Source organism: Pongo abelii, chromosome 18, assembly GCF_028885655.2.
Source record: "Pongo abelii isolate AG06213 chromosome 18, NHGRI_mPonAbe1-v2.0_pri, whole genome shotgun sequence".
Lineage (NCBI taxonomy): Eukaryota > Metazoa > Chordata > Mammalia > Primates > Hominidae > Pongo > Pongo abelii.
In genome coordinates, this window is record NC_072003.2 from 14,045,736 (window position 1) to 14,334,093 (window position 288,358).

The window sequence follows — 288,358 nt, forward strand, 5'->3', positions numbered from 1 at the left end:
TTCCTGTGCAGCAGAATGTGGCGGGGCCCTTAAGCCAAACTACAGCAGCTGCAGGTCTCCTTGCCCCAAGCGTGTTGGGGCTTCCCTGAGGCCATGATCTGCAGGGGACCCTTTGAGTTTGCGAGCCCTGCCCCACCCCCAGAGCCCTCTATCTTCTCCCAGGGGATGAAGCGCTCCAGGGGTAGCTGTGTGTACGGGCCGATCGCCGGGGCCGGCCAAATTTGCGGACCATACGCGCCGCCGAGGCTGGACCACCCAGACTTCCACCTTCTGCGAGGGAAGGATGGGAGCTTGAACCCAAACCCTTGAAGGAAAACAGTTGGCCGGCTCTGCAGTCCAGGGGGAAGGATCTACTCGCAGAGTGCGGCAGGAGTCGACCACTCCTAAAAATTCTCCCCCCTACAGGAGAAGGCTGGATGTCAGGCACGGACGGGGTTCGAACCCGTGATCTTCGGTTTACGAGACCGACGCCTTACCACTTGGCCACCGCGCCTGCGTTGCAATGGCGGCCTCGCGAACCTCTATCCTGGCGCCGCTCCCGTGCGCCCGCCCGGCGAGCACGAGCTCGCACCGTCCCCTTCCCTGTTGCGGCCGGCGGGGCGGGGCTTCAACGGGCGCGCGCCGGCGGGCTCGGGGGCTCGGGGGGCTCGGGGGCGCAGCCTGCGGGGTTCTGTCGCCCGCAGCGGGCTGGGGAAGCTCTGGAGCCGGGGCGCGGCTGGAGCGGTGTCCCGAGGGTCCCGCGGGCGGGGCACCGTCCGATATCTGAGAAGCCGGGTTCGAATCCGAGCCCCGCCAGCGATGTAGCGCTTCAGGGCGGCTCGACTCGGAGCCTCAGTTTCCCCTCTAGAGTGAGGCACCCAGGAAGCCAAGGAATGGTAGCAGGTTTCCTTGTCGGCCCGACTGCGGGCCGTCCATCGCCGCCTTGCAGGGAGCCCACGCCCACCCAGGGTTGCTGAATGGAGGCGTGAGATTTAGAAAATAAAAGCTCCTGGAAGCTCCGCGCTTTGGGAGGCCCGGGGGGAAGGATCGCTTGAGCCCAGGAGATCGGGGCTGCAGGGAGCCGAGATCGCACCACTGCACACCAGCCTGGGCGACAGAGGGAGACCTTGTCTCAAAGAAAAGAAAAAAAATAAAAACAAACAAAAAAAGCCGAACGTTTCTTCTTCCCCCAGTTTACCTGTTGAGCCTGGATGTGTCCCTGGTCCCAAGACCAGCAGCAGCACCTGGGATTTTGTGAGAAATGCAACTTCTCTCCCGCCCGGACCTGCTGACTTGCCGGCTAAGTCAGCCCCAAGGCACCCGACAGTTTAATGTGTACGCTCATATTTATAGATTCAAACATGCCCTTCGATTTCCACACAAACGGACTGATTTACTGTTCTCTGCACTTTGAGTTTTCATGAATTAATGCATGATGTGTTAATTCAATGGCTCTTGGTAGGTAATACAGTTTAATCAAAATTAATAGCATTGTTTGAGAAATATAACAATTTCTATTATTCATGAATGTGTTGTGTAATATTAACCCAATATAGCAAATCACATATACTAAAGTATATACTATAATTAATGGGATTATTATGCATGGGTGGGTTACCTTAGTCTCTAGTAACTACATGGTTTTCCATTGAGTGGCTGTGCTACAATTGATTTAATCTGTTGCTGGGAGCTGGGCATTAGGTTGACTGGAGGATTTGTTTTGCTCACAGAACATTCTGTTACGTGTGTCTCTGCCTCCTGGTACCAGTGATGCGGTAGGGTATATAGGGGCCTATACTAAGAACGTCCACAGCCTGCCATGCAGGTGTATAGGCAAATAGGAAGCTGAAAAATACCAGAGAGATGCTTTAAATATCAAGGTTTGGGCAGATGAGTGGGAAATGCATAATTTTCTCTCCAGGCATCAGGACTGGAACCCTGAGGCCTTGCACCTGGAGTGCTGTGGCGCTCTAAGTGCAGATCACCTGGTAGCTCCCCAATTAAAAGAAAGAACGACTTGGAGAACATTTTCAGAAAACGTGCATTACCAAGCATTGCTTCTGAATGGCAGATGATAATACTGGCTCCACTATCCCCATCCTTTTTTTTGGTGGGGAGGGGAGGTGTTTATTGGGTTGTTGGACTTACTGTGCAGAAGTGGCAGAGGCTTATGAAAAGAAATTAGCAAATGAAGGAAAATCACATGAGGGCTGAGTCCAAAACTGGCAGGTGGAATGGAAATTGGATTTTAACAGGTACTTTAAAAATCTTTGTCTTCTGAGGGAAGGGAGGCAGTTGAAAGCCTCAGGTGTCCCAGGCACATGAAAAGGGGTGTATGCACCTTGATGGGCAGGTGGGATGCCCTTTGTATCCTCAGGGCCTAGGGGGCCCTCTGACCCTATGTGAGCCCTAAAATAGCGCACACAGGTGGCAGGTGTTGGGCTGATAAGCCCACTTATCTGGCAGGTGAAAAGGAGACCCGAGGAGCCCCGGATCACAGATACCTGGAGGGTGGAGGTGTCTGTCCTGGCCCTGGCGTCTGCACGAGGTATGTCCTCAACAAGTATTGTCCAAGGTACCAACATGTGAGATTCCCTTCCACATGGTTCTGGGGACTCTCCAACCACTGTACCAACAAATGTCCCAGTGCTGAACTTTCAGTAAGGCTTTTGGTGATCAAGCCAAAACCTTCCATTTCTCGGTCATGAGGAATTGGCCATCGTTCGCTCTTACTGAGAAACTTAAATCTAGGCAAACATTCCCTGTGCCCTGACAGGGTCTGTGGTCCAGGTGAGGTCCTGATGTCACACAACTGTGACCCAATCCCAGGCCTCCCAAATGCTAGGGCGAGAAACCAGGGTTGGCTGAAGCAGACAGTGGTTTCAAGGGAGTAGAAAGGCGGTGTTTTAAGTGAGAAAATGTCAGAATTTATCTGGTGACAAAGCCAAGTGCCATGATGGAATACTTTTGATCTTTTTGTTTCTTCTGTATAATTAGGTTGCCTAGATCTGAATAATTTATAAGCATCCACTTTTCCTTTGTGTTGAAACTTAGGCACTCTTTTCTATTTTAGAAACAAACAAAATAAATACATACATAGGTCTTTAATCTTTTTTGGCTTTTTCTGGCACCTCTATTTCCCTGTGCCTGTCTGCAAAGTAGAGATTCTTAGGCCGGGTGCGGTGGCTCATGCCTGTAATCCTAGAACTTTGGGAGGCCGAGTTGGGTAGACTGAGCTCAGGAGTTCAAGACCAGCCTGGGCAACATGGTGAAACCAAGTCTCTACTAAAATACAAAAAGTTAGTTGGGTATGGTGGCACATGCCTATAGTCCTAGCTGCCCCGGAGGCTGAGGCAGGAGAATCACTTGAACCCAGGAAGCAGAAGTTGCAGTGAGCAGAGATGGAGTGAGACTGTCTCAAAAATTTCTTAACCTGAGCCCATGCATGCACTCAAGCCCAGGAAACGTGTGAATTCCCCAAAAGTATATATAAAGTGCGTATATAGTTTTCCTGGAAAAGGGATGTCACAATTTATCGGGGCTTTTGTTTTCTTTTTGAGACAGAGTCTCGCTCTGTCACCCAGGCTGGAGTGCAGTGGTGCAATCTCAGCTCGCTGCAACCTCCGCCTGCCGGGTTCAAGCGATTCTCCTGCCTCAGTCTCCTGAGTAGCAGAGATTACAGGTGCGTGCCACCACGCCTGGCTAATTTTTGTATTTTTAGTAGAGACGGGGTTTCACCATGTTAGTCAGGCCAGTCTTGAGCTCCTGACCTCGTGATTCACCTGACTCACCCTCCCATTGTGCTGGGATTACAGGCATGAGCCACCGCGCCCAGCCGTTAAAAGATTTTCAAAAAGACCTCCTGAGGGTCTTAGAAGGCTGAATGCCTTTTTACTTCCTCTCTCCCTTCCTGATGGTGCCTGATTAACCTAAGTCCCACTGAGATACAATATCTATCTAAAGTGGTTTAACTACAGCTGTGGGTGTCTGAAAAATTGTTTCTGAACAATTCAGTGGCAATGTCTCCAAGACACTTTCTGGCTCCAGGGACGACCCGGGCTTTCCCCAGCTCCTCCATCCTGGCTCACCTTGTGTGCCTGGTGCCTGCTGCCCTCCACAGAGTGAGGGTGGGCAACAGAGGCTCTTCCTGGCCTGTGAGGGGCTGGCACCTGCATTATCTCAGTAAGCCTTGGTGGTGGCTGGGTGGCACCTGCAGATTTCATGAAAATGCAGGCTGATTCAGTTAGTCTGGGCTGGGTCCGGGGAGCTGCCTTTCTAAGCTCCCAGTTAATGCTGCTGCAGCTGGTCCAGGGCCTCACTTTGGGAAGCACTGCTTTAAAGTATTCCTGGAGAAATTTGTTTGCTTGTGGAAGAGAAAAAACCCTCAGGCTTGGATATTTAGGTCATCCGAGGTCATGACAGCGGGTTTTTTACTAATACCCTAAATAAAGATTTTACCTAAAGAAAGCACACTTAGCTACTCACAGTATCCCAGCTCCTTGAGGCAGGGGCCCTGTGTTGTGACGGATGGGCAGGGTTGTTTTTGTTTTTTAAAGAGACAAGGTCTTGCTCTGTCACTCACGCTGGAGTGCAATGGCATGATCATAGCTCACTGTAGCCTCTAACTCCTGGGCTCAAGTGATTCTCCTGATTCAGCCCTGGGCTCAACTGGTCCTCCTGCCTCAGCCTCCTGAGTAGTTGGGACTATAGGCACATGCCACCATGCCTACCTGGCTAATTTTTAATTTTTATTTATTTATTTTTTGAGACGGAGTCTTCCTCTGTCACACAGGCTGGAGTGCAGTGGTATGATCTCGGCTCACTTGCAAACTCTGCCTCCCAGGTTCAAAGATTCTCCTGCCTCAGCCTCCCAGCCTCCCAGCCTCAGCCTCCTGGGATTACAGGCATGTGCCACCACGTGGGCCCGGCTAATTTTTGTATTTCTAATAGAGATGCTGTTTCACCATGTTGACCACGCTGGTCTTGAACTCCTGACCTCAAGTGATCCGCCCACCTCAGCCTCCCAAAGTGCTGGGATTACAGGCCTGAGCCACCTCACCTGGCCCTAATTTTAAAATTCTTTTGTGGATGTCGGGGGTGGGGGAATCTTGCTATGTTGCCTGGGCTGGTCTTGAACTCCTGGGCTCAAGTGATCCTCCTGCCTTGGTCTCCCAAAGTGCTAGGATTACAGGTGTGAGCCACCGTGCTAGGCCTCAGCACCATTTGTTGAAATGATTACCCTCTCCCCATTGAATTGCCTGGGTACCTTGGTTAAAATTCAATGAGCTGTGTCTGTGTGGTCTATTTTTGGTCTTTTTATTCTGTTCTGTTGATCCATATGTCCATCTTTGTGGCAATTACCACCAGTCTTGATTATTCTATATTTATAGTGGGTACAAAATCAAGTATTGTAAATCCTTCCACTTTGTTTTTCTTTTACAAAATTGTTTTGCCTATAATAGATCCTTTGCATTTCCATATAATTCTTGGAATCGGCTCATCAGTTTCTATAAAATGCCTTCTGGGATTCTGATTGGGAACACGTTGAATTTACAGATGAATTTGGGGGAAATTGATGACTTAACAGTATGGAATCTTCCTATCCATGAATATTTCATTTCCCCATTGTTTGATGCTGATGCCTGTGAGCCTTTAATTCTGAATTCATTTCTTTGGAATTTAATTATGTGAGTTTCCTGTGATTTTTTTTTCAGTGGAGGAGTAGTTGGAATGATTATGGTAACTGTATTCACCTCCTTTTAACACTCTGTCCAAGTGAAAATCCCTGCCACATGTGGGAATTGTGTCAGCACTGGCAGAATGCGGCAAGATGTGTGGTCTGTGTAACCAAAAATCTTCTGGCTTGAAAAGAGAGGTGATGATGATTATTTCAACACCCTTAACAAATAATGGCAACCACACACAAAACGTTATAGGGACGAAAAGTAGATTTTTTTCCTGCACAGAAATTACAGTTGTACAGGATGCCCTGGTATCACCTCATCAAATCAATCTTTGAGCCTCTCTAACCTTGGAAAATATCTGTTTAAATTGGTTCGTTCCAGAGCCAGAACAAGATCAAGTTGGCAGCTATGAATAATAAAAAGTTTTGTTCTTTTTTCCCTTTCCTTTTTTTCCCCCCAGATAAGCTCTAAAAAGGTCAACCAGATTATCTGAGCTACAACATTAGCATGCAGAGTAGACAATGGGTTGATCTATATAAGAAGCAGTAGACAGTAAAAGAACAAAATTGCTATTTCTCTTATCATTCTTCCTGCATGGAGCAGAGGGCCCCCACCCTCCCAGCTCTAAGTTCCCTTCTTCTCTCCTTCCTCCTCCTCTTTTTCAAGGTTGACCACTGTTAGGAGTTTACTTGGAATCATTACATATCTTTTCCTTTGCTCTCGTGTTGATATCTATTTATCCATAGGAAATAAAGAGTTTTGGGTAGGATTTTTCTCCCCACAAATGGTATCATATTGTACACTTTTTTTTTTTTTCTTTTTTTTTGAGACAGAGCCTTGCTCTGTCACCCAGGCTGGAGTGCAGTGGTGCGATCTCGGCTCACTGCAACCTCCGTCTCCTGGGTTCAAGTGACACTCCCTGCCTCAGCCTCCCAAATAACTGGGATTACAGGCATGTGCCACCATGCCTGGCTAATTTTTGTGTTTTTAGTAGAGGCGGGGTTTCGCCATGTTGGGCAGGCTGGTCTCAAACTCCTGACCTCAGGTGATCTACCCTCCTGCTGGGATTACAGGGGTGAGCCACCGTGCCTGGCCATATACATTTTTTAATGTACATATTTTGGATTCTACAGACCACTGGAGCTTTATTTAGCCATATTCCCTGTGGCTCTAGCTCATTCCTTATTTGCCCCATTCTAATCTACCAGGTGACTGCACCACAGTTTTTATAATTCCCTGCTGGGTGCTGTAGCTCACTCCTGTAGTCCCAGCACTTTAGGAGGCTGAGGTGGGCTGATCACCTGAGGTCAGGAGTTTGAGACCAGCCTGTCCAACACGGTGAAACCCTGTCTCTACTCAAAATACAAAATTAGCCGGGCATGGTGGTACGTGCCTGTAATCCCAGCTGTTTAGGAGGCTGAGGCAGGAGAATCGCCTATACCTGGGAGGTGGAGGTTGTGGTGAGCCAGGATCACGCTACTGCGCTCCAGCTTGGGTGACGAGAGTAAAACTCCATCTCAAATAAAAATAATAAGAATTATTATTCCCCTATTGCTGGCCACCTAGGTTGTTTCCGATTTTTCTTCATTACAGCTTCTCTTGCATTGTTGACTTGTCTCTCATGCACACATGTAGAGCTCTTGGCCATGGATATAAGGTCCATCACTTTCCTAAGATGACCTCTCTGTGTTGTATTATTTTACCAGCCTTCTCTACTAAAAATATCTGCTTACTGGTGAGTGAGCTGGCCATTGGTCCCACTGGACTCCAGGAGTGATGTTTGCTTTTGCTCGAGTCTCTCTCATTTTTAGCTTTGTGTGGGGTTAGTTGAGAGGAGGTAGAAATAATCAGCCTCACCCTTTGTGTAACAACGTGGCCAACGTTTACCCAGCTGCTTGAGACGTGTGTTACGGGTTGGAGTATACTGGTATCAAACCAAATTCCTTTGGTTCTTTTTAGTGTTAGAAGCTTGTAAGATATAATATGTAAATGTCCAAAATTAGTTCCTTCGCATATGTTGCTACTTTCTATAAAGTAGTAGGAGAATCTCACATGATGAATGATAGATGGTATGCATTTTTCGAAATAGGAAATAATCATTTATTTCCCTTTATGTTTATTCATATTATACATTTCAGAAACTCAGACCTTTACTCACATTATCCAGGAAGCAATTTTGATAGTGACCTTTTCCTAGACCTTGTATTTTAAGATCCCTGGTACATAAATGACACAATCTTCTGGGTTGCATTTTTTTTTAGAGACAAAGCCTCACTCTGTCACCCAGGCTGGAGTGCAGTGGTGCAAGCTCGGCTCACTGCAATCTCCATTTCCCAGGTTCAAGCAATTCTCCTGCCTCAGCCTCCAGAGTAGCTGGGGATTACAGGCGTGCACCACCAGGCCCAGCTTTTTGTATTTTTAGTAGAGGCAGGGTTTTACCATGTTGGCCAGGCTGGTCTCCCACTCCTGACCTCAAGTGGTTTGCCCACCTCAGCTTCCCAGAGTGCTGGGATTACAGGTGTGAGCCACTGTGCCTGGCCTGAGTTGCAATTTTTTAAACCAGTACAGTGTTTTTGTGAACTTATGCTTACTCTTGGGCCACCTTCCAGATACACACTGAAGCAGTATATATGTGGTTAAGGATGGGATCTATGTTATGAAGTTTAAAGTGACTATTTAAAAATGTCATCTCCTGTCATCAGACACCAATTATCATCTCCTCAGCTTTTGGTGTGGGAGGTGATTATTCCCAGTGCTGTTCTTGGCAACTTGAAAAGATAAATGGGTGGAAGGAAATGAGAGCAAAGTGTGATGAATTTACTTACTGAGCCAAACATACCTTTTGTGTTTTTCTCTTGCAGCTTTGCTTTAGTGCTGTAAAACTGTAAATGTTCATGTAAAACTCAGGTGTAAAAATGTCGAACATGAAATGTGACCTTTGTGCTCTTCCTTTTTCCATTACGGACACACTAGAATTTCTTGATGGAAACGTGAATAACATTTTAACGGAAACATCTCGTTGTTCTTTTTCATGGTTCTTAAGATGCTGTCATTCTTGTGACACTTTCTGTCTTTGTAGCTGTTTGTTGGATGCTAGCTTATTGCCCTGGAAATCTAAATGGGTTTTCTCTGGTGTTTACCTCTGCGTATTTCTCATTTGTTATGGTGTATTAATATCATTTAATCCTCCGCTATCTTTAAAAATAGGTGGGGCACAGTGTCTCACATCTGTAATCCCAGCACTTTGGGAGGCCAAGGCAGGAGGATCGCTTGAGCCCAGGAGTTTGAGACCAGCCTGGGCAACGTGGTGAAAACTTGTCTCTACAAAAATACACAAATTAGCTGGGTGTGGTGGCATGTGCCTGTAGTCCCAGCTACTCGGGAGGCTGAGGTGGGAGGATCACTTGAGCCCAGGAGGCCAAGGCTGCAGTGAGGCCATGATGGTGCCACCGCACTCCAGACTGGGTGACAGAGAGAGACCCTGTCTCAAAAAAATGGAAAAAAAAAAAAAAAAAAAAAAAAAACCTTGAGGGAAAATATTTAGAGAAAGTACAAATACTGTAGCCAGACCTCATCCTATCTCAAATAAAAGGTACTATTTCCATCCAGGTAGAAACACCTATAGAATCTAGGTGGTCTCTTTTTTTTTCTTCAAATTGAGTTGTTTGCGTCGTTGTTTCTTCATGTCCTTTTGTCATCCTTCCCTCCCACCCCTAACAACTGCCATTCTGCTTTCTGTCACCATATGTTAGTTTGCACTAACAAACTAATTTTGATTTTTTTTTGGGACGGAGTCTTGCTCTGTCACCCAGGCTGGAGTACAGTGGCAAGATCTCAGCTTGCTGCAACCTCTGCCTCCTGGGTTCAAGTGATTCTCCTGCCTCAGCCTCCTGAGCAGCTGGGATTACAGGGGCCTCACTAATTTTTATATTTTTAGTAGAGATGGGATTTTGCCATGTTAGCCAGGGTGGTCTCAAACTCCTGACCTCAAGTAATCCACCTGCCTCGGACTCCCAAGGTGCTGGGATTACAGGCATGAGCCACCATGCCCAGCTAATTTTTGTATTTTTAGTAGAGATGGGGTTTCACCATGTTGGTCAGGCTTTCTCAAACTCCTGACCTCAGGTGATCTGCCCACCTTAGCCTCTGAAAGTGCTGGGATTACAGGCGTGAGCCACCGCACCTGGCCCACATCCTGGAATTGTATGTAAATGGAATCAAACAGTATGTGCTCTTTTTTTCCTGGCTTCTTTCCCTCAGCCTAACTGAGACTCACCTGTATTGTACATTATTGTGTACCAAGAATTCATTCCTTGTTGTTGTTGAGTGGTATGGACATTTGAGTTGTTTCTGGTTTTTGGCTATTATAAACAAAACTACTGTGAACATTTGTGTATAAACCTTTGAATCGACATATGTGTTCATTGCTTTTAGATACATACACAGGAGTAGAATCCATGGGTCATATGTTTATCTTTTTAAGAAACTGACAAACTGTTTCACCAAGTGGCTGCACCGTTTTACATTTCCACCAACAGTGGAGGAGAGTTCAGTTCCCCCATATCCTCGCCAACACTTGGTGTGGTCAGTCTTTTTACTTTTAGTCATTCTAATAGGCATGTAATGGTATTGCATTGTGATTTTAATTTGCATTTCTCTATTTTTTTTGAGACGGAGTCTTGCTCTGTTGCACAGGCTGGAGTGCAGTGGCATGATCTCGGTTCACTGCAACCTCTGCCTCCTGGGTTGAAGTGTTTCTCCTGCCTCAGTCTCCTGAGAAGCTGGGATTACAGGTGCCCACTGGTGCCCCCGACTAATTTTTGTATTTTTAGTAGAGAATGGGTTTCACCATGTTGGCTAGGCTGGTCTTGAACTCCTGAACTCAGGTGATCTGCCCACCTAGGCCTCCCAAAGTGCTGGGATTACAGGTGTGAGCCACCATGCCTGGCCAATTTGCGTTTCTCTAGTACTAAGATGTTGAGCATTTTTTCATGTGTTTGTTTATTTGGCATTCATTTGTTGTCTTTGGTGAAGTTTCTGTTCCGTGCATTTTTTATTGGGATATTAAATTATTAAAATGTGAAATTTTGTTGTTTTTTGTTTTTAAGGCTAGCCAAGTGAAGCAGTGGGAATGGAGAAGGAATAAAGAAATGTATAACTGGTTGTGATCAATTGGTTGTAAATTGCACTCAGACCAGTGAGATTCTTGATATATTCTGAATATAAATCCTTTATCAGATATGATTTCCAAGTATTTTGTCCCAGTCTGTGGCTCTTTTTAATCTTTTAACAGTGTCCTTTAAAGAGCAAAAGTTTTAAATTTTGATTAAATCAAATTATTAACTTTTTCTTTTATGGATCATTCTTTTTTTGTTATAGCTAAGAAATCTCTAACTCAAAGTCACAAATGTTTTTCCTCTACAAATTTTATAGTTTTAGATTTTAGGTCTATGACTCATTCAGAGTAAATTTTGTATATGATATGAGTTATGGATTGAAGTCCACCTTTTTGGATACAGATATCCGTTTGTTTCAGTATCTTTTGTTGAATAGACCATACTTCCTCCACTGAATTGCCTTTGCACCTTTGCTGAAAATAAGTTGTCCATATATGCCTGGGTCTCTTCTTGACTCCATTTTGTCGTATTGATGATCTATTTGTCTATCTTTACTGTATTAATGTAGCTTAAGTCTTTTTTTTTTTTTTTCTGAGACGGAGTTTTGCTGTGTCGGCTAGGCTAGAGTGCAGTGGCATGATCTTGGCTCACTGCAACCTCCATCTCCTGGCTTCAAGCAGTTCTCCTGCCTTAGCCTCCCAAGTAGCTGGGATTAGAAGTGTATGCCACCATGCCCGGCTGTTTTGTATTTTTAGTAGAGATGAAGTTTCACCATGTTGGCCAGGCTGGTTTTGAACTTCTGACCTCAAGTGATCCGCCTGCCTCAGCCTCCCAAAGTGCTGGGATTACAGGCGTGAGCCACTGTGCCTGGCCGATGTAGCTTAAGTCTCGAAATGAGGTAGCTTTAGTCTTTCAACTCTTTGTTCCTCCTTTTTTTTTTTTTTTTTTTTTTGAGTCTCGCTGTTGCTAGTCTGGAGTGCCGTGGCGGGATCTTGGCTCACTGCAGTCTGTGCCTCCCGGGTTCAAGGGATTCTCCTGCCTCAGCCTCCCGAGTAGCTGGGATTACAGCCGTGCATCACCACACCCAGCTAATTGTTTTGTATTTTTAGTAGAGACAGGGTTTCACCATGTTGGCCAGGATGGTCTCGATCTCCTGACCTCATGATCTGCCCGCCTTGGCCTCCCAAAGTGTTGGGATTACAGATGTGAGCCACTGCGCCTGGCCTGTTCCTCTTTTTGACTATTCTATTTCTTTATCATTTCCAAATGAATTTTAGAATCTGGTGACAATTTCTACAAAAAACCTGTTGGCATTTCGATTGCGACTGCGTTAAATCTGTAGATCAATTTGGGGAGAATTGACATATCGGCAATATTGAGTTTTCCAATGCCTGGACATTATATATCTCTTGATTTACTTAGGTTTTCAATTTCTCTATAAAGTGTTTTGTAGTGTTTAGTATATAGACCTTTCATATCTTTTGTCAGATCTATCCCATATATTTCATATTTTTGATGCTATTATAAATGGCACTATTTAAAAAATCTCAATTCCTGATTAATTGCTAGTAGATAAAAATACAATTGACTTTTGTATATTGATCTAATATTCTGCAAATGTCTTTCTGTCTCTCCACTCCTTAAGGGACTCAAATTACTGATAGAATAGGCTACAGCCTACTCTGTCACCATATGTCTCTCACCAGACATATTTTTTCTGTAATGTATCATTTTCCATTATTCTTAGTCAGTGCATTTTTCATCTCCAGACATTGTAGTTTTCATCTGACAGTTAAATGTATTTAAAAACTCCTATGTTTTTGTTTCTACTTAACTTTTTGATCATATGGAATTCAGTTAAAATGGTTTTAATGTCCTTGTCTGCAAACTGACATTTCTGTCAGTTTTTTTTTTTTTTTTTCTAAACAACTTCTGCCTTTAATAGTTCTTTTTTAAAACAACTTCCTGGTTGGTTATAATTAATTAATCTTATTAAATATGTCATATTTTTTGCTTGTATTTGTTAGATGGATCTGGAGCAGAGATTAGTCTATAATCCTCAATGCTGGGGAAGGATTTTCTTGAATACTTCTAATGTCCCTTGCATTATGAGTTTTTCAGCTTGGCTGGTGGCAACAGGCACTATTCCCGGCACTGTATGAGTACTGGAAGCTGTTACCTGTAATTTTGGGGGGTTCTTTCCCAGGCCATGTGTAGTATGTTTACACCCATATACCTGTTAGTGCTCTGCTGAATACTAAAAGAGACGCTCTGTAGATTTCCAGAGTTTTCTCAATGTAGCTCTCTTCTCTAGTATTATGTGCTACAAACTCAAGCTGTCTTGGCCTCCTGGATTCATTGCCCTGGCTGCCAACTTAGGAATCCACTGGCTCTACCTGACTTCCCTGGGCAACAGTAGAGCTCACCTTGTTTCCTGTCCCTCAGAGATAACTCTTTTGTTATTCTTGATATCTAGCATTTTCCAAAGGGTTTCATATATTTTGTCCATCTTGGTGGTTTCAGGTAGGAAGTCAAGTCTGGCCCCTCTTACTCCATTTTGCTTGAAAGCAGAAGTCTTCTGTGTCATTGTTTGGAGGTACTAAGTTTTAGAGTGCTTTATTATGCATCAGTAAATAACCAGAAGACTAGATTTGAGGGCACAAAAAATCACTCTCACAATAAATGTGCTTAAAGTAAATGGATGTTTACTAAGAAAATTGGATTTCTTTTGAGATGGAGTCTCACTTTGTCACCCAGACTGGAGTGCAGTGGTGTAATCTTGGCTCACTGCAACCTCCACCTCCCTGGTTCAAGTGATTCTCCTGCCTCAGCCTCCCGAGTAGTTGGGATTACAGGTGGGCATCACCACGCCTGGCTAAGTTTTGTATTTTTAGTAGAGACGAGATTTCACCATGTTGGCCAGGCTGATCTCGAACTCTTGATCTCAAGTGATCCACCTGCCTTGGCTTCCCAAAGGGCTGGGATTACAGGTGTGAGAGCCACTGTGCCCAGCCTACTTAGCATAATGTTTTAAAGGTTCATCCTTGTTGTAGCATGAGTCAGTTCATTTCTTTTCTTTTTTTTTTTTTTGGCCAAATAATCCATTGTATGAATATACCACATTTTATCCATTCATGAGTTGATGGACATCTGGGTTGTTTCTACTTTTTGGCTATTATGAATAATGGTGTGGTAAACACTCAGCTACAAGTTTTTGTGTGGACATAGGTTTTTCATTCTCTTGGATGTATGTCTGGGAGCGTAATTGCTGGGTTATATGGCAACTCTATTTTTAAACTTTTTTGAAGAACTGCTAAATTGTTTTCCAAAACAGTCACACTATTTCACACTACCACCAGCAGCGTATATGGGTTTGTTTCTCCACATCCTTGTTGATGCTTGTTATTATCTACTTTTTTAGATTATAGCCATCCTAGCATCTGTCAAATGGTATCTCATGTGGTTTTGATTTGTATTTGTCTGAGGTCAAGCATCTTTTCATGCACGTATTGGCCATTTGTATCTCTTCTTTGGAGAAGTGACTTCAGATTCTTTACCCATTTAAAAATTGTTTATCTTTTTATTATTGAGTTGTAATAGTCTTTTATATATATTTCAAATACAAGTCTTTTAGCAGATACATAATTTGCACAATTTTTCTCCTATTTTGTGGGTTGTATTGAATTTTCTGGGCAGTGTTATTTGGAGCACAGAAGTTTTTAGCCTTGGTGATATCTAACTAGTCTATTTTTTCTTTTATTGCTTATGCTTTTGTTGTCATATTTAAGAAGGTTTTGCCTAACCCAAGGTAACATAGATTTTCTGTTGTCTTCTACAAGTTTTATTGTTTTACTTCTTTTAGTTTGATCTATTTTAAATTTTTATATGGTATGAGGTAGGGAGTCCAAATTCATTCTTTTGCATGTGGATATCCAGTTGTCTCAGCACTGTTTGTTGAAAAGACAGTTCCTTCCCCCATTGAATTATTTTGGCTTTTTTGTGTGTGAAAAATCAATTGACCATAATGTGAGAATTTATTTCTGTACTCTTAGTGCTATCCTATTGATCTTTATGTCTATTCTTATGCCAGTAGTACACTTTGAATATTGTAGCTTTGCTGTAAGTTTTTAAATTGAGATGTGTGGGTCCTCCAACTTTGTTCTTCTTTTTTCAAGATTTTGGATATTCCAGGTCCCTTGAATTTCGTATGAATTTTAGGATTAGCTTGTCCATTCTAGCAAAAAGCCAGCTAAGATTTTGATAGGGAGTGTGTCCAATCTGTAGATCAGTTTTGGGGAATATTAACATGTTAACAATATTAAGTCTTCAGATCCATGAACATGGATGTCTTTCCATTTATTTGTCTTTGAGAAATATTTTCAGAGTATAAGAAGTTTTCAGAGTATGTCTTTTTTTTTTTTTGAGATGGAGTCTTGCTCTGTCACCCAGGCTGGAGTGCAGTGGCACAATCTCGGCTCACTGCAAGCTCTGCCTCCTGGGTTCACGCCATTCTCCTGCCTCAGCTTCCCGAGTAGCTGGGACTACAGGCGCCTGCCACCATGCCCAGCTATTTTTTTGTATTTTTAATAGACACGGGGTTTCACCGTGTTAGCCAGGATGGTCTCGATCTTCTGACCTCGTGATCAGCCTGCCTCGGCCTCCCAAAGTGCTGGGATTACAGGCGTGAGCCACCATACCCGGCCCAGAGTATATCTTATACTTCTTTTGTTAAATTTATTCCTAAGTATTGCTTGTGATGCCATTATAAGTGCCCTTGTTTTCTTAATTTCATCTGTGGTTTATTCATTGCTACTGCACAGAAATGCAATTGAGTTTTGTATCCTGTGACCTTGATGAATTCATTTTATTAGTTCTAATTGATTTTTAGGAAATTCTTTAGGATTCTCTATATGCAAGATCATGCCATCTACAAATAAAGATTGTTTTATTTCTTCCTTTCCAATCTGGATGTCTTTTATTTCTTTTTCTTGTATAATTGTCCTGGGTAGAAACTCTAGTACAATGTTGAACAGAAGTTCTAAGAGTGGACATCCGTTTTTTTCCTGAGCACTGGAGACAAGCATTCAGTCTTTCACCACTAAGTATAATGATAGCTGTGGGTTTTGTGTAAATGACCTTTATAACGTGAGAAAGTTCCTTTCTATTTCTAGTTCATTGCCTTTTTATTGTGAAGGGGTGTTGAATTTTGTCAAGTGCTTTTTCTGTGTGTATTGGGATGATCATGTAGTTTTTGTACTTTATTCTATGGATACAGTGTTCTGCATTAATGGATTTTCAGAGGTTAAACCGACTTTGCATTCCAGGAATAAACCCCACTTGGTCATGCTATATAATGGTTTTCCCATATTACTGGATTTGATTTGCTAGTATTTTATTTAGGACTTTAGTTTCTATATACATCAGAAATATTGTTCTTACTAATCTTTTTTACCATAAAATATTTCCAACTCACAAAAAATAGGGATAATTAAAATCAGCTAGTTAACATATTAGTATTTTGCTGTATTGGCTACAGAATTATTAAATATTAGAAAGTTAAAGCCTCCTTTCAGATGTTCCCCAATCTAGTTTTTTCTTTCCAGAAATATTCTGAATCTTGAAACTGACCTGAGTCCTTACCACCCATGTTTTTAAACTTTATAAAACATACAGCCTTGTTTTAAAATGTTCCTTGAATTATGCAGGCTTTATTCTGCACTTTTTACCCCCTCAGCATTTTGTTTCAAGATTCTTTTACATTGGCACATTAGATTTAGTTCATTCCTGTAAATTGCAGTGTTTAATGGTTCTCTAATTGAAAGGCATAGGAGTTGCTTGCAATTTTTGCTTTGTAAATGCTTTAGTGTTCATTCTTATACATGATTTCCTGTGTACGTCTGTGTTTCTCAAGGATGTGTACCAAAAAATTGATTTGCTGGATCACAGAGTTTGTGTGTCTTCAACCTTGCTAGGTATTTAAAAATCTTATCGCTCTTGAGCTTTGGTATGTGCTCAAATGGTTACAGAAGTCCCAGCAAGATAGTTAGTGTTTAATAACAAGACATTTTGCATGGCCCAGTCAGTAGAGTTCACTTAAAACGCGCCAGTCTTGGACTCCATGTTCTGGCTGGATTTAATCTAGTAAAAAGTCATACATTGGATGCCATTAAACATTTGTGAGTAGGTACTTTAGAAAATGTGAGAGATTGAGGAGGTCTAATCAGGACAGTTAGTGGAAACTCGTGATAGACATGAATTAAGCTGCACTCCTCAATTGTATTCACAAAGTATCTGGACAAAGGCAGAGAGTTGTATATAGAGTCTACAGGAATGGTGCTATGGTTTGAATGTTTGTGTCTCTAAAATTCATGTTGAAACTTACTCCCCATGCAACGTATTAGAAGTTTGGACCTTTAGGAGGTGATTAAGTGATGAGGGCTCTGCTCTCATGAATGGGATTTAGTGCCCTTATAAAAGGCAGCCTGTTTGTGTGTGTGTGTGTGTGTGTTTTGGCCTTTCTGTCCCTTCCTCTTCGTGAGGATGCAGCAAAAAGGCACCATCTTCCAAGCAGAGATCTGGAACTCACCAGACACTGAATCTGCTGGAACCTTGATGTTGGACCTTCCAGTCTCTAGAACTGTGAACGCTATGTTTCAGCTGTTTGTAAATTGTCCAGTCTGGGGTATTTTGTTATAGCTCCCTGAACAGACTAAGACAGATGGTTTGGGTTCTGGGGTTTCAGAAGCTTGGTCTCAAATCTGTGCTGTTTCCTTTGTGATTTCAGGCAAGTCATTTGCCTTTTCTTTTTTTTTTTTGAGATGGAGTTTCACTCTTGTTGCCCAGGCTGGATTGCGACGGCGTGATCTCGGCTCACTGCAATCTCCACCTCCCAGGTTCAAGGGATTTTCCTGCCTCAGCCTCCCAAGTAGCTGGGACTACAGGCATGCACCACCACGCCCGGCTAGTTTTTTTTTTGTGTGTGTGTTTAGTAGAGATGGAGTTTCACCATGTTGGTCAGTCTGGTCTCGAACTACTGACCTCAGGTGACCCACCCACCTTGGCCTCCCAAAGTGCTGGGATTACAGGTGTGAGCCACTGCACCCGGCCTCAAAGGTCTTTATTTGAATCTTGGATGGGAAACACTTTAATTCTTAACAATTAGCCTGACTAAAAGCCCTTTTTCACCATTAATCAAACTTCAGCTTTGGCCTGGACAGTATTAGCATTGAAATAATTTGGGGTTTGGATGCTTCTGACAAGTCTTCTGTACGTCCACTGGCAAGCAGGAGGACGCTGCAGAGTGAGTACCCACAGGGCCATCATTCACGGATTTCCCCGTGGAATGATCTGTGATGCAATCGCATCCAACGAAAGGGCACAGAAAATGTTGATGAGCATCCTTGTTTCTCATCTCATCACACAACGTAGGTTTAATTTAATAAGCCTGTCATGCATATTAACAGAAAAGATAGGACATCAATATGAGATTTCTTTCTGAAAGTTAAATTAGAAGTAATACTTGGCCAGGTGCAGTGGCTCACACTTGTGATCCCTGCGCTTTGAGAGGCTGAGGCGGGTGGATCACCTGAGGTCAGGAGTTTGAGACCAGCCTGGCCAACATGGTGAAACCCCATAGCTACTAAAAAATACAAAAATTGGCCAGGAGTGGTGGCACGTGCCTGTAGTCCCAGCTACTTGGGAGGCTGAGGCTGAGGCAGGAGAATCACTTGAAACCAGGCGGCAGAGGGTTGCAGTGAGCCGAGATTGTGCCACTGCACTCTAGCCTCAGTGACTGAGCGAGACTCTGTCTCAAAAAACAACAACAAAACTAATAAATAAAAAAAAATCTGTTGCAAGAAAAAGCAATTTCTCCATTTAATTCTGACCTTGCCCAAGGGGCTGTCCGCCATGACAGCTTCCCCAGAGTTTCCTGTGACATCCCTCGCTCACTCCTCTTGGGCTCCCGGGGCACGTGCTATGCTTCCTTTGGCATAGTTTTCTCTCAGACCAGCAGGGAGGTCTGTTTTCTCCCTAAGGGCAGGCTCTCTAACTGGAACATATGATACTTTACGAATGGTTTAACCCTTTGCGCATCATCTCACTGGTCTGTTGAGGCTGCACTCTGGTTCCCTAAGTGTAATGAACATTTTGCTGTGTTTTGGTAATCAATATCTTTCTTTTCCCCCTTTCTGTGGTTACTTGGTCCTTTTTTCTTAATCAAATATTGATATATGTTATAGTTATTAGAGTTTACTCATTACTATTTTGTTTCTTCAAAGCAAAGAGAAAAAAAATATATTAACCAAACTCTGTTTTAAATGTTGGCTTCTGAGTTGAAATTAAATGCCATCATACTAAAAGAATACTGAATTCTAAAGACCATTTTGTATGGTCTATAAAAATACCTCATATAAATAGTTGCTTTTGAAGCCTGGCTAGATTGAAGGATTATGTGGGTCTTTCAGGAATTGTGGTGGTGGTGCATTGATAATGAGTCAGTTTTCATTGTGCGTGTGTGCGCGCGAGTGTGAAAATCAACCCCCTAGGGAGAACTACATATTTCTAACTTTCATTGTGGAAGAAAGAAACTGACTTTGGTGTAAATCTTGACATGTTCAAGTTCAGCTCGTACCTGTGAGTTTCTATTTTGTATCTCATGGTCTTGGATCCAGGGGAGGGTGAGAAGTTCACAGGCTTTGCCTGGTGGCTTTCTGTTGTGAGTTGTATGCTAAAGGTATAGTGTCTCCTCCTAATAAATCCACTCCCGTTCCACAGTCTACAATGGCTCCATCAACCCATAGGGAGTGGTCTTTCCTCTGCACAGCAAGAATCATAGTACATCAAAATGTCTTTTATTTGAGACACAAAAATGCAAAATTGCTGAGATATCAAACATTTCCCGATCAGCTACAATACTGCCACTATGTACAAAAGATCTGATGATAAATGTGCACACATATAAAAATACAGTATGCATTACCTATGTACAGTACATGTGCAAAATGTATGGCATTCAAACATGATATGGAATTGATTTCAGGGGTGCAAACAGCAAATACAAAGGCATCATGGTTTTTCTTTTAAAAAACAACATAAAGGCAATACATGAATGGACCCCCGATTGCCATAATTTTTTGTTGATTAAACTAGTGCTTCAACAAGCAGGGCTCTGTAGATTGGTATCTTTCTCCTTTTTTTCATAAAGTGAGATGCTAAGACATAATGTGACAATGAAAATAAGAAGAGAAACACCTATCACATTGCATTTCTATTGCAAGCAAGAAAAGAAGAAAACTAATTTCTACATAGAAAAAAAACTTTGTATTACTACTGAATGTTATTCTTAAACCAACAAAACAACTCTATACTATTTCACATGAAAACAATAAGAGAAATATCTACATCTTTGTGAAAATTATAACCTTAAATGGATAATATCTTTTTGGGACTGATTTTTGAGATCTCATTAGTCTCAAATTTTAAATAAAAAGTGCCTCCTTTTGGCAAATACTTGGCAATGCCTTTGGTTCCTTTAAAGCAAGTTTGCATTACTATTGGTTACTTGAGGTCAAGTACTTTTGGTAGATACTAAACCCTTTCCTAAATGCTTCCTCTTCCTACCAAATTAGCAAGATTCCTTACAGCATCATGTAGAGAGGTAATTGTTACGAGTTTCAGTATTCTATAAACTTTGTTAAAGCTTTGTCTTAGTAGCTGGCATAAAGCTCTGTTAAACACTATAGATGTGATGATATCTCTGATAACATATTTTATTTGATTCCCGACAGCACCTTGTAGATCCGAGATTGCCATCTTATTGTCACAAAGCTGTGACATCACAGAGCAAAGTGTTTGCATGGAGGGTAAGAGCTCTTCTGTAAACATGTGCAGCTTTTTGAATTGTAGGCCTTCCATGAAAGATTTCAGGTAGAAACCCTTTGTAATGATGTGTTTCCTTGGATATTGCAAGAAAGGGCGAATGTGGAAAAAACACGCACCTGCTTATTGCCATGCAGACAGAGTCACTTTACAAATAAAAATGTAGCTCAGAGAGACTGCTGAATGAGCAAGTTATTGAAGGTTTGAACCAGGAAAAAAAAATTACTACATCTTAGTTGTTTTCCAGTTTTGACTGAAATCACTTAAAAGATGAATTGAAATGCAGTTAGGATGCTCTCCAGATACACACTGATGCACTTGTAAGCTATGTTCCTTGAAAAACCTGACCTTCCAGTTAACGTTCTTTGATAATTTTGGGCTAATTTTGTGGCCTCTAGGGCGGTGGGACGATTTGTATGGGTATTCTCTTGTCAGTATTCAATATTCATGTTTACAGTAGCAGATATTGAAAAATGGAGTTATTTGTGAATTTGGTTAAATTGACACGTGTTGCTCTGCTGGTAGACACTGAATAGCTATTCTCTTTACATTTCTCTAAAAAGTCCCCAGCGGCACCATGAGCTCCCCACCTGAGTGACAGCCAGGACTTCTGTGAGGCTACCGGCAGGTGGGTGCATGGAGGCCGGTGAGGATGTATACTGAAATGTGGGCTTCTCACAAATATTTTAAATCCTGCCAAAGTGCTTTACCACGTCTCTAAGGCCAAGTCCATTTGAGGACAGTAAAGGGACTATCCCATCACTTGTGGGGACAGCTATTTTGTCAACTGCTGTGGCTGATTTCAGCCTGGGAATTCTGAAAGGACTCTGAAGAAAGCTATGCTGCCTGGAATGATCTGGGGCTGAGGGTCCAGGAAGCCTGAGTCAGCTCTGGTGACAAAATAGGTAGTGCGCCCCTGAGCGATCACTCAGGGTATGCTGACTGCACAGTTCAGAGGTGCTATCTCATTACTATGACTTTGCCTTCCATAGGCAGCAGCTTGCAGGCAACACCACCCTGCCTTTGCCACTGTTTCTAAACAGCACTGAAAGCCAAAAAGTGTCAGTTACATGGATCACAGAACCATGCGGCTTTTAAAAAGGAAATTTAAATAAGATCTCTTTTAGAATTACAAAAATATTCATATGAAACAAACACAATAGTATCTAAGCAAGAAATTCCACAAATTCAGAATACATCTATGTACAATTATGTGGCAATACTATACAGTAGATTGCACATTTCAGGAAAAACACTAGAACGTGAACCACTAACACCGTCCTATGAGGTTTCCTAGTGGATGCTTTGCTGAAATGTACAAGATGACCACATACTCCTAGACTTTCAAAGACTTTACAGAAATTTTGGTATAACTTTTAAAATTCATCCCACCCCCAGTAGGATGATCTCATTATCTCTATACAGCAGAAAGGTAAGGCTGATACTACTGTGTTTTGAGAACATGTAGGAAAGTAAGATGGGGATGTGAGATAATGCCTTTCTAGGAGTTATCTTCTTGGCAGTATGATACTTCGCAATATGATATAAAACAGTACCACTGCTTAAACCACACACGTGCATAATGAAAATTCAACTGGCGACTTTGACTTGTGCTGTAATGGCTGTGACAATAACCTAAACAACAACAACAATCAGTCTTTAGTCAACATCCACCCTTCCTCATTGCACTCACCATCACACGCACTGAGTCAGGTCAGAGGGGCCTTGTTTACAGAGTATCATCTTTGGTCATGTCACATGAATGTGAGCACATAGCGTGTCCTCACTCTAACCTGGAACATGTGGAGATCCTGGAGAGCAGCACTTGTGTCACAGGTGCCTGGCTGGTGACCCAAGCCAGGAGAGGGGAGGGTCAAGCGGAATGGTGCAAGTGGAGTGGCTTGCAGAGTTAATGGGTAGAGATGCCTTGTCTTTTTAAAAGTGAAATACTGGTTTATAAAGGTTTAAACACATATGTGAAGTGGGCACTTTAGCAATTCATAGGAGAGTAGGCTAATGAGATAGCATTTTCTTGCACTGCACTGTGTATTTTTGGAGAGCAACCTTCCTGTGGCATGTTTCAAACCCTATTTTAAAATGCAATAAAGGGACCCGAGAGCTAGAAAACTATCTACACAATTCAGGATTATGGAAATATAAAGTTATTCAATGAGAGTCAATGCTACTAGTGTTCGGTTACCTTCTACAGTCCCACTGATATTTGGTGCTAATTTAATAAGCCATTCAAATCTGAATGAAGAAGATGCTCAGGGTCTAAGTATGGACCTGATAGGCCCAGACAGAAACCCTCAGCAAAAAAACTGTGGCCAAGAACTGTAAGAAAAATACTTTCTCAAGTAAATAGCCTGGCCCTGGAGACAGGCCTCTCTCAATGGAACTGACTCGAGGATTCACAGAACATCTAGTGTGGTAAACTCTTGTAGGGCTTGGTCAAATGATGGTGTTCTGGTTAACAGAGAGTTACTGTATCCCATGCGTTGGTTTACCAATTTCTGAACACTTAAACTATTCATCACAGACTACACTGAGCACAGTGGCCTCTGCCTTGAACCGTCTGGAAGGCACATGAGCACTGTTAGTGCCTTGGAGTCAGGAAGTGCCAGTGAGCAGAGGGCTCCAGTGTGCTCATGCTGGAAAAGCAGACTTTTGTTACACGTAGTAAAATTTATAAACCACACACCCAAATCAGAAATAAGATCAGCTCTTAGGCAAAACACAAACCCAGAAATAATTCACAAATTCTTTCCAAATAACGGGTCAGGCTGCCTCTGGCATGTCAGTATGGAACATTTACCATTTTGTGACCCAGGGGAAACAACCTGACCTGAGGGTTTACACAAGGGTGAGGTGGAGAGCACAATATTATTATTTAAGAAAAACCTCCATGCTCTTTCAGTTTTTTGTTATTTACATGTTGTCATATACCTCAATGACTAGCTTGAAATAATCCTGTGATAGTTGGCATTTTAGAAAATTCTTAAGAAATGACTTGACTTAACAAATATGTAATAACTGTTTTCTATATAAAAACACTAATAAAGCCTCCAGTTTTTCAATCTTAGGCTTGACAATATAGTGAGAGCTCTGGTAGAATATCCAGTTACAAGCCTGTAAAATGATAACCAGGGTTAGTGACAGAAGAAAGAGGGCCAGGGAGGGGACGTGGAGGCCCACCTCGTGGCACAGTCTGACCTGTACTCATCATGGGAATGTCCTGGTAGATGACAGACCTTCCCCTTACCTTCCATTCTTCTAACTCACCAGCTCAGAAAGATATTTCATGCTAAAGCCTTTTCTTGGTTCTTTGAGATGGGTGTGGTTACCTGAAAGTTAGTCAGCAATTCTTTAAATACAGAAATACATGTGGCTCAAGTAGTCTAGAAATATTCGAGCTATTAAAAAAGTAGGACCTTGGATACCCATTTCTTTACCCCAACATAGGCTGTACAAATCACAATGTCAGAGCACACATACAAATGTCTAATATATACATTAAAATCAATCTAACCAACCCAGAAGGTTGCTAATAGAATTTTCAGTGTTATCAGTATACCTGGACTTCTGACAGTATTTTGTAGGTATCTTCTGTTTATGTTGAAAGATCTTGCATTTAAATTTAAATTTGGAAATATAAAGTACGATTCCAAAAATCACAAAATAAACTACACCACCAAAAAAATGACACAGGTTTCTGAATAGAACCAAAAGTCTTCAGCCGGAAGCTGTCACTGAACTGGCCAAGGCTCTCCACTGCCTTTGACCTCTGCTGTGTCTCGGGCCTGGCTCCGGCCATCTCTAGGAAGTACCAAGTGCAGTGACCTCTCACCTCCCTCGCATCAGCCTTAGTTTTTGAGTGGAGCTGTCTGCCTTTTTATTAGGGTCTTAAAGTGACCAGAGAGATTTAAATGTAGTTAATTACCAGAATCCTAACGTCACTGTGCTGCATATATTACTCCTTTGTTTTTATCTAAACAAACAGACTTCTTTGTTTTTATCTAAACAGACTTCTTTACTGAAGTCTGGAGAAATAGATGAGTCGTCTTTGACAAGTGTGATTTTCAGAAGGCCCTGTGCTATGTTAAACTGTAGAAATTCACTACCGAACACAATGAAATGTTTTCAAACTTGGGTTCCAGGCTATGACCTTCCACCTATTCTTTCTGTGACAACATATTTTGATTGCAACAATGCAACTATAGATCTGTCTCTAAAAACTGACCTTTTAGAATCTTCATGTTCTTAAACCTCATCAACTCTCAGAAAAGAAATCTGTGATGTTAGTCCCATGGTAGCGGTAGGTCCTGTGGGTCTAGAAAGTCAGCGGAGAACATGCTCGGCGCAGTGGTGCTGAGAGGAGTGAGTCCTGAAGAGGAGTTGGGCATGGTAATGTCCAACCACTCCATGTTGTCCAAGTTTGAGTCTGACAGGTCAAGAGACAGACAGGGAGTACCTGCAGCAAACTGGGTCTCAGAAGTCTCCATGGGTGAGTGTGAATGGTCCAGCATACCTGAGTGACTCAGCAGATCATTCTGGAGGTCCTCGATCAGAGAGAAGGGCTCTCTGTCTTCACTGCTGCTTTGTAGTGGAGCAATTTCATTGGCTGAGGGTAAAGTTCCATCCAAGAAAGCTTCTAGTTGGTTCTCTAAGCTGGCAGATAAACTGCCCATAGGTTCTAAAGATACAGGTGGTGCCATTTGGACTTGGGGTGGTGGCCGGGACACCACTGTATTCACTGGCATTGTGGTGATGCTGGCTGTCACTGGTCTCATTTTGGAAATAGGAGAAGGTTCTTCTTTTATGGGGAGGGAGATCTCTGTGTAAAATAAATGAAGTAATTAGTAACTGAAGATTTACTACTACTTAAAAATTGTTATTAATTACTAGGACAGTTACTTTACTATTATGCGATTCCTTCTATGCACGTCCATCTTAGAAGTAGGAAGAGAATGCTATTGGTCAGGTACAATCCTTGACAACCTTTAGGATGATGGATCATTTTAGTCAAATAGATAAACATAAAAGTTTATTACATTCTTTTTTGTTGTAAATTTAGTCAGCAGACTGTCCAAGGCCAGTTTATTACATTCTGATATGCTTTAAATTCTTCTCAGTAAGACTAAGCATTAAAAGCAGTTATATCTCACTAGATGGGTATTGATGGTTTTAGATTATTTTATCTTTGAGTCCTTATTTTGTCATTAAAGTTTTAAGATAGGGCTCATATCATCTTATGGATCTATCTATAGCAGCATGATACTCCTAATATAAATGTTGAAATGTACATCCTGAGTTTGTGCTGAGACATGAAGTACATCCTCAATGTTATGAAACAGGTAATTACATTCTTTTTTCCTTTTTTTTTATCATTACAGTTGGACTGGGTACCCAATTTAGCCATGTGCATTCTGTGTAAAGTTCTGAAAATATACAATGACGTTTGATTTCATTTCTGAATTAAAGCTAACACATGGTTCCTTTGATCCTTTTCTTTTAAGGTGAGGTGGATCACTTGGTTATCTCTTTCACTTTTCGGTCTTGTTTTCTGAGCTTATATAAAATTTTGATGATTTGGTAAATGTCTTCATTATGTGTTATTCCTTGCCAGATCAAGAAGCAAATTAACAGACCATCTTCTATAAATAGTAGTGTTCACTAAACTACATAAAGGAATAAAGTATCTTAAGTTTTATGAGGCTATGATTGCTTTCATTTATATACAGATACACTAGGAAAAATAAATTTAATTAACAATACCTCTTAAAGCTCAATGATTGCTATGTGCAAATGGCTGAGAGAAGGAACTTACAATCTGATTCCTATAAATGAATTGTCAAATGTGTGTACTGCATTTATTTTTGAATGGTTTCTTACTTTTAATTATCAATAGTCATCTCTAAAACTTTTGAAAGCTTTAAGTGTAATCTAAGTAACTAGTCTTTTTTATTTTTATTTTATTTTTTTGAGACAGAGTCTTGCACTGTCACTGAGGCTGGCTGGAGTGCGGTGGCATGATCTCAGCTCACCGCAGCGTCCCCTTCCTGGGTTCTGGTGATTCTCCTGCCTCTCAGCCTCCTGAGTAGCTGGATTACAGGTGCCCTCCACCATGCCCAGCTAATTGTTGTATTTTTAGTTTCACCATGTTGGCCAGGCTGGTCTCGAACTCCTGACCTCAGGTGATCCACTTGCCGTGGCCTTCCAAAGTGCTGGGATTACAGGCAGGGTGAGGCACGGTGTCACAAGTAACTTGTCTTATAACTATATAAAACTTGGTTCTCATTATTACTGATATTAGTAGATAATAAGATGAAATAATATACTTATGGATACTTTGTCATAAAAAAAAAGTCCCATTTTAGAAAATAGCTTGATTGTGTCACATTTTAATTTCCAAGTTTAAGGCACCTGCCACCACACCCGGCTAATTTTTGCTAATTTTTGTATTTTTAGTAGAGATGGGTGTTTCACCATGTTGGCCAGGCTGGTCTTGAACTCCTGACCTCAAGTGATCCACCTGCCTCGGGCTCCCAAAGTGCTGGGATTATAGGCGTAAGCCACTGGTGTTGGCCAGCTGAAATTATTTTTGTAAGGCCAATATAATTCTTAGCAAAAAATACTATTTGCGTGTGTAGATCTGTAGTCAAATATGAATTCTCTATGTCAAAGTCAACTTCAGTGTCAAATAATACCTGCTATAAATGGAGAACTTCTGATCACTATTTGAAAATTCAAATAAAACTCCTTTCATCAGGGTAATTTTAAGACTACTCCAAATATGCAAATACTATCCAGGAATTTTTTTTAAATATTGATTTTTATACTTCAAAGATATGTAAGCTGAGGCAACAATATCCTTGATTCTTTTTGTGGCTAATGTCTCTTTTTAATAAAGATGATATAAATCTAAGACTTCATATTATATTGTAGAAAATGCTTTGGCATTGACTTTGAATTTTAATAAAGATACTGGAGCCCATGCTAGGTAGCTTGATGTCACATAATTAAGGTAGTATTGGAATGTTTTCATCCCATTACAATGACATACGCATGGAACATGTTCTGAAGCTTTTCAACATGGAATTTAAATCTGGTTTTACTTTGCTATCTGGTCTTTGTTTTTTAGCAGGCATCTATCTGTGGATAAATCTCACATTGTATTACTGTTTTAAGCTATCACAGTTCACTGCAGCCTTGACCTCCTGGGCTCAAGCAATCTTCCTACCTCAACTTCCTAGTAGCTGGGACCCCAGGGGTGTGCCACCACGCCCTGTTAATTTTTAAAATTTTTTGTAGAGACGAGGTCTCATTATGTTTCCCAGGCTGGTCTCGAACTCCTGGGCTCAGACTCCCAAAGTGCGGGATTATAGACGTGAGCCACCGCGCCTGGCCATAAGTTCTTTTAATGGCCTAAATTTAACAGATTTTAAAACAGTAAATTCAGTTAGAAGAACATGTTTCTCAGTATCTAAAGATAAGCTATGAGTGCTTAAGAAAAACTTTCATGTACTTGGGTTAAGAGATGACTTCCTGTGAGGATCTGATGTGACTTTTGACTTACCTCCACTCTTAATGAGGATATCAAAGAGGTCATCCATCTGCTGACTGTGTGTGTTGGAAATCTACAATGAAGGAGAGTACAAATTAGGTTTCTTTCATACAAACCTGGAAGCATTATACAATTAGCAGTCCTAAGGGACTTTCTAGATGATTTAGTTCTAATCTATCGTGATAATTTTGAAAACACCGAGGTCACCTGAGAAGTTAAGCCATTTACCCAAGCTGTACAGCTGGTTAGTTGACACAGCAAGAACAGGGCTAGTTAGTACCCAGCTCCACTGACTTCTAAGCTTCCCTTTCTTTATATCACTGAATTGCATTTTGAGAGGCCTCTAATACCTTATTTTAAAAGTGTCTTTATTCATTTGTATTTAGGTAAAAATTTGTATAAAGGTGATCACACTATACATATTTGTTCAGTTCTTATTGAGATTTACCTGACATATAATAAGGTGCACTTATGTAAAGTATACAATTTTGATATGTTTTGACATATAAATATACCCATGAAACCATCAACAAAATCAAGATAATGAACATATCCATCGCCCCTAAAGTTTCCTCATCCCCTCATCCCTAGGCAACCCCCGGATCTGTTTGCTTTCACTATGGATTAGTTTTATATGCATGGATTCATACTGTGTGTACTTTCTTGGTGGTAGGGGAAGGACTAGCTTCTCTCACCCAGCATTAATTATTCTGAGATTTATCTGTCTTATAGTGTGTACCTCAGGAACAGTTAATTTTTTTATTGCTGAGTAGTATTGCATTGTATGGAAACACAGCAGTTTGTTTATTCATTGACTTGTGGATGGACATTTGGGTTTCCAATTTTTGGCTATTACAAAAAAGTTGTTGTGAACATTTGTGTACAGGTCCTTGTATAGACATGTGTTTTCTCTTGGGTAATTAGGAGTGGAATGACCAGATCACAGGATAGGTGTAGGTTTAACTTTTGAAGAAATGGCCAAACTGTTTTCCAAAGTGACTGTTCCATTTTACACTCCCACCCTCAGTATATGGTATAAGATTTCTAGTTGTTCTCCATTCTCACCAATACTTTGTAGGGTCAGTCTTTTCAATTTTAGATATTCCATTAGGTGTGTAGCGGTATTGCACTGGGGTTTTAATTTGCATTTCCCTAATGACTAATGATGTTGAGCATCTTTTCAAGTGCTTATCTGCCTTCCATTTATCTTCTTTGGGAAAATATCTGTTCAAATCTTCTGGTTACTGCAGATTTCTTCCGCTAGCTGTTTGCATGGTCTATCTTTTTCTAACCATTTACTTTCAATGTGTCTTTGTATTTAAAGTATGCGTCTTGTAGATACATGCATTAGTTATCTATTGATATATTATAAATTATTCCAAAACATAATGGCTTAAAATTATTATGTCGCAGTTTTGTGGGTCAGGAATGGTTTTGATGGGTGGTTCTGGCTTCGGGTCTTTCATGAGGTTGCAGCCAAGATGTTGGTCAGGTTACCATCAACTCTAGGTGTGGCTGGGGAATGACCTTGACTGGCAAGTTAGTGCTGGCTGTTGATGGGAGGCCTCAGTGCCCCTCCACGTGAGCCTCTCCAGATGGCTGCTGGCATGTCCACATGGCATGACAGCTGGCTTTTCCAGAGTGAGTACTCTACGGGACAGCAAGGAAGAAGGCGCATGCCTTTTATGACTTAGTCTCTGGAGTCACACATCATCACCTCTGCCAATTCTGTTTGTTAGAAGTGAGTCGCTAAATCCAACCCAGGGAGGAATGTCAAAGAATTTGCAGACATACCTTAAAACTGCATACAGTTGAGTCTGGCTTTTATATCCATTCTGACAATTTTTTGCATTTTAATTGAATTGTTTAGTCATATGTGTTATAATTACTGACATGGTTAAGTTTGGGTTTACTATTTTATATTTTATATTTGTCTTCTATTCATCCCATCTGGGTTTTTTTGTTGTTGTTGTTCTGTTTTTCTTTCCTGTCCTTAAAAAAAAATTTGACATTTTTGTATTCTAATTTTTCTTCTTTCTTCTTTTTTTTTTTTTGAGACAGTCTCACTTTGTCACCCAGGATGCAGTGCAGTGCCACAGCCTCAGATCACTGCAGCCTCAACCTCCTGGGATCAAGTGATACTCCCGCCTTAGCTTCCCAAGTAGCTGGGACTACAGGTGTGCACCACCACACCTGGCTAATTTTTGTCTTTTTTGTAGTGATGGGGTTTTATCATGTTGCCCAGGCTGGTCTTAAATTCCTAGGTTCAAGCAATCCTCCCACTTCGCCTCCCAAGGTGTTGAGATTACAGGCGTGAGATGCCATGCCAGGCCTTTCTACTGGTTTTTTTTTTTTTAAAGCTATCTTGAATCTTTTAAATTGTTACTATAGATATGCAATACATATCCTTAACTTCTCATAGGCTACTTAATATTGTACCCTGAATAAAACATAGAGATCCTACAACCACACAGATCCACTCATTTCCTCCCCCATCCTTTATTAATTATTTTAAGTATTGTCTACACATGCTATATACTCAAGACAGTGTTATCTTTGGTGATGAACTAACTCAATTTTTCTTTATCTGAAAATATCTTTAGTTCACTTTCATTCTTAAGGGATATTTTAACTTGATAATAGAATTCTGGGTTGACAATCCCTTCCACTTCTTCCTCCCTAAAAACTTTTAAATGTGCTGTTGCACTCTTCCAGTTTTCATAGTTTTTGATGAAAGGTTGACATTAATCAATTAGTTGTTTGCTCTGTGTGAAATGTGTTTTTTCTCTTGATGCATTTAAGATTTTCTCTGTTTTGTCAACAATTTGACTGTGATGTGATTTATCCAGCTTGTTTATCGAGCATCTCAAAGCTATACATTTGTCTTTCATCCTATTTGTGAACATGTCAGCCATTGTTTCTCCAAATATTTGCCTCTTCAGTTCTTTCTCTCTTCTTCTGGGACTTCTCTTCTACCTATGCTAGACTGTGTTTGAATTATATAACAGGGTTCTGAGGCTTTGTTCACTTCCCAATCTCTGTTATTCAGATTGGATAAGTTATGATCTGTCTTCAGGTTCATGACATTTTTTCCCCTGCCATCTCCATTCTGGTAAGTTCATCTATATTTTTTTTCATTTCAGATACTGTACTTTTTTAGTTCTCGAATTTCCATTTAGTTGTTAAAAATCATTTCTGTATCCACATGGATCCCTTTTAATTTATTACAAGCATATTTCCTTTTCCATCACTGAGGACAGCTGTAATAGTAGTTGCTTTGAAAACCTTGCCTGCAAATTCTTAACATTGAGATGAGCTCAGGATTGGTCTCAGCCTTTTTCCTTTGAGATAGGTTACATTTTCCCGATTCTTTGTATGATGCGTGTTATGGATAAACGTTATGGATGTTAAATTGGGACAACTGTGAATTCTGCTATTATTCTCAGATGAATGGTTTCTATTCTTTTAGCAAGCTATTAACTTGGTTAGACTTAAACTTCAAAATGTTTCTTGGGGAGATGTTCGAATCTCACTTTAGATCTTTTGTCTTCAGCTGAGCTGCTAAGCGTCCATTCCATGCCTGTATGGCTTAGGGGTCAGCCAGAGATGTGGGCACACAGAATTTGGGGATCTCCTCTCTGGCTTTTTCCCTCTGGTTGCTCTCAATTCAGTTCTCTGGATTTCCAGGCCATAAAGACTATGGCTTTTCCACCAGTAACCCTGCCACTTAGCTGGACCCCAGAGTAAAAGCAGCACAAAGAGGGAAATCACGCCACATCACTCCCTTCCTTTGAGTGTGGATTCCCCACCAGAGAATGACTGCTTCTGTTTACTCTTCAATGCATTCAGGTAGTTGCTTTTTGTTATGACCCAGATTAATAGCTATTATCTGTGGGAAGATTGAACCGGTAGGGCCTTACTTAGCCACTCGTGGAATTGCAAGTGTGAGTAAATGTATTTAAACGAAGTTTGGTGCTCAATGGCATATAAGCAGGTCTTACAGGTGGCTACTCATTTGAATAACCAAAAACCAATGTAGAACCTCAGTCTATAAACAGGAACCTAGAGACATGTAAATACCAGAGATTCCAATCAGCTGTCTTAGGTTACAGTGGAAGATTCATCAAGTAAGCAGGACTTAGGAAGGATGGGTGCTATCTTTTTGTTTTCTTAAAAACTGCAGTTAAGCTCTTGGCAATTCACTCCATCTCTGCCCCTCTGTGAAGAGAACAGGCATCACTCCAAATGGACCATGAGGGAGGAGCGTAGTCCAACACTACCTGTTTGACTTCTTATTGCAAATGTTTGAACCTGTCTTTGAAATCTGACTTCTCCTTCACAGACAAGGGTCTTTGCTGAGTCTGTAACTAAGGGACATCTTCCAACTCAAAGTTACGTTCCCTCAGTACTCAGGGAATACAAAGCAGCATGTGGTAGGTTGCACTTACTCCAAGAGGCAGCCTCCCCACGGGCCCTGAGCCTCCCTGGATGTCCTTGGTGAGGGTGCCAAACTGACATGGTCGCCTGGACTGAGCAGCTTCTGTAGATGCTCACTGAGGCAACCAAGCGGGTTAAGGAAGCGTAGGCATGACTGCGTACTCCCTGGGTGAGGGACTGGCTTGTTTGCTGCTTGCTAGAAAAAGCACGGAGCCCTTGGCCCCACGTTCCTTAGGTGCAGCTTGACCCACTGCATACACAGCCACCACGTGGCCCCAACAAGTTACCCCATGGAACACAGGAGCGGGGGAACTGGCACAACTGCGCTGATGTTCCTGCTGTTTGCCGTGGATAATAAACAGTCCCGCTTGGATACTGTCTCTTGGTGTCCACCTTTAGCACCCATGGAGTGGTGTCAGGGCCACTCCCTGAACCCTCTATGAGGCTGGGGTTCTTCCCTCAAAGGTTAGTTTTAAGCTTTGACGGAAAGCTTTAGAGAGATAGAAAGACTGGAGGAGTGTTTAGGGTAATGTATGACAAGTACTCTCATGACTGGGCACCCACCATGGGCCATATGCTTTTACAAACAGGAACCCTAACTTCTTCCATTGCTGGGTATAGTTGGGGCTACTTTTGTTTTATCAGTCAAACAAGGAAGGCTCAGAGGCCACATGGTCACCATGTGTGGTGAAACCAGGAGAACCTCAGATCTGTTACCTCCAAATGCATTTGCTCAGTGTATGAGCAAAGTCATTTGGATGGGCTGGCCTGCTGGGGGCAGAGGTTGCTGGAGACCAGAGAGAGATGAAGCAGGACCAGGTCAATTTAGGTGCTGGTGGCCTTGAATGTCAGCCAGGTGTAATGGTGATACCACGTGTCACTTTGATGCTGGCCTGACACATGGTGGCTTTAGAAAAGAAGGGACCTGTATAAAATATGTGTCCTGGTCATAATCACATCTATCTCTAACATGACTGATGCCCCTACCCAAAAAGAAAACTTAAGAGATAAACCCTGAATTTCTGACTAAACAGTAAACGCAGTTATACTGCTGCTGAAAGCTGTTTAAGGTCTTCATGATAAATGACATTTTGATTTTAAATAACCATGTAAAATACAAAGTTATTTTTGTATTTCTATTGAGGCAAGTCAGTTTCAGACAAGGGATTCTGTATATGTCTGCTCGAGACTGAAGGTGGGCACATCCACCATAGCCTTATGCACCGTGACCCTGCCCTCACTTACCTCTGGCAGGGGGGCCTGTGTGCTGCGTGTCTGCTTGATGGCCTCCTCATAGCGGGGGGGATCTTTTGTCTTGGCGACTGGGCTCCCAAATAGAGAGTGCTGGACGACAAATTGCTGGGGTGGCGGGGGTGAACTAGGCTGTGTCAAATAAAGGAGGAGTGCACATTACCTCTTGGCAATAAACCTCTCTTTTCCTGGCTAGACTCAGCTCTGCTGTTCTCTATGTAGTGGCCAAATCAGGGAATTCATGAGCAGGTTCTTTTAAGCACCTTTGAGGCTGACAGCACTGGTGGCCACCTCATGTGCAAACGATCATCTTCACTGTGATAATAGCTGAACTCCTCCTTCACAAGTTATCACTGTATTTTCAACAATTTTATCCCATTAACATCAGTCACTCCAAGCCCAAAGCACTAGGCTTTGGAATGATTTGATGCCCCTGCGGCACCATCACTGACGCACAAGCCTCACAGGGTTACCTTGTTGGGTGTGTTAGGTCCATTTTGCAGGGATGCAAGCGGAGCATTTCTGGATTGAAGAACACTGTTGGAGGCCTTATTGATAAAGGGCTGCTGGACAGCTGGGGCAGGATGTCTCTGATATGGAAGAACTGTATTTGATGATGCTGAGTTTGTGAAAACCTGTAATGAATAAATGTTTCTCCATTAATTTGTTCTTTGGCTTTTCCGAATGCAGTAAAGAAAACCATGTTTTAGGGCAGGGGTCAGCAAACTTTTTCTGTAAAGGGCCGCAGAGTATATATAGCTTACGATTTGTGGGCCACCTGGCCTCTGCTGTGACCACTTGGCTCTGCCATTGCAGCCTGAAAGCAGCCACAGACAGTACATGGATAAATGGGTGTGGCTGTGTGCCAATAAAACTTTATCCATACAAACAGGTGGTGGGTTAGATTTGGCCCACAGGCCAGGGTTTGCTTACCCCTATTTTCGAGCATATGTGGTCCCTTTACACAGTAACTTGCCTTTGATGGTGGTGCAGACAGAGCTTTGTGGAAAAACAGTGCTTGCTCTTTATAATTCTCCTCTTAAATGACAGCTGAGTTTCTTCTATTCCTCTCTAAGGTGAGCTCATCTATTCTCAAGTTTTTTTTTTTTTGAGACGGAGTCTTGCTCTGTCACCCAGGCTGGAGTGCAGTGGTGCAATCTCAGCTCACTGCAAGCTCTGCCTCCCAGGTTCACACCATTCTCCTGCCTCAGCCTCCCGAGTAGCTGGGACTACAGGTGCCTTTCACCACACCTGGCTAATTTTTTGTATTTTTAGTAGAGACGGGGTTTCACTGTGTTAGCCAGGATGGTCTCGATCTCCTGACCTCGTGATCCACCCACCTCGGCCTCCCAAAGTGCTGGGATTACAGGCTTGAGCCACCACGCCCAGCCTACTCTCAAGTCTTCAATGGCCACGACTAAGCTAATAATCCCAAGCCACCGCTCTGCTTCCAACCTTGCTCCCAGGCGTCAAAGCCACTTACATCATCTTCTTAGGTATCTCAAATTTAAAATATTCCAAACGATTTTTCTCCTTTTTCCCATTACCACCTGCCTCTCAGCTTCTGAGGGAAAATAATTCTTGGTTCTGCTTTTTTTTAAAACTTAGCTAAATAGGACTATCAGTCAACTCTGCTTTCTCCCTCAGTGTTCACACATCTCAGCGACGCCTCTTGAATCCGCCTCTGCTCTCTGCTGTCCTGCGCCTGGCCCTCACTATCTATCACAGGGATTCTGCAGCAGCCTTCCCCTGCCACAACGTGTTCTCAAGGCATGGCCCCTACCACACTCATTGGCTCTCCTGATTTGGGTAAAACCCTAATCTTTGGCTGGCATGTAAGCTTCTTACTACCTGGCCCCCTTTCCATCCTACCTAAAACCTCAACCTGCTGTAGTCACACTCAATTTTCTTGAAAATGTCTTCAAATACAAGCAAGGCCCCATTTAAAACTGGCCCCCTTTGGAGAGGCTGTTTTCTGTTCCAACAGGCAAAGGTGAGAACTTCTTGCTGTGGAACTCCAAAATGTTTTGTTTAGCACCTCCATCAAGACCCACAAGTTTTAGGGTCTTTTACAAATATGTGTCCATACTGCTGATATTGTAACTATATTTCATAGAACTTGGTTTGCTCAAAAATACTTAACACATTCTATACTACTAATATTCTAAAAAAACCTCTGTATTTCATAAGCAAGAAAGTCTATGTGTATATACCTCAAACAGTACAACCTCCATGGTGATGAGTTCTGTAAATATACTCCTATTTGAAAAAATTAAATTTCCTTAAATTTGGTAAAAAATTACTTCCTTTAAACTAGAAGTAATGATTCCTAATTCTAGTATTTAGAGACTTAGTGAAGAAGCCCTTATTTATCCTATCTACATATTAGTTTTTCCTTTCCTCCCTAAAACAAATTGTCTTAACATTGGAACATTTACTAAACTTTTAATTACACTAAAATGGTATTTTGAGCTTTCCCCAAACTCAGTAACATACAACCATGATTCTTGTGGCAGAGGAGATTCTGAAGCAGCACATGTGTTACATGTGACTGCAGCTGTCCCCAAAGCTGGTTTCACCCAGACGTTCACACTATCCTGAGGCAGATCACAGGCACAACTCATTACCTGGGTTCTTTCATGGTGAAGAGTAAAACTCTGTGAATAATAATTTTCAAGGATTTTTGAGGCGTAAGATTTTTCTGGCAAGGAGATGTGCACATAGCGCCACCTACTGGCTATGGGGGAATGCGGGAGAATTCTTTTGGTAGTTATTTGTGTAGAGGACACTGAATCCTCGACCACCAACTTCATTTTAAAGATGAGGTAACTGACTCTCAGAGAAGGTAAGTGAATTCTGCATGAGGCCAAACACCTAGGCAATGGTGAAGTGGAATTGATAAGACCTTCTGGGCTCTTAATCTGAGACGCAAAGTCTTACAAATGTATTTCAAGATCTTACTCGGCATAAACATTTTGGGAGTATCTTTTTCATCTTCAAATACCTTTTCCAAGGGAACAGCGTATCTTTTTTTCCACAGTATGTTTAATTTGAAAGAATTTATTTTAAAATTCAGTAAATTTAATATATGAGGATTGAAAACAAATACTTTTGAAACTTTCCCTTGGAAAAGGGGTTAACTGTGAAAGCGAGCTTTCAGTAAAGTTCCTTCTCCATTCCAAATAACTGGGAAATCTGCAGCCGAATGGCATCTGACCTAAGGCTCATTCTATGGGAGATGGATCACAGAACAGAATGAACAGGAGCTTCCCAAGGCGTTTACAAAGATGCTTGTTGAATGGATGATTGGAGGATGGTAAAAATCAGCGACATTTTATTGCTCCTTGGCATTTACAAACCTTTCTGACTTGTTGAGGCTGACTGAGCACATGCTGTGGGAACGTGTCTTGTGTCTGAGGTACAGTTGGGGCCAAGCCTGAGGCCAAGGCAGCAGTTGGTATTTGTGCAGCAGTTGCTATCTGAGGCTGAGTCTGCATTCCTGCTTGTGGTGAAGTCTAGGAGGTGAATTGAAAAAAACATCAATTTAATTGTCAGAATCAAAGCTAGAAATCAGAACTTAGATGTGGAATCATTGGTCACTTGGGGACTGTAGCTAAATGAAATAAGACCAAGGTTACAGATACACACTTCATCTGCACAGAAATCTGAACTTTAATGATTCTAAACCAGAGAGGGAAACATCAGACCAGTCACTGTATGCTCTTATTATTCCTAAGTAGCTAAGATTTTTCATTTGAAAATTTTGAGAAAATGGAAATGGAAATAATAAGAACCTAAGGCAGTTCTACACATAATAGCTCAGGTACTGTAATACTTGAATAACAACAAGGAAACTCGTGAGACCTAACTGTCCCAATTGCCGCTTGCAAGCAGTGTATGCATTCCCTAGGGAGAGCCAGCAATGGGCCAGGGCGCCCTCAGACCCAAGGATAAAAACACGGTTCTCGTTTCTACTACAGCAATGAAAGATTTGGACCAAAAAATTTGAGGATTTATTATGGAATAGACCTTCAATTTCACAGATACCCTAAAGACAAAACAGAAGAATTAGAATTTTTGCATATGCCAAAGCGTCTGCGGGCCCTGCCTCCTAACCACAGGGGTACGAGATGATTCCTCTCGCCTGTTTCAGGTATTTCGGTGTCAAGGCTGAGAAGCACTGCTTCAAATTGTTTCTTGTTCACTCGTGCTCCATGTTTGGTGAAAACTTACCAAAACTGCATGACACGGTAAATACATAGGTTATGTACGCACACAAAAGGGAATTTCATGCTCATCAGTGTTTTCTCATCTCTTTCAATTACATCCTCACTCCTAAATTTGTGGTCACGTTTTCCTTAGTTTAGACATCTTCATATACGCAGTGACTTTCGAGAACTAAATGTGGGAGGCAGAATATAAGAATGGGCATAAGAATAAAGGCTCTGTGGGCAGAACACCTGGGTTTAAATGCCAGCTCCATCCTTGGGGAACTCACTGAGTACTCCTAGGCCTCAGCGTCCCCTATCCAGAGATGGGTGGTATCATTTAGATCTTCTAGGAGAAGGGAGGATTAAGTGAAGCCGGCCATTTAAAGTACTAGATGCTGTGCCTTGCCAGAAAAAGTGCTCAGCGGCAGAGACTATGGTCATGTCACTGGTGTGTAAAAAAATGTCTGCATGGATGATACTGTGTTCATTCAAGGGAAAAGGTAAAAGGACTAGAAAAGCATCCTGTGTTTGTTTTCACTATATAAAAACAGTGCTAGATATTCAGATTTCTGAATAACCCTCTTACACATGCATACGTTTTTTCTGTGAGGTCTGCTCTGGATGCATTTATGAAAGAGCTCAGGTATGGTGCCTTCCTTAGCAGGGTTTGAATTCCATGCATGCTGTAAGGCAAAGTAGTTAGAAGACACACTTCACACCTGGAGTTTGAGGCTGCCTACAGGGAGTTGCACTGAGGTGACACTCGAGCCCTGGATGGACACTGGGAGCAGCAGCTGAGCAGTCTGCGTGGTCAGTAAAGCCTGGGGCTGAGCAACAACAGCAGGCGGTGGCTGTCCCTGGGAACTCACATAAAACTGCGAGACGACACTCTGCTGCTCTGCCTGGGCCACAGGGACCTCTTGCTTGATAACTACAGCCTTTTTGGCAACAAGGGTCTGGCCACCTGTAGAGATGGGCTGGCCTACAGCGTGGCTGGCTACTGGGATGGGCTGCCTGGAGCTGGAGCAGTCAGGGAGTGAGGCCTCATCTTTGATGGAGGAGCCAAGGCTGCCGTGCTTCTGATCTGACTTGACAGAATGACCTGGGGCACTGGGCTGCGCTTCCAGGGGCCTCTGCTGCTGCCCTCGTTTTTCAACCTCAAGTTGCATTTTCAGCACTTCCACGAGCTTTTGCTCTTGTTCCAGTTTCCTCTTCAGCTCTTCGATTTGCTTCTCTTTCTCCTGAAGCTTGCGATCCTTCTCGGCTGCATCCAGTTCCAGGTTTGACAGAGTGCTGCTGGTGGGACTCAGACTGTCTTCATTATTTGTCATTCTCAAAGGAGATGAACTCAAGAACTGTGAAGGCGACATCATGGTCATAATCTCGGTGAAAGTGTCTGTCATGTTTGTGTCATCAGTACTGAGACTGGACTGTTCGGAGGGAGACGGTGAAATGGGCAGAGGGGAATGAACATTTTCCACACGGGTTGCGTTGCTGGTTCCTGTAGGTGGCAATTCTGCCTTGAGAGTAGAGACTGAGCTAGTCACAGTGTTGTGTAGTGTTGTAACCGGCAAGGCCACAGTGACTTCTGGGTTACTGGTGACAATGGCTGACGATGACACTGCCACGATGCCCCCAGCTGCAAGGCCGCTGCTGTTCACTTCCTGGTAGGGTTTCAGGCGCTCAATGAGGTCCGGTTTGGTGCCTGACACTGGCAGACCCCTTAACTTCAGTTCTGTCTTCAGTTCTGATACCTGGAGGTACAAACAAAGCAGATCTCTTAGTATTAGAGCTTTCTGGCAAATCTACAGTACGCTTTTGTAATGGGAAAGGTGCCTCTGTCTGTCAGACAATTCTGTGTTACGGCACACCTGAAAGTAGAACTGGTTTTGTATTTAAGCACACAGAAACAGATAACTACAGACTAGAAGCACTTGAGGAGCCAGTGATACAGTAAGGGTTTTTAGAGGCTAATTCCGCTTTTATGTCAAAGCAGAGAGATACTACCAGGAATTATGATGACGATACAGCTGCATTTATTGAGTAGTTGCCACGTGCAAGACACTTTTGGAAGTGCTCTACTCTTTCCACTCGTCTTCACACGACCCCATGAGGTGTCCGTATCATTATTCTTCCCATTTTACAGATCGGGAGGCAAAGGAAGAGAGAGGTTGAAGCACTCACTCAAGGTACCACAGATAATAAAAGGCTGAGCTGTGGTAGAAACCTAAAAAGGCTGGCCCTAGAGCTCATATTCTTAACTGTTACATTTTCCTGCTTTTCCCAAACTTGGCATTGAGCAGGGAAGAAAAAAATCACAGCCTCTGGAATCCAGCAGAACTGGTAGGTGCCCGCACAAGGTACACACTCAGTAAATGACAGTTATTGGTTGTTTTAAAAGAAAATTTAGTGGAAGTAAAAAGAAAGTACCTTTTATAAAGATTATCATATTGTTGGTAAAGTTGAATGTCTATTGAAAACTACTTAATGTCTGCTAGACAACGCTGGCAAATCATTTACATGTTTGTGGTACTTAGGGGTGAATAAGCTCCAGTTGGAATTGTCACCTTTAAGTCATCCAGGCTAGAAGGCAGAGGTCCTGGCTTTCTCACAGGAGCAGATGTATTCTGTCTTGGTGTGTTAGGTGTGGTATTGTTCAAAGCTGAATTCCCACTGTTACTATTTTTGTCATTGAGTGGCCTTCAAAAGAAAAAAAAATTAGAGTTTATAATAAAATAATTTCTAGATTTGACATTGCTTCTATTAACAATTTGACTAACTTATGAAGAGAAAAATACCATGGTTATGGATTGGAAGGCTGAATATTGTAAAGATGCCAATTACATTAGATCTCAATGAAATCCCTGCAGGTTTTGTTTGTTTGCTAGCGTGATGGAAATTTAGAAGGCGATTCTAAGCTTTATACGGAAATGCAAAGGACCAAGAATGGCCATGAATCCTTGAAGAAAAGCAAAGCTGGAAGAGCTTTGATCACCAGACATGAACACGTAATTAACGTGTGATGTTGCTGATACAGGGACAGAACAACAGGCAAATGAGAGACCCCCAGCAAATCCAGAAACGGCCCTCTGCATACCTGGACCCTTGAGTTACCAAAAAGAGGACACTGTGATGTAGTGGAGAGAGGGCGGGACTTCCGATGGTGCCATGCTACGTTGGAAATTCACACAGAAAAAAACATGGCTCTTGATTGACCCCACCTCACCTTGTTCCCAAAATCTACATGTGAATTATGAAAATAAAGCTTTCAGAAAAACACCCAGGATAGTATCTTCATGGCCTTTGGGTAGACAAAGATTTCTTAAACAGGACATAAAAAGCACTAAGTAAAAGGGACATCTTTAAGACAGTGAAAAGTCAAGCCACAGTGCAGGACAACAGATCTGTAATACATATTTCTGACAAAGACCTCATACCTAGAGTATATAAAGAGGTCTTTAAAATCGGTAAGAAAGAGACAGAAAACCCAGTGGAAAACTGGGGGGAAAAATCTCAGATATATCACAAGAAAGTATATCCCAATGGTCAATAAATAAGTGAACAATCGTTCAAACTCATTAGGTATGTGGAAATTGCAAATCACAACAGAATAGCCCTGCATTTTCAGTGGAATTGATATAATGAGTAAGACTGATACCAAGTACCTGGGACAACCAGAACAATCACACACTGCTGGCAGAGTTGTGAATGATGCAACTACTTTGGAAAACTGTACTAAAGAAAAACATCTTTTCTTTGAAACTTTTCTTTCATAGTACTAAAGGAAAACATCTGCCTATCCTATGATCCCACAATCCCATTCCTAGATAGACATCTAACAGAAAGACACATGTATGTATACCAAAAGACACAGACTATTTACTATGGGGTTATTCATAATAGCCCCAACTGGAAGCAACCCAGCTATGCATCAAGAGTAAGCTGGATGGCTAAATTACGTTATAGTCAGCCAAGAAATATTAAACAACAACAACAAAAATGAACTGCTATCAGCACCAACAAAGATGCACCTAGGTGTACTGTAAGATTGAATGTATATGAAGTTCAAAAACAGGCAAAACTGCACTTTGGGAGGCTGACGCGGGCAGATCACGAGGTCAGGAGATCGAGACCATCCTGGCTAACACGGTGAAACCCCGTCGCTACTTAAAAATACAAAAAATTAGCCAGGCGTGGTGGCAGGCGCCTGTAGTCCCAGCTACTCAGGAGGCTGAGGCAGGAGAATGGCGTGAACCCTGGAGGTGGTATGAACCCAGGAGGCAGAGCTTGCAGTGAGCAGAGATTGCACCACTGCACTCCAGCCTGGGTGACAGAGTGAGAATCCATCTCAAAAAAAAAAAAAAAAACAAAAAAAACCCCAAAACAGGCAAAACTAATCTCTGGGGATAGAAGTCAGGACCATTACGGAAAAGGGAGACAAAGGGGGCTTTTGGGGTACTGCAAATGTTCTTGGTTTGGGTATTGGATACAGGAGTGTATTTATTTTTGCGTCAATTTTCACTTATAATTTGCAGACTTTTCTGTAGGTAACTTATACTTCAATTTAAAAAGCTTATTTAAAAGAAGTTGGTGCAGCACTTGTCAAATTCTACTACAGTTAGGTGCTTTGTACTAATTTCCCTAAACTTTCAGTATTAAAATAAGATCCCCACCTAACATCTTCCAACTGTGATACTCTTGGTAACAGTGGTGTTTCCTTTCTGGATGGTTGCTACCATACAGCTGATTCCATTGCAGCTTCAGGCTTTATTATCACACAAAGCCTTGGTGCTGAAGCCAAGAGACTTGGAATTCCACATTCTGAAACAGGGATTTGAGGTGACAGTGCCTACAGGGTGACAGCCATAGTTGGGTGAGCTTTCTCTGAAGAGTTCTGGGAAGGCTATGGTTGAATCCATTGCTGGCTTTGTCAATAGCTAACTCTTGACATTCATTTTGGGGTCTTCTAAAACCTGGCTAAATTTTGTTGAACTTAAATAATGGAAATCTTTGGGATGAAGTTTCTTATCATTGGATGAAATGGCAAATATTTTATGCATCATTATCATCCTTTATAAAAATTCAACTGTAAAATCTCAGAGTTATGAAAACATTTTCTTTAAATCAGTGTTTCTCCACCTTATTTTCATTCATTATTGTCCCCTGAAAGAGCCTTTTAGACATTTTTCTCCAAATCTCTCCCCCCATGAAGTTTCAACACCACAGACACAATGCATGTGTTTATGGACCGCAGGTAAGTCTGTGCTTTATTACATAAGAGGCATCTCCCTGCTGAGCCACCTTTTGCTTCCTCGCGAGTGGTATTACCCCCTTGGGAATGAATGTAATTATTCTACTCATGCTGTTTTTTTTTCCTGTTGAGATTCTATAATACTCTACCTATTAAAATGAACAGTTTGGTATTTAACTCAATCTTTATAATAGAAACATGTTAATCTATTTTTCTCCCAAATCAATAGAGGGGAGAAAAAAAAGGAGAGAAGTTGTTGACAAATGTGATTGGCAGATGAGAGACCTGAGTTCAGAGGGATGCAGTGGCCTTCGGGGACCTCCAGTGACCTCTCATTGTGCGGACAAGCTGGGATGGACTAAAGTCTAGTCCCTTTGGGCGCTTGCTCCTTTGTGGTGGCAAAGGGCTACAGGATTCAGGTAAAATCCCACCACTGTGGGCACTGTATGACTTCCATATTCAGTTTCTTGTAATGGAATTTTGATAAATATAAACAATGCATTAGGAAACAAGGCCTCCATTTTCAGGATATGGAAATTGAACAGGACTTACATTCTTTTTGTGGTTAAATAATACACAAAAATAAGTGTTCTTTCTCCTTCTAGTATCCTGGGTCTTCTTGTATGATACTGTTCTTGGGTGAGCTTGGTTATTGAGGAGGAGGAGGAGAGGGGAATTGAAGCCTTAATGGAAAGACAAAGAACTGGTAACAGTTCAGCAAGCCCACACCTCTGATGGATTCTTCCTATCTACAAAGCCAGTCGCACAGCCAAATTCTTTCATTACAGAAAAGACTGTTTCAAAGATATAAAAAAAAAATCCTTTGGGATTTTCACCTTAACAGCATCCTCATCTGGGAATGGGGTCAATAACAGCAATTCCTCCTAGACTTGAGGCGAGGATGAGGATGATGCACGGTTTTAAGCACAATACATTGTAAGTAGTAACTGTGAGCCATCATTACCATTATTATTGGTGCCCAATGCCAAAGGAGGATGGCAGTGGAGGAGGCCTCCCTAAGGCCTGGACAAAGCTGCAAAGTAGCAGCAGCTTGTCTCTGATTCTCTTCCAATTCTCTTTGGTCTCCCCTGATTCCCTTCCAATGTCAATAGCTCACCTGGGCCTGCCTGCTCTTAAAATAGTAACTGGATACAAAGTTCTTTCTCTCTTCATCTCCATGCCCTGATGTTTTAGATTTAAGTACTTCACAATCAGGTCTGAATTACTAATAGGTTTAATCTTCCTCAAGATATTTGACTCTTAAGAGGGAAAAGAGGGGCTACCTATGAGGGAATGCTTAGGCGACATGTAGAAAACAGAAGTGTCTACAGGTCATGTAATCATAAGTTGAATAACCTGATCATGGCTAATTAATTTTTCATTATAATGAGCTTTTGCATCTCTTTCTAGAGTCAAATGCAAAAATTTCTTTTTCATGAAAAGTGAGGAAAATGAAGACAAGATCTTTGCATTTTTATCTCTGTTTCCCAGAAAAAGCATATTGGGAATGTATATCCAGAAATTTTCTTTATTATGTAATTAAAATTAGCCATTGATGTCTTGCTGCGAATTCAGTTTCAGAATTCACTCCCTTCTGTCCCCCACAGTTGGGTTCAAACTTTGAAAACACCTTCCTTCTCCGCAGTTGTTGGTCACCAAGGCCTTTAACTGTCTTCTGAAACACTCACTCTGCTGCCAGAGCTCTTCGTTGTCTCCAGACGTCCCTTCAACACCAGCGTCCAGCTGTTTTTTCTTACATTTTGGCCTCACCGCGTCAGCAGCCCGCTCTGAAGCACTCCGTTGTCTATCTGCTGTGTTGAGTAAGGTCTTCTGCCCAGCTTCAAGTCCCCTTAGACATTGGCTCTACTCGATTTTTGTCTTCCACTTTTTACTTAAAAATTAATCAGATTCTTTGTTTAGGCAATATTTCTCACCTTCCAATGAAGAGGCACTACTTACTCTATTCCTTCCTCTGTACTAGTGCTCACAGCATTCCCCTGTGCCTGGAAAGCCCCTTCTCGAGCCTTCTCTATATACAAAGATCCTGTCTTTTCCACCAGGCTTTCCTTTGACCACTTCGGCTTTCATGCCCACCCTTCTCTTCTTTCAGCTGTTTATGCCAGGTCTTATACTACTTACGCTTTTCTCAGAGCATCTAGTACTATTTTGGTGTTCTAGTAATAGGCAAATCTGGATGAATAATTGTGAAAAGGCATTTCTAACTTGTAAAAATTCAGAACGTATTTTGGAGGACAGAAACTGGACTGGAATGCAGGCCACTTTCACCATGTGGACTTCAGACACTGTGTGATAAGCTCTGATAACAAAGAAATGAAAATCATCACTGAGCACAAATAAATGACAATATTCAACTTTTGGTAACTTATAGTTCCTCATAAAAAACCACAGAAAACCCCGCGTTGAGGACAGCATGGGCCCCGCCGTACTTGAATGGTGCAGGCAGGATGGTCTGGTAGTTGTAGTGCTGCTTCTGCTGACTCAGGATCTGCAGCTGCAGGAACAGCTGCTGCTGCTGGAGCAGGCGGGCGTAGTTGGAGTCCATCTGCGGCTCGTTCTTCTCACCCTTCTGATCTGGTGGAATGTATTGGTGGTACTTTAACTTCTTTACCCGTGGTTTGGGATCTTTGCACTTTTTGCTACGGTGTTTGTCATTCGGATTCTTGGGATGGCTTTGCTATTTTTGAGAAAAAGAAAATAACATTTAAAGAGATGTCACCACATAAAATCTTTTGTACTGCGTGACTAAATGATTTGAAATTAAAAAGAAATGTACCTTAGATACGGGTACAGCCACTTTGGAAAGCAATATGCTAAATTCATTTCAAAAGCCATGAAAACGTTTGCATGTTAACTTTGACCAAGAAATTTTCTCCTGCTGCACTGTTCCCTCAGGGTATGGGCAAGATGCTCAGCATGAGCTATTCAAACTCAATGCACACTGACCTTGGGTCTCCCGTGTGAACACACTACCAAGTGCTTACACATACAATCTCCTAGTAAAAAACAAGCTGCATGCTAAATATACAATGGGAAAAGGTTAAGTATACTTCACCAAAACCATGTAATAGCTAAAAATTCTGTGGAGAATATGTAAAAATGAAAAAATGCTTCCAATGAGAAGAAAACAGAATATAAACTATCTCTAAGGAATATAATACAAAAACAAATACTGAGTGATATGAACATGAATTTGAACATTTTTCAAAAATACTAGATTTTTCCTTTGAAACTGGGATGTGAGACCATGTATCCCTCATCTTAAGATTAGGAATCAGATGATGTTTTCCTGAGGTCTTGCTGTCTTCTCAGTTTTTAAGTTATCAGATCACTTTATACTTTTCAGTATTCAGATTCTAAGATACTGTCATCTGAAAAAAACCCATCCAAACAAACAAAAAAGAAAATATATGAAAATATTCCTAAGCTTCTTTAGGGTGCATACCCAACTTAATACAAAGACTTTGAGAAGTACTCAATTAAATGGAGCTATTGATATGATCACATTATCTATATTCATATCCAAAGAATTAGGACACTGCAACCAAAGAAGAATAAAACAAAACTCACCGCATTCTGCAGGTTAGGAATAGTCTCATTTCTAATGTTAGGCTATGCTAACATTCATAGAATGTGACTATTAACATTCTTTTTTATATCCTTCCTTTGGATATGTTTTAATATAATTGGGATGATACCATATATGCTTATTAGAAATGTGCCTTTCTCTCTCTTCACTTGATATGTCATGAATTCTTAAATCCCTTGTATAAAAGAATGATTCTGCAACAAGATTTTTATGGCCATTTTTACATAACAGTTTACGGACATATCCAGTGGGGTGCTGGAGCCAGCTCTTACTCATGAGAACCAAATGTGTGCTGCTTCTCCCAACTGTACATTCAGCAATATCACACTGGTAGCCTGAAACTGGCCACTGTGGGAATATTTACACCACTGGAATTGGCAAAGGCTATAATCTGCCCTCTGAGCCCAGCCAGTTATTAAACATTTACCGGCATACTATTGGACATAATATAATCCAATTAACTAGGAGCCTATTTTTAAACACTGGTAAATAAGAATTTATAAAAAGTAATTATGTATTGGAAATGATTGGTTGTTAATCTCATCTCATGCTTTCAGACTTGAGCATCAGGACCTGGCCTCCTCCTAGTTCTTTACTGACTCCTACGACACATCTGACACTCCCAATGCTCTTTACTCTCTTCAACATAACTTTAGTCACTGTTCTTGATGATTTTAATATCCACATGTACAATCCTTCTAACATTCTGGTCTCTTAGTTCCTTGACTTCGTTGCTTCTAGATATCTCATCTTCTCTCTCAGCCAGCCAGTGTATGATGACAGCCTAGATCTTGTAATTATTTGAACCTCCCTCGCTTCCCAGCATCCCAATCTGATACCCACCACGTATTTTGTCAATTTACTCCATCTAGGATGCCAACTACAACAATTATTTGATGCCACTGAGACCTACAATCCTTTTCTGTTACAACCTTTACATGTTCCTCACTTCCCTCCTTACCAAGCTATATCCCACTGTCCCCTCACTTGCATAGTCCCCTCTTTGTCATACACACCTGGAAAAACCCTTATCTAATTCTGTCTCCTTCTGTTTCTCGACAATGTCTCTACGGATGTTTTGAGCTAAGTAATTGTGTTGTGGGAGCCCATCCCGTGCACTGTTGGATGTTCAACGGCATCCTTGGCCACTACCCATTAGATGCCCCTAGCAACCTCCACCCACCCCCCTCGTCCCCCACATTGTGACAACCAGAAACGTCTCCAGACATTGCCAGACGTCTGTGGTGGGAGGCAAACTTACCCCTGCTGAGAACCAGTGGTCTACTTCGTGCCTGTACTCATATAACTGAAAGTGGCTACAGGAAAAACATAAAACCATGCTGACAAGTCTCACTTTAAACTCGTGACCACCAACTTCAAGGGCTCAACAGTGCTACGTGGCCATCCTGTTACATTTTTCTGGTCCTTTAATTTTCCTACTCTTATAGAATACTGCCTTATCTTTTCTTCTCTCTCCAAACCTGTAATATTTCACTCTCATCCTCACTGTCAACTGATGACCTCACTGCCTAAACATGGAGAACATGTAAGTGATCAGCACAGAGCTGAGTGCCTGCCTGCACCGAAACTCTGCGCTTTCCTTCCTGCTGGTGTTGCTGTCTCAGGCTGGCCCTTCCCTCCTCAACTGGATTCTGTATTCCCTTGCCCACACCTGGCTGTGGTTCCCCACTCTTCTCCTGGATCACTTCCACTGGATCACAAACAGCCCTCCTTGACCCTACAGTCTAATCAAGCTACAGACCCATTTCTGTGGGCTCTCAAGAAAAGCTTTCTGTAATACCATCTCCAGCTCTGCCTTTCAGGCTCTCTTGTGCCCACTCCAACTAAACTTTCAGAAACTGTTCTTGTCAAGGTCGCTGTGCTTCAACGTTAAACCAAGGCCAGTTCCCAGCACTCATCTTAACTGAGGCACAGCAGCCTTTGATACAGTTGCTCTCTCCCTTCTTGAAACATCGTGTCTGGCTTCAGGGCTGCCTTGCCTCACTCTTGCTGGCTGTTTTTGCTGAGTCTCCTTTGCTGGTTCTCCTCTCTAAAATGTTGGAGGTTCCCAAGAACTCACTTCTTGCACAGCTTTTTCACCTGTACTTAGACCCTAGGTAATTTAACTGGGTTTCATGGCTTTAAATGCCATTTATACACTGATGACCCACATTTCTATTCCCAACCTAGACCTCTCTCCTAAGGTCTGCACTCATCGATCCAGCTGCCTCTAGGACGTCACGCGGTGCCCGCACAGCACCTCACACTCCAGGTGTACTCCTTTCCATTACACGACGCAGCAACTGCAAGTTGCTAGTCGCTTAGACACACAACAGTAGATGGTTCACAACTCCTCTTCTTCACACCACATATCCAACTTGTCCACAAATCCTGGCAGCTTAGCCTTCAAATGCAGCCAGAATCCAACCACTTCTGTTATCTCCCCAGCTGCCACTGTCTCCTGCTGTGCATTTTACCTGTCTCTGCTTCTACCTTTGCGCCCTACTGTTTCTAACACATCAGCTCAAAAATGTTACAGCAGCTTCTTCCCTTAGTGGTAACACAAAGCCTAACTTCTTACAAGGCTCTACAGACGCTGGTCTCTGGCCACACCCTGTCTGCCTCGGCCATTGCTGTTGGAGTCATACTGGCTGCCTTGGTGAAATTTTCTTCCCATAGATATCTTCATGGCTCACACCCTCATTTCTTTCAGATCTCTGTCCAAATGCCATCTGCGTATCCCCAGACCACCTCATTTAAAAGACACGTCTCTCCTTGTCTCCCCAGCACCCCCATCCTCACATTATTCATCACCACCCAGCACACTCTATATTTGGCTGTCTGTGTACCCTAAGGGTGGGGATTTGTGATCTTTTGTTCCTTGCTTTATCTATTCCTAGTACCCAGAACAGTGCCTGGCACATAGAAGGTGCTTGAATAAGTATCCGTTCAACAAATGAATGGTGAACGTGCATGCTAATTGGAAATAACTTTAATTATCAGGCACTTAAGGTATATACCTTGATGTCAGAAAACACTTTCCCCCACTTATTCCTTCAATCCCACAATATTAATCAATTCACTATTTACCTTCTTATTTCATTATCAATAATTCATTTTATTTATTTGCTTTTGAGGCAGGGTCTCATTCTGTCACCCAGGCTGGAGTGCAGGCACATGATCTCGGCTCACTGCAGCTTTAACCTCCTGGGCTCAAGTGATCCTCCCACCTCAGCCTCCAAGTAGCTGGGAGTATAGGTGTGCGCCACCATGCCCAACTAATTTTTTTGTACACTTTATAGAGATGGGGTTTTGCCATGTTGCCCAGGTTGGTCTCAAACTCCTGAGCTCAAGCAATCTGCCCACCTTGGCCTCCCAAAGTGCAGGGATTACAGGCGCGAGCCACTGCACCTAGGTATACATTTTATTTTTAGTCTTTTAAAACTGACCATAAGAATGAACGGGGTCTAGGATAATTTACACTCAAAATGGGGTTCGAGTATGATCGTTGTAGAGTGATAAAATAATTGTCCCAGCCACAGTCAGGAAGGCACCTGTAGAGGAGGGGTACAGAAACATAATAACCGGTGTTCCTCAGACAGAATCTGCTATTACCTACCAGCCCCTACAAGTGAAGGATGGGAAACAGCTTTCCTTATACAAACACTGAAACAATTCTGGTCTGTTTCCTAATGTGTTCCTGTCCCCTCCTCTCTTGGCATAGTCCTAGAATTATCTAACCAACCCCTGAATTTCACATTCTTAAACAATGCTTCTTCCTCTAGAACCAAAGCCTTCCTTAAAAGACATCAGTGAATAGCAGACATTCAGAGAGATGGAGAGGCAGAGAACCCGTTTTGAGGATCGGCAGGGAAGGAGGGCTGTGCATGCAGACCTTCTGTGCCGTCGGGGTTGCATGCGTGGGGATGTTGGGAGAGGAGGTATAAAACTGATTTCATGGGCAGGGTTGCCACTTGCGACCCTCTGGAATTTCCGACTCCAATGCTAAGCAACAGAAGATGGGGAAATACACTGATGTATGTCCTGAAGCCACCAATACTCGGCCACGCTGACAAGGGCCTTCTCTCCAGGAAGGTCAGGGACAAGGACAGTCCCGGGGACAGAGGGCCGTGAGAAATATGCATTGTGTTCATCTGAAAGATGCTCCCTTGCCTCAGAAGAGTTCTGCAACAGGTGGGGAAGGCAGGAGAGAGCTAGACTTGGATTCGGGAGGTTGGGACCCTTCCTGGCTTTGTCATTTCTTCTTTGGGCCTCAGTCTCCCCATCTGAAGGGTGGTGAGAAGTTAGGTAACTGTAATATCCTTTTTTAGTTTTAAAAGTTTGAGATGTATATTCACCTAAACTATTCCTCACTTTATTCTCCTCACCCACCTTATCTAGAAGTTCTAAACACAATTCTAAAAAGTTTAAATCTGTTTTTCTCTTGTTTCATCTTAGTGGCCTGGGTGGCAGAACCAGGGCTTTCTGCATAGCCCCAGTAGTTGGTTTTGTTTCTTTTTAAAGAGACAGGGTCTTGCTCTGTCACCCAAGCTAGAGTGCAATGGTGTGACCATAGCTCACTGCAGCCTCAAACTCCAAGGCTCAAGTGATCCTCTTGCCTCAGCCTCCTGAGTAGCTGAGACTACTGGCATGCACCACCACCTCTGGCTAACTTTTTGAATTTTTTGTAGAGATAGTGTCTTGCTATGTTGCTTGCTATGTTGCCCAGGCTGTTCTCAAACTCCTGGCCTCAAGTCATCCTTCCGCCTCAGCCTTCCAAAGCACTGGGATTACAGAAGTAAGCCACTGCATCCGGCCCCTAGTGTTTTAAGTAGACCAAAATTTGTGCCATTTTTCTATGATTATAGCACAATTTCAAACATGAAGACCCCAGTCTAGCAAGTCTTTGCATGGCTTAGTTTTTAAGACTTTGGGCTAAAAGGCAGGCTGAGCAAGTTGGATAAATGCCTTTGTCTTCCATTCACAGGGCTACAGACAGAGTCACAAATAAAGCCACCAAACCCAGGGTGTATCCAAAGTACCCACCTTCACCAGTGCTGGGCCAGGCTTTGCTGAGGACACAGTGTTTGTGGGGAGGACAGGAGCTGCAGGCCGTGGGGGAGGCTGATCTGCAGTTGGAGGAGTTTTCAAGAATTCAGGAACTGTTGGGGACACTGAAGCAAACTGGTGGAAAAGGCAAAAAGGAACAAGTCTGTGAAATGAATGATCATAAAAACAGAAAAATTAGAATTACAAGGGAATGACCTGGTTTTTAAGTCCACTAGAAAAGAAGCAAAGGAAAAATATATGATTATGTCTGAGGCCAGATGGTGGAATAACATGCTTTACGCCTCAGTGGAGCCAATCATTTAGTCTTTAAGAGCAGTGAATAACTAAAGCCAAGTAAGGTTAGACTGACGATACTGGAGTATTTTCTCAAAAAGACGGTCAGAACCCACTCTTTATTGGCAGGGAAAGAAAAGTCCAAGACACTTGTACATATGATCAAAACAATACATGGTATTTGTTTTTTTTTTTTTTTGAGAGGGAGTCTCACTCAGGCTGGAATGCAGCGGGGTGATCTTGGCTCACTGCAACCTCTGCCTCCTGGGTTCAAGCAATTCTCTGGCTTTGGCCTCCCAAGTATCTGGAACTACAGGCATGCACCACCACACTTTGCTAGTTTTTGTATTTTTAGTAGACATGGGGGTTTCACCATGTTAGCCAGGCTGGTCTTGAACCCCTGACCTCAAGTGATCCACCTACCTCGGCCTCCCAAAGTGCTGAGATTACACGCATGAGCCACTGTGCCTAGTCAATACACGGTATTCATAAAGTCCCTTTGCTATACAGGTCATGCTGACCCTGGCTGATCCAAACATGACCTTCGGGCTTCCCTGCATCACACTCAACCTACCCTCTGGCAGCATCCTTCCTGAATGCCCATGCCACCATGTGTCCATAAATGTGCTTCTCTGTTCCTCTCTCCAAATCTGACTAACCATATTCCCCCATTTCTTGCAACAGAAGATTTGAAGAATATATTTTGGTAAGACTGATCTGTTTTACCGGCAACATTATCTCTCCATACTTAAAACAAGAAACTACTTTGTTACCCAGGCCAAAATTGACAATTGCTGAATCTTAGTTTGGGGTCACATATTATTAACAAAGGAAGCTACAGAAAGCTTTACTAGGTTTTATCAATTCTCACCAGCAATCTACTTTACATAGATTTTAAGTATTTGTTTATTGTAAAGAACAATTACTATTGTAATAAACTAGTCAAAATTTGCATATGGATTAGTACTTGGACTGACTTATACCACCCTTATCTTAAGGAAAAATGTCCTCCTTTATCACTTCCACTTCCCTGAACAACTCTTAAATTCCCTACACCAACAATCAAAATCTTGTTAAAGTATTTGCATTTTAAAATAGCAAACCGTATTTTTCCTCCTTAAAATAAATGACCTGAAAACTTGGAGGGCTATTAGCAGCATGAAATATGAAGCTTGGCACACACTGGTTAACTCAAACAAATATTTGTTTAATTGATGAATGGGCATTCCTTCTGGCTTTACTCACACTAGGTCACGTTCTCAAGCCCAGCTGGGACCGTGTGTGTGCGAGTGTGCAATTAATCGTGCATGCCCGTGTCAGCTCTCCCGCTCCCTGAGGTTTCAGCTGCAGATTTCAGCTTTTCAGTTATTAGTAACTGTGAGTGTTGACAATATGAAAGACCTTACTCTGAAAGATGGCTGCATTCAATTTTATTTTTAAATAGAAATGAAGGGAAAGGGCTCATCTAAGAAAATGGACACCTGTGTTCCAGCAGACTTCTGCCTGCAAAGAGCCCTGAGACATCTGGCTCCTCAGTGAATCTCTGACCAACCAAGCCTCATACATAAAGTGGAAGATGTTAGCTGATCACTTCTTTACTGAATATGACTTTACGTGGTTGGTTTTCCTTTCACCTTGCATATTTTTTTGAAATGGGGATACTTACCTCTGGGTCAATGTTCACAGAGGGGAAAACATTCCTTGGCTATTATGTAACTGATACGTGAAACAGACTAAAATGTTTGAATTCCGATCTCTATAGATTTCTTTGCATATAAATCCTTACCTGGCAAGCTATTTTACCAGTCCAGCCCCCAGTGACTGAAGATAGTGTGATGAATCTGAGAGCAGTAAGTGTCAATCATGAAAAATAACCCAGGAGCATGGATGTAGTATCAAATGTAATATTTATGATGTCTTGCCTAAATTTCTAGACTGTGCCTATCTTATTAGCTCTTTTGGTATTTCAATGTGACTTTGCTACCCAGAAAACCAGACTCCAGCATAACACAAGAATAACCCAACTGAAATACAGTGACTGTTGACTCTACCTAATCTGAAGATAAATATATCATAACTTCTAATTTTGCCAGCCATTTTAATGTGCTTTAGAAAGGACCAAAACACAACAAAAGCCCCTCCATTCCCCTATCAAACCCCACTTAGACTATATCAAGGGGTCAGGCTCCTAGTGGCTAAAGTTAGCAAAAGAATCTAAGTGTGAATAATTTTGAAGTGATGTATTCCAAAAAGGATTAAAAGAGTATCCAGGCCTGGAGCTGGGGGCCATTACAATAGCGAACGAATGCAGGAACAGAAAACCAAATACTGCAAATTCTCACAAGTGGGAGCTAAATGATGAGAACACATGGACACATAGAGGGGAACAACACACACTGGGGCCTACTTGAGGGTAGAGGGTGGAAAGAGGGAGAGGAGCAGAAAAAATAACTATTGAGTATTAGGCTTAGTACCTGGGTGACAAAAGAATCTACATCAAATCCCTGTGACATACAATTTACAAATATAACAAACCTGCACATGTACCTGTGAACCTAAAATAAAAGTTAAAGTATTCAGGCCATAAGAGATACTTAAACTTATTTTGTTCCATAGTAAATTCAGCAATATGTCAAAATCTTAAAAGAATACTTTTAATATTTAAAATATAAATAGGTTTAAATTGCCACCGAGACCTAAGTTCAACTTATGTTCTACAAAAATTTAATTTCAAAATGATTGAATTGTTTCCCCAAAGAAACAAAAAAAGCTGCAAACTTTGCTTTGTCTTATTGGATCTGACCACTGTTTCCATTACAGGTTACAGGTCTCACGAGGGCCAGATCTTTAATTTTCATCAGAAACCCATAAGAAAATGTCAGAAAGATGGTTTTTAATGGATATTTATGCATTAAAAAACAAAAAAACTAAAAAGGCACTGTTGATCATAAAGACTGACTTTTCTCCTACTAGAAATGGCTACAGGCAAGCTTGGCTACAATATAAAAAAAACAGAAGTCAGAGCAAACCTCTCAGCTGATTAAAGCTCTATCCTGTTTCAGATGTCTGCACTGTTCCTGCTGCAGAACATGGCGCACAGGCCAAGGGCCAGTCATTGCTTCCGGACTGTTCCTCTTTATTAGAATTTCTTTATGTGGTCTTGAGGGACAGAAACTAGATATTTAAAAACAAAGCTTTTTTGTATTATAGATTTTAAGTCAATAATGTTTTTAATTTAGGATGCAGCAGAGTTCTTAACTAAGACGGCAAAATGCAATTACTCTTTAAATATTGTTTTCATATTCTAATTCCCAAATAAAATGAAAAATGAACGAGTTGAATAAAACAAAAATCACGCGTTGCATATTTAATAGATGAATATTTTACGTAAAACTCTAGCTTTGTTAAAAATGTATCACCTAGCACTATTTGTTTCTATAAGTTTAAGCATTTCACTTTTAGAATAAGTAACTGAATATTAAAAGTGAATTTCCTTGCACAGAATCTAGTGGACATTCAGTGGATACTTGATGACCTGATTGGTAGTGAGGATTTGCATGTATCCCTGCTTTAACAGTGCATTTAAAAAATTACACTAAAATGTATATAACACAAAATTTACTATTTAACCATTTTTAAGTATATGGCATTAATTACATTTATATTGTTCTGCAACCATCACTACTGGAACCTCCAGACTTGTTCATGTTCCCAAGCCATACACTATACCCATTAAACAATGTACCCCTGGTTCCACATTCCCCTCACCCCCAGGCAATCATCATTTTCTTTTCTGCCTCTATGATTTTTACTACTCTAAGCATCTTGTATAAGTGGAATCACACAGTATTTGTCTTTTAGTGACTGGCTTATTTCATTGAACATGAGCTAGAGTTTCATCAATGATGGAATGCAGAATTTCCTTCCTTTTTAAAGGCTGAATACTATTCCAACGTACAAATATAGCACATTTTGTTTATCTATTCATCTGGCAGTGGACATTTGGGTTGCTTTCACATTTTGGCTATTGTGAATAATGCTGCTATGAACAGGGATATACAAATATCTGATCTAACTCCTGTTTTCTATTCTTTTTTTGTTTTTTGAGACGGAGTCTAGCTCTGTCGCCCAGGCTGGAATGCAGTGGCGCAATCTTGGCTCACTGCAACCTCCACCTCCTGGGTTCTAAGCGATTCTCCTGCCTCAGCCTCCTGAGTAGCTGGGATTACAGGCACGCACCACCACGCCCAGCTAATTTTTCTATTTTTAGTAGAGATGGGGTTTCACCATGTTGGCCAGGATGGTCTCGATCTCCTGACCTTGTGATCCGCCCAACTTGGCCTCCCAAAGTGCTGGGATCACAAGTGTAAGCCACTGCACCCAGCCCTGTTTTCTTTTGGGCATATACCCAGAAGTGGAATTGCTGGTTCATTTGGCATTCTATTTTAATTTTTTGAGGACTGAACATTGTCCACAGTGGCTATACCATTTCACATTCCCACCAACAGTATACAAGAGTTCCAATTTATGCACATCCTTCCAAACTTATTTTTTGTTCTTTTGATAGTAGCCACTGTAATGGGCATGAGGTGGTATCTTGTGGTTTTGATTAGCATTTCCTTAAAGATTAGTGATATCCAGTATCTTGTTAGATGCTTATTGGCCATTTTCATATCCTCTTAAGAAGGATGTCTATTCAAGTCCTTTGCCCGTTTTTTTTTAAAAAGATAGACTGCAACAAAAACCACATTCAAACCTTTGCCCATTTTTGAACAGTTTTTTTGTGGTTGAGTTGTGGGAGAGTTCTTTATGTACATTAGATATTAGTCCTGTCTTAGTCTGTTTTGGATTGCTTTTAAAAAATATTTGGCAGGGCATGGTGGCTCACGCCTGTAATCCCAGCACTTTGGGAGGCCGAGGCAGTTGGATCACGAGGTCAGGAGTTCGAGACCAACCTGACCAACATGGTGAAACCCTGTCTCTACTAAAAATACAAAAATTAGCTGGGCGTGGTGTTGCATGCCTGTAATCCCAGCTACTCAGGAAGCTGAGGCAGGAGAATCCCTTGAACCTGGGAGGTGGAGGTTGTAGTGAGCCATGATTGCGCCACTGCACTCCAGCCTGGGTGACAGAGCAAGACTCCATCTCAAAAAAAAAAAAAAAAAAATTGAGGCTGGATAATTTATAAAAGAGGTTTATTTGGGTCACGATTCTGCAGATTGTACAGGATGCATGGCACCACCATGTGCAATCTGGCAAGGCCTCAGGCTGCTTCCACTCATGGTGGGAGGGGAAATGGAGCCAGTGTACAGATATTACAGGGCAAAAGAGGAAGTAAGAGAGAGCAGGGAGAGGCCAGGCTTTTCTTTCTTCCTTCCTTCTTTTCTTTTCTTCTTTCTTTTCCTTCCTTTCTTTCTTTCTTTCCTTTTCTTTCTTTCTCTCTCTCTTTCTCACTCTCTCTTTCTTTCTTTCTTCTTTCTACAACAAGCTCTCATGGGAACTAATGCAGTGAGAATTCACTTATCTCTAAGGAAGGCCGTTAATCTATTCATGGGGGATCTGCCCCCACAACCCAAATGCATCCCATTAGGCCCTACCTCTAACAATGGGGATCAAATTTTGACATGAGGTTTGGAGGAGACAAACATCTAAACCATAGCAAATCCTTATAAGATATACAATTGGCAAATATTTTCTTCCATTTTTTGGATTGCTTTTTTACTCTGTTGATGTCCTTTGATGCACTGAAGTTTTTTTCTTGTTTCTTTTTTTTTAAGAGACAGGTTCTCGCTCTGTCACCCAGGCTGGAGTGCAGTGGTGCTTTCACAGATCAATGTAACCTCAAACCTGGGCTCAACTCATCCTCTCATCTCAGTTTCTGGAGTAGCTAGGACTATAGGTGCACGCCACCATGCCCAGCTAATTTTTTTAATTTTAATTTTTTGTAGAGATGAGGTCTCACTGTGTTGTCCAGGTTGGTCTTCAACTCCTGGCCTCAAGGGGTCCTCCTGCTCTGACCTTCCAAACAGCTGGGATTACAGGCATGAGTCACTATGCCTGGCCAAAACGTTTTGAAGAAAGATTTCTTTCCTCAAATTATTTTTTCTTTTGCTGCCTTGGTGTCGTACCCAAGAAACCAATCCAGTGTAATGAAGCTTTCCCCTACATTTTCTTCTAAGAGTTTTATAGTTTTAGTTATTATATTTAGATCTTTGTCTATGGAGTTAATTTTTGCCAACGATGCTAGGTAAAGGTCCAACTTCATTCTTTTTTGCATGTGGATATTCAGTTTTCCCAGTACCATTTGTTGACGAGACTATCCTTTCCCCACTGGATGGTCTTGGCACCTTTGTTGAAGATCATTTGATCCCATATCTAAGGGCTTATTTCTCGGCTCACTGTTCTATTTATCTTATGCCAATACCACTGTTTTAATTACTGTGTCTTTGTAGTAAGTTTTGAAATTAGGAAGCATGAGACCTCTAATTTTTTTAAAATTCAAGACTGTTTTGGTTTTTCAGGATTCCATAAGATTTTTCTATTTCTGCAAAAATCAACATTAGGATTTTGATAGGAACTGTACCGAATCTGTAGATTGTTTGGGGTAGCACTGACATATTAACAATATTAAGTCTTCCACGAACAAACACAGGATGTCTGTGTTTGACGCTTCGTAGTGCCTTGTTTTGATTCCATTCTCCTCTCTTTTTGCATTGTAGGAAAATAGCCTGTCACATGGCCGAGTGTCTGATGCCATCTTGAAACAAAACTACCATGGTGACTGGTGGTTGGCCCCTCCACAGCAAGGTGTTCTGCAGTAAGGTCTTTACACAATGCCTATGGCATAGATAACCCCTCATAAAGATGCTATCAAACTTCCCCAGTGGTCACGTCTTGACAAGAAAGTCTGAAGGTGTGACCAGCTGCACATGTTTTATCCTAAAAGCCTGCTATATAAAGAATATCTCTGGGAGGCTGAGGTGGGCAGACTCTCTGAGCTCAGGAGTTCGAGACCAGCCTGGTCAATATGGCGAAAACCTGTCTCTACAAAATTAGCCGGGCATGAATACCTTCTGGATGGCAGGTGTGGACAGCCACCCAAGACATTGCTTCTGTTTTTAAGTTCCTATAAAATATTTCTCTCTGAGAAACTGGGTTTGTCAGCCTCTTTCTTTGGCCTCTGAGCTTCCTCAGCTTTTGGGGGGTAGGTTTGCATATACCTGTTCACAGATTCTACAGATTTTTTGTTTCCATAGGAATTACAAATAACATCTTAGAATTATGACATTCTATCTTACATTGATAACAACTTCAGTCACATAAAAAAATGCTACTTCTTTACAGCTTCACCCCCTCTATGTTATTGACGTCATTCACAAACTACGTTGTTATATACTGTGTGGCCATTAATATAGATTTGTAATTTTTAATGAATGTGTTATTTTAAATCCTGTAGGAAAAAAAGTAGAGTTACAAACCAAAATTATAATACTGTTTTTATATTTGTCCATGTATTATCTTTTTCTTCTTTTTTTTTTTTAGATGAGAATTCTGCTCTTGTTGCCCAGGCTGGAGTGCGATGGCGCGATCTTGGCTCACCACAACCTCTGCCTCCTGGATTCAAGCAATGCTCCTACCTCAGCCTCCCGAGTGGCTGGGATTACAGGCACGCGCCACCACATCTGACTAATTTTGTATTTTTAGTAGAGACAGGGTTTCTCCATGTTGGTCAGGCTGGTCTTGAACTCCTGACCTCAGGTGATCCGCTCGCTTTGGCCTCCCAAAGTGTGCTGGGATTACAGGTGTAAGCCACCGTGCCCGGCGAATTTTATATTTTCTTATGGCTTTGAGTTACTATCTGGCATCCTTTCACTTCAGATTGAAGGATTCTTTTTAGCATTTCTTGTAGAGCAATTCTAGTGGTAATAAACTCCCTCCGCTTTTGTTTGTCTGGGAATGTTTTAATTTCTCCTTTATTTTTGAAAACAATTTTGCTGGATATACAATTTTCAGGTGACTGTTTTCTTCTTTCCTGATTTTAAATATATCATCCCACTGCCTTCTGGTCTGCGAGGTTTCTACTGAGAAATCCACTGATAGTCTTACTGAGGATTCCTTGTAGGTAACCAGTCACTTTTCTCTTGCTGCTTTTAAGATTCTGTCTTATTTGACTCTAGACAGTTGATTATAATGTGCGTTGCTGTGGGTGTCTTTGGAGTTTATTGAATTTCTTGGAGTTTATTGAATTTCTTGTACAGGCATTGTGGTCAACAATGGGCTGCAATGAAGCTTATAATGGAGTTGCTCTATACAGGTGTGGTATTTTTAAAAACCATTTACACTGTAAATGTAGTAAAAAACCATTTACACTGTAAAGGTACACTGTAGTAGGTGTAGTAGGCCATACCATCTAGGTTTGTGTAAGTATACTCTATGATGTTTCACAACAACAAAACTGTCAAACAATGCTGATATAATTTGGCTCATGACCAAATCTCATGTCAAACTGTAATCCCCAAGTGTTGGAAGAGGGGCCTGGTGGGGATCATGGGGGCAGACTTCCCCCTTTCTGTTCTCATGATAGTGAATGAGTTCTCATGAGATCTGGTTGTTTGAAAGTGTGTAGCACTTCCCCCTGTGCTCGCTCGCTCTCTCCTGCCGTCATGTGAAGACATGCTTGCTTCCCCTTCACCCTTCCACTGTGACTTTAAGTTTTCTGAGGCCTCCCCAGCCATGCCTCTTGTACAGCCCATGGAACTGTGAGTCAATTAAACCTCTTTTCTTCATAAATTGCCTAGTCTCAGGTAGTTCTTTATAGCGGTGTGAGAACTGACTACTACAAATGCTTTGCTCAGAATGTATCCTTGTTGTTAAGCAAAGCATGACTGTATTTGTATATCCATGTCTTTCCTCCTATTTGTGAAGTTTTGGGCCATTATTTCTTTAATTAGTGTATTTGCCCCTTTCTCTCTTTCCTCCTTTTGGAACTCTCATAGTGAATACATTGATCTGCTTGATGGTGTCCTGTAAGTCTCTTAGTCTCTGTTCACTTTTCTTCATTCTTTTTTCCTTTTGTCTTCAGACTCAATTTCAAATCGTCTGTCTTCCCATTTGCAGATTCTTTCTTCTGCTTGTTTGAGTCTGCTGTTCAAGCCCTCTAGTGAATTTTTCAATTCCGTTATATCTTCAATTACATAATTTGTTTGGGTTTAAAAAATAATTTCTACCACATTCTCAGTTTGTTCATATATAGTTTTCCTAATTTCCTTTAGTTTGTTGTCCATGTTTTCTTTTAGTTTTTGAGTATATTTAAGATAATTACTTTAAAGTCTTTGTCCAGTAGGGCAGATAGGTGTGTTTCTTCTAAGATAGTTTCTGGAGATTTATTTTGTTCCCTGAATGGTCATATTTTTCTTTTTCTTTTTTGTGGGGGTGGGGCATGTAGGGTCTCGCTCTGTTATCCAGGCTACAGTATAGTGGTATGATCTTGGGTCACTGCAACCTCTGCTCCCTTGGCTCAGGTGATCCTCCCACCTCAGCCTCCCGAGCAGCTGGGACCACAGGTGTGCACTACCACGCCCAGCTATTTTTTTTTTTTTTTTTTTGTATTTTTAGTAGAGATGTGGTCTCACTATGATGCCCAGGCTGGTCTTGAACTTCTGAGCTCAAGCAATCCACCTGCCTTGGCCTCCCAAACTGCTGTGATTACAGGTCTGAGACACTGCACCCTGCCTTGTTTTTTTTAAATGGGATTTTGCTATGTTGCCCAGACTGGACTTGAACTGTTGGATTTAAGTAATCCTCCTGCCTCAGCTTCCCAAGTAAGCTGGGATTATAGGTGTGTGCTATCATGCCTGCCTTCTTTGTATCTTTTGTTGAAAATTTGGCATGTGAAAAAACAGCCACCTCTCCCGATTTCTAGTGTTCTTATTTCTCCGCAGCCTCACCATCATCTGTTGTTTCTTGACTTTTTAATAATTATTCTGACTGGCATGAGATGGTATCTCATTGTGGTTTTGATTTGCATTTCGTTAATGATCACTGATGTTCAAGGTGTTGCTATGTTGCTCAGGCTGGTCTTGAACTCCTGGGGTCAAGTGATCCTCTCACTTCAGCATCTCAAAGTGCTGGATTTATAAGCTTGAGCCACTGCCCCCTGCCTCAGTCAGGAATAAAAAAAAAAACAAACAAACCTAAACAGGGAAATTAGAAAAATGTGTTTAAGCCAGGGGTGTCCAATCTTTTGGCTTCCCTGGGCCACGCTGGAAGAAGAATTGTCTTGGGCCAAATATAAAATACATTAACGATAGCTGGTGAGCTAAAAGAAAAAAAAAATCACACAAAAAAACTCATAATGTTTTAAGAAAGTTTACGAATTTGTGTTGGGCTGCATTCAAAGCTGTCCTGGGCTGCATGCAGCCTGTGGGCTGTAGGTTGGATAGCTTATTTTAAGCCATAGGATTAAACATGCAGCACAAGATGAGTAATAAATACATGACAAAATTTGGCTCAGGCAAACAAGAAGGAAAGTGAAATCTATGGCAGAGATTTCACTCTAAGTATGGTCTGTGGACCTCTGTTACCTGCCTGTGACCAGTTAGAAAGTCATATAGAAATCTGATGTTACTCCACCACTTGTATTTTACGAGGATTAGTCCACATGCATCGAAAATTAAATGGGCCAGGTGCGGTGGCTCATGCCTGTAATCCCAGCACTTTGGGAGGGTGAGGCGGGCCGATCACCTGAGGTCATAAGTTCAAGACAGCATGGCCAACATGGTGAAGCCCTGTCTCTACAAAAATACAAAAATTAGCTGGGCATGATGGCAGGTGCCTGTAATCCCAGCTACTCGGGAGGCTGAAGCAGGAGAATCGCTTGAACCCGGGAGGCAGAGGTTGTAGTAAGCTGAGATCACACCATTGCACTCCAGCCTGGGTGACAGAGTGAGACTCCCTCTCAAAAAAAAAAAAAAAAAAAAGAAAAGAAAAGAAAAGAAATATCTAAAAAAATCAAGCTAGTCCTCCACTACAGCCAATTCGAGGACTGGTCAACAGCAATGAAATTTACCATCAAACTCTTACAATGAGTTATTTTCAAGATTAAAAATTAAGAATCTCAAAGAACCCCTGAAAGACAAGACGTGTATGTTGCTCTTTTATTATCTTGCTTTACAAGCACATTTTAATAAATTGTGTCATAGCTCGTCTTTGTGGCAGTGGTATGATGGTAATTCTAAAGAAGGAAAAAACAGACTGCAGAGAGAGTCTCCAAGGATCTGTCATGCATTAAATCAGTTAAGTAAGTACTTGCTGTGTGCTGGACCCCTGCGCTGAGTATGAGGTTACTAAGATAAATCCCTGCCCTCTAGGAACTTTGTGTCTACGGAGAAACAATGTGTCAAGGTCCTTTCCCCTTGGGCTACGAATATGAAAGTAAGTATATTTAGGTAGATAAATATATTTTATATACATCAAGTGAGATGCCTGGACAAATTCTATAACCAAACACTGGATAACAGCGAAAATAAAGTACAAAATTTGCCAAAACAAAACTTATCACCTCTAGATGACATAAAAATCCCCAAGACTTTACCAGCATCATAAAGTTTGCCTCTGTAGTTAATTAAAAAAACCAAAACGAAGCACCTACAATGTATTAATAATCCTACTTAAGAATTATCTTTCTTTGACATCTGTATGGCATAGTTACCATGGACATGCTTCTTTAATTACATGAATAAAAGTATAATAAGAATCTTTGTCAGATTCTTTACTTATAAATACTAGAACACTTAATACAAGGGGGTTTCATGAAGGACACAATTTTAAGAGGTCTCAAGGCACATAAGACAGAAATGAGTTAACAGGCAAAGCTACAGTGGAGCCAACCCTGACTCCAGGTTTTTTTTCTTGAATGTATACATAGGAACTGTTAACATCCTGTAAAGTGGGTCTTTTCCCATCGCCCTAGTTGACAGATAAAAAGCTGACTGTTAATGGTCTGCATGTAACAGGCAGAACTGTACTGCAGCAGCACTGAAGGTACTATGAAAACTAATGCTTAAATTCAGGAGTGACCCAAGGCTTAATGTGTGTTGCACTGGGAATAAACAGACCATATTTATTCTTCAAGAAACACTGTTATTACTATTTTCCTTCAAGGAATTCTGGAATGTCAGCTCACTGTGTGGGAATGCCTCTGGTTAAAGTGTCTCAATTAAAAACTTAGCTGGAGACCACGTTTTAAGAGTACAGAAATAAAACACAGTAGTACCAGCAATACAAGGAAGAGAATTATAATCTTTCATGCAGGTGAAATGATCACGGAGTTTAAACAATTGATGGCTGTTGTGACACATTCTGTATTACTAAAAGTTAAGGTCATGCTAATTGCTGTCTGACATCCTAATCTACTCAAAACAGTAGCAGAGAACAAACAACCCAAATGGATAAGTGTAACTGTTTGTTAATGGTATCTACTCGCATACTTGACATTCTTTTTACCGAATTTTTAAAGCTCAAAACCAGGGTGCAGCAAATATGTGAGAACACAGTAGGGTTTAGTCTCCCTTGCTCTCACTTTGTGCATGCTGAAACCTCAGACTGTGGGCTGGTCACTGACCCTCATACTTCTTCTAGGCCAGGGTCACCCTTGCCCTGTGAACTTGGAGAGGACAATCGGAACTGTAGCCATCCACACTATCGCTGATGAGTCCAAGCTGTAGAGGCATTACATTCACATGGAAGGAGAAGAGAAACAAGCTTCCACAACCATTGTGTCAGTCTGCATTCAAGGTGCTTAATTCAAGTCAGCATTTACTGAGCACCTTTTCTGTACCAGGCCCTGTACTAGATGCTCAAGATACACTTGCTCTCTCTCTCTCCCCTTCCCTCCCTCTCCAAAGTAGCTCTTATCTTCTAACAGTCAAAGTCCCTCTCATAGGCTCACATTTTAGCTGCAGGCATAGAGACAACAAACAAATTAACATATTTCAGATCATGGTGATAAATGCAATGAAGAAAATAATGCTGAAAGACATAGCTCCTAACAAATCAATGGTCATGAGTGAGAAGAAATGCTGTAAGAAAATGGGCATTTTTAATCCCCAAACTTCCATACTTCTGTGAACCCAGACTGCCTCTTGTATAAGGGTTAAAGCAGATAATTGCTAAATTCCTTTCCGACTCAAAAATTCTATGATGCCAGGCTTAACAAGAACATTTTCTGCTGACTTGATCACTCCCGTTAAGTAGTTCAATAGTTTTGACTTTAAAATAACACTATGAAAATTTCAGTAAGGCAAAAGCACTATAAGGAGAAAAAAATTACGTATAGCACAGGAATTATTATAAAGCCAAAGGAAACATGGACACCCATTAAAAGATAAGACATGTAAATTTCCAATGCAATTACCAAAGTATTTCTTACATTCCTTTGTATGCACTAGATTCTCAGTTCCCAATAAATCTGAAACATAATAGGTGCTCAATGTGTATTTGTTGAACAAACAAATTCAGTTCCATCAATGATCAAGACATTCAACTCTCCAAGATTTCAAGAAATGGTATTACCTACTTGTGATAAAGACATAGTGGCTGGAAATCTTTATTACCTTCCTGGAGGGCAGTTAAGTGCCTGCTTTTTGCCTAATAAATCAATTTAAATTCAATTCAGAATTTTCTTCTGGTGAAAGTGTATTACCTTAATATATTAAAAAAAACAAGGCATTTTCTTTCTTTAGGGGTCAAAACCAGAAAGATAATACCTGGGCTGGAGTGTTTGTAGTCACAGGAGATGGCGATTCACTAACTTTTGGCTCACTTGGGGACGCGGCTGACCCCTGTGACTCCTGACTCGCAGGCTGGTCTGGAGACAAAGCGTCACTGCTGTCTTCATCAAATGAGAAATCGCCCTGAGTGTGGGGATAGTCCTCTTTCCCAACGCCTAAAGAAAGAAATGATTTTTGACTTATGTTGGCTTTGGAATACCAAGCTTAATGTGAAGGAGGAAAACATTGTTTCCTATGAAAATTTATGAAGCTGCTTAAAAAAAAAATTGAACACAATGTACCTCCCAGTGCAAGAACACACCACTAACCATGATGTATTCTTGAGTGAAAAAGAAAAATCAAAGCTGCATTAGATTAAGACTTTGGGTTCAACTACCAGTTACATGAAGTACAAGCGCCAGGAATCTTAACACCTGGGGATGCAAATGCAATCAGTAAAATCCAGAATGTGGGACATGCTAGAGAACAAAACAAGCCTGTTTCTCAACAAATAAGAAAAAAAAAAAAAAAGATCCACCCAATAGATTAAGATTTAACAGAAATATCAGGCAGAGGCAACGTGTGGACCTTGTTTGGATCCTGACAGGAAATCCAACTGTTAAAACACGTGACAGGCTGGGTGCGGTGGCTCACGCCTGTAATCCCAGCACTTTGGGAGGCTGAGGCGGGTGGATCATGAGGTCAGGAGATCGAGACCATCCTGGCTAACGCGATGAAACCCTGTCTCTACTAAAAAATAGAAAAAATTAGCCGGGCATGTGGCGGGTGCCTGTAGTCCCAGCTGCTTGGGAGGCTGAGGCAGAAGAACGGCGTGAACCCAGGAGGCAGAGTTTACATTGAGCCAAGATCGCGCCACTGCACTCCAGCCTGGGAGACAGAGCCAGACTCCCTCTCAAAAAAGAAAAACAAACAAAAAAACACGTGACAAGGAGGAAAATGGGGCCATGACTGGGTGTATGTTGATACGTTCCCACTTTAGGGAGCAACCCAGCTACACTGACATCTCACCTGATTTTTTCTTTTTTTCTGCTAAAGCTTATGCCAGAAACAAAAAGAGAAACATCAGTAACTAAGTGTGGTAAGACCAGGATAAAATGGAGAGATACTACCATTCTGTACTCATCTGTTATTCACCTTGCTGAACTAACACTGAATATGCTATTTATATTTTCTAGAAGTAGACAGAAATAAAATGAAAAGTTAGTAAAAATATTAAACAGAAACTAAATAAGTTTAACTTAGAAAATTATTTCAATAATAATGCTACTTAGCAAGCAATTTGGAAAAGTTAATATCCTATCTTAAAAACTATTGTAGTTTTCATCACCCCTGGGGACTTCCTATTTCGCACTGGTATGACTTTAAAGCTTACGCAATTTGTAGTCAAGAATTCTAAGCAGTACAATCAACCATGATTCCATGCGGTCCTAAAGAGATGGACCCCAAAAGGTGAGATGAATCAGAACGTACGAATTAAACCTCAGACCTAACAAGGGAATCTGTTAATCAGCAGCAGATACTAGACTTATAATACATAATGAAATGATAGTAACACAAATCACTGTGTTAATTTCTAATTAACCCAGAAAACAACACTCACGATTGGTGCTAACCTTTAAATTATATTTGTTTTATCTAAAATTTCCAAGTTTCTCTTTCTCCCCCCAAATAGTAAATTTTTAGAGTCTTGCCTATAATTGCTTCTTTAACACTGGAGTCCACAGGAAGGATGTTTTTCTCTACCAGCTCCATAGGACCAGGTCTTTGAGCAATCTTTTCATTCAGATCATCTGCTAGTCGAGCTCTTTTCAGCTTCATCTGAGTAGCCTGCAGGGATGGCTCTGCAAATGTTTCTAAAAGAGGAAACACAGTTTTAACCATTACTCAAATTACTATTTGTATTCCATAATGTTATTTCAGGCCAACTAACTGAATTTAAACTGATTTAGACACATTTTTGTGTTCTTGACATATTTATGGAAAGAGAAAATGACTGTTTAAGAATTCTCCAGTATGCATTTTGTATTTTTTAGTTCTGGATAGCTTTACTTTGTCTATGTAATTTGGATGCCCACAGACTCAAATGAACAGGACCTTAAACCAAAAGTGGGGTACTGCTATTGTTTGTTTATGGTGGGAGGGTCAAATTCACATTTATTAGGTATTGGGGATACAGAGGATGAGCAAGACGGATGTGGCCCATGGTTCAAGAAGTTGATAGTTCTGGATTTGGCTTCATTGGAAAGTCAATTCTTAGAAGGGAGACACTGCCTCTTAGGGTTATAAGCTTCTCTGCAGAGGTCAATGGGAAGAGCTATCATTCATATTCTTGAATTGATCCCCCGTGTCTCGGTCGGTCATCATAATTAAGAATTTGGGTTTATTTCTGAATACATATCCTTGTGTCTGTTAGGAACATTCAACTATAATATACAGTAATTAATGGTTGTATAGAGGCATCAACTCATCTACTTACAAATGCATAAAATTGGTACAACCAATGTAAAACTATAAATACCATAATTCATCCATCTGCTTTATTCTGTCATACTTGTGTTTCTGGTAACTCTTGTTAATGTTTTTTCCATTGTTCTAAAAAATGTTTAGAAATGATGAAAAATAATGATGTGGTGTCTACCCAAAATTCCGAGTTGAAAGTTGCTTGCCTCTTAAGTTATACAGTAGCAGGTCTTTTAATGAAACTCCCCATAAGTCAGCTTAGGATGAACTGATATTCTTTAGTCTGTAGGTATTAATAGAAAATTTTTGTGAAGCCCAAGGCTCACTGAAAGCACATGGCTAGGAGGTTACCCTGCAGCACATCTGTGTAGCTTCTCTATCCACCAGCTGAGCTGTATGCTTGCCAAAAGTGAGCCTTGATTGTCCACAAAATGATTCATATCTGTTGTGACCGCTATTGTGAATACATAATTTAACTAAATTTATGAGAAAATGATAAAACTCAAAAATAAAATGTTTATTTCTGGGAAACTTAAATGCTTTGGGAAGATTTGATAAAGGTGAGTCATTAAAAAAATCACTGTCAAATTCATTTGGGCAATTAACAACTGTAAGAAATTTGAGAAAAAGGTTGCAACATCTAGGATTTTAAAGCTCCGATTGATGTGAACTCCATTCATTAAAGTCTTAGCCAAAGAGAAGGCCCTAGCACAAGGTTGGAATATTGATAAATAAGTGTAGACATCTACAAGTTAACATGTGTGTCCATCTCATTTTTATCATTTTCCCATACAACCGTGGCCTCAATCTTCTGAGATAACACTTCTAACCATACAAGATGATAGTTGGGGAGAATCAGAACATAAGAATTACTCTCAGGTTGATATTTCAATGCTTGTAGTTAAGATCTAGGTAGGACAGACTTCTGTCTTTATCCTCTCTTACACTACCACCACTGAAGTGATAGCAATATGTATGGAAAGAAAATATTCCCAAGTAAGTAAGTAAGTAGAGCCTGGAATTTTGGTATGTTTCTGTTCCTGGTCTTATTCCTCTATCTCCATGACTGAGGCTGAAGTTTAGCTGCTGAACTTCAGGAAGTAACTTAGACCCCTGTCTGCCAAATATCTAATCCAATCAAAATCGGGTTAATGTTAAAATACAGCTGGGAGTGGTGGTGGTTTTAAGGTACTTCAAAAAATAAAATGACATTCTTTCTTATTTCAAAAATCCCAACTTGAGAACAGATGTCCTAAAAACATCACTTATGGTTCATTCATAAATACAGTTAAATTTTTAAATGGTGGGTAGTCTTAAAAAAAGATTTCTTTTGAGAGTTAAATGTATTTTCCTTGATTTTAATTATATCAATAAAGCTTGTTACAGTTAGAAGGCAAATTGAAACAGATAGCATTGTTACTACAAAAATGTCCCTTATAGGTCAAGATGTTTTCAGGCAAAGAAGCAACCACTTACTTGGCTACTTACCAGTAAACTTGCTTCTTTGAAGATTCACTTATCCCTGACTGGTAGCTGCTCTACCCTACTACTGGAGTTCTGGAAAAGCCTTTTTAGTCCAGCGGACTTCTGAGAACACAACCCAAAGTAGAGAAAGGGACATACCTCTCACCTCCTGCCCCTGGAATGAGGAGGACAGCCATATAATCAAAGATTCTTTACAACAGAAGAGCCCCTACTTGGGGTCGTAGAGACCACCTTGATGCTTTGAAGTTCTCTACCACATCCTTAATATTTAGAGTTTTTTCTCTATCATAGCAGTCTGTTTACTCCCCACAGAGCTCTTCTCACAATCTGTAATTCACTTGTTTTGCTTGTTTATTAGCAAAAATAGACTGCCAGCTCTGTGAAGTCAGGCATCCATCTGTCTCGCTCACTTGTTGGGTCTCTGGAGTCTAGCACACTGGCCAATGAAGGAACACCTCTAACAATGGTAGCCATATCACCTCCTGAAGATTTCATTTCTGGACATGTCTGACCTTTAAGATATTATTTCTTATGTTGAGTTATAATCTAATACTTGGTAATATCAACCTAACTTAATACTAACTCTAATCCTATCATTAGGCCCAGAGAACAAACCTCCCTTCTACCTGACAATTGTCTCTCAATGTCTGAGAAGTTTTCAGATTGTTTCTGTATCTTCTCAATACTTAACACACCCAAGACTACCACAGAATCAAGTTCCTAGTCTTAATAAATTTGTTGGAGAAGCAAAACAATGAAAGAAAATGTAACTCGGGAGTTGATGGTGGAGGTATAAGCTTTCGAGAATGCTTTGCCTTTAGAGAGAAAAACATCCTGGCCTGACCCATGTGTTAACCAAAGATGGAATGGAACTGTCCTTACCAGCCTCGTAAGTGATGAGGTTAGATGACTGAGATCATTTGGCGGAGGTGGGTGGGAGGTGCTAGTGGTCAGCTCAAGGTGGCTTCTTGTGGGTAAGTGGCAATAAAGAGAAAACGTTGGGTGTGGAACTGTCCTTACCAGCTTCGTAAGTGATGAGGTTAGATGACTGAGATCATTTGGCGGAGGTGGGTGGGAGGTGCTAATGGTCAGCTCAAGGTGGCTTGTTGTGGGTAAGGGGCAATAAAGAGAAAATGTTGGGTGTGGGCACTGTACAGGTAGACACAGACAAGCTCCAAGTAGTTGAAAATCTAGGGTTAGACTTGTGCTACTGCATTCTTTATGCCTTAATAAGTGGATACATGTCCCTCACTGATAAAGAAATCCTCTGGACTCCAATTTTTTTAGTGGAACAGTATGGTAGAGGCATCTGTGGTACCAGCTGGTGTGGAAGTGTTAGTCCATTAATTGGTTATGTGAAGAATCAAACCTTCCCTGTGTATCTAACATAATGTTTTAGTTTTGGGTCTTCATGTTGCTATCCAGTTTGGAGGAAGTAAGGCTGTGGGGTAAAAAGTTATTAAAATGGGAATAAACAGAAATGGTGGAATTCTCACTTCTTTTCTTGAAAACATACAGCAAATTAAGAAGAAATAAATCCTTTACCTTCTAAAATGTGCATCCTGACAAGTTCAGAACGATCTGGTCGACTCCGAATCTTGTGTTTCAAAAAGTTTTCGGTCTTTAAAAAGAAAAAAAGTCTTACCATAAATTATTTATTATTTATTGTGGTTTTAAATGTTCTTTAAGGTACTCCATTTAAATAAACGATACCCTTATGGTCATGTGTTTGAGACGAAGAGTAGAAATTAGCACTTAGAAAAACTATTATCCAACACATGATTTAAACTGTAGCCTTCAAAATTGTACAGGGACTTGAAGAGTATGTTGGCATAAACTAAGCACTTATAAACTTTTAAAACTTAGGAACATCGAAAGGTCATGTTTTGAAGATAATTTTTTAAAGATAATTTTTTAAATAAACATAGGATTTAAATCACTTAAATATCTAAACTCAATAAAATCTATACTTCAGGTCCAGTAAAAATCCACCTAGATAACAAATTTCCTAAAAATCCTAATGTGTTTTCTTTGGTAAGTTCATATCCTTGATCAGATTTTCTTAATTAGAAATGTATTCAACTCTTAAGGAAGAAAGCCTTAATATAGGTTTTATAAGACTGTAAGAGATCATTATTGCATTCTAGAAAAATTCTTAAGAAAATTTTGGAATATGTTTATTTTCATGTTGCATGATAGAAATTTTCCCCAAAACAAAATAAATGAATATTCATAATGGCATTTTTAAAGAAAAATCTTAACAATTATCACGTGCAAGTATGATGGTGCCATCTTAATAAAGCAGTGTTGAATGTAGCAATGTTTTCTGATTTAGCCATATTCCCCTACCGTTGGTCAAATGTACAGGTAACAGAAACTCAGTAGGGAAATCATCTAAGGATCTGGTGTCAGCACATTCTTGGCTGTCTCTCTGCAGGGGTAACAAATGACAGAATTACCGCCTCTTATGCCTCTAAAAACTGTTGTTATGCTCTGAGAGCAAGAAAGCGAAGAAGTATGATTTGTCCTTTTTGTACAAAACTAGTTACTGGCTTTAAAAGAACAAAATTTGAATGTCATGTATTTTCTACAAACCTCCAGATCAAACTATCCCAGAGTAAATATTCTCTATGCCATGTATCCTGAAAATACACTATTTTTTCTCTACTGACATACTTAGGAGTAACATTGCTACTTGCACATAGGTATTTTAAAAGAAAGGAGAGAAGCAGAGAGAAGTAGAACATTTTAAAGTGAAATGTCTTACTCTGGCTCGTTCCAAGCTTTTTATCTGTTCATGGAATGCCGCTGGGCTCTTCAAAGCTGTGAGAAAAGAAATGGTTTCCACAGTATAAATAGAGTTCATACTTCAGTCCAATGTTATAGTATATCATGTTGATAATCCTATTATTAATAGATCACATCTACAGTTCCATTAATGTACTAGTTCCATTAGGAGACCTGCAAAATTTGAAATCTTAAATGTTACAGGATAAAAATTATGTATTTCACAAATAAAGTAGACATTTAAAACACGATTGTATACAAAATAACAATGCAAATGTCACTTCAGACTAGTTCTGACTACTCGTAGCAAATCTCCATTGCCGAGGGGACTGTCTGATGACTCCTTGATGAGTCTTTGCTCTTAATGGTCATATAAGCTATAGAAAAAGTCCGTTACGTCCTTGGGAGTGATGTAACCTTGAACATCACACTGCACTTTGTGTCCAACAGATTTAAGGTATCATTTATTTAGAACCCGTAATGGGCTCTGTGCTTAACCATGGCTATGTTGCTGTTGGTCCCTGAAATAACCTTGCAAGGTAGGTATAAGCCCCAGTACAGGTGAAAGGCTCAAAGGAGTTAAGTGAATTCTTGAGGTCATACAACCAGATGGTGGTCAAAGTGGTATTTAAATCTAGAATTTTGAATTTGAAGGGTTCATGCTCTTTCTACCATACCACAGTGCAACTCACTGTAAAGACACAGTGACTCCTTAATATGCTAGCTGCTGGTAAATCAAATATTCTGGAATCCTAGTGTGAGGGTAAGCAGTGCTTACCAAAACGTCACCTACAACCGTATTCTATCAATTATCTTTGCAAAATCTTGTCTGCGTATGTCCACCATTGCCTGGTAACATCCTGCACTTACAAGCATGGGCAGTCAGATGAGTGGATGGGATAGAGGACTGGGATTCCTTGGGCTGTCACCTGCAAGACTTGACCAATCAGCTCTTACAGCATTATTTTCAGCTCTGGCACATGAAGCACCACAAAGACTCCCAGGAGCCCAGTCCAATCAGGTTTGGCTGAGGACCAGCCCCCAAAAGCAGATTAGAGCTGGCCTAGCAATGGTGTCTTAAATATCATAATTTGATCCTCTTTGATTGATTGGTTCATAGTCAGGAATGTGGTGGTGGAGAAATCTGGCAGATTATCAAAGCACCTTTTGACTATCACAATGCTAGATTTAAAATATTTAGATTCTCAATTAATAGTAGTCCAGAAAAAAAAGGTTTTACTGGGAAAAATATCTACTAAAGAGAAAAATCATTCCATATCATAAACCAAGAAAGCAGTTTATCATAGCCATGATTCAGAAGACTGGAAAGCATAAATTAATTCTGTAATTTCTTTCTAGTGTTTTGAAACTGAATAAGTTACCTCTTGGAAAGGTCAATTTTTACATAAAATCCAGATACACAATCCTAATGGCCTACACAAAACAGCCACTCCTCCCCACTAAAATATAAAACCACCTCCAAACTTGGTGACTAAAGGTAAAGAAACAAATAGAACAAACATTCTAAAATTAATCAACTCTCAAAAATTTCTGAAAGGAACAAACCCTAGGGATAGTAGGCAAATATCTGTACTTGAGACAAAAATATGAATTATAAATGGAATGTTTATCAGTCCTGTAACTGAGATACATTTAATTACTGTATACAGATCATAGCATAGCATTAAATATAATTAATTGGAATTAAATAAGTCTAAGTAAAAGTTGTAAATTAATTTTATGTTTTTTGGCAAGCCTAATGAATTTCAAATCCATTAGTATAGTGATTACTTTAGTCATTTCAAAACTAAAACAAATATTAAAGTTTAAAGAAGGAATGAATGTTAGCCTAATTACAGTGTAAAGGTGTTCTCTGTGTAATATAAAATTCAAGTTCCTCTTTTAAACTGCATCCGGTTTTTAAAATGTATTCTAAATGATTCACTTAGGTGCCTGATTTTTCCTTGGAAATTCAATTGGTAATTGTTTGTTGATTAAGTGGATACAACTGAAAGCAGAGCAAGATGCAGGCTCTTCTTGGACACGCCCGTCATGTTCTGTCACGTTAGGGATGGCAGTGATGATATAAATCTTACGTGGCATGATGCCCTGGTCCACTAGTTGTTCTCTCGTCCTCCTTTGTTGCAGCCTCAGCTGGAGCACTGTGAAAAGGAAATAATCACCATTGGAGTTTATCAGCAACTGTGGGATCCAATTTATGTGATTCCAGAGGAGATGCAATTAAGCTTTATCAAGCATCTTCTATTTCACAATTAAAAAGAAGGATATTACCTGGCACCACGTAAGTTGTAAAAGGAAAATTATTTTGTAATTTCTGCCTGTTTAGTGAACACTAAAGTTTACACAGCATAAATTTTTTGTTTAGTTTATCCTATTTTGATGACCAAAGCTATGTATTTGTTGTTTAAAACATTCATAGTAGTCAAGAAAATAAAAATAGTTGGCTTATATATTAAGACTTGCTAATAAATCTAATTTATAGAAATAAGAGACGTGAAATTCTTTGACACATCTTAGTTTTTTAAAAACAAATTAATAGCAAAAATTTATTTTAAGACTGACTATAAATAGCTTTAAGGAAGGCTGCTTGCATAATAAAAATTAGACCTATGAGATATTCCTAATGACCCAAAGGGAAATTTCTAAATTAGGAATTTAAAGTTTAGTAATCTTTGCACAAACATGATACCATATATCTCATTCTATAAGTTCTAAGAAAGTCACAAATCAGTTGACACCTTATTATTTTAATAAAAGAGTAAATTATTAGAACTGGCAGAGAACAAGATATACATTATGAAATGCAGACATCCAGTTTGCCAAATTTAATAAAAAATTAATTTTTTTTCTAGTTTTCTCAAGCAGATTCCTTTTATAAGCATCTACATATTTTTATCTGGAAAATGAGACTATTTCAAAATAAGCGGAATATAGGAGGTGACTCTGAAAAATATTTTTCTTGCTTTGCTTTACATTCAAACCAAGTTTCCATTGTGATTTTAAGTTGCCATTTTGATTTTTGTTTCAAACCATGGATGAAAACCAAGATTAGAATGATTAAGAGTCTGCTTAACGGTTGTCAATATGCTTAAAAAAATTATTTATGTGCCTTTCTTACTTAAATGGTGGGAAGAGAAGACAGAATTTTCTAGTGAGTGGTGATGGCTGGAATGAGAGGCTCAAATGCAGGGCACATGGTGTCTCCTCCTTGCAATAAAACCTTGAGGCCTGCAGACGCAGGCACGTGGCCTCCATCCCCTGTTTTTCAGTTGGTCTTGTGCTGACTGCAGAGCAGAGCACAGTCTTAGGTAAAGTTCAGAAAGAATCTAAGCTGTCACATGGCTTTTAAAAATATTTTATCACTGTTTGATATGAATGTCATCATCTATTAGATACAGAAATAAGTTTGGGTTTTTGTTTGGTTTGGGGCCACAGGATCACAAAACTTCATTGATAGCCTGTTTAGAACTGAAGCAACTGACAAGATGCTGCTACACAAAGCAAAAGAAATAAAATTTCTTTAAAAAAGATATGCACATTCCTGACATTAAGATGTTCTGTGATACTTTGAATCAATTGTGCGCTAACAGAAAGATCTTTTCCCTAAGTTGATTGAGGATTGTATATTCCCAATGTACTTTACTAGGAACAAAATAACCAAGGAGCTGACCTGTGCATCTTACAGCACCCAAAGACCTGCGTACTTTAACATTCTTCTAGGAATGCTAAAGTAAATGCTTGTCTGCATTTAAGATAATCATATTCAAGAAGCAGAATCTCAAGAAAAAGACAACTGAGAGGAGAAAAGGGTTAGAACAGTTCTCCAGTTCAAAGGTTGATACTTCTGGAACATGGTGGTCCATGTCTGTTGGAGAATCTCTAGCAGGAAAATCTTTCCTTTCTCCCAAGGGAATCCTCAAAAGAGTAAAAAAGAAAGAGTAATGAAAATATCAATGGCTCCCTTTTTGGTTTAAAACAAAAACCAAACAATGAAAGCACACATTTGTGAGACAAATCTATCAGACACAATAAGTTTTTTGGGTGAATGGCATCTTTGAATGATGCATACATCTGCAACAACTTGATTTGCAAACCAACACTCTGATGACAACAGCTGGTTAGTCTTGGAAGCATCTCTTGATTGTACATGGGTCATTTCAGGTGCCTTCATTTACCAGGACAGCAGTCCTGTCAGCTGTATCATCTATGACCAGAAATCACACTTTCATGCTAACATGGAAAGAAAGGTACCTGCTACCATGAGGGTAACACACAACATGGATGCGTGTCACTCTGATCTGTTTCTATTTCCAACACTTCTGACACCAGATGTGTGGGCTTTTCCCTCATACCAACCAATTCTCCAATTCTGGATGCCCAACTGGGTGTCCAATGATTCAATTCTGACACTAGGTACCTGGAGTTAGCGTCAGATCCTACAAGTTAAAGGGCTCCATCCCAAGAGACTGCCCTCACTTCAGATGCCAATTGTTAGTCCAAGCCACTCAGACTTTTGACCAATGAGTTATAAAGTTGGGAGGTTCCCATAATCCCCTCCCCAGGTTTGATAATTTGCTAGAACAGCTCACAGAACTCAGGAAGGCACCTTACCTATTATTAGTAGTTTATTATAAAGGATACATACAACTCAGGCATAGCCAAATGGAAGAGACACATAGGGCATGGTATGTGAGAAGGGGCACAGAGCTCCCATGCCCTCTCTAGGTATACCACCTTTCCTCTGGCCATGCCTTGGTCTTTCTGGTGATCAGCCCCTATCTGGAAGCTACCTAAAGACCTTCAACTACCTGTCATCTCAGTAGCATACAAAAACCACTCTCATCACTCCAGAGAGTCCAAGGATCTTAGAAAGAAGCTCTTTGTCAAGAACTGGGGACTAAGACCAAATGTATAACAAATGATGCTCTATTACTCAGGACATTTAGGAGAACTTTAGGAGTTCTGTGCCAGGAACCTGAGACAAAGAACACATATACATTTCTAATTATATTCACAATATCGTAGACACCAACCACCAATTATTAAAATAAAACAACACACACAAACATTTGTGTTTTCTATCCCATTTTCTATGTGGCCAAACAAGCAGCCAAACAACCCTACTTGTACTACTTGAAGGTAGGAGAATAATTTCCCCAATTAACGCTCTCATCATTGCCTATAAAACTTTCCCAAGAAGCAAGAACCTCCCACTACAAGTATTATTCAAAGCAGCTGTGGCCATCAGCCTCCCCCAGGCACATTCATTTATTTAGAGCATATCTGTTAGGTGTCTGGGTACTGCATGGGGTAGAAATCCATGGGAAAGAGCAGCAGCAGTAGCTGTGAATGGAAGATCTTTTTAAAGCGATGTTAGGAAGAACATGAATGGAAGGGGAGGAGGCAGAATTGCAAGTAACCAGCCATTTTGTTAAGTATGTTGATTACCCAGTTTTTTTTTTTTTTTTTTTTTTTTTTTAGCTTTTATCTGCACCCATAGGTGGACACTACTGGACATATTATATTGAATATGAGGCACTATGCCCTAGCAAGAGATCAGGTACATTGCTACTTTGGGTTAGTAGTAAAACACAATTATACTTTGGGAGGCCGGGACGAGACTGGCAGATCATTGGAGGTCAGGAGTTTGAGACTAGCCGGGCCAACATGGTGAAACCCATCTCTACTGAAAATATAAAAACTAGCCAGGCAAGGTGGCAGGTGCCTGTCATCCCAGCTACTCAGCAGGCTGAGGCAGAAGAATCGTTTGAACCCAGTGAGCCGAGATCCTGCCATTGCACTCAAGCCTGGGCAACAGAGCGAGACTCTGTCTCAAAACAAAAACACACAATTATAGTATTACTTGTTGATGTCAACTAAAACCAGCCATTCACAATTGACACAGGCTATTCTGAGAGCAACTACTACTTATAAAAAGTACCGATCATATAGGTATAGACTCATAATTTTGGCAGATATCAAACTTCCTTTCAGAACTTCTGTTCATCAAATTAGTAACAAAATTAATGTATAAGTCACAGCAGATATCTGCACCTTAGAGGGAGACCATCCAGGAAGGAACACGGCTTGAATGATACAGACAGCTTAATTGTCATGCAACACAGAAGTCAGGCAGAATGTACTGGTGCTTATCCACGACTGAGGAAGGGGTAAGGGACCCTGAAAACAGAGGACCAGACTCTTTTAATGATCAGAGAGGCATTCACAGTTGTGGGATCAGGAATGCTTTATCAAGTTTTCCTGGGACCTTCTTGGATTAAGCCTGGAGACCTTCTTCCTCCCTTTTCAGCCTCCATGCTCACCCTCCATTTTTATTATCTGCATGGAGGGAAAAAAGGCTTAGACCACTGAATGTCACTCAGCCTTGCACAACTGCCTGACACACTGTGCTTGTGTTGACAAGATTTCATATCTGTAGCTGTAACCAAAGACTAGACACTGGCCTGGTACTGCTTTCCTGCGGCAGAGGCAGTCTGGCAACAGCTTCATGTGTCAAAACTGAAACCAAGAGCATTCTCTCCTGATGCCTTGCTGAGTGGATGAACCGTACTACTGGGATGACATCATAGTCTCCAACCTCTTAGTAAGTTGAGTAACATTCAGTATCTTCCATGGCCATCATGCAGGAAGAGGATACATGTACAAACTACAGAATCCTCAGGGGATAAATAGTTCAAAACACTGAGTGCGTACATCCTTTCAGAAACAAAAGAAATAAGTAACAAAGATAAATAGACTTCATGTTACAATTGCTCACATTTGAACATTTTCAAAGCATATTATTTTTGAAAAAGGTAAAGGCTAAACAATCCAACACATGGTCCTAAGAAGTCCTGAAGTTTAGAATCACGGTTTAAAACAAGGTATAAACCTGTTTCATTTTATCAAAAAAGGGGGGCAGATATAAAAAAGCATATCTCATACAGGTAGCATTGTATTCTCTGTGCAAAACATTAACCCCAGGTTGAGAATTCTACAACAGCTGTATATTTCCAGATGACAAAACTCACAAGAGGCAGGCAAAGCACCCTCATGGATGGAGGGAGATGAGGTTATAAATCCATTTACTTACTGTATGTATCCCATCTTTCCTAAGTAGCCTGGGTCCCAGGCATTTTTATTAAAAAAATCTTTTCACACATGATAAGAGCCAAATATGTTCATTACACAAAATATGGAAATAGGAAACAGTAGGATAAAAAAACTAAAAAAGAAAATCACCGATAATATCATCGTCCAGAGAGACACAACTAGAGTTACCATATATTTCCTCTGTCTTTAAGCATAAATTTTGATTCTCTGCTTCTACATACTCCGATCACTCTGTAACTACAATGATAAATATTCTTATTATTTTAGTGGCTACATAAAATACTGTTAGGTGGATATGGCATAGTTTGCTAAATAGTCCCTGTTTATCACTTAGGTTGTTTCCAATTTTTTAACTATAAATAATGCTGTGGTGGAATTTTTGTGTATAAAGTTAATTCCTCCTTTCAGTTATTCCCTTAATTTGAATTCTTAAAAGGAAGACTATTCCAATGTAATCTATATAAAGCATGATCATAAAGTAATGAGACTAATTTCCTCATGTATTAACCATTGTCTTTTGCAATTGTGGTAGACATATGTGAACATGGATACAGATGGCTATTTCATTTAGAGAAAAAAATTTATTGAATTATGATCTTTTATCTCTTAGGGCTAACATTTACAGTTTCCTATTACATTTCAATAAGGAGAAAAGGGTGTATAATTTTGAAATTTTTACTTATTCCTTATCACAACAGATAAAAACAATATTATGTCAATAGAGGTGTTTTGAATTTGCTCTGCTTTTATGCAAGAAAAGTAAAAATTGGTTTTAATCCCAATTCCAAAAAAATGAAAGGTAGCTTATCCAATGATAAACTGAAAATGTCATTCCCAGCAATATGGTAGTTTAGATATAAAGTATCTTAAGTATTACAACTCTTTTAGAATTTGTCTAGCAGGTTTTCCATAAAAAAAAGTATCTTCTTTTAGTTCCTTTTCCCTGCTTCTTAAATGGTTTAGAGTGCTTTTAGAACAAAATTTTAAGATTCGTTTCCAATATAAAAAAACTGTAAGGCCAAACTCGGTGCTTCATGCCTGTAATCCCAGTGTTTTGGGAGGCTGAAGAGGGAGGATGGCTTGAGACCAGGAGTTTGAGAACAGCCTGGGCAACATAGTGAGATCCTGTCTCTACCAAAGAAAAATAAAAAATAAGAAATTAGCTGGCATGGTAGCACACACCTGTAGTCCCAGCTACTTGGGAGGCTCTGAGGTAGGAGGATCACTTGAGCCCAGGAGTTCGAGGCTATACAGTGAGCTATGATTGTACCACTGCACTCAAGCCTGGGCAATAGAGCAAGAACTCTGTCTCAAACAAACAAATAAACACACAAAACAAAACTTTTAAAATACAACAACTTCTTTCATGTGATACTTATAACCCTAATTCAAAAATTTCACATGCTTTTTGAACCAAGATATGCCTTTTCTCTTTTGTTTCCATAAGTAGAATGTCGAAATTTTTTTTTTTTTTTTTTTTCGAGACAGAGTCTTCCTCTGTCGCCCAGGCTGGAGTGCAGTGGTGTGATCTCGGCTCCCTGCAACCTCTACCTCCTGGGTTCAAGTGATTCTTGTGCCTCAGCTTCCTGAATAGCTGGGATTACAGGTGTGTACCACCATGCCCGGCTAATTTGTTGTATTTTTAATAGACACGGGGTTTTGCTATGTTGATCAGGCTGGTCTCGAACTCCTGGCCTCAAGTGTTCCATCCGCGTTGACCTCCCAAAGTGTGAAATGTTGTCTTAATATGATGTAATTAAAGTGCCTTTTTCCCCTAAAGGAAACAACACATTGTATGCAGCATATTAATAACAAAGAGCAGCTTAGTTTGAGTTGAGCAAGCCGAGGCAAAGCATGGCTCTGGCCCTGAGTTTTCAGTGGGACATCGAGGATTGCATGTTACCAAAACAAGGCAAAAATGACACTTTCTGGGGAGCATAATGGCAGGCAGCCATGGTCTTGGAAATTCTTTATGAATAGCTAGATTTCAGTTATGGGGTATGAAGGAGGGTGGGAAAGGGGAGAGGGGAGAGGTGATGAACAGCTATCTGTGAGTTAGAGAGAAGCTCCAATGTATACTACTTAATTACAGGACAATGGACAGAATAAACTTCAGGATTATGAGGAGTGAAAAAAAAAAAAAAAACCTGAGCAGTCAAGTGAGGATTAGATGAACCATCTCTGAAGATGGAAAACTAAAGAATACTCTATAATTGACTATGTATTGACTCTGAAGTCAGTACTAGGTAATAAACAGATCCTAGTTTCAGTCGTTTCTCAAACAGATGTTAGGGTAGTTAAGAGAATGAAGTGGCTGGACTTTGGCAAACATTTATTATGCATTGTTTAAATAGTATTAAGTGAAGGCCTGATCCTGTAAAAACAAGACAGTTTAGAAAAGCCAGCTCCCTCATATTATCTTTTGAGCTTGGATACAGGAGGGATTAATTGGATTCCATTCAATACTTGTTTCAGTGTTTCATCAGATAGCAGTGTAGTGGCCAAATGTAGAATTGCACTTGTTTAATCAGGTAAGGACTTGAAAACAATTATACTGAAAGGGCAAAAGACTGATGAACTACTTTTCCTTTCTCTTAAAAATAAATGTTTAAAATGGTGGTGGCTATTACGAATTATTACCACTACTATTACATCAGACACTTGGTGAAAATAACACTTCTTTTCTCCAAATATAAAACCATAAGGCTTTAAAAATTTTAGTTCCACAAAGATTCACAAATTTATAGTTCTCTGCTGTGAATAGTTTATTTTGCAGTCAAAGGGGAGAAAGTCAAATCATGAAGGGTCTCCTTCTGAGCCCGGGACTCAAACAGAACACTATGTGTACTGTTAGTATCTTAAGAATCCCTGTTTTATAATACATTTTTATTGTTAAAATAAAGTATACATGCACATAAAAGAGATTTTAAAAAGAAAAGTGAAAGTTAATCTATCCTACTTCAGACCTTCAGTCCTTCTCCCCAGAGGTAACCACTGTTAGATTTCTATGGCTTGGAGAAGATGTTTTGTGAATTGTCCACCAATGTTATATATAAAATATGCAAAGGAAGTATATGTGTCAGATAATACTATTTATATAGTTTGGTAATTTGCTTAAAGAATATCACGGAATCTAGCTCTCTTTTTTTTTTTTGCCTTGTAAACAGCAGAATTTTATACAAATATAAAGTTTTGCACCTTCAAAGCTATCACTCCAGTAAGACACTTATTCAATTAAACAAATAATCTTAAAAACTATTTTAACAATGTACAAATACATTCACAACATAATCTGCTGATTAAGACTTCAACAAGGTTTATAATACCTACAACAGAACTTACAGATGCCTACAATAGTTTGTAGATTGGTTTAGTTTACAGTTACATAGATTGCTTTAAGAAATACCATTAATACAAATGCATAATTTACAGTATCCCCATTATAGCAAGAAAAAAATAGATTCAGAAAATAAAATGTCTTTTAGGCATTTATTATGCCAAGTATGTAAATGATTATTCTCATTATGACATGAGAATAATGCTCTTTTAGTGGTAAAAGATCTATTAGCTCAAGGTCCACTGAAGAGCTTTCAATCTAGCTATCCTTTCTGTAAAATAAATAGAACAGCAGCAATCTCTGGGTATTCCTTAAACTACGATGATTCCACTTATATTAACTGGGGCTTAAGTAGATGACTTCTTACAAATAAAAATAAAATTTTATAAAGTAGTTAATACCACCGGCCCTAACTGTTTTCACTTGCCTGCATACGTCTAAGAAATTTCCCCACGAAGTACATATTAAAAACTAACAATTATTTCTAGCTTACACAGAAGCCAAAGTGCTCACTCTTACCATGGAAGCAAAACTTTCTCCTGAAAACAATCTACAGAAATAATATGTAAACATATAGAGCTTTGAGACAGACTAAGAACATCCTCCTATGTTCTATGGATCAAAATGCAAAGGTCTCCATTACCTATATAAATGAACACTTTCATTAACTTGGGATATACTGATATTACACGGCAGTGTGCACACCTATGGAATGTGCATACCTACACCACAGAACAAATCTTGACAATGTTTCTAGTGCCAACATATACTTTCTCGCCCTAACTGCTGGAAAGGAAATAAAAACTTAATATGAAACTATTTTTCCTTTTTATAAATAAAGTTTTTAAGTGGAAAAACAAAGCCAACACTCCTCGTTGCAACACGGACTAAGCTCTAAGAGGTTCAGAGTCAAGACTTATCTCTTCAGTTGTTCCCCAATGTAACAAAGCACATAAGCTTTCTCTATTCAGGAAGTCTGATCATCTCCAGTGTTTTGTCTTAAAAACTGTTTTCCAAAATATAAAGTAGCCATGCTGGTTAAATTCTTTCTGCTGCCCACCTTACACCTGAAGTCACCATACAGGTTGGCACCTTGTAGCACCACATCCATGAAAACCACCGCCAACCACTTTACTCTGAAGGAGAAGAGTGCACTAAAGGCAAATATCACCCACAGCACTGGACAGGCAATAAGTCCCAACCAAAAGATTCTTGATTCAGCCTCTGACACAGTTTTATTCTCTTGAGAGGACTCCTTTCTAGATTCAAACACCCAATGGCTCTTTCCATCTTCATCAATGTGATTCCACCAACGTAGGCCAACCATTAGTCTACCTGTGACATTCTTCACTGCCCAAAAGTCACATGACAACAAGATAATTGTTACCATACAGGTAATAAAGCTGCTACTGAGCAACTCACAGAGAAAATAGACGATGATTGCACTGACTCGAAAGAATAAGTGGAAAAACGATGCTACTGGATGTCTGATTTTGACTTTTCTTGGTCTATTAGTTGTCTCCTCTTCCGCATGAAACAGTGAAACATCTTTAGTGTTATCATTACTATCCTGCTGCAACATGGCGGCCCTACGCCAGCCTTACTTCTGGGAGCCACGTCAGCGCAGCAGCGTACAGGTCCGGGTTGGAACTCGGAATCTAGCTCTTTCTTAAAGGCTGTATCTAACATATTGATGTATTATTCATATACTTAAGCTACCAGATTTTTTGCTATTACAAATAATGCTGTAATGAATATCCTCATTCATTTTGGGGGCATCCTTTGATGATATACCTATAAATTAAATTTCTAATAATGGAACACACCCTTAAAACTTTGATAGGGTCACTTTGCCTTCCAAATGGTTGTGCCAATCTGTAGTCCGGCTAACAAGGTAAGATAGTACCTTTTTATTTTTCCCCTTCCCCACAATGTATAACATTAAGTTTTAAGGTAAATTTAAATTCAGAAACAAAGATTACCTCCTCTCACCTAAGGGTACTAGTGACATCATGTCAAATAATATAAATAACTAATAAGCAGTGAAGAACTGTAAGATATAAAAAGAATTAGTGAGGACAATGGGGCTGGGTTTCTGACTCAATGGGGAAATATTTACCGTGGTTGTCAAAAGCTCAGGGTAAGCTTTCTCTTGAAACCAAACATTTATTTCTAAATTTCATAGAGTTTTCTGATGTTCCAGGATAGAAACTTTGAGCACACGACTTATATTTTTCTTCAACTCCCATCATGACCGAGAGATGTAATGAATAGATTTGAGATACATTTAGAATAAAATCAACAGTGTATGGTAAGGGAGTGGATAGTGTGTTTGAAGGAGGAAGAGGTCACAAAGATGATCCTGGGTTTCAGGCTTAAGCACCTGGGTAGACCATTTACTGAGATAAGGAATGCATGCTGGTTATTAGGAAGCGCAGTCTTAGGCATGTTTGAAAAGGAAGTGGAGATGTCAAAATGGCAGTTGGCTACATGGGTCCGGATTTCAGAAGGTCTTGGCAGAGAGTGGAATTTGGAAGTTGTCACTTATGTAGTATTTGAAGCCACAGGAGTTTGCTGAGGTAGAGAATATAAATAGAGAGGAAAAGAAAGCCCGGACTGAGCTCTTAAGAAAGCCAACAAATAGAAGCCCTGTTACAGGTCAGATAGGGAAGGAAGATCCAACAAAGGAAGGCAGAGGAAGCTGCCTAAAAAGGCGGAGGAACCAGGAGGGTGTGTGTAAGAGTTTTTAAAGGACGCATGATCAAGTGTGTCAAATGCTGCTGTTTTAATCCCTGGAGGAGCTACTTTTGTGAAGTGATGGATGTAAGTCAGGCTGGAGGAGGTCAGGAGTGAACGAGAGGCAAGAGTGAGTGCACTAAGTGTAAGCATGCTTTCAAGATGCTACCCAGAAAGAGCAAGGGAGAAAGTGAAAACTTGAGGGTGTGAAACTTGAAGTTGGAAAATACTTGAGCAAGTTTATAATTGATGAAGAGCAAGAGAGAGGGAAAGGGAGAAGAAAGAAATGAGAATGAATACAAATGAGAGAATGAACAAGAGCATGAGAGATAGCAGGTACCTTGAATGCAGTAGGAAGGGGACAGATGTACAAAGACATCCTTTGTTAAGAGACACTTCCTCTATCATAATAGGAGGGCAATGAGGATTGGCGACTGCTGCAAGAAGCTTTACAGCTTTGGTCTGGGACATCTAGGGAGTTCCCAGATGATGGCTTTTAACTTTTTGGAGAAGTTGAAAGAAAGGTCATCTGCTCCAAATGAGATGGGTAAAGGCAAAGTTAATTTTGAGGCCAGTGAAGGAGGTCTGGAATAATCATTGTAGACTGTGAAGAGAAAGTCAAGAAGAGAAACACGGTTATGCATTACCGAAATGCTCCAACTAGTAAAGGCAACAGCCAGGGGGAGAGAAATCAGGAAACTGCATGGCAAGTTATTCACTGGCTCTAAATGGTATCATTTTTATCAGAGGAAAAGACCACAAGATACAAAATTAGAACATTTAGCAGTTCTTTCTAAAGTCTTTCCTAAAGAAGTTCTTTTCTAAACTGAATATAATTTTAGTTTATAACAATTGCAGCCCAGCAATTCTACTCCTAGGTGAAATAAGAATCGGAAACAAGTACTCAAATAAATACATGTACACACATGTCCATAGCAACTCTATTCACAATAGCCAAGAGGCAGAAACTGCCCAAATGTCATCAACAGATGAATGGATAAACAAATTGTGGCATATCCATACAATGGAATATTAGTCAGTCATAAAAAGAAATTAAATACTCATACTACAATGTGGATGAAACTGAAAAACATTACAAGGAAAAGAAGCCAGATATAAAAGCTCACATATTGTATGAGTCCCCATTTACATGAAATATCCAGAATTGGTAAATTCAGAGACAGAGTGCAGATTGGTGGTTGCCAGGGATTGTGGGGAAGGGAGCATGGCAGCAACTGCTTAATCGTTAATTTTATGTTATGTGAATTTCACTTCAATAATTAAAAAAAAGGAACAGTTAGCAGAACAGACATTATGAAACTAATTTCTCAATAATCACATTTCTTATTTCCTACCCACCCCTGGCTGGCCCCTCTCACCACCATAATTCCATTAACCATTAATAATGATTTGATCGTTTAACAATTTGATAACTACAATAACAACTACATTATATATTCCCCATCACACTGCACTCTAGATATCTATATTTTGCCTCTATTTGCCCTACTAGACCTCATCCTTATATTTCTAGCACCTTACACAATGCTTACCATATATATAAGTTTTAATAAACATGTTTTACTTAAATTTGCATGGCATACTTAGACCATATAACTGAGTTGCTATTTTCTAAGAAAACAGAATACAATGTCACATTTAAGAATAAATTACCAAAATAATTTTCTATGGGCAAGTGATTATCATGGGGGCAAAATCAACACTGTTTCCTTCATTGCAGGAATCTGGAGTTTGGAGTTATTTTTGAATTGCTGATCATGGCAGGAACGAAGACACAATGTAATTATGTTGTTCTGAAGGATAAAAGACTACAAAGGAGAGGCTATGAGTAAAAAAGGAAAGAAGCCCATGAAAAAGTGGTAGATTTCTCCACTTAGAATTAATGCAAAATTCAAGCTGCATTAAAGGAGAAAGCACTGGCCAGGCACGACGGCTCACGCCTGTAATCCCAGCACTTTGGGAGGCTTAGGCAGGTGGATCACTTGAGGTCAGGAGTTCGAGACCAGCCTGGCCAATATGGTGAAACCCCTATTAAAAATACAAAAATCAGCCAGGCGTGGTGAGGCACGCTTATAATCCCAGCTACTTGGGAGGCTGAGGTGGAGGTGGGGTGGGGATCGCTTGAACCCGGGAGGCGGAGGTTGTAGTGAGCGGAGGTTGTAGTGAGCCGAGATCACGACACTGCACTCCAGTCTGGGCAACAGAGTGAGACTCCATCTCAAAAAAAAAAAAAAAAAAAAAAAAAAAAAAAGAAAAAGAAAAAGAAAAAGAAAAGAAGAGAAAGCACTAAAGTACTCTCATAGATGATAAAAAGTAGTAACTGAATATCACAAATTTTGGGTTATATTTCAAGGGTGCTAATTTGCCAATTATAAAATGGGTTCTTCTTCCAAGGAATTTTAAAAAGTGGAATGCAAACAGGCCAGAAATAAAATGGTGGTTTGTTCTGTAAAAGCTGTGCTATCTGCACTGGGTAAGCAAACTTCCACCAGCACTTCCTGTCTGAAACAAAAGCAGAGCTCCACAGTGTGCACATAAATATCAACCCCAGACACTACAAAGAGCAAACAGCATTTTGATCAGGAATTTTGATATAAAGACTATTTTCTAATGAAAAAGGGAGCAACAACATCAAGTTAACTGAAAAACTATTCAAATTAGTGTTTGAAAAAAGTTAGGCTCTAGACCAAGTGGAAATACTGCCTTTGATTTCAACATAAAGTTTACTGCATTCTTATTAAGTAAACAGAATTGGAAAAGGAGGGGAAGTGGCAGGTGGTATAGAACTCGGAATTCTAAACCACCATCCCTTGCCTGTAAGGAAGTCCCACAATCTAGAATGTAGCATTTACCTTCTCTTAGAAATTAAAGAGCAAAATTAAAGTAAAAACTAAAATTCTAACAGGACCGCCATTATTCCAGACTAATACACTATAGGTTTCCTACGATAATCTGCAGCATGAGGTCAGGAAGACAATGTTTCAACATTCAGCTTTGGAAATTTACAGGAGCTTCGATAACTCTCTGGTTGGCTGCTGCTTCTGTTGCCATGGAAACAGACTGCTAAAAATGGGGCATGTTTCTTTAAACTCATCATACCTTCACACAAATTCCTTTCTCCTTTTTGTCAAAAGTTGGAATGAATTTAAAGTATGCTTCTCGTGATATGACAGTATGATGTCAAGCCAGGGGCCTGGTACAGAATGGCAGATATAACATTAGCCTGCGACAGATGTACATAAAGATATTGATCATCCACTTAATTGATCACCAACAATGCAGAGGTTAAAACAATACTTGATTTTTCAAACAATTCATTTTTAACCTGTGAGATCATGTTGGTTCTATCCTTAAAGTTCGAAATTCCTTATCTATATGGTTCCCAAAGAAGATAATGTTTATTTTTCTTATTTTGGGGGCAATAAAAAATTCTACACTCCACCATGGTTTAGAATTTCAGTGTGCAGCTATAGGTAGAGCTAGTGCTACAAGCTAAAGCTCGGCTTCTGAATCCCTCTATAATGGAAAAATGTACATTGTATAGAACGTTCTCATGTTTCTTAATACAAATGCGTAAGGTGGGCTCTCTGAATAAAAGAACAATTAACGAAACAGGGAAACAGTGGAATATTGTTTACCTCCAATTTTTCCCAGAATAGTAAGCACATGCTACTCTGTTGAAGTCAGATGATCCAGACTCAGTATCTTCATTTTTCTTTCCATTTTATGGATTCAGGAATGGGGCTGATCCAAACATACACTCAAATATATTTACATATACACATTTGTATATATACCTATGTATATATATACACACACACGTGCAATGTGCCTAGCAAAACATCAACTAAGAACTGCCATAACTTGTGTGTTATCCTAATATCATAGCAACTGTGTGAGATGATCCAGACGATGATGGACCAAGCAGCCATGCACAGCATGGAGGATTGCCACATTATCCCTTGCCACGCACAAAAGCCAATTGTTCTGGTATTAGAATGTCATGTTTCATGACATGTTTTAATGTCAGTAGTATGTGGAGAAAAGTTCTGATGTTTGGATGTTTTCGGTGTTTAAACTCCAAGATAGTCAATCTACTTGCTCTACTGTTTAGATTCAAATAAACGAGAAAAAGGGCAACTCTAGCAGATGATCAAGCATGCTAGAATGCAGACACTGGACACTTGCACCTCCTCAGAAATTGTATTCAGTTGGGAAATTGCCAGCCTGTGTGCATTCACCTGCTTCAACAGCCTAGAAATTGGTTTTACTTTGCCCCACACTGGAAAGGATGGCCAAGTGGGTCAAACGGAGCTTTAATGTGGGCTCATTGTTTGTCAGACTCCATCCTGGGAGCTTTACGGCTATCACCACATCTAATCCTCATAACAACCCTACATGGCGGGTACCAATACTGAGTTTTACAAAGGAATTAAGCGTTTATCCAAGATCACACAGCTAGTGAGAAGCAGAGCCAGAATTAAAAAGGAAAATTTAGTCTTTCCACAAGATAATTAAAAAAAAAAAAAAAAGAAAAGCATACAAAAAGAAATACTTCCTAACATGCTATTAAGTTTTGGCCACTGTACCAATTAACCTCATCAGTGCTTTTGCTCACACTATCTCTATTTTATAAGAAATCTTGTACCTTAAAATTCCAATAGAAAAAGTTCTTACATCAATAAGAATTCACTGCTGTTATAGACTGAACTGTGTCCCTCTCAAATTCCTACGTGGAAGCCCTAACCCCCAGTGTGACTGCATGTGGAAAAAGGGCCTTTCGGAGGTAAAGTTAAATGAGGTCATGAGGTTGGGACCCTGATCTGACAGGGTTAATGTCCTCATGAGAAGAGACACCTGAGAGCTCACCCTCCCTCTTTCTCTCCCTGTGCATGCACAGCAAGAAGGCTACAAGCCAGGAAGAGACCCACCACCATTAACTGGCCTCACCAGGCTTCCTAGCCTCCAGAACTGTGAGAAAAGTAACTTCTGTTGTTTAAGCCAGGTAGTCCACGGTATTTTGTTATTGCAGTATAAGCTGACTAATACAACTGGGAAGACACAAAGAAATGTTAAGATCTTCTTTGCCATTCTGATGCCTGCTAAAAAACTCTGATAAAGCTGTCTTTAGGAAACAATGGAAAACCCAATGTTTCAAACGTATCTATATTTTTTTCCTGAAAGCTTTTAATAAATTAGAGTGGTGTTACCATAGTACAGATGCTCCTTCACTTAGGATGGGTTTAAGTCGAAAACTGTAAGTCAAAATGCATTTAATACTCTGATAAACCCATCATAAAGTCAAAAATCCTAAGTTGAACCACTGTAAGCAGGGAATGTATCATCTTAATGAGGTGAGACTGATATGATGAAATAGTAATCAAGGCCTACCCTGATGCTGAATGTAGGCCTTAAAATGGTTTAAATGGTAATTTTGATGTGCCTTTTTCCTTTAGGTGATGGAATCAGGATAACCACAGCAGCCCCATGAACACTTTCCTGATTATTCTATCCCAGGAAATAAACATCCTCCTGTGAAATAATATTTACCAAGTGAGCAGCAGATGTCACGGGCCGGCAGGTGCAAGCACAGTGGTGAACAAAATAGACTTAGTGCCATCCTCATAGATCTTACAGTCTAGAGGGGGAAAGGGATATTGAATAAAATAATAGTGATGATACATACAAAGACTAAAAGGATCTAAGTCAGTTTGAGGAGGGAGCAGTGGTACTGAAGGGCCTCTGTGAGAAGGTGACATCTGAAGTGAAACTGAAAGGGTGAGCTGCAGGCCAGGGGCTGGGGAGGGGAGGCATTCTAGAGAGAAGAGAGATGAGGGAGAGCAAGTCCAGCGGCTTCTGGAAACATAGGCAAGGCTTTTTACCCCACAGATTTTTGATTTTATCCCAAGTACAATGGAAATCAATTACAAGGTGTGAGCCAGTAACACAACGGAATAGGATTACATTTTAAGATGATCATTTTTTTTTTTGAGACAGGGTCTCACTCTTGCCCAGGTTGGAGTGCAGTGACGCAATACAATGATCACTCCTGACATCAGTGGAGGGTGAAGGAATGAAAGGGGCCAGAATGTGTGTTGGGGGAGGGAAAACCAGCAAGGCTGCGCTCTTTCTGCTGGAGTAAAGATGCCCGTTAGTATGTGATCTGAGTAAAGGGGACCTGGACAGGGCTGTTGGCCATGATGATACAGTGCTTTGGAGAGATGAAATATGTCTGAAGTAGAATTGGCAGCTTTGGCGGCAGGACTTGGTGACAGGTTCTGAGGAGGTCAAGGAAGGTGTCAAGAATTGCTCCCAACTAGGTTCCTGGCAGGAGCCACTGGGTGGACAGGGGTGCTGTTTATTGAGATGGGGAATGCTGGAAGAATGTTTGGTGGCAAGGAATAAAAGGCCCACTGGAAACATCAGGGAGGCAGATGGCTGCGCAGGTCTGCAGCACAAGAGAGGCCCAGCCCCCAGTCTGTAATGCTTGCTCATTTGGACCAAAGCATATATAGTTTTTTTCTGTTATCTCATGTATGTGTGTGTGTTTTAACTTCTACTATCATTTAGTTTCTCATTCTTTAGGCTATCAGCTCCCTGAATGTAGGGGCTTACAGAAGTTTAACATAACTGGCATTGTGCTATGTGAAAGCACTCAAACTTCTGCTAAATAAAATTATTTCTAATAAAAAATTATATAACTTCATCTCAATAGTAGTATGCACCTTTTAAAAATATTGAATAATGTCTGTGAAGAGAGATCTTCTACTTTTTCATTCCTATTGTATAAGAACCATATCTCGTATCTTTTCAAATTTACTTTTTGATACAGGGGTCTTGTTCTGTCGCCCAGGCTGGAGTGCAGTGGCATGATCACAGCTCTCTGCAGCCTCAAACTCCTGGGTTCAAGGGATCCCTGCATCTCAGCTTCCTAAGTAGGTAAGCCTACAGGCATGAGCCAGCACACCTGGCTAATTTTTTTTTTTTTGTAGAGATGGAGTCTTGCTATGTTGCCCAGGCTGGTCTTAAACTCCTGGGCTCAAGTGGTCCTCCTGACTCAGACTCCCAAAAATGCTGGGATTATAGGTGTGAGCCACCATGCCCCACTCCTTTAAAAAACATTAATTTAGTGGCAGCTCACTTGTACAACACTTTTAATTAGTAGAACGTCGGCAGAAAATAAAGAAGACATTCCAAAAGAAATCAAAATAGATGTTGCAAAATTCATGTGCTTTGTAATACCTTCTATACATTTTAACCATTTATTTTAATTGTCTATTTTATTTTTAAAGATGATTAGAAGCAGCAATCAGAAAAGGAAGAGCAGCCTGAAGTGGCAGATGATAAAAATCAAACAATAAATAACAATTTGAGTAATCTAGTAATGATCCAGCAATCATTCTGTGCATGGATAACAATCTTACATACCTTAACAGTGCCTTTCGGGGCACCATGGCATTACATTTGGGGTAAGCCATTAATTTATAAGGGAATTATAAATTATATCTGAAGATGATAATTCCAATTATTATATTCTGTTTAAGAAGGCAGAGAAGGGTATAATACTCTTTAAATACTTATGCATAATAATAATGTGTCTATGAGATGCAGGATATTGGGGGATGAGGGGGACAAACAGGCCAGACAACAATTCTTTCTCCAAGAAATATTATGGGGCTAATAGCAAAGACAGTGCAGATCTATATTACACTAGCATAAGGTGAAATGCCATAGAACGGTACAGATATTGTTACTGGGAACATACAGGAGAGGAGAAATTATCATTAGCTGCAGATCTATATTACACTAGCATAAGGTGAAATGCCATAGAACGGTACAGATACAGTTACTGAGAATATACAGGAGAGAAGAAATTATCATTAGCTGATGGGATCAAGTGCCTTTCTTTAAAAAATGGCACAAGAATTGGGTTTTAAGACACAGGGCCTGCAAGGCTGGAGCAAGAGGAGCAAAGCACTGAGTAGCGTTGTCCGGAGCTTTCTGTGAGGACAGAAATGGAAATATTCAATGCAGCAGCCACTAGCCACATGTGGTTCCTGAGTAGTTGAAATGTGGCTAATGTGACTGAGGAGCTGAATTTTTAAAACAATTTATTTCATTTTAATTATTTTAAATTTAAGCAGCCATATGTGGGTAGTGGACAGTACAGGCAGAGTATGCATAACTTCCATCATTTAAAAAAGTTCTGGTGCTTTGGTAAAGTGGTTTACTTAATCTCGATGTATTTCCAGGTTGGATTATTCATAATATCTCAGACAAATGTTCATTTTCTTCTCAAAGCTACTACAGACACATCCCAGCACCGTATGTTAATTTACTGCACTGCTGGCTGGGCCATCTACCACAAGCTTTCATGTACTTCATCTCGGCTATTAGCCAGTCTGTGGCAGAACTGGAAATGTGGCCCCCCAAGTCTGTAACTCCTCCCCAGTCCCTTGACACTCATGGTTGAGCCACACAATGATAGAAGCCCAGGTCCCCAGGTCACTTCTTGGAGGACAGCTGCCTGGGATAGTTGTCCTGCCCACACTGGACTGTGTTTTGAGCAAGAAATGCACTTTGAATGGTTAGAACACTGCGACTGAGGGTTGTCTGTTAGGGCAGTTTTAGTCAAAGTAATTAACACACAACTCGGTTTTCTTTCTGTAGTATCTTATTTTTCACCATTAGAGAGTCCTTTATATCAAATATCATTTTTTCCTCTTAAAATCCATTTGCTACCATTTGCCTGTGATAAATATGGAACATAACTAGCTAGTAGCATTAGAATTATGATTCATTTATCTCAATAATGACTCATGTTAAAACACTTATCTGACTTAAATCATCTCAATTTATTTGATTTTTCCTGAAAATTCATAATTATCAACTCTTCAGTTGTCATGTCAGAGTGATTTGTAATACTCTTCTTAGCTGTAGATCCAGAAATTGAAAGCTCATGTATGTTGAGTGTAATTAGAGAATGTTTGAAGCCATTTGTAGACAAGTTAAAAGTTGAGATTTCCTATTGCTGCTTTGACAAAAGAAACTAGTCTAAGGAGAATTTTCTATTTTGAATTTGTTCAGGGGAATTCATGACATTTATTGCTGTTCTCTGCTACAGAAGAAAATAATTAAATTCTCCAACTGCATATACTGGCTGGTATCTATCAAAAAGCTTATATAAGCATCAACAAAGCTGTGAGATGATATGCTTTATTATCCACACAATTCTCTGCAGTGTGATGACAACTATTCACAGGTGGTCAGCAGTTAGAACTTTTTCCTCTTTTAAATTTTCAAAAGGTATTGCTAAATTTTCTTGTTAAGGCATCCCATCAATTCTTGAATCCTACAGCGTTTGCTAATAAAGGCTGTTTTCCCCTCATAATAATTTCAGCCAACTAGCACTGTCAACAATTACAAGATTCTAAAACATCCCAATATAAGGAAGCAAGCAAGCAACTATTTGAGAAGCACAGTAGCCTTCCAAGCCCTGAGAGTGGACACATATCAGACATATAGAGCCCAAGCTTGTGTCTATGTGATTAAAAAGTTAAATGAACCCAAATTTATCCCTCCTTCATTACCCAGAAACTTATAATTCAGACATTTAAAAAAATTCTAAAGGTTGCTCTTTCAAACAACCCAAAAACAAGTTTTCCAAAAATGAGTAGAAAACCACTGTTGATATAAAATATGATAAATATTTTTAATAAGTGTCCTTTAAAACATGAAGTATAAACTATTAGGGATTATTAATAGTCATTTATATATTTGTCTCCTTTGACAAAAGAGCACAAATCTAATTAGACTCCAGGGTATTTTAGAGTAAAACATTAACCAAAAGTATTTGAACAACTGCTGCCATCTCAATTAACTTCCATAGATTCATGTAAACGATGCAGGACCCAATACTTAAAAGCAGATGAAGTAACCAGGAGCTTGTCCCAAAGTTAAATTCTACAAATCTGACGAGCTGAACATTGCTGTTCATCTGCAGGCAGGATCAGTGACATACTGAATTTTGGGAGTTCAATTTTGCAAGAGAACCAAGTTATTTTTATATGACTCCAAATTTTAAAAGTGCCTTTCTATAATTTTTATTTTTTCCATTCTAATTAAATCCAGATCTAATCCTTTCAATGTCACTAACTCTGAGGCAGCAAATCGTCCTTAATGTCTACATATATTATTTTAGCCTCAACCCTATCTATTAGATGAGTAGAATCTATTAAATGAGTAGAAATATTTAGTCTGTTGAGATATAAAGCAAAAACCCAGTTCAATGCAACTACAGTGAGACATTAATTTTATCATCCAATTATTTCTGCGGAGTGTTTTAAATATAAAGTTTCTCTCCTCTACCTCTTTATATCAATGAATTTAACAAAACAATAAGATATATAACACTTCTATTTTGTAAATATATGCAGGATTTTAAAATTTAAATTTTAAACAGAAGGAAAAAGAAATACGAAAAAAGCAAGAAGAGAGATGAGAAACTGGAATTAACAAGGCATCTTAATAAAGTCACTATGAAGTAGGTATTGTTTCTCTTCATTGTACAAATGAGGAAGTTAAGGCTCAGAGGAGTAAGCTTGTCCACGATCACAAACCTGGTAAATGGTGCATGTAGGATTTGAACTCAAGTATTTCTCACTCCAGGGTCTATGCTGTTTTGCCATTATACTATTACACCTGTATAAATCGAAAGCATAGTCAGAATTGTTAGGGAAAGAATCTGTACTTTATGTAACCATCTCAACTCTATTTTGTGGTTCCTGTTGATGATTCCCTTACTCTGTTTTTATATTTTTAATCCTTGATTTCTATGTGCCTTAATCCCATTGCTGTTGTGACTTCTTTTCATTTCTCCTATTCTGTTTTCCTCTACTTTCCTAGTTTTTCAAGTACACAAAAATGTTTTAAGTTTATAGTATTATTAGGAGCTTGACACTTGAACTTGTCTTAAATGATAGATAATTCTCAAACTTTTAAAAAATTAATGATTTAAGAAATTTAAGTTCCCTTCAATGAGTCTCCAGAAATGCATCCTAAAAATTCCACTGGTATCGATTTTTATAAAAATCGGCAGTAAGACATGCTGTGCACAAGCAGAGGCAACTCCATTGTTTGGTTCCTAGCAACAGCTATTTATACTTCATTGTGTGTCATTTATTTCGACCTAAGAGTTTTTCCTACCCATACCCAAGAGTAGTTCAACTCCAGCAAGTCTAACTCTTGTTTCTTCTTCTTATCTTTCAGAAGAAGCTCAAAGCACTACTTAGACCAATTAACTCTACATTTACTCTCTGGGTCTCTATAAGACGGGCAAGAGCGTGCGGGAGGCAAGGGGGTGGCTGCTGGCAGCAGCTGAAAGCAGAGGCTGAAAAAGGGGGATTGTGGGTTTTTGCTTCCCAAAGATGACTAGGAAACCAATTATCAAATTAAACAAGCATTGAGAAGAGTGGCCCTCATGTCTCAAATACAGGAAAACTTATTCTCTGTAGACCCTGAATTTCTTAAACACTGGCTACAGGAAGGCAAGCTGTGTACCAGTCTTGCCATGCTTTTGTATGCCAGGACAGAGGACAGCAATGTCCACATGTTTGGCTATTTCCTTAAATCAATCAGTGAGGTGCCTGTGCAGTGTTTACTAACAATAATAATTGACAGTATTTATTCTCAAGCTTATTCTTTGCTTTGTTACAAAACAAAATCAAGCTATGCAATGTGCTTTTTAAAACAAAAAACGATGCAATGCGCATTACAACCAATTAACCTATCACTGTAGGATTTAACAGTTAGCTACCTTCCTGGTTTTAAACAGTAAAAATCATAAGCATCTTAACTGAAAAAATGAATTTTTCTGGAATTATGTGTTTGGAAACCTAGAAGAAGCAGTGTTCTCACTAACATAAAAAAGGAAATGGCCTCTCCGAAAAGACAGAGGGAAGAGAAAAAAAGGAAGAAAATATACAAAATGAACCTGGGAAGATTTTACCAAAATGAGGACTGGCTGTACAAGTCTCCTTACTGCATTAATTACTGCAAAAGCCCTACAGTTCCATCAGCTAATGAATCTTTAGTAACAGCTACCCAGAACAGCATTAAGCTTTCATTTCAAAGAACTTAGAACGTGTAAGGTACATGAGTGAACAGAGAGAGCAGACACACAGCATGGTAACAGACAGACACGCTCAGCTGGCTGACCAGAATATGAATTTGGCAGTTTTGCCCCTGTCCACAGACAGACTGACCTTCCTTGAGACTTTTCTGGTTGCTCCCCTCAAGGCATTCCTTTTCTTTTAATGGTTCAAAATCCCCAGCAGTTAAAATCTCTGGGAAGCCCTGTTGCTGCTTCTTGGAGCTATCGATCATGGTGAGAGGCTTCTGGAGACAGGCAGCATCAAGCAGGAGAAAAGCTTAATTTGCAGAAGAGCGAAGTGCGGTGCTCGGAACACTCTGGTCCCTGGGTCCCTGGTTGCTCCCCACAATACCCTAATCACTGGCCAATTATGTCTTTAAGCAGCTGAAGGCAGCCATTACCCTTTAGTTCCCAGCTTGACCTGCAAATACACTCATGCCGCTGGAAGCCCTTAACTCTCTCCCACATCGGGAGGCAGAGCCACACAGGCACGATTCTAAAATCCCACCCCTTTTCCCAGCCAGCCCCCTTTCCCTTCCCATTCCAGCTTCCCCCGCGCTAGGGACTTCAATCTGCAGTTTGATGGTCCGAATCATCTGACAAACACTGAGTCAAGCAGTTAAAAATAAATCTTCTAGTTGTTAAAAAGAGAAGACTTTGCTGATACCTAAGAAGACAAATTGCAGCCTGTGGTCTCTCTCCCGCTCTCTATAAACACAGCCACAGGCTGTGGAAATACTTTATATTGGCCAGACAAGCACATCCATTACTCATTAAGTTCTCCAGCTACACAAACGGCAGTCTAGGGCATCTGAAGGAAGCGGCTCTTATCTAAAAAGAGGCACACACTGAATAAACATGCTACCAGCATATGTGAATGAAGACAGAGTCATTTCACTACCAAAGTTCTTTTGTGGTGTGCTTTGCGCTGCATGTGGCTCTTCCTGGCAAAGCCGATGCTCTTTGTAATAGGGAAATGTACTGCAATTGCAGCTTTCTTCCTTTGGCAATTCAGACCCAAGCAGCAGTTCTCCTTAGTGCCACTAGTCGGCTGGGAGAGTTAACATCGCCATGATTTTTTTTAAGGAAAATTCTCCCCCCATGCATTAAAAGCGGCAACACCGAGAGCTTCTATTTCATAACAGAGTAAACCAATGACCAGCCTAAGTTTAATTTTACATGAGCTATCAAGGATGGGCACCTCTCCTGCAAGTCACAGGCTGCTGTTCACTGCATATAGGGACACTGCTGGAAGGAAATCTCTAGATACAGGAATTCCAGGCAAATGTGGAGATAAGCCTGTCTCCAAATACTCCAGATATATATCTCTGTAGCCAAAATAATCTGATTTTTAAAAATGGTCCAAAGTGTGTTCCTTTGCAAAGAGTTCCCATAAAACCCATCAGAGGTTATAAGAGCAGTAGACTGTGAATATTGTTTCATGAGGTTCTGTTTTGTCCTTTTTTTTTTTTTTTTTTAAATAACTTCTAGCAGAGTGCTTGGAATATTGGAATATTAGGTGTTCTCAATAAACATTTGTAGCATGGTTGAGTGAATGAATTAAAGCAGAAGACAGTGCATCAGGAAAACTTCCTTTAATAATACCCAGAATTCTAAAGAAGTCCTGGGTCAATAACTAAGAGTCACTAATTTTAGATGAGCAACTAAATAAGTTCTCTAAAGGAAGCACATTTTCTCTTCAAAAGAAAATATACAGACACATTTTAATTGTGCATCTGATGAGACCCTCCTCTGGGATAAAGGCTTACATTTTTACAGACAGACAAATCAATATTCTTTCCACCACTTAAACACAGGTGGGACTGGATGAAGTATTCTGTCCTTTGTGCCTGGTTCCAAGGCCGGTGTGCACTAAACCCATATTGTTCTAGAAAGATTGCTATCTATCTGTTTTCAGCATCTCACAGGACATGCTTCTTGTCAACTGAAATTCCTTCTGAAGCAATTTAAGTCCATCCTTGGCAGTCCAAACCTCTGCAGGAACAAACAGTGACAAGCTTATCACACTCTCAAAAATGCCCTCAAACGTTCTGTTACTATCTCTGACCCTAACGCTTACATTCTCCTGAAGAAACTACTCCTGCACTTTTAAAGGAGTAATAAAAATAACCATAGTTCTCTGAGGACATTCTTTAGGTTGGTCACTTAATTAGCTGTTTTGCAAGGTTTATCTAATTTAACCCTCCACAATTCGCGTGGTCGCTATGATTATTTGTGTATGTTATAGACATTTTACATACCAAGACTCAAGTCACAAAGCTTCTAAGTAGCAGGTATGGAATTTAACCAAAGTCTTAGTTCTCTAAAGCCCAAGTCTGTCTATGGTCTTGCCCTGCCTTCTGTCTTCTAGAATATGCTCCAGCTCCAGGCTTTAATTTCATCCTGAGACAGGCTTAACAGCAGAAGCCATGACTTTGATGGCCCCCTAGTAATTCTACTCCTGGTGAGAGGAAAGCAAGCTAACATAATCATACTAAAATGGTTTTATGAAAGAATTTTAACTACTCATGAAATAATAATAGCAGCCAACTTTATTTAGTGCTCACTGTATGCTACAGACTATATTATCTCATTTATCCTACTGCAAGACTTGTGAGTTCAACATTATTTTCCTGATCTACACATGGGAAAATAGAGGCTTAAAAAAATCAGTGGTGGGTCATGCCTATAATCCCAGCACTTTGGCAGGCCGAGGTGGGCGAATGACTTGAGGTCAGGAGTTTGAGACTAGCCTGGCCAACATGGCAAAACCCCATCTCTACTAAAGATACAAAAATTAGCTGGGCATGGTAGCACATACCTATAATCCCAGCTGCTCGGGAGGCTGAGGCAAGACAATCGCTTGAACCCGGGAGGCAGAGGTTACAGTGAGCTGAGATTGTGCCACTGCACTCCAGCCTGGGCCACAGAATGAGACTCCATCTCAAAAAAAAAAAAAAAAAAAAATCAAATACTTTGTCAGAGGTGGCATATCTTATAAGTGGTGGCCAGGATTCCAAAGCAGGCAGCTTGGCTCCGGGGCCTACATGCTTAATTACTTTGCAAAAAGAACAACGAAAACAATAAATGCTAACTTTTTTTTTTTTAATTTCAGGATGTTGCTTTTAAATCCTGAAAAATGCCCAACTGTTTTTAGGTCACAAGCCTATAAATCTCAGTAGATGCACAACTACACCAGCCACTTTAAAATTCTTTACCATATCTGTGTGTGTATGTATCTTCAGTGTGTATTAAATGTGTTTTTAAAAAGCTATCTCTTAAGAAACCTCTGCATGCTTATTTTTCTATCTAATAGATATCAAAATCCCAACAAGAAAACACATTATTCTGCTGTAGGTTTATATCAAAAGTTGTGTCTTTGTAGTTCTCAAAGAAAGTAATTTCTCTCGTGGTGAATGTGCCTGAAAGAACATTTAGTTATTTAAAAAGTTTTTTGAAATAATTTCGAATTTACAGAGCATTTCCCCCAGAACCATCTCTGAAGAGGTTCTAACATGATACTTCTTTACCCTAAGTGTTCAGGTGTGTAATTCCTACAAACAAGGATATTCTCCTACAGAACCAAAATGTAATAATCAATATCAAGATGATATTGATAGTTGCTTAGTTGGTATAGATATATCAAATTAACATTGATAAGAAAAAAAACAAACGCATAAAAAGAGGAAACAAATTAACATTGATATATCTGCATTCAAGTTCCACCAATTGTCCCAATATCCTGTATAGTAAAAGGATCCAAACCAGGATCACATATGACATTGAGTTCTTGAATTATTAAGTCTCTTTAGTTTTTGTCCATCTCTAACATTCTCTCAGTCTTTCTTCACTTATCTTTCCTTGAATTTTGATGATTACCGGCCAGTTATTTTATAGTACTATCCTCAATTTGAGCCTGTCTGTTGTGTCCTTATGATTAGGTTCTGGTGATACATTTTCAACAGGAATACCCCAGAAATAATGATGCAATCTTTGCATCCTATCAGATAATACACAAATTCAAGTATATTCAGTAATTGTCTCAAAACTGATGATGTATATTTTGACACCTTGATACTGGCCAGATTTCTCCATGGCAAAATTATTCTTTTTGTATATAATTATTCTGTGGGAAGGTGCTTTGAGAACAATCCATTGGTGTACTTGGCTAAATTATTTATCACTATGATGGTTGCAGATGGTGAATTTGAAAACTCCATCATTCCCTCTACATTTATTAGTGGCACATCCTACTATAAGAAAAAAAATTCTCTTTACATGGTTTACGTTACCTATTTACAGACCCTACTTCATGCAACAGCTTATCATCTGCGACTTTCATTATTTATTTTCATGCCCAAACTGTCCCAGATTTGGCTAGTGTAAACTCCCAGTTTCTTACTGTCATGATTCTATCATTCTTTGAGCAGTTTCTTACCTTCTTACTTCCCGGCACAAGATGTCCCAGACTCATCTTGTACTTTTTCCCTGCTTTGTTTAGAACCCAAGGTCTGAATGCTAGGTATGCTCACTGCTGCAAGGGTGTCACTGTTCCCAGGCCTTCTCTGCAGACAGAGCTGGGGAACATGTCTGAGTTTATATGTGTGTGGATGTATACACACACATCTACATAACATTTATATCTCTATATATGAATGGATGTAAATATACATCTATATTGAAGTACATATGTCTGTACTTATTTATGTGTATTGAAAACCATGAGTTCATCCCAATGTCTCCAATTCCATTCCAGTGCCACAGGTTCGCTCTCATTTTTTTCTGTATTTGTGGCCCCTTCTCCTACAGGAAGAAACTTGTCTCCCATAGCTTCTGCCACTCCACTCATGGACACCCTGTATACATCACCACTGCCACTGCTATGGCTAAAACTGTGCAGAAGCCTCTTCACCCTACACTGGCCTGGCCTCCCCCTCTCCCACACGGCAGCTACCCAGCTCAGCTCCACACAATGCCTTTTGGGATGAATTAGGGAGACATGGAGGAGACCTGCAGTATCCCTCAGTAGGAGAAAGCCCCACCACTGTCACCTGAATTGCTTTCCAGTAGGTTTGCCCTTGTTCCTCTACTATATGTGGTACATCATCTTCACTGTCATTTGGCTCTAATGTCACGAGTGACATTTAACTTCAAATAATATGTGATGAAAGTCACTTCTGCTATGATAAATCTGCCTCCACAGTGTTCGTGTGTATGCACACTGAAAAGAGCTGTTTTAGTATGAAAGAGATGACCATAAATCAAGTCCGTTTTCCCACCACCCCAAACAGATATTTAATAAGTGTGAGAAAAACTGTATGGCTTAGAGACTAGGAACAATCCAAGAAAGTCTTCAGGGAATCAGAATACAAACAAATGCAGCTCAAGGGACTTACACAAAAACTTGGCAGAGTTAATATATGCTTATAAAACTACTGATAAAAAGAATATTGCTGTGATGATACTATACTTCACTATGAAAAAAACCTGGTAATATTTCCAACTGGGCGATGTTTCACAATGTAAAAACATTCAAGAGTAATGAATAAAGTAATTAGTAACAAATGCAAAGAGATGGGTAAATATTGAGGCATACTTTTCTGGTAGCATTCTTGACATAAAGATTGAGTAAAGATGACCTTTTCTTTTCATCTTCTATGTCTCAGTACTTGGTAATAGATCCTCAGTAGCTATTCACTCCAGTGAATAATAGTAAACTTTGCAACTTCCTTCACAGAGGCTGAGTCAGAGTATTACAAAATCTACACAGATAATGAGATTGGATGTATTTAGGAAGGAAAATTTCAGGCTAGGGTACACGTAAATTTTTTTCCTAATGCTACCATATTTTTAGTAAAATACATATTTGATCCATATTTTTCTCCCTTTTAACTCTATAAACACCACCGTAAAATACTACACCTTTAGATTGTTACTAAATGGTTATGGTAAATCCCAACAGTTAATTTAAAAGGTTTTTTTTTTTTTTTTAAACAAAGAACACTTAGAGTGCTATCTCTTAAATCAGATAGCATGTCTTTAAAGTTCTTTACGGTTATCACTTTTAAAATATATATTGAAAAAGTCCTTCACTTTATCACTTTAAAAATATATACTGAACATACAATACTTCAGATGTAAACAGATGAACAAATTAGCCCCTATGAAAACCGCTGTTTCATAAGGAAGGATACATTTTTCTGACCTTTCTAGGGTAATAAGATTTTGAAGGAAAACATCCATGTTTTGCAGTTAAGTACTGCAGCAGAATTGACCACCACAACGGGGCCAAACAATCTGATCACTGGTTTGTCATCTGTGCTTGTTGTCCCCCACCCTGGAACAGACCGGCACACCAGCACATGCAGCACCTCCCTCCCCTCCAGGTTTGCTTCACCCTCTCTGAGGACATGAAAGGCAAAGAAGGCTTTTCAGGGTTGGAATTTCCCCATGCATGGTCTCATGACAGGCCTGTGCTCGGACTGAGAGAGAGTGCTGTGTGGGACAAGGGAATGGCAGCACAGGCAGAGGACAGCTTTCGTGGCTCCTCCTTAGGCAGCCATTCACATGACAGTGGCAGCGTGCAACACAAGTGTTCTGACTACACTTGTGTAAGAGACTGGGGCCATTTGTCTCTTCCTGTTCCAATCATTAGCATGAGTAATCAAGAAATGACAGAACACACTTTTATCAACTTAGAAAAAGTCATTCAAATCCTTTCTCCATTTCCAAGCTTTATAGTTACTTATATAAATACAACTGGCTACAAGATTTACAACAAAGAGCTTTCCTCAGATGATATGATCAGTCTTCCTCAAATTCTGAGATAACTTCCCTAGCTATGGATATTTGAAAGACTTTTAATGTCATTTCATCACCTCATTGATACAAATATGTCTAGACATCATTAATGTAACTCACTGAGGGCCAATGTGCATTTACTAAGATCATTCTATGCACTGGGGACATGTTAGGTGTGTGTGTGACACAATCTCTGTCTCTTAAGGAATATGGTCTAGAGCTTTTAACTATTTCTGACTGCCACTTTCTCCTCTTTTCCATTCTTTTACTCTTATTAGAATGTTCTTTATACCAGTGCTTCTGTAATTATCTGTGGTTAAGAGAAATATTTTGAAACTTCCAATTGCTGTAGACCAATGTGTGGTCCCACCATGCATTGCACTCTGTTCAACAAGAGGAGTCCACTAATCATGCACTTGAGCGTCTCACCAGTGTCGTGCTGCCGTCAAAGTTTCTAAACACTCCTGATTTCTCAAGTTACCTCACAGGAGAATGGTAAGGAAAAGCCTGTAGGATGGCACAGCACATGGACCACGCTGACTAGCACTGCTTTCTACTCATCGACTTCAGTCTAGTCCTCTGACCACTCCCCAGACTACTTGTTCATGCCCTACCTGCATTCTCTTCCTTAGTTATCATTAAGTCTAGGATAAACTATTTCAACCACTGAAGTATTTCAACGTCTTGATATTCTGCCATTGCTCCTTGCTTATCCCCTGCCCACAAATGACTAATTTTAGTCAAGCAGTCAATCACAGAGTCTCAGGATTTGGTAGAACAAGCACTAGGACATAAATTTCCTGAGTCTGAAGATGTATTCTTGGGTGTTCATGAACTCCTTATGGAAATGTATGCAATTTGTTTTCATTTTGTTAATCTGGAAAAAAAAATCTCCTTGATCACCTGGATGAGTATTTTATAAAGTGTTGCCATACAGTAACAAAGCCAGACACTGTGAGAATGACATGTTTAAGCCTAGAGAAGGCAAAATGATAGCCAGACTGTAATAGCTTGAACAGAGAAAAGGAATGGGATCTATGAGTCATGATGGCATAAACCAGTGCTAGAGCAGTGAGGACCACTGTCAGGTGCCAAGCAGCAATCACATTTATGTAAAAATGCATCATGTCACAGTAAGTTAATATTGATTTGAATTTCATTAGCATTGTGGATTTCTATAATTAATATGCAAAGTGTTTCAGTTTTGTCATATAAGTGCTACTAAGTACAAGGAGTTTACACTTCATTCATTTATAAGTGTACATAATCCAGCAGTGTCAATATTAACAAAATTAAGTCATCTGGCTTGGTGCGGTGGCTCATGCCTGTAATTCCCGCACTTTGGGAGGCTAAGGTGGGTTGATTTCTTGAACTCGGGAGTTCAAGGCCAGCCTGGGCAACATGGTGAAATCCCATCTCTACAAAAGAATTAGGCAAGTGTGGTGGCGTGCGCCTCTGGTCCCAGCTACTTGGGAGGCTGAGGTGGGAGGATCACTTGAGCCCAGGAGGTTGAGTCTGCAGTGAGCTGAGATGGGGCCACTGTACCCTAGCCTTGTCGACAAAGTGAGAACTTGTCTCAGGAAAAAACAAAACAAAACAAAAAAAACCTCCCCTGCCCCCTATACACTGAAAAGCCAAACTAAGTCATCTACAAACTGTTTTTAAAAGGTCTGTATATTACTTAAGTTTGTGAAACACTTGTCCACCATATAACTCAAATGTAAAGAGGAGATCCTACTTCTTGGCTTACACAACGCTCTCTTAAAGTGGGAATTAAGCATTTGCCTTTGTTTACCTAATCTGACTGAGTGTCCTATTTTACTATCTTGGGAGTTACGGCAAAGGTAGAGAATAACAAAAGCAAAGCTTGAGAAGTTAAGGAGCCAAGATGACTACCAAATCCAGTATGAAGTCATGCCATGCCCTCATATAAACTCTTAAAATGTTTCCTTCATCTCTTACTGACTTTGAATCTCCTGCACTTCTGTTCCACAAAGCATTTTCATTTTCCTCAAGATTACACTACCCTACCATCCTCATAGCTTTCTCAGCAAGTAACTTGGGCTCCTAGATTCGCTACCAATATTGAGATCTTCAGACATAAATGCTACAGCACCTTCCCACTCCCAACCTTCCTTCCATCTTTGAGGAAGAAGTAAATTTTTTTCTTGCCATAGGGAATCCAGACAATTTGTTTAGGTCTGTAATCCCTCCTGCCTACTTACAAAACTGTGATCAACGTATTACACCTCTCCACTAGGATCCTTTGTGCCTACCAAGATATTTGCATTTTCCCTCACACTCCTCTTTTCTAATCTCCTAAGATTTGGACTTTCCATTTCTGCACCATCTCTCCTAATAATTTCAAACTGTGTACTGGCATCAACTGTTAACTCTAAACACCCACCAATGCGCACACACACACACACACACCCTACCTCTAGTTCATGTACTTCTCGCTTTCTAAATAATAGTTTCTAAATGAGTTTTCTTTTCATTCTTTTTCTTTTTTTCAAGACAGAGACTTGTTCTGTTGTCCAGGCTGGAGTACAGTGGTGCAATTATTACTCACTGCAGCCTCAACCTCCTGGGCTCAAGCAATCTTCCCTCTTCAGCCTCCCCAGTAGCTGGGTCTACAGTCTCATGCCACCATGCCCAGTTAATCTTGTTTTTTAGTAGAGACGAGGTCTTGCTATGTTGCTCAGGCTGGTCTCGAACTCCTGGGCTGAAGCAATCCTCCTGCTGTGGCCTCCCAAAGTGCCTAAATGAGTTTTCTTTCTGGAGTTCACATATCCTTGATTTTAAGATTATATGCTATACTTAGGACTAAATCATCTAAGTTTAAGACAGGCTTTTGCTAGGTGGAAAAACAAAGATTAAAAAACAAACAAACAAAACCCAAAACACTCAACAGCGAGTAATGGGTTAGCCTAGACCTCAGGTTGGTCCAGCTCTGGACAATGCACTTAAAAACCATGCCATGCTATCTTATTCATCTCTGCAGTCCCAATGCCTTGGATACTATGCCTGCTTAATTAATGCTGCCTCTATGAATAAACAAATGCCACTCAACTGACCAAACCTCTTCCATGCCTCTCCTCTATCTACTTAAGTCAGTCCACCTTTGTTAGCTTGGCATTCAAAGCCATCAGTACTTTGTCTCCCACCTTCCTGACCAGCGTTATTAACTCCCTACATGTTCCCTACGTTTCAGCTAATTTGAACTACTTGGTATTTCCTAATACACTCTGTGTTGTCCTTGTTTTTGTACAAGCTTTTTCTTCCTGGATTTCCCTATTCCCTATCTCTGCCCATGGAAACTGTACTTAAACAATCTTCAAGAACTAGTTCCAGTATCAGTCTCTTTCAGAAGCTTTCCAGATGTCTCTCTCCACCCCTGAGAGTCAGGTCTGTTCCTCTGCATACTCTGAACACTCATGATACCTGTCATCAGAGGACTCAGCACACCATGTGATGACAATAATGAAGATGACGATGATGCTAGTTGTTACTGTTTATATGCCACTCACATTTTACAGCACTATATTTATGCATGGTGTTAAGTGCTTTACATGTATTAACTCAGTTTATTCCACTCAATAGCTCTCTCTACTACTATCTCCATTTTACAGTGAGGCAATGAGAGGTTAAGTCACTTGTCCAGCTACACAGCTTTTAAGAAGCATAACAGCAGATTTTTTGACTTAGTATGATTTCAGTCTAGCTTTGTTCAATGGGTTCTGTGAGGAAATTAAGCCCTAATACTGAAAGGCATCCACTGTATATAATAAATTCACTTCTCTCCTAAGAATCTAAAATGGTATTTGCTATGTCATTCTTGGGAGAACTGAGAAAACAGTCACAGAAATCACATTTGTAGGGTTTAATTCTCTGGGCTGAGAAAGGCTGGATGTGTCTAACCTTTTATACTTTCTCTCAACATCAACACTTGTCTGTATACTTTTCATATTCCCGAAATCCCTTACCCCATCTTCATAAATTTTACAGTCTTCGAGAGCTGGAACTGTATCTCATTTATCTTATTCCTATAAGATCTATTCCAGTGTTTCAGCAATTTTTACATGGTCAAGCTTCTCTTTAATTAAATAAATTCTTGTATTTAGCAGTCCAGGCTAGTTGATAAGCATCTTCCTTATAATCAATCAACTGACAACAAAAACTACTTGATATATATTTTTGATTGTATCTAAAAGACATCTCAAAATCAATTTTGCTGAGATATAATTTACAGATGATAAGGTGCATCCATTTAAAGTATATAAATTAGTGAGTTTTGATGAGGATGCGCCTATGAAACCACAGTCACATTTTAAGATATAGGATAATTTCATCATTCCTAAAAGATTTCTCCTGCCCCTTTGCAGTTTCCAGATAATCACTGATCTGCTTTCTATCACTATCAATTAGTTTATCTTTTCTAGAATTTCAAGTAAATGGAATCATACAGTGTGTGGTCTTTTGAGTCTAAATTATTTCCCTTAGCATAGTGACTCTGAGATTCATACACATTGTTGCACCTCATCGGTGGTTGGTTCCTTTCTATTACTGAGTAACCCACTGTATGGATATACCATGTTTTGTTTATCCATTCATCTGTTTGATGAACATCTGGGTAGTTTTCAACTTTGAGCTACTATGAATAACTCTGTTATGAACATTTGTCTATTAATCTTTGTGTAGATATTTATACTCATTTCTTTTGTGTAAAGACTTGGTCATGTAGAAGGTGTATGCTTCATTTTTAAAGAAACAGTGGTTTCTTCAATATAAATTTATTAGCAGTCTTATTTGTAATAGCCAAAAACTGCAATCATCTACCCATAATGAATGAATAAATGAGTAAATGCATATAGGAGAATGCTACTCAGAAATAAAAATGAATTACATAAACAACACGGATGAATCTCAAAATTATGCTGAATGAAGCAGACAAAAAGAACACATACCACGTATGATTCCATTTATACATGAGTAGCTGCCTAGAGACTGAGACAGAAAGAGGAATGGATTACAAACAGGCGTGAGGAAATTTCTAAGGGTGTTGAAAATGTTTGTTGTCTTGATTGTGGTGATGGTTTCAAAGCTGCATACATATGCCAAAATTCTTCAACTTGAATCCTTTAAATATGTGCAGTTAATTGTATGTCAATTATAGTTCAATAAATATGTTTTTTTTTAAACCCATAAGGTTACTTGTGGGAACAGAGAAATTCCTTTACGTAACACAATAACCCTGAAACAATCTTTACTACTACAAAACTTTAATGCAAGAGAAGATTATTTACCTGGGCATCTAAACCATGAAAATGATTGAGCAGCAGAACTGCTCAAAAGGATCTTAAAAAAGAAATAAAGAAAACCAGAACAACAAAACCTGTTCATCCATTCAAATAAATCCCACCTGTAATAACTGACGAATGATTTCTACAGTGCACACTGATGGTGTAAAGCAATGAGCTGTGACTGCCAAGCCTATACTATTTTGGTTAACTGATGTGTGTTACAGATCAGGACGGCAAACGGGTGGTGATCCCGAAAACAGAAAATGTAAAATTCAAGTAAAAAAAATTGTGTGTGACAAAGGAAGACATTTTTTTCTGGGGGGTGGGGAGTAGAGCCCCACTCTGCGGCCCAGGCTGGAGTGCGGTCATGTGATCTTGGCTCACCACAACCTCCGCCTCCTGGGCTCAAGTGATTCTCTTGCCTCAGCCTCCCGAGTAGCTGGGATTACAGGTGCACGCCACCATGCCCTGCTCATTTTTGTGTTTTTAGTAGAGGCAGGGTTTCACCATGTTGGCCAGGCTAGTCTCAAACTCCTCATCTCAAGTGATCCGCCTACCTCAGCCTCCCAAAGTGCCAGGATTACAAGCGTAAGCTAAAGTGCCTGGCCAGGAAGACATTTTTTTAATGCTAAAAGCTATATAATCAAAATGAAGCTATAACAGTATGATCATGCACAAAACAACACAACGACCACTGTTACAAAACAAAAAGGACAACAGATAAAATGTGACACAGACACAATTAATAGGAGGCTGTAATCTGCCACTCTTAGTACAAGACAGAAAATGTAGATAAAAAATAAGGATATATAAGGCCAAAATAACACAATCAATAAAGAGATCTTATTGATACATGTTGAACTAATCATTGCACTGATGATAGTGAATACATCTCAAGTATACATGGAATCCTCAAAAAAAATTACATATTAAGTCACAGGGAAAACAAGTTCCATAAAGTAAAAAAATTACAAACAACTCTGATCTCAATGTAAAACCAATATAATAAAAAACTAAAAAGGATTGTGTATCTTGAAATTAATTACATCTTCTATTAACTCATAAAAAAGGAAAAATACAAACTAAAATAGAAGAATTTCTAAAAAAACATAGTTGTTTTGTATATCAGGACCTATGCCATGCATTTAAGCAGTGATCAGAGAAAAATTCAAATCTGTAAACCATTATATCAATAAAAATGGAAGAATGAAAATAAAGTATATGACAAAGAGGAAAAAGATTAAAAAACAAAGAACAGAGCCCCAGTGACCATGTGATGATATCAAAAGTTCTATTTTACATGCAAGTGGAGTTCCAGAAGGATGGCAGAGAGAGAATGAGGCACAAGACATATTTGCAAAAATAATGCCTGAAAATTCCATGAATCTGAATTTGAAACATTTTGAATCTGAAAAACATAAATTTACAGATTGAAGAAGTCTGGCAAACTTCAAGTAGGGCAAATTCAAACACATATAGAATTCAGTAGCCTTCAGATACACAAATAATAAGCAGTTAGAGGTTATAATAGTGGAGAAAACTCCATTAATTATAGCAAATAAAGATGATTAAAAACTCTTAGGAATAAACTAAACAGGAAATGTGTAAAACTCCTAAAAAATACTGAAATAGGGTAGGGCAAATAGAAAGACAGTCCTTGGTCTTGGATAGGATAACACATCATAAAGATGTCAGCTTCTCTAAGTTAATTTACAAATTTAGTGCAATCCCAGTAAAAACACCAACAAGCGTTTTAATGGAGCTAAGGCAAGTTGATACTCAAGTTCATATGGAAAAAATGAAAACATCCAAGGCAAGCCAGAAAAACACAGAAAAAGAAAAGCAATGTCGGGGGAGAGGCCTAACCAGAAAAAACAAAACAAAACAAAAAAACTCCAAGAGGATCAGAAATCTAGGATCTAAATGTAAAAAAAGAAAAATCAAACCATACGAGTATGCCGAATAAATATTGATGGGATTCTTATGACCTGGACATAGGGAAAAGTTTTCACACTGTGACCCAAAATCTAGATGCAATAAAAACAGGATTGATAAATTTTGGCCACATTAAAGGAAAAACCCAAAAACATACTGAAGAGGAAAGGCTAATCACCCCAATATGTAAATAACTCTAAAAATTGAAAAGTTCAAAAACCTGACAGAGAAATAAACAGATAATTCATTATTTCCCTCTCCAAAAGATTCTGAAATGGTCCTTAAACATATTGAAAAGAGGTTCACCCTTACCCATAATTAGAGAAACTGAATCAAAATTACACCAAAAAATTATTACCAAACAGTAGATGGTAAAAATGTCTGACAACACTTTCTGTTTATTCCTCCAGGCTGTGGAGGAATAAACATTCTCTTACAGCGCTAGCTGGAATGCAAAGTGATGCAACTCTCTGGGAAAGCAATGTCTAACAAAACTACACATGCATTTTTCTTTTGACCCAACAACCCTCTCTCTAGGAATTTACCTGACAGATAAATCTCTGACATCATTAAAAAAATGCCAAAAGTTATTTACTGCAGCAGTTTGTAACGGCAAAATCTTAGAAACAACTAAAATGTTCACACATAGGAGACTGGCTGAATAAAACTATGGTACAACCATACAATGGACTACTATATAGCTATTAAAATAAGGAAGATCTCTACAAACTGGTATGAAGTGTTTTTCACAATACAGTGAGTGAAAAAAGCAAACTGCAAAATAGTGTCAATATGTTATTTCTTGTGTGAGAAAGAAGAGGAAATAAAATATAGTTGCTTGTTTGTGGTGGGGAGGGGGCAAGGAAGGACAAATTAGAAATCAATGAGATTTGTTACCTTCATTGGGTGGGGACACAGGGTAGAAAGGATGAAGGGATGGGAATGGGATAGGAGAGAAAGGAGAGGAGTGACACTTCTCTGCTGACATTTTTTTGTATATTTTTGACTTTCAGAACCTTATTAATATTTCAGGTACTCAGAAATGAATAAAATTAGCTAGGATAGAAGACAACTCAAATTGGAACATAAAATAAATGAATGCAACTGCATTTCAAATAACATGGACATGCTGAAGAAAGGAGAGAATCAACCTTAACAACTTTTGAATACAGATTTTGACTATATACCTGTAGGCTAAAACCAAAAAGGATATGAACAAATATTGAACTCCAGTTTGTAGGTATTTTTTAAACAGATTTGCTGAGATATAATTTACAAACCATAAAGTTCACATGTTTATATGTAACACATTTATTTTCACAGTGGAATAGGTTAGCAATTCTAAAACTACTTTATGTGTATTCTAGAATTAAACACATAAAATATATTGTGGATAATGGGAGCCAGGTTCTAGGTTCTCACTGTCAGAGAGTGGAGCTACAAATACATAAAGGGGAAAGGCTAAAGGAACCCAGTGATGTGGGAATGAAAATGGAGTTATCACTAAGGATATCTGGTTTTTAATATATACAGTGATAGTGCCAGAAACAGAGATGTGTGTAAATTTTTTTTTTTTGAGACAGAGTCTTACTCTGTCATCCAGGCTGGAATGCAGTGGCACAATCTCAGCTCACTGCAACCTCTGTCTCCCATGTTCAAGAGAGTCTTCTGCTTCAGTATCCCGAGTAGCTGGGATTACAGGTGTCCGCCACCACACCTGGCTGCCTTGGCCTCCCAAAGTGCTGGGATTACAGGCGTGAGCCACCATGCCCAGACTATGTATATTTTCTATTTCTGTCTACTAAGAGGATCTAGAAACAATGAACACACCTAGTTCCCAGATCTTAGTTTATAAATACTCTACTAAAAGGTACCATACTTTCTTCCAAGAAATGGCTGGCTCCAGGGCTGGGGCAAGAAAAGCTCCAGTTGAGCCTGGAACATTTTGTTGTGCCAGAATGCAAACAAATGCTCAGAGAATGATGTTGGGCCTGTCAAAAGGACATAGAAGCTAGCTTGAAGGAGGTGGCCAAATCTGAGACACTTTGAGCATCAAAATAAATAACAGTAACAGATTATAACCCACAGACTCCATGATTCTATAATCATATAAGTTAGTAAAGGGAGGAAGAACAAAAACTTTTTTAAAAAGTAGAATGTCATCTCTTAATAAATGTAAGGAAACATGGAATTATTACCACTTAGCAATTACCCACATTTAATAACAAATTTTTTCAAGGAGATCAGAATACTGTAAAATACTTTCAAACACTGTCAATAAAAGTATAAATAATATATTTCTAGAATGCAAATGGAAATGTATTCAAGAATCCAGAAACAGGTCTAAACTCTTTGACCCTATAATACCTATGACTATTCTAAATGAATATTCTGGAATATATACACATGATATATACTCTGATAAATATGTATAATGGTTTATATGCAATGGTATTCACACCGGCATTAACTATAGCAGTAAATTCTAGGCATGATCTAAACGTTAATCAGGGAGTGATTTAAGTTATGGTACATTTATAATGATATTGTAGAGCCATTGAAACTAGGCTTCAAAATCAAAAAATAATTATTGAGTGCTTACAATGAGCCAAAGAAGTAAGAAGTAATTTTATTTCAGAAGTTTTTGTTTTTTAAGAGACAGGGAAAGACAGGGTCTGGCTGTGTCACCCAGGTTGTGGTTTCAAGGGAACCTCTCTCTTGCCTTCTGAGTAGCTGGGACTACAGGCGTGCATCACCACGCCCAGCTACTTTAAAAATTTTTTGTAGAGGGAGTCTTGCTATGTTGTGCAGGCTGGTCTTGAGCTCCTGGCCTTAAATGATCCTCCCACCTCAGCCTCCCAAAGTGCTGGGATTACAGGTATAAGCCATCACGCCCAGCTGAGAGGAATATTTAATAACATGGAGGAATGTTCACTGTAAGGGTGACAGGAGAAAAGGAAGCCATAAAAACATGATCATTACAGTCTCCAATTAAAAGAAAAAATCATGACAAAATACTTGAAAATGTTACAGTGGTTATCTAGTGGTAGGGCTTATAACTTATTGAAATTCCTTGCCTTTTATTGTTCTGAATTTTATAAATGGTCTATAATGAATATGTGTTATATCTATGATGAAAAAAGGCCAACCCCTAAAATGACATTTTGTATGTTAAAATTTCTTTAATTAAAAAATTTTATTTATTTATTTTTATTGAGATGGAGTCTCGCTATATTTCCCAGGCTGGTCTCAAACCCCTTGACTCATGCAAGCTTCTTGCCCTAGCCTCTCAAGTAGCTGGAATTACAGGCATGCACCACCATGCGTGGCTTACAATTTCTTTAATTGGTAACCCAAACTGTCTCTTCATAGTAACTGCCTGTGTGTAATTCATTTAAACAAATTTTAAGGTATTATAATTCTAAAAACTGATTTTAAAAAAATGATAAATTAGACTTATTTAAAACTAAAGTTTTTGCTCATAAAGAGATAATTCAAGAAAATGAATATGGAAGCCACAGACCAGGAGAATATATTTATAAAACATGTATTTGACAAAGGATTAGAATCAAGGGTATATAAAAAACTCCAAAATTTCATAATTAAAAGACAAAAACGAGGTTAAAAAAATGGGCAAAGTTAAAACAAAGGTGTTTTCATTCTATTACGTTTTATGAAATATTCAGAATCGGACCTGAGTGGGACTGACAATAATCTCAGAGTACAAACAGGCAGGAAAAGGAGAGAATGGATTAGGGGGAAAGAACATAAGGAGAAGCATGGATAATCTGTTCTTACTCAAATAAGGACATTTTAAGCAAACACTGAAGTTGATACACTTGCTGGAGTCTTTAGAGAGACGTGTACAGATATCTGAAATATGTCAAAAAATGATTGACGGTCGGAGGGGGATAGGTAAGAGTACACGAGATAAAACAAAGCATGTTAAAATATTAACGGCAGAATCCAAGTGGGGTATACATGGGAGCTCACTGTAACATTTCTTTAACTTCCTATATATTTAAAAATTACTATAATATGAAGTTGGAAAAAATGAGCAAAAGATTTGGAAAAAATCTTTCACATAAATAGCTAATGAGCACATTAAACAGTGCTCAACATCATTAGATATCATGAAAATGCAAATCAAAACTTCAATGAGATATCAACACACACCCACAGAAATGGTTAAAATGGAGAAGACTAACTTTGCCAAATATTGGTGAGAATGTGGCACAACTGGAACTCTCATACATTTATGGGAGTATAAAATGATGCAGCCATTTTTGAAAAGGGCATGCAGACTTAGAAAACTAAATATTCACCCAGCAACTCCTCTCCCACATATATACCCAAAGAAATAAATACCTGTACAAGACTATTCATAGCAGCTTTATTAATACTAGCCTCAGATTGGAAAGTGTCCAGGTGTCCACTAAAAGGAAAATGGATAAACAAACTGTGATCTACTCATACACTGGAATACTACTAAGCAACAACGAAGAAGGATTGATACATACAACATTAATGAATCTCAAAAACATGCTGAATGCAAGAAGCTTTATACCGGAGTATGCATTGCATGACTCCATTCATATGAAACTTGAAACTGTAAAAAGAAAGATAAACCTAACGTATGGTGAGAAAGTAGCTGTCTCAGAGGGGCTAGGGTAGAAAATGATTGGGAAATAGCAGAAAAAAACGTTCTGGGGTGATAGCAATGCTCTGTATCTTGGTAAATGTTTCGGGCACTTAGGCATATGCATATATCAAAACTCATCCAATAGTGTGCCTTAGATTTGTGCATTTTGTTATATATAGATAAGCATACACACACACGCACACACACACACACACACACACACACACACATTTTATCTTTAAAAATGTAAACCACTGACCAATGGAACAGAATAGAGAACTCAGAAGACCACACATCTACAACCATCTGATATTGGACAAACCTGATAAAAAGCAAACAATGAAGAAAGAACTCCCTGTTTCATAAATGGTGTTAGGAGAACTGGCTAGCCATATGCAGAAAACTAAAACTAGGCCCCTTCCTTACACCTTATACAAAAATTAACTCAAGATAGATTGGCCAGGCGCGGTGGCTCACGCCTGTAATCCCAGCACTCTGGAAGGCTGAGGCAGGTAGATCACGAGGTCAGGAGATCGAGACCATCCTGGCTAACATGGTGAAACCCCATCTCTACTAAAAATACAAAAAATTAGCCAGGCGCGGCAGGTGCCTGTAGTCCCAGCTACTGGGAGGCTGAGGCAGGAGAATGGCATGAACCCGGGAGGTGGAGCTTGCAGTGAGCCGAGATCCAGCCTGGGCGACAGAGCAAGACTCCGTCTCAAAAACAAACAAAAACAAAACAAAACAAAAAACAAAAAGATAGATTAAAGACTTAAATGTAAAACCCCAAACTATAAAAACCCTAGAAGAAAATCTAGGCAATACCATTCAGGACATAGGCACAGGCAAAGATTTCATAATGAAAACATCAAAAGCAATTGTAACAAAAGCAGAAATTGACAAATGGGATCTAATTAAACTAAAGAGCAAAATAAACTAAATAAACTATTGTCAGAGCGAATCGACAACCTACAGAACGGGAGAAAATTTTTGCCATTTATCCATCTGGAAAAGGTCTAATATCCAGAGTCTACAAAAAACTTAAATTTACAACAAAAAAAAAACCATTAAAAAGTAGGCAAACAACAGGATATGAACAGACATTTCTCAAAAGAAGACATTTATGCGAACAACAAACATCTGGAAAAAAGCTCAACATCACTGATCATTAGAGAAATGCAAATCAAAACCACAATGAGAAACCATCTCACTCCAGTCAGAATAATTATTAAAAAGTCAAGAAACAACAGATGCTGGTGAGGCTGCGGAGAAATAGGAACGTTTTTACACTGTTGGTGGGAATGTAAATTAGTTCAACCATTGTGGAAGACAGTGTGGCAATTTCTCACAGACCGAGAACCAGAAATACCATTTGACCTAGCAATCCCATTTTGGGTATACACCCAAAGGAACATAAATCATTCTATTATCAAGGTATGTGCACATGTATGTTAACTGCAGCACTATTCACAATAGCAAAGACTTGGAATCAACCCAAATGACCATCAATGATAGACTGGATAAAGAAAATGTGGTACATACACACCATGGAATACTGTGCAGCCATAAAAAGGAACAAGATCATGTCCTTTGCAGGGACATGGATGTAGCTGGAAGCTGTGATCCTCAGCAAACTAATGCAGGAACAGAAAAACATTACGTTTTCACTTATAAGTGGGAGCTGAACAATGACAACACATGGACACAGGGAGGGGAACAACACACACTGGGGCCTGTCGGGGGTGGGTGCGGGGGGCAGGAGAGCATCAGGAAGAATAGCTAATGCATGCTGGGCTTAATACCTAGGTGATGGGTTGACAGGTGCAGCAAACCACCATGGCGCACATTTACCTATGTAACAAACTGACACATCCTGCATATGTATCCTGGAACTTAAGCAAACAACAACAACAACAAAAATGTAAACCACTTTTGTACTTTACATAAGGATGTTCACTATGAATTGTTTAGAGGTAAAGTGTACTGATGTTGACATTCTTTTTTGAAATGCATGAATAATTTTGATGGACTGTTAAGTGGATAAAAGAATACATACCTAATAAATCAAGTATAGAAAAAGGTTAATTATAGAATCTAGGTGTTTATTTTATGGATATGTATTGTACAATTCTTTCAGCTACTCTCTATAGTTGAATTGTTTCAAAATAAGATGTTGGCAAAAAAAAGAAAACCCACACAAAACCAAAAAAATTTCCTACTCCACACACAAGGTATCCTTTAATTTCTGTAATTAGAAAGTAATACGTTATCCCACTCTTCTTAATTTCTAAACAATAAGATTGACATGCACATTTGGAAGTGGCTGCTCTATTTTGCATAGAAAGCAAGTATTATAATTTCTTCTTTCAAATAATCATGTCCTACTTCTTACTTTCAACTATGGGGAAGGAGAAATAGAAACATATGGCTCTCACTGCACAAATGCTATACCTCTTGTCATTTCAAGTAAAACATCCAAAGAGGGTTAAATTACAAAACAGTATCTGAAAAACAGGGAATGCTAAATATTTTACAGAACAAAGTATACCAGAACTGAAAAGATACATACAACAGTAATCACAAATTCAAGCTTAACACTGAAGGCAAAGGCTGTTAGCCATTTTATGGCTCAGAACGACAAACTGAGAACTATTTACTCTGAATCATCTAGTTGGATGAACAGGGAGAAAGCAGGAGTGTTGGAAGATGGTGTCACATGAACAAGGTTGTAGGGATGAGATGGGAAAAGGGGAGGACAGTGAGAACATGTCCAAGAAGGCAAAGAGAACAACATGTACAAAAATACCAAGTCCCAAGAGAGAATAATGTATGGCAAAGAGTGAGTAGTGCAGCACGGCTGGAGCACAGGGTACAGAAGGCAAAGGCAGCCGCATGGCTAGGCAAAGTCCAGGACATCACAGGACACACAGTCTGCAGGGTGTTTGGTCTTTATCCTAAAGGCAAACTGGTATCACTGAAGAACTGCAGACAAGAGTGGCATGCCTAAATACATGCATCAGAAAGATCACTCAGCCATCTTTGGGACGTAGAGAAGCATCAGACTAGAAAGGAACGGATCAATTAGCAGCCTATTCCAATTCTCCATGGCAGCAAACATGAAAAAGGAACAGATCAGAAGTCACATCTCAGATCATCCGTCTATGTACCACATGCTCTATCCTCAACTGGTCATGAGGACTAAACTTTGCAGCAATATATCAAGCAACTGAATTCTCTAACTTGCATCCTACTAATACTAGATACAACCCCATCTGATAGGAAACTAAGCATTGGAACAAAAGATTCATCACGGAAACTATTTCTAGGAGCCAAGACAGCAGCAACCATGTGACCCTTTTTGGCCTGGAAAAAAGTGCTAAAATCTTAAATCTGAAACCTGAAAAGAAAGGAAGACGCGATTAGAAATACCAGACAGTTTTTTTTTTTTTTAAATTTTGTCTTCAGCTTTTTTTTTTCCCTTCTTCTACATGCAGAGTCAACCCTAACCCTCGATAATTATTTTACTTTAAGCAAGCAAAAATGCTCCTAATTGAGCATCGGCTTTGGTGTCATAAAGATCTGGGTTCAGACAAATCCCAGTCTGCCACTTCCAGCCACGTAACTTTGGGTTTCCAAATCTCTCAAAGCTTCAGTTCCTATTAGTCCCTTATTTGTAAAACATAAAAGATAATTCTTATCCATCTTGCAAAACTGCTGGGAGGATTAAATGGGACCATGCAAAAAGCACCAAGGGCAGTGCCTGGCACATGTGAAGCCACTAATAAAATTAGGTACCAAAGGAAAGGAAACTAGTCTATCAAAGGGATACCTGTACTCCCATGTTTATGGCAGCACTAATCACAATAGCAAAGATATGGATCCAAATTAAGTGTCCATCAGATGAATGGATAAAGAAAATGTAGTGTGTGTACACCCCTGCCCCCCACCCCCCCACACACATGGCAAACACACAACGGAATGCTATTCAACCATTAAAAAAGAATAAAATCCTTTTATTTGCAGCAATATGGATGGAACTGGAGGTCATTATGTTAAGTGAAATAAACCAGGCACGAAAGACAAATACTGCACGTTCTCACTCATACGTGAAGGTAAAAAATTTGATCTTAAGGAGATAGAGATACAGAGTAACAGAATGATAGTTCTGCGGCTGAGAAGGGTGTGGCAGTGTGGGGCGGGTGCTGGGGATGAAGAGAGATTGGTTAATGGTATAAACATACAGGTAGACAGAAGGAATTAAGTTCTAAAGTTCAACAATAGAATAGGGTGACTTAGTTAACAACAATGTATTATATATTTCAAAATAGAAGAGAGGATGTGAAATGTTCCCAACACATAGAAATGATAAATGCTCAAGGTGATGGATATCCTAAATACCCAGACTTGGTAACTGCACATTCTCTATGTGTAACCAAATATTACACCACTCCCATAAATATGTACAAGTATTATGTATCAAAAAAGGTATTCTTTCCATTCCCTCTAGTATCTGTTTTCTACTGAACATAAATATGAGAAAATAAATAAAAGCTGCTTTTTTTTTTTTTTGAGACGGAGTTTCGCTCTTGTTGCTCAGGCTGGAGCGCAATGGCGTGATCTCAGCTCACTGCAACCTCCACCTCTTGGGTTCAAGCGATTCTCCTGCCTCAGCCTCCCAAGTAGCTGGGATTACAGATGCCCGCCACCACACCTGGCTAATTTTTTGTATTTTTAGTACAAACGGGGTTTCATCATGTTGGCCAGGCTGTTTTTGAACTCCTGACCTCAGGTGATCCGCCTGCCTTGGCCTCCCAAAGTGCTGGGATTACAGGTGTGAGCCATTGCGCCCGGCCAAAAGTTTGTTAAGTGCAATATAGATATATGTGAACTATTTGGAAAAATGGCTTTCATGTGGCCTTGATCTTTCAGTAAGCAATATTACTGAACAGTAAACATAGCTGAGGCTTATATGTAATATAAATTGACATGACAATGCTATAGTACTAGAAAATGTGTTGAAGATAATAACAGTCTAGGCTGCAATGACTTGATCTCCCCACAAACTAAAATATTTTCCTTACATGAGAAATGGAATCACTTCTTTAGTCTCTTTAAATGGTCATACCTGACTTATTTCCAATTGGGTTCCAAGAAAATCTATCCAAAAGATATAAAAATATAAAAAAACTAATATGAAAGAAAGCAGCTTTTGAATGCAGTCTTGATTGTATACCCTCAATGAGATATAGTCTAAGAATAAAAAGAACTGCAAATAAATCTTGACCTTAACTGATTTGTTAGCAGTAGTAATATTGTTGGTGTTGTAATTCTGAAATGATTTTATATACTGTAGAATTGAGCAAATGAATAAATATGTTGATGTTTTTGGGAATCAAGGTTTTTCATTATAGGACAAAAAGATAGACAAACAAGAACTGGGAGAAGCAGAAGAAAAAAAACCTATGGTGTTAGATTGAAATTTAAATTAGATTTAGGATTTCTATTTGTTACCTTTTTTAGTATAATACACATGCAGAAAAGTACACATCATAAGTATACGATTCACTGAATTTGTAAAACTGATCACATCCACACAACTGGCATCAGGAAACCAAACATTTTCCACATCCTAAGAGCTCCCGCCTTGTAGCTTCCCTTCTAGTCACTTCCTCCTGACAAGTGTAACCACTATCCTGACTTCTAACACCACAGAGTAGTAGTTCAGCCTGTTTTTGTACTTTGTGAAAATGGAATCACATAGTATATACTCTTTTGTGATTAGCTGCCTTTGCCCAATCTTATTTTCGTAAGATTCACGCACATTCTTGCAAGTAGTTGTAGTATGTTCATTCTCAATGCTATACTCCACTGTGTGAAGTACTACAATTTATTTAACCATGCTACTGCAGATGAGCATTTGGGTAGTTTACAGTCTTTCTCTACAACAAATAGTGCAGCCTAGTAGAATGAACCATATAGAATTGCTGACAGTACTTACAAAACACAGTAATGTCATATAATTAAAAAAAACCCATCATCTTTTTGGGGAAAGAGAGGGGGAAACAGGGTCTCACTCTGTTGCCCAGGGAAGAACAGTGATGTGATCACGGCTCACTTGCAGCCTCGACATCACAGGCTCAAGTGATCCTCTGGCATCAGCCTCCTGAACAGCTGGGACCACAGGCATGTGTCACCATGCCTGGCTATTAAAAAATTAATTTTTTTTTTTTTTTGGTAGAGACAGGGTCTCCCTATGTTGCTCAGGCTGGTCTTGAACTTCTGGGCTCAAGTGATCCTCCCACCTTGGCCTCTCAAAGTACTGGGATTAGAGGCATGAGCCACCACGCCTAACCAAAACATCATCTTTTGATGAACATATACACACATTTCTGTTGACTCTCAGTCTAGAAGTGTAATTCTGACACCCAGGGTAGAATTATACTTAAGATGTTTCTAAAATGGTTATACCAGTTTATGTACCCACCAACTGCTCTAAATCCTTGACAAAATCCGGTATTTTCTTTTTCATATTTTAGTCATTTTTGAGGTACTAATGAATACACATCTTTACCCATATATATGTGCATCATTTGGATATCCTCTTTTGTGAAGTATCTGTATCTGTGAAAGCTCTTGTCCACTGATTATACTGGCGTGTAGAAGTCCTTCTATGTTCTAAAGAAGAGTCTTCTGTTCAATATATATATTGAGATTTACCTCTTCTTACTGGGTGAGTTGATTTTCTCTCAGTGATGTCTTTTGGTACACAAGAGTTCTTAATGTAAATATAATGCAATCTATCAGTTTTTTTCTTTTATGGGTAGTGCTATTTGTGTCCTATTTAAAAAATTTTTGCCCACTTCAAGATCGTGTAGATGTTTTTCCCCTGAAAACTTTACTATCTTATCTTTTATAGTTGGATTTTTTGTGTATGAGTTCAATCCACATGAATTTCTTTCCACAGGACATCCAACTAATCTAGAACCATTTATTTAAAAAGACCATGCTTTCCCCATTGCACAAATGTGTTACTTTTGTAATGAATCAGGTGACTGAATACTGCCTATTTCTCACTCTCCATTCTGCTCCATTGGTCAGACTATCTGTCTAAAGTAATATATATTATAACAGATCTTCATATCTGGAAATGTAAGTCCTCTGGCTTTGTTCACTTACTTCACGATGGCATGGCTATTCTTGGCCTGAACTCATGATTCTAAAAAAAATGTATTCTAGCACTGCCTACTAAATCATGGCCTGAACTCACGATTACAAAAAAAAAAAAAAAAAAGTCCTGGCATTACCTACTAAAACAGAATAGAAGCAGTGACACTCAACTAACAAAAAACATGTCTATTTCTCAGATCTTGGTTTCTAAATATTATTCCTCCCTAAAAGGAACCAGAAATTCTTACAGCAAGGGCTAATTCCAAGACGGAGCCAATGAAAGCAGAAGATGATTCTGAAATATCTTGTGCCAGAAGGTAGGAAAGTACTAAAAAATTCAGGGGGATGGGCCAAAAGGACACAAAAGCCACCATGAAAGGGGTCACAGTGGCCAAATTTGGGACAATTTATGAATCAAAAATGATGACCATAATGGACAGACTCTTTACAATTAAAAAAAATAAAATATCTGTAAGTCCATAGTGATACTTCCCTTTGAAAAGAAAGCTTTTTTTTCCCTCAGAATAATGCTAGTGAATAAATAGAGAAGTAATGTCAGAATTAAAACATCATAATTTTTCAAGTACCTTTATAATTATTTAGGGAATAATCATCATTCAAATCACAGATGAAAGGAGGTTGGGAAACAGAATAGTCTTATAGTCTCAAGGTATTATCCCACATATTACTTATTAATTACAAATGGAAAAAGTACATTTACATAACAGAAATAGTAGGAACAGGGTAATGCCACCTTAACCAAATGATCAAACTTAATCTCACCAACAATGGGACAAAGCTGTCATTTATCTTCTGATGTGATCCATGAGGATCCATCACCTATTTAGTGTTATCACCAACAATATTTAGCCTGAACTGATCACTAGGACTGATCTGACAAATTCAAATTGGGGTCATTCTGCAAAACAACTGGCCTGGAGTCTTCAAAAATGCCAAGTCATGAAAAAAATTGTTTAAAGGTGAGGAATTCTGCAATGCTAAATAAGACATATGACAACTAAATGCAATGAGTGATACTTGACTAGATCCTTGATTTTTTAAAAAAGCAATAAAGGCTATTTTTGGGGAAAGTGGGGATATATGAATATGGGCTGTGTATTAAATAATATTGCTATGCCAATGTTAAACTTTTTGAGGCTGATAACTATATTGTGGTTTACAGGAGAATGTATTTATTCTTAAAGATGCATACTGACATATTTGGGCATACCTGTAATTTATTTGTAAATGATTCTTAAATAAAGTTAATAAATTGCTCTAACTCCAGGCATTAAAAAGATCATGTAAAAAAGATTGTTGCCCTACTTTAAAAGGAAAATGTCCATTTGTATTTTTCCACAGAAAAGATACAACTGACTTATAGAACTAGTAAAGGGAGATTTTTATTTTAGTTTTTAAAATGATATAAATTCCCATAATAATCTATTTTCAGGCTTTCAATTTTACTGGCAAATGTGAAAATGTTTGTTTAAAAGGTAAAAAAATTATTTGGACATCTTCCACTAGAGAAATTTTTAAAATTTCTTCATTCATTTAGCTGAGTACCTTCAAAAGTACTGAGCTAGAATGAAAACACACAAAATTGACTACAGCTCTGTGTTCTAGACTACCAAGGTCCTTGGTTGTAAAGTAATTCTTCCTAGCATGGCAACATTTTCTGAGAAAAGTATAAAGTAGAATACAACTTGAGAACACCAAAGAATGAGTTTTTCTTTCTTTGTATGAATATCCACATGAATACACCCAGTGAGGTCTCACTCTGTTGCCCAGGCTACAGTGCAGTGGTGTGATCCTGGCTCACCAATTCCTGGGCTCAAGCAATTCTCCCTCCTCAGCCTCCTAAGTAGCTGGGACCACAGGCATAAGTCACAACACCTAAGTTTTTTTTTTTGTTTGTTTGTTTTTTTAATCTTTATGAGACAGGGTCTTGCTAAGTTGCCCTTGCTTATCTTGAACTCCTAACCTCAAGTGATCCTCCTGGCTGAGACTCCCAAGTGGCTGCGATTACAGGCGTCAGCCTCTGTGCCCAGCTCTCCACATGAATAAACTTTATATAGCACCTATTATATATGAATAAACTTAAATGAAAGGGAATCTAGGCAAGTTCAACAAGGTAGATGGTTGACTATAGAATGTCTTAACCTTCAACAGACTTTTAAAATAAAACTATTCCCTCAAGTAAAATCTTAACTCTTTTTAGCTTTGCATATGATTATATTTATACCTTTTATAGCCATATTCATTATATAAAAAATAAAAGCATCTTAATAATCTTAAACATATCTTTAATTAACTACCTTTCAAATGAAAGTTATATTTTTTCTATTGTAATAGCACTATTTATAACTATCTAAACCAGGTAGCTTTAGAACCAACAATATACTTTAAAACTTTATACCTCATTAGCTAGCTGGGTGTTTTGCATTATTTAATTTCTCTGACCCTCAATTTATAGGTTTTATAAAATGGAAACAATTAAAATCTACTTCAAAGGTAAAATACCTTTGCCTAGTCAGGGAAGACATCCTCTCACTACTGGCAGAATTTAACAGTTTAATTTGCTATTTACCAATTGGTTCTAGGCCTACCATGTAGGCAAGAAAGAAGAATGTGGAAATATGCAGAAACACATGGAAAAATCTAACACAGTGCCTTGTTTGTAGGTGGATCTATAAAAATATGTGTTGATTGGTTACATTACCAAAAGGAATGAGAAAAAAAGTGGTTTATTTTTGTGAGAAGACACATGGTAACTAAGAAAGTCAAAATAGAAGTGCTAGGTATTTAATTTACGTGATTATAGTCCTTAACAAAGCAAAAGTGGGGGAACTGTTCCTTATAAAAACCATATAGCTTAAAAATAAAAATTCTATTGGAAAACATTCTGCAATAACACATTAAAACCAATTAATGCATTAATTCAAATAATTACATTTTCAAACATTTGGGCCAATAAAATGAAACTATATATATATAAAAGTCATTTCATAAAAATAGAATATGATATATTCTAAAGTACAAAGTATACATTGACAATTTTAATTTTCAAAAACACAGTCTTTCCACGTTTCATTTATTCAGTGATGTCTCATTTATTTGGCTTCTATCTGTAGTATCAGTATCAGTATCAGTATCTGTAGTATCAGCAGGTCACCTGGACCAAATGAACCTGAGAACCAAACTCAATAGTTCCTTGTTGGAGCTGCACCTATCTGCTGTAGGTCAGTTATTCTCCATCTCTGTGGCCAGTTTCGACATGGAAGGCTCCCTCACCAAGCCCACTACTAGAGATTCCCATCTGTTCCCTGTCTCCTAACTCCCATGCTGGCTTCTCAGCAACTGTGAGACAGGCACACAATAGCTCATGTGGGCAGTAAGGGGTGGCCCTGTGAACCAAGGAGGGAACCTTAAACCACTAGGCCCAAGGCTAAAAAGTAGGGAGTACGAACTTTGGGGAGCCAGACCACAGAGATTTTGATCAGTTTATGTTTCCATGATTATGCTGATATGTACTTTTGAGTGGTATTATCAGATAATCTCAGTGATATTCTATCTTATTTCTATTCTACCACTCAAAACTCTTTATCAACCTAAATTCTTCTTTAAAGCTCTGGTGTTCAATAAAGAATGAGAATCTACGACATGTTGTGAAGATTTGACTGGACAATTAGCTCTAAGTAGAATCCTCCCAATATCACAATATTATCATGAGCTACCAAGTCACTCTGATATTCCCTATTATATGACATTTGTTTAAAAAAGATTTTTATCTTCATTCATATAAAAGTACTATGTGCACATTATGAAAAATGCAAACTATAGAAAAGAGATGAGAATAGTTTATAAGCACGTAAATTTCCAAAATAATTTGATATATTTCATTCCAAGACCTTTTCCTTTGCATGGGGGAGTGGGGAGTGGTTGATGGGAGGAACCCATGATGGAAGGGTGTGAAAAGGATGGTTAGCTGCACCCGTGATAGATCTATTATTCCTTGCTTTCTTTCTTACTATAACCTAGATTATCCTGACAAGAAAGTTCCCATTTAATATACATGTGAGAAGGAAAATACAGTCTTTAGTTGTCTCTTTTAAAGGCTGAATCTTTTGCCAAGTTGAATCAAATTCAAATACTGAGGAAAAGAGAATATTTTAAAATTTCAATATTTCTATAAGAGAAAATAATATACAATCAATTATTTATTAATGAACAATGGATTCTGCCAACCAGTGAAACCTTTCCTCCTTGAGGCTTCAAATTTAAAAAAAGACGTGACTTCTTGAACCAATGGAATGACCATGCCATTATCTCCAAGCAATCCCAGAGGCCCTAGCATGGTATCTTCTATGACAGTCTTGCAGACCATTCTGTATCAACAGCAAAACTGAAAAGCTACTTGCCATGAGAACCAACCATAACTATTAGCCTGGTCTTTAACCAACAATTTAATTTCATTCATCCAATGATCAAAAAGCAGAGCAACTTGGTACTTCCAGTAAGGTCTGAGCGTTTGGGTGGGTCCAAAAATAAACTGATATTGCTACTGTAGTCCTAGTCAGAAAGTTCATCCATATGTACTGAGAGGAAGCATGTGTCACGGGAAAAGCAAAGGTCCTACGTGAAAATCCCAATTCCAGACTCTCGTTTTCCAGCCATGATGGAATAACAATCATTGGACTTAACTTCCTGCCATAAGAAACTAGAAAACTGGGCAAAATACACGAAACAATTGCTTTCACGCATTGGGAAACAGGTAATGCAGGGCTGTGGCCCCTGAGAGAAGGGAAACAAATGAGATGAGCCCATAACTGCCCTATCTTTCTGCCTGGAGGCAATTTCTAGACTGTGGGTAACAGGAGGGAGAAGTCACACAGGAGCTTGTTAGGCTTGCTGAACTGAGGAGACAGAGATGAGAGGAGAGCTTAAGCAGGCTAAGGCAGCTGAAGTTTCAGGGAAGATTTGTGAGAAACAGGATCTATGCTGAAAGAGTTCCAGAAACCTGCCTAATGGTGCCCTGGAGTCTTTGCTGAGTGCTAAGCTGTATGTACACAGAGTAAAATTTCACAAGTTTGGGCAAGAAATGACCAGGGACTATAAGCTAAATACTTCCCAAAGTGCATACAAGGTCGGGAAATGTTCGAACTCCAACCAGCCTGAGTGAAATGTCCTCCCTGGGGCACTTAGCAGGGCATGCAGAAGAGACACCTTTAAGGGGGGTCTCCCTGGCACGAATGCTACCCTAGATCTTTCCTAAAAAATTTAAGAAAGGCCTTGAAGGTGATCCAAAAGTTACTTAGCTGCTTACCAAACCAAAGCCCAACTTTCTTTAACTGAAGACAACAAAAACAAATTCCACTCAGTAATGCAACATTCACAAAATGATATCCAATGAAAAATTACTATACTACTTACACCAGGAAGCAGGAAAATGCAACTCTTAAATAGGAGGAAAATTCATCAATAAAAACAGACCCAGAATGACAAAAATAAATGAAACTATTAACAGCTACTATAACTATATACAAGTATTTAAAAGAAAACAAAAATATAACATGGAGAAACATGGACAGTAAAAAAAGAACACAATAAAACTTCTAAAGGTAAAAGGAAAATAATAAACTTTTATTGGGTGGGATTAGCAGCATATTAGATATGCATTTTAAAAGATCAGGGAATACTTGAAAAAAAGAGGTATATCTAATAAGGCACTGTAAAATAAAAATAAAGTAAAATGGGAAAAAATTAAACAAGGTAAGACAAGAAGAATGAAGTGAGACAGAACACATAAGACAAAAAAATATATATACATAGAGCAAGATGATGGATGATAGATTTGAACTCAATTGTGATGGGCAGCCTTTAGGGTAGTCCCAGGGATCCCTGCCTCCTAGTATTCATGGCCTTGTATAATCCTCTCCCTTTGAGTAATTTGCTTCTAATCAATCGAATATGGTTAAGTTTAAGGAATGTTACAAAAGATTATCACTCTGTCTTGCCAGAAGACTTCTCTCTTACTGGCTTTCATAAAGAAAACTGTCATGTCAGAGAGACCCAGGTGGCCTCCAGCCAATGGTCAGCAAGGAACTCAGGCTCTGAGTCCAACAGTCCTAAAAGAACTGAATCTTGCTAAAAGCAATATAAGTAAGCTTAGACATGAACCCTTCCCTAGTTGAACCTTCAGATGAAACTCTGGCCTTGGCTGACACTCTGATTAGAGACTCCTGAGAGCCTCTGAGGCAGAGGTACTCAGCTAAGACATGCCTGAATTCCTGACCCACAGAAGCTGTGGGATAATAAACGCATGCTGCGTTTGGCTGTTATGGTTTAAAGAAATTTACTACAAAGCAATAGATAACTATTACACCACATATACCAATAATTACCTTAAATGTAAATGATCTAAATATTGCAATTAAAATTGTAAGAGATTGTCAGACTACATTTTAAAAAGATTCGCGTCAGACTACATTTTAAAAAGATTTGGCTCTATGCTATCTATAAGAAATCCATTTTATTTTTAAAATTTCTTTTTTATTTCTACTTTAACAGCAAGCTTATCTTTAATATTTAAAAAATTTTTCAAAAACGGAGATGAGTCTCACTCTGTCACCAGGCTAGAGTGCAGTAGTGTGATCCTAGCTTACTGTAGCCTCAAACTCCTGGGCTCAAGCAATCCTCCCACCCCAGCCCCGCAAGTAGCAGGGACTACAGGCGTGTGTCATCATGCTTGGCTAATTTTTAAAATTTTTTTGTAGAGACAGGGTCTAGCTTTATTGCCCAGGCTGATCTTAAACTCCTGGGTTCAAATTATCTTCTCACCTTGGCCTCCCAAAGTGTTGAAATTACAGACATGAGCCACAATGTCCAACCAGAAACTCACTTTAAATATAAAAATACAGATGGGTTAAAGGTAAAAGCATGAGAAAAAGATATTTCATGTAGTTGTAAGCACATGATACTTAGAGGGGCTATTAATATAAAACAGAGTAGACTTTAGGAGAAATAATCCATGTTGGTGGTTGGAGTTTTCAACATTACTCTCTAATTGGTAGAACAAATAAAAAGAAAATCAATAAAGGTATAGAAGACTTGAACAACTTTATTAATCAACTGAACCTAATTGACATTTATATAACCCTCAAAGGTAAATGAAACATTTGGGGTCATTTAAGAAATATATATATTTTCATGAGAGAATTTATGTTAAATAGTTTCAGTGTAATAACACCACTGGACTCTGACAGTTATAATTTAAGACTAAGTTCTTGAATTTCTTCAAATTAAAATTTTTTTAGTCCTAACTTGATATGAGTTTAAATTCCATTATCTAGAAAATCCTTCAAATTATAATATTTGGGTATTCAAATAAAATCTTCAGCTTTTTGAAGGTGCAAGCATTTTCCTTCTCTTGAGGGTTCAGAAAGCGCTGAGCAATCCAAACAGCCACATGATTTCTATGCACAAACAAGTACAAAAGTATGCAACCAGAGGTTTCATTGGTTCAGCAAATTGTTATTTAACCAAATTTCATTTCTTTGAAAAAGATGAAGAGACTAACAAATATAGAGAGATAAAAAAGTTGTTAGAAAACATACTAGAAAAGTAATACTTTTTCATATTAAGATCATGTCTAGTTAAATATCCCTGTCATTCTTGGCTTGAGAGAAACAGTAACACACACATTTATCTTTTTCAGCATACACATTTTATTTATATTTTAAACATCAATCAAGAGCCACACAATTCTCTAGTACAGTCAATAACTCAATAACTAATTTTGACCAATTAAGCAATTTATTATTTCACTTTCATTTCCTTTCTTTTTTTTCCACTAAGGAGACCTAAAATATGCTAGGTTTACGACAGGTTATTAGACTATGATAACATGAATTTTACTTTTAGTACTAATTTTGTGAAGCTTGGTTGAAAGCATCATAAATCAATTTACTTGCCTGTGTCCCATTTTTAAACTCATTCCCAAAATATATTACATTCCTACAACAGAATCAGATATCAAATCTTAAGAAATTTTTGATTGTATAGGACTTTTATTTAGCAGTTAAAACTCTGTTAATTCAGTTAAAGAATTCATTTAAAGGATTAAAAAGAAACACACGAAGAAGGAAACAAACCATACAAAAATTCCCCAACAAATCTGGTCCTCCCAATGTGGAATGCCGTTCACCCTAGAATTTCATACATGCCACTCACAGACTTCAGATGAGACCACCATGAGGCTGTTAGCAGTTAAGGACAACTACAAGCCAAATAAATCCTAATTACCCATTTCCTTAAGTTCTCCAGGCTCCAAATCTCTTGGGTTCTGCCCTTCTCATTTATTTTTAGCATTATATTCTTTTTAAAAAAAGAAATGCATAAAAATACACAATAAAATATTTTAAGAGGATCCAGATTAATTGAAAAACAACTTATAGATCCACCCCCTCTAGTGACCTTACAGCATCATCTAAACAGCTGCCATTACACCAAGATTTCATAGAAGAATACTCTACGACGCTGGAACTGTTTCTGTTTCACATATTCTAAAGGTCATTGTAAAACATATGATATATGTATATCATATGTATATATTTATATATATGCATAAACATATTTTTAACATACTTGTTTATACAAAGATAATTTCTGAATTTATTCAATTTCTTTGTTAAATGATTGGGTTTATAATGAAAAAAAACTTAATTTAGAGATGTGATTATTACATAGATTTCCTGGAATCAAAAAGAAAAAGAACTTAGAAGACAACTCAGAACACAAAATCTCTTTAAACATTACAAATAACTGTTTTATTACTTCAAAATACCAAAAGTCTTCTGTATAGTACTTATCATATATATCAAATGACTTTTAAAAGAGTCTCAGCAACCATATCTACTATCTTAATCTCTTCAGAACAAGCACATAAGGAGAAAATTCTATAAATCAGTCCTCGATGACAGAGGGTTTGTTTAGGAGTTTACCAAATGGAACAACCCTGCTGGAATTCCTTCAAGTAGCCTGTGAAAATGTCAGAATGGAGTCTGTTTTGGAGGTCATAGTCCCTAGAGAGCTCTGAGTTTTGGCCTGTTTGTCTTTTCACATGCTTTAATATTTGAAAATCCTTTTTTGTAGACACTGACTGATGCCCAGAGAATGCTAGGATTGTGGGAACTGGCAGTACCAACAAGAGACGAACTTCATGGGAAATCAGTGCCCACTGCCTTTGCCCTCTCAGCACTCATCAGATAAGCTGCTCTTCAAATGTTATGAAGGTACATGGTGAGACATTAAGAAACTGAATGTCATTTTGCCTTTTTAAAAAAGAAATACTTGTAGAAAATGGGAGCAGAAGTTACTGGGACGACTGAAAGAAATGCTAAGTTATAAAACATCATGGTGAAAATTCTGAAAAACTACATTGACTTAGTATGAATTAAAACACAGTTGACCCTTGAACAACGTGACTTTGAACTTCATGGGTCCACATATATTTGGATTTATTTCAATAAATGTGTTGCAAAATTTTTTGGAGATGTGTGAAAATTTCAAAAAGCTCAGATGAACCACATAGCCTAGAAATATCAAAAGAATTAAGAAAAAGTTAGGCATGTTGTGAATGTATAAAATACATGTGGAAACTAGTCTATTTTTATCATTTACTACCATAAAATATACACAAATCTATTATAAAAAGTTAAAATTTACCAAAACTTACATACACATACAGGCCATACGTGGCACCATTTATAGTTGAGCAATGTAAATGAACATAAATCAACTGTAGTGGATATTGTACTACTGTGACAATTTTGCAGTCACCTCCTGTTGCTATCATGGTGAAGCTCAAGAGCTGCGAGTACTGCTTAAAACACCAAGTGATGCTCATCATCTCCGCGTGAGCAGTTGTCTCTCCAGGAAATTGCACATCGAAGTAAAAAGTAATCTCTTGACGTTCTCACATATTTTTCATCATGTTTAGTGCAGTACCTTAAACTGTGCATAATGAGACTCCTACGAAGTGCCACTAGTGATTCTGGAGGTGCTCCCAAGAAGCAGAAAAAAGTCATGACATTAGAAGAAAAAGTTGAATTGCTTGATATGTACCATAGATTGAGATCTGCAACTGCGGTTGCCCACCATTTCAGACAGATGATTCATTTTATAAACAGACTGTGTAAACTTCCAGTATTAATACAGTAAAATACTGTAGATATGTGTTCCTCATAATTTCCTTTATTTTATTTCTTATGACGAGGTCTTGCTATATATTGTCCAAGCTGGTCTTGAACTCCAGGCTCAAGAGATCTTCCTGAATAGCTGGCACTACAGGAGTTAGCCACTGAACCCAGCTCCTTATGATTTTTCTTAATAACATTTTCTTGTCTCCAGCTTACTTTATTCTAATAATACAGTACATAACGCATATAACATATATGATATGTGTTAATCAACTGTTTATAAGGAAGACTGCCAGTCAACAGCAGGCTATCAGGAGATAGGTTTTGAGGGAGCCAAAAGTTATACGTGTATTTTTTACTGCACGGGGGTCGGTGCCCCAACCCCTACATTGTCCAAGGGTTAACGATACTGCATTCTCAAAATATACATACTAATAAAGTGCTAATTATGTGCTTGCACTATTCTCTATACTTGATTTAGATTACTTGATCTAACCCTCATAGCACTCTTATGAAACAAATACTGGTGTGATCCCCACTTTGCAGATAAGGACACTGAGGCAAAGGGAAGGTAACTAATTGGTCCAAATTCACATAGCTAGTAATGGTGTGGCTAAGATCTAGGCTTAGGGTGGCTCCAAAGTTGGTGCCTCCATCATGGTATTCTCACATCAGGCATGCAAGACTGGTTAATTAAAACATGTACTGAGAGCCTAAGATGTGCCATATGTGTGCTAGTCACTTTAGATGCTTTATTTCATTCAATCTTCCCAACAATCTAGGAGAAATATGTAAGATTATTCCAACCACGGCTTTGAGGGGCCTGCCACCACACATTTAGTGCAACAGAGCAGGCTCTTGCTAGGCTTAACTCTACAGCCCGCCTTCTTTAAAACTAGGTTCTTCTTTTTCAGTTATCCACAAGAATCATCTGCAATCATTTTTCTGTATACAGTCAGGGAAATGTCTTTTAAAGATCTTTGTGTAACAAGTTTATGAGAATATACTACATCATGAACTTTCAACATTGTACTAGAGGCTTAAAAATCCAGGAATTATTTTAGAGTAAGAGGCACAATGATCATTCAATAAATGTTTGCTAACAATAATTTTAAAAAGTATCATTTCCATTCTTGAAATATCAATTTTTTCATACTTTGGGAGAGCGGAGTATTCTGATACAGCAAACTTTTCCTTCCTATAATACGTGGCAGTGGTTTGATCAAGCAGTCCAAGCAACATTCTTCTTAACTGCTATGTCAGGATCAAGGCTTCTGTCAAAGAGGGTCTTCTCTATTTTGTAGCTATGAATCGCAAATCTGCAGAGAGTGCTGACCAACTGTAACACTTGTCAGTTTTTAAACTTAGACTACGAGAACCAAAGGCAAGCCGTGAATCAGACTTTTTGCTTTTCTTGTTATGTCTTCATTAAACGCAGAGGCCATATATCAAAAATTTAACTGGTGAAATAGACACCCAACGATTAGCATTTTCTTAATGAAAATGACAACACAAATACCATAAAAATATGAATTTGGGCTTTAAAAAGAGCTGAAAATTATCTTTTAGCTGACAGTTTGATGCTATCATAAAAATCTTAACACATACCTGCCAACCCTTAAAAACCATCAATAGAAACTACATATTCTAAATCAGACACATTATATTTGAGAATAACAAACAAGTCAATTACTCTCTTCTTTAAATATGGCAGGGAAGTCTGACTAATTGAGAGAGCTGGCAAGTATGTTTACTAATACAGCTGTGAGGTCTGTATTAAACAGCAACACGACTAATTTGTATCTAAGGAAAACTCCATTGGTTAGTTGAGATGGAAGTTATCTTCCATTCTTTCTGTTTCTGCTGCCCAATGAATAGCACATGGCAAACATGACAATGAGATATAAGAACACATGATGTAATGAGGAAGGGCCGCCAGGGAGACACATGGGCTGGAGGCTGCTGTACAGATGTCATAATGGGCAAGCTGTGACACAGAGAGAGCCTTAGACTTACCCATGCTCACAGACTGAGTCAGCAGAGGAGACTGAAGTCCTGACTCCCAAAAGACTACATTTCCTGTCAATAATAGTGAGGGCAGTCGGTGAGGGCAGGAGAGCCAACGTACGGATTAATGTAAAGGAGTCAGAAAAACATGATATTTGCTAATTAGTCTAGGTAATTATTAATTACAAGCCAAAGAGAAAATTCCAACACGTTACTTTAACATATCAGTCTTACTGTTTTCTGTCACAAGAGTACTTTATTATTGATGTCTTAAAATATAAGCTAAGTAACGGAGAAAAATTGTCATGGATCACTTTTTTCCAGTACATTCCGTGTATTTATTAGGCTCTTTTATAGGTATGGTGGAGAACAGGTGCCCAAAACTATCTTTTCTCTTTTTTAGCTACAAGAGGTCCTTGTGATTGAGTTACGTGGCAGACATACGTAAACGGAGCCCCACTTTAATTTTCCTAAGTCTCTCAGCCCAGCAGAGGAACTAATTATAAACTAATTACTTAATTCCACAAAGTCTTGTGAGGTCTAAGTAGCTAGGAGGTTACAGTTGAGTCATACTTATTAAACTAATCATTTATATTATGTATATTATCTTTCATAATTGCTTTCTGAGGAAAAGCAAGGACTATTTCTTAATAAATTTGTTTTAGTTTATTCACTGGTCCAATGTGTAATATAAATGACATGGTGGGCTCTACTTTTATGAAAATTATCTCAATCTATATAGAAATAATGTACTTCTGTGACTTCAGTAACTATAGAAAAGTCGTCTAAAATGTTACATAAACATAAAACAAGTAAACAAGTTTAAGATGATGTGGTCTCATCATCGGTTTAAACTGCTCATTACTATTATGTTTTAAATCTTACTGTTAATAAATGTGTTAATTGTGATGCCCCAAAGGTATTTCAACAAGAGGACACAATTTAAAGACTAAATAAATTACTCAAAATGAGCTTCAGGGGTGCTGTAATGGGGTCCATGATCTTGCTGATGCACAAAGCTTCATCCACCCCCTTATTGATAACTAAAGCAAGCCCATGTTAGCATTCTGATGCTGCTACTCCAGCAGGAGATCAAACTCACTGCCAGCTACAAATGGGAGAAGGTAAAGTCACACACAGCCCCCTCCCTTGCTCTGAACACACTGCATGGGTGTGTTCTGCAATGCACTGAAGCAAACAAAATCCTCAGTAACAACAAAAACTGTCTAAATAAGACACTCAGAGTAGAAAAATAGAAGGCAGACAGGGTTACAGGTGCTTATTTACAATGTGAATCAAAACATACTAATAGGAGACATCATAAAGGTTATTATGAAAGAGAATACCTCACCCTTAAGGTACTTACAAGGCTTCTTTTTCATTTTGAAGGGTTCAAGAGATTTTCACAAACAAAAAGAGTATGAGAGCTGCCACAATTAAGAATTTCATTTGCAGTTGTCGGGAGGCTTACAGCTTGCTTTTAAAACTATAATTGTGTTTACTATAAATCCCAAAGCCCAATTTTTAAAAATATTAATTTAAAACAACTAAGGAAAATTATATTCACAGAGTATATACTTCTTTTCTCAGTGTAAGTACTCTAACTCCTGAAAGCAAGAAAACAAGCTACTATCAGAATGTTTATTGATGTCCTTGAGAATTACATGAAACACTCCAGATCCTAAATATGTTAACACCAAAGCCAACGACAAGATTTTAGAGAAATTTATTCATTTCTAATACTTCCAGTTATAGAAAGGGAAAGCAAGAATTCCACAGCTCTGTCTTGGCTGTTGAGCAACTATTTGTTTCCTGCTCGTTTATGACACTATGACAACTTTCTGTCTGGCTATCTGCTCCAGAGAAAAGTAAAAATTTCCTCTCTCTCCCTCACCAATCTCCATTCATTCATTATACCAGCTCACCTATGGCCTCAAGAACCCAGTTTTGCCCAAGACAAATGCTCAATGCCATTGTGTATTTCCAGATACTTGGAATGACAGTAAGCCTAGCAGGTTAATGAGAAGCAGGGAAATGCTTTCAAAGCGAAACCCCCAAAAAAGGCCAGCTCTAAACATATGCCATTCATTTTCTATGGTGTGAGGCAAGCAGTTTTCTTTGGCTGGGTTCCATGGCTAGGCAAAGTTCACCTGACTGTTTGCAAATATGTTAATACATGTATTGAAACCAAAGCAAAGAGCCATCTTGTGTTCTCTTGTGTGCAGCAAACTTCTGAATAAATTATTTTCTCTCTAGTAAGTGATCATTTCAAGAACTGAAAAACAGATTATCTAAAATTATTCCGTATGATAAATTTAATGGATGGAAAATCTTAGAAGAAAAGATTTCAAGATGGGACTATAAGCTCAAAACCCTAACAACTGCAGTAACGTTGTAATACCGAAGCTTAAAATAAGAACGGCAAATGTCATTCCTCTTTATTGAGGCCTAAAACACACTGACTACTTCATAGTGAACAGAGTTTGAAAAAGCCTTTTAGTTCAGGAAGAGGGAGGTAGATGATACTGATTTTACAAAAGTCTAGATCAGCTGGCCTGTGCTATTTCTGTGACCATGTCAACATGACTGCTCCTCACCTTAAAAGTACCTGGACTCAAGACATACCATAAAGTATTAAAATACCAAACAGTTTTTAAAAATGAAAATCTATATTAACTTCTCTGCTTACTCTGTAATAATACTGGCAATGACTTAAAACCTTAAATTCACCAGCCAGCATCCCTGAGGGTTGCTCTGCCTGTCAGCTTACCAGTCTTGCACACGACCTCAGGAAGGAACAGCTTCTCCCGCAGGGTCCCCTCAGAGTGTAGGCACAGGCAAAAGGCTGCAGCTCTTTCAGTGATGTTGTTTCTACCCACTTTGTCTTTCCTTGTTGAGCTTTTCCAATTTAAACACTAAAGTCCTATTCTTTTGACTGGTTTCCTTTTTATTCCCAGTCTGCTCATGTGAAGGAATGCAAATCGTGAGAAAGATGGATCTAACGTGTATTTAAAATGTTAAAATGAAGCTCAATCCCCTGTATATGCATTGTTTTAGTAAAGGTAGATTATGCATGTGTTTCTGCATATCCATTTTCCTTCATTAAGGCCTCACTTGTTAGGAAAAGTTAATTGCCTAAATATGGCTGCTTTACTTTGAGGTACTATTTTGGTCACATTCAAGGGTAAAGGAAAATCCCAGTTTCTCTTTACTAAGTATCTCCCCTATGTGCTCCAGTAGTGGGAATATCCTGCCGCTCCACTACCATCAGTAACAGAAATATGAATGTAAAACAAGGGAAGATCCTGGAATCATTAAACGTCAACTTCATTTTCCTTGTAAAGTGTATTTATAAACTATTATATATTACCCTTTTAGACACTAATCCCAAACTGAAATATCTCCATTTTTCCCTCAACAGAAAATAATTCTAATAAGTGAAATTCAAATGTTTAGGAATAACAATAAAACACAATCACCAAAAAAATCTGAACTTATTTATTTCATAATATTTAAACAGTACTTTGTATTGATTAATTTTGATGCCAACACCTGCATTTTGTATGACTTAAACACTGCATTAAGAAGACCTAAAAAATGAACAACATGCCTGAAAAAAATCATTAAAGTAAGAATGTTAGGGTCCTTTCATCTATATATTACTTGATGTGAATATACTCTGCTCACATAACTGTCAAAAACTTACATTTAAAAAAATTTTAATACATTTGCTTTTATTTTGAAACTGACAGAAATTATATATATATACGTATATATACACATATATACGTATATGTATATATATATTCATATATGTGTATATATACGTATATATATATGTTTTTTTTTTGAGACAGAGTCTTGCTCTGTCACCCAGGATGGAGTGCAGTGGTGCAATCTTGACTCACTGCAAGCTCCGCCTCCTGGGTTCATGCCATTCTCCTGCCTCAGCCTCCGGAGTAGCTGGGACTACAGGCACCTGCCACCATGCCCGGCTAATTTTTTGTATTTTTAGTAGAGATGGGGTTTCACTGTGTTAGCCAGGATGGTCTCAATCTCCTGACCTTGTGATCTGCCTGCCTCGGCCTCCCAAAGTGCTGGGATTACAGGCTTGAGCCACCGCGCCCAGCAAAAATTATATATATTTATCATGTACTTTTTTTTGAAATATGTATGCACTGTGGAATTGCTCAATTGAATTAACACATCATTATTTCAAATGTTTACTATTTTTTTCGTGGTGACAACACTTAAAATCTACTATCTTAGCAATTTTCAATACAATACATTGTTATTAACCTTGGCTACCATGTTGTGCAATAGATCTCTTGAACTTATTCCTCCCATCTAACTGAAATTTGTATCCTTTGAGCAGCATTTCCCCAAAAACCTAGATTTCTGACAGCCAAATAAGGATGCCTTTTATGCCTTGGAATGTATATGCAAATTAGGTTAATATATCATGAGCCTGAAATTATATGTCTGAATATAAAATAAGGCTTCTATAATAACTTCCTGAAGTCATTTATTAGAAAAGAGGGAACAATCTCATAGTGGAGTCTTTGCACAGTTTCTCAGAATATGAGATGTTCTTTCATTTACTCCATATTGAACAAAAAAGGACTCTTGAAGAAAACACATTGGCTTAAAAACCAACTTCTTTTCAAGCTATTTTCAGGTTTACAGAAATATTTTAATCAGAATTAGAAAAAAAAAGGAAGAGAGAAAAAAATCAATACATTATTCCCAGTTAGAACCTTAAAATGCAAAGTGTTTGGTGTTGTTACAAAGTAGCCTTTTAAAAACTGCTTTTTAAAAAGTAGTCAAATATTATTCTCTCAGAAAGAACACTAGTAACAGTTAATTCCGGGAAAGTAACTGTGCAGGTAAGGGACAAGATTGGGAGGGTAACCTCCTTTTCACTAGGTAATCATAACATTTTAAACCACATGAATACATTATCTGCTTAAAAAAACGCAAAATTCTAAAACAGAAACTAGACCCCATAAAATGTAACAACCAATGACAAATCAAACAAGTATTATGTTATAGAGATTGTGAGTATATAACTAAGACAATTAAAAAAAAAAAACTGTTTTGTGAATGGTACTTGTGATTTAGACATGAAATTTTCAGTGCCGGCGGGAGGGATAGCATTTGGAGATATATCTAATGTTAAATGATGAGTTACTGGGTGCAGCACACCAACATGGCACAGGTATACATATGTAACTAACCTGCACGTTGTGCACATGTACCCTAAAACTTAAAGTATTAAAAAAAAAAAAAAAAAAGAATCAGTACTACCAAATATGGATTTATTCAAAGATACCGGGAAGATTCTTTGTGTCTAAAACACGCACCTCCATCCTTCAGAGGCCTGGATTTCCAAAATTATGCCCTATCTTCTCATAAGCTAAATAATTATTTTGTCTCCTACAAAATATCAAACATCTTTTGAAGAAAACGTATTAAACCCAATTGGTCAATAATAACATTGTGGTTAAGTTTTAAATTATTTTCTGTGTGGTATTTTGACTGTTACTAAACAAAGACAATATTAAAAAATGCATCTCTCTTGTCCCTTGTACATATTAAGTGCTTAATAAATGTTTGCCTAATGAAAAAAAAAAAAAAGAAATGTTCAGTGCCAAATCATGCACATGTTACAAAGCTGCTGTAACTCAAACCAAAGAGACAGAAATGAAGATGCACCCTGGAAATTAGTGCTAGATGGATGATGCACAGGGGTTCTACTACTGATAAAAACACTGACCACAAAGATTCACATATAGACTTTGAGTAGGATGGTTTTATGAACAATGAGAGTGGTTAAAGCAATCCTTCCACATTATTGCAATGCTTCATAAAATGTAACTACATTAATAAATTAAAATTTTTACCATTTAATCTATTTCCTTAAAAGTTTATAAGGGGAGACTGCTCTATATTTGGGCTTGCCACCTTATATTCTGGCATACATATTAACTTTTGCTGTAAATGACCATAAAGGATAAAGTCTCCTCACTCTTCCCTCCCCATTACAGAAGACCCATTATTGTGCACAACTGTGTGTTCTGATTTTATAACAGTTCAACTCTTATTTTCTTTTAGGGTAATAATTTGGACATTATACTGGTCCAAGTGTACTGTGTAAATCTGATCACACTTAGTCATGTTTCAGTAAATGTGGCTATATTCTCTCAGCTACTGTCTAAGGTAAATGTGGGTTCTTAAAAGACGGAAGGTTTAACCTGGGCGCGGTGGCTCACGCCTGCAATCCTAGCACTTTGGGAGGCCGAGGCAGGTGGATCACGAGGTCAGGAGATTAAAACCATTCTGGCTAACACAGTGAAATCCCGTATCTCTACTAAAAATACAAAAAATTAGCTGGGCGTGGTGGCAGACGCCTGTAGTCCCAGCTACTTGGGAGGCTGAGGCAGGAGAATGGTGTGAGCCCAGGAGGCGGAGCCTGCAGTGAGCCGAGATAGTGCCACTGCACTCCAGCCTGGGCAAGAGAGTGAGACTCCATCTCAAAAAAAAAAAAAAAAAGAAAGAAAGAAAAGATGGAAGGTTTAAAAGCCATCACCAGTGAGTTAACCACAGCATCCTGAAGGTTTGACAGCACCTAAGCTAAGATGTTGCTTTAAACCTATCAAAATTGGCCGGGTGCTGTGACTCAGGCCTGTAATCCCAGCACTTTGGGAGGCCGAGGCAGGTGGATCACAAGGTCAGAAGTTCGAGACCAGCCTGACCAACATGGTGAAACCCCCATCTCTACTAAAATACAAAAAATTAGCTGGGCATAGTGATGCGTGCCTGTAATCCCAGCTACTCAGGAGGCTGAGGCAGGAGAATCACTTGAACCTAAGAGGCGGAGATTGCAGTGACCAGAGATCACGCCACTGCACTCCAGCCTGGGTGACAGAGTGAGACTCTGTCTCAAAAAAAAAACAAAAAAAAACAAAAAAAAAAACCTATCAAAATGGTCAAGGGCTGTGCGTAGCAACAAGATTCAGATACAAAGCAAAACACATTTTATTTGAAGGAGAACAAGTACATACCAAAGACATGTACTAAAGGCCTAAGAAGAGTGGTATATGTATGGTTTTTTTAATCCACTTTCCTAAATAAGGTAAGTCTAATAAGTAGGAGGACTGGAAAACACTCAGGACCCAGGAAAATAAGTGACAAGGTACATAATGAGGTACTCCGCAGGGAAAGCAGTTTTATCTCTTCTGGCTTTTAAAAAACTGAAATTTACAAATATACTTGTGAGTGTAGGACTCATCAGAACTGTGGAAGATACAGTAATTCCAGAAAAAAACCTTAATTCTGTTTTTTAATGTGCATGCTTAGAGTGGTTTGTAAATTTTAACATTACTTTGTTAGATTTTGTATCTTAAGTATTAAAAGTATATGTCATCTATCTCTATTTGTTTATGTTAAAAATTGACAGTATTGTGTCTTCTGGAGACTCTGGAGTATCTCTGTGAGCAATGAAAATTTCCTGAACAGATAATGAATAGAAAATATTCATTTTGTAGACAACGATGAGGCAGCCAAAGACTGAGAATATGACTATATCCAATACCCATTAATATAATAAATACTCAAATAAGAAGTTCCTGACTTCTTCTTAGTCATCACTGAGATAGCTTTGCCACTTCTGAAATTAAGGTGCAACACACTGGAGATGGAGAAAGTGGGAGGAGAATGTAGTCATATCCACAATCTATTTCCCTGGCATCAGCACAGGAACCTACTTTCCAATGCCATTCCAGCATGAAATCATCTGCTTGTGCTAAAATGGCTAAATCTAAAGTTTATTTCCAAAGGTAACGTCACTACCAAAGATACTTACTGGGAAAATAATGAAAGAACTGGATGGAAAGTGAAATTCTGCCTGTTATTAAAAACCATCCAGTATCTCTACAGGGTTCTCCTTCATGACAGACTGCTGAACTGACCAAAATATTACTACCAAACAGGAATAAACTGGGCTCCCAAAGAGGGGAAATCTGTAAATCAAAGATCCCACTGCACATGCTGAACTCACCATTTTTCCTTTCGTTCAGAGGGGGTAAGTTTTGACTGGACTGCAAGGAGAGTTCCTGGAATTCATGAGCCACAGCTTCACTCTGAGGACTTGGAGCAAGATGGGCTAAAGGTCCCGCTTCATCCTCGGTGTCTATCGCCCCTGTGTGATCCATTGTGTTCCAGCCACTGGCAACAGGGAGTGCAAGACGCCTCTTAAACGCGGCCTATTGAAGACACTGCCAAAATAAAGAATGTGTAAAGAGATGGTGCAGTTATGTTTCTCCAATTTGCACAAAAGTATTAAAACGGGAATCCTGGGTTCTAGTCCAGTTTTACTGCTGTATGGTCATACTAATCCATTTACCCTCTCTGGACCTCAGGTTCTTTATCTAACAGGAATAACATACTTCCCACCTAAAAACAAGCAATTGTAAGGTAAATAAAAGTTGAAATATATTTTGTATATTTTTTAATACCACAGATTAAAGAAAGTCATAGCCATTGGTGGCACTAAAGATTTAATGCATGCTAAAATGAAAAGACAGTCAACGAATGCTGATGAAAATAAAGAAGTAGTCTGGCTTGAAAATTCATCTCAAATCCTATATATCAAGCAAGTTTAAATTAGTCAACATTCACAGCAACCAGGAAGGTTTCAGACAATGACTTCTATCAGCCTGAGTCTCAGGGTGAGAATAACAGAAAACAGAACTTTCAGCTAACCCACAATGGACATACAGTTCATGACAGAGAAACAAACTTTTAAGTCACTGAAATTTGGGGTTGTTATCACAGTAAAACCTGGCTCATTCTGACTGATATGGAAATCAGCAACAGAAGTACCAAAGATACAACAAAAATTCTAAACATGTGACACTGGCTTAAGGACTACAAAGTTGACAGCAGAAAACTGTTACTGGAGGCTAGAAGGTTATGTTATGGCAGTCCATGTTATGGCAGTGGCAAAACATTCGATAAAATTCTTTGTTGTCTGCTCATTTAGTAGCATTTCATAGCACAGTGTGTTCATCCTTTCACCTACTGATGGACATCTGGGTTGCTTCCAGTTTTTGACTATTACAAATAAGGATGCTACAAATGCTCCCGCACAGGTATCTATATGGACACGTGCTTTCACTTCTCTTGGGTAAATACCAAATATTCAAATGGTAAATCCCAAGATTGTATTTACCCAAGAGAAGTAAAAGCATGTATCCATATAGATACTTGTACAGGAGTGAAATGGCTGGATCACATGGCAGCTCTATGTTTAAATTTTTAAGAAACTGACAAACTGTTTTCCTTTTTTTAAATTAAATTTTATTATTATTATACTTTAAGTTTTAGGGTACATGTGCACAATGTGCAGGTTAGTTACATATGTATACATGTGCCATGCTGGTGTGCTGCACCCATTAACTAGTCATTTAGCATTAGGTATATCTCCTAATGCTATCCCTTCCCCCTTCCCCCTCCCCCCACCCCACAACAGTCCCCAGAGTGTGATGTTCCCCTTCCTGTGTCCATGTGTTCTCATTGTTCAATTCCCACCTATGAGTGAGAATATGCAGTGTTTGGTTTTTTGTTCTTGCGATAGTTTACTGAGAATGATGATTTCCAATTTCATCCATGTCCCTACAAAGGACATGAACTCATCATTTTTTATGGCTGCATAGTATTCCATGGTGTATATGTGCCACATTTTCTTAGTCCAGTCTATCATTGTTGGACAGGCTCTGAAATTGTGGCAATAATCAATAGCTTACCAACCAAAAAGAGTCCAGGACCAGATGGATTCACAGCCGAATTCTACCAGAGGTACAAGGAGGAGCTGGTACCATTCCTTCTGAAATTATTCCAATCAATAGAAAAAGAGGGAATACTCCCTAACTCATTTTATGAGGCCAGCATCATCCTGATACCAAAGCCGGGCAGAGGCACAACCAAAAAAGAGAATTTTAGACCAGTATCCTTGATGAACATTGATGCAAAAATCCTCAATAAAATACTGGCAAACCGAATCCAGTAGGACATTAAAAAGCTTATCCACCATGATCAAGTGGGCTTCATCCCTGGGATGCAAGGCTGGTTCAATATACGCAAATCAATAAATGTAATCCAGCATATAAACAGAACCAAAGACAAAAACCACATGATTATCTCAATAGATGCAGAAAAGGCCTTTGACAAAATTCAACAACCCTTCATGCTAAAAACTCTCAATAAATTGGGTATTGATGGGACGTATCTCAAAATAATAAGAGCTATCTATGACAAACCCACAGCCAATATACTGAATGGGCAAAAACTGGAAGCATTCCCTTTGAAAACTGGCACAAGACAGGGATGCCCTCTCTCACCACTTCTATTCAACATAGTGTTGGAAGTTCTGGCCAGGGCAATGAGGCAGGAGAAGGAAATAAAGGGTATTCAATTAGGAAAAGAGGAAGTCAAATTGTCCCTGTTTGCAGATGACATGATTGTATACTTAGAAAACCCCATCGTCTCAGCCCAAAATCTCCTTAAGCTGATAAGCAACTTCAGCAAAGTCTCAGGATACAAAATCAATATACAAAAATCACAAGCATTCTTATACAACAATAACAGACAGCCAAATCATGAGTGAACTCCCATTCACAATTGCTTCAAAGAGAATAAAATACCTAGGAATCCAACTTACAAGGGACGTGAAGGACCTCTGCAAGGAGAACTACAAACCACTGCTCAATGAAATAAAAGAGGATACAAAGAAATGGAAGAACATTCCATGCTCATGGGTAGGACAAACTGTTTTCTAAAGTGGTTGTACCACTTTACATTCTTACCAGCAGGGTATGAGAATTCCAGTTGTTCCACATCCTCGGTACTTCATATGGTCAGTCTTTTCCATTTCAGTCACTTTAATGGGCAAGTAGTATCTCATTATGGTTTTAATTTGCATTTCCTGAGTGACTAATGATGCTGTGCATCTTTTAATTTGCCATCCCTATATCTTCTTTAGGTAAGTATCTGAGCAAATATTTCTTTTTTTAAATTAGGTGGTTTATTTTCTTATTATTGAGTTTTCAGAGTTTTAAAAATATATTTTGGATATAAGTGCTTTATCAGATATATGATTTACAAGTATTTTATCCCAGGCTATTTTGTATGTTCTTAATAGTGTTTTATGAAAAGTATTTTTAATTTGATGAAATCCACTAATGATCAATTTTTTTTTGTTTTATGGATCATGTTTTTGTTGCTGTAGCTAATAAATCTTTGATTAGCTCAAGGTAATAAAGATTACTTCCTGTTTTCTTCTAGATCTAGTTTTACGTTTTACATTTAAGTCTATGATCCATTTTGAGTTAATTTTTATTTATGTGGTGAAGTATGAATCAACTTTTTTTCAGGCTTTTCTTGGCATATGTATATCTGATTGTTCTATCATCATTTGTTCACAAGATTGTCTTTATTAAGTTGCCTTTGCATCTTTGCTGAAATTCAACTGAGTATGCATACATAGATCTATTACTTGACTTTCTATTTAGTTCCCAAAAACGAGCGAGCCGCAAAGTGGGGTGGGGGGCAGAGGTATGCACTGTGTTCCAAGTCTCTGGCTGATCTCTTAACTATACACATGCAGGGCAGACTCCATGCAGCCCAGCTAAGGCAAAAAGAACTGAACTGAGATCTCAGGTGCTGTCCACCAAAGAAAAGACAGCTTGCAAGAGTTCAGCAAACTTGACTGCCTGCTCTTAACAAAACACCACTCTTAAGAAGAAACCTAACAGAATCTGGAGTCTCTACAACTGTCAATCTGAACTATATATCCAATGGAAATATCCTTTAATACTGAAGGCAAAATTGTCACCAGCAGATCCACACTACAAGAAATTCTTTAAAAACTTACTTAGACTAAAGAGAAGTGATACCAGATAAAAACTTAGATTTCAGAAATGAAAAGCATCAGGAATAGTAAATGTGTAGATAAAAAAACTAAAGACTAGCTTTTCTTCTGAATTTCTATATTATTTCTATATATATTCTACATTATCATCATTCAAAGCAAAAATTATAACACCCTGTTGTGAGGTTTACACTACATGTAGATGCAATATACATGACAACTATAGCATAAAAGATGAAAGAGGGGTAAATATCTTCAGTGTCTTTACTTTCCCATACATCATAAGAAAACAGTGTAATTTTAACTTAAGTAGACTGAGAAGATCGTATGCAACTACTTAAAACAACTATTTAAAAAATACAAATAGTTTTAGCTAAAACATCGCATTCTTAAAAATACCCAATTAACCCAAAAGAAGGAAAAGATGAATAACTAAAAAGAGATGGGACAAGCAGAAAACAAATAGCAAAATAGACCTAAATCCAAACTTATCAATAATTACATTAAATGTAAATGGTCTCAACACTCTAATTAAAAGAGACAGAATAAATTTTTAAGTCTATAAATGTATGTATATAAGTGACATACTTTAAATATGAAGACACAAATAGGGTGGAAAATGGATAGAAAAAAGACAGGTCATGCAAACAGGAATTCCAAGAAGCCTGTGATGACAATATTAATATCAAATAAAGTAGACTTCAAAAAAGATGTTAAGTGAATCTGCATGTCAAATTACTTATTTCACTAAGGAATATTAAAATACAACTCCTAGGCTTTTTCAAAACTATGAATTTTCATTTCAAATTATTTATTCATACAAAATAAAATCTGTTTCACATCAAATTAATTCTAAGATACAAGTACCATAATGCCCTTATAATTGAAAGACGTACAAGCTCTGAACATCAGTGCTAATGATTTGGAAGATCCTTTAGGCATAGATTTTAAAAAATATTTTCATGCAGTATTACCTGTTCTTCATACTGAAGAATTTTTTCAACCTATTATGGCTTGACTTTATGCTCACCTTAAACTCCCACACATCCCTCCCAATTATGAAAATTATAAGCTAAGGAAATCTTTATAAAATGTAGCAAAGGCAAAGATTAAGTTTTCAAAAAATTTTAACTTAATATTCATGAACATTTTTCAGAGGGTATAGACTAAATCTACTCTGACATTTTGCAAGCTGTCACCTTAAGGTCTACTTAACTACTTGATGATTTTCTTCTGAAAATAAGATCCAATATCACACATAGAATTGACTACTCTCTGTATAGTAGTCAATAATTGAGACATTAAAGAAATGGCACTAGAACAGATTACCTCACTGGGCCATAATTTAGTTACAAAAGTAAAACAATCACTTAGCTTTCACTGGACAAATTGTGATAAAATATTAATTTGTCTAGAACTGACAGCACGAATGAAGAAAGTTACTATCTTACAAATCCCAATAATGTAACTGCAGTTCAAAATGAAACAAAGCCAACATTTATCCAGCATTAAGTAAAAGTACAGCATAATACTGTAAGATCAACCTGGGATACAACTTCTCTCAAAAAACAAACCAGTTCATTGTGAGATACTATGCCAGAGGTAGCGGAAAAAAATACAGGGGGGAAAAAAAACCCAAGAGGCATTACACTTTCATTTTTCATCTATTCATTCACTAATTTTTTTGAATGGAGTCAAGATAGAACCAATAATAATTATCTTATATTTTAAAATATACTGGGCTACTGGGATAAGGTAGTCCCCAAATCAGTGCTAATATGTGTTCACAAGTGCTTCTCAACTCTCCTCACAATATGATAATAATTTGGGGAGGTTTAAAAAAAAATCCCTGATGGGTAGGGGTTGTTGGTGGGGAATCTCCAGAGATTCTGCTACAATTGGTTTGGGACAGAGTGATCCGACTGTGTACCAAGCATTGAGAATCAATGGTCTAGCTGAACCTCTCGTCTTACACAGAGGATAAATCATTTGCCCAATGAGTGGGAAGAGAGGTCAAAGGCAATTATTAATACACATGTGAAAAGTAGTAGAACATAAGTAGGATAAGTAGGTACAAAGTGCTATTTAGGAACTTTTTTTTTTGAGACAGAGTCTCGCTCTGTCACCCAGGCTGGAGTGCAGTGGCACAGTCTTGGCTCACTGCAGCCTCCACCTCCCAGGTTCAAGTGATTCTAGTGCCTCAGCCTCCCAAGTAGTTGGGATTACAGGCACCACAACTGCGCCCGGCTAATTTCTGTATTTTTAGTAGAGACAGGGATCTCACCATGTTGGCCAGGCTTGTCTCGAACTCCTGACCTCAAGTGATCCACCCACTTCGGCCTCCCAAAGTGCTGGAATTACAGGCATGAGCCACCGTGCCTGGCCTCTATTTAGGAACCTAAAGAATTAAATGTCTAATTGTATTGGGGTAAGTTAGGGAAGTCTTCAAGGATGAGTAGGAGTTCACCAGACACAGAGTTTTTCTCATCAGTAAAAGGAAAGCAGCATAAACAGAGATCACCTAACAGCAAAAAGCTGGATGGGGCCAGTGTAGAGGACATGACACAGAGTGGTAGAAGATAAGGCTGGTGCAGTAAAGCACAATTGTAAAGGAATGTGGACTCTAAAAACCAGTGATATGATTGATTTTGTATTTTAAAAAGATAATTCTGACAGAGACCAGTTACTGATAAAGTCTCATGCTGAAATGCTGAGGAACGAAGACAGTGGAAACGAAGAAACAGGAATAAATTCAAATATAGTCATGCTTAATGACAGGGATACCCTCTGAGAAATGCTTTGTTAGATGATTTCGTTTTGTGCACACCACAGTGTGCACTTACACAACCCTAGATGGTACAGCCTACTACACTCCTAGGCTGCAGGGCATAGCCTATGGCTCCCAGGCTACAAAAACCTGTACAGCATGTTACTGTGCTGAATGCTGCACCTGTTACAGGTGACTGTAACACAATGGTAAGTATGTGTGTCTCTAGACATAGAAAAGGTACAGGAAAAATAAAGCATTATAATTGTATGGGACCAATGTTATGTGGTGCATGATTGTACTATTGAAAAGACAAAATGTCAAGGCTTGAGGATGGCCCATTTGCAAGGTAAAGGTTAAAGAGTTGAGGATGGCTGAGGTTTCCAGATTTGGGCAGTTGGAAAGGCTGGTGGTATCATTAACACCAAGGCAGGTGTAAGTAGTGAGGGGCTACTCACAAAGAGTGTTCAATTGGAGAAACTACAGGTCTCCAAGGCCAGAACGCTGAAAAAAGGGTATGGCTGGAGAGAGAGCCATTTGACTTCAGGCAAATCATTTCTCTCTTAGAGACCTAGTTTCCTAATTTAAAAAAATGGAAATGACAACTGAAAAGAAGAGATGGGAAGAATATTTACTCAGCTTGACACTAAATCTAATCTAGACTTTCCTTAATTTTGCCTTAATGACCCCTCTCTGGGTATCAACATTCCCATTTTATAGATGAGAAAGCCAAGGCTTGGAAAGATTAAACAAACTTAAGACACTAACATCAAAGCCATGTTTCCAACTTCAGAGCTCATATTCCTGCCCTGATAACATGGTATGTATGTGCCAAAATGCAAATAAATTGGGGCAAAGAATTGGGAGAGAGAGATGTTGGGGAGTGGGGTGGAGGGAGATGGGAAAGAGGGACATGAGGTTGTGAAAAAAATCCATTTGTACAAATCCTTAAGATGTGTACTGAAGGCCTACATTATTAGGCACTGTGCTGGGCACTGGGCTTCCAATGATGAACCAGTCATGATCCCTGCTCTCAAAGGGGGCAAGACCTAGTCAAACAGGCAGTTACCACACTTTAGTGCTTAACAGGAGCTTCATGGCCGATGAAGGAAACGCTCTCCTCTTGTTCCATTTTGCAAAACGCTGAAAGCATGACTGGAATTAAACTTCAGAGAGGAAGAAAATGAAATCTACGGTAGTAGATGCACTACGTATAAATAGGACATCTTTTTGATGCTAGGTTATAATTCTTTGGAATAAACAACTTCTAAGCAGAGTTTTTATTTGTAGCTGTTGGATTTTTATGCGTAGCCATTAAGTATACAGAAAAAAATATACTATAAAAATAGCAAATACTGACAATACACTGTATAGAAAAAGTTATATAACATTCCTGTGCTGGAAGTGGCTATTATAGTTCTAAGAATGCCAACGTGAGAGTTCATTTAACTTGTTCACTAGAGGAATAACTTTCAAATGAACACAACATAGAGCAAACTGCACACTAACCCTCCAACATGATACATTCTTAGTAAGTACTATAACACTTAAACACCATTTTTTGAAATATTCATTATAATCCGTCTATAAAAATTTGAACTAGCAGAAGTTTCAAACACATGTAGCTTTTAAATTACTACATAAAAAGACAAGGAATTAGAAAATGTTATTTGTTCTCCAAGTAAAATGGCCAAAACCCAAGTCTTTTCAGTTTGAACAACTATGTTTTTAAGTGTATTCATAATGAATGAATTTCAGAGAATAAGAATTGATTAGAGGATTAATTTTAAGCAAGGATGATTTCCATATTTGGCAATTATTGGGTTAAAAACAAACTGTAATTTTGTTGAATTATAATTAGCATGATTTAAATGCTAAGAAGTAAATGTTTATAAACAGAGTAAACAAATATTTTATTTAACAGATAAAAAATATATTGTACTCCTATTTCCAAGTTCTCTAAGGCAAGGAGAAAAAGCAGAAGGGAAGAGGACAAAGGGAAGAGATGAAAGAAAGAAAGGGAAAGAGAAAGGGAATCTAAAAAAAGGGAAGACTTTGTTTTCCAGTGTTTAACTTTTGCTATTAGGAATCAATGGAATTTATGTTTAAAATACATGAAAAAAATGAAGTTTGATTTACTTGTCTAAGACATTATGACTAAGTGCAGTAGTGGGACCATGAGTCCCCTAATTTGTAATTCTGTTCTTTGGCACTTAATTAGCCAGAGTCAGAAATCCTGATGAGTCATGCCAGTTGGTTGGTAAACTGAAAAACTAAGTTTAAAGAGAAGTCATTAAAAATGATACACACAAATCTGAAAACATTTTTCTTGAATTAGAGTGCATAAACATCAGTTCATTTGCCAGCCTTCTGATACAGGGTCAAGGCTATCTCTTGTCTCTTTACAGATGTGCTGGTCTTCTGGCACAAGCCACCACTGTCTATGACTTCGAGTTTTTGCTTCTTTAAAGTAGAGAAAAAATTGAAAAGACTCTGAGTACAGAATGCATCTATATTTTACAATTTTAACCCAATATTTTTAGTTTCTCACCCATACCTGATATATTGTAGTATTATTTAAGCAACATATCTTTGTTTCTAAACATCTAAATTTTTTTGCATTCATATTTTGTCAGTTTACATAATATTTAGTTAAATTACTACGACTGGCATAAACAGATTTAGGAACAAACACAGCTGACTTTTGGTTAGGACACAACTCAATTAGTCAGAACAGAACTACATCACCAGACCTTAGTGCACCTCCTGGCCATAACCACTCAGCATGTCCTGAAACAAAGGGAATGGAGAGAGTTGGTAATCCAGAAAGCTGGTCAAGAGGCAGATGGCTAAGAGAGCTTCTGCCACGAAGCATTTAAAAAAATACTTAATTCCAGGGGCAGCTCAAATCAGAAACCTGGGTCTTTTTAAGTTTTCTGGAGTCTGTTAATACAAATTACAACTAAGATATTATTTCATTACTGTTTAACTTCTTGTAAAATGTGTTAATATTGTACTCTTGAGACAACAGCTCAGAGTACATACCAAATAAAAGTTAATCTTCAGAGTTTCACAAAAGCACTTTATCAGGTAGTAGAAATATAAGTTTCTAACACTATTAGTTAAATATGAGATCATCTATTCTAATTTTATCAAAGTCCTTCAAAATACTTTCGGGTTCTTAACCATCTTAAAGTGTAAAATTTGGTTGTCTTTTAATATATTCAGAAGGTGTGTAACCATCACTATCCAAATCCAGAACATTCTCATCACATCTAAAAAAAAAAAAAATCCTGTACCCATCAGCACAGCAGTCATTTCTTAATCTCTCCCTCAGCCCCTGGCAACCACTAATCTACTTTCTGTCTCTATGGATTTGTCTGTCCCAGACATTTCACATAAATAGAATCATAGAATATGTGGCCTTTTGTGTGTATTTTCTTTCATTTAACATAATATTTTCAAGATTCCTCTATATTGTCCAAGTATCAATATTTTACTCCTTTTTATGGTTGAGTAATATTTCATTGCATGAATTTACCACCTTTTGTTTACCCATTCATCAGATGATAGACTTTGGATTGTTTCCACCTTCTGGCTACTACGAATGTTGCTATGAAATGAGTACACACGTTTTTGTGTGTATATATTTTTTCCATTCTCTTGGGTATACACATAAGAGTGGAATTGCTGGGTCATAGGGTAAGTCTATGTGTAACCATTTGAGAGAATGCCCAACTGCTGTCCACAGTGACTATACCATTTTACATTCCCACCAGCAAAAGTTGGGGTTCCAACTTCTCCACATTCTTTTTTTAAAAAAAAATTATAGCTATCCTTGTGAATGTAAAGTGGTAACTCATTGTGGTTTTGATTTGCATTTCCCTAATGACTAATGATGTTGAATTTATTTTCATGTCTTATTGGCCATTTATATATCTTATTTACAGAAATACCCATTTTTATATAGGGTGATTGTGTTTTCATTGTTGAGTTAGAACAGTTTTTTCTTTCATTATATGTAAGTCTAATGGATACTAGATCCTTATAGATTTGCAAATATTTTCTCCCATTCTGTGGGTTGACTTTTCATTTCTTGATAATGTGCTTTGACAGACAAAAAAAATTTAATTTCGATTAAGTCAAATTTTTCTATTTTTTTCTTTGGTTGCTTGTACTTTTGATGTCATACCTAAGAAACCATCACCAAATGCACATCCATGAACTTTTGCATCTACTCACAATTCTGGTCATGCTATCCTAAATTAGCTAAAAAAAAAAAAAAACAGTTTACATTCTCTTAAGTATGAGATTGTGATTGCCTCACCCACTGATGAGGCTCTTACTAATTTGGTTTGAATTTATATTAGATGAATTTTGAAATCCTTTTCCACAACAGAGAGAGTATAGTATAAGGTATCAGTTCAGAGTTCATGTTTTGGAGTTAGATATGGGGACAAAACCCAGTACTATCACTAATAAATTATATGAACTTGAGCAATGTATAACCTCAATAAAGCTTAATTCCCCATATATAAGCTTGGATCATAGCACATGATATGGTTTGGCTGTGTCCCCACCCAAATCTCACCTTGAATTGTAGTTCCCATAATCCCCACGTGTCACGGGAGGGACCCAGTGGAAGGTAACCAAATCATGGGGGCAGTTATCCCCATGCTGCCGTTCTTGTGATAGTTAGTGACTTCTCATGAGATCTGATAATTTTATAAGGTGTTTTTCCCTCTTTGCTCATTGTTCTCTCTCCTGCTGTTCCGTGAAGAAGGATGTGTTTGCTTCCCCTTCCGCCATGATTGTATAAGTTTCCTGAGGCCTCCCCAGCACCATGCTCTTTCCTTTATAAATCACCCAGTCTTGGGTATGTCTTTATTAGCAGCATGAGAATGAACTAATACAGTGCCTAACTCATGGATTATTATAAAGATTAAATGTACACATACAAGTAGCTACTATTACAGTAGTTTCACCAATCAAAATGAATTTTCACGTATACAGTATTGGCAAAATTCTGAAAGTTTAATAACATACACCACTGGCAAGTCTGGGCTATAACTCACATATTAGAGGAATATAAATTTTCTTTTTATGGAGAAAAATTTGCCAACATCTATTAAAATTACAAACGCATTAATCCTTTGACCCAGGAATTGATTTTCTAGGAATTTATATATTCAAAATGAAACTGCAGGTAGCAAATCTTCTTCCCAAGGGTAGTGTAAAATAGGACAAAATTGTCAAAAACAACGGTTTCAGAACTTTAGAAATTGACAAAAGACATAAAACAAATGAGAAGTGTTTATTTTAGACAAAACTACTGACCCCTTAGTAAGAACAAAGGATTCTGTGGCGTTTTGCAAATCAATTATTTGATAAGGACTTGTATCCAGAATATAAAGAAAAAAAGATAAAAACCCCAATTTAAAAATGGGTAAAGGATTTGAATAAACATTTCATTAGGCCAGATGCGGTGGCTCACACCAGTAATCCCAGCACCTTGGGAGGCCGAGGTGGGCAGATCACTGGAGGCTAGCAGTGCAAGACCAGCCTAGTGAACATAGCAAAATCCCGTCTCTACTAAAAATACAAAAAAATTAGCTGGGCATGGTGGTGTGAGCCTGTGTTCCCAGCTACTCAGGAGGCTGAGGCAGGAGAATCGCTTGAACACAGGAGGAGGAGGTTGCAGTGAGCCGAGATCACACCACTGCACTTCAGCCCGGGCAACAGAGCGAAACTCCATCTCAAAAAACAAAAACCGTTTCACTAAAGAAGACATATGCATGACTAATGAGCACATGAATAAATGTTCAACATAATCAGTTATTAGGGAAATGCAATTAAAACCTACTGGTGGGTGTGAGATACTAAAAAGAGAGACAAAAGCAAGTGTTGGCAAAGATGTGGAGAAATAGGAACCCTAGCACAGCACTGGTGAGGATGTAAAACACTACTTTGGAAAACAGGCTGGCATTTCCTTAAAATGTTAAACATAATTTTACCATATGATCCAGCAATCCCACTCCTACGTATCTACCAAAGAGAAATAAAAACATATGTCCATCCGAAAATTTGCAGGCAAATGTTCATGGCAGCATTATTCAAAAGAGCCAAAACTTCAAATGTCCATCAACTAGTGAATGGATAAACAAAATGTGGTATACCCTAATGAAATAATATTCAGCAACAAAATGGAAAGAAATAATGATACAACATGGATGAAATTTTAAGACTCAAAAGTGATGACTGTACAACTCTAAATTTACCAAAAAAAATCAAATTTTATACTTTAAATAAGCGAATCTTATGGTATGTAAATGACACCTCAGTAAGGCTGCTTTACAAAAAGATATTTTGTATCTGTGTGCAAATGTTCCTAACAGCTATATTCATAATTGTCCCAAACTGGAAACAACCCAAATGACCTAAATGGATTGGAATAAACAACTATGGCACACGCATCCAATGGAATACTACTGAGTAATAAGAGGAATGAACCACTGATAGGTGAAACAACATGCCTGAATCTCAAACGCATTATGCTAAGTGAAAGAAGTTGTACTGAAAGGGCTTCAATACTTGGATATGCTGGGAAAGCCAAAGCTACAGGGATAGAGAACACAGTAGTGGCTGCCAGGAATGGGGCTGATAACAAGGGGATTTTTGGGTGATGGAACTGTTCTATATCTTGGTTGTGGTGGTTACATGTCTTTGTGTGTTTGTCAAAACCTAGAACTTATGCCAAAAATAGTGAATTTTATGATACACAAATTACAAATAATTAAAACAATGATACTGTACAAGATTATTGCAATACGGTTTTTAATAGCAAATGACTAGAAGTAACTCTAGTCATGATCAATAGGAGATGGGTTAAATTGTTGTACATTCATACAATATAATACTATGCAGTTATAAGCAAGAATGAGGAAGCTCTCTCCAGGTGATACTGATATGGAACGATATCTAAGATCTGTCGCTAACGAAAGCAGGGGGTTAACTTGGTCAGGTCTGCCTGTCCTGCTTGCTTTTGGTCACTTGCTTTTTGTTGCTGTTGCTGTTGTTTTCTTTTTTCTAAGAAGCTGAAGGCCGCAGTAGGTGAAGGCATTACTGCTAAACACTGAAACTTCACTGGCTATGTTAAAGATAACATCATAGGTCATCAAAGTAACGGTCATTTCAGTTGTTTTCCAGGAATTTGGGCCAGTTCCTGCCCAGTTCCAACTGGTCGAGACCACCAACCCTTCAACTGGGCCTGTGTTAAGAACCTAAGAGGTGACCTTTTGAGGTCAGAGAGGCCAAAAACTCCACTCTCAGATCACGCTAATGCCATTTTTGGCACATACGTCCTATGAAATGGCATGAAACCCAACTACGCTTGCACAGAATGAACCTCTTACTTCATTTTTCCCCATGCCTTAGACCACCTCACTTCCTCAACCATAAACATCCCTAAGCCTTATCTTCAGGGAGGTGGTTTTCAGAGCTGTTCTCCTGTCTCCTTGCTCGGCAGCCTTGAGAATAAATCTTTTCTCTTTTGCAAAACCCAAGTCACAGTAATAAACTTACTGCATGCAGACAGAATGGACCTGGACCTGGCCAGTAACACCAGTGAATCAGAAAAGGGGAAAAGAAGAATATATATATATATATACACTTTTGCTATAAATGACACCCTGGAGAAAGAGGAAAGGAGTAGAGTGGTTCTCAGCTGTGTGTGAACAGGAGTGGGACGGTGCAATGGAGTGGTCACTGGCCAAGGCTAGAGTGGATTTTCGTCTTATCTTTTTTTTTTTTTTGAGACGGAGTCTCGCTCTGTCCCCCAGGCTGGAGTGCAGTGGCGTGATCTCGGCTCACTGCAACCTCTGCTCCCGGGTTCACACCATTCTCCTGCTTCAGCCTCCTGAGTAGCTAGGACTACAGGCACCTGCCACCACGCCTGGCTGATTTTTTTTGTATTTTTAGTAGAGACGGGGTTTCACCATGTTAGCCAGGATGGTCTCGATCTCCTGACCTCGTGATCCGCCCGCCTCTGGTGTAAGACAAAGGTACTTACCGCACCCGGCCCTTAGTCTTGTTATCTTTGAATGTGTGAATGTGCTGTTTATGCTTAAAAAGCAAACAATTTAAGGCTGAAAATCTTTTTGAATATTGTTCCATTTTGTAATACCTTCACTCCATTTTGTGTCATCTGAAATTTGTTTGCCTTTTGCATATTCATCTTAGTAATTGATTAAAATACTGAACTGAACAGAACTAAAGCAATCCTTGCACAAACTAATAAAAATCTTTAATAAATGGATGTTAATCCATTATTCTGCACCATCCCAGCTTCACAAATTACAAAAATCATGACTATGGGCAAGTTAGTTAACCCCCTAAGCCTCTTTGAAACATGAGTATAAATAATATATCCCTTGCAGAGTGCAAATTAAGTGAGATACTATATGTCAGGTGTTTGGAATTACACTTGGCTGTGAGAAACCATTAAAAAATTGCTCATTGGCTTCATTTTTAGCTATGGTTGTTTCCTGGATGAAGTATTCACTTAACTATCATAGTATTTAGCCCCTGTTTCAGGAGAGACCTCATCAAATTAAAACTGTGATGGTTAAAGTTTCCTCCTCTGTTGTCAGACTGCTTGGGTTCAAATTCCAGCTGTGAAATTTTCTAGCTGGTGGGCAACTTACTTAAACTTTCAAAGCCACAGCATCTTTAGTTAAAGCTGGGGGTGACAAACGTACTTACTTCACAGGATTGATGGGAGAATTGAAGAGATAATAGATGTGAGGCGCACAACAGAGCTATGAATAAATCAGTAAATGTCAATAATGTCAGCAATTAGTGTTATTATTCTGTCAACCACATTCTTGGTTTCCCGCATCGATTATGTGAAATAATATAAAAAGTATAACATTATTATTTTTAAAAAATTTAACCCCCTTTCTAGCTTGTCTTGACTTTCTAATTAAACTTCAAACTTCCAAATAAAAAAAGTTTATTTCTACCAACTGTTCTGACACACACAGAAAAATATTCCGATGAATAAATGATAATAGGGTTTTAAAGTTTCCCTAGCCCATGCATAATATAGGTTAGCTCTTAAAGTAACAGAGGTTGAAATATTTATATTTTGCATTGTTATATCCAATATTTGGGATTTAACAGACATTTGGATTCCTAGGTATCTGGCAACATAACATGGCTATACATATAAACCAAGGTTTTTTTAAAAAGAAAAAAAAACCCCTCTGGCTTTTAGAGAGCGGGTATTGTTTCTAAAGTTACTTCTTGAAACTAGGTACCCAAACTAATCTTAGTGAATTAAGAATTTCCTAAGGCTTTATTTTCTAAAGTTCAATTAGTAAAATAAATTTCTCCATGTACTTTTTATTCCTTACTACATGATCTCTTTAGCTTTTCCTTAAGAGTAGCCAGAGAAGTTAAGAAGTTTGAGTTTAGTCCTTGAAAGTAATTATTCAGGGTTACAATTTCTGTGCTGGAAATGACTAAACTAAGGAAAGGGAGGGCAGCTCAGGTTTCTGTGTTCCGCAAACTCTTTGTTTTTCAAGCGGCATTATTTTAATTATTTCCTATAAATACATCGCCGTCCTTAAGAGAAATATTTTTCAGATAAAGATGAAAAATGTTAACCATCACTTGAAAAATCACTTGGAAATGACCTCAGCATATTATAAACCTCAGACAGACGTAAAGTACAAAAACCCATTTGCCAAATAAGAAAAGCAACTACTGCCAACAATTTCATGAAACAAGTTATTCCAAAAAGAAAAAGATTTAGAAGGTTTTGTCAGGTGAGTGGAAACAATATGTTTAAAAAATTTCTGGGAGATACTGTAAAAAACTACCAACTGGAAAAACCGAGGTGCTTGCTAGAGAAGAGTCTGCTCACCCTCACCCATCCCTACTGCTAGGCGCAGCACCTCTGAGGGTTCCCCTCCAAGCTGCCCACTCCAGCTGACATAACCACAATCTGTTTGCCAGGCTAGATTGCCATTAAACCGAATTCAGATTTTCTCTAAATCTAAGATGGGACCTCAAGCCCACAGTATTTACCCCCAGGAATTTTGCCCATGAAACAGAAATGGCCTTGCTGGAGGGGCTGGCAGCAGGTGTGCCTAGTGCTGCCTTTGCACACACCCTTGCCGAGGTGGCCTCAAGAAAGGCAGAGGCAGTTGCAGCCAGCCCACCTCTCTGAGAGAGACAACAGTGGGCATTCATTCATGTTAATGTAACATTCCAGTCTCTTTCTCTTTAGCACACCGGACAGCAAGCAATCAGAACCATTATTACTGCACTAGTGAAAGACAATATGCCAACCTTAACCTGTAGGCTGCAGCCAAGGATTCCAGTGGGGTCCTTACTTGAAGTTCTAAGGGAATTCTACTAGGTATCAAAGTACAAAAGAAAACTCAGATTTCACTTTTGAACAGTTCAACCCTATACACCAGCAAGGTATGCAGAAAACACAAAGGAAAATATATAACAGGAAATAGTGTAGTGGTTAAAAAATATTTTAATAGGGAAAAAAAACTGAAAACAACCTACTGCCCATCAGTAGAGTTAATACATGTTAATACGCATTCCTTCTGAAACTGTTCCAAACAACAGAAAAAGAGAGAATCCTTCCTAACTCATTTTATGAGGCCAGCATCATCCTGATACCAAAACCTGGCAGAGACACAACAAAAAAAGAAAATTTGTGGCCAATATCCCTGATGAACATCGATGCAAAAGTCCTCAATAAAATACTGGCAAACCGAATCCAGCAGCACATCAAAAAGCTCATCCACCACGAGTCGGCTTCACCCCTGGGATGCAAGGCTGGTTCAACATACGCAAATCAATAAACGTAATCCATCATATAAACAGAACTAATGACAAAAACCACATGATTATCCCAATAGATGCAGAAAATGCCTTTGACAAAATTCAACAGCCCTTCATGCTAAAAACTCTCAATAAACTAGGTATTGATGGACCGTATCTCAAAATAGTAAGAGCTACTTATGACAAATCCATAGCCAATATCATACCGAATGGGCAAAAACTGGAAGCATTCCCTTTGAAAACCAGAACAAGACAAGGATGCCCTCTCTCACCACTCCTATTCAACACAGTATTGGAAGTTCTGGCCACAGCAATCAGGCAAGAGAAAGAAATAAAGGGTATTCGAATAGGAAAAGAGGAAGTCAAGTTGTCTCTGTTTGCAGATAACATGATTATATATTTAGAAAACCCCATCATCTCAGCCCAAAATCTCCTTAAGCTGATAAGCAACTTCAGCAAAGTCTCAGGACACAAAATCAATGTGCAAAAATCACAAGTATTCTTATACACCAATAACAGACAGCCAAATCATGAGTGAACTATTCACAATTGCTACTGAAAGAATAAAATACCTAGGAATACAACTTACAAGGGATGTGAAGGACCTCTTCAAGGAGAACTACAAACCACTGCTCAAGGAAATAAGAGAGGACAAAAACAAATGGAAAAACATTCCATGCTCATGGATAGGAAGAATCAATATCGTGAAAATGGCCATACTGCCCTAAGTAATTTATAGATTCAATGCTATCCCCATCAAGATACCACTGACTTTCTTCACAGAATTGGAAAAAACTACTTTAAACTTCATATGGAACCCAAAAAGAGCCCTCAGAGCCAAGACAATCCTAAGCAAAAAGAACAAAGCTGGAGGCATCACACTACCTGACTTTAAACTATATGACAGGGCTAGTAACCAAAACAGCATGGTACTAGTACCAAAACAGACATATAGACCAATGGAACAGAACAGAGGCCTCAGAAATAAGACCATACATCAACAACCATCTGATCTTTGACAAACCTATACAAACAAGAAATGGGGAAAGGATTCCCTATTTAATAAATGGTGTTGGGAAAACTGGCTAGCCATATGCAGAAAACTGAAACTGGACCCCTTCCTTACACCTTATACGAAAATTAACTCAAGATAGATTAAAGACTTAAATGTAAGACCTAAAACCATAAAAACTGTAGAAGAAAACCTAGGCAATACCATTCAGGACATAGGCATGGGCAAAGACTTCATGTCTAAAACACCAAAAGCAATGGCAACAAAAGCCAAAATTGACAAATGGCATCTAATTAAACTAAAGAGCTTGTGAACAGCAAAAAAAACTATCAACAGAGTGAACAGGCAACCTACAGAATGGGAGAAAATTTTTGCAATCTATCCATCTGACAAAGGGCTAATATCCAGAATCTACAAAGAACTTAAATTTACAAGAAAAAAAAACAAACAACCCCATCAAAAAGAGAGCAAAGGGTGTGAACAGACACTTCTCAAAAGAAGATATTTATGCAGCCAACAAACATTATGAAATAATGCTCATCATCACTGGTCATTAGAGAAATGCAAATCAAAACCACAATGAGATACCATCTCACGCCAGTAAGAATGGTGATCATCAAAAAGTCAGGAAACAACAGATACTGGAGAGGATGTGGAGAAATAGGAATGTTTTTTTTACACTGTTGGTGGGAGTGTAAATTAGTTCAACCATTGTGGAAGACAGTGTGGTGATTCCTCAAGGATCTAGAACTAGAAATACAATTAGACCCAGCAATCCCATTACTGTGTATATACCCAAAGGATTATAAATCATTCTACTATAAAGACACATGCACACATATGTTTACTGTGGCACTATTCACAACAGCAAAGACTTGAAACCAACCCAAATGTCCATCAATGATAGAGTGGATAAAGAAAATAAATGTGGCATATATACACACCATGGAATACTATGCAGCCATAAAAAAGGATGAGTTCATGTCCTTTGCAGGGACATGGATGAAGCTGGACACCATCACTCTCAGCAAACTAATATAAGAACAGAAAACCAAACACCGCATGTTCTCACTCATAAGTGGGAGCTGAATAATAAGAACACATGGACACAGGGAGGGGAACATCACACACCGGGGCCTGTTGCAGGGTGGGGGGCTAGGGGAGGGATAGCATTAGGAGAAATACCTAAGGTAGGTGACCGGTTGATGGGTGCGGCAAACCACCATGGCACATGTATACCCATGTAACAAAACTGCACATTCTACACATGTACCCCAGAACTTAAAGTATAATTTTAAAAAATGTTGGTACATTAATTCCACTGAAATTACGCTATTATTGAAAAAAATAAAACAGATCTATATGTACTGAAAGGGGAAAATGTCCATGATACATAATTAAATAGAAAAAGTTAACTGCTATGTGTATATATATAACACTTACATAGAAAGAACAAGAGAAAGAATGGGGAAGGCAGGGAGAGTGGAGGCAGGCTGGCAGGCTGCATGCCAAAGAAACAGAGAGAGAAGGTGAGAAAAAAGGGACAGAGCAGAGGTCAAAGAGAGAAGAAAGTCAGGAGGCTGGTAGAGAGTGACAGAGAATGTACACACCCAACTGGCTATCTCTGAGTGTACCATACAGTAGCTACTCACCACATGTGTCTACTTAAATATAAATCAATTACAATTAAATTAAAATAAAAAACTCAGTTCTACAATTGCACCTGTCACATTTTAAGGGCTTGATGGCCACATATGGTTAATGGTTACTATACTGATGGTACAGAATAGAACATTTCCATCATTGCAGAAAACTCTATGGGCGAGTGCTATTCTATATCCTTTGGTATTGTGTCAAATTTTTATAATGAGCATGTGCTACCTTTACAGTCTGCAAAGAGAATAAAGACATTTCCAATTTGAAAAAAAAACAAAAAACAAAAACGCTTTCAGGGCTTTTCCCCTCATTCTGCATCTCTTTTAATACTTCCTTTTCAAACACCACAGAAGCACTAGAGTTTGCATCAGGGCTTAACAATCTAAGTAGTAGTCAATTTTCTCTAAGTTATTTAATTTTTACTAACTCAATTCTACTTAATAAGAGTTCAAATGTTACCAAAATAAGGAATACAACAACATACATTTGGAGCATCGTGACATCGCTCTTGTTGTTTAAAACAGCAAAAAGGTCATGTTACTCATTCTCAGCAGAAGCAGAAGTGGTTGACAGAAACCCCTTACAGTTCAGACAAACATTTTAAATGGAAGCTTTTCTTCAAAAGAATAATGGCACTTAAAAATAGCATTCATTTTTTTTTCTGATTCAATTCAGTACAAAGTAGAAAGGGGAAAAAATAAGCCTAAAGCTCAATGTAAAAAAAAAAAAAAAGCCATATTAACTGAAAAAGAAAATAACAATGCTAAGAACCAGCTTTCAAATGAAGACTATAACACCAAAGCAAAGAACACTCATAATAACCAGTTTTAAAGACTTTCTGATGTAAGAGAAATTTGAGGTGAGATTTTAAGAGAGCAACAGTTTAAAGAAGAGTTAATCAAAAAGACTTCTGGAAAAAATATATTATACATATATATGAGTTTATGGGGAATGCACAAATAACTTCTTGAGACCCTTAATCTCCTTTGAAAAAAACCACTCATTGCTGCTGAAAGATTATAGCCCAGGCCCTACTTCTATATCTACCAGCACCCAGTGACCCATGGTCCCACAGACAGACCTTACCTGTGTCCTCAAAGTTCTCCTCAAAGCCCTCCACAAAATCAAGTCCACCTACTTTCCTAGCACAGCCACTCACTATTCTATCCCCCACACACTAAGTTCCAATCATAACCATCCACTCAAGGTTCTTAACAGGGCCTTGCATAATGTATCAATATATAAAGCCACAGTGATTAAGACAGTGTAGAAGTGACACAAGCATATATTATTTTAAAAGAACGTATTATAAGCCGATGAAGCCGCCCATGTATACTAAGGAAACTGAATACATGATAAGGTGGCAGCACAAATCAGTGGGGAAAAAGATAGACTATGCAATCAGTCACACTGGCTTGTGCAACCAGTTTACTCACGTGGAAAATTTTCTCTATCTTATATGCACACACAGAAATAAATTGCACATGGATTAGACCTACACTGAAAAAACAGAACAAACTTTTAGAAGGAAACATGGTAGGATCTCTTTATGACCCCAAAGTACTTAGAGAACGGAAGGATTAAACATGTAAAAAGCACCAACCATAAATGAACAGACTGACAAGTATGACTTGATTATAATGTGAAACTGGCACCCAACAAAGCATACCACAAAGTGGAAAGATAAGCCACGATGGAGAACATATGTGAACTATGGAAAACAGGAAATGCAAAATATCAACAAAAGGTTAATCTGAAATATATAAGGATGTAAACATACATAAGAAAAAAAACATACAAAAGAACAACTGACGAGCCCCAAAAGTGGAAACGGAAACAGCCAAATAAACATAAGAAGTGATGCCCAAATTCACTAGAAATGAAGGAAATGTACTATTTCACATTGGCAAAAATTTGAAAGTCTGACAGTACCAAGTCTTGGCAAGAATATGAAGCAATAGAAAGTCTGAGACAGTGCTGTCAGGAGCTGAAACCTCAAAGCTGCTCTGGAGAATGATCTGGCAATGTCCAGTGAAGCTGAGGAAATGTAGGACCCTATACGTCAGCTGTTCCACCTGCAGGTGCTGTAAAATTCAGTTTAGCCTAAAGCTGCTATGCGAAGCCATTATTTTAGAGTAAACTCCTACACTAAGCCCCAACAGACCAAACCAACCAAAATACAATCACTTATACTAAATATGATATAATCAAACTAAAACTTAAAAAAAAAAGTTTAAAATAGACCAGATTTTGTTTTTCTCCTATAAACAAAAAATTCCAACAAAAAAAGGTTCCTTCTACTCTAACCCTTACAAAAAAATTATCTGAAGTCCTTGTTCCCACCTTGCAAAGTCCACTGGTCTACTATTTCCTAGTAAAATTTAAAACCAAAGTGACATTAATGCCTAAAGTTTTGGTCAATCTCTCAAAAGTGAAATTTTGAAGACTGATCAAAAGGGAAAAACTATTGAATTAAATTTAGTCTAAACCTGCCTCCTTATATATTTTAAATTCAGCTTAAAGGTTTCTCCATACATAAGAAACTATAACCTAACTAAATACGTAAACAAACTATAACCTACTCTTGTGCCAATCACCTAGTTTCGGCCAATCAGAGGCAGCCAACTGTCAAACTATATTCAAATAAGACCAACACTGAACTATAACCAATCCGACTGTTTCTGTACCTCACTTCCATTTTCTGTATGGCACTTTTCTTTTTCTGTCCATAAATCTTCAACCACATGACTATACTAATCCTAGCTTCTCTAATCTTGGTCTAGTTTTGGGGCTGCCCGATTCACAAACTGTTCTTCATTCAATTAAACTCTATTATATTTAATTTGTCTAAGGTTTTTCTTTTAACAGTACAAACCCTAGAAAAGCTGTCAAACATGCACGAGACACATACCACAATGTTGAAAATAACCAAAACCTCTCATTGACAGAAGAATGGATAAACTGTAGTGTAGTCCTAAAATATCATACAACAAAACTGAAAGAATTACTGCTATACACATCTACATGGCTAAATCTCACACGAAAGGCTAAACGAAAAAAGCAAGCCACAGAAATATATACACAGTATGATACCATACTATGCAAAGTTCAAAATCTTCAAACCAAATATAGTTTTAATATACAAACAATATATAGTTTTTATATATGTGTGTGTGTATATATATATATGTAAATACTTACACTATATATATATATATATCAATAGTGTGTACAGGCATGCACCACTACACCCGGCTAATTTTTGTATTTTTTGTAGAGATGGGGTTTGGCCATGTTGCCCAGACTGGTCTTGAACTCTTGAGCTCAAACAATCCACCCAACTCAGTCTCCCCAAAGTGCTGGGATTACAGGCATTAAGCCACCACGCCAGGCCTCCCCATCTTTCCTACATGGGAGAGACAAACACACACTTCGGGATGATGGTTATTCTGCAGAAAGAAGATGGGGAGGCTTGGCACAGTGGCTTAACGCCTGTAATTCCAGCACTTTGGGAGGCCGAGGCGGGCAGATCGCTTGAGTTCAGGAGTTCAAGATCAGACTGGGCAACATAGCAAAACCCCATCTCTATAAAAAATATACAAAAACTAGCTGGGCGTGGTGGCGTGTGCCTGTAGTCCCAGCTACTCAGGAGACTGAGGTGGGAGGATCACTTGAGACTGGGAGGTGGAGGGTGCAGTGAGTCGAGATCACGCTGCTGCACTCCAGCCTGGGTAATGGAATGAGACCCTGTCTCACAAAAAAAAAAAAAAAAAAAAAAAAAAAAAAGAAGATGAGGAAATGGCATTTGGGAGAGGCACACAGGGGAGCATCAACTCTATGTGCAATGTTCTATTTTATTTTATATCATTTTTTCTTTTAATGTAAATCAAAGCTAGCAAAATGTTAAGATTTGACTAAGCTAGGTGGAGGTTATATTATTCTCTATGTTTTTCTGTATTCATGAAATACTTCAAAGCATGAAGTAACATATTTTTAAAGAAAGAGAAAAAGGGGGAAGAGGCTGAAATTTACCAAAATGGTTGTCTCTTTATATTAAACCTATGAATGGCTTTTCTTTTCTCCTTTCTAGTGTTCCTGATTTTCTAACTTTTTTTTTCCCTATAAAGTCATCCCAGGTACTTCTAGTCCAGATTATTCTCCATCTCACTCCCAAAACCAACCGTGCACTTTCCTGTCCCTTTGGTACAGAACTGAGCACTGCAGTTGGCACCATCTCCTCCACTGGAATCCAAGTTCTAGGAGGGACAGCCACAAGCATTCTTATTTGTCTATAAATTATGTTTTAAATGCCTACAATGTGCCAGTTATTGTGCCAGGAGCTGGAGAAACATAAACAAACACAACAGACATTGTCCCTTTCTCCATTGAACTTAGTCTCAAGGAATAGAAACATTTAAGTAAAACACAGAAAAAACTATAGAATTAAAACTGTGAAAAATGCTGTGAAGGAAAAGAATAGATGCTATGGGACCATATATTAGGAAGGCCTGATCAAGACTGGATAGGAGGAGGAGGAATGTGCCAGGAAAGGAAGGGTGTAAGGGTCTTCTGGACAGAGAGGCAAAACCCACCAGTGTCTTTCTCACTGGGCTGGGAGCACCTCGACGGCAAGGCCTGCTTGTGATTCCTATCTGTGCTCATTATTTGTACAGTGGTTTAACAAATGCTTCCTGGTTGATTCTAAGGCAGCCTCCAGCAGATCAGGAGATTCTGTGGCCTGTAACTCTAAGGCAGGAAATTATTCTTTGGGGGATGGCCCAAAGGCAAAAGGAGTAGTTATTCAAAGAGAAGAACAGAGTCTGATCCCCTTGTGTACGGTACCTCAATCCCTTGAAAATCATTTGCTATATATTCTCACATGCCACGTCCCAAGAGAGCTGAGCTAGACTCTTCATCTGTCTTTCCATCCCTTTCCTTGCCAAGTACCCTCCTTCCCACCTTATTAATTTAATTCAATATGTTTAAGGTAACCCATGTGTGCCAAGGTAGGAATACGAAGATGCCCTTAAACATAGCCCCTTTCTCAAAGAGTCTTCCTTCTAGACCGGTAGATCTCAACCAGGGGTGACTGTGCCTCCCCACCCCTGAGGATGTTTGACAATGTCTGGAGACATTTTTGGTTGTCACAATGGGAAGGAGGGTTACTGGCATCTAGTGGGTAGAGACCAGGGATGCTGCTAAACATCTTACAATGGTGCTTACGATGACCACCGCTGCCCCACCGCCCCCCACCAACAAAGAATTACCCAGTTCAAAATGTCAATAGTGCCAAGGTGGAGAAATCTGGTATGCATTATTTAGAACCATGTCTAGAAGCTGACTGCTAAAGCAAGGCAAATGTCAGAGGCCAAGTGTGAGATGCAAAGCAGGTCAAGTGTCAGAGGCTTAGGAGGGTGTTAAACACCAGGTCATGAAATAAGCATATAAAAAAAAGTTAATCGTCCTAAGGTTGAGATGCTTGCTCCAGAGAATTAGTAACATAATTATATCACAATGCAACAGGAGCATAAGACACTGCCCAAACACAACGGTAGGGTACTTAATCTAGAACTAGGAGGGGAAAGGTTTCCTTGGAAGTGAAATCTAATCCAAGACCTGAAAAACAGATGAGTTAGAAAAGGGACGTGAGGATGGAGGGAGGATAAAGAAGCTATTTCAGACAGAAGGTACAGTCAATAGGCAAGCAGGACTATGGAACAGAAGAAATATGTTTGCAAGAAAAAAAAAATGAGGAGTGGCTACTGAAGGGCAGGAGAGGTAAAATGGGCCCAGATCATAATGAGTTTTGTATGATGGGTTAAGAAATGTGTGCCCCATCTGTAGAGCAGTAAGAAGCCAATGAAAGGATTTACAAAGAAGAGCAATATGAACCAAACTTGTTTTAGGCCAATTACTCTGGAGAATGGATTGCTAAGGAACAAGAGGCAAGGAGATGGAGTGGGAGGAGGCCCCTGTGATCCAGGTGACAATCATGGCTTGTCCTAATGGTGGCCCAGAGCATGGAGGGGAGGGCAAGCACTCAAGGGAGGCTCAGACAGTAGAATCATCACACCAAAATGTGCACCTATTACAGTTCTCTGCAAGTAACTCCAAAGATCCAAAAGTCTAAAACCAGGAGTTTTTTCATAATTCACCTGTGGCCCAACCTGACCAGAATTATATGCAGCAAAATCAGAATCTGAGCTGATTTGAGGCTATTTGTAGTGCATTTCTATTTAGTGTGACTATTTCAAGGCATAAATATTAATGTTTGATTATGGGGTACTGCCTCAAACTTCACTGGGTGGTACATGTCATCTTTTTAAAATTCAAAAAAACCTGTATTTAAAATGCAGCTGGGCCGCAGAGTTTAAGAAAAGGTGTTGAGGACCTGTACAAGGCGCTGAATAAACTTTTATCAAACTACATTAATTGGGGCAAATTAGGTTACTGAATGATTACTTGTTCAAAATATTTATCTGTCACTATGCTTACTTACAGTATGAAACATCCAGATAACACATGATTATTTTTTGGAACTCTACCTTAAAAACCCAGAAATTTGGCAATGTGATCATAGCAGACTTGAAGTAGTAGGATTTGGGGAAATAACTAAAAAAACATATATTTCACAAAAATCTACTTATTTAGTTGATAATTCCTCCTCCTGACATTGCTGCTCAGAAGAAAGAGTAGCTACAATGTGTAGCAAGAACAAGATCCTCCCCTCAGTAACGTAATTCCAAGTAGTGTCAGCGTGGTGCTGAAAAGGACTTGAGGTCATCCTCCCAATAACTGTTAGCACTGGACTTTTCCCAGTAGAGGAGACCCGATCCTTTCTACACTTGTGTCAAGTGCTGCAAATACTTATATTAAGTGGTCACTAGCCATGGCTGTGGTGGCAAGGAGGAAGAACCTAGGACTCAATCTCATTCATTCATCCTTTCATTCAAAAAATATCTACGAAGAGCTTTCTGTGTGCCAGGCACTATTTATTGTAGGTGCTGAAAATACAGTGATTAACAAGACAGACAAGGTAGCCAGATAGCCCCTTGGAAGTTATGGATTTGGACAGGAAGCATATAATTACAGTAAGGTGTAACAATATTATGATGGGAAAGCACAGTGACGACAATACACAGCAGCAGGGACCCAATGCACTAGAAAGGAATCTACAAAGACGTCCCTGAAAATGCAACATTTAAACTGAGACCTACAGGATAATTAGAAATTACAGGTCCAAAAAAACTACAGAGAGGAAGAAACTGAACTGAAGCAAACCAGAAAATAGGATAAAATAATGGTTGAAATTGAGGGTGGGAGGCAAAACTCAGAGCCAGCACAAGCACGGCGGAATGCAGTCTCAAGTGCAGGCAGGAAAGGAGCTTTTACCCAGAAGAAATCCTATTTGAAATTAGATTACTCTTTCTGATGTTCTGGAAGGTAGCTGGAACCTAAAAATAGAATAAATGTGGGAATTGAGATTGAAAATACATACTTAAAAGTTTTTTGCTTATTTGGGCTAGAAGAAAATAATCTTTCCATGTCTTAAAACATACCTAAAATGTTCTTCAAATGGGTAAAATGAATAGTTCTATACTGAAACATTTAGAACATTTACAATGAGTCCAAATAATAAATTAGGTCATCAGCAATATGCTGCCAACTTTGTAAAGCACTATGGTCTGGCAGGGCATTTTAAAATAATAAATTTACCAGAAGCATAATTGAGATATTCAGATATCAATTGGGAAGACATTGGCAACATTAAAGTTTCCAACCACAAATATATCAGTATAAATCATACTCTGTATTTTGAACCTATTACAGTTCGAAAAGCAAATACTAGTACTTGACCCTAAAGATCCAAAGGAACTGGCAATCCATAGCAACTATTTTTACTGACAGGCTCTTGGTATCCCATGTCAGAGTAACAGACTTTTAAAAACTAGCATTGACACATTAGCAATTTTTTTTATTCTAAAAAAAATTCAAGAGACCTATGAAACCAGAAGAGTTTACATTTAACTAAATGTACCTGGAAAATTTAAGGAAACAAAACAAGCTTGATGTAGGGAGAGGGCAACACCTCATAACTGCTACTTTCTTTGTGGAAATGCTTTTTTTAAACTAACCCCCTTCTCTAATTTTTGTTAGAGTTCTCTATTGATCACCCAGCCCCTCCTAAATTCCTTAATGATTATGGGCCTGACTGGTAGTTTTTCTCTCCATGTCATCTCCTGCCATCGTGCTAGGAGCTGGAATTCCTTCTAACTATCCAATGTCCCAGTAATTCAACTTCCTCAACAACAGGAACCATCCCATTCTCTCCACTTCAACCTCCCACAATAACAATCACATCCTACACCCACTTTAGATCCTGAATTCTGAAACGACCTACTGCGAATAAATCATTTCCTCCTTCTTTAGTCCTCCTGTATCTGTTCACTGATCCATTCGTTCATTCATTCCACATTCAACTCATATTTATAAACGTCTCCTATTTGGCAATTTCTCTGCTAGGTGTAGGGAAAAAGCAATTAAAAAAATAAAGACATAGGCTGGGTGTGGTGGCTCATGCCTGTAATCCCAGCACTCTGGAAGGCCAAGGCGGATGGATCACCCGAGGTCAGGAGTTTGAGACCAGCCTGGCCATCCTGGTGAAACCCCATCTCTACTAAAAATACAAAAATTAGCTGGGTGTGGTGGCAGGCACCTGTAATCCCAGCTACTGGGGAGGTTGAGGTGGGAGAATGGCTTGAACCTGGGAGGCGGTGGTTGCAGTGAGCCAAGATCACGCCATTGCACTCCAGCCCAGGCAACAAGAGTGAAACTCTGTCTCAAAATAAATAAATAAATAAAAATTAAAAAATAAAGACATAATAACCTAGACAGAAATTTCTTCCCTCGTGGAATATACCAATAAGTAAATAAGTAAAATATATACTGTCAAATCGTGGTAAGTGCTGAAGAACAAACTAAGGCAGGAAAAGGGGTTGTAAGTGCTCGGCAGGAAGAGTGCCATTTCAGATAGGGTGTCCAGAGAAGCCCTGACACTTCTGTCCATGGAGACACTGGAACACAGACCAGAAGGAGGTGAGGGAGTAAGCTATAAAGATACCTAGAGAACAGTGTTGGATGGCAATAGCAAGTGCAAAGGGCCCCCAAGGCAAAAATATTCCTGGTGTGCTCAACACACCAAGCAGGCCAGTGCCTGGAGCAGAAACAGCAAACTCAGCTAGGGGTCAGGTCACACAGGCCTGGACAGATAGAAATGAAAACATCAGACTTCTACGTGAAGAACAGACTGTGGTGGAATAAGAGAAGAAGCAGGGAAACCTGGCTGTCACCTGGAAGACACTGCTTCCTTTGCAGCCGTTTTAAGTGGTGGTGATTTTTGCCTCTCACAATCCTCCTGCTTTACTAGGCTTGGAGGCGAGCCAGCTCATCACTGTTGTTTCCAAACCACTCTTCCTGCCAGCTCTCTGGAGCCCTCAGCTTTGAATTTCCTACCTTTGAACCCCGTCATCCACTCTTCCTCAGCCACTTACCTCATGATCATTCCCTAAACCAGGAACACTCCGTTATCTCCCCAGTTTCACGCACTTACCTCCGACCACTGCCTCCTAGCTATCTTTCAAATTCTGGATCCAACAATCCGTTAACCCCACCGGGGTCTCCACATCACTGATCCTACCACCTTTTTCCTTTCCTACCTCCCTTGATATGGGCTCTTGCTCTTTCTGCTTCAGGGTCACTCATTTAAACCCCATTGTTTCTTCATACCTGTTCAGCAGAGCTTCAGCACTGATTAAATCCCACTCTGCCCCTACTCCACACTGCCCTTGAACAGTGAAGAACTGATGGGGTGGGAGGACACAAATCAGTGAAGCAATGCCTTGAGAGGTCAGAGGGGATGGTACCCAGTAAGAAGGAGCACCCTGGACGGGAGCTCAGAGCGCCCAGACACCGTTTGGCGGGACAGCTGAGCACAAGCACACACCCAGGTGGGTGGGGCAGTGGAGCCCGCAGATGTTCTCTTCTCATTGCTTCTGCGTTGTCAGCATTTGGAAGCAAAGCCATCAAGTGAGGGTGACAGGAGGAAAGAGGCGCCAGAGGACCCAGAAAAAGGGGGAACCAGGGAGTGAACGATGAATGGACACAACACCTCTCTGAGGCTTCAGCACCTCCCTCTTCCAGGTTAGTCAGCCCCTCCCTCTTGTTTGCCTCTTCATCTAGTTTAGAAGCTGGCAGGGGGTGGTAGAGGGGATAGAGCCACTTCAGCAATACCAATACCCAACTCTCGGTTTGCCCATGCAGGTCCTTGAAGTCAAGCACCACTGAGCACATCCAGAAAACTGAAATGAGTCCACCAAATTCACGTTAAGTAACTTCAACTGGATTCTCAATGTTTCTGAAGTCCTTTATTCACCTCTAGTGAATGTTCACCTCAATGTCCACAGCAAGTGGGGATTTTCTACTTCCTTCAGGACCCAGCATCACCCCCTCATCACTGAGCAGATGAGCTTGTCTTTTGTTTTATTAAGGGCAAAGGCCACTTGATGTGAGCAAGCTTCTTAAAACTTCCTTCTCTCTGACTCAAAATCTCTGCATGTTTAACATCTACTTTTCTTTCCCTGCTGCCTCCCAAATGTTATTTTCTTCTTTCTAGAGTTAACCCCACCTCTCCCTCTACCACCTGTACCTCCAATCTGCAGAACTTTATTCAGTTATCCTATCTCTTTTTACCTCTCAATTTCTTAAATTTATAGGCTAAGGTATTTAGGGGAAAGAAACAAAGGAAGTTACAGAAGTAGGAAAAAACATGGAATGCTCATATAAACAGCAAAAAATTGGTATTGCTACACTGCAGGGTGTTTTAGAAAGAGAAAACAAAGTTAGATGGATAGGGTGGGATCAGATTACAGAGGATCTTAAAAACCACAGAGCAGGTTGATGATTTCTGAGCAAGAAAATGCTCATGATGGAAGTAGTGTTTAAGGGAGATAAGATTCAGAGCATGGGATGGGACGGGACAGGATGGGAAAGGAGGGATTCACGCTGGGAAAAGGGGCAAGTATGGGGCCTTGGGGTAGAGAAAGGGTGGAAGGCAAGAGGGTGATGTAGTCATCCTGACAAATATAACCAAAGCCTGGTCTCACGTGGAGCAGCGAGGAGGAGAAAGGAAAAAAACAAGACATTTCCTAGAGAAAAAATGGACAGAACCTGGTGACTGATGGCATGCTGTGGATGAGTTTCAGGCCAAAATTCCAGGAGAGGGTGGTGTGGCTGCTGCAAAATGGAAGGCATGGCACTGTACTGGTAGAGAGCCTGGAATCACAGCTCTCTGAAAGGGGCCAGGACCTCTGAGGTTATGGGATTCAGCTCCCCCAGTTTATAAATGAGGAAGTGGAGGCCCAAAGACATAAAGAGATTTGTCTAATGTCACAAAACTAGTTGCTGACAAAGCTGGCACTAGAACCCTACCTCCCTGACTGCCTTCAGAGCTCCTTCACTACTCTACTGCCTCTTATAGGATCCATTCTCAGTTTCCTATTTGCCCACCCTGACCCAAGGCCTAAACTTGCACTGACAAAAACTCTACCAGGGAACGAGCCATTTGGTTTTGGCCTCTGCACATATCTGGTCCAGGAGGATTAGCTCTCAGCCACCAGGGCTTCAAGGCTGTTGGTCTGGCTTTACCCCAGGACCTTCCTGAAGATAAGCTTGCCTTGCCCCTTCATAGGGAGCCCAGCTCAGACTTTGAGACTTCTCCAGACACTGTTTTGATGTTTCTAGTAAGTCCGTATTTCAAGGTAGTAGAGTAAATAAGACACAAGCTCTACTCTAAGGATCATTAAAATGATTTTGAGATTAAAGGGCAAACCATATTGACCCCTATGGTTTCCTTCTTCCTCTCCTTTTCTGACTCAGGAACAGAATTTAAGATGCTGTTTGGCTCATTTGTGATGAAAATCTTGAGCCATGTATATGGTTCCCTGGCAAACACTGGAATTTGTATTTGATATTCTTTATACCGTCAGCTCATAGTACTCTACTGATAACAAAAAGTACTCTATAATTTTTAGCAGGGCCTCTACATTTCTTTACAGGCAACATCCATGAATAAAACAGGAGTTTCTAGATAATTTCCTACTGACTTCAGAACTTTGAAAGAAGTTTACAAAAACTTAGCTTCCACGGTTCTTATGGTAACCAGGGACGATTACTTATACTAAATAAAAATGGACAACTTGGTGATCTCATCTTCTCCATCAGTGTCAACAAGGACTTTAACAAGGTACCATGGACTTTGGTAAACTGTCCATATTAAAATAGCTATTTAGAGTGGACTGTACTGAACTATTTGAACGTATTAAGTACCAGTACCTGCAGTGATGACAATTCTGCAATTAAAATGTACCCAATTCAGGTATCAAACCTCACCTTTTGGTTTATGTTTTCTTCTTGATTTCCTCATACTATTCATTTTGAAATTAAATTTTTTTTTTAACCACACACTTCAAGCATCTCAAAAACCTAAACTGAGTACATCTGTTTGCTTAGTGGCTTCGAGACATTCTCTTTTGTGACTAAGTGGCAGGTGCTGTTCAGTTTATTTTTATGTGTGTAAACTAAGCCCTTGAACTTAGAGTGAGGAAAAGCATTCAGCTTAAACTTTAGAAAGGAAGGAACTACACAACAGCTTCCTTGGGAACAGCGTGCTTTTTCAGCTTCCTGTATAAAAATAATACCATATTTTTATAGAAATTGCTAAGAAACAATGAAGAAATTATATTTCAGCCTTTAGACAGGTAAGCCTTAAATCCTTTAAAGATCAAACAATTTCTTCTAATAATTTTGCTACTTAAATCAAGCCAGGAATAGAAAAAATGACGAATAAAATAGAAATGGGTACAAAGTTTAAAATGGATTATACAATTTTCGAATTACTATAGAGGGGTGCACATTTGCTTCCAGTAAATAACAGACATCAACACTTCTGGCCTTAAAAGTCCCAAATATCAAGCTACTGTATTCGGCAGGGGAGACGATGCGGGAAAGGTTTTCTTTGTTGGTGAAGTTGCTGCTATCATCATGAAATTTTTTTGATTAAAACATATAAACATACACATATCAAGTTCACCAATAAATACAGCTTTTCAGAATGTACCTCTAATAATTATTTTCCATTCTCAGAAATAACTGAGTATTTTCTTTAAAAATAAAAATAAAATGCATCCAGAATCTCCAATCCAAGAGGAAAGAGAAGTAACCTTCTGGGGTACGAGTCTTAAATGTTACTTTCCAAATTTCTACAAAGTGGCCAAGTTCCCCAGCAGTTAGCTTACTTGACCATCTCTCACATATTGACTTTAACAGCTAACATGTACACAGCCAGACAGATGATTATGTTGTCCATTGGCTCTAAATTCTCTCCCTGCATAATTCAGTATGTTACTACTATGCATTTAGAAATGTTGTATCAAGGGTTGTTAAATGAACTTAAGCTTATGATGAAACTCAACCTCACGTCCTCACAGTGTTCTTTCCTGAACGCTAGAAGTTCATCTTATTCAAATATTCAAGATTCACGTGTGGTAGAGGACTCCATATATACTTGTTCTGTCTAGGAAGGAGCAATAGAGACATGCCAAACTGTAAATAATTCCATTTCCTGAATGTTCTTTAACCCACCCCAATACTACTCCTTCACAGCATCTAGCATTGGGCCCAGCAGTTCTTTCAGATCCAGGGCTCCCAGAAGCATGTGACCCTGGTCTAAAGACTGAAGCCAGGTAGAAATTATTAGCTCAATTTACTCTAAGCACCAACCCTGGAAGAACCACAGTCCACTGCTGTGGCCTGGACCCACTGCAGAAAAGGGGTCCCTGGTAGAGACACAGTGATAGGAACAGAAGGCAGGGGTGGCCAATATCTGAAACAAAAGTTCAGGTCTTCCTGTCCTTACCTGGGACTAGACACTTGAGAAGACGATAAAGCGGTGTTAGACCAAAGGCAGCCATGTCTTCTAGAGATCCCAACAACGCCTACTGTGCCCTCTTCCTTGGTGTACCTCACACTGGGTATGCTGACCTGTATCCTCCTCTCCAGCAACTGTTCCCCATGTGCATTACATTTATCTGTTTATCTTTATCTTTCCATCTGTCCATAAACCTAAAGCTCACTGAGGTGGAGGAGCTCATCTTTTCACCTATGCATCTATCCCTAGTTTCTAACACAGTAGCTGGCACAAGGCAGTCATGCAGAATTGGTTCTTGAACTATTTGATGAAAACTGTCCTAGAGACCAAAATGAAGTCTGTCATCTAGTACATTCACCCCTCTTCCCCAACTGTGCTCACCATTTATTCTATGCCTAGTGTTCTTAAACCTTATATCTGGTCCAAAACTATTGTCTGGAAAGAATATGATAAACCCCTTCGTGCTAAAATGAAAATGACAGATGTGTGGCTGGCTACTCCTGGTGGTCCTGCAAAATGATGGAATTTCAATTACTTAGATGTGAATGGGAGAGAGATTCTAGGTGTCAATCCCAGAATCACACCACAGGGGCAACTGTTTCTCTCTTATGGCCAGCAGGTCCACCAAACAGAAAAGACTTTTTCCTCCGTTTTTGTTTTTTTGTTTGAGACACAGTCTTGCTCTGTCACCCAGGCTGGAGTGCAGTGGCACAGTCTTGGCTCACTGTAACCTCCACCTCTCAGGTTCAAGTGATTCTGCTGCTTCAGCTGCACGAGTAGCTGGGATTACTGGCATGTGCCACCATACCCAGCTAAGCTCTTCTCTATTAAATTTTTTTTCTGAGTTTTCAACTCTTTTGGTTTTAACTGCCATTTCTATGTTCTGTTTCTCTCTGGTAACCTATGCCTAGACCTCCTGGAAAACAGTAAATGTGCCACACAAGCAATACTACTACTGTGATATACTGAAAACCTGTATACAGCCATTTAGCACACTTAAACATACAATTTTACTCTTATTTTCTATTTGTCCATTTTCATTCTCAACTAAGTTGGAAGCTGCCGAGGGATAGGAGCAATGTACAATTCCCCTCACTGAGTTCCAGCCCAATGCTGACCTCATACTAGGTATTCAATAGGGTACTACAAACAAGATTTGTCATCCAGCAAGCATGGGAAATGTTTTAAAAACATGATACCCTCACTCTTACAAAAGCCTTCAAAATTACCAGAAGATAATATTGTTACTGCCAAAAAGCAATTCATGTTTACTTAGAGCTTACTAAATGTCAAACTTTGAGCTCTACTCTTTACAGAGAATCTCCCATTTAATCCTCACAGCAACCCCATGAGGTTTGGAGAGGCTAAATAACTCACTCACATAGTTACTCAGTCAAGTGGCGCAGCTGATAGGCTGATTCAGTCTACACTCGATCAGCCCATGAATTCAAAAATTTAAGATCCCCCAAATAGTTCTTAACAGTATGGGTAAAAAGTATAGTGATTTGAAAGAACTGATTTAAAGTAACTCCTCACCTCTCAGCCCTTACCTATGCAGTTTCCCTTGTAGGAACACCACCTTCGTCCCACCTCTCTACTGGCAAATCGCTACACATCCTTAAAGTCATGGCAAGCACTCCCCAACTCCCCTCAGCAGCACTCCCACTGCACCTGGCACTCGCTGCCATTCTATCTACCTCCTGCTCTAGTCCATGTGTCTGTTTATTATCTACCCAGGAGAATCTGTACTCCATGGGATTGAGAACCTTGCCTTTTCACCGCCATTCCCAGGTTTCTAGCACAATACCTACCACACACACAAGTGTACAGTAAATATCTGTTCTTGAAATCATTATTGTGGTAGCATTAAGAGACTTAGTTTGCAACATCTATCTTTCACAGCAGATCTGTATCACAACCTACATCATAACTTTCAACAATTCATATTTGTTTCCATAGCAACTAGGGAAAGTGCTCCTTATAATACTAGGAAAGGCAAGCTCTACCTTAAGGTTCAACCCACTGAAATACTTCACAATCACTTGCTTTTGTTCTTAGTGTGAAGAGACAGAATGACAGCATTTAACTTTACCTCTTTAAGAACACCTTAACTTTAATAATAACAGTAAAGCTTATTTTTTCATAAGTACTAGAGTTTTCATTGACAAAAGGACAGCATCTTATTAATTCACAAATCTAAAATACCCATAAGAGTCCAGGTGCTGTGACTCACACCTGTAATCCCAGCACTTTGGGAGGCCGAGGTGAGAGGACTGCTTAAGGCCAGGAGTTTGAGACCAGCCTGGGCAACATAGTGAGACCCCATCTTTACAAAAAATTTTAAAAATTAGCTGGGTACAGTAGCACGTGCCTATAGTTCCAGCTACTGGGGAGGCTGAGGCAGGAGGACTACTTGAACACAGGAGTTCAAGGCTGCAGTGAGCCATGGTTATGCCACCACACTGATGCCTGGGCAACAGAGTGAGACCCTGTCTCAAAAAAAAAAAAAAAAATCATAAGAGAAGGATACATCTAACCAGGGCATAGCTATACAAAGTGCAACTTTTTTTTTTTTTTAAAGTAAACATCACTCCTTTCTGATGACCTTTCATAAAAGATGTCATCAACAATTTAGGAAAGAGACAAACGAGAAACTTCTCTGGTCTAATTTAAAAGACAGTAATGAGGTACAAGGGGTAGTATGAGAACTTCCCAAGGCCTCTATGAGCTCAGTTATTTTCACTCAAAGGAAAGAAATAATGGGTTCCATTTTTCATTCTTAATTACAATGCTCACTTTCTGAGAGTTTACTGACTTCTACAACATTAAATTTTCCATTAGTTCTGGGCATCAGTTCACTTACTTTTTTTTAAACAGATGGCATCGTACTTTCATCCACTCCCTCCACTCCTAATTATCAGACCAAGAAAGGGGCGCTGATGGCATCCTGACAGCCCTAAGTTCTAACAAGGATAACGAAGCAGAAATGTCAATACGCTTCAGTGCCAAGTGTCCTCTAACTACTCAGCTACAACGTCTTCAACATGGCAGGCCAACAAAATGTAGATATGATCAATCAAACATCTGAATCGGGAGGGCCATCCAATGAATGGAATAGCTATTCCGTGAAAATGGACTGCGGTGCCTACATCCCTGCATTAAGTAAATCCTAAAGGAAAAGATCTCATATAAAATTTACTGAGGTTCTCATGTTTATGTTTTAAAAACCTTTCTCACCACTTACTGCTGGAAATAACTCTCACATAAACGAAAACAATTCTCATTTTTTTGGTTTGGATTCCTTATGACAAATGGGGTACTTTTTGTTTATAAAACGAAACCCCAACACTTTGAATAATGAAGGCTTCAAATAGTACTGAGATTTATTGATACATCTGAAAGCTAAGGCTGTGCTACAGGAAGAGACTCATAGAACTGCACCATGTCATCCTGCCTGAGTGTAAAATGTACAGGCATCAGTCTACTGCATAAGCTTCCTTGTAAAGTCTACTTGCTCACCAGTGCTTCTGCTGCTGTGGAGAACATGAATTTCAGGAATAAATGAGACCATGTCATGTTGCTCCCTGATGTCTCTATCAGAAACCCTTAGAAATGGTGAAACGGTAATGAAAGAGAAAGTGCTCATTCTATGCTCAGCCCAGACAGTCACACCTTTAGGGGTCCTTCCTATCTGAATAAATACAGTGTTCAGTCTTTCTGGCTAAATTTCAGTTCAGGGCCTGGCCTCATACCTAAACACACCCTCCACTCTATAACATGTCAAAATTCATTTGTAATTTTTATAAGTTTTTTCACTCTGGTTAAGAGCACCCTCTGAAAAGAAACTGTCATCTATGAAGTAGGGAGATTATACTTTAGTACAAATGTCACTTCATCATGTTATTTCATTATTTTTTTCCTCAATCCCAGCCAATACTAAATCATGGTTTCTACGTCTCAGCAGCCAGAAACCAGGCAGAGTTTCTCCCACAGGGAAGTTACAAATTCACCTGACTGCAGAGAGTTTAAATTCTTAACATTGTTCTACAGTAAAGATAAGAGAAACAGAGGCCAGTTGTCTCTTTAAAACTGCTACTCTTTCAATTTCAATAATTTCTATTTCAACACCTAATTTATGCCAATCCTTGGCTGGATTGACTTTGACGAAGGCACTAGAAGCAGACTATATTTGTAGCAAACTGGCCAGTGGGTATAACTGCAGTGTGTAGTACACTGCAGCAGGATTCCGTTTCTCCTGATTTCAGCAATGGAAACAGGAATCCATGGGTGTATTTCCAGGGTCCCACAAAGTCCCTGAATCTAATCAGGACTGAGTAAAGGCACAAGGGCTGTCAAGGGCACTAAGGAAATCCCTGAACTCATTCTTATAGCTCAGACATTTCCTTAGTGAAAAAACAAACAAACACCCTCCCCCATATCCCCCCTCCAAATATGGAAGAAGAAATACCCTTGTTAAGATAAATTGTATATTCTCATCACTCTCTGAAATTTATTCACTGAACTCAAGGCTTCCTATTCAATGCAATTTCCCTTAGCACCTTTGATCAGGAGTTTTGCTGGGTGCTGGGATATGGAGATGAGTAAGACCTATTCCCTGACTTTAAGGTTAGTAAGGAAGCCAGACAAGAAAACAGACATCACAACATAGTGTGGTAAAGAATATTAGACAAGAGCAAAGTGTTGTGAAAGCAAGGAGGTGTGCAGAGGGAGGGGTTTTAACACAACTGGGCAAGGATCAGCAAAGGGATCCCAGAGGAAGTAAGTGCTGGAGCTGAGTCTCAAAGAATAAGACTGTAAAGGAGAGGAAGATGTGGAAGAAAGAGAGGGCACTCCTGGCAAAGGGAGCTGATATCCAAATGGTCTCTCTACTCCAAGACTTTGTATCACTCAACATGCTCTACTTCACTTTCTCCTTTCACCTTAAAGATAACGCAACAGAATGCCCCCAGATAGAGAAAATTGCACATTCTAAAGTACCTACCATGAAAGGGAAAAAGGCAGACACACATACTATGTGAATATTATTAAACTCCAAGGCATGTAACAAGAGAAATAATACCATGTTTTAATATACTGCATTGTTTGCTGGACACAGAAAGTTTGAGAACAAACGAAACTAAAGAGCCAATCTTTAACACTGAAGAGCTAAGTTTTTAAAGCAAGTATAAACACATGGAAATTCAGTTGCATTTGTTTAATTAGAATAAATAATATCTGTAAGTCTAAACGTAGATATGGTGGGTGAGTTGGATTTACTCTAGAAAACACAAAAACTCTAAAGTAAATAGCTTCTTATCTGTATATGACCCTTAATTATTTTCTCGAGTCCTTGAGAGGGGGAAAATGGTTCCCTACCCAAAATATTAAACATGTACAAGTGATAACTCAACACATTTTCTCATTTCAACCCCAACTGGAAGAAAGGTATCATTATCATCTCCACTTTACCAATGAAGAGGCGAGGTTAAGCCCGTGATTAAGAGTCAGGATTAGAACCCAGTTTCCTGACTCAAGAGTCTGGATTCTGGTTCTTGCACTGTCACAAAACTAGCTGCTTAGCCCAGCTGCTGTTTTCTCCTCTACAAAATTAAGTTTTAACTTTGAAAATCAAACTATCAAAGGAGTAGCTTGCTCTTTCAACCACAATTTCTTTTCTTTAAAAGACTGAGGTTGCACTTTTTTTTTCTTTAAAGAGAAACTAAAATAATACACACAAACCCTCTGCCCTCATGGCCATTTGAAAATAACTCCTCTATTTTTCTCCTTTTGTTTCTTCCCTACAATTGACCACCGGTCCCATTAGTGCCTCTCAGCAAACAGCTGTTATGTATTTTTCAAAATACCTAAATATAGCATCTTGATTTAAATTGGAGAGGAACTCAAACTTTCTAATAGGGACAATGAGAAGATGTTATTACATTAGGCTGGTTTCACTCCACTTATTTAAAAAATCATAGAATTCTATGCCTTTTTAATGATGAAAATCCTTTCTTAAAAAAACTTAGAACTTGTCTTAAACAAGGAATAGTTTATCACAGAAATATCTGTTACTAAGTGACCCTAAGTTTTCAGTGGGATACTGATGTAGATCTTTATAATAATCTCGCCTCACTCTACCCCCGAGTTTTCCTCCTTTTCAACAGAATCTTGTCAGCAACACTTGCCAAAACTATTACAGCTACAGTTACCATGACCACCACAAACAGTGTTAATAGAAATTGAAAGTAGATTTGTCAATCAAACCCAAAGGAACATTAGCTGTGTGCAAAATTACTCCTGGCATATTCTAACTCATTTTTCACAATACAGCAACCAAGAAAGAGATCTGTAGTCAATGTAAAATAAACTTTAAGAACTAATAATTTGGGTTTGGTCTGATAGACTTATCCATAGACTTCACCAAAATACGATACCTGAGACATCAACTTCTCCAAGGGGCTCTCCTCACGCCACTCCTCACAAGCTAAGCACTATTCTGTGTATTCCCTCTGCACCTCTACTTGCTTCTACCATAGTTATTATACTATAAGAAAAACAACATAGGCTATATATCTTAACTGTCTGTCTTAACTTCTCTGAGCCTCAATATCTTATATGTCTTAGAGAGGAAACAGCTCAAATTAGCACCTGAAATGAACAGCACTTTACCCTTAAAATTAGAAAAACTTAGCAAAAAAAAAAAAAAACTTACATAATTATATATACCCACAGAGAGAGTAAACAGAAAAGAGAAAACAATGAAGAGCAGAAAAATCCAATGAAACAGAAAACACAAAAATCGAGAAAAATCAATAAACCAAAAGCTGGTTCTTTGAGAAGGTAAATAAAATTGATAAACCTCCAGTTGGACTGATCAGGAAAAAAGAGAGAAGACACAAATTACCAATATCAGAAGTCAGAGAGGCAATGTCACCATAGATTCTATGCTAATAGGGGAATATTATGAAAAACTTTAAGCCAATAAATTCAACAACTTAGATGAAATGGACAAATTCCTTGAAAGATACTACTAAACTCACTCAAGAAGAAATAAATAACCTGAATAACCACAGATCTATTTTAAAAATTGAATTTGTAGTTTAAAATCTCTCAAAGAAAACATCAGATTCAAATAGCTTCACTGGTGAATTCTAGCAGATGTTTAAGGAAAAATGTAATACCAATTCTATCTAAATTCTTTCATAAAATTGAACAGGAGAAAATGCTCCCCATCTTGTTCTATTAGGCCAGCATTAACTTGATACCAAAACCAAAGACACTACAAGAGGCTCTTATGTCCCTCATGAGCAGAGATATAAAAATCCTAAACAAAATTTTAACAAATTAAATTCAACACATAAGAAAAGGTACATGACCAAATGGGGTTTATCCTAGGAATGTAAGGCTGGTTTACCATGCGATACACAATATAATTCACCCTATTAACGAATTAAAAAATAACAACCAATGATTATCTCAATAGATGCTGAAAAATATCTAACAAAATCCAACATCCATTCCTGATAAAAACTCTCAGCAAACTAGGAATAGAAGAGAACATCCTCAACCTGATAAAGGAGTCCACAATAAACCTACAGCTAACATCACACTTAATAATAAAAGACTTAGTGTTTTCCCTTTAATATGAGGAACAAGACAAGCATGTCCACTTTCACCATTTCTATTCAACATTACACAGGTTCTGCTAGAGGTTCTGCTCAGTTCAATAAGGCAAGAAAAATAAGTAATAGGCACTCAGATGAGAAAGGAAGAAGTAAAACTGTCTTCGTTTAAAAATAACATGATTACAAAAATCCAATAAAATCTACAAAAAAAGCTAGTAGTGAGTATAGAAAAGATGCAGAATGGCTGGGCACAGTGGCTCACACCTGTAATCCTAGCACTTTGCGAGTCCGAGGTGGGCTCACCTGAGGTCAGGAGTTCGAGACCAGCCTGGCCAACATGGTGAAATCCCATCTCTACTAAAAACACAAAAATTAGCTGGGTGTGGTGGTGTGTGCCTGTAATCCCAGCTACCTGGGAGGCTGAGGCAGGAGAATTGCTGGAAACCAGGAGGCAGAGGCTGCAGTGAGCCAAGATCGTGCCACTGCACTCCAGCCTGGACGACACAGCAAGACTCTGTCTCAAAAAAAAAAAGAGAAAAGAAAAGAAAAGATGCAGAATACGGCTGGGCATGGTGACTCACACTTGTAATCCTAGCATTTTGGAAGGCCGAGGTAGAGAGATCACTTGACCAGTCAGGGCAACAGGGTGAAACCCTGTCTCTACAAAAAATACAAAAAAATTAGCCGGACATGGTGGTATGCACCTGTGGTTCCAGCTACTTAGGAGGATCACTTAAGCCAAGGAGGCGGAGGTTGCAGTGAGCTGAGATTGTGCCACTGCACTCCAGCCTGGGTGACAGACCCTCTGTCTTTAAAAAAAAAAAACAAAAAACAAACAAACAAAAAAAAACCAGGAAAAAAAACCCACCAAAAAAACCCACGTAATTTTATATTGAAAATTTAAAAAATACTATTTTAATAACACCAAAAAATACGAAATATTTAGAATAAATCTGACAAAAGATGTGTAAGATCTCTACTTTAAAAACACTGCCTAGAGAAATTTTAAAAAATATAAATAAATTGAGAGAAATAATATGTTCTTGGTTTGGAAGACTCAGACTTAATGTTGTTAAGAAGTCAATTCTCTCCAAACTGACTATCAATATCTTAGTTAAAAATCCCAGCAGGCTGTTTTGTATAACTTGAGAAGCTGATTCTAAACTCCAAATGGATATGGAAAGGACCCAGAATAGCTCAAACAACTTTGTAAAAAATTAAAAAGTTGGAGGACTAACACTATTAGATTTCAAGACTCATTATAAAGCTACAATAATTAAGACAGTGTGGTACTGGTGTGAAGACAAATAGATTAATGAAACAAAACAGAGGCCAAAATAGGCCCACATATATGAACAACTGATTTTTTTATAAAGATGCAAAGGCAACTCAATGAAGTGAGAATAGTCATTTCAACAAATGGTGCTGGAACAACTAAATAGCCATATGCAAGAAATATGAACTTTGATCTACATCTTTCACCACATGCAACAACTAAATCTAAATGGGCCATATTGCAAAATTTAAGTCAAAATGGGCCATATACCAAAGTGTAAACCCAAACTATCAAAATTCTACAAGAAAACAAAGGAGATAACCTTCTGTGACCTCAGGTTAGGTGGAACTCCTAGTTATAACACCAAAAACACAATGCATAAAATAAAAAATTGATAAATTGAACTTTATCAAAATCAAGAACTGCTCTTTGAAAGAATGTTAAGAGGGTGAAAAGATAAGTCATAGGCTGAGATAAAACACTGCAAACCATAAATCTGATAATCTATATCCAGAGTATACAAAGAACTCTCAAAACTCAGTAATAAGAAAACAAACAACTCAATAAATAAACATATAAAAGATTTGATACTTTACCAAGTATTGGCAAATAAGTACATGAAAATACGCTCAACACCATTAGTCATTAGGAAAATGCAAATTAAAACCACAATGAGCTACTTCTACACATCTATTAGAATGAATAATGTGAAAAGACTGACCATGCCAAATTCCAGACACAGAGCAACTGGAATTCTCATGTACTGCAGGCGGGAATATAAAAGGAAATGACAACTTGGAAACAGTTTGGCAGTTCTGAAAAAAAAGTTAAACAGACACCCATCCATCCTACTCCTAGGTATTTACCCAAGAGAAAACAGAGTCCATACCAAGACTTGCATATAAATGTTCAGATTGATTTTATTTGTAATAGCCCCAAACTGGAAATACCCAAATAGCCATCAACAGTAAACACATCAACAACAACAACAAAAACAGTGAACAGATATACAAATTGTGGCATATCTATACAACCAACTATGTCTAAGAAGAAATGAACTATTGATGTACTCAACAACATGGACAAATCTCAAAATAATTAGGCTGATTGAAAGAAGTCAAACAAAAAAGAGTACATATGATATGATTCCACTTATACAAAACCCTCGAACAGGCAAACTAATCTACAGAGACAGAAAGCAGATCAGTGGTTGCCTGGAAACAGGGGCAAAGGAGCATGAGGGAAGGATTACAAAGCCATACAAAGAAATTTTGGGGGGTGATGGATATGTTCATCATCTTTATTGGGATGATAGTTTCATGGGTGTACACATGTCAGAACTGATTAAATTGTACACTTTAAAAGTGCAGTTTACTGGATGTCAATTATACCTCAATAAAGCTGTTTACAAAAAGAACAGTTTACATTTTATAATATCCCATTTGAATTGTCCCTTTTTAATTAGCATACTGAAAATCTTTCACTATTGCAAACCAATTGCTGTAACTGCTTCAAATACACTTTTTCCTTTGACCTTTACTCTATATAAACACAGCTACAAAAGTAAATTACTACTGGATGGGAAAGTGAACAAACCGGTCTTCCTGGATTGCACGGTCGTCTGTTTATTAGCTTCAAATGAAACCTGAATGTTTAGCTAAACTACCAGAACTGAATGCTTGGTCACTTAATACTGAAAATATCATAACCACAATCTGCCCTAAAGGAATTCATTAACTCAAACGTTTATTGCACATATACTCTATGTCTGGCATTGTTGTAAGTACTGGATTTCATGCAGAATGGTCAGTACTGAACTGCAAGGCCACTCTGCATCTTCTCTTAGAATAATTTATAAGGTCATAATCATTGCATTTAAATAACACAACTAAAGAAAATCAATGGAAATAGGCTATAGGTAGACTAAAACAATGATTCTTCTAATACAAAGTTAAGATAATAAATGCTAATGATGGCTAAAGAACTGTAGTCCAAATGCTGAGAATTCTAGAGTGAGAGGTATGTCTTGAAACCTAAGTGAATTCGGGACAAATATAAAGAAAACTACTTCTACATACAGCAAGAAGAATGGAGCTTGACAGCTCCAAGAGGTCCTTCTGGCTTGCAAACACCAAAGAATGTAAAAAGCTTAGGAACAGGGACCCAAAATGATTTAAAAAAAAAAATACTAGGAAGTTTTAAGTAAATTCTCTAAAGGTTGGTATCAAAGACAACATTCTGTACCATAGCATATTCTTTATTGTCGATTTCAGAGAATTCAATGCTAACTAGACGAAGTATGAAAATTACATTTTATAGAAGATGTAAGCTTATGAACTTATCACAAATAAAACCCAAAGGTCCACATCTCTTGCCACAATATGTAGGCTATTTTACAGCTACTCGAGGGCATACATTTGAAACCTTTTATTATCTTTTCTCCCCTGCAATAGTACTTCTTTTTTAGACTTTTTCTCCAAAAGAATCCAATGAACTCCTACATTGGACATATAATCAATAAAAATCTCTTGTTAGAGATAACTGCTGGTGACACGTGCTTCAGAATTCCTTAGAAATAGTTATTCATTTCCTAAATCTCAGGTTGCTGGCCAGGCACAGTGAGTCACACCTGTAATCCAACACTTTGGGAGGCCGAAGCAGGCAGATCACTTGAGGTCAGGAGTTCGAGATCAGCCTGGCCAACATGGTAAAACCCTGTCTCTATTAGAAATACAAAAATTCTTAGCTGGGTGTGGTGGCACATGCCTGTAATCCCAGCTACTCGGGAGGCTGAGGCAGAATTACTTGAACCCAGGAGGCGGAGGTTGCAGTGGGCCAAGATCGCGCCACTGCACTCCAGCCTGGACGACAGAGTGAGACTCGTCTTAAATAAATAAATAAATAAATAAATAAATAAATACATTAATTAATTAATTTCAGCTTACCTCTAAACTGTCATGTTTTTATTCTCAAAAGAACAACTGTACTAACCAATAAACTTTCAGTAAATTTTGCCTGACATGATTCCCTGTCACATGTTTTGAACATATCATACCCAATTTATATCTACATTTGACACTGCTTGTAAGCACTGTTGTAAATAGTGCATTCAGTACAGTTTGTAAATATTCTTATTCTGATAGAGAAGCAATAATCATGAAAACAAAAGATCAAAAAACAAGCCACAGTATTCAGTCATTTTACTTTCTCTTCTTTGTTTTTCAGATTTTGAAAAGTGAAGATGGTTCTGTTTTGGGTAAAATGGTAAGAAAAGTATCCAAAAGCAGAGACATTCAACAGCTGATAGTTAAAATGATGAAATCTGTCTGTTTCATTTCCAGTATTTACTTTTAAAATGGTGAAATGATGCCTGATGTAGTTTGAGTTTCACTCAAGTTCAGAACAAAGGTGTGGTTCTCATGACACCTGCACTGCCAATTATTGCCCTTTCTTTTGAAGGAAGATATTGTTCCATGGCTTAACATCTATAGGCAATTTACAATGTGTACTTTATATGCAGCATCTTCATTCATCCTCAGAACAACTCTATAATGGAGCATTTTACAGGCAGGTAGAGTGTTAACAAGCTTAAGTAACTTGCCCAAGGTCACAAAGCCATTTCCCATTACTAATAGCACAGAGGGCATCCTGAATCCTCTACAAGGGAGTCTCCCAAGCCAGGCCCCAAGTGGAACCACACTTGCCTGATAATGTGGACTCATTTCACCATAAGCACTTGATGTTTAATTATTCTCAGTGTGGTTATTATTCTCTAATTCACTTTAATCTGACTGTATGTCTTAACATGGGAGAGAAACAACGCTGTGGCAGGACTGGGTATACTCAGCAATTTACCTTCCATGCACTGCCTTTCAGGTAGCCTTTGTTACCATAATCTTACAAAGTCAGGCAAGTTCTCTTTGGTAAGATAAGAAGACTATTTTAGACCTACGGGGTGCCCTAACCAGCAGTGCTATTATTATTCCTGGTGATGTTTAAAGTGGCTTTATATATTTAAAATAATTCTGATAGGAAATGTCAGTGTTTATCATACAAGCAAATAATTAGCATAAAGCTGTAACAAAAAGGATAGATAGATGGGTAATTTATCCTTTGTTTCTCCAAAAAAGACTCCACATTCATTAATGACAGCATGGAACAGTGGCTTTTAGAATGATGCTCCTGGAGTGCAGCGGAGCGCCAGCCCCGCTTTCCACTATTCCCTGACCAAAACTCCTCTTCTACCTGTATTATATACTGCAGTTTCACGGAAAACACATTAATTAAAGAAATTTACAAACCACATAATTCCCACTCTTTTAGAATTTCTGTACACCATTTTGCTAACTTTGAGATGCAGGGTGAAACTTAGATTTTATTAACAGGAGCAAGAACTAGGTGAATAGCTCCTGCTTTCTCTGTCCATTAAGAAAGATTATTCAATAGGGAGCATAAACAAGAGTTGTCAGCTACTTAAAACTATAGAAACTACAGATGAAGCACATTAGAAATATCTCATCTGCTTACATATATATGTAAAACTTATAATCAATTATCAAATTCATTGTATCTGCTAGGCAACACTTCAGCCTAAATTCTACCTACATTTAAACAAATGCATTTTAACTGTTTTATACTTTCTATACTCAGACAAATTCTTCCCTTAATTCAACTAAATCTAGACAGAGATTATTTAATGCCCTATTATTTAATGCTCCTTTTTGAATTATATTTATCAGTCATTTAAAAAACCGGAAATTAAATGAGTGGAAATACTGTATACCTGAAAGCAATCTTGTCATCTTACGTGGTGCAACAAGAGTGAGCCAGACAAGCCCAGAGACAAACTCTGTAAGGGATTCAGGCTTCTTTCATCGGGGCCACATGTTTACAATCATCTAAAAGAGCTGCTTCCTCTCTCCCTGACATCTACGCTGTAACTTTTTTCTCCACTTTGAATGACACTACCTTTGAAGAATTAATTAGCAAAGAACAAAGCTGACTACTTCTTAAATAATAGAATCATTTCAGAAAATAGAAAAAGCTATATTATGTTAGATACATTTTAATTATTTTTTCCAGGAGCTGATAAGGGGTGCCTCCAGAAATTAACATTTTAAAAACTTCAGCTCTATAACTGATTTTAGAAGTGACACAATTTGCAGGGGTCTGGGATCCTGGCACAGAAATTTTCCATGTAATTACTTAACCAAACTATGCAGAACTCAAATCCAGGATTTTGACCTCATCACTAAAATCTAAAATATACTTTCCCAGTTTTTGAGTCACTTTGGTAAAATTCAAAATATACAAAGTCTTAGTCTATTAGATATTTGTTCAAACTTTACCTGAAAGAACAAGCATTAATCTGCAATTCAAATGAAAATCTGTTATTTTTTAAATAATCATAGTATCTATATACCCCTTAGATTAATTTAAAAAGCTGAGATGCTGTAACTCGATTTGAGTTCTTAGAGAGAAATGCTCTACTAAATTACAACTTGCTAAGATACTGACCTGCATTCAGAGCCAAATTTAATTAAAGTTCTTTAGTAAAAAATTAAGTAAATAAATAAAAATGGCTCACATCTGTACTGCAAATTTAAAAAAAGGAATCTAGGCAATATGCAAAAACACTAAAAATATATGCAGTTTACTATAATATCTTGTCGTATGGAAGGGTGGCAGGACAAGAGTGCTTGGCCTATAAAAGTAATACAATTGTATTTATGCTTTAAATTGTAAAAAAAAAAAATCCATCTCTCTTAAGTATGAATATAATATCGCTCTTTATATAAATACAACTGTGCTTTTCTAATATTTCCATAACAAAAATTATAGCATATCCAAGCTAACAATAGTTTGGTTTTCCTGACTACAGAGGGAAGACAGAGTTGGAAGCACACTGACTTCAAAAATTAAAGGGTAAAAAAACCAAAGTCAAATTCCATTTCTAGCCTAGTGTTCCAATAGTCATTAAGAGAGAGGAATCAGGAGTCAGATTTCAAGATGCCAAGATATGAAGTCTATAATTCATTTTATTTTTATATAAAAGATGAAACTAAGTTAACATCTGCTATTTAGACTACAAAATTTAAGTCTTGATGTAAGCTGAATTCTTACTTTTAAGGTGAACTTCCAGTCCTTTCCATTCACAAATAGGACTTGATTTATTAAGTTTCCTGCTTTGTATCTCCAGAGTTGATCAAAGCACATTTTCTTAGTACAATCTGTATTGTTCCAAGTGTTTTACAAACATCTCTTGTAAGAGTTTACAGGAGTGATCTGAAATCATATCCAAAGTTTCATCCCATGAGTCAGTTATTCTTAAAAAGGAAATAGAATCTCTGTCTTTATCACCTTTATTTTCCTATCTATCATAAGTCTAATCATAATCTGTAACAAAATTTTAAAAATATCATTGGCAGGATTGTCAGCAGATAATTACTGGCATTAAAAACTAAACAGGACAAAAAAGGAAAGAAAAGGCACGATTTCATTACCTGGACATAAAAATCACAGGTCTAGACAACATCTGAAATTTTATAAAGGTCCCTTCCTCAATAACTTTAAAGAATTGTCAACCATCTAGCCCTACACAGATAACTCCTAAATCTGTTTCCTACCCTTACCTGAGATCCAATCAAACAATCTAACTGCCTACTGCAAATGGTCACCTGCATTCATTCATTCATACATAGATATACACTGTATACCCACTATGCGCCAAGTACAGTATGCTGGGCTCTGGAGAATCGCAGCAAAAAAAAAAAATAGTCCCTGTCCTCTCAGGGCTTCTAATAGTGAAGGAAGCCAAGTCAACCAAACGATCACAAAACTATGTAACATAGACACAATTTCTGAGTAGTGTGGTACTAAGCTGATCTAAACTTTACTCACTGTACCTGGCTTGCATATCCCTGAACCTTTTTATTGGACAGAAGTGGTGCCATCATAGGTTACCAAAGCCACTAACTTGGGAGGCATTCTTTTTTTTTTTTCTTTTTTTTTTGAGATGAAGTCTCGCTCTGTCGCCCAGGCTGGAGGGCAGTGGCACAATCTCGGCTCACTGCAACCTCCGCCTCCCGGGTTCAAGCAATTCTCCTGCCTCAGCCCCCTGAGTAGCTGGGATTACAGGCAGGTGCCACCATGCCCAGCTAATTTTTTTATTTTTAGTAGAGACGGGGTTTTACCATGTTGGTTAGGCTGGTCTCGAACTCCTGACCTCAAGTGATCTGCCCGCCTCGGCCTCCCAAAGTGCTGGGATTACAGGCGTGAGCCACCACGCCCGGCTTGGGAGGCATTCTTGACCTTTCCCTTATTCTCAGAGTGTTTCGATCTCTGGGTCCAACCCATATGCCTAGAGTGGACGTGCACAGATGGCTCTGCCAGAACAACCCTTCTCCACTTCTTCTAGGAACTCTCAGTGTGATGGTGATAGAGAGCTTCCAACAAAGACCCCAGTGCCTGGCCGGGGGGGCACAAACTCCCAAGGCCAAGAGTGCCCCTGGGATTTTAAAACCAAAGCTGGGAGGGAAAAGCTGTTTCCTTCCTCTTGGTTGGTTACTGTGAAGATGGCTCCTACCCTGTGATAATGTTCCACTTCTAATCCCTGAGGTCCCTGAAATTGTGCTGGCTTCTGCAGCATTTCATTCCTTTTGCAATCTTCTCTAGGAATCTTCCAATTAGCTCCCCTTTTAACTTAAGATAGTTTGAGTGAGGTTTCTGCTAACTTGCAGCCAAGAGCCCTGACTAGCACCTCCTGAACATCTCCAGCCTCTGTCTTCTACAACTCCACCACCAATGCCCTACTTCAGGTCCTCATCAACTGTCACCTGGACTCGTGTAACAGCCTAATGGGTTGCCTGTCTCTAGACCTGCCCCTTGCATCCAGTGTCCATGGTATAGTAACTAGAGTGATCCAATCACCTCCCCGCTGCTGGACTCTTCAGTGACTCCCCATCACTAAGGGCAAAATCTAAATTCCTTAATGGGACACACTCAACTATCTATAATCAGTCTTCCTCTCCAGCCAAGCAACTGTCACTCCTTGCCTCATATTTTATGCTGTGACTATACAGAACTACACACACACACACATACACACACACACACACACACACCATGCTGAACTGATTTTGAAAACCTGAAAAAATTAAAATGGTTTTCTTTGGGCTCACTTTTAGGCATCAGAGTCGTCACACCTCTATCTACATTTTATTATATCAATACTCCTAGATATGGTTGTTGTGAGATATCTGGTGCTAGTGTACTTGGCATACATGGCAGGAAGTAACCAGAAGAGAGGCTCACAGACTATAACAAAAAGTTCTGATCACCCACCCATCTTTGCAGACTGAGCACCAGCACCAACTCCTCTATAAAGTACTCTCACCCGAAAGAGGAGACTGCTCCCTTCCCCCTCCTGGCACCACCACAGTCCTCTGTGGAAGCTTCTAGCATGGCATGTGAGCTCCCGTTCCTTAAAGATAGGGCCACGTCCCACTCACCTCTGGATCCTCAAGCCCTGCAAAGTGCTCAGTATGTATTAGACACATAAATGTTCATGGGATGATGCGTGCATTTTAAGTGATGCAGAACAATGAAAGACATCTTTCTGATTTAAAAAAGAAAAAAGCACATTGGGTGTAAGGTTAGGAAATTTGGTTTTCTCACATTGAATGAGCTGAGAATATCTGAAAACACAAAAGATGTTTAATACCTCTTACTCATTGTATAGTTAATAAACTATTTAATTTTGTACAAATTTTTAAAATGGGAGATGTCTAGAAATAAAGTGTAATTTTTTCACTTAAAGAAAATTTCCAACAGAGAGAGAATGGCACAAGCAACCAAAACAAACTGGAAAACTGGACTTCATCAAAATTAAAACACCACTTGCTTCAGAGAACAACATGAAGAAAGTGAAAAGATAATCACAGAATGGGAGAGAAAATCTTACAATTCATATATCTGATAAGGGTGGGGGTGTTTGGATGTGTGTATGTGTATACAAAATATATAAAGAACTATCACTACTCAATAAAAAGACAGTCCATTTTAAAAATGGGCAAATAATTTGAGTAGGTATTTCTCTAACAAAGATATACAAGTGGCCAAGAAGCACATGAAAAGATGTTCAATATCATTAGTGATCAGGGAAATGCAAATCAAAATCATGAGACACCACTTCACATCCATTAGGATGGCTACTTTGAAAAACATAATCATGGCAAAGTGTTGCCAAGGACGTGGAGAAATTGGAACCCTCAAATGTTGCTGAGAACAAAAAAGGTGCACCTTCACACAAAAGCAGGTGCACTTTGGAAAACAGTTGGGCATTTCCTCAAAAAGTTAAATACAGAGTTACCATATAACCCAGCAATTCCACTCCTAGGTATGTATATACCCAAAAGAAATGAAAACCTGCGTCCACTAGAAAATTTATATGCAAATGTTCACAGCAGTATGATTCATAATAACCAAAAAGTGGAAACCACCACAATGTCAATCAACTGATGAAGAAATAAGCAAAATGTAGTATTATCTACACAATAGAATACTACTCAGCAATAAAAAGGAATGAAGTTCTGATACATGTTGCAACATAGAAAAAAGCCAGACACAAAAGGTCACATATTTTATGATTCCATTTACATGGCATGTCCAGAACAAGTAAATCCACAGAGATAGAAAGTAGATGAGTGGCTTCTACAGGTGAGAGAGACAGAGGGGAGAATGGAGAGTGGATATGAGATTTCTTTTTGGGGTGATGAAAGTGTCCTGGAATTAGTCAGAAGTGAATTTGTCAGAAGTACAACTGTGTGAGAATACTAAAAATCATTGAGTTCTACACTTTAAAAGGGTAAACTTTATGGTATATGAATTATATCTCAATAAAGCTGTTATTATTTAAAATGGTCAAAGTCATATAGCAACACCTCTGTGCAGAGGCCTGGTTGAATCATTCTGCTTGCTACAAGATAACCTGTTGTAAAAACACACAATCTGTTCAAATGAGGAAATAATTTATTTTCCTACCAATAAATCCCTACAGTGACCAACCATAAAACCAAATCCAAAATAAAAAAGAGGAAAGAACAAAAAAGCATGCAATTTGCAATTTGCTGGCAGGTACAGAATGGAATTAACCAAAGAGTGCACAAACAAAAATGTTTATCAGAACTGCTTACTTCTCTTTGATTACACAGATTTAATAAGTCAAAGTCCTTTTTGCTCATGAAAAAATGTGCCAGCTTCTTTATTAGCACAGAGCAAGGAAAAACAAGCATTCTCTTCTATAACCAAATTAACATCCCGCAGAAGTTCTGTTTGTACTTGGCAGTCATGAACCTTTCATCTCAGAGTGCTGCTAAATTAAACAAGTCTCTGCTGTATTGAACATGATGAGCCAGACACCCTGGCAGGCTCCTCGGCTTCATGAGTTGATGTTGAAGAGCATTAGAAATAGAGCATGGTGAAAATAATGCTGGGGGTGCTCATAAAGTAGCGTTATCTTCATTCTGTTCAGCATTTCCATGGTCTACGATGTCAACATTCTAAGAACTTTCGAGCATTCTAACACCACCTTGCCCTGTCCTAGGGAAGAAAGCATGGATGTTGGAGCCAGAGAGATCTGTATTCAAGTCACAGTTTTGTTTTGTTTTTAACCTACTAGCTGCAAGCCCAAGTCCTGATTTCACAATCTCATTGAGCCCTTCTACTCTTTAAAACTGGGGTAATTACATCTATCCTCATAGAACTATTGTGAAAACAAAATGAGGTAATGCACACAAAAGACACTGCACAAGGCTCAATGTACATCCCCACCATAAAATTCCTCACTGCTCTCAACTCTTCAAAGAACATGCTCATTTGAGAGTTTATATCACAGTATAAGTAATGGTCACCGGCCATCCTTCTTCTATCCAAGGACATCTAATCAATCAAAAGATCTTACGAAGATTTCATATTACATAAATTATTCCCCTCCATCCATTTCCACCTCCCATAGACTTGAAGGTAACAAAGCCATGAATAAAGTCTTTTAAATATATTAAATCAGGGCATGGCACAAAGCATTCATTCACCTAAGAGGTATTTAAAAGCACTGAACTGAGAGACACACCAAGAGAAACACTTACTATTAGAGGGAAATGCATATTTTGCAGTGCAGTAATTGGCAACCTTTCCATAAAGATTGATGCAATCTGATTGTAATTCCCAAGTGTCAGTAATCAGTTCTTAAGGTAAAAGAAAAAGGAAGTGGGATGGTTTCAAGTACTCCAGAAAAGATGTAGGAGGATATCCTTTCACACTGACAGCAATTAATGTTTGAGTGATAGCTGCTAGAACAATCAGACTGAAGAACTTTGTTACATTAGAGCAGACTGAAATATATTTAAAATAAAACTTACTGAGTCTAACATACACAAACACTTAATTTTCACCTTGAACTAGGTGTCCTCTCTGAGCAAACTGAAGAAGGAAAAGCTTGCATGAAATTCTAATATTTGCCATTGCCTAGCTATGATAAGGGAGGAACTGATGGTTTTCAGCCATATTCCCACATTGGACATCTATTTAAAGAGAGTAGCCTAGACTCTGCAGCAATACAGTCAGACTCCCTCTCCTCAACTCAAGATAAATTTCCAGCATGCCACAACACTAAACAAAGTGCCCAGAGTTAGGAAGGGAGGAAATTTCTCAAGGGGGATAGGACATTCAGAGGTTAAGTACACATCCTTAACCTAGAGAGTTTCACTGACTATTGAACTCATCATGGAACTTATGGCCCAAAGCTACTGTTCTCTCCTCCCCTTTCCAAACTCTACTCTTAAGACTTTGAGATGAGAATACTCTTGGGAGAGACCAATTCAGCTGCAGATACTACAGTAGTAAGCCCTGAGTGTTGGCTTTGCTAGGGATCTATTCTCTGTACTGTATACAAGTACTTCATTTTTTTTCCTAGGGTTACAGTTTAATACAATTTCATCTGAATATTCTACTGCTACAAATTCTGTATATGAAGACAAAATTTTTCTCCTCTGCCCAACTTTCCAATCAAATGACTACTTCCCCTGCCAGTCTAAACTTTAAGCTTTGTGCCTAAAATAGGAAGAAACTGTTGCAGATGCACAAAATCCAAGTCATTAAAGATGCTGAAAAATTCTTAAAACTTTCTGTTTAAGTACAATGTAAAAATTATTACAAATGCAGCTAAGAGGAGAAATAAATAATAAAGCCTTAATTTTAATTAAGACTCCTGTTTAACTACTGCTAGTAATTCCTTGCTTTCCAGGAGTATTTTTAGAATCAGGGCTTTAAAGCATGCAATTAAATAAATTAAGTCATCAGTAAAATGAAAACTACCATATAAGCAAATTCCTGCATTGCCACATAAAAGAGATTGAAGAAACCAGAAATTTGGTTATTTTAGAAAACAAATACAAGATTATACCATTAGCCACAAAAAGATATCAGAGTTTTAAAGTCTAAAAAAACTTCATTAATTTAGACTCTACTATTGAAGACTCAATTATTTCAAGTCTGCCTGCATTTAATTTTGGATTATTTATTAAGAAAGGGGATGCTAAGCAAATTAAAGTGCAAATAAAAATTGCTAGGGGATTATTTAATCAATTTAAGACATTATACACGCAAATAACTGCTGCTCAAATACTGATTAAAACTAGCTCATGAACTCTTTGGAATCCCATATTCCAACAGAAACAAAGTATATGAAAAGAGAGGCAAAAACACTACTTAAATCTATTAATTATTCCATTTTCTTTGTTTAGTTTGGCTGTGAAAAATTGGTTAGGAGTCAGAAAGGCTTAAAAGACAGGATACTGGACAAAGATTTATTATACATTCTTCTCAAAGGCTGGCAATCAATTTCTCTGCTTCTATTTTTAATGAAATGCTGAGCCACACTTAAAATATAGCTCAATTTATCTCCATTATAATTAAAAATATATTTTGGGACATCCATTTTAGCTTTGTCTTCAAATAACATAACTATGAAAAACTTTCCCATGTCTATATTATGAAACATAATTATTTAACAAGATCTAGTATCCTACCTAGTTTAGATACTTACTTTTCCCTTGACAACAACAAAAACACACAAATAAAAAAGCAGAGTTGGAAAATAAATGGGATACAGGCCAATTCAACATTTCAAACAAAATGTCACAAAATCTTATGGTAGCAAGTATCACTATAATTGTCTATGTTTAGATTTAGGCACGTATAAAAATCACAGATGCTAGTTTTCTTATCCAAATTAAAATTTAGGGCACTTCTCATTTCCATCCTAATTCTAACAATGACAATATTTACCAACCATTCATTCCTTCAAACACAATGTGGGTGTTTGCCATGTGCGTGCCAGGTATTATATTAGGTGATGGATGTAAACCAGTGAATAAAATACCAGTTGTACTACTTGGTCTCTGTCTTGGTGGTATGTGGTCAACAATGTTAACTTGGAGTGAAAAGAAAAGCATCGATATTAAAGTATTAAAGGCAATCTATATTATTAAATGCTGTATTTTCCTTTTTGCTTTTTTTTTTTTTTTTTTTGAGATGGAGTTTTGCTCTTATTGCCCAGGCTGGAGTGCAGTGGCACGATCTCGGCTCACTGCAACCTCCACCTGCCAGGTTCAAGTGATTCTCCTGACTCAGCCTCCCAAGTAGCTGGGATTATAGGCGCCTGCCACCACACCTGGCTAATTTTTTGTATTTTTAGTAGAGACGGGGTTCCACCATGTTGGCCAGGCTGGTCTCGAACTCCCGACTTCAGGTGATCCACTCATCTCAGCCACCCAAAGTGCTGGGATTACAGGCGTTGAGCCATCAGACTTGGCCAGAAGATGTATTTTCTATCTGAAGAAAAAAAAGGTGACTTATAATTGGCTTTTTTTTCTTTAAGAGATGAGATCTTGCTATATTGTCCAGGCTGGTCACCAACTCCAGGCTCAAATAATCATCTCACCTCACCCTCCTGAGTAGCTGGGATTATAACCATGCCTTGCTAATTTTTTCTTATTTTAATTTTAAATATTTTTTGTAGAGACAGGGTCTCACTATATTGCCTATGCTGGCTCTCTGATTTTCTTATTTGAAATAGCTCCTGATAGTTAATTGGCTTTTTATTAAGTTAAAGAACAAGCCATAGGTCAATGACAAAGTTGGTATATGCTTCATATGAAACTTTCCTCAAGTAAATCTTATTTGATTAAAATAAAATCTAAGGCAAATATAAAATTAAAGATCACACTCACATCAGAAACTGTTAAAATCCTTTAGACAGAAGAGATTCAACACCAGTAAACATAGGTTTACATATGAATGCATAGTCACATAATCCACATAACTCAATAATATCATCACCCAAGTTTGTAAGTCATATTCTATATGCTATTCCACAATTGATATCTATGTTTGAGGCATGTTAAGAAATTAGTCTCTAAAGCTTCTTTATTTATCTTTTTAATTTTTTTCAAGACAGAGTCTCACTCTGTCGCCCAGGCTGGAGTGCAGTGGCATGATCTTGGCTCACTGCAACCTCCACGTCCTAGCCTCAAGTGATCCTCCTGCCTAAGCCTCCTGAACACCTGGGACTACAGACGTGAGCCACCATGCCCAGCTAATTTTGCATTTTTTGCAGAGATGGGATTTCACTATGTTATTGTGCAGGCCAGTCTTGAATTCCTGAGCTCAAGCGGTCCACCTGCCTCAGCCTCCCAAAGTGCTGGGATTACAGTTGTGAGATACCGTGCCTAGCCTTAAAGCTTCTTGAAACTGCACTATAAGTGAATAAAAAACAAAGGGAGAGTTCTCTATGGAGGAAAACTTTCAGTATTCGAAATAGTAACAGTCAGTTGACCTATAGTTTCAAAATATTTATGATGAGTTAATGAAGGCAATAGACTGAAAAACAAAGAACTCAACATACTTCGACAGTCTCATCACATTTAAAGTCCAAGAGTATTTCATCTATGCATGAGAACCACAGGTATCTTCTCAATAAGAAAACTCTTCACGTTAGTAAGAATATCAAATTGGAGGTCTTTGAAAACCTAAAAGGTATATTCCAATTAGAAACCTTGTTATCTCAAAAAAATACTATTTTTTGTCTCCTATTGGATTGCCAAAGATTAAAAAGATTAACAGGTTACATACAAAAGAAGGTGGTGCAAGATGGTGGAACAAGACTCTCCAGTATTCGTCCCAGGGCAGAAAAATCAATTCGAACAACTATCCATCCCTGAAAACACCTTCACAAGAGCTAAGAAAAACAGGCGAGAGATTACAGTACCTGGTTATAGCACAAAAATTTTAAAAGACACACTGAAAGTGGTAGAAAGGATAGCTTTACATCACCCATGTCACCCACTCCCCAACCCTAGGCAGCACAGCGTGGAGAGAGATACCATCAGAAGAGGGAAAGAGAGGGAAGTAAGCATAGGACTTTGCCTTGAACCCTAACACCAGGCCCAACACAGTAAAACCCAGCACCCAGAAGACCTCCATGGCCCCTGACTCTAGGCCAGTACCCAGGGACTGTGCCTTCAGACCTGTCCTGGAGCCAGGTGGAAGCCTGTATCCCCTATGAGGCAGACTCCATTTCCAGTCCACATCACTGCCAGCCAACTACAGCAGGCTTGGGCTTCTGATACCCTCAGTGGCTTCAGGAGTCAAGCATCCAACTAGGAAAGGAAGAAGTAAAATTGTTCTTGTTTGCAGATGGCGTGAACTTATATATAGACAACCCTAAAGATTCCGCCAAAAAAAACTGTTGGAACTAATAAATGAATTCAATAAAGTTGCAGGATATAAAATCAACATACAAAAATCAGTAATACTTCTATATACTAACAACGAACTATCTGCAAAAAAAAAAATCAAGAAAACAATCCTATTTACAACAGTTACCAAAAAAATAAAATACTTAGGAATAAATTGAACCAAGGAGGTAAAAGACTTCTACACTGAAAACTATAAAACATCAGTGAAAGAAATTGAAGACACAAATAAATGGAAAGATATCCCATGCTCACGGATCAAAAGAATATTTTTAAAATGCCCATACTACCCAAAGTGTACTACTTATTAAATGCAATCCTTATCAAAATACCAATAACATTCTTCACAGAAATAGAAAAAAAATCCTGAAGTTTGTATGGAACTACCAAAGGATATGAACAGCCAAAGCAATCTTGTCATTTTACTTACTTTATTTTATTTATATATTATTATTTTATTCAGACAGTCTTGTTCCGTTGCCCAGGCTGGAGTGCAGTGGTACGATCATACAGCTCACTGCAACCTCAAACTCCTGGTTCAAGCAATCCTTCCACCTTAGCCTCCAGAGTAACTAGAACTACAGGTACAAATGACCACACCTGGCTAATTTTTATTTTTTGCAGAAACAGGGTCTCACTTTGTCGCCCAGCTGGTCTCGAACTTCTGATTTTCAAACTATCCTCCCGCCTTGGCCTCCCAAAGTGCTGGGATTTGAGCCACTGCACCCAGACACAATCTTGAATAAAATAAAAAAGTTGGAGATATCATACTACCTGGTTTCAAATTGCACTATGAAGTTATAGTAACCAAACAGCATGGTACTAGCTTAAAACACTGAAACATAGACGAATGGAACAGAATAAAGAACCCAGAAATAAATCTATGCACTTACAGTCAACTGATTTTTGACAAAGGTGCCAAGAATAAACAATGGGGAAAGGACAGTCTCTTCTAAATGGTGTTGGCAAAACTGGATACCCACATGCAGGAGAATGAAATCAGACCCTTATCTCACACCACATACAAAAATCAACTCAAAATGTATTAAAGACTTAAACGTAAGATGTGAAAACATAAAGCTCCTAGGAGAAAACAGAGAGGAAAAGTTCCATGACATTGGTCCGGACAATGATTTTTAGATATGAACCCCAAAACACAGGCAATAAAAGCACAAACTGACAAATGGGATTATACCAAATTAATAAGCTTCTGCATAGCAAAGAAAGAAATCAACAGTGAAGAAACTTCCTAAAGAATGGGAGAAAATATCTGCAAACTATACATCTGGTAAGGGGTTAACATCCAAAATATGTAAGAAACTCAACTCAATAGCAGGAAAAAAATCCAATTAAAAAATGGACAAAGGTGGTGGCTCACACCTATAATCCCAGCACTCTGGGAAGCCGAGGCAGGTGGACTGCTTGAGCCCAGAGTCTGAGACCAGCCTGGGCAACATGGCGAGACACTGTCTACACAAAAAATACAAAAAATTTGGCAGAGTGTGGTGGCATGTGCCTGTGGTCCCAGCTACTAGGGAGGCTGAGGTGGGAGGATCACTTGAGCCTAGAAGGTCAAGGCTGCAGTGAGCCGTGATTGCACCACTGCACTCTAGCCTGGTAGACATTTCTCAAAAGAAGCATACAAATGGCTGGGTGCAGTGGCTCATGCCTGAATCCCAGCACTTTGGGAGGCCGAGGTGGGTGGATCATCGGAGGTCAGGAGTTCAAGACGAGCCTGGCCAAACACGGTGAAATCCCGTCTCTACTAAAAATACAAAAATTAGCCGAGCATGATGGTGGATGCCTGTAATCCCAGCTACTTGCGAGGCTGAGGCAGGAGAATTGCTTGAATCCGGGAGGCGGAGATTGCAGTGAGCCAAAATTGCAGCACTGCATTCCAGCCTGCATGACAAGAGTGAAACTCCGTCTCAAAAAAAAAAAAAAAAAAAGGCAGCATACGAATAGCCAGCAAATACATGAAACAGTGTTACACAGCACTAATAAATGCAAGTTAAAACCACAGTGAGATATCACCTCACTCCTGTTGGAATGGCTACTATCAAAAAGATAAAAGGTAACAAATGCTGGCAAAAATGTAGAGACAAAGAAACCCTTGAACACCGTTGGGAGGAATGTAAATTATTGACATTATGGAAAACAGTGTGGGGGTTTCTGAAATAAATTAAAAATGAAACTACCATATGATCCAGCAATCCCACTACTGGGTATTTATGCAAAGGAAATGAAATCAGTATGTCAAAGAGATAATCTGCACTCTCACGTTTATTGCAGCACTATTCACAATAGCCAAGATACAGAAGCAACCTAAGTGTCCATCAACAGATGAATGGATAACGAAAATGTGGTATATATACACAACAGAGTACTATTCAACTATAAAAAAGGAAATCCTGTCATTTGTGACAACATGGATGAACCTGGAGAACATCACCTTAAGTGAAATAAGCCTGATACAGAAAGACAAATACTACATGTTCTTACTCATATAAGGAATCTGAAAAAGTTGATCTCATACAAGAAGAGAGTAGAATGATGGTTACCAGAGGCGTTAGAAGGTCGGGGGTAGGTGGGGGTGGTTGTGTGGAGATGTTAGTCAAAGAATACAAAATTCCAGTTAGATAGAAGGAATAATTCAAAGAGATCTATTGTACAGCATGGTGACTATTGTTAATTATGATATACTGTATTCTTCCAAAAATAGAGTAAATACAAAGAGAGTAAATGTTCAAAGTTCTCACCACAAAAATGGTAACTGTGAGGTAATGCATAATTAGCTAGATTGAAACATTCCACAATATACACATACTTCAAAACATGTGGTACACAATACATACATACAATTTTGTCTATTTAAAGTAAATAAATAAATAAATTTGGAAAAAAGTTACATACAGATAAACATTAACAAAATTGTGTGGGCAAGGATATGGAAAGCAGGACTCTTGTGGATGCTGAGGGGGGTTATAAACTGGTAGTCTCTTTAGAGGACAGTTTAGCCATGTCTCAACATTTTAAATGTGTATAATCTCTGACCCAGCAGTTACATATCTAAGAAGAGAAATGAACAAGTATACAATGATATAAGCAGAGCGTGGATCAATACATCAACAAGGAAAACTAGATACAATCTAAAAGGTCATCAAAGGCATAAAGTATGGTGCCTCTAAAAGATGGAACATTAGGCAGCCAGTAAAATGATCATGTAGGATTATGCGTATCTTTTCCAATTCCCGCACAGAGATGTACAAAAACATATTTTTCCATTAAAAAAAGACTACTATATACAGGCAAACCAATTTATTTAAAATTTTGTATATAAATTCTTCTATATCCATAGATAGATTTCTAAAAGTATATTCACCAAAATATTAATAGCAGTCATTTCTTGGTGGTAGAAGTTGGATGCTAACTTCTGTCATTATGTTGTTTTATACTGATAGAAAGTTTTTTCATTATTATAGTAAAAAAAACCCAAAATCTTAAGTGTTCGTATCTCACCAAAAGTAGCTTAAAATTCTTTTAACTCCCTATTTTAAGAAAAAAGTATTCACTGAATGTTGCAAGTATATATAACCACCAAATAGCTATGGGTTTCTACTTGCTAGATTTCCTTCTCAGTACCATGCTTTAAAACCATCAGAAAACAGAAAAATAAAGATTAGATTCGAAGAGGTTGAGAACGTCAAATGAACTTATTTGAACAGCCCACATTCCTGGCATCTACCTTAAGAACTCTAGGTTCTATGAACTTAACCACTCCTAAAACAATCTCCCTGTTAGACCTCAAGAAAGCAGGCTGTGAGAAGAAGTAAAAAAAATAAATAAATTACAGTTTCTTTGTTAAAAAAAATTATAAAAAAACTTACCTCGGTAAGAATATTTAATTATTTTCCTGTCTTACATTCTCTTTCTTAGCACCTTTATTGTGAACCTGAAAAAAAAAAAAAAAAGGCAAAAATTACTTTTTATTGAGCACCTACTACATGCCAGACAAGGTTGTGTCTCTCGGAGAATGTGAAGTCTAAGATAAACTGGAAATAACAAAATAGAAGTTATTAAAATGGAATGGTCAGGAAGGAAAGTAAAAATCTGAAAATGTAACTAAAACTTTTCCTAAATTGTTCAAGAACCTATACACGACTGTATTCAAAGAACTGTATTTAACAAACAAGCCTGGAGAACTGCAGCAGGCTAAGAGTTGGGGGGCTAGGCTCAGAGCATCTGCATTAGATCCCAGTTCTACCACTTTCTACCTGTGTGATCTGGGGTAAGTAACTTCTCTGTGGGCCTGTTTTCCCATATGTGTAACAACAGTACCCAATTCTTAGGACTGCTGAGGATTATATGAAATAATCCACACTGGGGACTCTAAAGCAGTTCCTGAAATATGTGTTCAATACATACTATTTTTATTATAATGTTATTATATGATAATAAATCTGCCTCTCACCATCTCCACCACCAGCATTATTTATGACGATAATTATTATTATTAATTGGCTGGGCACAGTGGCATACACCAGTAATCCCCGGGCTTGGTGAGGCCAAGGTGGGCAAATCGCTTGAGCCCTGAAGTTTGAGACCAGACTGGGGAAACATAGTAATACTGTCTCTTTAAAAAAAAAAAAAAAAAATTTGCCAGGAGTAGTGGTGCCCCTGTAGTCCCAGCTGCTCAGGAGGCTGAGGTAGGATGACTGATTGAGCCTAGGAGTTCAAGGCTGCAGTAAGCCATAATTGTGCCACTGCCCATGTCATGTACTCCAGCCTGCATGAGAGAGAGCCCGTCTCTAAAAAAGAGGGAGAGGGGTGGGCATAAGCTTTGAATTCCAGGGGCTTACAGTGTCCTCAGTGAAATAAGAGCTACCTAGACACATAATATAAAGCAAAAGAAAGATCAAAGTCAATTATTCATTCATTTAACAAACATCTGAATGTCCAATCTTTGCCAGTATTTTGCTGGGTGCAGGGCATTATTTGGTGTGCAGGATGAACAGTTTCTCTCCTTACAGAGTTTACAGTTCATCAAGGGTTAAGCTGCATGACAGATAAGCTATATGCAGAGACAGATACTGTTTTTGACTGGGTGGGGGACAGTAACAGATCTGAACTGGCAGAATTAGGTAGCACTATATTCTGGGTGGGAGGAATGGGGTTCCAGGAAACACAGGGCCTCTAGGAAACACAAGCAGCACCATTGTTAGGGTACATCCAAGAGAGACTAAGGCAGCAAGGCTAGAAGTAGGAGGGGGCCTTGAACGCCAGGCTGAATTTGTTCTCTGGTTTTCAGGTACATTAATTGTCCTGCTGAAACTGAACAAGAGCTTAGTTTTAACTTGGATTCTAATGCCTTGTAACTTTTTCTTTATGGGTCCTTTCTTTTTTTCTTTTCTGAAAGTGAGAAGGGTAACAGTGGGAAAAAAATGAGGGAATGGCAACCTCAGCCCATGTTGGCAACAAAGGTGGGAGTGGACCAAGGGCACTAAGCGATGGGTTTCACACGTTTTCTCTTTGAATCCCTCCAGCACTCTTACAGACATTATTGCTCCTTTTACAGATTAGGAAACTGAGGCTCAGAGAAGTCAAACAGATTTTAAGTTCATAAACTTGACACGATCTTGATTCTTTAAAAGGTGTTTTTTGGAACTAGACAAAACGATTCTAAAGTTCACATGGAAAAATAAACAAGCAAGAATTGCCAAAACAAAAACAAAAACAAAAAGCAACAAGGGGAAACTAGTTTTAAAAGATATTAAAACATTTTATAAAACGAATGTAGTACTGGTATATGAATAGAAAGACTAATGTCATAGAATAGAAAGTGCAGAGATGTACCCCAATACATCCAGAAACTCACACCACCATCAGCTGGATTCAGAGACGAAAACTGAAACAAATGGGTAAAGATAACTGGTGGTCACATGGAAAAAGGAAAAGATGAATTACACATCACTCTGAACAAAAGAATAAATCCTAAATGGATCAGAGATTTAAGTGTTAAAATGAAACCATAAAAGCACTAAAAGAAAACATGGGCAAATTCCAGAAATGGTGGAGGCCTTTGACGTAAAATCCAGATACCATAAGAGATTAATGTTAAGTACATAAAATGTAAAGAAAGCCATATTTAAGCCTTCTTTATACCAAAATACATGAAAGTCATTTTTAAAAACAAGTGACAAGCTGAGGGAAACTGCAACCTAACAAAGGGCTAATTTCTCTAATTTATACACTTATAGAAATTAGTAAGAAAAAGCAATCCAAAAGAAAAATGTGCAAAGGGCATGAACAGATAGCTCACAGAAAAAGGAATACAAATAGCCTTTAGGCACATGAACAGATGCTCAGCCCGATTCATAATGAAAGCAATGCATATTAAAACTACATGGAGTTATCATTTTTCATCTACGAGACTGACGCAAATCCAAAGGTTAACTGTTGGAGAGGTTATGGAGAAATAAGGAGTCTCATACATTATTTATGCAAGTTCAAAATAGTGCCGCTCTGGAGGAAGAAAGTATTTATACCAATTATAAATGCATTGCTCACTGACCAGCAATCCCACTTCTAGGAATGTATCCCACAGATAATGCCTGCAAATATACAAAATAATATGTGCACAAGGTTATTCAGCACAGCGTCATCTGTGAGTCTCAGACTGGAAACAACTCAAATATAGATCACTGGAGGCTAAACAGCTAAACAATGTATATTTTACAGTTGTTTAGAAAAATGTTTTCTGGGCCAGGTGCAGTGGCTCATACCTGTAATCCCAGCACTTTGGGAGGCCGACGCAGGTGTATTACCTGAGGTCAGGAGTTTGAGACCAGCCTGGCCAACATGGAGAAACGCCATCTCTACTAAAAACACAAAAATTATCCGGGCCTGGTGGCACGTGCACCTGTAGTCCCAAGCTACCTGGGAGGCTGAGGCAGGAGAATCGCTTGAACCTGAGAGATGGAGGTTACAGTGAGCTGAGATGGTGCCACTGCACTCCAGCCTGGGCGACAGAGCGAGATTCTGTCTCAAAAAAAAGAAAAAAAAGTGTAGAAAAATGTTTCCTATATACTAATATGAAGATATGTCAAGATAATATTAACTTTAAAAAAAAAAGCAAGGAGCAGAATATTCACATAGTATGTATATTTTATATAAAAAGAGTATATATAGTATATTAGTATTTGCTTGTATCTGTATCTATACAAAAAAAAGACGTCTATAGGAAACAAATGAAAGGTTACTTATGGAGAGAATCAAGACAATTGAACTTAGATTTCTCAAAATATGCCTTATGTCATTTTAATTTTTGAACCATATGAACATTTTATCTACTCAAAAAGAATTTTTAAATGTTAAGAGCACCTCGCAAAAAGAAGCAAAAGAGAATCACCTATAAACCAGAGTCTAAGTTTTCTCTGAAATTGGTGAGAAACAATTTTAGTGTGGCCATCACCATAAATTATAAGACAAGGTGCTTTTGTTTCCTCCAATCGAGCCAAAGTATATGATTATAATAACCTATTTTAAAAAGCCGGGGTGAGGAATTAGAAGACAACAGAAAAAGGTGAAAAGAGAAGGCGCTCTACTCTAATGGTTCTCAAAGTATGGTCCTTGGACCAGCAGCATCAGCATCACCTGATAATTTGTTAACAATGTAAATTCTATGGGCCCAGCCCAGACCTACTGAATCAGAGAGAGACCCTGGAGGAGGAGGCTAGCAATCCTTTTAATACACACTCAAGTTTGACAGCCACAGATCTGGTCCCGTGATTTTTACATGTTCACGTGCATTGCCCACGAAGGGATCTTTTAAAATGCAAATTCTGGTCCAGTTGGTCTGGAGTGGAGCTCAGGGTCTACATTTCAAACAAGCTCCAGGATGCTGCTGATGTGCTGATGGTGTGGGCACCACACTTTAAGACGCAAAGCCCAAGTCCACCTGGGGAAGAAGGTATGCAAAGGGTCTTCACGTGATTGAGTTTGCTGTGAAACCTGCACTCAATATTAGACAGAAAAAGTCCTTACACAGGTTTCCTAGCTAAGGTATACCATGGAACTAGCTTCCCATATAAACTGCGTACTTCACACAGAGTAAGTATGTTTTCAAATGTATTTCTTAAACAACAATAACAACTATGATTCACTGAGATCCAATTTAAGGATGTCCCATTTGAGAAAACTTTCATTAATAAGTGGATCTTCCAGAATGGAAACAAACAAAAAACACAAAAAAATCATATTCATACAACTGTCTGGTTATATTATCTGATTAACTTTACCTCAAACACACTAACCACACCATCTGCTCTTCGTGAAAATTCACCAAGCAGTTTGTTTCCTTTTAAACATTTTCAAAAAAATGGTTCTTATATTTACAAACATTGATTCTCCATTTGTTTTACATGAAGGGAAAATCTCTACAGGAATCTTCTTAGTAAAGAATTCTAGTTAAAATGGAAGGGTCCAGAAATATTGTGTATCTTCATTGTGCAAGTCACCCTTTGAATCAAGTTTTTGGTGTTAAACATTAATCATTGTTTCATATTCCCTATTCATGTAGTAAAATTATGCAATAATTTTTACAAATTCCCTATTTCATTGACTCTAAGATGCCATCAATTTCAAGACACATTCCTATTTAATGTCCTACTAAGAAAGAAAAGTTGCCAACCACATGCTAATTTTAAGTTGTCATTCTATCTCACATATGCATCTTAAAAATCAATAAAACACCTTAATTACAAATCAGAGATATGTGCATAGTATTCATTTTCTAGTTAACATTTGTGTCTCAAATGTAAAACTTCATAAAAGCATGAACTTTTGTCCATTCAACAATCTATCTCCTATGCCTAGAAAAATGGAACATTTTCAATCAACATCTTTTACATATGGCTGAATATTTTTTAAAGTTCTGATTTTAAAAACCAGTAATGACCTCTTTTACCCTGGAACAAGATACTGCTTGCTCAAATTAATATAAGCGCATTACTCTCAATTTGGATAAATTTCCATCTCCAAAGTGTTCAATGTCTCTAACTCTAGATAATTTAAAGTATAGCCTTCTGTTTTGACAAGTCATTACCTACATGTCTGTTTCCATAGCACCTTTCAAACGTAACACGCAACTAATAATAAACACCTTACATCAAGAAGCAACTCATCTATTCAACAAAAAAAAAGCCAAATAAAGTATTTTTAAAACAAGAGTTAAATGTATAATGTTACAATGTAGGTAACATTGTAACATATATAAATTTTATACGTAGGTAACATATAAATGGTCTGAGCTGAACTTTCTTAACTCGATTTGCATTTTCCCCTATGCAGCAGGAGTAGCAGAGTTTGAAATGAAAAGACAATTTCTAACAAATCACACCATGAGGACTACCGGCATATGTGATTAAAGGTAATTTTAACTTTTACCTTTGAATACATCTGCATTTTCCAAATTCTCTAATACAGATATTAGTAAGCAGAAGAAGCTATTTAAAAGGTGATTACACTAGTTTAGACTATACTTAACTAAGACTTATTTCTACACATTATTGCTGTTGCTTCCCAACTCCATTCTAACCTCAATCTGCTACTTGATTCAAGTGTTTGGTTGTCAACATTTCCATTAAACACAGCCAGTTTTTCAGACAGAGGGACACAGGTACTAACCTGACCTCCCATCTGAGATTCTAGAATAATCAATGAAAGCGCCACTAACCAAAAGCATGCCTTTTTTTGTATGTCAGACACTTCTGAAAAAAAAGAAAAAACAAAACAAAACAAAACTCTCAGCAAAAACTGTCAGTTAAATTTCCTTTTATAATTCCTATTATAATTGACTAGATAACATTGATGTTTGGAGTGGTTCTCCAAGGAGCTGGAAGTGCTCCCAAGGAATATTTTTAGTTATCAAAGAGACTGGGGGACACTGCTGGCATTTAGGGTTTGGGCGGTCTGGATCTAAAAGACTTCACACAACACATAGGTGTGACAGATCTGTATAATGAAGATTCGCCTGGTACGAGAGTCTTTCAAATGAACGGGCAGATTAAGCCCACTATAAACTGGCATTAATTTACAATATTTAAAAGTTTTTACAAGAAATTGCAGGGAAACTCCAGTAATGTAGGAGAAAGTAGCAAGGGAAGCTTAAATAGAGTAAGGGAAAACTGCCTAAACATTAGCGATCGTTTCCTCGCACCACACACCGTTAACGTACAATTGTAATATCAGAATACTGAGCATATACAAACAAGTGAGATACTGATATTGAGCCCAAAATTTTCAACCTTGTTAATATTTTATTAATTATTACCAATGGTAATTGTTAGGAAGCCAGTATTGTCCCCTCGAGTGTGTGACACACAAAAAATTCTACAATATAGTTAAAAAATATGGATCCGTGGAGGGCTTGTGCTAATATTTACGTGTTTATTGAGACAGTCTGTTATTTGTCTTGCCATGTTATCCCTAGTTCAATCTAGGTTGTTTCTCTCTTTAATTCGCAAGAAACAGGTTATGCCGACCTAGGTGTTTTTCCCCCCAACCTCTGTCTGTATCTCTGCTCTTTCGTTGGAGTAGTGGCCTCACTCTGTAGCCCAGGCTGGAGTGCAGTGGTGCAATCACAGCTCACTGCAGCCTTTAACTCCTGGGCTCAAGAGATCCCCTCACTTCAGCCTCCCAAGCAGCTAAGACTACAGGTGTGCGCCAACACACCACGCTAATTTTTTCTTTTTTTGTACAGATGGGATCTCGCTATATTGCCCAGGCTTGCTCTTGTTTGAAATAGCTCCTCCTAATTTTTTTTAACCAATACAAACGTACTCATTAGAAGCTGGCACAAGCACCCCAGTATATACTGTCTTCCAGCACAAGAGTATGTCCTAGATGTGAATGGTACAGCAACATCTGTCATATACTGTTCTCTATTTCACCCTCACGCTTCAATCAAACCATCATACTGCTTTTCAAGGATGTGTGTAAGGAGGTTACATTGTTTATGAACTTCATTTCAGAGTAGTAAAGGGGGATTTATACATGTTTGCTGCAAAGGGGAAGAAGGGACCTTGATTCTGACGAGGTTGAGAACCACTGTTCCCAAGAGCGGAATCGCGTGCTGAAACAAAAATCGAACTTTTAGACTAGTGTTTCCTTTGCCTAAGGCAAGCCCTGGGCTCCAATATTCCACTTCATTGGGCCTGACACCCCACTACCAGCACACGCCCGCTGCTCTCAGCCCACCTCTGCTTCCAAGCAGGGCCAAACAATGGTTCTTGACCACTTGGGGATCGTGGACCCTTTTAGGAACGAGACAAAAGCCCTGGAAAAACTCTCTCCCAAGAAACCCATACACCAAGCTGCATCCAATTTCAGGGCGCTCCCAGACACCCCCTCTGAAGCCCCGTCGGTACCCCAAGAGAAAAGGGCTGAGGGGAGTGGGAGGTGGGAAGAGGAAGGGGGCGCCGGGGTCCCGGTCCCCTCCCACCGCCTCCTCGCAGTGTGGCTTTGGCCCGGGCGCTCCACCTCTCTGTGCAGTCCCGGCGTGCAAGCGCGCAACTTAAGTGCCCGGCACACAGCAGAGGCTCAATAAACGCCGCTGCCACTGTCAGCGGGGCCAACCCCGCAGTCGAGAGGAACACTGAGGCGGCGCCGGGGTCGCGCCCGGGCGCGAGGACCGGTTGAGGGAGGCACCGGCCCGCGGCCCCGGCCGCCCCGCCCCGCGCGAGTCCCGGGGACGGTGCGGACCCAGCGGCCCCGCAGCTGCTGCGGGGACGAACAGGGATGGCCGCCTGGGACGCGGGACGTTCACCGGGCCTGCTCCCCCACCCAGCCCTCGGTCTCGGCCGCTCTCACCCGACCTCAGCCCCCAACGGCCGCCACCGCCCGCTGCTCACCTCCCCGGCCGCCGCCGCCGCCGCCGCCGCTCCCGCCGCCGCCGCGCGATCTCGCGAGACTTCTCTCCCCTCGGCACTCCCCCTCCCTCCCCGCGGCGCCCGCGGACCCCAGGCTAGAAGCGGCTCGGTGCGCTCCCCGGTCGCTGCCCACCCCGCCTCAAGGGTCAAGCCCGGCGGCTCTCGCTGCTCGCCCCCGACTCCGTCCCTGCGTGCACTCCGCCCACTCCTGTGACGCGGAAGGGTTAAAGCCCAGGTGCGAGGCGGCCGCCTCTTCTCACCTGGCCGGCCGGGTGCGCGTGCGCATGCGCGTGTCCGGGGCTCGGCCCTGAGCCTCTGCAAAGGCTTGGACGGCGGCGACAAAGGTGACCGCTGCCACCCGTCCTGAGTGCTCGCTGCGTGCCGAGCACTTAACAGCCCCCTTCGGTCCTCACACTGCCCCCCAAAGTGGGTATTACCAGCCTCCCCATTCTAGAGAGGGGAAAAATGGAGGCCTGGCAAGCAAAGTACAGTAACGGCTCCGTGTCACACAGCCAGGAATTGGCTGAGCCAGTGTTGGGATCTGGGGTTGTCTGATGCCCAGCCCAAAACCCATTTCTGCACCTCAGTGACAGCCCCCAGGCCCTGTCCCTCTTTCCGTTCAAGGCTCAAGGCGCTGCCTCTTAGCCCCAGTCTTCATTCTCTCCCAACATTCACCAAGGTGAAAGGAGGAGCTCCTGGGAAGTCATTTGCTACAATCTCTCTGTTTTCAATGGAGCTGGCGACAGTAAAGTGCTTCTCCCTCACTGCACAAACTTCCCAAGGCCTGTGAAGCCCCTGTGCCAGCCCATGTGCAGGCTCTGAAGACTGTGTGACTATTTTTATTCGGTTCTGTCTCCTCCTTAGACTGGTGGCGTTTTGCTGGTAGAGAGCATGATGGAATGGCACACAGGACAAAGAATCAGAATGTACATGATGTTAGCACACAGAAAAGTGTGACTTCTTTCCAGGAGTAAGTCTTAATGTAATAATAATTGTTTGTAAAGAGGAGGGGCTAACATTTATTGCGGGCATATAAAGGTAATACCAATCTTCCTGCAATCCTGGAGGTGGAGAAAGTAGCCTGTTTCCATTGTGAGATAGGATTTGAACCTGGGTCTGAGTCCGGAGCCCAGCACTACCTTGTAGAAAGGTCCTGTTCTGCAAGCAAGCGAGCATGAGCTAGCTCATCTGGGCCGGCTGCTGTAAGATCAGGAGTCCCGGAGGTTCTAGGTAGCCTTCCACCTGCAACAGGGTCTGCATGGGCTTACCCAGCCCACTCGATAATCACATCAATGTCAGCAAGTGCTGGCCTGCCCATGCTCCAAACCTGTCCACTCTCCCCGGAACCAATTGCTGTGTACAGGCCAGAGCGTGTGGGTGCCCTTGCATGTTTCAACCTCATTCAACTCACCAGATGGAGGAAGTGGGTGAAGAAGGAAAATCACACCTTCTGGGCAGCTACAAAGTGCTGAGCCCTGCTCCAGGTGCTGTCTGTTTATTAATTTATTTAGCCCTCCCAACAACTCTGTATTAGGGTTCTCCAGAGAAACACAACTACTAGGTTATAGATATAGATGTAGGCTGGGCACGGTTGCTCATTCCTGTAATCCCAGCACCTTAGGAGGTCCAGTCAGGAGGATCGCTTGAGCCTAGGAGTTTGAGACCAGCCTGGGTAACACAGTGAGACCGTCTTTACAAAAACTAAAAAGAACTGGGCATGGTGGCACATGCCTGGAGTTCTAGTTACTCTGGAGGCTGACGTGAGAGGATCTCTTGAGCCCAGGAGTTTGAGGCTGCAGTGAGCTCTGACTGTGCCACTGCCCTCCAGTCTGGACAACAGAGTGAGACCCTGTCTCTAAAAAAGAAAAAACTATATAGATTTATAAGAGGGGATGTATGATGGAAGCTGAGAAGTCCTATGATGTGCCATCTCCAAACTGGAAAGCCAGGGAAACTGGTGACATAGCTCAGTCGCAGTCTTGGCCTGAGAACCAGGGAATCTGATGGTGTAACTCTCAGTTCGAGGCTACAGGCCTGAGAACTTGGGAGCCACTGGAGCATGTCCTAGAGTCCAAAGCTGGAGAACCTGGGCTGGGCGCAGTGGCTCACGCCTGTAATCCCAGCACTTTGGGAGGCTGACGCAGGTGGATCACCCGAGGTCAGGAGTTCAAGACCAGCCTGGCCAACATGGTGAAACCCTGTTCTCTACTACAAATACAAAAATTAGCCAGGTGTGGTGATGGGTGCCTGTAATCCCAGCTACTCGGGAGGCTGAGGCAGGAGAATCGCTTGAACCTGGGAAGAGGAGGTTGCACTGAGCTGAGATTGCATTATTGAACTCCAGCCTGGGCATCGAGTGAGACTCAGTCTCAAAAAAAAAAAAAAAAAAAAAAAAAAAAAAGCTGGAGAATCTGGAGTTCTGGTGTCGAGGGACAGGAGAAGATAGTGTTCTGGCTCCGGAACAGAAAGAGAGAATTTGTCTTTCTTCTACTGTTCTATCCAGGCCCTCAACTGATGGCGATGAGGGCAGATCTTCCTTACTCAGTCACTGATTCAAACACCAATCTCTTCGGGAAACACCCACACAGACACACCCAGAAATAATGCTCTACTAGCCATCTGGGTATCCTTTAATCCAGCCAAACAGATGCCTAAAATCAAGCATCACAAATCCCCTGTGGAAGTTATGGTTGTCCCCATTTTACAGGTGAGGAAACCAGGAACATAAGAGGTGAGAGGACATGCCCAACAACACACACAACAACATGCAATGACACACAACATGCAATGACACACAACATGCAATGACACACAACAACACGCAACAACACACAGTTGGCAAGTGGTTGGTTCCACCCCAGATCAGCCTGTTTCCAAATGCACAAACTTTGGCTTTCATGATTAACAAGGCTATTCCCTACGTCAAAAGCCTGTATCTTTATGAAACAGAAAATCCCCAAATCCCCTGAGGTCAGGACTCCAGTGTAAGATGCTGTTATGTTCTCCTCTGGGTGGCCAGTGCCTCAGTGTTCTCATATAACATAAGAACATGAGTAGGGAAAATTAACCAACTTAATATATATGAAGCATATGGAAAAGTGCCTTACAAGATTAAGCACTCAGTAAATCATAGCTATTATTACCATGGGTGGATTCTTTGTGATATTTTATCATTTCCTCATTGCCCAGTAGAAATAGCAATTCAAGTAGGAGGATGGGCTCATATACAGAAATAAAATTAGTTTTTAGGCCAGGTGTGGTGGCTCATGCCTGTAATCCCAGCACTTTGGGAGGCCGAGGTGAGAGGATCACCTGGGGACAGAAGTTCGACACCAGCCTGGCCAACATGTTGAATCCCCAACTCTACTAAAAATACACAAATTACCCAGGCATGGTGGCGGGCGGCTGTAGTCTCAGCTACTTGGGATGCTGAGGCACAAGAATCTCTTGAACCCAGGAGGTGGAGGTTGCAGTGAGCTGAGATTACACCACTGCACTCCAGCCTGGGTGACAGAGCAAGACTCTGTCTCAAAAATAATAAAAATAAAATTAGTTTTTAATTATATTTCTGAATGAGATAAATAATTCTGAGAACAATAAATATTTTCAAAATGGACAGAATTACTCCAGTACTTCCCCCAGTCGTGAAAGGATACCAGCTCTCCTGAAGCAATCTCTCCCCAATTTCCTGGGGGAGGGGCAGTCTGCTTTATAAAGGACTCTGCTTTTATAGGAAAAGCCACCCAAATATTTTTAAAGATATGACTTGGAAGTCACTTCATAGGCAAAAACAAAAGCAAAGAAAAAATTGAGCTGAAACTTAAGAGAATTTTGATGTAGTTAAGGGTTAACAACAGGCTGGGCACCATGGCTCATGCCTATAATCCCAGCACTTTGGGAGGCCAAGGTGTGCAGATCGCTTGAGGTCAGGAGTTTGAGACCAGCCTGGCCAACATGGTGAAACCCTGTCTCTACTAAAATTACAAAACTTAGTCAGGGTGGCGCATGCCTGTAATCCCAGCTTCTCTGGAGGTTGAGGCATGAGAATCACTTGAACCCAGGAGGCAGAGGTTGGCAGTGAGCAGAGATCACACCACTGCACTCCAGCCTGGACAACAGAGTGAGACCCTGTCTCAAAAAGAAAAAAAAAAAAAGGGTTAACACCAAAGTGACATCATGATTTGAGGGAATGTTTTATAGGAACTGAAGTTGCCACTAACCTCAGGCCTTGCTGTGTCAAATTCAGGTTTTCATCCTGACACAAGATGTGCTGTACTTTCCCATCAATGTGAATGGCTCCCTGTGGAAGTGATCCTCACGGGGAAGGGGTGGACATAACAAGACCACGGGGCATTATTCTTTGAAAACAACAAACAAACAAAATGGGTAATTCTGGCCAGGCGTGGTGGCTCACTCCTGTAATCCCAGCACTTTGGGAGACTAAGGAGAGAGGATTGAATGAGGCCAGGAGTTTGAGACCAGCCTGGGCAACATAATGATACCCTGTGTCTACAAAAAATTAAACATTAAAAAATTAGCTAAGCATGGTGGTTTGTGCCTGTAGTAATAGCAGCTGGTGAGGCCGAGGTGGGAGGGAGACGGAGTTGGGGGTTGTAGGATGCTGTGATTGTGCCACTGCACTCCAGCCTGGGCATGAGAGAGAGACCACATCTCTATAAAAAACAAAAACACAGAGGTGAGTCTCATATGCACACCCCTAAAGGTTTAAGGTATGGTTTCCATCAAGTCCAACAGAGCTTTAAAGTAAGAGATTTTAAAAAATAAAAAAATAGGCCGGGCATGGTGGCTCATGCCTATAATACCAGCACTTTGGGAGGCCGAGGTGGGCAGATCACAAGGTCAGGATAGTTCAAGACCAGCCTGACCAACATGGTGAAACCCCCATCTCTACTAAAAATATAAAAATTAGCCAGGTGTGGTGGCACGCACCTGTAATCCCAGCTACTCAGGAGGCTGAGGCAGGAGAATCGCTTGAACCCAGGAGGCGGAGGTTGCAGTAAGCCGAGATCGCGTGACTGCACTCCAGCCTGGGCAACAGAGTGAGACTCCATCTCAAATAAATATAAATAAATAAATAAATAAATAAATAAATAAAAATAAATTAAAAATGAAAAATAAGGTATGGTTTCCCAAAAAAAGCACTATTAAAATGTCTTTTGATCCAAGAAGAATTTTATAAAGTCCTATAGTGGGGTTTGCTTTATGCACATTCATTCAATAAAAAATGTATTAAACACTTAAGTGCCAGCTAGTATGTCAATAACTGTGAGCAAGACAGGTATAGTCCATGCTTTCGTGGCATTTATGGTCTAGAGGAGAGAGAGGTGTTAATTAAATAATTAAACCAATAAAAGTTGAAATACAATGTAGTAAGTAGAATGAAAAAGAGGAGCAAATGACAAGAAAATGGCTGGATAGAAGGGTAGGAAAGAACTTGCTTGGACTGTGTTCTGAAGGATGCATCAGAGAGAACTAGGCAGGAAGGAGAGGGGAGAGCATTCTAGAGATCAGCAAAGAGTAGGTAAGTGCTAAGTGTTGGTGGCTGGGAGGGCAGGGTGGACCACAGCCTTAAAATACATTAAAAAAAAATTTTTTTTTAGGGATGGGGTCTTGCTATGTTGCCCACACTGGAGTGCAGTGGTGTGATTATAGCATGCTACAGCCTTGAACTCCTGGGCTCAAGTGGTCCTCCTTCCTCAGCCTCCTGAGTAGCTCGGACTACAGGTGCACCATCACACCAAGCTTTAAGAGGCATCTTCAACATCATATTGAGTGGGCAAAAGCAGGAAGTATTCCCCTTGAAAACCAGAACAAGACAAGGATGCCTACTCTCACCACTCCTATTCAGCATAGTACTGGAAGTCCTAGCTGAGCAATCAGGCAAGAGAAAGAAATTAAAAGCATCCAAATAGGAAAAGAGGAAGTCAGACTATCCCTGTTTGTAGATAATATGAGATTTTATACCTAGAAAACCATAGTCTCAGCCCCAAATCTCCTAGATCTGATGAACAACTCCAGCACAGTTTCTGGATACAAAATCAATGTAGAAAGATCAGTAGCATTTCCATACACCAATAGCATCCAAGCTGAGTGCCAAATCAAAAATGCAATCAGATTTGCAATAGCCACACAAAGAGTAAAATACCTAGGAATACGGCTACCCAGGGAGGGGAAAGAACTCTGCAATAAGAATTACAAAACACTGCTGAAAGAAATCAGAGATGACACAAACAAATGGAAAAACATTCCACGCTCATGGACAGGAAGAATCAATATTGTTAAAATGGCCATACTACCCAAAGCAACCTACAGAATCAATGCTATTCCTATCAAACTACCAATGACATTCTGCACATACTTAGAAAAAGCTATTCTAAAATTCACATGGAACCAAAAAAGAACCCAAATAGCCAAAGCAATCCTAAGCAAAAAGAACAAAGCCAGAGGCATCACATTACTGACTTCAAACCATACTACAAGGCCACAGTAACCAAAACAGCATGGTTCTGGTACAAAAATAGATGCATATACCAACGGAATAGAATAGAGCTCCCAGAAATAAAGTTGCACATCTACAACAATCTGATCTCTGACAAAGTTGACCAAAACAAGCAATGGGGAAAGTATTCCCTTTTCAATAAATGGTGCCATGATAACTGGCTAGCCATATGCAGAAGATTGAAACTGGACCCCTTCCTTACACCATGTACAAAAATCAACTCAAGATGGATTAAAGACTTAAATATAAAACCTCACTATAAAAACTTTTGAGGAAAACCTAGGAAATACCATTCTAGACATAGGCCCTGGCAAAGATTTTATGATGAAGATGCCAAAAACAATTGCAACAAAAATCAACAAATGGGACCTAATTAAACTAAAGAACTTCTGCACAGCATAAGAAACTATCAACAGAGTAAACAGACAAACCACACAATGGCAGAAAATATTTGCAAACTAAGCATCTTACAAGATCTAATTCCAAAATCTATAAGGAACTTAAATTAACAAGCAAAAAACAACTCCCTTAAAAAGTCGGCAATGGACATGAACAGACACTTTTCAAAAGAAGACATATATACAGTCAACAAGCATATGAAAAAATGCTCAACATCACTAATCATAAGAAAAAATGCAAATCAAAACCACAGTGAGATACCATCTCACACCAGTCAGAATGGCTATTATTAAAAAGTCAAAAAATAACAGATGCTGATGAGGCTGTGGAGAAAAGAGAATGCTTATTCACTGCTGGTGATAATATAAATTAGTTCAGCCACTGTGGAAAGCAGTTTGACAATTTCTCAATGAACTTAAAACAGAACTACCACTGGACCCAGCAATCCCATTATTGGGTATGTATCCAAAGGAATATAAAGCATTCTGCCATAAAAACACATGCACGTGTATGTTCATTGCAGCACTGTTTACAATAGCAAAGACATAGAATCAACCTAAATGCACATCAACAGTATACTGGATACAGAAAATGTGGTACCTATACATCATAGAATACTATGCAGCCATGAAAAAGAATGAGATCATGTCCTTTGCAGGATGGACATCTCAATACAGATAGGCTACAGATACAACAGCTGTTTGCTACATCCTGCCCATCCTTGACCTAGCACTGGGTGCGGCAGAGATGGTAGGACTGAGCTCAGATTGACCAACAGGAATGTTGGATGGAGCTGGACGCCATTGTCCTAAGTGAACTCATGCAGGAACAGAAAACCAAACATCACATGTTCTAACTTATAAGTGGGAGCTAAACATTGAGCAGACGTGGACACCAAGAAGGGAACAATAGACACTTGGGTTTATTTGAGGGTTGAGTCGGGGAGGAGAGTGAGGATCAAAAAACTACCTATTGGATACCATGCTGATTACCTGGGTGACGACATAATATATACACCAAACCCTGTCGACATGCAATTTATAGAACCAGTCTGCACATGTGCCCCTGAAACTGTAATTTAAAAAACAATAGATTATGTGATTTGCACATAATATATAATAATACATGTGATTTAAAAAAAATAATGACATCTTGAGACACATGTGCACCCCGAGCACATGGAGGCAGTGGAGAGAAAGAAATCAAACCAGAAGCAGAAGGGTGTTGTGAGCAACGTCGTTGGTCCTCAGATACTCATCGTTCCTGTTGGTCAATCTAAGCTCAATCCTGCCACCTCTGCTGCACCCAGTGCTGGATCAAGGATGGGCAGGATGTAGGAGACAGCATCGTATCTGTAACCTATCTGTCTTTGAGGAAATCCCACATTGTAAGTCCGGGCACCCCGGAGAAGATATCAAGATGCAGATCTCCTGCCTCCCTTAGCAACTAAGACAAGCAGTATGATGTCGGCTCTGTCACCTGGAGGCACCCCATGAGAATGTTGAAGTGTCAGTGGCAGAAGTGGCTGGTTTTGGGGATAGTGGTTGCAGAGTTGAGCTCCCAGTGGCATAGTGGGCTCCGTGCTGACGGCAGCAGCGGCTAAAGTGAGGGCAGGCTCCTGGCACTGATGCTTCATGGTGCAGGAGCAGGGTGGAGGTTAGTTCATCCAGCCAGGCCTGCAGTGTGGTTTGGGGCATTTTTCCTAGAAGCTTAGCCTCAAGTTCTTTTCTCTGGCCCTCCCAGTGATTCTGTGGGATACCTAACATCCTCTATTGCATTCCCGATTCTACTTAAACCAGCTCGTGTTTCCATCCAAGGATGTCGACCCCTTACAGGCCAAAACCAATCAGAGCCTGTGAGACTTGGACAGGGGCTCACCGGGGGTAGTGGGGAGGCAAACTTTCTCTGCTGTAAGGGAGAACCCAGGAAGCCAGCCCACTCCCCCTGCTTACCTGGAACCTCTGTTGCCGCCAATGGCTTTCCCCACAGCTGTGATGGGAATGAGCCTTAACATAGGGTATGCATGGCAGAGATGCCAAAAGATCCTGGAGGCTGGGTGGGTGGCTCACGCCTGTAATCCCAGTACTTTGGAAGCTAAAGCACAGGGATCACTTGAAGCCTGGAGTTCAAAGCCAGCCTAGGCAACATAGTGAGACCCTCACCTCTATAAAAAATAAAAATATAAAAATTAGCCAGGAGTGGTGGCATGTGCCTGTAGTCTCAGCTACTCAGGAGGCTGAGGCAGGAGGATCGCTTGAGTCTGGAAGGTTGAGGCTGCAGTGAGCTGTGATTGTGCCACTGCACTCCAGCCTGGGTGACAGAGCAAGACCCTATCTCAAAAAACAAAACAAAACAAAATCTGGGTCCTTGATGATGTCACCAAGCTGCTGGACTGACCCCAGACCTACAAAACCCTGGCCACTCTCTTCCCTGAGCTAATGCATGTGGTCAAACCAACTCCAGTTGGCTTCTCTGTTCTTTGAAGCCGAAATATTTACACTGGTACAGGGAGGAAGGGAGCAATTTCTGGGGAATAAGCATGCCTCCTTCCTGCCTATGTCAGGAACCACCTTAAATTCTGTGCAATTTTAAAATCTATTCCCTCCCCACCTTACCAGTCCTACTCAGGCAAGTCCTACCTGGTTCCAAACACTTCATTCCAGAAAATACATCCTTCCTTAGCCCTCCCCCTCCTTTGACTGTCTCTTTGATGGGTGTAAAGTGGTTCCATTACTTGCCTAGCTCATACATCTGGTAAGTGGTAGAGCTGAGGGTCTGGAGGCAGTACAGATTCCAGGCTTTTAACCACTAGATTGAGTGCCCTGCGCTATCCAGCTTTGTTACAAAAAAAAAAAAAGATGACCTTGAGCCAGACCGAGAGAAAAAAAAAAGACCTCAAATCCTGCTCCATATTTGCTGTCTGGCCTTGAACAAGCTTCTTAAGTTTCACTGTGAAGTGAAGTTAGTGATGCCAGCTTCATAAACCTGGTAGTTATCTGTGCTGTTCACCAATGACTTCAGGCTCCCCAGCTTCTGGGCACATGCAGGGCTGCACTTCCTTTTCCACTTGGGTGAGGTGATCTGACTAGCTCTAGCCAAGGAGTGTGAATGGAGAGAGTATGTATCTCTTCCGGGCCAGAGCTCTGTGTCTCTGGCAGGGCAAATAGCAATGTCCAGGATGGCGGTGGCTCTGTTGAGAAGAGCCCTCAGCCAACCCATCATGGGCACATAACGAGCAAAACACAAACTTTGTTTTTTTTTTTTGTTTTGAGATGGAGTCTCGCGCTGTCGCCTAGGCTGGAGTGCAGTGGCGCGATCTTGGCTCACTGCAAGCTCCGCCTCCCAGGTTCACGCCATTCTCCTGCCTCAGCCTCCCAAATAGCTGGGACTACAGGCGCCCACCACCACATCCGGCTAATTTTTTGTATTTTTAGTAGAGATGGGGTTTCACCGTGTTATCTAGGATGGTCTTGATCTCCTGACCTTGTGATCCACCCGCCTTGGCCTCCCAAAGTGCTGGGATTACAGGCATGAGCCACTGTGCCCGGCCAAACTTTGGTTGTTTTAAGCAGCTCCTGGTTGATGGCTGTCATAGCATGCACTAGCCTATCCCTCCTGATATATCTAGGATGGTCAGTTGCTCACTGATTCCCTTGAACATATTTCTGCTGTGGTTCCAAACCCCACCTGGATAAGAGAAAAAGCTCAGGCAGCAGTCCTAAAGATTCTGGTTCAACACACCTTGGATGAGGCCCAGATCTCTGCAGATTTCTGGAGCTCCCCAGTGATTCTGTTGCACTGCCAAGCCTGAGACTCCTGCATTACCATGGACCACTTGTGATGAACAATAGGATGTGGTCCCTACCCTTAAGGGCCACATAGATTGGAGAAGACTGGTGCCAAGAGAGAAAAATGAAAATTCAAACAGGTTAAGAGACCTGAAATCTGCGAAGTGAAGTGAGAATATATGAGAGCTTTATGAACCATAAAGCTTGACCTGTAATAAAAATAGATGTGCTTCCTGGCGAATCCATTCATCAACTGTGTGACCCAAGACTGGATGCATAGGCTCTCAGCCTAACGTATATATCATAAAATTATGTGTCTCAGCCGGGCACAGTGGCTCACACCTGTGATTCCAGCACTTTGGGAGGCCGAGGCGGGCGGATCACCTGAGGTCAGAAGTTTGAGACCAGCCTGGCCAACATAGTGAAACCCTATCTCTACTAAAATTACAAACATTAGCTGGGCATGGTGGCAGGCTCCTGTAATCCCAGCTACTCTGGAAGCTGAGGCATGAGAACTGCTTGAACTCAGGAGGCAGAGATTGCAGTGAGCTGAGATTGCGCCACTGCACTTCAGCCTGGGTGACAGAGCAAGACTCGGTCTCAAAAAAAAAAAAAAAAAAAAAAATTACATGTCTCTCTGTTTTTGAGATATGAATATTGAAGTTGAGAAGGGTTCTGAAATGTAGCCCATGGTCATACAGCGAGCACATGGCTGAATTGGAATTCAGACCCAGGTCCTTCCATATTTAAAGTCCGAGGCCCCACTGGTTTGCACAAGGCCCCTGCTTATCTCTCCAGCTTTAGCTCTTGTCTTCCCCTTCACCTTGAACCCTATCTTCTAGCCAACTCTAAGCTTCTCTTTCTAGGCACATGCTGTGCCATTTCGTCTGTGTTTTGGCTCACGCCTGTCTTTCTGTCCAGCATGATTTTCCTCCTTTCTCACAACCTTGCCTCCAAACACTGGAACACTCACGGTTTGCAGACATAATCCTTGAACACTCAGTTTGATGTGCTGTCACCGTCTTCCACAGTGTGGCCCTGCAAATGGCCTTGCACCTGCCGACTGGATACCCCGGTCATTAGATGGCATCTGTGTGGAGGGCAGAGCTTGTCGTCCTGTCCTTGGGTCATCTGACTAACATCCTAACACTTATACTAAAATATCAGCCATGACCACCTGAATACTTAGCTCAGCAAAACCAAAGCCTATAGCTTACAAAGCAGACCCTTCCAGGTAGCGGGGAGATGGGGCAGGGAGAGGTTGATTAAGGGATTAGCAAAATTACAGCTAGATGGGAGCAGTAAGTTCTAGGCTTCTGTAATACTGTATGGTGACTATAATTAACATACTTTATTGTATATTTTCAAAAAACTAGAAGAGAGGATTTTGAATATTTACAACACAAAGAAATGATAAATGTTTGAAGTGCTAGATATGTTAATACCCTGATTTGATCATTACACTGATTTGAGCATTGTCTATATGTATCAAAATATCTGTATCCCATAAATATGTACAATTATTATGTGGCAAATAAAAATAAAAGGAAAAAATATTATGTCAATAATGAGTTATACAAAGGATTAAATATGTATTAGTTTAGGCCGGGGGCGGTGGCTCATGCTGTAATCCCAGCACTTTGGGAGGCCGAGGCAGGTGGATCACTTCAGGCCAGGAGTTCGAGACCAGCCTGGCCAACATGGCAAAACCCCATCTTTACTAAAAATAGAAAAAGTTAGCTGGGTGTGGTGGCACGCACCTGTAATCCCAGCTATTCAGGAGGCTAAAGCACGAGAATCTCTTGAATCCAGGAGGCAGAGGTTGCAGTGAGCTGAAATCTCACCACTGCACTCCAGCCTGGGAGACAGAGTGAGACTCTGTCTCAAAAAAATACAAATACAAATAAAAAATAAATAAATATGTTTTAGTTTAAAGAAAAGCCCTTCCAGTAAGACCACACATAGGAATATTTAAGAAAGCAAGTTGAGAGTTCTGACCCAGTCTTTGCCACTTTGTAGTTTTGCAGCTACAAGCACCATATTTCATTCTTCTGGACCTGTTTCCCAGATGTGAAATGACACATCTGAGACAGTACCTACCTCACACGGTCGTTGTGAGAATTCAATGAGATTGATATGTACAACAAACTTGGGCACATTGCCTGGCTCATAAGGAAGAATTGGACTAAATTCCAGCTGCCTTCATTATTTCTATTATTGTTGCCTCCTTTTTATTATTAAAACTACGTAGCATGCCCTTGTAGCTACCATTATTCTTATGATTACTCACCACATCCTCCCTCCCTTCCCGCCAACCCTAAGTGACTTTGCAAAGGATTCCTTCCGAGAACGGATAGTGTTCTTGGAATTCGCGAAATGAGTTCTTCATTGTCTTATGATGGTTCAGTGCCCCAGTGGTGATTTTGCACTCCTGGCACCCCCGGGAAGCTGCCCAGTTGGCTCCTCAGGAAGTTGGTGCCTGCCAAGCCCATTCCATCCAGGACACAGCTAAGAAAATAACGGGCTCTCCGTAGGCTCTCCCTCCCTCTGACTTGACGTCTTCCCGCTCCGGGGTATTCTGGGTTTATTCCTGGTCAGCTCAGGTCCCTGTGAAGGTGGCCCCCACCCCTGGCTCTGGGAATGGCAGGATCCCAAACAGGCCTGTGGGCCTCTGGAATTGTTGATAACACTAAAAGGAATAATACCTGGAACACGCTTATTTTCTTTCCTCCCAGGAGGAGCTCAGAGTTGGACTTTTTAGTTTTGAAAAACAAGTGCTTCATTTGCCATCAGAGTGAGCCAATCTTGCCTTTCCTTAGTTATCTTTAACATATCCAGAGTGTGGTAGGCAAAATTTGGGTTTTCAGGGAAGCATTCCTCGGGGTTTCATAGTGAACAACTCTGAACTGTTATGAAAGGACGGAAAAACAGAAAATTCCTCCACACCCAAAGTATTACAAGAACAGGGAACTTCAGGAAAAAACCAAGTCCCAGACAACAAAATAAAGGGAAATGTAAGCTTGGCTTTTTGGATTGAAAAGATTCTGATGACCCAGCCATGAAAGGTTTCCACTAGGATCTGCTTGGAGGTGAAAATTCACAGGGTCTGTGAAAAGGAAAATACAGATGGGAAGTCAGAAGAAAAGGAAAGGGAACAACATGTGTGTTGGAAGATGAAGGGGACAGAAATCAATGAGATGGTTAAAAGGCAAGAGGTAAGGTGCCCTCAGGAACAAGAATTATCGCCAAAGTAAGAGGGCCATCGGGTGACAGTATTTTCCAGAAGGCTGGAGCAGAAAACAGGCACACACACAATTTTTTTTTTTTTTTTCCCGGAACTATGTTGACACACAACTGCTCAAATAAATTTGCATTCCCATCTCAACTGACTCATTTTTTGGCTGGAACAATGAGCTCACATTCCAGAGCCCGGGCCGACCCTCTTGCACCCCCACTGCCGATAAAGTATAAAATGTGTAATTAGTGCTTTTTGCAGTAGGAAGGACCGTAATGTCAGCTCAGCTCTCTTTCCTGTAGCCTCTGTCTGCAATATCTAGCATTCATTGTTGCATTCTTATGTCAACCATTTCCACAGGAGAAAAGATGAGAGGAAGGGTGAGGGGGGAGCATATTCTTACAACTTCCTAGGATTTAAGCATCAGTCTTTCAATTAAAAAACAAAGTTACAAATAGGGAAAAGAGGGATGTTAGACTGAGTGCTGTGATGATGAATTGGAATCAGTAGTATTGGTATGAACTAAAGGTTTCTTAATATGTAGAGATAGGTATAGGTGGATAGATGGATGGATAGATAGATAGATAGATAGATAGATAGATAGATAGATAGATAGACAGATAGATCCATGCATGCATAGATAGATTGGTATACATAATATATTCTCAAGCTCTGAACACTGAGAGACTCCAGCAGCAAGGATTCTCCAGTAGCAGTGAGCACACCTACCACTCAGATCTTGGTTTCTAAATACCATTCTCCAAAAAAAGAGAGACCAGGGCTCCTTGGAGAAGTGGTTACTTCCAGAACTGGAGCAGAGAAAATACAAAATGCCACTAGAATACCTTGTGATGCCAGAAAATAGGGAATTGCTCAAAAAATAATGGGGGTTTATTGGAAGGATATAGAGCTCCTCATGGCCAGAGCTGGAACAATTTGAGCAACAAACTAATGGTAATATTGGATTATAAGTCATAGAATAAATACCCATGAGTCCATAATAATAAAAAAGGAAGAAAAGGAGTAAGCAAGAAAAGGAGGAAGGAAGGAAGGAAAAGAGGAAGGAAGCAAGGAAGGAAAGGAGGAAAGAAGGAAGGAACTCTTTTCTTAAGAAGAATTACAATTAATAGGCTGGACATGGTGGCTCACGGCTGTAATCCCAAAACTTTGGAAAGCCGAGGTGGGGGGATCCCTTGAGGCCAGGAGTTCGAGACCAGCCTGGCGAACATGGCGAAACCCTGTCTCTACTGAAAATACAAAAATTACCAGGGCATGGTGGTGCGCACCTGTAATCCCAGCTTGTTGGGAAGCTGAAGCATGAGAGTCACTTGAACCCAGGAGGCGGAGGTTGCAGTGAGCCGAGATTGTGCCACTGCACTCTAGCCTGGGTGACAGAGTGATACTCTGTCTCAAAAACAAAACAAACAAAACAATTAATAAATGTAGAAGCAATGAGAGAAATAAAAAAAAAAATCACCATTAGAACACCACAGTAGAAATTGCTGCAGGTAAGATCCATGGATGGATGCTAAAGTTTAAGTGAGCAAACGTTTGAGGAGAAACAAGATAGTCGTGAAGTATCTCCCCCAAGAGATTAATTAATGACAAAAAGAAAAATGGTAACTTTATAGTGAGGAAACCCAGCAGACACCACATTAATCAAGTGGTTGAAGTTAACATCCCTAGTAATAAGTCACGTTGATATGTTGATATGATAGATATGATTCAAAGAGAAGGGCATTTCACCTCTATTATTCTTCTCCCAAACCCATAACCCCCGTCTAATCATGAGAAAACATCAGACAAACCCAAATGGAGGGACATCCTACAAAACGTCCCTCCAGTATTTTTCAAAAGTGTCAAAGTCATAAAAGACAAAGAAAAGGCTGAAGAATTGTCAGAGGCTGGAAGAGACTAAGAAGAACTGTTGGCTAAATGTAATGTGGGATCCTGGACAGAAACAGGTCATTAGAGGGAAAACCTGGTGAAATCTGAATACAGTCTATAGATTAGTTAATAATATTGTACCCATGTTAACTACTTCTTCTTCTTCTTCTTTTTTTGAGATGGAGTTTCGCTCTTGTTGCCCAGGCTGGAGTGCAGTGGCACAATCTCGGCTCATGGAAACCTCCGCCTCCCGGATTCAAGTGATTCTCCTGCCTCAGCCTCCCTAGAAGCTGGGATTACAGGCATGTGCCACCATGCCCAGCTAATTTTGTATTTTTAGTAGAGACAGGGTTTCTCCATGTTGGTCAGTCTGGTGTCAAACTCCCGACCTCAGGTGATCCACCCTCCTCAGCCTCCCAAAGTGCTGGGATTACAGGCATGAGCCACCACACCTGGCCTCCATGTTAACTTCTCAGTTCATTTTGCATTGTTCTATAGTTATAAAACATGCTAATATTAGGAGAAGCTAGGTGGAGGGTCTTTGGGAATGTGCTGTTGCTTTTGCAACTTTTCCTTAAGTCTGAAATTATTTTGAGATCAAAAGGCTTTTTTCTTTTTAATGAGGTGCTCAGTTTACCTGTTTACTGCTGATAGGGTTTTCTAGCAGCAATGTGAATCTGGAAACCCTCTTTTCTAAAACTGGTATAAGAAGTAAGGCCCTTCAGAGCTTCCATTCCTTGGAGAAGAACTTTAAGGGGGAGCTTCGTTCAATAATAAATGCTTATTAAGTACTATGATGGACTCTGAGTATATAAAGGTGAACATACAGACGTGGTTCCTGTCCTCAGAGAGCTTACTAGCTAGCAGGAGAAAACAGACCAAAACAAAGTACAAAAAATAAAATAAAATCATTGTGAGCTGTAACAAATGCCATGAAGGGAATCAATAAGGAGGTCAGGAAAGGAATTCCTAAAGTGATGACATAGAAGCTGAGAGTTAAGAATGAAAAGGGCCAGTCGTGGTGGCTCATGCCTGTAATCCTAGCACTTTGGGAGGCTGAGGAGGGTGGATCACTTGAGGTCAGGAATTGGAGACCAGCCTGGCCAATATGGTAAAACTCCATCTCTACTAAAATTACAAAAATTAGCCAGACGTGGTGGCGGGTGCCTGTAATCCCGGCTACTTGGGAGGCTGGGGCAGGAGAATTGCTTGAACCCAGTAGGCAGAGGTTGCAGTGAGCTGAGATTGCACCACTGCACTCCAGCCTGGGTGACACAGCGAGATTCCGTCTTAAAAATAATAATAAAATAAAATTAAAAAATAAAAAATGAAAAGGATCTAAATATGTCAAGAATGGGAAAAGGAGAACCCCAGCAGAGGGAACAGCACGCGCAAAGCCCTGAGTCAGGAAAGAGCTTGGTGTGTTTGAGGGCAGTGGCACAGATCACCATGAACACTAGGCCATAAGTCGATTTAGAATAGACTCGTTAAACAGTAAGGAGGTTTCTCAAATGACTGAAAACAGAACTAGCACACGACCTCGCAATCTCACTACTGGGTATTTATCCAAAGGAAAGGAAATCCATATATCAAAGAAATATCTGCACCCCCATGTTTGCTTGTGTGTGTATTGATGTATTTTAGAGGCAGCCTCACTCTGGCTCCCAGGCTGGATGCAGTGGCACAATCATAGCTCACTGCAACCTTGAACTCCTGGGCTCCTCCTGCCTCAGCCTCTTGAGTACCTAGGACCACAGATGCCCTCCACCACACCTAACTATTTTTTTTTTTTTTTTTTGAGATGGAGTCCTGCTCTGTCACTCAGGCTGGAGTGCAGTGGTGCAGTCTTGGCTCACTGCAAACTCCGCCTCCCGGGTTCAAGTGATTCTGCTGCCTCAGCCTCCTGAGTAGCTGGGATTACAGGCGCCTGCCACCACGCCCAGCTAATTTTTGTATTTTTAGTAGAGACAGGGTTTCACCATGTTGGCCAGACGGGTCTCGAACTCCTGACCTCATGATACGCCCGCCTTGGCCTCCCAAAGTGCTGGGATTACAGGTGTGAGCCACTGTGCCCAGCCTAATTTTTAAAAAAATATTTTTTTGTAGAGTCAATGTCTCACTATGTTGCCTAGGCTACATCAATGTTTATTGCAGTGCTATTCACAATAGCCAAGATATGGATTCCACCTAATTGTCTAACAAGTGAATGGATAAAGAAAATGTAAATGTGTATATATACATGATATAAATGGATATTACATATATCCATTTATACACACACACACATACACACACACAGAGGGCTGGGCACAGTGGTTTGTGCCTATTATTCCAATGCTTTGGGAGGTCGAGGTGGGAGGATAACTTGAGGCCAGGAGTTTGAGACCAGCCTGGGCAATGTAGTGAGACCCCATCTCTAAAAAAAAAATGTATGTATACAATGGAACACCATTGTATGTCAGTCAGCCATAAACAAGAATGAAATCCTGGCATTTGCAGCAACGTGGATGGAACTTGAGGTCATTATGTTAAATGAAATAAGCGAGGAACAGAAAAACAAATATCACATGTTCTTACATGTGGAAGCTAAAAAAGTGCTGTCCTGGAGGCAAGAGTAGAATGGTGGTTTCCAGAAGTGTTGGAGTGGGGATGAGGACAGGTTGGCTAACGGGTACAAACATAAAGTTAGATAGAAAGAATGAATTCAAGTGTTTGATAGTATAGCAGGATAGCTGTGGTTAACAACAATTTATTATACATTTCTTTTTCCTTTTTTTTTTCTTTTTCTGAGATGGAGTTTTGCTCTTGTTGCCCAGGCTATAGTGCAATGGCACAATCTCGGCTCACTGCAACCTCTGCCTCCCGGGTTCAAGAGATTCCCCTGCCTCATACTCCCAAATAGCTGGGATTACAGGCATGAGCCACCGTTCCTGGCTAATTTTTTGTATTTTTAGTAGAGATGGGTTTCACCATGTTGGTCAGGTTGGTCTCAAACTCCTGACCTCAAGTGATCCGCTTGCCTCGGCCTCTCAAAGTGCTGGTATTACATGCGTGAGCCACTATGCCCGGCCTATATATTTCAAAATAGCTGGAAGAGAAGATTTGAAATGTTCCCAGCACAGATAAATGATAAGTGTTCAAGGTAGTGGATATTTTAAATACCCCGATGTGATCATTACACATTCTGTACATCAAAATGCCACATGTACCCCATAAATATGTACAATTATTATGTATCAATAAAATTTTTTTTAAAAAAGAATAGAATCCTCAATCCTTGTCTACACCACCACTGCCACCACGACTCCTCCTCCCTCATTTCATGTAATCCTCCCAACAATCCTACCACGTAAAGAACAAAGGAAACATCAGCACCCCGCCATGCAAAACCCTCTCTAAATGGTCATAACAAAACAAAGTATGACCACGTTGCATTTTAAGGTTGTGTAAGGGTGGGTGGCGATGCTTCACATCGATGGGGAAATCAGTCTCTCTGCTGGTCTTTTCCCCTTGCAAAACTTGATGTGAGAGGAAGAGACCAGATTGGAAGGCCTGGGTCTTAGCAGAGCAGGCGTGTAAAGGGAAGTCCAGGGCAGAGTTCGAAATTAGAAAGTTGAAAAGAAATGAATTGTTCTGATCAGAAAAAAGGTGGAGAAGAATATTTGGGAGGCAAGATAAAAGAAGATTGGAAAGGAAGGATGTTCGGGGGATTCGGAAGAAAGATACCCAATACTCATAAGTGTGCATTGAAAACTCCTTCCAGAGCCCCTGAACCTTGTAAAGTCTGCCACATAGGCAGATCTGGTGTGTCTGTGAATGTGTGTTCTGTATGAGTGTATTTGTGTGTGTGTCTGTGAATGTGTGTCTATACGAGTGTGTTTGTATATCTATGTGTGTGTCTGTGTGCGTGTATGAGTGCATATACGTGTGTGTGTGTGTATTTGTATGAGTGTACTGTCTGTGTGTGTCTCTATGTCCATGGGTGTGTATTTGTATGAGTGTATCTATGTCTTTGTTTGTGTCTGTATGTGTGTATGTGTGTATTTGTATGAGTGCTTCTGTGTTTGTATGTCCGTGGGTGTGTATGAGTGCGTCTGTATGTCTGTCTGTGTGTATTTGTATGAGTGTGTCTCTGTGTTTGTATGCCTATAGGTATGTATGCATGTGTCTGTGTGTCTGTGAATGTCTATGTGTGTATGTGTCTGTACGTCTATGGTGTGTGTCTATATGAGTGTGTCCGTGTGTGTCTGTATGTCTATGGGTACGTGTCTGTGTGACTGTGTCTGTGTGTGTCTTTGTGTGTCTGCGTCTGTGTCTGTGAATGTTTCTGTCTCTGAGTCTGTGTGTACTGTTGTGTCTGTCTGCTTCAGTGTGTCTTTGTCTCTGTGTGCGTCTGTTTGTGAGTTTGTGTGTGTCCAGGTGTGTTTGTGTGTGTCTTTGTCTTTGTGTGTGTGTTGGAAATCACAGCACGGGACTGAATTCCTGTGATGGTAAAGACAAATAAATCGCCATAAGAATCAGAGGGAGAACAATAAGTCAGCCGAGACAGGAGGAAGTAGAGCTCTAGGTGACAGTGAGAATATAAGGTGCCAGGAATTCGATGACATTTTTGCAAGGGCATTGGAATTTCCCCGGGTCTGGAATGCGGGTGGAGGTGGCGAGTCAAGACAGTATTATCGAGACCTCCAAGAGCAGAGAGACCCACCCGCATTCTGCACCTGGAGTACGCTGTGTTATCTCCATTCTGTAGCTGAGAAAACCGAGTCTGAAAACTAGTTATTTTATTGGACTGAAGAGGAGGACCTGACTGCTGAGCTAGCAGCAGCCCCTGGCTGGACTGACCCTTGCCTGAAAACACTGAATCACAGTGAGAAAGTCATTCTGCTTTCTGTTTGCTTTCAATCCTTTTAAATTTAATTTTTAGAGATGGAGGTCTTGCTATGCTGCTTAAGCTGGACTCGAACTCCTAGGCTCAAGAGATCCTCCTGCCTCAGCCTGTGGAGTAGTAGGATTACAGGCGTGCATCAAGGGAGATGGGAGAGAACTGCTGAAGCCTGGGAGGTCAAGGCTGTGGTGAGCTATGATCGCACCACTGCACTACAGCCCAGGTGACAGAACGAGACCTTGTATCAAAAAAGAAGAAAAAAATTGAGACTTTGGTCATGTTAGAGGTAAATTTAGGAGCATTTATATTTGTTTGCTTGCTTGCTTTTAATTTCTATTTTACAAAAATTCAAGACTGCAGAAAAAGTTGCAAGAACTGTAAAATAATCTCTTCTATGCACTTTATCTAGATTCTACCTCTGTTTACATTTTTACCACATTTCTCTGTGTGTGTGTGTGTCTGTCTGTCTTTCTGGGTATAGGCATATCTATAAGTCTATGTGTATATACATATGCATACAACATATACACACACTTTTTTAAAAAGCACTTGAGAATCAGTTACCAATATCATGATCTTTAATTCCTGGCCAGGCGTGGTGGCTCACGCCTGTAATCCCAGCACTTTGGAAGGCCAAGGAGGGTGGATCACCTGAGGTCAGGAGTTTGAGACCAGCCTGGCCAACATGGTGAAACCCCGTCTCTACTAAAAACACAAAAATTAGCCAGGCCTGGTGATACATGCCTGTAGTACCACCTACTCGGGAGGCTGAGGCAGGAGAATTGCTTGAACTGGGGAGGTAGAGCTTGCAGTGAGCCAAGATCGTGCCATTGCACTCCAGCCTGGCAACAAGAGTGAAACTCCGTCTCAAGAAAAAATCCTAAATACTTCATGTATCTCCTAAGAACAGGACATTCTCTTCCATAACTGCACTGTAGTTACCAAATTCAGCAAATTTAATATTGGTACCATGCCATTACCCAATATGCAATCCATGTTCAAAGTCTGCCAATTGTCTCAATGAAGTCATTTCAGTCATTTTAGTTTTTTCTGATCCAGGATCCAATCCGCAATCATATTGCATTTATATGTCATTTTTCTTCACTCACATTTAATCTGCAACAGTTCCTCAGACTTTCATGACCTTGACCCAACTCTCTTTTTAGCAAAGAGAATCCAAGCTTCAGGCTCAGAGCCTCAAACTGGTAACAACGTCCAGCTAGAATTTTCCGAGTATTTATGTTTCAATTATCATCTATTTACGGCAAGTGACACTGGCTTCTTATTTAGGGGAGTGATATATGATTTCTTTAATGTTTTTCATTTTAAAAGTAAGTTAATTTAAAGGAAAACATTAAGGAAGTCATAGAACTGGCATGTAGATTTAGTCCAAGTTTTCTCAACCTCAGCACTATTGGCACTTGGGGCCAGATAATTCTGTGTTGTGGGGGCTGTCCTATGAGCTGTAGGGTGTTTAGCAGCATCCCTGGCCTCTACCCGATGCCAGTAGTATCCCCTGCTCTCTCTCTCTCTGGTTGTGACAACGAAACATGGCTCCAGACATTGCTAAATGTCCCCTGGGAGGCAAACTCACCCAGCTAAGAGCCACTGATATAGCCAAAAACCATGAGAGTGGAGTGTAATTGACAGGAGCTTGGGAACCTTGGAGTAGAGCCTCTGTCCAGTTCAACTCAACCAATGTTTACCAAGTGCTGCCACATGCCTGGCTCTGCATAGTTCCCAGGGAGACAGATGAGCAGGACGCAGTCCAGCCCTCCAGGATCTCCATTGAAATCAAAAGGGGGTGGTGGATGTCCAAGAGGCAGAAAAGGTGGGAGCTGGGAAAAGCTGTATCATTACCAACAGTTCTTCTGTCCCAATAAATCCTTTGAAGACATGAATCAGATCATGTGATTCCCCTGATTAAAAGCTTCCAGTAACTTCCCACCACACTTAGAATAAGATCCAAACTTCTTATAGGACCTCAAAGGCCCTGCACACTCTAGCCCCTGTGTCTTCCTCTGTGGTCTGGATTTGCCTCACTACCCATTATTCCCAGGCTCCAGCCACTCTGGGAGAGAGGGGAGAGACCTCTCTCTATCCCAAGGCCTCACCACACTTGTTTCCAAGTGAGGGTCTTAGCACTGTGATGTCCTCTGTATGGAATACTCTGTCCCAAGTCTTTGCAGAGCTGGCTCCGGGTCACGAGGTCTCTGTTCAAACGTCACCTCCCCCAACCACTTTATATCCAGGAGCCCTCTATCCCATTATCCTGTTTGATTTCTTCCATTGCATTTCCTGTGGTTGACACTGTAGGTTGGCTGACTGACCTTCACCATCAGTGCCTGCCCAAGACCATGGGAACCCACCTCTTGCGTCAGTGAGACCTGGATGTGAGACATGGAGTCAAAGGAGATCATTTTGGAGCATTTGACTGCCCCATTGGATTTTGAACCTGCATGGAACATTTAGCCCCTTCATTTTGGCCAATTTCTCCCATTTGGAATGGATGTATTTATCCAATGCCTGTACCCCCATTGTATCTAGGCAGTAATCAACTTGCTTTTGATTTTACAGGCTCATAGGCAGAAGGGACTTGCCTTGTCTCAGATGAAACTTTGGACTGTGAACTTTTGAGTTAATGCTGAAATGAGTTAAGACTTTGGGGGACTGTTGGGAAGGCATGATTAGTTTTAAAATGTGAGGACATGAGATTTGGGAGGGGCTGGGAGCAGAGTGATAAGTTTTGGCTGTGTCCCCACCCAAATCTCATCTTGAATTATAGCTCCCATAATTCCCATGTGTTGTGAGAGGGACCCAGGGGGAGAAGACTGAATCATGGGGGTGGTTCCCCCATACTGTTCTCATGGTAGTGAATAAGTCTCGTGAGTTCTGATGGTTTTATAAGGGGTTTCCCCTTTTGCTTGGCTTTCAGTCTCTCTTGCCTGCTGCCAGGTAAGACGTGCCTTTTGCCTTCTGCCATGATTGTGAGGCCTCCCCAGTCACATGGAACTGTGAGTCCATTAAACCTCTATTTCTTTATAAATTACCCAGTCTCAGGTATGTCTTTAACAGCAGCAATAAGAACGGACTAATATAGTGCCCTTCTCCTTAGTGACCACCCAGGTAGAGGTGGCCATCTGACCCACATCTGGCCCAGGAGAGACACAGAAATTGGCTATCACTGCCTGATACAGGGACTGCCCCTTCCCTTTCTTCATCTTTCTGCTGAATTACAAGGGTGATGACTGAAGCTGTCCAGCTATCCTATGACCATAAGGGAAAGACCACCCACATGAAGATCCTTGAGCCATAGAACCAGCACCAGCATCCTCTCATTTTCTGCTCCGGAGAGAAAGATAAAGCCCTAGGGTTTAAGCCACTATAGTGAGGTTGCCTGGTACTTGCAGCCAAAAGCATCCCTAATTGACATACTATGTGAGATTCCTATGTAAATTTCCTGTTTGTTTTTCATCCATATCCCTTTAGTATTCTCTATGCACTATGAGACAGGAATTCATGTGTGTCTGATTCACAACCACATCTACAGCTGCTAGGCACAGGGCCTGACTTATGATAGAGTTCAATAACTATGAACCTGTCTGTTCTCTAGTTCCCTTACGCGTAAATAGGGATCATCACAACACCCTGACAGATCGTAAGGATTAAATGAGTCAATATGTATTATATATAGCACTTAGAGCAGTGCCTGGTACATAATCACTGCATAAAGAATTGCTGTTATTTGTTGACTTAATGAAGTAATTAATTTATGGAAGAAAGGATTCCTTCTCTGTGTGCTTCTGCAGCCATGTCCTCTGGCTTCCTCTTTCTCTTCAAATCAAAGCTGCGTTTACTTGGTGCTGACAAGTCAGGCTATTGATTAAGAAACATGATCATGGCAGTTGGAAGAAAGTCACCATTTACAGTGAGCTGGAGGATTAGCACCTTTAGGGGGTGGAGCGGGGGAGAGATGCTGACACACAAAAGGGAAGGGTGCATAAAGCCTGGCATATTCCAAAGGGCAGGCCAAGAAATGCTGGAAATGAAACTCAATATGAGGTTTTGCTGTTGTGCACCGTGGGAAGAAGAACAGAACCGTGCATTGCAACTGGTGTCCAGTGAAAGTCACTCAGAGGTCAATTGGAGTTTATAGAGTTGGAGATTCAACATGCATTGTAGGGGGATGGGCTACAGCCCACTGGGATCAAAGAGGTTCATTCCTTCATTCAACAAAATATATATGTATATTTTTGAGACAGGGTCTCACTCTGTCACCCAGGCTGGAGTGCAGTGGCACAATCACGGATCACTACAACCTCAACCTCCTGGGCTCAAGCATTCCTCCCATCTCAGCCTCCGGAGTAGCTGGGATTATAGGCATGCACCACCACACCCGGCCTCATTCAACAACCTACTGTGTGTCACGTAGAGAGGGATCTGACAGAGAAACAGTAAGTAGTGCCTTAACTGAAATGGTCACACTGGGTGATTCCAAGGGACTCCACAGTTTTTCTTTCCTAATTGCCTTGCAACAAAGTAGATGCCAGCCCCAAATTTCAGATCCCACATGACTTAGTGCACGACCAACACTACTGCTACTAGCTAATATTTTCCGGTATCTATTCTTTACTAGACACTCTGCTGAGACCACTTTACCAACTACAGCCAATACCACTCATTAGGAACTTAACATCTATTTCCCTCTTCTCTTTCACAAAAAAAACTCACTTTTATTCAGGTGGCACCGGAGGACACAGGCACCGCAATTTGACTATTAGCATCCAAACATATGCCCTAATGGACACAGAGGTACTATTTCATTCATTTCTCAGAAGTCAGTGAGACAGAGGTTAATGTCATTTCCATTTTACAGTGGAGCAAACTGACGTTTGGAGAGTACATGAATTGCTTCTATCTGAAGAAGGTAGAATGTGAATCCAAGCAATTTGATTCTGGAACCTATGTTCTTTCTATTCTTTTGGTCTTTCCTCATTTGTACAGACAGCACATATAAACATTCTTGAATTTAACCCTCCCAAGAACTTGACAGGTGGTGTAACAGGTAAGGTTTTTGAATATCTGCTGATATATGTTCTCTAATCTGTCTGCTGGCTTCACTCTCTGAGTCACCTCCCTCCTCACTTTTAAGGCTAACGTCTTGCAGCCCAATGGAGTGGAGAGTGTAGAAAAAGAGGGAGAGAAAGGCAAGAAGTGGTCAGCAGTGTCGGGATCTAGGCAGAATTCCTAGGAGGCGAGTGTTAGGGCTTGGAGACAGTCAAAAGCAGAACAGCTTTTGCATCATTTTCCATGTGACGTTCTGGAAACAGACAACATTAAAATCAGCTTACAACAGAGTTAGGCAGAAGGAGGGCTCAAATTTTGCATCCAGAAGGTTCCAGAACGTTCCAGGTACACTATGGAGGGATCTATAGAAGAGTGCTGATGGTGATAATAAGTGAGACTGATTGAACTTGCTGTAGGAGGGGTGCAGTAGCTCTCAAACTGAGAGCTACATGGTGACCAGAAATGAGACAGGGGCAAAAGGTGCATGGCAACCAGACCCCAGATGAAATTTGGCACCAGAAAGAGCCAAGGTAGGGCTGGTCAGTGGGAAGATGCCTTGAGTGGACTAAGTTGACCACCAGCTGTCCAGGAGCCTACCAGGTGTAGACCCAGCAACTGTGGCCTGCTGGGACAGAGTCAGGGCAAGGGACCCTATTGTCATAGAGGTCAGCAAGGGCCTCCTGAGCAGTATTCCGAAACATTGGGTTCTCTTCTATATATCCCTAATGCCACCTTGATGAGACAGAGGAGGGGAAGGAACTCTGAAATGACAAACTCTCTCAAACCAAGATGATATGGCAATACCATTCATTGGCAGGTTCTAGTTCCTCTAGATCAATGATGACCTTATGGACAAAACTTGGGAGGAAGATTGGTGCAGTTATGGAACATCCAGAAGCAACCTTTGCTTTGCACAGCTGAACTGTGAAGGGAGTGTGTGCTACTGTTTAGTCCTGGTACACAGAATTCCTACTTTCTCCAGATTATAGCAGACAAGCAAACTGGAAGTCACTGTGAAAACCACCTACCTTCTCTGAGCCTCAATTTCCTTGCTTTTAAAATGGGAATAATAAGGGCCACCTCCCAGGATTATGAGGGTAAAATGAAGATCGGCACCACGAATAGCATGACAAAGGTCACATGCTAGACATGGGACTGCAAGACTCTCCCTGCCTTCCACCCACTGTCTTCCCATGGACGCTGTCATGAGAGACACCTAGAGCCAACTGGGACCTGAATGGCAGCTTGGTGACAGGAAAGAGACAGGCCTCATTTTAATGCTTGTGGAGAACCTAGGTGAGGATCATCTTGTCACCAGTTGGTGTTTATTGACACTTAGTAGACTGACTGACTGACTGAATGAATGAATGACAAGGCCTTTACTAGGGACTATGGGAGTCTTAGACACCAAGTGTTGTCATGTGAGGCTCCAGCATGTTTTGGTGGGATCGCCTAAATGGCAGAAGTCATTTTTCAGTCTCATAAGTCTCATAAGGTGACAGTTCAGATGTCACCTCCTCCAGGAAGACTTCTCTGATACTCCCAGTCTGGTTTAGTCACTACTGAGTGCTCCTATCACTGCACTATATGGATTAGTCTGTCCATTGAGGTTTTCTCACTTGATGATGAGTTCTTGGAGGCAAGATTATGTCTCATTTCATCTCCCCATGTGCCTAGCACAAGGTTCGGCCCAAGGTAGGCATGCAGGAGATCACAGGAGCCATTTATTGAGTGCTTTCAGGTACCTGGTGCTGGGCTAAGTGCTTTAGCTATGATATCCTTGATTCCTTCAATAACCTCAGGAGCTAGGGCCACCTCATCATGCCATTGTACAGGTAGAAAAGCTGAGGCTCAGAGACGCTAAGCAGCCTGATATTTCTTCCTTGTTTCTATATCTTTCTTTGCCAGACTGCCTGGCCTAGATTCTTGAGGTTTGGGAATAGCATAAACCTCAGGGTGTTGAGGCGGTCTGGTTGGCTGGGTGGGTGGGTAGGAAGATGGAACAATGAAGAAAGAGTACATGCTAGCAGCTGGCATCCACAGTGCATGCCAGACACAGGACTACAGTGCCGAGACCACCCAAGGAGAAATGCCTCGTGGCCTCTGAATGGGGAGTGTTAACCACACATTCTATAGGACCCATCTGCCAACTGATTTGGAACAAATGGGTGCTTGAGAGCTTGTGCTGTTACGTGTATGCATGATGCTTCTGGCAGAAAGAATGGGGAAAACAAAACCCAAAGCCCCCTCCAAATCCCAGCAACACATATGGAAGTACGCAGAGGTGAGCAGACATAAGATGTAGACAGCAACACAAAAATATCAGCGCCACAGTCAAGACGGAAGAACAGTGAAACACCCATTGCATATCCCATTTTAAAAATAAAATAAAATGAGGCCACAAGTTTGCTTTTCCAAGGAGCCCCAGAGAGTCTCCAGAAGTCTCCCAGAGGACCTGTTCCTTTGCGGGCCTTTCCTGCCCAAGCTCCGGGCTACCCGTAAATCTGACCCTCTCCAGGGCCAGGAGGCCTCAAGAGCTTGGAGACTCACCGGAGCAAACAACTTAGCAAAAACAATCTGTCCCATAAACAAAATCAGTGGAAAGCATCCAGGCTCACACAATGGAGCTAATCTTCTGGGCACACATTTCCCGTCTGGGGTATTAGCAAGGATACCGCTTCCTTCTAGGTGGAGGTAAACGTTGCTTGGCCTATGGGTCCAAGAACAACAATCCTCTGTAGATTCCCCCCTTGTTTGAAACATAACAGGCAGGAATTCAGAAGCAAGGAGCTGTTCTTCTCCCCTTCCTTTCTTTTCTTAAAGAAGCACTGCAAATTTAAAGGCCGGGGAACTTATTGGGAAGGACACGCTTTATGAACCACACAACCACACAACCCTCTGATTTAGCTCATTCACTGATGAGCCCTGTGATTTGGGACAACTGATTTAACTTCCCAGAACCATAACTTCCCCATGGTTCAAATGAGATTGTCTACAGATGTCCAATCCTACTTGTTCTCATGGAGGTATAAAATTAAAATGTTGAATGGCCACTATCAAAAACAAAAAAACAAACCCAGTGGCCAGGTGTGGTGGCTCACACCTGTAGTCCCAGCACTTTGGGAGGCCCAGGTGGGTGGATCACCTGAGGTCAGGAGTTCAGACTAGTCTGGCCAACATGGTGAAAATCCATCTCTACTAAAAATACAAACTTAGCCAGGCGTGGTGGCGGGTGCCTGTAATCCTGGCTACTCGGGAGGCTGAAGCAGGAGAATTGCTTGAACCCAGGAGGCTGAGGTTGCAGTGAGCTGAGATCACACCACTGCACTCCAGCCTGGGCAACAAGAGCACAACTCCATCTCAAAAACAAACAAACAACCCAGAAAATAACACGTGTTGGTGAGGATGTGCAGAAATCAGGACCCTTGTGTGCTGTTGGTGGGAATACAAGATGGGTCAGCATGATGGAAAACAGTATGGAGTTTCCTCAAAAAATTAAAAATAGAATTACCATGTGATCCAGAAGACCCACTTCTGGACATATACTCCAAAGAACTAAATTTTTTTTTTTTTTGAGGCAGAGTTTAGCTCTTGTTGCCCAGGCTTGAGTGCAATGGCGCAATCTCAGCTCACTGAAACCTCTGCCTCCCGGATTCAAGTGATTCTCCTGCTTCAGCCTCCCAAGTAGATGGGATTACAGGCATGTACCACCACGCCTGGCTAATTTTGTATTTTTAGTAGAGACGGGGTTTCTCCCTGTTGGCCAGGCTGGTCTCAAACTCCTGACCTCAGGTGATCTGCCTGCCCCGGCCTCCCAAAGTGCTGGGATTACAGGTGTGAGCGACCACGCCTGGCAAAAACTAAAATTTATATACTCATGTTCATAGCAACATTATTCACAACAGCCAAGAGATGGAAACAACCCAAATGTCTATTGATGGATACATGAATAAAGAAAATATGGTAGATACATATGATGGATGTTATTCAGCCTCAGAAAATGAGATGCTACAACACGGATGAACATTATGCTAAGTGAAATGAGCCAGACATAAAAAGACAAATACTGTATGATTCCATTTATACGAGGTATCTAAAGAGGTCAAACTCAGGGAACAGAAATAATTGCGGTTGCCAGGGGCTAGGGTTAGGAGGAAATGGAGAGTTGTTGTTCAATTTGTATAGACTTTCAGTTTTGCAGGATGAAAAATTTCTAGAGATCTGTTGGATAACAATGTGAGTATAGTTAACACTACGAAACTGAATACTTAAAAAAGGTCAAGATGGTAAATTTTATATTATGTGTTTTTACCACAATTTAAAATCCTCCCCTCCCCTCCTCTCCCCGCCCCTCCCTCCTTCCTTCCTTCCTTGGCAGTGTTTTGCTCTGTTGCCCAGGCTGGAGTGCAGCAGTGTGATCATGGCTCACTGCAACCTCAAATTCCTGGGCTCACAAGATCTTCACGCCTCAGCCTCCTGAGTAGTTGGGACTACAGGTGTGTACCGCCATGCTTAGCTAATTTTATTTTATTTTATTTGTTTCTAAAGTTTTTGTAGAGATGGGGTCCTGCTATCTTGCCCAGGCTGGTCTCGAACTCCTGGGTTCAAGTGATTCTCCTTCCTTGGTCTCCCAAAGTGCTGGTATTATAGGCATGAGTCACTGTGCCCAGCCAGAGATACCATTTTTCTACCTATCAGATTGGCAAAAATAAACATATCTGGCAATACGGAGTTAGTAATAGGCCGGGTGCGGTGGCCCACACCTGTAATCCCAGCACTTTGGGAGGCCAAGGTGGGTAGATCACTTGAGGTCAGGTGTTCAGTACCAGCCCCGCCAACATGGTGAAATCCCATCTGTACTAAAAATACAAAAATTAGCCAGTTGTGGTGGCAGGTGCCTGTAATCCCAGCTACTCGGGAGGCTGAGGCAGGAGAATCTCTGGAACCAGGAAGGCGGAGGTTGCAGTGAGCTGAGATTGTGCCACTGCACTTCGGCCTGGGCAACAGAGCCAGACTCCATCTCAAAAAAAAAAAAAAAAGAGTTAGTAATATTATACAGCAATGGAAACACTCCTACTTTGTGGATGGCAGTATACATCACTATAACTATTCTAAAGGGCAACTGGCTCTATCTATCAAAACATAAAATACACATATTCTATAACCCAGCAATTTCTCTTATTATTTATCCTAGGACGTGTAAGAGGATGGTCAGTTATTATTGTTATAAAAGCTAAAAATTGGAAATAAATCTAAATGGCCATTAGTAGGGGAATGGATAAATACAAATGGCATATATTAGGTTGGTGCAAACATAATTGTGGCTTTTGCCATTGAAAGTAATGTTAAAAATTGCAATAACTTTTGCACCAACCTAATACTTACTAATCCTTATATAATTTAAGGCAATGGACAGATCCGTTTATATCAATGCAGATAGATCTCAAGAACATATTATTGGCCAGGCAAGGTGGCTCACGCTTATAATCCCAGCACTTTGGGAGGCCAAGGTGGGCGGATCACCTGAGGTCGGGAGTTCAAGACCAGCCTGACCAACATAGAGAAACCCCATCTCTACTAAAAATACAAAATTAGACAGGCGTGGTGGTGCATGCCTGTAATCCCAGCTACTTGGGAGGCTGAGGCAGGAGAATCGCTTGAACCTGGGAGGCGGAGGTTGCAGTGAGCCAAGATTGCGCCATTGCACTCCAGCCTGGCAACAAGAGTGAAACTCCAACTCAAAAAAAAAAAAAAAAAAAAAGATTAAAAAAAAAGAACATATTATTGAGTGAAAAAAATCAAGTTATACAATAATAGATAATAGATACAGCATATCGCAAGTGTAAATTAAAAGTGCATGAAATACTAATAATATGCTATATGAATATATCCAAATTATGCATATACATATACGTATATATGTACAAATATATTTGTGCACACATATATAGATAAGGTAATGAGAAAAATAGTTAATCGGGAAATAAAACTCTTAATTTCTAGTGTACCAGCCTGAGATGGCCCTCAACAATCCTTGCCTTCTGGTATTCATATCTTTGTGTTGTTCCCTCCCACAATGATAGGGCTGACCTGTGCTCTATTCATTCCATAGTCTCCCTGTAGGATACTATGAAATTGATGGCATATGATTTCCAACACTAGGACATAAAAGACATCACACCTTTTCCTTGCTCTCCTGCTTTCTCCAATGCCCATTCTGGAGGAAGCCAGCCATGTTGTGAGGATACTCAAGCAGTCTGTATGGAGGCCCATATGATAAGGAGCTGAGGGCTCCCACAACAGCCAACACTTACTAGAGCCACCTGAAAGGTGGATCCACTAGTCCCAGACAATCCTTTAGATCACTGCAATCTCATAAGTGACCATTGATATGGTTTGGCTGTGTTCCCACCCAAATCTCATCTTTGATTGTAGCTCCCATAATTCCCACATGTTGTGGGAGGGACCCAGTGGGAGATAACTGAATAATGGGGGCAGTTTCCCCCATACTGTTCTCGTGGTAGCGAATAAGTCTCACGAGATCTGATGGTTTTATAAGGCGTTTCCCCTTTCACTTGGTTCTTATTCTATCTTGCCTGCTGCCATGTAAGATGTGCCTTTTGCCTTCTGCCATGATTGTGAGGCCTCCACAGCCATGTGGAACTGTGAGTCCATTAAACCTTTTTCTTTATAAATTACCCAGTCTCATGTATGTCTTTATCAGCAGTGTTAGAGCTGACTAATACAACCGTGAACCAGAACCAGCCAGCCAAGTTGCTTCTGACTTCCTAACCCATATAAACTGGGGTATAATAACTGTGTATTGGTTGAAGCCACTAAGTTTGAGGGTAACTGTTATGCAGCAATAGGTAACTTGTACAGATACGGTTGCCTGCCAAAGCTCTGTGTCTGAGGCCCACTCACCATGTGCTCTGGTAGGTATCAGAAAGGAATTAAAGACACATTAGTACTAAATCAAACACTTTCTTCTTCATGTAATCAGAAAGATTGATTATTCCTCAAGGCCTGTTTCTGTGTTTGATATGAAGTCAGTCCCACCAGAGCAGGAGCACATACCTTGGGAAATGCTGATCTGGTCTGTTATGGGATGAATCTTGTCCCCTCTGCCTCTAAATGTATATGATGAAATCCTAACCCATAGCACTTCAGAATGTGAGTATACTTGGAGACATGGTATTTAAAGAGGTCATTAAGGTAAGAGGAGATTATTAGGGTGGCCCCTAACCCAAAATGACTGGTGTTTTTATAATAAGAGGTAGTTAGAACACAGACACACACAGACGGAAGACCATGTGAGGACACAAGGAGAAGATGGCTATCTACTAGCCAAGGACAGAGGCCTCAGAAGAAACCAACCCTGCTGATACCTTGGTCTTGAACTTCTAGCCTCCAGAACTGTGAGAAAATAAGTTTCTGTTATTTAAGTCACCCAGTCTTTTGTTATGGTATCTCCAGCAAAGTAATAACAACCCAGGTATGGAGATATCATAACATACCCAACATACTTGCTTTACAAATAACGACCCTAGGTCCAAAGGTAGAGGTGACTTGGCCAGTGTCACGGAGAAAATATTTAATACAAAGCAGAACAGAAATCAGAGCTCCTTTCTCCTAACTGGAGTTCCAAAAAGTGAGAGCAAGCCCCACAGGTGGAGAAGGATTCTCGGTCAACGCTGGCTGGCATCCGCTGAACTCCTTGTTCCTCGTTCATGATGATAAGTGAGGAGCCTCTGCCCTCATGCACTTAAGGTTGTGCCTCATGCACTTAAGGTTTCTCTTAAGAATCAGCCCCAGTTAGACTTTTTCTTTGCAGATTTACCTCCCGATGGAAAAGCAGCCAGTCCAGGGAATTGTGCTCTTTTCCAGGAAACAATGACCACAGCCATGAGAGCACCCAATACGGAGGCAGTGATCAGAAGCCCATGAACTTTCAAAACACAAAGTTATACAGAGTAAAACAAGTCTCACATTCATGTTAAAAGAACTCTCAATGGAAGACACCCTTCCCGCATTTGAAAATCTCCAGCCCCCACCCACATGTCCAGCTGCCTCTGGACAGCTCCATCTGGGTGTCTCCTCAACACTTAAAACCTGTCAAGCTCAAAATAATCATCCTCCCTCCAACACCTCCGCCTACCATAGTCCTGATTTCATTTAATGTCATTGCCATAACAATAACCATGATCTACCATCTATTGAGCGCCAGCAATATGCCAGATCCTTCACAGGAACCATCGATCAATTAAACGCAATTATCCAAAGTGACTGTCATTGTCCTTCTACAGATGAGGACATCACCAACCGTGACATGGTCGTGCATCTTGTAAGTGGCAGAGCTGGGACGCAAATCCAAGCCTGCCCAACTCCAAAGCAAACCGGTGGCCCATCGGCCACATCTGGTCTACAGATGGGTTTTCTTTGGCCTCAACACTGGTTTTTCTTGTTGCTTAAAAAAAATAGTAATTAAAAAGTGAAGACATTTCACATAAAAACCAGATTTCTGGAATCTCTAGAAAAAAAAAAGTGAGATGATCTGGCAGTGTGAACTTGACAAGCTAATTAACTTGGAGCTCAGTAGAAACAATGAAAAGGGGAAAGCTGCTACTCAGCTCTGGAGCGTCTTTGGGGTGCAGTGGGGGCTGGACCTGGGTGCCAGGTCGTAGTAGTAATGCCTCTTGTTTCCTCCACACTCACCATGAGCTTTAAGAGTGTATGATGGAGCTGAGATCCTACCCCAGGCCAGATTCCAAAACACCAGGCTTATGAAATCCTGATCTATGATAGACATAGGTAGTTATATATATATATTTCTATATATATGATGGAATATATATATTTCAACATATATATGATGGAATATATATATATATAAGTCTAACTGGGGCTAACTGGGACTGATTCTTAAGGATAAATAATTATTTTGAGCTTGACAGGTTTTAAGTGTTGAGGAGACACCCAGATGGAGCTGCCCAGAGGCAGGTGGACATCATATATATATATATATATATATATATATATATATATATATATAGTATATATATATTTTTTATACATATATAGTATATATATATTTTTATATATAGTATATATATATTTTTATATATGGTATATATATTTTTTATATATATATACTATATATATTTTTTATATATAGTATATATATTTTATATATAGTATATATATATTTTATATATAGTACATATATATTTTATATATATACTATATATTATATAGTATATATATTTTATATATATACTATATAAGTATATATATTTTATATATAGTATATATATATTATATATAGTATATATATATTTTATATATAGTATATATATATTATATATAGTATATATATATTTTATATATACTATATATTTTATATATAATATATCTTTTATATATATCTTTTATCTATATTATCTATATTATATATTTTATCTATATTATATATTATATATTTTATATGTATTATATATTATATATTTATCTATATTATCTATATTATATATTTTATCTATATTATATATATTATATGTTTTATTATATATAATATATTATATATTTTATATATTATATATTATAATATATAATATAATATATAATATATTATATATAATATATTATATATAATATATATTATATATATTCTATATTCTATTCTATATTCTATATTCTATATTATATTCTATATTCTATATTATATTCTATATTCTATATTACATATTATATATTTTACATATATTATATATTATATATTATATATTATACATTATATAATATATTATATATAATATATTATATAATATATAATATATTATATATAACATATCTATAATATATAATATATATAAAATATATAATATATATTTTATAATTATATATAATATATAATATATAATATATTATATAACATATATATATTATATGTTATATAATATATATTATATGTTATATAATATATTATATAATATATTATATATTATGTATAATATAGATATTATATAATATATAGTATAATATATTATATATTATATAATATATATTATATAATATATTATAGATATTATTATATATTATATAATATATATTATATAATATATTATAGATATTATTATATATTATATAATATATTATATATATTATTATATATTTTATATATAATAGATTATATATAAAATATATATTATATAATATATATAAAATATATATTATATAATATATATAAAATATATATCATATAATATATATAAAATATATATCATATAATATATAAAATATATATCATATGATATATATAATATATATATCATATGATATATATAAAATATATATCATATGATATATATAATATATATCATATATAAAAAATATATATAATATATAAATATATATTATATATATTATATAATATATTATATAAATATATATTACATATAATTATATATTATACATAATACATCATATTATATATATGATGGAATACTACTCAGCCATAAAAAGGAATGAATTAATGGCATTTGCAGCAAACTGCATGGAATTGGAGACTATTATTCGAAGTGAAGTGATTCAGGAATGGAAAACCAAACATTGCGTGGTCTCACTCATAAGTGGGAGCTAACTTATGAGGATGCAAAGACATAAGAATGACACAGTGGGCTTTGGGGACTCAGAGCGAAAGGATGGGAAGGTGGTGAGGGATAGAAGACTACAAATTGGGTTCAGTGTGTACTGCTCAGGTGATGAGTGCACCAAAATTTCACATATCACCACTAAAGAACTTTGGTTACTCATGTAACCAAACACTGCCTGTTCCCCCAAAATGGAATTATGTGGAAATAATTATATGGAAATCATTTTTTTTAAAAAAAGAAAGAACTAGTTTGTGTGGCCTTGTGCAAATCACGACAGAGCCTCAGTTTTCTCATCAGGAAAGTGGGGAAGTGACATTACACACCTCATAGAGTCATTGAAGGTTAACATAGAATAAATGCTTAAAATAGTGTCTGGCACACATTTTAGTAAGCATGATCTAAGCTTATTAATTTTCATATTTTTATTGGTCTGAGTTTTATGACTGCCACTCTACTGCTATCAAAAGCCAAGAGAGCAGCTCCGCATTTTGCACCAAGGCTGGATAAATTGCCTATTCAATAAATAGCTAAATTTCTGAGATAGAAGAAGGCAGAAAGCGGGCTGTGCTACCTGCAGGTCAGTTGGAATAAAAGCAGATTTGGGGTCAGGAGCTGTAGACCTGGTGACCTGCCACCTCCCGGCTGTGCCTCTCTGTTGTTACACACTTCTCTGCACTCCCATCCCCTGGTTTATAGGAAAGGGATCATCACAGGGGCTCAGGGAGGATCGCACTCTAATGCAGTCTCCTTGCATTGGTGCAGGGGTTACATTTGTTTAGGATGTAACCGAGCAACTTTGGTGACTTCCATTACTCGTGGTTTTGCAGGCACACAACATGGAGTAAAGCCACTTTAGAGGTGAAATCTCCAAAAGCTCAAGGCCAGGTACTTTCTGACCATGTTTCTGTCTCCATGGGGTGGAGAAAGACATAGACATACCCTCCCCGGGACCAAAGGCAGGGTTGGCTCAGCAGAGAAAGCGTAGAGGAGATAGGGGCCCAGAGACTCAAGGAGAAGTCCTGGCTGCAGGCCTGGGGCGGTGGGGCCTTCCTTCCTAGTTGCTAAACAGGCCTGTTAGGGGTCGAATTGTGTCCTCACAAGAGATGGTGAAGCCCTTACTCCCAGTACCTGTGAATGGATGGTATTTAGAAACAGGGTCTTTGCAGATGATCAAATCAAGATAGGGTCAAGAATGGGCCCTAATCCAATAATACTGGTGTTTTGGAGGAAATTTGGATGCAGAGAAAGACAAACAGAAAGGAAAGACAATGTAAAGACACAGGGAGAAGATGGCCTTTTTTTTTTTTTTTTTTTTTTTTTTTGTGAGATGGAGTTTCGCTCTTGTTGCTCTGGCTGGAGTGCAATGGCGCGATCTCCACTCACTGCAACCTCCGCCTCCTGGGTTCAAGTGATTCTCCTGCCTCAGCCTCCCAACTAGCTGGGATTACAGGTGCCCGCCACCATGCCTGGCTAATTTTTGTATTTTTAGTAGAGACAGGGTTTCTCCATGTTGGCCAGACTGGTCTCGAACTCCTGGCCTCAAGTGATCCGCCCACCTTGGCCTTCCAAAGTGCTGGGATTACAAGCGTGAGCCACCATGCCTGGCCAAAGATGGCCATTTATAATCCAAGGGACACCTGGGGCTACCAGAAGCTGGAAGAGAGGTGGGGACAGGTTCTCCCTCACAGCTTCCAGAAGGAACCAAAACCTTGCTTTCAGACATCTGGCCTCCAGAACAGTGAGACAATACATTTCTGTTGTTGAAGGCACTCAGTTGGTGGTACCTTGTTACAGCAGACCTAACAAACTATACAAAGCCTGAATGCCAAGAAACAGCAGCAAGGCCTGGGGCCTGAGCTCTCTGTCCCAGCAGAGCCCTAGGAGCTCTGGGAGAAGGGCGGGAGAGGACAACCTGATGATGCCAAGACAGACCTGCACTCACAGCCACACACAGCGGGGAGAAATAAGGAACAACTTCTGCTTTGCTCCTCCATTGCCTAGCCCTCTTAAATGGTGGATTTCCTTATTTTGAACCACACTCACCACACAGTTTTTATTTTTATGTTTAAAATTTCTTCTTTTCTTCTTCTTCTTTTTTTTTTTTTTTTTTTTGAGACTGAGTCTCATTCTGTCGCCCAGGCTGGAGTGCAGTGGCGCGATCTCAGCACACTGCAGCCTCTGCCTCCTGGGTTCAAGCAATTTCCTGCCTCAGACTCCCAAGTAACTGGGATTACAGGTGCGTGCCACCATGCTCGGCTAATTTTGTATTTTTAGTAGAGATGGGGTTTTACCATGTTGGCCAGGCTGGTTTCAAACTCCTGACCTTAAGGTGATCCACACGCCTCAGGCTCCCAAAGTGCTGGGATTACAGGCGTAAGCCACTGTACCTGGTCTATTATTATTATTTTGATACAGGATCTTGCTCTGTCACCCAGGCTGGAAAGCAGTGACACGAACACGGCTCACTGCAATATCCTGGGCTCAAGCAATCCTCCCGCTTCAGCCTTCCAAGTAGCTGAGAACACAGGCATGTGCCACCACACCTGGCTAATTGATACATTTTTTGTAGAGATGAGGTCTTGCTATATTGCCCAGGCTGGTCTCGAACTCCTGGCTTCTAGGGATCCTCCTGCCTCGGCCTCCCAAAATGCTGGGATTACAGGCATGAGCCGCTGCACCTGACCTATTTTTTTTTAATTTTAAATTTTTGTAGAGATGGGGCCTTGCTTCATTGCCCAGGCTCGTTTCAAGCTCCTGAGTTCAAGCGATGCTCACACCTTGGCTCCCGAAGTGCTGGGAGACCAACATGGTTTTTAATGTCTGTTCTAAGAATGCAAGGACCTGATGGGAGCCAAGATCTAGAGCTTCCCAGCTATCTGTCATTTTCTAATAAACTTCTCTGATTTTTGCAGACCTACTAAAAAAAAAACTACAAAGGGAAACAAACCTTTTTCTCTTCTATGCCCACAGAGAAGAGCATGTCTGTGGTTCCAACTACTTGGGAGGCTGAGGTGGGAGGATTGCTTGAGCCCAGGAGGTCAAGGCTGTTGTGAGCTGTGTTTGCACCACTGTACTCCAGCCTGGGTGACAGAGCAAGATCATGTCTCACTTTTGACACCAAAAGTGTGGGTTTTCCACACCAGGCAATACTCCAAATCTCTGCAGACACCAACTGGGTGTCTTATAATTTAGTTAAATCCTGGAAGTAGCTACCTGGGGTTCGTATAGACCCCACAGGTTAAGGGCTCAGATCCATAAGACTGCCCCCACTTCAGCCTCCAATCACAAGCAGTGGGTCCCCAGGTTACCCACAACTTCTGTCTGACAAATTGGAGGTTCCCATAATCCCCCTTCTCAGGTTCAATAATTTGCTAAGACAGCTCTCAAAACTCAAAGAAATATTTACTTGACGCTTGCAGCAAAAAGAAAAAAAAGCAGAGAAACATTTATGTACGTTACTGGTTTATGATAAAGGATTCAAGTTCAATTCCAATGGTTCAATGGAAGAGATGCATGGGGCAAGATATGGGGAACAGAGTGGAGCTTACATGCCGTCTCTGGACACATCACTCTCCTGGCACCTTGAATGTGTTAACCAACCCAGACGCTCTCCAAAACCCTGTCCTTTGGGGTTTTAATGAAGCCTTAATTATGCAGGCATGATGGATGAAAGCGTTGGCCATTAGTGATTAACCCAACCTCCAGATCCTCTCCTCCCCTGAGGTCAGGGATGAGGCTGAAAGCTCCAAATATCTGATCACATGATTGGTTCCCATGGCAACCAGCCCCCATCCTGACACTGTCGCCTAGTCTCTAGCCTTTTCAAAAGTCACTTCATTAGGCCAGGTCACTGGCTCACACCTGTAATCCTAGCACTTTAGGAGGCTGAGATGGGCAGATCACTTGAGGTCAGGAGTTCGAGACCAGCCTGGCCAATATGGCGAAACTATGTCTCTACTAAAAATATAAAAATTAGCCGGGCATGGTGGAGAAGCCCTGTAATCCCAGCTGTTTGAGAGGCTGAGGCAAGAGAATTGCATGAACCTGGGAGACGGAGGTTGCAGAGAGCCGAGATCATGCCACTGAACTCCAGCCTGGGTGACAGAGCGAGACTCTGCCTCAAAAAAATAAAAAAAAAGTCACCTCACTAACACAGACTCAGGTACGGATGAAAGGGGCTTGTTACGAATGACACCTTTATTACCCTGGAGCTGTTTCAGGCCCTGGGGACAAAAACACAAATATTGTCACACATGATGCTCCTTTCGCTCCTATCACTTAGGAAAGTACAAGGGTTTTAGTAGCTCTGACCAGGAGCTGGGAGAAAGACCAAAATATATATATTTCTTATCATGTCACAATATCCCATCCACTTACCCTTGGTCTTAATAGGTAACATTTTCTATGTACTAAAAGGACAATACGAATATCCATTTAATTGTGGATCTGATGTGCTAGTTATTTTTCTGGTACATAGTAAGATACATAACTGTTAAAATGATAAATGTTTTTTCAAAGTTTGTGAAACATTGACCTAATCTTTTTTTTTTTTTGAGACAGCCTCACTCTGTCGCCCAGGCTGGAGTGCAGTGGCACAATCTCGGCTCACTGCAACCTCCTCCGCCTCCCAGGTTCCAGAGGGTTTCCTGCCTTAGCCTCCCGAGTAGCTGGGACTACAGGCATGTGCCACTACACCCAGCTAATTTTTGTATTTTTAGCAGAGATGGGGTTTCACCATGTTAGCCAGGCTGGTCTCAAACACCTGACCTCAAGTGATCTGCCTGCCTTGGCCTCCCAAAGTGCTGGGATTACAGGTGTGAGCCACTGCGCCCTAAACATTGACCTAATCTAATCCTATTGTTTCTTCTTATTTCTTTTCCAGGATGACTGAGGAGGCACCCAGGGGATGCATGAGCCTTACCTGAAGTTTGCAGGTGCCTGGCTCCCTCTCCCCAAATGTCTTGTCAGATCAAAGGCTTGCACTGCTTGGCTCTGTCCTCATAAGACGGTCCCTTGTGCCTTAGATGCTTCTTTTTTTGTTTGTTTTTTAGAGACAGGATCTTGCTCTGTTGTCAGATTGCAGTGCAGTGCAGCCTCAATCTCTTAGGCTGAAGCCATCCTCCCACCATAGCCTCCCGAGTAGCTGGGACTACAGACGTGTGCCACCATGCTCAGCTAATTTGTAATTTTTTGTGGAGATGGGCTCTTGCTATGTTGACCAGGCTGGCCTTGAACTCCTGGCCTCAAGTGATTCTCCTGTCTTGGCCACCCAAAATGCTGGGATTACAGGCATGAGCTATTGCACCCGGTCCCTGGATGTTAATGGGAAAGTCTCTCATTTGGGGCCACTGGCCATGGGGCAGGACAATTATTTGTATAATTCTTTGTCCTGTGCATTGCAAGACATTCCCCAACTATATACCAGTAGTGGGCCTCGGTCATCATGACAACCTATGCCCCCAACTCCATTTTCAGAGCCCTCAGTTGAGAATCACTTCTAGGGAGTCTCCTGTTCCTAATCTGCAGGATTCCTGCTCTCTAAGTCTTAACATTTTACAGATAGATCAATGCCTCTTGCACACCATGACATAATCTTGGATAATCAGCTTGAATTCCCAGTGGCTCCGGGGTCCACTAGGGACTGGTGAAAGCACAGACTCAGGATCCAGGCTGCCTGATTGGATCGGCTCTGCCACCACCTTGGGTGACTTACTCAATGAGTTTCTGCCTTTGTTTCCTCGTCTGTAAAGTGAAGTTGAACTAGCACCTGCCTTGAGAGACAGTTGGGGGGATGAATGAGAGCATCGAAATGGTTTTTGGCACACAGTCGGCAATTAGGGTCAACTTAAAACACCCCCTGCACACTTGCATTGTCTACTGCGTTCAGCCATGGACCTTGCATGTCTTATTTCACCCCAGAATGGTCCCATGAGGTTCATATTATGATTCCATTTCACAGATGATGGAGTGGAGTCATAGGGAAATGATGACTACAGCCTTAGCACCCACAGCAAGAAAATAGCAGAACCAGGGCCTGAACCAGCTAAATCTGACTCCATGGCAGCGTGGTTAGAGGGCAGAGGGGAGAGCACTGAGCTGGGAGTCCGCAGAATAGGGCTGCTTTGCCCCTGTTTGTGCAAAGGGCCGTTGCTAACCCGCTGTGGGCGTCAATGTCCTCATTGGAAAATAAAGGCTTTGGACTGAATGCTTTCTGAGGCTCCTGCTGACTCCTGAGACCTATGTCTTCCGTGAGACCCAGAAAAGTGAGCCAGAGGGGAAGTCAGCCACAGGCCCTGCGAAGGCAGCAGAAACCCACCCTCTGAGAACACCCAGCTCCCCTCCTCACCATGCCCACGGAGGTCTGCCTGTTGGCTGATCACAGACGGCTCTCACTCCTCCCCTCCCCCCTCCCCACGCTCAGTATCCACCCGACTCTCAGGGTATCTGAGGACGCAGAAGATGTTATCTCAGCCCTGACAAAACCACTCAGCCTGGAACGCCAGGGCCCAGTTTCCAGGGAATAAGCCTGCGGAGGCTGCAGGTAACCCAGATAGCCAGTCTCTGTGCCATCCCCAGAGGATGCTGCCCATGGGCACTTCCATGCCCAGGAAGCAACACACAGGGCAGCTGCTTCAGCTCTGCCTTGAGAGCTGGACAGTGACTCTCAGAGACAGACACGGGGGGTGGAGGAGGAGGCAGCTCCAGCAGCTAAAAATACCTGCAAATTCTATGTCGTTTTCTGCATGTGCATACACAGTGACGAGGAAGACAACGATGATGGTCACAATATCCCTGCCATTAGTGAGCACCTATGGTGTACCTGGCATGATTCTAATGGCTTTCCACATACACACACACACATAAAAAATTAAATATATATATATATATATATATTTTTTTTTTTTTAAGACAGAGTCTTGCTCTGTCACCCGGGCTGGAGTGCAATGTCTCCATCTCGGCTCACTACAACCTCTGCCTCCCAGGTTCAATGTTTATATATTTTTAATGGATAAAGTCTCTCTCTGTTGCCCAGGCTGGAGTGCAGTGGTGTGATCATAGTTCACTGCAGCTTCGACCTCCTGGGCTCAAGCGATCCCAGGAGGGATCCTGAGCCTCCCGAGTAGCTGGGACCACAGGTGTGCGCCACCACACCTGGCTGATTTTTTTATTTTATCTTTTGTAGAAACGAGGGTCTTGTTATGTTGCCCAGGCTGATCCTCCTGCCTTGACTTCCTGAAGTGCTGGGACTACAGGTATGAGCCACTGCACCTGTTCTCTGGTTACCCTTTAAGATCCACACCCCTTTGAGATTTCCCCAGGATGCTTGTTTTAACTCACTTTGGCTAGATACAAAGGAGACATCAGTGGGAAGAACAAACCCATCCACAATGCTGGGGCCAACCTTCTCCACTGATACCTGATGCACATGGTGAGGAGTAAGGTGAAAGGATCATATTCCCTGAGCACAAACAATCTGCCTGGCTGTGAGCCCTTGACCTGAATGATCTCAGTTTCTGCACACGAGTCTAGTAAGCTAAGGAGATATTAGTCCCAATTTATAGGTGGAAACACTGAGGCTCCACGAGGTGAAGTGACTTGTCCCAAGATCGCACAACTAGGAAGTTGCAGTGGGGACTCCAACCCAGGCCTAAGAGGTTCCCAAAGGGGGCAGTAAAATTCCGAGTTGCAGGCAGGCAGCTCAAAGCAGCTCTTAGCCCAGGCTTGTGGGAGAGGAGAGCTGTGTGGGAGAAGGGGCCCCATGTCCCCAGTGCAATGTGCCCAACCGAATGGCCAGAATAGAACCACAGGGAGATCCTGTCCCTTCCCAGTCCTAGGGCAGCACTGCTGCTCACTGTCCACCTGCCTGTTGCTTTTCCAGGAATCACCAGCTCTGTCACTCATCTTCCTGCTGCAGGAAACCCGAGCCTTCCTGCACCTGCCCATCCAGGAGCCTAAGGCCATGGGACCTGGGGGAGGGGTAACTCGAGCTGGAAGACCTAGGTCTGGCCTCTTTTTTGCTACCTGCAGAGTCAGACTAGGGAAACATTGCACTAGAGTATTCCTTTATTTCACAGTTACTTGTTTTGTTTTGTTTGTTTGTTTTTTTGTGTCTCATTCTGTGTCCCAGGCTGGAGTGTAGTGGCACAATCTCAGCTTGCTGCAGCCTCCACCTCTTGAGTTCAAGCTATTCTCATGCCTCAGCCTCCCAAGTAGCTGGTACTACATGTGTGCACCACCATGCCCGACTAATTTTTGTATTTTTAGTAAAGACAGGATTTCACCACGTTGGCCAGGCTGGTCTTGAATTCCTAAGCTCAAGCCATCCGCCTGCCTTAGCCTCCCAAGGTGCTGGGATTACAGGTGTGAGCCACTGCGCCCAGCCCACAGCTACTTGTTAACTTCTATTTGCTACACATCATGGAAAGTTGCTGGAGAAACAATAGCAAATAAGACAGGGCTGGTCCACAGAGATACTTCACCTCTTCTTATGGCTGTGACTGCTCTATCACTGTCCCCAAACTTTCATAAGGAATCCCCTTTAAAGTTAAAAAAATTAAAATTTGAAGTAGTTTAAGACTCACAGGAACTTGCAAAAATAGTAGAGCTCCCATGTACCATCTTCGCCCAGCTTCCCCCATGATAACATCTTATACAATCACAGTCACTTTTCAAAATCAGGAAACAGACACTGATACAATAATGTTCACTCAACCACACACCTTCTTCAGATTGCACCAGTGTTTACATGCATTCATTTTAATTTCTTTAGCATACAGTACTCTGAAATTTCATCATATGTAGAGATTTCTGTATCTACCATCACGCTCAGGATAAAGATTTTTTTTCTGTCACCACAAAGAAATACCCTCTTCAGACCCCGTTATAGTTGCACTGTCTCCAATCCTAACCCCTGGCAACCATCGATCTGTTCTCCAATCCTATCATTTTGTCGTTTGAAGACACTATATAAATAGAATCATATAGAACATAGCCCTTTGACAGTGTCTTTTTCTTCATGCAGCATTATATCCTTGAGATTCACTTAAATTGTTGAATCTATCATTAGTTCATTCTTTTTTTGTGGCTAAGTAGCAGTTGGCTTATCTGTTTGTCTGTTGATGGAAATTTGGGTTGTTTCTGGTTTGGGACTATTATGAATAAAGCTGCTGTGAATATTCATGCACCGGTTTTTGTATGGACATACATTTTCATTTCTTTGGTATAAATATGCAGGAGTACTATTGCTGGATCCTATGGTGAGTGCATGTTTAACTGTGTAAGAAACTGCTACACTTTTTTTTTTCCCAGAGTTTCTGTACTACTTTACATTCCCATCAGCAATGCCTGAGATATCCAGTTGTTCTACATCCTCTCCAGCACTTGGTGTGTCATTTTTTTTTTTATTTGAGCCATACTAATACGTGCGTTGTTATAGCTCTCTGTAGCTTTATTTTGCAATTCCCTGATAGCCAAAGATGTTGAACATCTTTTCATGTGCTTGAATGCCAACCATATATCCTCTTCAGTGAAATGTCTGTTTATGCCTTTTGCCCATTTTCTAATTGGATTTCTTATTTTCAACCACTGAGTTTTTAAAGTTCTTTGTGTATATTCCAGACTCAAGTCTTTTGCTGGACATGTGTTTTGCAAATATTATCTCACAATCTGTGCCTGTCTTTCCACCTTTTTGACTGGCTCTTTCGTTAAAACTAAAGTTCTAAGTTTTGATAAAGTCCAAATTATGAATTTTTTCTTTACGGGTTGTGCTTTTGGTGTAATGTGTAAGAACTCCTCATCTAACCCTATGTGATGAAGATTTCCCCATATATCTTCTTGCAAAAGTTTTATAATTTTATATCTATGCTCTGAGTTAATTTTTGCATAAGGTGTGAGGCTTGGTTTGAAGTTTATATTTTTGGCTATGATTGTCTTATTGCTTTTGTATCTTTGTAAAAAATCAGTTGCGGGTACTTGTGTGGGTGTTTTTGAATTCTGGATTCTGTTCCATTGATCTGTGTGTCATACTTCACAGTCACAATGATTTCAACTATACAGTAAGTCTTAACATCAGAGTAAACCTATAATCTCCCACTTTCTTTTTCCATATTATTTTAGCTGTTTTAGTTTCTTTACCTTTCTGTGTAAATTTTGTAATCATATTGTTTACTTCTACAAAAAAAACACTACTGGGATTCTGATAGAAATTGTGTTAAACCTATAAATCTATTTGGGGAGAACTGACATCTATATTATGTTGAATCTTCTAGTCCATGAACACGGTGCATCTCCCCATTTATTTAGGTCTTCTTGATTTATTTCATCAATATTTTGTAATTTTCAGCGTATACTTTCTATATATGTTTTGTTAGGTTTATATCTGAAGTGTTTTTTTTTCCCTGAGTGATTGTAAATGACATTCTGTTTTTTTCATTTTGCATCCAAAATTGTTCATTGCTAATATATGGGAAAATGATACATTTTTTTGCATGGTGCCCTTGCATCCTGTTACCTTGCTGTAGTCGTTTATTAGTCCAGGAGTTGTTTTTGTTTTTTTAGATTCCTTATTGCTCTTCCAGGAATCTCCAGTTATTTTACTCAGCCTCATAGACTTCCATGTGCCTATTCTAGGAAACCTGAGCCTCTTGCACCTGCCCAGCCAGGAGCCTAGGCCCACAGGGCCCCAGGAGCAGTAGCCAGGAGCATGATGACCTAGGACTGGGCTCCTTTTTCCTACCTTAAGTCAGACTAGGGCAGACACTGCATGAAGGTTATTCATTTATTCTCTAACACCTAACACGATCTTACTAGGTGTGGGCACCTTGATAGGCACTGGGTAAACAAAACAAACTAAGATACAGCTGGCCTATTAAGATCTACTTCATCCTTAGGCTGAGCAACATAGGAAGACCCCAGCTCTACAAAAAATAAATTGATAGCTGCACTTGGTGGTGCATGCCTATTGTCCCAGCTACTTGGGAGGCTAAGATGGGAGGATCACGAGGCTGACAGGTTGAGGCTGCAGTAAGCCATGGTTGCACCATGGCACTTCAGCCTGGGAGGCAAAGTGAAACCCTGTCTCAAAAAATTAAAAACATTTACTTTATCCTTCTTATGGCTGGCTGTTTACTGCCCCATGTCTATCTTGAAGCTTTTGTGATCAAGTATCCTTTGAAGTGTTGAACTTTAAACAACCCTCAGTTGGTGCATATTGTTTGTTTACACATTAAGACATGAACTGTTATATTACTATATTATGTACATTACAAAAAAAGGAAAAGCTATATGGCATAAAGATTAATCCCACTTACTTGGATGTCAAACTGCCCGAGTTCAAATCCGAGCTCCACTGGGGACCTTGGGGAAAGTTACATAACTTCTCTGTGTCTTTTTTTCCTCATCTATAAAATTCAGATAATAATAGCAGCCACCTCACGACAGTGTTGTGAAAACTGCATGCAAAAACAGACCCTGACTCATAGGAAGTTTGCTATTCTTATTAAAACCTGTAAAGTACAAATAAAAATGTAAAATTAAAAAATAGAGATAGAAGTTTTACACTTATTTCTTGCACCACCTCTCAGGAGGTGCTGTATTTCATTTAACATTCCTCTTTTGATGAATGTTTAGTTGTCCCCTTTTTGGTATTATGAAGTATGCAGCAATGGCCATCCTTCTTCGTGATGTCTTGGGTCTAATTGCCAATGCAACTCTTAGGCGTTTTCTGAGAAGTGAAACTGCTGAGTCATGAGAAATGCCTGTTTTTAATTTCAATAGCTACTGCCAGGCTGCCCTCTGCAGTGGCCATATCAATTTACATTGTCTGGGCATTTCTATTTCTCTACAGCCACAGCAACACTTGATATTGTCAGACTTTGGCTACCTCTATCTGGGGAAGGGGAGAAGGGACCAGTAGGAAATACAGTGTCCAAAGGAGACATTAGCTTTATCCTCAACATTTCAATGTGCTTATAAAATGTATGCTTGATGACTTATGTAATGAAAAGTTAATCATAAGCAACTCCCTTCAACAAAATAGCTCTGATGAAGCTCAGATCTAACGGGAAAATAGATGCTGAGCAAATGCACAGACAAAATTTACGACTGCAAACAGTAAGAAGGGCTGTGAACAACACCAATAGGAGGCGGCAATGTGATTGCTGATAATAAGGTAGATGATGGTGATAGCAGCTGCCACAATGCACCAGGCACGGTTCTTTTTTTTTTTTTTTTTTGAGATGGAGTCTCACTCTGATGCCCAGGCTGGAGTGCAGTGGCATGATCTTGGCTCACTGCAACCTCTGCCTCCCAGGTTCAAGTGATTCTCCTGCCTCAGCCTCCCGAGTAGCTGGGATTACAGGCATGCACCATCATGCCTGGCTAAGTTTTGTATTTTTAGTGGAGATGGGGTTTCACCATGTTGGCCAGGCTGGTCTTAAACTTCTGACCTCAGGTTATCTGCCAGCCTCAGCCTCCCAAAGTGTTGCGATTACAGGCATGAGCAACCACGCCTGGCCCTTGTGCCAGGCACAGTTCTAAGTGCTTTGCATATGTATACTGATTTACTCCTTGCAACACACATATAAAATATGTGTATATATTATATATATATATACACATACACATAAAAATATGTATATGTATATGTATATATGTGTGTGTGTGTGTGTGTGTGTGTGTGTGTGTGTGTGTGTGTGTGTATCTGCCCTTGGGGGCCGATATTGTTACTCTTTTCATTTTACAGATAATGAAACTGAAGCACAGAGCTTACAAACTTGCCCAGGGTCACATAATAGAGAAACTAGGATTTAAGCACAGGCCATCAGGCTCCAGAGCCAGGATCTTATTTTGTCACCCAGCCTGGAGTGCAGTGGCACAATCATAGCTCACTGCAGCCTCGACCTCCTGGGCTCAAACGATTCTCCCACCTCAGCCTCCTGAATAGCTGGGACTACAGGCACACACTACTACTCCTGGCTAATTATTTTTATTTTTATTTTTTGTAGAGATAGGGTCTTGCCTTATTGCCAAGATTGGTCTTGAACTCCTGGGCTCAAGCAACCTCCTGCCTTGGCCTCCTAAAGTGCTGGGGTTATAGGTGTGAGCCACTGTCCCCAGTCCTGGAGCCCATATTTGTAAACCAGCTCTGCGGGTTAATAGCTGCCCCCTTTCACTAGAGAATTACTGAGGGTGGCAGAGGGGAAACCACACAACATAAGAGCAAATAAAAACATAAAATTAAAAAATAGAGATAGCACCATGTGGTATAAGAATAGCATTAGGCTGGGCACAGTGGCTCACGCCTATAATCTCGCACTTTGGGAGGCTGAGGCCGGTGGTCACTTGAGATCGGGAGTTTGAGACCAGCCTGGTCAACATGGCAAAACCCCGCTTCTACTAAAAATACAAAAAGTAGCCAGGCGTGGTTGCAGGCGCCTGTAATCCCAGCTACTCGGGAGGCTGAGGCCACTGCACTCCAGTCTGGGCAACAGAGTGAGACCCCGTCTCAAAAAAAAAAAGAACGGTATTAGCAATGACTTCTATGTATGTGCTGAACTGATGAAATGTTTTTTATGGCCGGGCATGGTGGCTCATGCCTGTAATCCCAGCACTTTGGGCGGATCACAAGGTCAAGAGATTGAGACCATCCTGATCATCCTGGCCAACATGGTGGAACCCCTTTACTAAAAATACAAAAATTAGCTGGGTGTGGTGGCATGCGCCTGTAGTCCCAGCTACTCAGGAGGCTGAGGCAGGAGAATCACTTGAACCCAGGAGGCAGAAGTTGCAGTGAGCGGAGATCGTGCCACTGTACTCTAGCCTGGTGACAGAGCGAGACTCTGTCTCAAAAAAAAAAAAAAATGCTTTTTGCATATACATTTTATTTAAGCTGAAACTCTAAAATGAGATTATGATAGAGTTGTTAAGTCCTGGCTCCCACCTCCTCTACAGAGATAGGAAATGGAACTCAGGGATTTGCTCACAGTTACAGTAAGTGTCGGAGCAAGGATAAAAAATCTTGTTATTCCACTTCCTTCTCTAGTGTGGTAGGCAGACTGGCTCTCCAAACACACGTAGACTCTACTAGCCTGTGGAAACTGTAAGTGATGTTACATGGCAAAAGAGATTTTGCAGGTCTGATTAAAATTATAGCCTTTAAAATAGGGAGATTATCCTGGATTTTTTTTTTTTTTTTGGTGGGTCCAATATAATTCTAGGAGCCCTTAAAAGCAGAGAACTTTCTCTGGCTGGAGTCAGAGAGATGTGGCAGAAGAGGTCAGAGAGTTCTACTTTTAGTTCTCTAAGGAATCTACCATTTGATCCAGCAATCCCACTACTGGGTATCTACCCCGAGGGAAATAAGTCATTGTACGAAAAAGATACCTGCACACTCATGTTTATAGCAGCACAATTCGCAACTGCAAAAATATGGAACCAGCCCAAATACCCATCAATCCATGAATGGATAAAGAAACTGTGGTAAATACGATGGAATACTACTCAGCTATAAAAAGGAATGAATTAATGGCATTTGCAGCAACCTGGATGGGATTGGAGACTATTATTCTAAGTAAAGTAACTCAGGAATGGAAAACCAAACATTGTATGTTCTCACTCATAAGTGGGAGCTAAGCTATGAGGATGCAAAAGCATGAGAATGATACAATGGACTCTGGGGACTCAGAGGGAAAGGGTGGGAAGGGGATGAAGGATAAAACACTACAAATTGGGTGCAGTGTACACTGCTTGGTTGATGGGTGCACCAAAATCTCACAAATCACCACTAAAGAACTTACTCATGTAACCAAACACTACCTGTTCCCCAAAAACTTACATAAATATATTTTTTCAAAATAAGAAGTCATAGAGATTCAAAGCATGAGAGGGATTTGTCCTGCTGCTGTAGAAGCGAGCCACATGGGAAGCATGAGAAAGAATGCAGGCTGCCTCTGCGAACAAAGACCAGCCCCCAGCAGGAAAGAGGCACCCCAGTCCTACAACCACAAAGAACTGAATTCAGCCGACAACTTAATTCACCCCCCAGAGCTGGTCCTGCCAACAGATTGATTTTATCCTTGTGAGACTCTAACAGAAGACACAGCTGAGCCACATGCTATCCATGGGCTTCTGACCTCCAGAACTGTGACATAACAAACGGGTGTCATCTTAAGCTAGTGTTAGTGCCACCACACTACAAGTGAATAGCAGGGCTTGGTCTAAAAATATCTCCTCCACTGACATACCACATGGGTTGATATTCCTGCTGTCAGAGGCACACCTTGAAATTAAGGTGTCTTCCTACAAAAAGTCTTGTTGCTAAGTTCAGACACTGTCTGAGATGAGGTAACGCATTAGCAGCCTATCAGTAATTACCATGCAACCAGAGGAGTTTCCCACCCTGAAATACAGAAGAGCCATGTTTTGGTGCAGAGTCCAGAAGTTCCAAACAGAGGAGAATCCTGCCCTGAAAGGGAAGCTCCAGGTAGGAGACAGAAGAGGCAAGGCCTTGAGTAGCATATAAGAGTTAAGGGCTCATTGGCAACAGGAAGGAGCATGGTCTTCATTATAATTTCATCTGGAGCTGCCATGATCTTGCAGCCAAGAGCCTTACTGCCTTTACAGCTGATGTTCCTTGTGCCAAGAATGCCTTTCTCTCAGCTCTTCTTGGGGGTGGCTCCTTCTCATCATGCAGGGTCAGCTCATCAGAAAGGCCTTCCATGACCACCTGGCTAAAGTGATGTCCTTCTCCATGACCCTGTTACTCTCTGCGATGGTCTTTGAATTTTCAGGTATTTATAATTCCTGTCCCAAATTTGGCTATAAGCTTCAAGAATACTGAGACCTGGCTTGTTTACTGAAGCATCTCTAGAGCCACAACAATGGGTGAAACACCAGGGACAGTTAGCAAATATTTGCTAAGCAAATGAAAGACTACACGACAAGGTAATGTTTGACAAATGCAATTAAAAAAAAATAAAGGATGAAATTCTGTTAGGGTGTAGAGCAGGATGGAAGAGGATTCATTGAAAAGGTCAAGGATGCTCGCATGGGAGGCAGAGTGTTTGACCCAGATGGGATTTGTTCCAGGGGAGGGGAAGCTAACACAAGCGAAGGCAAGGTCATGGGACAGTGGAGGGGGTACCCAGTCAGTGGGCGTCAATCCAGTTTGGCCAGAATGAGGATTGCATAGACAGGGTGAATATACTTTAAAGCTCATAAAGCTTAAGCTGAAGGGTTTATCACATGCTTAGGTACTGTCAAGGCCCTGGTAGCACCCTAATAAGGGTCTCACGTGATCAATGTTTCTGTAACATTTGCAAGAATAGGATAGTTCAACCGCAATCAATTAAGACTGATGTTTCCTTCCACCTCACTTCCCTTCTATTTCTCCCATCTTACTCCCTCTGTGTTGGGCAGCATTGGAATTTGTCTAAGCCTTTTTTTGGATCTATAATAGTTGAGGGAATTTGAACCCAAACATTTGGTTTGGGTTCAGTGGGATCGATTAATGCTGTTCACAGTCACTTCCTTATACAGTTAAGTAATTGCTAGCTGGCTTAATATAGAAATGGTTTCCAGAAATATGCTTACTACTCACTGGGCCAACTCACCTGGAAATAGGATGTGAAGCTTGCACTGCAGCTTGAATATTCCCAAGTATGTGGGTCATGGAGGACAAACAAGGTTTGAGATGTACAGAGCCAGAAGTTAATCTGTAGAAAATTATTGCAAAAATTTTGTATATGAAAAAAAACTTGATAGAGATTGTGATGGTTAATTTTATGTGTCAACCTGACTTGGCTTCAGAGCAAAAGAAGTGCAGGAATGGGCCCATGCTCATGGTATTCACTGGTCTTACCATGTTCTTCATGATGCTGAAGCAGCTGGCTTCACAGAATATTGTAATGGCCCTTTGAAGACTCAATTACAGCACCAGCTAAGTAGTAATACCTTGCAGGGCTGGGGCAAGTTTCTCCAGAAGGCTGAATATGCTCTGAATTAGTATCTAATTTATGGTGCTATTTCTCCCCTAGCCAGGATTCACAGATCCAGGAATCAATGGGGTGGAAATGGGAGTGGCACCACTCACCATCACCCCTAGCGACCCACTAGCAAAATGTTTGCTTCCTGTTCTTGAGACTTTATGCTTTGCTGGCCTAGAGGTCTTAGTTCCAGAAGGAAGAATGCTGCCATCAGAAGACAAAACAATGATTTCACTGAGCTGGAAGTCAAGACTGCCACCCCGCCACTTGGGGCTTTTCATGCCTTTGAGTCAACAGGTTAAGAGAGAAGAAGGAAGGAAGAGCCAATGATTAGTAACTGTGCAGAGCCAGGATCAAAAACTCAAATACCCACAGGGGCCAGGTAATAAAGCAAGTAAATGAAGGTGTTTGCAATGTTAAACTGATGGGCAGAGTTTTTACTTAAATAAATGTATGCTTCCTTAAAAAAAATATACATGGCTTCTTTGGTCTAGCTTTAATTTTCACGGGTACAAGAACGATTTCTTGGCCTTAAGGGATATGAAGACTTTGAAAACACAATGATCCTGGACTATGGATTCTCCGTGTTAGTGCTGGGGACTGGTGGGGACTGTGGTGAACTGGAGAATTATCCAGCTCCAGCTCATGATGCCAGGTGCAAATGGGCCTGGTTTTATCAGACCTGATGTCCCAAGAGAAGCCATACAGCCTGATTTTCATGTGAATTCCTAATTTCTACACGTGCATTTATTTATTTACTTTAAGAATAATACGTAGCCCAGAAGATATGTCTGTGAGCCAGATACAGAACCGTGTTGGATCTAGAATTAATGAGCTCAGTGAAAATAAACAAAACTAAAATCATAAAGAAGTTGGTGATGAACACTGTGTACTTAATATATGCCAAATACTGTTCTAAATGCCTTGCCTAAATGAACTCATGTAGGCTTCACTGCAACCCTATAAAGTTAGATATTATTATTCCCTTTTTCTAATTGGGGAAACTGAGGCTCAGAGAGGCCCAAGTTCATGTACCTATAAGCGGTGGAGCCAGGATTTACAACAAGCAGTGCAGTTCCAGAGCTTGGATTCTTCCAGAAAAGCCCTCTGGATTCCACACTCAGGAAAAGGGGTTATTATCCTAGGGACTGAGGGTGGATTTCAGGAGGCACATGGAATCCTGAAATTCCATATATGTTTTTATGTGGATACAAGAGTGTGTTTTTCTTGGAAAGGAAGCTTTCATAAAGTTCTCAAAGGGAAGCCAAGTGCAGTGACTCATGCCTGTAATCCCAGCACTTTGGGAGGTCGAGGCAGGAAGATAGCTTGGGGCCTGGAGTTCAAGACCAATCTGGGCAACAGAGCAAGAACCCATTTCTACAAAAAAGTTTTTAAAAAATTAGCCAGACATGGTAGCACATGTCTATTGTCCTAGTTACTTAGAGGCTGAGGCAGGAGGATCACTTGAACCCAGGAGTTTGAGGAGGTTGCTGTGAGCTGTGATCACACAGTGCACTCTAGCCTGGGAGAAAGACCCTGTCTCAAAAAAAAAAAAAAATATATATATATATACACACACACACACACACACACACAAATATATATACATATATATACATACTGTAGTCAGTTCTCTTATGGTTGCAAGGGACACAAAACTCATACCATAGAGGATTCACATGAACAAACACAATTTACATTTCATATAATCAAAAAGCTCAATAATTCAGGCACAACTGGATTCCAGAGCTCAAGTAATAGAATCACAACTCTGTTTCCATTCATCTCTTGTTCCAGTTTTTGCTGCAGGCCATTCTCCAATTCTCTCTTTCTGCTGTTAAGAAGACTGCAGCAGGCTAGGCGCGGTGGCTGACGCCTGTAATCCCAGCATTTTGGGAGGGCGAGGCAGGCGGATCACAAGGTCAGGAGATCGAGACCATCCTGGCTAACACGGTGAAACCCTGTCTCTACTAAAAATACAAAAAATTAGCCAGGTGTGGTGGCGGGCGCCTGTAGTCCCAGCTACTTGGGAGGTTGAGGCAGGAGAATGGCGTGAACCCAGGAGGCGGAGCTTGTAGTGAGCCGAGATCGCGCCACTGCACCCCAGCCTGGGCGACACAGCGAGACTCTGCCTCAAAAAAAAAAAAAAAAAAAAAAAGACTGCAGCAGCTTTGGCCCAATATCAAGCTAGACTCTATTTGAAAGGAATATGATTACATCTCAGAAATGCTGGTAAAAGTCTTCTTGCGTCTCATTGGCCTAAACTAAATCACATACTCAGAGTTAAACCAATTGCTTATGATCAAGAGAATGTAATGATCTAATTGGCCAATTCTGAATCACATGTTCACATCTGGAGCCAATCAATACCATCACAACCACCATATGGCCTGGGAATAGGTCAGGGTCTTTTTTTTTTTTTTTTTGAGGCAGAGTTTCGCCCTTGTTACCCAGGCTGGAGTGCAGTGGTGCGATCTCGGCTCACCGCAACCTCTGCCTCCTGGGTTCAAGTGATTCTCCTGCCTCAGCCTCCCGAGTACCTGGGATTACAGGCATGCGCCGCCACTCCTGGCTAATTTTTGTATTTTTAGTAGAGACAGGGTTTCTCCATGTTGCTCAGGCTGGTCTCGAACTCCCGACCTCAGGTGATCCACCCGCTTCGGCCTCCCAAAGCGCTGGGATTACAGGCATGAGCCACCGCGCCCAGCCTAGGTCAGAGTCCTTTAAGGGAGGTATGAAAGGACCACAAATATCCATCATAGATAGTTACTGATGGAGGGTTATCTACTATGCCTTGGAGAATTGAGAGGGACCCACCTAAAAAAATCATGTTTAAAACCACTGCAAAAGTTGCAAGTTCCATGTCATTTTTTTTTTTTCTAACTGGGAGGAGCCGTATTCCAGGGTCTTCTAGGAGTTATTGGTCAGATGGTGACTTGATTGCTGCTCTCTAAATAGAGCTTTCACATCCGAGATGACTCTTCTAACTTTCTGCAGAGCTCCCACATCTGTTCCTTCATTTGATCTAAATTTAACAGCATTCCTATGAGTCAGAGAAGTGAAGTAACTTGCTTACAGTCACACAGCCAAGCCAAACTTCCTGTCTCCCAGCTTACAAACAGAGCAGTGGGTCCACCCATCTTGATCCTGGGGTACTGACAAGAAATATTTTGGAGAAGTTAGATAGGGTGGAGGCAGAAGTAGACACAATTAAACATGAAGGATTGTGAAGGCAAAAGATGAACCAGCCAGCTGTAGTCTCTGGATGCATAAGCTCCAAGTGTGGAGGAGACCCGGAGAGAAAAGCAGACTGTTCTCTCTGTTTACCTGTAAACACAGGTAAGTACAGAACCTTCTGGGAGAGCCCACTGATTCTGGTGGCAACAGCCTTCTTCAAGTGAAGACGGGAGGGAGTGAGCCTGCATCTTTAAGGATCACACAATCTCATTTTAATTATTAACTTGCTGCATTATTAACCGATCAGCTGTGTGCGGCAGAAAACCAAGGGTCAGAACTTCAGGGCAACGATCCATTCCTGGTGCCACCTCCAGCCCAGTAGTTTCTAACTCTTCTTGGGGCCCTTTCAGAACTTGATGAATGATAGCGAGACTTCCTTCCAGAAAAGTGCAAAATTTGTCTGCAATTTCAGGATTAGGCTAGGAATACGGCTGCAGATATTTCCTGCCGGTGTGTTGAGGGGCTTTCCACATCCGGTGTCATGTAGTCCCAGGTCCCCTATATTTCTTGGTCTGTTTCTGAGTAATGATAACTCCTAAAGGTGGATGCAGGGAGAGGAGGAAGGGGAAGAGATGAGGAGGTAGGACTTAACAGCACAGGCCTGAATTATTTGGGGAAGAGCGGAAAATAAAGTTCTCTTTGCTGAATTGCCTTTCACAAGACACTGGTCAAACAACTCTAAGCGGATAGTCCCACGGACGAATGTTCATGCCTGTGTGCATTCGTTTCCAAACTTCAGCCATGCAGAGACACCCCCACGCCTTTTGTTTCATTTCACTTGCATTGTGACTGTTTTCCTTTAAAGCAATACACTTACACTTAAATTTCTTTCCAAGGGAAACTTTATATTACTACCAGACATGTAGAGCCTCAAATGTTATTTGAAAGGGATTAAACACTCAGAACCCCAAACAATAGTAGGAAATCCTAGCTAGTCTCGATAACTGTCCTTCACTCTGAGCCCCGAGATGTACTTTCTATTTAAACAAAAAAAGAGGCAGGGTGTGGGGAGTGTGGAGGTGTTGGGGGATGAGAATAGCGAGGAAAAGAGATGTTAGACACCGAACTGAGAGTTTTTTATTTTTTATTTTTTTGAGATGGAGTCTTGCCCTGTCCCCCAGGCTGGAGTGCAGTGGCATGATCTCAGCTCACTGCAACCTCCGCCTTCTGGGTTCAAGCAATTCTCCCTGCCTCAGCCTCCTGAGTAGCTGGGATTACAGGCGCCCACCACCATGCCCGGCTAATTTTCTTTTTTCTTTTTTTTTTGCATTTTTAGTAGAGATGGGGTTTCACCATGTTGGCCAGGCTGGTCTCGAACTCCTGACCTCAGGTGATCCACCCACCTTGGCCTCCCAAAGTGCTGAGATTATAGGCATGAGCCACTGCGCCTGGCTTTTTATTTTTTTCTTTTTGAGACAAGAGTCTCACCATGTTGCCCATGTTGGAGCGCAGTGGTGCAATCACGGCTCACTGTAGCCTCTGCCTCCCGGGTTCAAGCAATTCTCCTGCCTCAGCCTGCCAAATAGCTGGGACTGTAGGCATGTGCCACCATGCCCAGCTAATTATTATTATTATTATTATTTTTAATTTGTAGAGACAAGGTCTCACTATGTTGCCTGGATTGGTTTCAAACTCCTGGCCTCAAGTGATCCTCCCATCCCAGCCTCCCCGAAGTGCTGGGATTACAGGTGTGAGCCACCTTGCCCGGCACTGAGACTCTTCATATTATCAGGACAGAAATGATTGCAAGAAGACTGTCACTTTCTCACCAAAGTCTTCACTGTTACTTCATTCTCCACGCAATTGGGAAACACCGTGATTTATTTAACAAATATTTATTCAGTTGCCTGCTAAGTGTTCTTGGCCCTAGGGGAGAGGAGGGGAAGGCATGGGGAATAGACACGGGTCCTGTCCTTCTGGAGGGAATATTTTCACGGTGGAGACAGACAAACAACTAAGCGAAAAATAAAATAATTTCAAATGGGGTTGAGTACTGTTTAAAAAACTAACAAGGGGTTACAATAGTGAGTTGTTGAGGCGTGGGAGGTGCGAGGGTGGACTTCACATGCTGGAGGCAAGATCAGGAGGTAATTTGGTCCTCCAGTGAGTGACACTGGCGTTTCCAATAGAAAAGTCGTGTTCAGGGTTGGATTCTTAAGCAGTGGGAAAGTGGTTAGCAGCTGTAACTTGATATCCCAGGCATAATCTGAAGGACACTACAGAGACCTGCTCTTTGCCCGATTCAATCAGAAAGCAAAGCAGATGTTGTATTAATAGTTTTCCAGTCCAATGGCCAAGAGAAAAGAAAATATGTCATACATGTGGTTGTATTTAAAGGCAAGATTACAACACATGTTCAACAAACGTTCGCTGTTGCTGGAGCAAGGGATTCCATTCGTAATCGCAGCTGAGTTAATCTAATTAACTGCAAATGAAGATGCCGGTTTTCAAGTGCAGCCAAAACCGTCAGAGTACACAGTATTTACAACGTTTTCCCCTCTTCTTTACTTGCAAGGCCGCAACCTGCCATGCTGTTTTTAAATGCCCAAGGGCTGGTGACAAGAGGCTTTCCCTTTGCCATCTGGACCTGACTGCCTTAGAGGTAAAGATTCAATACCCTTAAGAAGTTAGATTCTAAAAGATTATAAATTGGTGCCATTGCTTTTGATTGCAATTGATCAATTTCCGGATAGAGATTGCACAATCCATGAAGACACACAACACTCTCAGAAGTCACTGCTCCATGCTGTGCCCTCATCCCTGCCTGCGAGCTCGGTATCTCTACCTCCCACCTTGCTAACCAGCACCTCTGCCTTCACTCAGGGCGCTCAGGGCATAGGTGTAAGCCACTCAAAAACAGTTCTTGAAATCTCAAGTTCAATACTGGCCTCCTAAATCCTAGCGATTCCCAGAGGAGTGAGAGGTGGGAGGTGGCAAGGATGAAAGGCTGATTTTAGCTTTGCATTTGGGGCCTCTTGAATCATCTTTATTTGATGGGAAACTGGGAAGACTGGGGGAGGATAACGTATTAAGCTTATTCCATTGAAAAGACCTCACTAAGATACCAGGAAAAAGTCAGATGATAATACTAGATTTACAAACCACAGGTGGTTTGCCTTCTCATCCCCTACAGGCCGAAAGCTCCAGGGTCATGACATTTTAGGCTCCCTGAGGCAGAGGGGTTAGAGTATGGGCTTTGGACTCAGGCAGCCCTGAGTTCAAATCCCAGCTCTACCATTTACTGCATGTTAAACGTTCTTACATTGCCTAACCCCTTGAGCTTCAGTTTTCTCATCTGGGAAATGAGTATGACACCATTTGCTTCTCAGAGTTGTCCTGAGGATGGGAGATGATGCCTATGAAAATGTCAAGGTCAGCCTGGCGCGGTGGCTCACGCCTGTTATCCCAGCACTTTGGGAGGCCTAGGTGGGCAGATCACGAGGTCAGGAGATCGAGACCATCCTGGCTAACACGGTGAAACCCCATCTCTACTAAAAATACAAAAAATTAGCCAGGCGTGGTGGCATGCGCCTGTAGTCGCAGCTACTCGGGAGGCTGAGGCAGGAGAATTGCTTGAACCCGGGAGGCAGAGGTTGCAGTGAGCTGAGATTGCACCACTGCACTCCAGCCTGGGTGACAGAGCCAGACTCTGTCTCAAAAAAAAAAAAAAAAAAAAAAAAAAAAAAGAAAAGAAAAAAAAAGAAAAAGAAAACGTCAAGGTCGTTGCCTGCCCTATAGTTTGCACCTGCGTTCAGTAAACAGTAAGTTCTCACTGCCACCCTCACCTTCTCCAGATTTTCACTTTTCCCTCCCACTTTCCTCTGGAGGCTGCCTGCACTCTAAGCCATCTCCATGATGTCATCTAACCCAGATCTTTCCAATTCTTCCTAAGACCAGACGTTTTTCAGGGGCAATGCTGGGTGACAGCCATTAGTCCAAGCTGTGGCCAAGGAAAGTGCTCTATCCCTGTCCAAGGGCAATTCCCAAGTGGGTTCCCTGTAACAATAATGAATGCCTGTGAGCATTCCTTGCAAGAATTATTATTATTATTTCTGAGACGGAGTCTCACTCTGTTGCTTAGGCTGGAGTCCAGTGGCATGATCTTGGCTCAGTGCAACCTCCACTTTTTGGGTTCAAGCGATTCTTCTGCTTCAGCCTCCCCACTAGTTGGGATTACAGGCGCCCAGCACCACGCCCAGCTAATTTTTGTATTTTTAGCAGAGACGGGGTTTCACCATGTTGGCCAGGCTGACCTCAAGCGATCTGCCCGCCTCAGCCTCCCAAAGTGCTGGGATTACAGGCGTGAGCCACCACATCTGGCAATAATAATTTTATTTTAAAAGGAATTCTGTGCTCTTATTAATGTAGGAAATACTTAGGGATTCACAGTGCACATTAGCATATTAAGGGTTCTGAGAAATCCTGTAGCAAATAAACCCATTTAGCTTTGTTTATGCTAACTTTCCCACTTGATCTGACCTGGCCACATCCTGTTATCCCCCTTCTTTTCTCAGAGTGCTTTCCTTTAACTCCTCTCAATTCATCTTCCCAAAACCCTCTCACCCACCTTCATAGATGTGGAAATGGGGTTCAGAGAGGTGAAGTGAGTTGCCCATGATGGGTCAGCTGGGTAGCACCAGAACCAGCTGCTTTCTTCCTGAGTCCAAGGCTCTTTTCTCTACATCTGGAAGAAACAGCTGAATACATCCCTTTCTGGCTAAACAACCATAGAATCTGTCAATCATTGCCTGGGCTCCTGGGATGACATCGCCCAACAATTTCATTTTCTCAACAATGGGAAAACCAGAAAAGGGAAGTGATTTGTCCAAAAGTGACAGAAACAGGGGTGGCAGAGCCAGAACTGGCACCCAGACTACTAACCCCCAGGCCAGGCCATCTTCACCCTATACCTGGGGCCCACCTGTCTGGCTCAGACCCCTCAGTCATCTTCATTACAGGTTTCTTCCCTCCAATACTAGGATACACTGTCCAAAAGATCTTTCTGTGGTAACAGAAATGTTCTATAGCTGTGCTATCCAATATGGTAACCACTAACTACATGTGGCTATTGAGATGTATCTGGTGCAAATAGGAAGTAAATGTTTAATGCTATTTAATTTTACTTAATTTACACTTGAATGGCCGCATGTGGCTAATGCCTACCATATTGGACAAGGCAACTCTAGAGGTCAGAAATGAAGGCCAGGCATGATGGCTTATGCCTATAATCCCAGCATTTTGGGAAGCTGAGGCAGGAGCATTACCTGAGCCCAGGAGTTCGAGACCAGCCTAGGCAACATACGGAGACCTCATCTGTATAAAAATAGCCAGGCATGGTGGCACATACCTGTAATCCCAGCACTGTGGGAGGCCGAGGTGGGAGGATCACTTGAACCCAGGAGTTCAAGACCAGCCTGGGCAACATGGCAAATCCCCATCTCTACAAAAAATTAAAAAATTATCATAGCCTGAGCTTGTGGTCCCAGCTACTCGGGAAGCTGAGGCAGGGGGATTGCTTGAAGTTGAGGCTGCAGTGAGCCACGATCCTGCCATTGCACCCCAGCCTGGGTGACAGAGCAAGACCCTGTTTCAAAAAAGAAAATAAATCATATCATAGCAAGTCTACTGAGATCCACTCAGTGTAATTGTCATATGAATAGAAGATCCTTATAAGAACTGTTGAGGCTAAACTGCCTGGACCTTGTTGGGGGCTAAATTCCCTTCCATCAGGGCACAACCTGAGATGTCTTTGCTCAAGCTATTTCTTCCTTCCCTGGCAGCATCCTACCCAGCTTCTAATCTAAGCTCAAACACACCCTCCTTCAGGAAGATTTGCTGTTCTACCTTCTCCCCACCAAGCAGAGTGAAGGGATTCTTCTTTGGAACTCCCACTCTTCTTTATTTATCTCCAGATGGATGAAAAAGGAAGAGGGTTTCTGTTTTGCTAAAAGCCCTCTGGTGAGCGAGTGGATGAAAGAGGAGAGAGTTTGCCTGGGGTGGGGGTGGCAGGGGGAGTCATGGCAGGGGCAAATGCTAGGTAGCTTGAGAGAGATAAAGAAGATGTAATTAGAGAAGAGGGGTGATATGTGATTTATCCTTCTCCTTTATTTGCCCTACAACATCTTTTGTGAAAGTCGACATTGCAAACCACAGTGACATGTGGATAAAACTCACGATGTTGGGGGAGAAGAGCAAATCATATGCTTCACAATAAAAACACTCAATATCCTAGGAATAGAAGGGAACTTCCTCAACCAGATAAAGGGTATCTATGAAAAACCCAGAGCTAACATCACACTTAATCGTGAAAGACTGAAAGCTTTCCCTCTAAAATCAGAAACAAGAAAAGGATGTCTACTACTGCCACTGCTATTCAACATTGTTCTGGAAAATTCTGGGCACAACAAGTAGGCAAGAGAAAAGAAGAGGTATCCAGATTGGAAAGGAAGAAATAAAACTGTCTCTGTTTGACAGTTGTCATAATCTTGTACATAGAAGATTATGAAGAAGCTACCAAAAACTATTTGAATGGCTAAACAAGTTTGGTATGGTTGCAGGATACAAGGTCAATAAGCAAAAACCAGCTGTAGTTCTTCTATATGTTGAAAAGAAGAAAATTTATAATGAAATTAAGAAAAATTCATTCACAAGAGCATCAAAAAGAATAAAAAATAAGGCCAGGCGTGATGGCTTATGCCAGTAATCCCAGCACTATGGGAGGCTGAGGAAGGAGGATCACTTGAGCCCAGGAGTTTGAGACCACCTGAGCAATATGGCAAGACTCTATCTCTACCAAAAATTTAAAAAAATTAGCCAGGTGTAATGGCCATGCCTGCAGTCCTAGTTACTCAGGAGGTTGAGGTGGGAGGATCGCTTGAACTCAGGAGTTTGAGGCTGCAGTGAGCTATGATCTGGTCACTGTACTCCAGCCTGGGTGTCAGAGAGATCCTGCCTCTAAATGAAAATAAATAAATAAGTAAATAAAAGAAAATTTTAAAAAAGAATGAAATACTTAGGAATACATTTAACCAAAGAAGTATGAGGTTTTTTACATTGCAAAACTATATGACATTGTTGAAAGAAACTAAAGAAGACCTAAATAAATGGAAAGACATCCCATGTTTATAGATGGAAAAGTTTAATATTAAGATAGCAAAACTTCTCAAATTGATCTACAGATTCAATGCCATCCTTTCAAAATACCAGCTAACTTTTTTGCAGAAATTAACAAACCAATCCTAAAATTCATATGGAAATTCAAGAGAATCAGAGTAGTTAATCTTTAAAAACAACAAAGCTGGAGGGTTCATACTTCCTGAGTACTAAAACTTAGTACAAAGCTATAGTAATCAGATAGTATGGAATTGACATAAGGACAGACATATAGATCACTTGACTAGGCTTGACAGTCCAGAAATAAACCTTCACATTTCTGATCAATTGATTTTCTACAAGGCAGCCAACACAATTCTGTTTTAAAAATGGTGGTAGGACAACGGAGTAGCTACGTTCAAAAGAATGAAGTGAGACCCTTAACTCACACCATAAACAAAAACTAATTCAAAATGGATCAAAGACCTAAATGCAAGCATTAAAACTGTAAAACTTTTAGAAGAAAACATAGGAGGAAATCTTCATGACCTTGGATTAGTCAATGGATTCTCAGATATGATACCCAAAGCATAAGCAACAGAAGAAAAAATAGAAAAATTGGACTTTATTTTTTTAAGAGATGGGGTCTTGTTATGTTGCCCAGGCTGGACTTGAAATCCTAGGCTCAAGTGATCCTCCTACCTCAGCCTCCTGAGTAGCTGGGACTACAAACATGTATCGCCATGCCCAGCTAAATTGGACTTTAAAATGGAAAACTTTTGTGCTTCAAAGACATCAAGAAAGTGAAGACAACCCACAGAATGAGAGAAAATTTTCACAAATTGCATATCTGATAAGAGACTTGTGCCTAGAATCTATAAAGAATGATTACCATTCAATAATAAAAAGACAAATAACCCAATTAAAAATAGGCAAAGGATCTGGATAGACGTTTCTCCAAAGAAGATAAATAAATGGCAGATGATAAACACTTGAAAAGATGCTCAACATCATTTGCCATCAGGGAAAAGCAAATCAAAACCATGATGAGATGATGAGATACCACTTCACACCCACTAGGGTGGCTATAATAAAAAAGACAGATCGTAATAACTGCTGGCAAGGATGTAGTGAAATTCGAACCATCATCACACATTGCTGGTGGGAATGTAAAGTAGCACACAGCTTTGAAAAACTGGCAGTTTCTCAAAAACTTAGAGTTACCATATGACTCAGCAACTTCCCTCATAGGTACATAGAAGAGAAATGAAAACATATGTCCGCACAAAAACTTGTACATGAATGTTCATAAACGTATTATTCATAATAGCCAAGAGTGGAAATCACCCAAATGGTAAACTGATGAATGAATAAATAAAATATTTATTTATACATACGTTTATACATACGATGAAACATTGTTTGTCAATAACGAAGAACTGATCCCTGCTGCAACATGGGGGAACCTAAAAGCATTATGTTAAGTGAAGGAAGTCAGATTCAAAGGTCCATGATTCCATTATAAATGGCATTCCATCTGTGGAATTCCATATATGGAATGTCTAGAATAGGAACACTTCCTTTCTATAGAGACAGAAAGGAAATTAGGAGTTGCCAAGAGAGGATGGGGAGACTGGTGGGTGATGGCTGAGAAGGTGGCCGTGTTTCTTTTTGGGGTAATGAAAATGTTCTGAAATTGATTGTAGTGATGGCGGTACAACTCTGAATTTACTGAAAGACATTGACTTGTACATTTTAAATTGGTGACTTGTACGGTGTACGAATTACATCTCAATAAAGCTGGTTTTCTTTTCTTTCTTTATTTTAATAGACAGGGTCTCACTCTGTTGCCCAGGCCGGAGTGCAGTGGTGCGATCATAGCTCACTGCAGCCTTGAACTCTTGAGCTCAAGCAATCCTCCCACCTCAGCCTCCCAAGTAGCTGAGAATATAGGCGTGTGCCACCATGCCCAGCTAATTTTGTTTATTTTTTTGTAGAGATGAGGTCTTGCTATGTTGCCCAGGCTGGTCTTGAACTCCTTGGCTCAAGTAATCCTCTTGCCTTGGCCTCCCAAATTGCTGGAATTACAGGCATGAGCCACCACACCCAGCTAATAAAGCCCTTTAAAAAAAAAAGTTGCATATGGATACATACGACATAATTTATAAGAAAATATTGAAATATGCAAACAATACTATTGTTTAGAACACATACAAGTGCAGCGAACGCATGAAGACATGCACGTGGATTATAAAGGCACAAATGGTTAGTGCATGAGAGAGACACAGGCTGCTTCAAGTATAATTGTATCATTTCTTTTTTTTTTTCTGAGACAGAGTCTCACTCTGCTGCCCAGGCTAGAGTGCAGTGGCGTGATCTCGGCTCACTGCAACCTCTGCCTCCGGTCAAGCGATTCTTGTGCCTCAGCCTCCTGAGTAGCCATGATTACAGGCACGTGCTACCACAACCAGCTAATTTTTGTATTTTTTTTTTCTTTTGAGACGAGTTTTGCTCTTGTTGCCCAGGCTGGAGTGCAATGATACAATCTCAGCTCGCTGCAACCTCTGCCTCCCGGCTTCAAGTGGTTCTCCTGCCTCAGCCTCCCAAGTAGCTGGGATTACAGGCATGCGCCACCACGCCCAGCTAATTTTTTGTATTTAGTAGAGACAAGGTTTCATCATGTTGGTCAGGCTGGTCTCGAACTCTTGATCTCGGGTGATCCACCTGCTTCAGCCTCTTAAAGTGCTGGGATTACAGGCGTGAGCCACCACACTCGGCTAATTTTTGTATTTTTAGTAGAGATGAGGTTTCACCATGTTGGCCAGGCTGGTCTCCAACTCCTGATCTCAAGTGACCCACCCGCCTCACCCTCTCAAAGTGCTGGGATTACAGGCATGAGCCACCACACCCAGCCGTAACATTTCATTCTTAAGCTTGGCAGTGGAACATGATATTATCCCACATACCTTTTCTGTTTGCTTGAAATTCTTTGTAAAATAATTTCCCAGGCACTTTCCAATGCTGCAGAAACTGGACATGTGTATTTGATGGATGAATTGGGGGACTGGCCTAGGGGGGCTCTGGACTGGAAGAGCTGGTCCCTTTCAGGTTCCTCACACTCAATAAACATTTCCTGTATTGAATCCAGCAATCTCTGGGACCATCTCCGGAGCATTCTTTCCCATAGTTGGTGTTCTGCAGAAAATAGTCGGGCCTTTGCAACCATCCAGACAGCCCTGGTTTGAGTCCCCACTCTGCCCTCATTACCATCATGGCCTCTCAACAATTACTAAATACCTCTGGGTTTTACTTTTCCATCTGCTAAATGGGAATCCTACCACCTACTCCTTGAAACTAGTGATGATGGAATGCAGAAGCCCTTGCAAGGTGCATGGCTTCCCCTGCCTGCTGAGGACGAGGCTCTCACTCTCTGCTGAATCTTTCTGGGTGATGCAGGTTGTACTGGACCCTACATTCCTTTGCACGGTGTGTGATCGGCCATCAATCAGTACTCCCTGAGTAGAACTGACTTTAAGAGCCTCAACTTCCTTCCTCCCTTCCTTACTACTTTGAAAAGCCAAGGGAATCAAAGGCTTCTGAAGAGAGCTCCCTTCATTACTTTAAAAAACAAAGAAATGTAGAAATAAGCTGGCTCTGTCATTCTCCATGGATCGTTTTTGTATTCCCAGCTGTTGTTCATAAGTTCCTGGAGGCTCACAGGGCAGTGCCAGCCCCCAAGGGCCAAGGAATGGGATGATGGTGTGTGAGGATCTGGATGTAGCCTTCCCACCTCCAGTCATGCAGGCTCCTTCAGCCCTTCCAGGAGCACAGAGAGTTGGATGCCTTGGCCCAGGCCCTTGGCAGTGAGATTTAGTCCCTGCTGATTGCAGCCCGGCACCTGGGGGAGAACCGGGCCTCAGAAACTGAGACTGAGATCGAGGTGGACAGACGGGAGCTGGGTCTATGCTGACCAGGGTAGATGGAAACGCTGGCTGCCCAGAGGAGCTTCTGGAGAAAGCTGTCATGGAGGTAATTCCAGTGACTGAACAGAACCCAGGAAGTGCATTCTCTGAGCTTTGGGCCCTGAAGCTTCCTCCTCCAAATGTCAGTTGCAGCACAGAGCTCAGCACTTGGCCATTCCTTCACTCCCTCTGGGACTTGGCTGGTTTGTTTTGGGAAGGTTGCAGTCCCTGTGTCTGGCTCAGGTCTCAATGTCATCCAAAGTCTTTGTGGCCAATGGGAAAGGGAGCAGGGAGACAGAGCCCCATGGGGCCCCGTGGGCTGTGTCCTGGCCAGTGGGGGACAGCCTGATCATGGCGCCCCTGAATGGCCCCAAAGGAGGTCAGAGCACAGGCCTTCTTTACGCCACTTCCACCCGACCCGCAGTAACCCCACCGTGACTCCCTGGGGTTGCAACTTAGCTGAAAAGCGATACATCATTCTAGCTTCACCCGTGGACCTTTGGGATCCCTTGAGGCCCCATCTGTTCAGACCTGTGGTCTTTCTGGCCTAGGGCCTGGCATCATGGAACAGGATGGGCGGCTTTGGGAACCAAGGGAAAAGTGACAGTCCATTCTCTCCAAACCGCTTATTTGTCTGTGGTCCAGCTAGGCCATTCTCCCATCCACTGGAGGAAGGTCCTACAGAAATCAAGGTCCGGGGCTGCCACCAAGCCTTCTGGCTTCTCCAAGGAGCTCCTGGGGCTCATGGCTTGCCGTCCACAGTCCCTGCCTGCCTCCCACCAATCCTCCATTCTGCTGCCGAAACCACCCAACGAACCCTCAAATGCAACTCTGTCACAAACCTGCATTATGGACCGTGCTTGGCTCTCCTCCACAGACTGGAGGCCCACAGATGGGTTTTTGCTTGTCCCGCATTGAGATTTTTAAAAATCTGGAAGTTGCCCGACTTCTCTTGAAACACCAGTTGGCTGGAGCTAGTGCAAGGCCTCCTTAGGCAGGTACTTAGGGAACAGTCCTCACCATTCCCTATTGTCTCACATCCAGCCTCATTCCCTCATGAAATGCCCCGTTTGGTGCCTGCATACTTTTGAGTTTCCCCCCTCTAGTCTCCAGGCAAAGGCTATTGTAGCACGGCAGGGAGGGAAGGAAGAAGGAAAGAAGTGTAGAGGAAGGAAGGGAGGGAGGCAGGCAGGCAGGCAGGCAGGCAGGCAGGCCGGCCCCAGCTCTGCTGGTGAATGCAGAGGGGCTCAAGCAGTGGTCTTCCCTGCCAGGACCTACGAGCATGCTCTGCAGAGCAGGCTGGGAGACGCCTCTGTCGGAACCGCCATTGCACTGCTGTGGCTCTGGGAGCAGCAAACTGCTTGGGGGCTGTTCTCTGATTTCCAAACCACGGCAGGGAAGAGCACTGTGAGCGTGCGGGGGTGGAGGGTGGAGAGAGACAAGAAAGCAGGAGCAGAGGGAAGTGGAAGGGGCAGAGGCGTGCTGCTTAGCAACCGCGGAAGAAAATTTAGAGAAGTGACAGGACCATTTCTCCCAGTGCCTGAAAGGGAGGATTAAAAAGAAAGAAACAAAAAACTCGTCACACGCCTACACTTGCTCATCTTGTTGTGGCGGCTCTCGGAGTGTTGGCTGGAATTCACAGGGCTCCTCTGCAAGGGAGGGCCACTGTGGAGGATGCCTGGCCAGCCACGTGTGATGTGGGAAAAGCTACAAAAAACTACGTCCTCAATAGCTCAAGGGGGACCATCTTTGTGGCCCCTCAAGGGGAGGGAGTGAAACCTTGCGAGAAAGATGTAAGGACACAACCTCACCTGTCTCATCTTTTCTCTCTCTCTCACTTCCTCCTCCTAAGTCTACCAACATCTAGAGAGAAAGGTGTCGGAGGACTTTCCTTTTCTCCATCTTTCTCCCAGAACCTCACGAACAGCCCCAACCCCATTCCTTCCTCCCCACCGAGAATTCTCTGTTGCTTTTCTTTCTTAATTTGATTTTCTCTGGCTCAGAATCGAGATCAAAAGAGGAAATTCTTTCCAGCCTTTTAGGAATAATTCCCAGAATCTCCCCCTGGAAATGCATACATAATTACCATAATTATTTTTAAAGAAATCTTTCATGTTCTCTTACCCGCTTCTTTTCCTTCTCTCCTGCAGGCTTGGGGAGGAGGGGAGAGGGAGGAAGCTTTAAGAGTGTCTTTGTGGTTGCTGGTTGACCAGTATAAACGGTACTTACACATTTAGAGTGGCAGACTCACCAGTACGTGAGAGAATTGTCGATGATGCAGGCAACTTACGTGAAATGTACCCCTCTAGCATTCAACGCAGCAGAATCACCTAGTAGAAGTTATTCTCTTTCTAATTTGTTTTCAGTTGTTTTAATTTCATCGAGTCTCAAGTTGGTGCTAGCCTAGGTCATTAACACCTCCCGGACACTTGCTAACCTTGCCTTGCCTTTTTTTTTTTTCTTCGGACGGAGTCTTACTCTGTCACCCAGGCTGGAGTGCAGTGGCATCATCTCGGCTCACTGCAACCTCCGCCTCCTGGATTCAAGCGATTCTCCTGCCTCAGCTTCCCAAGTAGCTGGGATTACAGGCACCCCCTACTTTGGCCAATTTATTTTGGTAGTTTTAGTAGAGACAGGGTTTCACCATGTTGGCCAGGCTGGTCTTCAACTCCTGACCTCAAGTGATCTGCCCATCTCAGCCTCCCAAAGTACTGAGATTACAGGTATGAGCCACCATGCCTGGTCTAATCTTGCCTTTTAGCAACCATGACAGCACCAGACTTCAGGCTTACAGCGAGTGAGAGCACCCAGCTATCTTTTAGTCGTAGTGTTGCTTTTGGTTGTATTTATCTTCTACAGACCATGAGGGGGCTTTTTGTTATGGCTGGTTCCTTTTTTAGAGGAAAGACAAATAATGAATCAGTAATAATTGAGTTGGAACAAGGATATAGTGCCTCATGGCAGAGGCCTGAAAAAGAGCCCAGATTGCCAGCTCCTATTCAACGAAGTGGGTTCCCCAGGTGGCAGGCTGCAGATCAAGCTTGGGGAAGGTTCTGGTCTGAGGTCAGTGGGTCCAGCTGGTCAGCAGATGGCAACGAGGGAACTTTGGACGAGAGTTGTTGTCGGAGCCTGCCGGCCTGGTTTTGCAGCCTGCTTGAAGCCCGTCTCTTCCCTGGGATGATAGAAGCCAGTTCATCAGTGTTCACCGTGGGGCACGAGGCCGAGGAGAGTGGGTGGCTGCCGAAGTCACCTTTGCTTTTGGTGGCCAAACCTGATTTTGCTCTGGGTGATCATTGTTCAGTACTCTCAGATCTGGGTTTGAGCAGACTGGACCCACCTCGGGCCGTCCGCGCTTGTCTTCATTGCTCTGGGTATGGTGATGGGTTCTAGATGGGTAGTGAGATGCAAAGAGGCTTTTGCTGGGAATGCTGGGGCTGGCTCTTTCCCACTGGCTTTGAACCCAAGAAGGGGAGATGCTAGAACCCCTGTATCCCCTATGAGGAGAGCACTCACAGCAGATAATGGAGCCGAGAAACCCAATCCTGATGATATCGGTTCCATCCTAGATCCAGCTCTGCCCGAAGCTAGGCTCTACCCTTGGCCGCCTTTGGAGCTACCCACCAAGCCAATAAATTCCCTTTTCATGTAATCCAGTGAGGATCAGTGTTTCGGTTGCTTGCAACCACAAGCGTCTTAACTGATGAAATGGCTCACTGCAAATCCTTGGCCACTGAGAGAGAAAGAACTCAAAGGGCATGTACTGCGGACATGGGTGAGGGACATTGTCGCTATACCCATACACCAGCATAGGAAAAGCTATCATTGTCACAGGAAGCTCCAACATTTAGATGATCATGTATCAGGCACGGGCCAAGTGCCTGGCATGCAATGGTTTATTTAATCCTACGTCAGTTTATTTTTATCACCATTTTAAAGATTAGAAAACTGAGGCTCAGAGACCCTCTGTGGACCTCAGTGGCAGAACTGGGTTGGATTCCTTGACACTGTGTCGTCCCAGCCGCCCTTCTGTAGTAAGCAAGTAGGTTGCTCACTGGCAAATACAAAACTCAGACACTGTGTGATGGGAAGGGGACAAAGCGGACAGAGAGGTGTGGCTGTCAGGAGACACACAATGATAATTGTGTCCCAGGTGATGTGAATGCCACCCCCAGGAGCTGTGTGTACCCAGCCTGCATGGCTGTCCACAAGCCCTGCAGAAAGGGAATCAAACTGCTTTTACTCCTGATCAAAGACGGAAACGCAGAAAAGGCCCTGGCTTTAGATCAGAACACATTAGCACTAACGAGTCGTGTGATTTGGGGAAAATCATTTCATCTTTCCAAGCCCCACTGCTTTTCCCATCTGGGAAATGGGGACACCCTGGCCCTTGACTCACTCACCTCACCGAGCTCCTGGAGCATCAGATGTGAAAGGTGATTTGCAGGATAAAAAGAGGGACTACGGGATGGAGGGGATCAATCCCTTGACTTGCCAGCGGTGAAAGAGCAGGTGTAGACAGATGTAAATCAATGACCTATGCGTCCTCCTCCCCCGCCGGGGGTTGGGAAGGGGCAGTCCAAGGGGTGACCCGAAAGGAACCCTTCTGTCCCCGAAGCAGAGAGAGATAACTGTGAAGCCAGAGAAGCGAGTGCTGCTACAGACGCTTGGGAGTTTATTTTTACCCTGTTATCTCTATCCTGAAATGTCAGGCTTGGAGCCGCCTCTCTCTCTCTCTCTCTGTCTCTCCAGCCCCCACCCCAATGTGGCAACGCAGCCTGGAAACAGGCACCCTCTCCTCCTCTGCTTCCTCTGCCTTTCCATGAGAGTCACAGTGCTATGGTGACAGGAGGCATGGAAACACTGAAATAGAGAAGGGGGAGGCGAGACCATTTATTTGGGTCCTGGAACAGGCTTACTTCCTCCTAGAAACTGAAGGTGCAGAGGAGGCCCTCAGTTTTGTTGGGTACCTATTGCAATGTTTGTATCATATAGGCTCTTTATGCAGCAAGGAAACCCCACTTACACTGGCTTATATAATAAAGAGCATTTAACTGGTGGAGGCCACTAAAACCTCCAGCAATAGGTCTGACTTCAGGCGAGGCTCGATCCTGGGGCTCAATGGCGTCACAAGGACACAGCGTTCTCCATCTCTCGCTCTACCTTCTGTAGTGTTGGCTTCATCCTCAAGCACCATGCGATGCCCCCCTACAGCCCCTAACAGTTCCAGAATCTTCCCCATAGTCACAAATGCCTGCAGTGGTTCTAAACTTTGCATCTTTATACTGATGGCTCCCATGGAAAAGAGAGAAAGCTTTTTTTTTTTTTTTAGCCAGAAGGCTCTAGACAATGTCTTCTTGAGTTTCACTGGCTCTGACTGGGTTCTGTGCCCATCCCAGAGCCAGTCACTTTGGTGTGGTGATAGGAAGTGAAAAATATTTCTGACTAGCTTGAGCCAAATCCTATTCCCAAGAACAGGAAAGCAGTGGCTTCCTGAAGGACACACAGGGCATTGTCCCCAAAAGG

The 288,358-nt window shown here is 40.2% G+C and overlaps 2 protein-coding genes, 2 long non-coding RNA genes, 1 other non-coding gene and 1 pseudogene across 17 annotated transcripts; 3 read left to right on the forward strand and 3 right to left on the reverse strand.

Annotated features, from left to right (window-relative positions):
* Nucleotides 1-421: 421 nt before the first annotated feature.
* Nucleotides 422-493, reverse strand: TRNAT-CGU (transfer RNA threonine (anticodon CGU)). Its single transcript has one exon. It is a non-coding gene; the product is annotated as a tRNA-Thr (tRNA).
* A 19,117-nt stretch (nucleotides 494-19,610) lies between these two features.
* Nucleotides 19,611-215,174, reverse strand: MRTFB (myocardin related transcription factor B). 9 transcript variants are annotated; one of them, XM_054533491.2, is made up of 18 exons: nucleotides 215,112-215,174; nucleotides 207,090-207,154; nucleotides 193,514-193,675; nucleotides 144,338-144,554; nucleotides 74,942-75,007; nucleotides 72,826-72,881; nucleotides 71,604-71,679; nucleotides 67,805-67,966; nucleotides 66,090-66,268; nucleotides 52,027-52,164; nucleotides 45,821-46,068; nucleotides 40,690-40,822; nucleotides 38,842-39,876; nucleotides 37,271-37,426; nucleotides 34,385-34,546; nucleotides 33,906-34,043; nucleotides 28,236-28,296; nucleotides 19,611-25,493 (listed from the first exon to the last, which is right to left on the reverse strand). In XM_054533491.2, exons 4-18 carry the CDS (start codon nucleotides 144,489-144,491, stop codon nucleotides 24,958-24,960), a joined length of 3,300 nt encoding a protein of 1,099 aa, XP_054389466.1. In that variant the 5' UTR covers nucleotides 144,492-144,554; nucleotides 193,514-193,675; nucleotides 207,090-207,154; nucleotides 215,112-215,174; the 3' UTR covers nucleotides 19,611-24,957. The 9 variants fall into 9 exon arrangements, with proteins under 9 accessions (XP_054389466.1, XP_054389467.1, XP_009248761.3 ...); XM_054533492.2 differs by having other exon boundaries at nucleotides 215,076-215,114; XM_009250486.4 differs by lacking the exon at nucleotides 193,514-193,675 and having other exon boundaries at nucleotides 38,992-39,876.
* On the forward strand, nucleotides 42,941-59,795 carry LOC129050697 (uncharacterized). 5 transcript variants are annotated; one of them, XR_008514411.2, is made up of 5 exons: nucleotides 42,951-42,995; nucleotides 43,335-43,376; nucleotides 43,603-43,792; nucleotides 53,768-53,940; nucleotides 59,043-59,795. It is a non-coding gene; the product is annotated as an uncharacterized LOC129050697 (long non-coding RNA). The 5 variants fall into 5 exon arrangements; XR_008514410.2 differs by having other exon boundaries at nucleotides 42,954-42,995; nucleotides 43,293-43,376; XR_008514408.2 differs by lacking the exon at nucleotides 43,603-43,792 and having other exon boundaries at nucleotides 42,941-42,995; nucleotides 43,293-43,376.
* Nucleotides 75,437-88,279, reverse strand: LOC129050695 (Golgi apparatus membrane protein TVP23 homolog B-like). Its single transcript, XM_054533495.1, has one exon. The coding sequence runs from the start codon at nucleotides 84,896-84,898 to the stop codon at nucleotides 84,284-84,286; it is 615 nt and encodes a 204-aa protein (XP_054389470.1). The 5' UTR covers nucleotides 84,899-88,279; the 3' UTR covers nucleotides 75,437-84,283.
* LOC112131402 (U7 small nuclear RNA) lies at nucleotides 80,848-80,891 on the forward strand (annotated as a pseudogene).
* LOC129050698 (uncharacterized) lies at nucleotides 169,693-182,064 on the forward strand. Its single transcript, XR_008514412.1, has 5 exons — nucleotides 169,693-169,812; nucleotides 174,570-174,705; nucleotides 174,826-175,069; nucleotides 176,619-176,806; nucleotides 181,367-182,064. It is a non-coding gene; the product is annotated as an uncharacterized LOC129050698 (long non-coding RNA).
* Nucleotides 215,175-288,358: the final 73,184 nt, after the last annotated feature.

Bases quoted from the DNA above. Each gene is read 5' to 3' on its own strand.
- MRTFB (XM_024241390.3), bottom strand. From the start codon at position 144,491: ATGGATCACACAGGGGCGATAGACACCGAGGATGAAGCGGGACCTTTA. The intron at 52,165-66,089 runs GTATTATCTTTC...CTTTTCCACCAG, and splicing joins CTACAAACACTCCAGCCCAG to TTTGCTTCAGTGTCCCCAAC. The intron at 25,494-28,235 runs GTAAGTCAAAAG...TATTTTACACAG, and splicing joins TATCCTCATTAAGAGTGGAG to AGATCTCCCTCCCCATAAAA.
- LOC129050695 (XM_054533495.1), bottom strand. From the start codon at position 84,898: ATGTTGCAGCAGGATAGTAATGATAACACTAAAGATGTTTCACTGTTT.